This window comes from Ixodes scapularis, unplaced genomic scaffold (genome assembly GCF_016920785.2).
Source record: "Ixodes scapularis isolate PalLabHiFi unplaced genomic scaffold, ASM1692078v2 PGA_scaffold12__126_contigs__length_90152505, whole genome shotgun sequence".
Lineage (NCBI taxonomy): Eukaryota > Metazoa > Arthropoda > Arachnida > Ixodida > Ixodidae > Ixodes > Ixodes scapularis.
Window position 1 is genome coordinate 21,052,592 of NW_024609838.1, and position 239,073 is coordinate 21,291,664.

At 45.9% G+C, this 239,073-nt stretch overlaps 8 protein-coding genes across 13 annotated transcripts; 4 read left to right on the plus strand and 4 right to left on the minus strand.

The window, feature by feature from the left end:
* Nucleotides 1-10,185: 10,185 nt before the first annotated feature.
* Nucleotides 10,186-12,846, plus strand: LOC8043540 (BET1 homolog). Its single transcript, XM_002399889.5, has 3 exons — nucleotides 10,186-10,382; nucleotides 10,677-10,762; nucleotides 11,842-12,846. The coding sequence occupies exons 1-3, from the start codon at nucleotides 10,358-10,360 to the stop codon at nucleotides 12,052-12,054; spliced, it is 324 nt and encodes a 107-aa protein (XP_002399933.1). The 5' UTR covers nucleotides 10,186-10,357; the 3' UTR covers nucleotides 12,055-12,846.
* A 2,994-nt stretch (nucleotides 12,847-15,840) lies between these two features.
* On the minus strand, nucleotides 15,841-37,319 carry LOC8043538 (post-GPI attachment to proteins factor 6). Its single transcript, XM_029985543.3, has 12 exons — nucleotides 37,195-37,319; nucleotides 36,040-36,205; nucleotides 35,113-35,326; nucleotides 32,967-33,094; nucleotides 31,234-31,511; nucleotides 27,864-28,219; nucleotides 26,306-26,437; nucleotides 25,322-25,527; nucleotides 24,433-24,593; nucleotides 23,391-23,569; nucleotides 19,724-19,984; nucleotides 15,841-16,680 (listed from the first exon to the last, which is right to left on the minus strand). The coding sequence occupies exons 1-12, from the start codon at nucleotides 37,274-37,276 to the stop codon at nucleotides 16,306-16,308; spliced, it is 2,538 nt and encodes an 845-aa protein (XP_029841403.2). The 5' UTR covers nucleotides 37,277-37,319; the 3' UTR covers nucleotides 15,841-16,305.
* Nucleotides 37,320-37,714: 395 nt separating this feature from the next.
* LOC8043536 (protein lap1) lies at nucleotides 37,715-85,107 on the plus strand. 2 transcript variants are annotated; one of them, XM_029985539.4, is made up of 23 exons: nucleotides 37,715-37,898; nucleotides 40,862-40,898; nucleotides 41,541-41,715; nucleotides 42,040-42,157; nucleotides 44,405-44,483; nucleotides 44,763-44,852; nucleotides 45,521-45,641; nucleotides 47,491-47,565; nucleotides 52,255-52,399; nucleotides 52,505-52,577; nucleotides 53,655-53,784; nucleotides 57,116-57,301; nucleotides 61,569-61,680; nucleotides 63,263-63,348; nucleotides 64,127-64,252; nucleotides 64,970-65,113; nucleotides 67,729-67,852; nucleotides 71,262-72,227; nucleotides 74,343-74,665; nucleotides 78,584-78,649; nucleotides 78,738-78,812; nucleotides 79,258-79,376; nucleotides 80,280-85,107. In XM_029985539.4, coding segments are annotated over exons 2-22 (3,318 nt in total). In that variant the 5' UTR covers nucleotides 37,715-37,898; nucleotides 40,862-40,896; the 3' UTR covers nucleotides 79,360-79,376; nucleotides 80,280-85,107. The 2 variants fall into 2 exon arrangements, with proteins under 2 accessions (XP_029841399.2, XP_029841398.2); XM_029985538.3 differs by having other exon boundaries at nucleotides 37,717-37,898; nucleotides 63,263-63,363.
* A 612-nt stretch (nucleotides 85,108-85,719) lies between these two features.
* Nucleotides 85,720-98,626, plus strand: LOC8043535 (2-amino-3-ketobutyrate coenzyme A ligase, mitochondrial). Its single transcript, XM_029985542.3, has 12 exons — nucleotides 85,720-85,900; nucleotides 89,925-90,136; nucleotides 90,916-91,005; nucleotides 91,929-92,148; nucleotides 92,819-92,918; nucleotides 93,521-93,607; nucleotides 93,790-93,872; nucleotides 94,985-95,196; nucleotides 96,981-97,056; nucleotides 97,565-97,612; nucleotides 97,699-97,849; nucleotides 98,451-98,626. The coding sequence occupies exons 1-11, from the start codon at nucleotides 85,723-85,725 to the stop codon at nucleotides 97,809-97,811; spliced, it is 1,419 nt and encodes a 472-aa protein (XP_029841402.2). The 5' UTR covers nucleotides 85,720-85,722; the 3' UTR covers nucleotides 97,812-97,849; nucleotides 98,451-98,626.
* On the minus strand, nucleotides 98,406-109,548 carry LOC8043537 (serine/threonine-protein kinase STK11). 2 transcript variants are annotated; one of them, XM_029985541.4, is made up of 7 exons: nucleotides 108,786-109,548; nucleotides 108,328-108,501; nucleotides 107,207-107,339; nucleotides 106,165-106,301; nucleotides 104,152-104,337; nucleotides 102,770-102,981; nucleotides 98,406-98,837 (listed from the first exon to the last, which is right to left on the minus strand). In XM_029985541.4, exons 1-7 carry the CDS (start codon nucleotides 109,118-109,120, stop codon nucleotides 98,737-98,739), a joined length of 1,278 nt encoding a protein of 425 aa, XP_029841401.1. In that variant the 5' UTR covers nucleotides 109,121-109,548; the 3' UTR covers nucleotides 98,406-98,736. The 2 variants fall into 2 exon arrangements, with proteins under 2 accessions (XP_029841401.1, XP_029841400.1); XM_029985540.3 differs by having other exon boundaries at nucleotides 107,207-107,354; nucleotides 108,786-109,522.
* A 13,766-nt stretch (nucleotides 109,549-123,314) lies between these two features.
* Nucleotides 123,315-164,592, minus strand: LOC8043551 (pancreatic lipase-related protein 2). 2 transcript variants are annotated; one of them, XM_029985537.3, is made up of 10 exons: nucleotides 164,485-164,592; nucleotides 143,535-143,827; nucleotides 142,210-142,356; nucleotides 140,908-141,016; nucleotides 139,567-139,686; nucleotides 138,436-138,567; nucleotides 136,071-136,331; nucleotides 133,213-133,333; nucleotides 132,430-132,603; nucleotides 123,315-123,679 (listed from the first exon to the last, which is right to left on the minus strand). In XM_029985537.3, the coding sequence occupies exons 1-10, from the start codon at nucleotides 164,555-164,557 to the stop codon at nucleotides 123,592-123,594; spliced, it is 1,518 nt and encodes a 505-aa protein (XP_029841397.2). In that variant the 5' UTR covers nucleotides 164,558-164,592; the 3' UTR covers nucleotides 123,315-123,591. The 2 variants fall into 2 exon arrangements, with proteins under 2 accessions (XP_029841397.2, XP_029841396.2); XM_029985536.3 differs by lacking the exon at nucleotides 164,485-164,592 and adding an exon at nucleotides 163,913-164,394.
* A 4,147-nt stretch (nucleotides 164,593-168,739) lies between these two features.
* Nucleotides 168,740-189,995, plus strand: LOC115324842 (pancreatic triacylglycerol lipase). Of its 2 annotated transcripts, none has more exons than XM_040216223.3 (10): nucleotides 168,740-168,963; nucleotides 176,723-177,000; nucleotides 178,389-178,535; nucleotides 179,922-180,030; nucleotides 181,112-181,231; nucleotides 182,020-182,151; nucleotides 185,385-185,642; nucleotides 186,473-186,593; nucleotides 187,885-188,058; nucleotides 189,740-189,995. In XM_040216223.3, exons 1-10 carry the CDS (start codon nucleotides 168,912-168,914, stop codon nucleotides 189,828-189,830), a joined length of 1,482 nt encoding a protein of 493 aa, XP_040072157.2. In that variant the 5' UTR covers nucleotides 168,740-168,911; the 3' UTR covers nucleotides 189,831-189,995. The 2 variants fall into 2 exon arrangements, with proteins under 2 accessions (XP_040072157.2, XP_040072156.2); XM_040216222.2 differs by having other exon boundaries at nucleotides 168,874-168,972.
* An 8,120-nt stretch (nucleotides 189,996-198,115) lies between these two features.
* LOC8043904 (pancreatic triacylglycerol lipase) lies at nucleotides 198,116-221,159 on the minus strand. 2 transcript variants are annotated; one of them, XM_040216221.3, is made up of 10 exons: nucleotides 221,068-221,159; nucleotides 211,111-211,388; nucleotides 209,917-210,063; nucleotides 208,431-208,539; nucleotides 207,078-207,197; nucleotides 206,166-206,297; nucleotides 202,769-203,026; nucleotides 202,023-202,143; nucleotides 199,768-199,941; nucleotides 198,116-198,363 (listed from the first exon to the last, which is right to left on the minus strand). In XM_040216221.3, exons 1-10 carry the CDS (start codon nucleotides 221,117-221,119, stop codon nucleotides 198,273-198,275), a joined length of 1,482 nt encoding a protein of 493 aa, XP_040072155.2. In that variant the 5' UTR covers nucleotides 221,120-221,159; the 3' UTR covers nucleotides 198,116-198,272. The 2 variants fall into 2 exon arrangements, with proteins under 2 accessions (XP_040072155.2, XP_040072154.2); XM_040216220.3 differs by having other exon boundaries at nucleotides 198,155-198,363; nucleotides 221,059-221,152.
* Between the last annotated feature and the right edge of the window lie 17,914 nt (nucleotides 221,160-239,073).

Here is a 239,073-nt window from a genome sequence, read left to right on the forward strand (position 1 = left end):
GATACTACGGGAGTGAAGCGGAGCATACAGGATACAAAACATCCCCATCACAGTGATCCCTTATCATTCGCTGTGCGTGGCCTGTCGGAATTTTTGTGGTGACGCAATGTTTATCGGATAACACACACCACAGCGCACTATCGCAAATAACACTCACACCTTACACACGAAAAATAAAGCAAAATTCAAACAAACCGCGCTGACTGACAACTCTTTTTATATAACTTTGTCTTCTTCAACCTCTAGCACCACCGAATTTCCCAATTCACGCGCACCGATCTCCTAGATGCCTAAAAATGTTTTCTCTTTTTCTGTCAGGTGTAAAGATGGTGTACTTATACAGTTGTTGTAGTTCCTGGCGATATGTTCTGCTTCGATAATTTCTCGAGTTAATTGGTTTCTGTTCCTGCCTAAAATTGTACAGGATGGCAAGTGAACGTCGCACCCACAATCCCGGCAGTGTATGCCTAGGTGCCCTGAGTTGGCTCTGGAGCTGTTGTTGTTGTGTTCCCGGAGCCTATCGTTAAGGCATCGTCCGGTCTGACCAATGTACACTTTCCCGCACGAAAGGGGAAATGAGTACACCACTTCATCGGCACACTCAACGAACCTGTTTTGATGGTTTTTGGTGCAGCATACTGTTCGGTGGAAATCAGGTGAGTTGACTTGTTTACACAAGTTGCCAAGCTTATTGGGAGCAGTAAAGACGACAGTGATGTTGAACTTGTTTGCAATTTTCTTGATTCCATGGGAGAACCTGTGGAAGTATGGAAGCACGACAGGTCTCGTAGATCTTTCTCTGGCTCTTGGTGTGATATATGATGTATTTTTTGTTTTCAAGATGCTCTCAGCAATCGATGTTAATAATGACGTGGGATATCCGGCGGATGTTAATCTGGAAATTTGGGCATCGAAGCTTATTGAAATAGAATGCTCGCAAGATTTTTGAAGAGAGTTACTTAGACATAATTTGACGATTCCTCTTTTTACTAGCTTAGAATGTGCCGAATTGTACGGAAGAATTGGTTTTTTATTCCTTGGCTCATATTTCCAGCATATATGAGTGTGTTGTAAATTGAGCCTGAGATCGAGGAATCGGATTGATCTTTCTTCCGGAAGCTCGTAAGTAATTTCCAGTGGTTTCAGGCAGTTTTTAAAAGTAGATAGAACACCGGCAATAGTGGTTGGAACATTACTGTTCTCGGCGTCAAGAATGATCAAATAATCATCGACGTACCGAAATATTCTAGCAACTCTGGTGGAGTCAAGCCAATTGTTCAAGAGTCTGTCTTGGTGGGCGAGATAGAGATCACTTAGCACTGGGGCAATGCACGACCCAATGCAAACACCTTTCTTCTGTAGATACGTTTTTTCTTTCCAGGTAATAAAGGTGGAGTGTAGATAAACCGAGAGTAGATGTAGAAAATTGTCTTCGGAAATACCCGCAGAATTTTGGAACGCTATGCCACCAAAGGAATCAATACTCTCTTCTACACATCGCAAAAGACCGTCCTGGGGCAGTTCGTAGTACAGGTCTTTTATGTCGATGGAAAAAGCTTCTAGGTGATCATAACTCTGCTGTGACAGGAATTGGATGACCTCGTTGGAACTCTTAATTAAGAAAGGGTCGTCAATTGTAAGAAGGTTTAGCTTTTCTTTGAGAAAAAGGGCGAGTGATTTTTGCCAAGTTCCCTTTTCGGATACAATGACTCTGAAGGGATAACCGGGTTTATGGGTTTTGGCACTGAAAAATACACTGAGGCTTAGCAACTTGTTGCGATCGATGTGGGTGCAAAGACTTTTCAGTTCATACGACTGGCACAATTGTCTAGCATATTTTTTGGCCTTACTCAGGGAGACATCTTCTTGACATTGAAAAACTGACTCAATCGCTGAGATGGCTTTTGTCCCATACATATCTTGGTGCATGACAGCGAAGCCTCCTTCCTTGTCGACAGGCAAAAGAAATAAGGAATTCTCTTGTAGATATTGAACCACCCTCCTGGTAGAAACAGAAGAGGCCTGCGGTACTTTTCGGAGTAGCAGGTCAACTCCTTCAGATGTTACCCGGTCGACTTCCAACTCAGGAACACGGCGCGAGACCTGGCGGACAAACGATAGCATTTCATGCCGTGACCTTTTTGGTTCCACAGCAAATTTTGGACCAAGACTGAGAACCTTTTGCACAGCGTGGGGGAGATGAATGTCACCTATGACATGCACAGGATTGCTGGGACCTTTCACCTTTTTGGGTGTGAGATTGCGGAGATGTCTCAAAGTAAGTCGCCATAAATATTCTGTTAGGCGATCGGCGTGCAGAGAGTGTTCACGCCACATGCTCCTCCCAAACGGAAGATTGCATAGGCTCACGTAAAGAGAAGTCCGGTAAAAGCGGGTCTGTCTATGCCATTCCGATTGCAGTATCTTGCACATTCGAGTGCCATGGCCGAGTGATGGGGCGAAGATTCCAAAAAGGGCTTTTACCTCAGGTGGTATCAACTTGTTGCGGATGCAATATCCGAAGGATCTTGCCTGACAAACGCTAATGGCAATCCAGATGACAAGGAAACTTGGGGTCCAGGAGAGATGCGGAGAAAAGCCCGATGTACTAGAAATGTATCTTGTTAACGTAGCAGCTTGGGCGAGTTGGTTGCACATGATAACACACACCACAGCGCACTATCGCAAATAACACTCACACCTTACACACGAAAAATAAAGCAAAATTCAAACAAACCGCGCTGACTGACAACTCTTTTTATATAACTTTGTCTTCTTCAACCTCTAGCACCACCGAATTTCCCAATTCACGCGCACCGATCTCCTAGATGCCTAAAAATGTTTTCTCTTTTTCTGTCAGGTGTAAAGATGGTGTACTTATACAGTTGTTGTAGTTCCTGGCGATATGTTCTGCTTCGATAATTTCTCGAGTTAATTGGTTTCTGTTCCTGCCTAAAATTGTACAGGATGGCAAGTGAACGTCGCACCCACAATCCCGGCAGTGTATGCATAGGTGCCCTGAGTTGGCTCTGGAGCTGTTGTTGTTGTGTTCCCGGAGCCTATATCGTTAAGGCATCGTCCGGTCTGACCAATGTACACTTTCCCGCACGAAAGGGGAAATGAGTACACCACTTCATCGGCACACTCAACGAACCTGTTTTGATGGTTTTTGGTGCAGCATACTGTTCGGTGGAAATCAGGTGAGTTGACTTGTTTACACAAGTTGCCAAGCTTATTGGGAGCAGTAAAGACGACAGTGATGTTGAACTTGTTTGCAATTTTCTTGATTCCATGGGAGAACCTGTGGAAGTATGGAAGCACGACAGGTCTCGTAGATCTTTCTCTGGCTCTTGGTGTGATATATGATGTATTTTTTGTTTTCAAGATGCTCTCAGCAATCGATGTTAATAATGACGTGGGATATCCGGCGGATGTTAATCTGGAAATTTGGGCATCGAAGCTTATTGAAATAGAATGCTCGCAAGATTTTTGAAGAGAGTTACTTAGACATAATTTGACGATTCCTCTTTTTACTAGCTTAGAATGTGCCGAATTGTACGGAAGAATTGGTTTTTTATTCCTTGGCTCATATTTCCAGCATATATGAGTGTGTTGTAAATTGAGCCTGAGATCGAGGAATCGGATTGATCTTTCTTCCGGAAGCTCGTAAGTAATTTCCAGTGGTTTCAGGCAGTTTTTAAAAGTAGATAGAACACCGGCAATAGTGGTTGGAACATTACTGTTCTCGGCGTCAAGAATGATCAAATAATCATCGACGTACCGAAATATTCTAGCAACTCTGGTGGAGTCAAGCCAATTGTTCAAGAGTCTGTTGAGTCTGTCTTGGTGGGCGAGATAGAGATCACTTAGCACTGGGGCAATGCACGACCCAATGCAAACACCTTTCTTCTGTAGATACGTTTTTTCTTTCCAGGTAATAAAGGTGGAGTGTAGATAAACCGAGAGTAGATGTAGAAAATTGTCTTCGGAAATACCCGCAGAATTTTGGAACGCTATGCCACCAAAGGAATCAATACTCTCTTCTACACATCGCAAAAGACCGTCCTGGGGCAGTTCGTAGTACAGGTCTTTTATGTCGATGGAAAAAGCTTCTAGGTGATCATAACTCTGCTGTGACAGGAATTGGGTGACCTCGTTGGAACTCTTAATTAAGAAAGGGTCGTCAATTGTAAGAAGGTTTAGCTTTTCTTTGAGAAAAAGGGCGAGTGATTTTTGCCAAGTTCCCTTTTCGGATACAATGACTCTGAAGGGATAACCGGGTTTATGGGTTTTGGCACTGAAAAATACACTGAGGCTTAGCAACTTGTTGCGATCGATGTGGGTGCAAAGACTTTTCAGTTCATACGACTGGCACAATTGTCTAGCATATTTTTTGGCCTTACTCAGGGAGACATCTTCTTGACATTGAAAAACTGACTCAATCGCTGAGATGGCTTTTGTCCCATACATATCTTGGTGCATGACAGCGAAGCCTCCTTCCTTGTCGACAGGCAAAAGAAATAAGGAATTCTCTTGTAGATATTGAACCACCCTCCTGGTAGAAACAGAAGAGGCCTGCGGTACTTTTCGGAGTAGCAGGTCAACTCCTTCAGATGTTACCCGGTCGACTTCCAACTCAGGAACACGGCGCGAGACCTGGCGGACAAACGATAGCATTTCATGCCGTGACCTTTTTGGTTCCACAGCAAATTTTGGACCAAGACTGAGAACCTTTTGCACAGCGTGGGGGAGATGAATGTCACCTATGACATGCACAGGATTGCTGGGACCTTTCACCTTTTTGGGTGTGAGATTGCGGAGATGTCTCAAAGTAAGTCGCCATAAATCGTCATTGTATCCGAAAAGGGAACTTGGCAAAAATCACTCGCCCTTTTTCTCAAAGAAAAGCTAAACCTTCTTACAATTGACGACCCTTTCTTAATTAAGAGTTCCAACGAGGTCATCCAATTCCTGTCACAGCAGAGTTATGATCACCTAGAAGCTTTTTCCATCGACATAAAAGACCTGTACTACGAACTGCCCCAGGACGGTATTTTGCGATGTGTAGAAGAGAGTGTTGATTCCTTTGGTGGCATAGCGTTCCAAAATTCTGCGGGTATTTCCGAAGACAATTTTCTACATCTACTCTCGGTTTATCTACACTCCACCTTTATTACCTGGAAAGAAAAAACGTATCTACAGAAGAAAGGTGTTTGCATTGGGTCGTGCATTGCCCCAGTGCTAAGTGATCTCTATCTCGCCCACCAAGACAGACTCTTGAACAATTGGCTTGACTCCACCAGAGTTGCTAGAATATTTCGGTACGTCGATGATTATTTGATCATTCTTGACGCCGAGAACAGTAATGTTCCAACCACTATTGCCGGTGTTCTATCTACTTTTAAAAACTGCCTGAAACCACTGGAAATTACTTACGAGCTTCCGGAAGAAAGATCAATCCGATTCCTCGATCTCAGGCTCAATTTACAACACACTCATATATGCTGGAAATATGAGCCAAGGAATAAAAAACCAATTCTTCCGTACAATTCGGCACATTCTAAGCTAGTAAAAAGAGGAATCGTCAAATTATGTCTAAGTAACTCTCTTCAAAAATCTTGCGAGCATTCTATTTCAATAAGCTTCGATGCCCAAATTTCCAGATTAACATCCGCCGGATATCCCACGTCATTATTAACATCGATTGCTGAGAGCATCTTGAAAACAAAAAATACATCATATATCACACCAAGAGCCAGAGAAAGATCTACGAGACCTGTCGTGCTTCCATACTTCCACAGGTTCTCCCATGGAATCAAGAAAATTGCAAACAAGTTCAACATCACTGTCGTCTTTACTGCTCCCAATAAGCTTGGCAACTTGTGTAAACAAGTCAACTCACCTGATTTCCACCGAACAGTATGCTGCACCAAAAACCATCAAAACAGGTTCGTTGAGTGTGCCGATGAAGTGGTGTACTCATTTCCCCTTTCGTGCGGGAAAGTGTACATTGGTCAGACCGGACGATGCCTTAACGATAGGCTCCGGGAACACAACAACAACAGCTCCAGAGCCAACTCAGGGCACCTAGGCATACACTGCCGGGATTGTGGGTGCGACGTTCACTTGCCATCCTGTACAATTTTAGGCAGGAACAGAAACCAATTAACTCGAGAAATTATCGAAGCAGAACATATCGCCAGGAACTACAACAACTGTATAAGTACACCATCTTTACACCTGACAGAAAAAGAGAAAACATTTTTAGGCATCTAGGAGATCGGTGCGCGTGAATTGGGAAATTCGGTGGTGCTAGAGGTTGAAGAAGACAAAGTTATATAAAAAGAGTTGTCAGTCAGCGCGGTTTGTTTGAATTTTGCTTTATTTTTCGTGTGTAAGGTGTGAGTGTTATTTGCGATAGTGCGCTGTGGTGTGTGTTATCATGTGCAACCAACTCGCCCAAGCTGCTACGTTAACAAGATACATTTCTAGTACATCGGGCTTTTCTCCGCATCTCTCCTGGACCCCAAGTTTCCTTGTCATCTGGATTGCCATTAGCGTTTGTCAGGCAAGATCCTTCGGATATTGCATCCGCAACAAGTTGATACCACCTGAGGTAAAAGCCCTTTTTGGAATCTTCGCCCCATCACTCGGCCATGGCACTCGAATGTGCAAGATACTGCAATCGGAATGGCATAGACAGACCCGCTTTTACCGGACTTCTCTTTACGTGAGCCTATGCAATCTTCCGTTTGGGAGGAGCATGTGGCGTGAACACTCTCTGCACGCCGATCGCCTAACAGAATATTTATGGCGACTTACTTTGAGACATCTCCGCAATCTCACACCCAAAAAGGTGAAAGGTCCCAGCAATCCTGTGCATGTCATAGGTGACATTCATCTCCCCCACGCTGTGCAAAAGGTTCTCAGTCTTGGTCCAAAATTTGCTGTGGAACCAAAAAGGTCACGGCATGAAATGCTATCGTTTGTCCGCCAGGTCTCGCGCCGTGTTCCTGAGTTGGAAGTCGACCGGGTAACATCTGAAGGAGTTGACCTGCTACTCCGAAAAGTACCGCAGGCCTCTTCTGTTTCTACCAGGAGGGTGGTTCAATATCTACAAGAGAATTCCTTATTTCTTTTGCCTGTCGACAAGGAAGGAGGCTTCGCTGTCATGCACCAAGATATGTATGGGACAAAAGCCATCTCAGCGATTGAGTCAGTTTTTCAATGTCAAGAAGATGTCTCCCTGAGTAAGGCCAAAAAATATGCTAGACAATTGTGCCAGTCGTATGAACTGAAAAGTCTTTGCACCCACATCGATCGCAACAAGTTGCTAAGCCTCAGTGTATTTTTCAGTGCCAAAACCCATAAACCCGGTTATCCCTTCAGAGTCATTGTATCCGAAAAGGGAACTTGGCAAAAATCACTCGCCCTTTTTCTCAAAGAAAAGCTAAACCTTCTTACAATTGACGACCCTTTCTTAATTAAGAGTTCCAACGAGGTCATCCAATTCCTGTCACAGCAGAGTTATGATCACCTAGAAGCTTTTTCCATCGACATAAAAGACCTGTACTACGAACTGCCCCAGGACGGTCTTTTGCGATGTGTAGAAGAGAGTATTGATTCCTTTGGTGGCATAGCGTTCCAAAATTCTGCGGGTATTTCCGAAGACAATTTTCTACATCTACTCTCGGTTTATCTACACTCCACCTTTATTACCTGGAAAGAAAAAACGTATCTACAGAAGAAAGGTGTTTGCATTGGGTCGTGCATTGCCCCAGTGCTAAGTGATCTCTGTCTCGCCCACCAAGACAGACTCTTGAACAATTGGCTTGACTCCACCAGAGTAGAGCACTATATAGCTCCTACGGAGCAGAGTAGCGCAATCCTTTGAACCCCGTGTTTTGCCGACAACATGGCCGACAGAGCGGCTCGGCGCGAGTCACGTGGTACTCAGGGTTCCAGGAGGCGGCCTGCCCTATGGGAGAATACATGGAGATCGACACAACACGGCTGATTAAAAAATGAACGGCGAGTTCACACTTTTCAAAACTAGTCTGTCGTGAAGTTAGTAAAGCACTAAACACTTTGTCAAAGTTTTAATAATATCGGATGCATGTGCAAATTTTGACAAGGCAATTTCCAAGGCAATGGCGTTTGAAGCAGACGATTTTTGCTCGCAGCGGAGATGGGCCTTTCGGGTTGGCCGGAGCGGGTCACGTGAATGGTGTGACGTCGCCGTGTCGTCTGCTGCATGATGCCGCTCAGGCAATTTTAAAAAAAAAGTCACGTCCTTGCGGGGCACAAAACTTAGCGCAAATTATTCTAAAATGTTCCATTATTATGTCAAAAACAATTGCCATTCTGTACAAACCCACAATACTGAAGAAACAACGTTTTTCTCACGTTCTCCATGCATTTCTGACCACAGTTGGAACCTCCGGGCGTTCGCCGCTAGTCGCCGAGAGGCGGCGTTCTAGATTGCGCTACTCTGCTCCGAAGGAGCTATATAGTGCTCTACACCAGAGTTGCTAGAATATTTCGGTACGTCGATGATTATTTGATCATTCTTGACGCCGAGAACAGTAATGTTCCAACCACTATTGCCGGTGTTCTATCTACTTTTAAAAACTGCCTGAAACCACTGGAAATTACTTACGAGCTTCCGGAAGAAAGATCAATCCGATTCCTCGATCTCAGGCTCAATTTACAACACACTCATATATGCTGGAAATATGAGCCAAGGAATAAAAAACCAATTCTTCCGTACAATTCGGCACATTCTAAGCTAGTAAAAAGAGGAATCGTCAAATTATGTCTAAGTAACTCTCTTCAAAAATCTTGCGAGCATTCTATTTCAATAAGCTTCGATGCCCAAATTTCCAGATTAACATCCGCCGGATATCCCACGTCATTATTAACATCGATTGCTGAGAGCATCTTGAAAACAAAAAATACATCATATATCACACCAAGAGCCAGAGAAAGATCTACGAGACCTGTCGTGCTTCCATACTTCCACAGGTTCTCCCATGGATCAAGAAAATTGCAAACAAGTTCAACATCACTGTCGTCTTTACTGCTCCCAATAAGCTTGGCAACTTGTGTAAACAAGTCAACTCACCTGATTTCCACCGAACAGTATGCTGCACCAAAAACCATCAAAACAGGTTCGTTGAGTGTGCCGATGAAGTGGTGTACTCATTTCCCCTTTCGTGCGGGAAAGTGTACATTGGTCAGACCGGACGATGCCTTAACGATAGGCTCCGGGAACACAACAACAACAGCTCCAGAGCCAACTCAGGGCACCTAGGCATACACTGCCGGGATTGTGGGTGCGACGTTCACTTGCCATCCTGTACAATTTTAGGCAGGAACAGAAACCAATTAACTCGAGAAATTATCGAAGCAGAACATATCGCCAGGAACTACAACAACTGTATAAGTACACCATCTTTACACCTGACAGAAAAAGAGAAAACATTTTTAGGCATCTAGGAGATCGGTGCGCGTGAATTGGGAAATTCGGTGGTGCTAGAGGTTGAAGAAGACAAAGTTATATAAAAAGAGTTGTCAGTCAGCGCGGTTTGTTTGAATTTTGCTTTATTTTTCGTGTGTAAGGTGTGAGTGTTATTTGCGATAGTGCGCTGTGGTGTGTGTTATCATGTGCAACCAACTCGCCCAAGCTGCTACGTTTATCGGATGTTAGTCGGCTATCAAATATCTGTTTGCAGACCAACTAGTATGGGCCTCTGGCTTTTCTGCTCTTCTCCCGACTCCTAAGCCAAATAAATGAAATGAAATGAAACATTGAAGCAGGCGAAACGCGAAGGTCGCAGGCGAGAAACGTCAACGGAACTGCAAGACCTGGCAAGACCAGTTATCAAATCAACCGCCAACAACATTACAAAGTTTACTTCCAATTATTTAAAGTTTTAATGTATATAATTTTATTGTCATTTTCTTTTATATATAATTGAACCTTTTATACGAATTATTGCCGCGTATAAAAGTCATGACAACTCTATTTACGTTTCACGTTTCCGAAAGAGGCGCTGAAGCGCTTCAAGGCGTGGACGCTTGATTTTCACGATAAAAAAAGCCGTAGCTTAACGTACGTTTGGATATCTATGACGTCAGAGCAGTACGAAAGCCACGTTTAAAATTTCCATTACCTCCGGCTACTGCACGTGTTGTAAGCAATATTCGGGCAACCGAGCACGATGCTTTTGCGCTCGCTCGATTCGCTCTCGCAGTAGCAAAGCTGTCGTTTCAAGCGTAGGGGTGAAGTCCGCGATCTCCCGATCTTGCCAAGCTGACACTGCTGACACTCTAAAGCGGCCGTGGATGTTCGAAGATGCGACGAGCACAGCCTTACGCAAGTGAGTGTTTAAATACGGAGCGTACTTAACGATCCTGACACGCTGTATGACACGTGGAAACGACACGTAGTATTGCATCTCACGTCCGATCGGTTTTCGCCGTAAGCGTCTCGGAATCATTTGATTTCGGCAGGCACATTCACTTTGAGTGTCGTTGAATTCGTGGTCTCTTTTTGTCGAAGAACACCTCCGTGTAGTTCATTCTAGTCTGAGAGGACGAGGTGTCATCGAACGATCGTAACATTTGTCAGCTGTTAGAGTTAGCTCACAAATTTTTAATTGGTTGCGTTCCAGATGGATCCAGCTATAAGGACGTCGTCGAGGAGGAAAACACGCAGTTAATAGATGGCCTCAAATCTAAGATCTCGTCTTTAAAGACGGTACGTGGGCGCCTTCCTTCTCCTGACCCCCGTTTCTGTTTTCCTCTTTTTGGCGAGCGGTGTCGCTTACCTGATGGCACGGGTTTTAGACTTTACAAGTCAGCGTCTCCTCAGGTTCAAACGATCTTCTCTCCTGTTGGCCGAAGTGGTTTGGATATTTGTCCGCAAACCTGTATGGCTGTTAGTTTTTATGGATCTTGGCGCATACTGAGTGGCCGCCAAGCTAACACCCTGTCAAATTCTAAAAAAAAAAAAAAAAAAAAAAAAAAAAATTAATGTGCGTTTGGATTTATCAGACACAGTGTGCCCTGCACCTAAACCATAGACGTCTAGGGTGAATTTGACTAGATGAGAGGCCATTTTATGCATGCTAGGAAAAAATATCTATATATAAATATTTTAGACTTCAACCCCCCTTCACGGTCCGTGGGAAAGTGCACATTCACGATTCAGATTCGGATGGTCTCGTCGACAGAACAACCGGGTGCATGCCACGTAATGGACATGAAAGCCTATTCATGTAATTGGAAGTTAACCCAGTTAAATAAACATTAAATTTTCTTCACAATCCAACGTTGCATTACTAATTAACGAAACGTCAGCACCCGGCCTCTGCTGACGAGGGCCTACTCACTAATGGTGAGGAGATCGAACTGCAGTGAATGCTTTGTCCAGCTTTTTTTTTCGCAGAGCTCAGTGCAACTGCTGCGTCAGCATCCAGCTGCGACTCTGATCAATTAGTGCTTCACAGGCTGGACACAAACTCCAGCCCAACGCTGACACAGTGTTCAGCTATGTAAGCAGGCCGCTGCATCAGAAACACAAAAAAATAATTATGTTGTCGTTGTTCTCATCGATTTAGTTCTCAACTTAGCCGCTAAGGGCACGACGGTTAGGTCTCCTCCCCAATAACCAGTTGTGCACTTTCTTGTAATTTCCAGGCAGCAAGTAATCAACTTGCTTGTACCACTTTAGTTTGTACAGCAGAATTCCTCTCTCGAATACATAGCACTGTTTGCTCACAGCTTATGATATGTGCTTTGGATTCCGAATAAATATGCCAGCGTCTTTCTCAACAGATTTCCATAGACATTGGGCACGAAGTCAAGTACCAGAACAAGATGCTCAACGAGATGAACACAGACTTCGACTCTGGCGAAGGCATCCTCAAGTCCACGATGGGAAGGCTCGTCCGAATGTCCCGGGCGGGTCACAACCGCTACATCTTTTATCTCATTCTCTTTTCTTTCTTTGTTTTCTTTGTCATCTACATTCTCATGAAGATCAGATAGTCAGCATGATTGCATAATTGTATGTATAACCTGTAAATACATTCTTACCTTTTCCTAAATCCACAATCCGAGTGAACTCGGAACGGTCAATCCGAAAGTTGCACGCTTATCAGAATTGTGGTCTTCTGTTCCCGGAAGAAAAACATACGTGTGCGACTGAAGGCCTGCTCAGTGCTCTGCTGCGTGCGACCCTGCCCTTTCCTGCACGCACAATGCGGCGCTAGCTGAGCAATGAATCGGCACTGAGAGTAGTGCTGATGCAGCGCCGACTTTCCGTCATCTCAGCACCACGAATAATGTGCAAACCGGCCTTTGTCGTACCACGCAATACCGGGTAGTAGGTAGAGGCTCACCAATGTCTTGGTTGATCGCGCCCACGTCGCAGGTGTGCTAAAATGCAATTTAGCTAGCGAGAATCGGCAAGGCAGGTCTTGGCATGAGCTCTTAAAGGGTATTGATGCGTAATCTGATTCTGTGGTCCATTAGAGTATTGAAGTTTCCCGCGTTAGGCAGGCACTGTGGTGGTGTGTCGTGACCACTTAATTGAAGGGGTCGCATTTTACACATTCAGTTCCACAAATGCATACACTGAATGTTTTCACTGGGTTATAAGTAACGGACATTGTACACGGAAGAAAACAAGTTTTAATGTTGTATAAATAAACAGCACGCCTGTATAATGGCCAACAAAAATTGGTCAGCGCAAACGTTTTGGAACCGAGAGCGAGATATCGGTCGATGCCTCGGCTACATGTTTTGTTCCTTGTAAATAAAACAATGAATGACGAAGGATTTACGACACTCTACACGGCTTCTCAACATTAAGGACTAACGTGCAAACAAGTTGCAGGATTACTACGTGACAGTATGAAAAAACTTTGGTCCAGAAATCCTTTCTGGCAAGGCCCTCCGTTTGTATTGCTGATATGAGGTTTATCTTTCAAGTGCAGCAGCAGAACCACTTTGCTAAGCACATTAGTATTTTAACCGTCTTGTTATGTCACATCGTCAGTTCCCCGCACGTTTTAAACAATCACTAGAAATGTGAGTGAATGTAAAAGCTGGTCTTCGGGCACCTTTTTCCTAAACGAACTGAAGCTGCTGAAGCAATTATACAATGCGCCTGACATCAAAGGCAAGCATTTTGATTGACTCGGTACGAAAATTGTAACCAAGAGCCACAACAAAACTTGCCCGTTTGATCTAATTGTACAAATTAAGTCTCGGCTGAAGTGGTTCCCGTGATGAGGCTGCGAAAGCGGGCAATGCGTGATAATACTTGGTAGTGGCAGGCATGTGGTGAACAGAAACTTGCACACTCCTTTGAAAACATTATTGGTAGAGAATGGGACAAGACTTTCGATTGACCACAAACGTGCACTGCACATTCTTAAACCGTTGTTGGGCACCATTGCATCTTTACAGATGGAGCCATGGCGAGGATCAAAAACACTAAGTAGACGCAGGGTGATTTGCATTATCTTTTGCTCTATGGAGTGATTAGGCTAAATTAGGTGACGGGAGGACATTAAAATTTCGCAAATCGAACCTGTGACCAAAAGTCTGCACCTCAAATTACAGTATAATGCGGTGGCAAGGATTCAAATTTTACAGTCCACTCGATCGAACATACCTTTAAATTAATCATGGTGTACATTGCACACAACTTCTAGATGCTGGCCAAATGCGACCATAAGCTGCCTTAACAAATAAGAAAAAAATTAAGAGCACCTGTAAATAGTAAAAACAAAAAGAATTACTATGAAAATAAGATGATGGACAACATTGAAGATGAGATTTACAAGCAATGCTAAGAAGCTGACTAGTAGCTGCTGCACGAATACATATGCGCTATCCAAACTGCACTTAGTTCAGAAATGCAGCACATGCCTACGTATAAGGGACACATGCTTCAAAAAGACTAGCAGTATGCGTAAAGCTGGTGATGTCTCCGAGACACTCACTAGTGACTTGTACAACAATCAAACCGATCCACAAAGCCATTTGTACCGTGTGACTAGCTTGTAGCAAAAGCTTCGAACCAGTCGTCTATACGTACGCTCGGACACACACACACACAATTTCAACAACATTCGTGCGCATTGGTGTAAAAGGTACACTGCACATTAGCGAACAAACAGTGCAACGCATGCACGTAATAAGTGCGCAAACAACCTCGCCGACCATTTGGTACTCTTCAACAACATACAAACACTTTTGTACGAAGAACTGTGCACCACAGAAATCCGATTGCTGGTGTCGCTTCGCTCCATTGGGGCAATGGAATTGCAGGTGCCGCGTAGCCATTCTTTTTCCACCACGATGCACAATGTACACTGAAGATACCCGTCATTTGCTTTGCGACCAAAAAATACAACCTGATCGGATTAAAGCATACATTTGAGAGACGTTGGCTCGCGGCTACGTTGGCCTCAACACACGGTAAATACTGAACAGAGAGCTTGCCCATACTTTCACTGCAACTGAGTATTCACAGACTAGCTGCTACGTCAAACAAATAGTGCAAATCCTGGCTGTGCCGGGAAAAATAAATGCTCTTAGCTGTATAAATGCTAGACACTGAACATGAGCAGTGTGTCGGCAAGAACAAATTAAAATTGAGATATAAATAAGTTGGAAATGTTTTCCCGCTATACCGCATTCTATGGTCAATATGCATAGGGTGACCATATTCCTCAAGGGAGAAAACGGGACATCCCAGCCCGGAGAGAGGGGGGGGGGGGGGGGAGGGGGAGGGGAGGGGAGGGGAGGGGAGGGGAGGGGAGGGGAGGGGAGGGGAGGGGGTGCATACTAGAGATTGAGATTGGGAGAAAAAATTTAATGCAAGAACTGCTATTTCAAAGTGTTAACGTACGTATGTACGTACGTAACAACACATGTAGAACGTTAACTAAAAAAATATTTCTATTCACGAGTCTTGACAAAAAAACGTGTTTGTGGGCAAGAACAGTTCTCTCAATTTTACTGGGTAAATATTTTAAAGTACCCACATTTTTTTTTTTTTTTTTTTGTAAAATATACTTGTAACATGTTGGCATAGTTTCCGCTTGCTTCAACTCGCTTTGTGCCAATTTCGAAATTATGCACTCCTGCGAAAACGGGACATGATTCCTTATTGGGACAAAAAGACGGGACGGCCAAAACGGACCTCAAAAACGGGACTGTCCCGGCCAAAACGGGACGTCTGGTCACCCTAAATATGCACGAACGACACACCTTGCATTGTTCGATGTCAAATGCTTTAAAGACGGCCCGCTTTGATACCGCTGGTTCGTTCAACTTAGAGGGACTCTGAACAGTTTCTGAATACTTTCTCGGGAAATGCCCGACATAAAACCTCGGTAGGGTATCTTTTCAAACTCCAAAATCAGCTTCAGAAAAAAAGAAAAAAAAAAAAAAAAAAAAAAAAAAAAAAAAAAAAAAAGCAACTCGCTACAATATTGTTTGCGTGCTAGAACAACTTTGTGTTTTTAAACATGACGGTAAGCCTTGAGGCTCTGCCTCGGTTCTGAAAAGTGTAGAGATACGAGGAGGTGAGACAATAGTGTACCTTTTTTTATGTATCTGCATTGTTTTTTTTATACTGATGAGTGTTGTTGTTTTGTTTTAGTTATAAAGAGGAAGGTCTACCTTTCCCTCTGGCAATGAACAAATTTAAAAGAAGCTACATAAGGCAAGAGCGAAATACACCTCGTAGTAGCTAAGTTTGAGATGCCCCCCCCCCCCCCTTTTCCAGTCCCCCCCCCCCCCCTTTTTTTTCCTTGTACTTTTTTCTTTTTTGCTTCCTAGTCTTAAGGTTTACCATCGTGCTCAGTATACACCAACCAGCTCACCTGCACTTAAGTATTTATGGCAGTCTTTCGTTTTCTCGGACTGCAATACCTTCTTGCTGGAGCGCCCTTACGATTCTTTCAAATGCCACGATGCATTTCAAACAAAACTAAAGAATAAAAAAGAAAAGTATCTACAGTGCTTTCGGTGTACCCCCACGATCGTCGAGCCCTGCCATCATCTCCGCGCTTCACTGCACAAAGGTACCCAAAAAAACTGCTCCGACGACAAATGCTCCCGCGTGTGCCCCGAACCAACTGCAACGAGAATCGTTAGGAATGCCCGAGGGACCGTGAAGCGCTTCAAAGCCTCGCTTCAGAGATTGGGTCTTGACGACCAATCGGAGCCGGGGTGCGTCGGACGGCGGAGGGGAACGACCTAGCCCGCTTGCTCAGCCGATCAGGTCCGCAGGCCCCGGATGAGCGACGTCAGGTCGGAGTCGAGCCGGTAGTCGGCGATGTCCACCAGTTCGGAGTCGTTGTTCAACACCGGCTGTACCTGGCCGTACACCGGCTGGGTCGTTCCCACGCCGGTTGCCGGGTGGCCGTTGGTGCACTGTACCGCTTTGCCGGCGTTGTGCTTGGGCAAGAGGAAGCTGATCGAGAGGGAGATCGCAATGTGCCACGCACTGTGCATGTACTTGTAGTTGTCCTCCGTCTCGACGAAGGCAAACAGGGCCAGGCCAATCGTGGCCAGGACGACCCCAGGGAGTAGGCTGGTCAGCCAGTCGTGAGCTTTCGGGTGGCACGATCGAGAGTGGTGGCACCGATAACCCTGCGGGAGCGTGACGACGATCGTCATCAATGGTGCGTCGGTGGACAAAACTTGCACCTCGTCGTCGTGTGTCGAACGCGATTGCTCTGCTCTGTAGTGCTGTCGCCGAAGTACAATGGAATGATGCACGGGCAAAAGGGTCTGTTGCAGCAGGTTTAACTGCCCACTTTGTGCAACGAAATCGACGGGAATTTGGGCTCCTCGGCCATTTCTTTGGATTGTGAGCGGGGGTGTCAGTACACTTCAGAAATTCAATAAAAAACGACCAATAGGCCAATATATTGTAAACAAATTACATTTAAAAAAAAATAATGATGAGCCATTCCACTTTGTGAAGGTGGACCAGCGAAGCTGTTAAGCACGCGACACAGACGTGACAGAATTTTGATCAAAGGTACGGACACATTCATTGTCTTGATCGGTGGTCATCGTGACGATCAGTATGCAAACGCGTGTCGAGGACTATCGCTGCCCCGAGGAGCCGGAGGAAACTAGACACGTGTGACGGAGAAATTGACGTCACGTGACACGACTTTGTGACATCATGCAACGTCACGAAGCCGTGACGTCACGAAATCGTATCGCGTGACGTCAATTTCCCCGCTAAAACAATTCGCATGTGTACTTCACCTTGTCCTTCGTTTTCTGATGCAGTTTGCTGGGTTTTTTTCCATTGTTACCAACGCTTGAAACCCCACATGGATGATGCGGGCTCATTTTGCATATAATTTGGTTTTGAGTATCCTCCATTTCAGTTACAGTAGGCTCGCAATAATTCAAACTCGGGTATTTCGTACTTCCGGTTAATTCAAACAGATTTGAAAATTGTGGTTGTCCCGCTATGTTTTTAACGTATTTATAAGCCGCTTAATTCGAACGGCGTTTTCGCTTAATTCATACTTTTTGTTCTCGCGGCCCCGTTGAGTGCGCTTCTTTCCCAGCACCGGTGCGCTGCAGAGAAGCAACACCCGAGTAGCGTGCTTCCGCGGGTGTCGCTTCTCCGCGGTGCACCGGTGCTCAGTGAGAAGCGCACTCAACGGGGCTCAAGCGGGCACACATGAGCTCCGAAAATAGGCACCACGCAAACATTTTCAAAGTGACTTGCGCGGACGCTGTGACGTTTCGGCGTGGCATAGGTCCACGTCACAGCGTCCGCGCGAATTGCTATGAAAACTGCCGCGCGGTGCCAGTTTTCATTGCTTATGTGTTCCCTGCTTAATAGTCCACGTTAGACAACCTCTCGGACTGTTGAACAAAGTTAATTTTGTTTTGAGTTGTGATCTGCTGTCTAAACAGTCCACGAGAAACAACATTTTTAAGGGATAATTATAAACTTATGTCATACACTTCACCAACGTTTTATGTATGGCATACCTGCTTATGATCAGTAGGCCTATGGGAGGAAATCACTAAATATCTGCTTTGTGTGTGTAGTCATTCATATGAGATATCATAATTTTATCTTGCATCATATTTAGATAAATTTCTGATAATTCCAACTTGCGATTATTTAAACGAAATTCGTGGCTTCTTGGAGTTCGAATTAATGAGTCTACTTTATTCCCGTATCCTCGCAATGCCCGACGTACACTAAATGCGTTTTACGGACTGTAGTCCACACCTGGTGTTCTGGACGTCCACAAAGACAAAGTTCAGTTGTTTCACAAATGTGTTATGCCTGTACTTGCTTATAATTATGCCTATGTAGAGGAAACTGGCAAAAATCTGCTTTGTGTATGTAGCTATCCATGTAACAAATCATAATGTTGTCTAGTATTATATTTAGATGAATTTCTAATAATTCAAACTAAAATCTGTGACTTCCTGGAGTTTGAATTAATGAGAGTCTACTGTACGCTTCATTTTCATATTCTTTTAAACATTTAACTCTCCATTTGACTTGAGTTTGCAAGGAATTTGTCGAACAGTAAACGTTTGTGGGAGTTTTTACGCTTGCAGAAGAGGTAGAATCCTCGTTCGTAAGAAACGAGTGGTATCCGACAGCTGCAGAAAAGGTGAGGCAGCCATTGCCACAACTAGCGGACGCCGCTGCATTTGTATACTAACCGGATCCTCAAATTGCCGCTTGGTGCTTTGACATCACCGTTTACCCGCAGCACAAGGAGTAGACAAACTTGCTTGTCGTATTGCGTCCAGTCCCTATCCGTGCGCAGTCGCGTATTACTAATCCGTGATGCACAATAAAAAAAAAACAGGAAAGTGGTGGTACTGCACTGGCTCGATTTCTTTTCTACAGCGCAGACACCAGACGCCCATGGGGCCGAATAACTTCACGTCGTCTAAACATATGCACAACACAGTTCCTTAAGGTTGTTTCACACTGCACCATTCTCTTACGTTGCGTTAGGTTGCAGGAGCATACCTCTGCTTACGTCGAGAGTCGCCGGAACGTCCATGCTTCATGCGAAGTGTGGCAACCAGTTCAAGGAGTATCCTTGCACTTGACATTCAAGTCGCAGATGTTTTGGTGGCTTATATCTAGGACTCCATATTTTTGGGGTTTATTTTCTTTCAAATTCGGGGCTGCTTTTTCGGGGGTTGATTTTTTCCCACGGATTCGGTGTTTTTCAGTGGCAATTGTTAATGTCAGGCCAAAAATCCGCGTTCATAGGGACTCGTGTTCAAGAAGGTAGGACACAGGCATGGAATCCGTGAACCTCCAGGAAACACACGCGTGGCCCAAATACTTAGAAGACGTCCTGGTATTGATAAGAGGACATGAGAAAACGGCAGTGGTTCCGAAGAAAGCAGCTGCCCCACGGACAGTTCAGTGTGAGCCGTGTTCCCTTTCAAAACAAAACAAAACTGTAGATAAAGGTTCTCTGTTTTTTTCTTCTCGGGAAGCTAGGTTTTTTTTTTTTTTTTTATTCTTACAAAACCAGCTTGGGGGTTCATTTTCGCAATTTATCCGTATTTACCAAGAACACGCAATCCCACTCGTAGCGAACGTAAGCAAACGCTCCTATACAGATGGGATTTAACGTAGAATGTTTCCTCGGTAAAAAAGTGGCGGGGAACTCACCCAGGAGGCGGCTAGGAGGATGCTGCCTAGGACCGCGGGCGCGACGAAGACCCACAGGCTGGTGCGCTGACACTGCACCCCGAGAGCCACCCCCAGCGCCCCCAGGACGTGGGCGATGGAGGCGAGGCTCTGCGGCACGTGCGCCATGGCCACCAGGGTCACCCAGAAGGACAGCACGGCCGAGAAGAAGTCGCAGAACTGCAGCACCTCGTAGCGCAGCAGGCAGAAGCCAAACATGTCCACGTCGCACGCGTGGTAGAACTGCGAGGTGGGGCACAAGGACGGGACGAACTTGAACAAGGGTTCGACACTACGAGAACAGCAGATTCAGGACTGCGCCTCTCGCTACGATGCCCGGTCTTTGACTAATGTGTATGGCGTCCTATGCGGAGGGCAAGTTCGTCTGCTTCTTTTTACGGGGGTTGTGGTGACGGAATGCCGAGCTCCGAATGGCTCTGATTGAAGGATAGTGGGCAGACCTCGAGGCAGCTTGCTTTGAGGTCTACCCACTATCCTCCAGTCAGAGCCAATCAGAGATCGGCATTCTGACATCACCACAACCCCTCCAAAAGAAGCAGACAAACTTGCGCTCCGCATTCCGCTCATGCATCCAAAGTGGTACTAAAGCGGCAACAAATGACGTCGCAAGAGCTGAAGCGTCATGCTAGAATCTAGGCTCTGCGTCATGCAGTCCATGTCGTGATCCCCGCGGTTGGTGCTAGAAGTACCAGCAAAAAGCACGAGCGAACGCGAGTGTCGCCGTCGTCATGGCGCTCCAACTCCTGGCTGACGAAGCTTCCGCAGACTGTCGAGCTGGACGGCAACCCGCGGCAGACTGGGCATTTGCCGCAACCATCTCCGCCACTGCGTCACTACCAGGGCCTTGGCAGGCAACAGCGTGACACCTACGACGTTGTGGGGTGGAAATCGAGATACCACTTTTGAGGATGCGATGAACACGCCAGTCGGAGATTCGCTCCAGCCCGCCCCCACCACCTTGGTATGACGATGTCCCCAGCCCCGTTGCTAGTGTGGCCATTGGTCGTCGGCACTTCAGGCACCGTAGCATTTTTTACAACTAGAGCCGCTAAACAAGCCACGCTCTGAGCGTCGACACTCTATTCTCCGAAAGTCTCGTGGGTGCCGCCATTCTGTTGCCTGGTGTAAAGCGAGCACAATCTGAGATTGTTGTGCCGACTCAAGAATGCCACGTCTCGAGCTTCAGAAAAGACGTCGAGGAGCTCCGGTCACATCGTTCTGCTCTGTTGCGGGCCATTTTAATACTTCCAGAGGACGAAAAAGAGGTTCCTGAAATTCCAAATAAAGCTTCAGATAACCGGCAGCCATGGTTCTAAGCAACAAGATGGCTGGGGTTGAGTGCCATTACTCTGAAGCAGGGATGGGCAGTATTTCAAATAAAAGTATTTGAAATACGTATTTAAAATACTTTGTGTATTTTGCATTTGTTTTTAATTACAAATTGGGTATTGTATTTGACATCTGTTTTTAAATACTAAAATGTGGGTATTTCAAATACAATTGTAATTAAATACAATTTTGTGGGCAAAGATACATCCCTCAAACTTATTGTCACTGTCCAGAGCAGGAAGAAAACTACGTTCTGCACCGAATGTAGTGTCTCACAATCAAGCACAAGCGTTTAGTGACTTTGTGATTACGGTTCTAGTCCAGGGCAAGAGGACGAAATCGACGTTCACAGGCAGACTGGCTAAATAAGTGCCTGTGACAACTTGTGATGCTTTCCAGCCTGATTTCCATCCATATTTTTGCCTGGCACATTCTAAATGCACGGGTCGTCCAGACTTTCGTAACTGGTGTGAGCTGCAACAATAAAAAAAATTCTCTAGCTAGTGCTGCGCGTCTTAGTCGTCTCAGTTCTTTGTTGGTCTATACCAAAATGTAATCGACAAAAAAAGCTGCTTGAAGCTCTGTACTTTTTTCACCTATTACGTCCAAGCTGATTACATTTTTTATTATTTTATTTCTATTACATTACTAGAGCCTCGCACACTAACTCCCGAGTGTGCAATGCAAAATTTAAATGAGATAGCCAGAAACCCGTTGCAGGTGCCATGAAGTCGCTGACGCAAATTTTGAGGAATGTATCTGGAAAAGTATTTGGAGGAGACCAAATACATTTGGTTGTATTTGTATCTTGTACTTAAATGCTTTTTTGTAAATGTAATTAGATTTGTAATTAAATACATTTTTGACGAAGTATTTTGTATTTGTATTTCGATACATATTTGCGTGCATTTTGCCCATCCCTGCTCTGAAGCCTAGTAGTGGCTCTAGTTTGGAGAATGCTACGCTCGTTCCGCATATGCACATTTTATTAATCACGTCGTTGTGTGAAATAGAGCACGCCAATACTGAGAGGCATCCGACACACGACATCATGAACCATGGCGGTCGCACCATCATCCTAGCTGCTAAATGCCTCCATAGTGAATCACATTGTATGCACCCTAACATTTACAAATATACACATACACAGTCATGCAAAACCTTTAGAACAAACAATATGCAAAAGAAAATTTTAAGTGCAGTTTTCCCCTAGGAGAAGCCAGTGTGTGCAAAACAAAGTTCTAAATAACAAGCTGTAGATGCAAGCACTGATGTGACAGTATGGCATGTAAAAGTGATGGGGGACTCCAGCCACCGGGGAGGAGGGGAATAATCTTGAGTCCTAGACGATTATGATGACAAAAGGGTAATGAAAACTAAATGCACGCATGCCAACACTGAAGCTTCGAAACTTAGATTAATCAACCCCATTCACTAGGTGCACGAGTAAAGCGATCAGCATCGATTTAAAATATATATATATATATATATTTTATTGCTTGGTTGAGGGTTTCAGGGACCCAAAGAAGGCCTTCGGGGACCCCGAGGGTCTGTGAACCCCCATTTGAGAACCACAATCATAGGGTGTATGGGAGTCGTGGTGAAACAGTCGTAAAAACTATGTGTCATGGATTATATTACTTTTAGTAATGAACATGTGCTTTAGACGGCCTACTGCTTCGAAAATATTTCCTTCATTCCGACCTTGCCATGCAAAAGTGCGAGAGCGCAGATCGAACAGCTGGTGTTCGAGCGGCAGTTTTCGAGCCACAAATATTTTTTCTAGGGCAGTTGGGCCCTTACAAATTAAGTTTGAGTAAAAAAAAAGAAAAAATTGGCAAGTATAAATACCTTGTCAATCCTTTAAAGTTTCATCCGTCGACTTATTTCGGCATCAAACCCCCTCGTCGCCAAATTGCAGATGTGTACCATGTGAATGAGCAACCAAGCCCGTGAGACAGAAGATGTGGCACTTTGAGGGGGATCGGTGGCTAAATGTGTTAGCACGATGCGTGCAGCTCGGGGCACGTGGAGCGAAAGCTCGCGCTGCAGAACACAGGGGGGTCCTGGGCTCAATCCCCACCTTCGCCTGTTTCGATCTGGATGAGCATCGTGCCGGCGTGCATCACTACTGCATGGTGCACGTCGTAGACCCCCGCCTAGCGGTCGCACTGCACTAGCTAAATTTCTCGTTCAAGGCGTCAACCAGCACTGCCACACCTGAACGGTGTACCGACCATGCACTGTACAAACACAAATGTCAAATCTATTGCTTTGTTTTTTTTGGTGGCGCTCCTACCATTGAGAAGAACATGGTGACTCCGTATACGACCGCCTCCGTGTAGAACTGCCGCCTCGTGGCGAGGACAATGGCCGGCAGGAAGAAGAGGTTGCTTAGCGTGAGCAGCAGCGTCTTCATCAGCAGCAGGGGTGCTGGGGTGGCCATTGAGTTGTCCGTGCAGCCCCAGCCCCTCCAACCTTTGAGTGCGGTCACACAAAACGGGAGGTGTGGTTAGCAGAACTTTCAGTCATCCAAGGTTCCGACATTGTTGGCTGTTGACCCAATACGAGACTAGTGCCTAGATGTGGCTATGTGCTGTTATTCACATCTAGTTTACTTGCATGGCTCAATAACGAATATAAGTACACCCCACGACGCTGTCGGCATGAACGAGCAATCGCCGGCTTTTTCTGCCTTTCTCTCGAAATCAATGGGCTGTCATCAAAACTACTAGTGGGGTGGGAAGTACCTAGTCATTTAAAGCAGTGACCTAAGCAATAAGATTTGATGCCCCCCAAACACCTTTTGTTTGCAAATAAATCACAAAAAAGTGCCAATGTCGTGTTGTGCAGTGCATACGTGCTCAGTTGTTATTAAAAAGAGGGGAAATCGTCAAATCCTGAGCGTTGGGTATGATTCACTCATTACAAACTACAGTTATAGCAAGCAGAATTTGTAACACTTTGGAGACTGTTTACATAAGTTTGTCCCACTGATTCAACTCGGAGAACACATTAACTCGCTGACCTGTCTCCAGTCGTAACAAAATACACTGGTTCATATAACAAAAAATTTAACTAAAAATTTAACTGATAGGCTAGCTTTCTTTCTAATTCCTGTTGATTGGACATTCCACATCTCCACAGACCAGAAGGTGTGCAAGAACCTCAAAGGCCAATATAAAATGTTAACCTTCTGCAAGGCAGAACATTCTTGCACTTTCCTCCTCTCTCAAGAGGGTACATAGCAAAGGTAGGAGAAAAGGGACTGGAAGGAGCGAGCAAAGGCATAGACTGCGCGTTGGCCTTCAATCCGCCGAAGCTACGAAGGGGATGTTTACCTCCGACACAGTGGCATGAGCTGAAGTAGAACTGCCTGAAGTGGCTCTCTTGGCAGAACCCATGCTGGCCACAGGGAGACCCCTCAAAGACACAGGGCTGCAGGCGGATGCGGAGGTCCACTATCGTCTGCTCCAGCTCGCATCTCACTGGTGACACCGACCTGAAAAGACGGGAACAGGCACTTGTGTTGTGCCAAAAAGGACACAGGCCCCGAAGTTGTGCCGATCTTTTCAGCAATGGCGCCACAGGCACAGGAGGGTGTATGCATCCGCTAGTCGAGTTTTCGCAACGAACGTTGCTAGTTCATAATTAATGCTTCATTGTTTTTGTTAAGGATGTGATGCACAAAGACATGAATCTAATGTGAATGCATGTTGGGCATAAGAACACTGTTCTGCAGCAGTAGTGGCTGAGTGTATAAAGTATATGCTACCAGCACCAACCACGACTGAAAATATTACAGGCGTGTATTGGCATTCTCGAAAGCAGAATGGAAGGCTGCCAAAGGCGCCAACAGCCTATCCACCCGCGACACATGCACCCTTTTGCCTGCCACACACAAAGAGGGGGTTTCAGAGGCGAGGCAACACAAATCTTGCCCCCACTGTAGCCGCAGCCTAAAAAATACGGGCATGCACGCTTTTTGCTTTATGATTAATTCTTTGGCCTTCTTATTGGCAGGAATCTTATTGACTGGGAGCAATGATGGGATGCTCTCGACTCGTTCTTTTAGCTGTCAGCAACTACTATTGCACTGTAACAAGAATGGCACCTCTCATACCTCTGACTAGTGGCACAGGTTGAGATCTGTGCCGAAAAAGAATTGCAAGGACATGTGCGCATGCATCAACGCTGAAGCCAAAATGTGGATATGGCAAGACAACCCACCCCGACGCATTGAAGCAGGCCACGGTGAAAGACAGGAACCAGGAGCCGGGCTCGGGAAACGGGAAGTACTTGGTGGCCACCCAGCTGTCGTTGGTCGCAATGGTGAGTGAGAGGTCCGGCGGGCAGCGGATGGTTCCGGAAAGGTACGGCGGCGGCCTCCGGTGGTGGACGCATATGCTCACCACCACGACTTGGGCGGTCAGGTTCTGCAAGATGCGAAACGAATCTTTTGACTAAAAAATGTCTATAACAAGGAAGGGCTGCACTATAGCTTGTTTCACTTTATGTACGAGCGAAGCTGAAAGCACGAGCATGTTGCACTGCATGAGCGTGTGGGCTCGGCAGTTGCGCGTTAAGCCCGGATATGTGCTCTTGCAGCTTCTACGGTCGCACCTAAAGTGAAATTTAGTACAGCCTAAGCTCATTACAATAGACATTTGGATATAACAAACCGATTTGTGAAGTTCGGTTGGTTTTCGTCTACATACCATTGCCTCAACTTCATATCTGCATACAACATACTCCTTTTACAACAGACTGAAATCTTGGTCAAAATCAAGGTCTTTTATAACGAGCTTAGACTGTATAGAGACATTACTAAATGGGCTACTCTTTTAAAGTAAGATTATTGAGGTATCGAATTTATGGGCGTAAGTTTTTGTGCCTTTCCTTATTGTATCGATGCATAGCAGAACGGCAGAAACTCTGGATTCTGCGCTTGACCAATGGAGTCAATACTCATTTCCACTTCCACCTGTCAAGCTTGGGTTTTCACGTTTTCTTGCCGACGCGATCATGACCTCTAGATCTCCAGTCATCCCTTCATCACAGACGAAAGTCCTTTTCCACATTAACATTCAGAAGGGTGTCTCAAAGGGTACTTCTGTGAATTGTCGACTCGCATCTGTTAACCTTTGCAGGACTGACAGCAGCGATAAACAAACAACTTTTTCGGGCAAGCAAAAAATGCTTTGTCAGCCTTACCTTGACCATGCTGTCTAGATGAATTTTGGTCTGCAATGTCCCTCCGATGTCCACAAAAGGCTCCAAGTTTAGCCGCACCATGACTGGGAAAACGTCAGTCAGACCCAGCCAGGACGAAAACCACTCTGGTCCCTGAAATATTTGTGCTGTCTTTGGTAACGATGCTTCGCTCTGACGTTTCTGAGAATTTTTTATATGACTGATCGATTGATTCGCTTATTCAATGAACAAATGAATAAATATATTAATTAATCAATCTAATCAAAATATCTCAACATCTATGCAACAAAACAGTTCATAGGTTTGCAAGCTTTGTCAAAGGACACATGCAAAGGAAGGAAACATTTTTTTTAAACAGCTTAGATAAAAAGGGATGTCATAAAACGATTTTACAACAAAGAAAAAAAATTTTAAGAGCGATATCTACGGCGCTATACGAATTTGTAGTTGCCGCCCGCGGGCGCCGCGGAAAAGTGGCCCTTATTTATCACGTGACTGGTACATATTTGTCACGTGGTGGTTGCGCTCTTTCGGAAGCTTCCTTTGGCCTCAGAAAGTAACTTATTCATCTTTGTTTGAAGTATAACAAAAAAACTAAGATTAATAAGTAACTTTTAGAGCCCAAAGGAAACTCCTGAAAAAGCGCAAGCAGATGTGATAGACCTGTGCGCCGGTCAGACGACGGTGGCGGCGCCCCGAAGCAGACGAACTTGTGCGGCGGAGGCGGTGTGGAGAGACGCATTGAAGCGGTGTCGCAAAACGCTCTGCGTGCGGCGGCGGCGGCGTGACTTTGCGGCGGCGGTGACGCAGCACGGCAGCGCACAGGCCTACCACGTGACCAGCGGCGGCTCCCGCGGGCGCCAACTACAAATTCATTTTGCACCGTAAATATTGCTCCAAATGTTTTCTTTCTTCATCGTAAATTAGTTTTATAATATTCTTTTTCCGTCTAGCCTGTTTAAAAAAAAAAGTTTTTTTTCTTTTGCATGTGTCCAATAGTGTACACATGCTAGAGAAAAAGGTGGGACTTTGAGGGAGGCACACATCAGCACCTAGTTTAGGTGTCCATAATTCATGCCTCAATGAAAAACATGTTTTACTAAGGGGTGCTCAAGAAGCCCCTACAAACCTTTTACATACTCCAAGTAGAACCAAAGATGATAGACCGTTTTTGATGTCGGTGTCTGCAATGCTCAAATGAAAACTGTAGTTGCATTTATAAGCAAGAAAACAAAAAGAAGCTTCTTTTCTTTTTCCTTCTTGTCACAGTATTCTTCATTTAGCAGAACAAACTGTACTAATCGAGAGATTGCACAATAATCAGCGAGACAGCAGTACTGAGTCATGTCCAATGAATGCCAGCATGTTCCCGAGACCGAGCCAAAGCTCTGAAGGCATGCTTTCTTAGCGTGCAGAGCTGCATTGCAGAGAAGTCTGTTTGCCTACACGAATAAACTCGTCCTCAAAGCTTCGTCCTGGTACTTTGGGCATACATTTTTTTTTTGCACGATTTTCTCGGGACCATACGCAGGACAATGCGTCACACACATTTTCCTACCTGGACAAGAAAGGAGTCGAGAAAATCCTGGGCGTGCTTGATGCGCGTGAGCGGGATCATCGGCAGGCAGCCCTGCATTGCAGCGAGGATGCTCTCCTCTCCGAGAATCTCCTTGACGAAGTGCGCCGTGTGCGTCTGGAACTCGGAGGATGGCGAGACCGAGCCAATAGAGCCCCCCGTCCCCGTCGTCTGCTCGTGGACCTCGTGCAGTTGGCTGACTGCCGAGAGCGTGTTGGCGGTCTGGTTGGCCAACGTTTCGTTTGTGGTGTCCGACTCGTTGAAGCCAGGACCGACATCGAGGTGACGAGGGCGCCTCGGCGATTTGCGCGTCGGAAGGTGCCACAGCGTTGGGCAGTCTGCGCACACGGTTTCCGAAAGATTTCAGGAAATGATTCTCGATGCGTAATATTGTATTGCGTCGGTATTTACGGTTAGGCAAGGGTCCTTGGGACATTTCATTCCTATTTATTAAAGCATATTTACTATACCGTAGACCGAGATGTCACGTTTCATGCAGTTTCTAGGTGTGCAGTTAGATATTACGTAATTATATCTTCAGTGGAACCCGAATTATGAGAGACTCATCCAATTTGATTATGCCACAAGTTAATTGTTGCATCTTGTTAAAGGGTCCATATCATATGAGCAAATGACGTTTTAGCGACGAGCAGTCATTTGAGTGAATCGACATCTTAGTGAATGACGGGGGTGCGCGTTAACCCCCCCCCCCCACTCTGTTCCCACCGCTTCGTGGCAGCAGTCTCCGGCGGCTGATTAAAAAAAATAATTTTCATAATGAGCCGCCACAGACTGCCTCCGCGAACGCAGCGTTAACCTGTCCCTGTCATTCGCTAAAATGTTGATTCGTTCAAATGACCGCCGTTTGTTAAAATATCATTCGCTTATATGGTACGGACCACGCTTATATAGTATGAACCTGGCTCACCCGTAAATCATTCGCTAAAGTGTCTTTCGAAAAAAAGTCGGTGCTTGTTAAATTGTTGTTCGACCAACTAGTGCCACCCATCATTAAAATATCAGAAATGCTAACAGGACTACATTCATAATGATCCAATTAATGCTCAGTTTTTGCTGAAATGTAGCATTAGTGGTTGGGACCACACGTTAAAGTTTTATAACTTAGCCGTTAACCAATCCAAAAGTGATAAGCTGGAAATTTTGTGTGGAAACAATGGCCACCAATCGAACCGGCGAATACATGGAAAAGAATGGCATGTTCTACAGTATAAACCACTTACAACGTAACTGCTTATAGTGCAGGACCAAGTATAACGCGGCTTTTTTAAACCACCGGTTCGCCTCCCATAGAACTCCATGTAATTACATACCGCTTAAAATGCAGGCGCGCGAAGGGAAATACCGCTTATAGAGCGGTTTTTGAAACAGCCCGCCGACCGCGCCGACTGACCAGCGCAGCGAGCACGCTTCCCTGTGCTACACCAGATAACAGCGCGAGCCGCAAGCGGCACTCACTGGGCAAGGAGGTTGCTCGAAGAAGCAGGGAGAAGCGAAGAGAGAGGCTTCAGTTGCCATAGCGACGGAGGGACGCACGCACGTGTTGTTCACGTGCGTGCGTCCCTCCGCTGCGTTGGAAACAACTGCAACGACAGACCAATCGCAGGTTAAGGAGAAGTGTTCGCGCGCGTTGCATGCCGGTCAGGGGCCGGCTGCTTCTATCCACAAACATGGCGTCGGTTGTGATCGTCGACGTAGACGGCGTGGTGGAAGCTCATCGTTCCGCGTAAAAGCGCTATCCTTGACTGTGAATTTTCGTTGTGTGTCGCTATGATAACCCAGCACGTACTAGAAGGGAAGATCCACCTATTCGTGCGGCGATGTTGTGGCGGCACTCTCAAGACGGCAGAAACGCCCGTGTCGTCGTGTTTGTTTACTTCGACTACAGTGGTGCTTTCTAAGCATTTGTGTTTTCGAACATCGCCCGGATTTCTTATTTGGAGCATTTGATGCCTGTGCTCAAGTTGAAGGTATTACTGGCGCGTACCGCATAAAGGATGCGAATTTTCACGCGTTTTCATCACCGAAGAAAAGTGATTAGGGTTAGCAATCCTGAACGCTCGCAACGTCCGTTCGCAACCCGCGACGCCGTTTGCGCCAGGCAAAAGTCGCTCATTTCTTTCAAAATGTGTGACGCACTTGAGAGATAAGTGTACTAGTCTAGTGAAATAAAGACTTTCCTCAAACTAAGCTTTATTTTTCATCTAATATAAAATAAATTCTTTTACGAAGGTAAGTTGTCTGATGGCATGTATTTTGGCCTGAAAAATTTATGTTTTGGTTATAGCGCGGTAGCGCTTATAGTGCGGATTTTCGCGACTCCCGCGACATACGTTATATGCGGTCTATACTGTAGCAAGAATGAGATCTCATTAACAATTTTTGAAAACAGCTAACATTTTTTGAATCAGGTAAAGGTAAGTTCTGGAACTTTGGTACCTGGTCCCAACCGCAGCGCTACATATGGGCACACACTGAGCTTTCGGCGACGGAGAGTTTAGGTATTTCTGCGGTGAAAAAACACTGTTCTCTTTTCCAGCATATGACAGAAAGGTAATCAGGTATATATTTAGATATCAGACAAGCCAGTCTCTCAAAGCTGACCATAACAAAATAATGCACAAAAACATGAAGACAACCAAAAGGAGTACAAAATATGAATTCTGACTTACAAGTGAAGTTTATGGGAGAACTAAGCCCAGCAGCAAAAAGCATTGAGAAAAAGCGCACACACACAAAAGGGCAAAAAGCAACAAAAATAAAAGAGACCACAGACCACACGAATCCTGATTCAACAAGTACTAAGAGGCTCCATCGCATTTTTGTGTAGATATATACAGATGTCTCGTTGAATCAAAATTCACGTGGTCTGCAGTCTCTTTTGTTTGTTGCTTTTACTTCTATTTCTGTGCGTTCTTTTGCGGTGGTCGTTGTTGCTGGGCTTCGTTTTTCAATGCGGAGCGCAAGTTCGTCTGCCTCTTGCACAGGGGTTGCGATGATGTCAAAACGCCGAGCTCTTATTGGCTGACTTAAAGACATAGTGGGTAGACCTCGACGCATCTAGCATGGAGGTCTACCCACTATCCTTTCGATCAAAAACAGTCAGAGCTCGGTGTCAATCTGACTTCACTGGTGCAACCCCTGCGCAAGAAGCAGACAACTTGCTGTCCGCGTAAATTTTCACTTAACGGTCAGAGCTCATCCTGAGTACTCCTTTCGCTTGTCTTCGTGTATTTCTGTGCCATTTTGCTACTGTCAGTCACGAACCAACTCGCCCATGTCAGCCCTTTAATTAAATTCTCAAATCCGACATTTTTTTCTTGACTTTTCGTACCTCTCACGTCTACGACGAGGGAGTAACCGACGTGAGAGTCGGATGCCACCGTGAGGTAGTAGTACACCTCCATCTCAGGCTGAGGCACGATCTTGGAGAACTCGGCGCTTGTAAGGTTTGTGTCTTCGAAGAAGGGAAGCGCGCTGGGACGGAGCCCAAACTTCCGGACGCACGGCTGGACCGAAGGGGCGGCCACCGGCGACGTCGAGTTTGGAGACAGTGCGACGCATGACACAACCTTGACCTCGATTTGCCAGGTGCCATCTGGGACATAGACCCTGCAACGACAAGGAATGAAACCGGTGCTTTCTCTTTTCTTTTGTTGCACTTGTTTTGCGGCTTGCAAACCGTACGCAGTACGGGCACCCGACTGAGTTGCACATTTGGGATTCCTGCTTTTGCATGAATGGCCCGAAAACATTGGTAGTCCTAATGTGCACCAAGAGCAAAAAACAGAGCTGGTCTTGAATCTTTGTTTCTATGATAGTGCAAATATTAGAATTTTCTAATAGTAGTTTCGAATAATGTGCTATTTGATATTCACTTCGAAACAAAAGCTGCGATACTCATATTTTTTTAATTGTTGATGGTGGCGGGTTAGCCCTGAGGAGCGAGCTTCTTTCCGAGCACCGGTGCACTGCGGAGAAGCGACACCCGCGAAGCTTTCTCAGGTGCCGTAATGCTTCTCCGCCGAGCACCGGGGCTCGGTAAGAAGCGTGCCCAAAGGGGCTAACCTGCCACAGTCAACCGTTTGAGAGGTAAATATTGCAGTCGCATGGTTAGGAAAAAAGCACACATCCAAAGCAGGATGGTGCAAGCATGTGTCCGGTGTCTTGAAAAAGAAACAAAATCTTTCTGAATGTTGATATCCACATTGCAGTAAAATGTTCAATATTAAACTGTGCCCATTATGCGAGAGTATATTTTAGGTAGGGATGCCCCGACAACCTGCATTCATTCGGATTGAAGAAAGCATATTTGCATATAGCAAGATTTATAAATCCCCTCGATCAAGTACAGCTGGGTATTGCCAAATGCGTTGTTTACTTGCGATCCTAATGCAGGTATTAAACTTTCTGAGGCCACAGTCCATAATTATAGTTAGAACAAAATTAGCTTAGAAATGGACAAGTATAAGCCTGGAAACAATTGTCACGAGTTGAGGTAAGTTTTCTTTAAGGCACGATGCAACAATAGTAAAAGGCTTGAAGGAACCATTCAATATTCCATTCAAAAATATTCGGCCAAAACTACTAGCACTCGCTTCAAATTAGCTATGAACTAAAAATTCACTATTCGCGCCACATCCCCGTTTGTTTCTCATCGAATTTCATCGCTCTTCAATTGCAGTCTAAAAAGATAAATCTGAGTTCCCAAGGGAAATAAGAACTAAAACTATAAACTACCCTTTACATTGAAATGATTCTTTAAATTAAAGATGTCACAATAGAGATTTTCATGCATCTGCACAGCAGCAATGGAGGTTGCACTGTGCCAGATTATATCAAGGTTTGACATAATCACGTGAATTCATATCACAAAATACTGAGAGATTCACTCATATGCATGCACACTTGCATTCTGCAGCTTCCCCATATCCTCAGAATTTACGAAGATACCAACTAGGTAGAGGCACCTACATAAAGTAAGCCCATATTTTAATTGATATTAATGCAATCTTGGGCTGGGCAAGTGCCTGGCTTTGGGACCACAAATCATTGTAGCTTCCTCACTTGAACGTAGACAGCTGCGAGGGCGTTGTGACATTGACGAACGAACCAGCTGTCAACAGGACCACGTCGGGTTTGTGCGTCCATGCTGCCATGCTGCCTAGACTGTATTGACAGGCCCGGTGGATGCCCTGTTGAAAAGACCAATGGACGATTGTAAAAATAGACGTTTGTGCTCAGCAATTATATACAATTGACACACACACATGCACAACGTGTAGCCGGTCTTAATTATGGTACAGATAAGATACAGAGCCAAGAAGAAGAAAAAAAAATAAATGGCAACAACTGCATTTATTTTATATGCACGTCAATACCACAAATATAGCTTATGAGCTGACAATAAAGACTCTCTTTATAGTAAAGACTGATACATGAAACAAGGTTGCAGTAGAGCCACTAAATGAGCTGCGCTTAGAGTATTGGCACTCCATTCCCGACGTCCTGGTGGGCGCCGCCATCTTGGTGCTTAGTGCAGAGCAGACGCAACTGTCAATCGTCACAATTCAAAAATGGGACTTCCTCAGCTTTAGGTGCGGTGTTAGGAAGCTCAGGTGATATTGTTTCGCTCTGTCCGGGAACTGTTTTAACATTTCTGGAAGATGGAAAAGCATTTTCTGTTATTTCAGATACAGCTTAAGACAGCTGGCCACCATGATTTTAGGCCCCAAGATGGGTAGGTGTCGTTACTCTGAAGCGTAGCTTATTTAGTGGCTCCAGGTTGAAGCCTAATGTATACCGTTAAAATAAGCAATCGCCCACACGGAAGTTGAAGATAATCACAAAAATAAACGGGGCGCATAGTTAGGTCCGAGAACAGAAAAGCAGAATGAGGCGCATTGTGAGATAGGCCCTCATTTTATCCAATGGAACCCTTCATTTTTAAAGCAGTCGCGCCGCTCCCGTCAAGTCTGCTTCTCTAATGCTACAGTGTCAAGCTTTCCCACTTCGCACCGGCGCATGCGCGCAGAGCTTCCCCGCTTTGCCCTGGTTACCATAGAATACCGCACATCCACCCATTCCACACTAAGCGCCCATTTCTAAATTTGGAAGATCTGAGAAGATATGAAGAGTACATTTATGTGTAATATTCATGACCGGACAAGCGCCCATCCCCCATTTTTTCCCGATTATCTCCAAATTTTGAGTGGGCGCTTGCCAGGTGTTTTACAGTAGTAGCTTGGTGGGCCCAAAAGATTGCTGGGGTGGATGCTTGATATGTCCTTTGCCTATATTTCAAATGTTCCAAGAGTGGAGGATCGGCGCCTATTGGGATGCAGGCGCAAGCTCAGTACATTAAGGTAATGGTACAAGCAAAGTTTTTCTAAAACAAACTTTGCTACAGTTAGGTGTTCTACTGAAATTAAAATAGGCTGCTTATGTGCTAAACATAAGGAACTTAGCACCTTTCAGCTTTGAGACCTGTGCTGGTCAATATTGAAAATATACATATTGTCGAATCATTCAACCTATGTTTTTTTTTCTTCAGCATTCTGAATTTTTAGCATTTTAATTTTTGCATTGTGGTCTTCTGCTTTTCAATAATTCAGCATTTTAATTTTCGGTATAATACTCTAATACCTCCCTAGACAATCATGAAACCATTTTTTTTTTTTTTCTGAAATATTTGTGATGATTGCAGCGATGTATCAAAGCATCTATAAGATACAACATTGGGGTATCGGTACAGGAAATTCATTTGACATCATGTATCTTATATCTGTATCCAAGACACAGTTTTCGAGGAGATATACTGGGCATCGGTATCGAAGATACAATTTCGCCCAGCCCCGTCAAATACGACACTTCACGAATGCCAAGAATTACTTGCTTGTAACCGTTCTTAAAGACACGCAAAACATGGATGGATGGATGGACGAATTCCAAACCCTCGAAATTGGGTAGCAGCTTGGGACACCTATAGAAGAGTAGTAAGCTGGGCGAGTTGGTAAACGTTGAACATGGTTAAAAATCGCGCACAAAGAGACGAGGAGAAACGAGGAAGGCGCGCCTGTCTGTGTTCTGTGTTCCTTCCTCGTTTGTCCTCGTCTCTTTGTGCGCAATTTTTAACCATGTTGGGACACCTAGCCGGCGTTAATGTATGCAAAAGCGTCTAAACACTCGACGAGTGCAAAAGCGCACCCCTCACCTGCTGCTTTATCTTCCGGCTGCTGTCGCGGAGGAACGCAACGACGAACCAGCTTCCTGGGAGCGGGTTCATGACGTGGAACTCTGGCATCTCGGTCGGCTGGAACCTCGACTCCGTGCGGAGGCGATACACCGAGGGATCCGGAAGATGGACGTGCGACGGGAAGGAGCTGTTGTCCAGGGCGATGACGGGGTAGCTGCCGTGCCGCAAGTATCTGCGACGTAACGTCAAAGCATGCCATCTTTCGTCGTTGCCACACTTGGCACACGTAACCGAGCTGAAATTCGGTCATCTGTTCGCTGATCCACAAGCCATCGAAACCAGGCAGCATGAGGGACGATGGCGTCAATCCAGATTTGGACTTTACCTCAAACCATACTTTCCTCTACAATTTTCCAGGCCAGTGTTCATTACTCAAACACTCTTTTTTTTCCCCTTTATTTGTGGCTGCAGTATGGTATTGCAGAAGGGTTTGATGACCATCTTCGCACAGCAACACCAAAGTATATAAAAGGTCTGTTTCTCTATTCTGCTACCTTGCCGCTCCCACAATCAACACTAAACAGAACGTTCTGCTCTTGCATATAGTTCTATATGAAGCTTCCGGTCCTGCCTTCAAAGGCTTGACTTAACTGACCAAATGCTTCTTACGAGAGCTATAGTAGCGTGTTAAGAATTAATACCGCTGCTGTCACTGACAGGATTGAAATGGCAGGGCAATTTTTTGGTAGTCCCGCACCCAGCGAGAGCCCTTACCATGAGAACACTGCAGCGTCTCGTGAGTTTCGAGCGTGCACACGCAGCCAGGCGGAGGACAGTGTAAGTACGTGCTGGGGGCTGGGCATCTAAAGAAGACACTCCATCGTTCTCATCCTGCCAGCGCACTACATGTAATGCTTATCATCGGGAGAAAGAAATGACACTAACATCTGGACCGGTTCTGCCGGGCAGTTTTTGTCATCCATGAAGGCCACAAACTGCCAGGCGGCTCGTGACGTCTGGGCGGGGACGGTGAAGTGAAAGATGGCCACATCGCTGAAGGACCTGAAGGGCCTCAGAATGCTCTCCTGGTAGGCATCCGACGGCGTGTAGACTGTAAAAGGGAAAGGCTAGCTGTTATGATGTGTGCCGATGACTCGCCGAAAACACTTGGAGAATCGGGAAGTTTTACATGCTGGCGTTCTTCAAATTTCACTCCAGTCAAGTGCCACGGTCTACAAATGGCAGTACGGTTTTCATCATAATTATACGTAACGAAAATTCATAGACCTCTACCATCATTGCCTGCATGATAAGGGATGAACTATAACTGACATTCGCCGGAAGCCACACATAAGCACATGTATCCGTGTGTGTTGACAACAGATGGATATATAATTACCCCATATTCTGTCTCCGCAAAATCATAGTTATACATCAGATAAACTTTCGTCACCTGTCATTCTATTCTAATAAACATGCAATTTATAAAATATGGCCAGTTTTCATTTCATTTTTTTTTTTAACAGTAGAAAGTTTTTTAGTGATTGGTATGCAACCTCGATCGCTGCCAACAGTCGCTCTTGAAAGGTTTGTTGAATCGCTTCGGTCCAAATCTGCAGTTCTTCGTGTTTTAATGCTTATCAAATTAATTGTTGATAAAGCATAAATTGAAAGAGAAAAAAAACAAAAAAACGGAAAGGATATGTTGACAAACAAAACAACTTACAGCCATGATCCGTGATTATCACATCCCTACACAAACACAGACAAAAAAATAAAAATATAATAAAAAGGCGGGGGAGAGATATCCAAGACAACAGAAGCAGAGAGAGTAGCAAGCAGCAGTAGCACAGTACTTTCGATAACTGGGTTCGGTTCATGTGCTTTCAGAAAACCGCGTGTTCACGTCGTGGCTTATATCCCGAAACCAGACACGGCTGTCTTCCAAGAACAACAATAAAATAAAAATTAAAAAAGCTGCGCGCGGATTACCCAGAGCTATGCTATCAAACACGCGCCAGAAACTGAAGCCCACATATGACGCGCGCGATCCCCACGCACGCTTTGAAAGAGCGAAATGATCAGGGTGAAATCGCTCACCTAGCGAAACACTCAACGGAACGGAGTGATGGAGTATCATCAGCGAGAGCAAGCACTCCATTGGCGAACAGCTGTTCGCCATTTTCTCCGCTGCTCCGTTCCGATAGCCCGAAGGTCCGTTCAATCTTCCCTCCGACCGGAGATTCAGCACACACCCTGTTCGATCCAATCATATGCTCCTAGCCTGTCACGTGTGTACCTTGACACACATTTTTGGTTAAAAAATAGTAGTCATGTGATAGCTTTGGCGGCATTGGATTGGACCAGATAGTTTGTTGGTCAGACTCGCGGTCAAAAAGAGCGATGAGCTACCTCTTGCAGCGGTGCTGGTGGTTCTCTCAGCGCCCGCGAGGTGCCAGAAAGTGAGGCACTTTGTAAAGAGTGGTAATATTACATAATAACGCGCAAAGGGACGCACAAAATAGTAAAAAACCGAGGAAAGGAGTCAACAATGAACTTTTAAAGGTACTTGTTTATTTTGTTTTAATTTTCGTCGTCATCAGCATCATCGTGCTATGATGCACTTCCGGTGCATTTCGTTATGGCAGATCGCCCTCCCGTCCGCTCTCGGACGCTACAAAGGTGAAGTTTTCGGGGCTGTGCAAAAATTTGTGCGGCTTTCTCGGGCGACGTAGACGGAGCCGAAGGGATGTCCAGACTACCCAAGGGCTGATCCAGCGAGCTCGGCGGCTTTGATCCATAAGGTAGGAAGATCTTTCGTCTCTCCGTCGGACCTCCAGCGTTTGAGCTTTCTTGTTTCAAACGGTAGTCAATTTTCGCGTGATCTGCCTCAAACTTTTTCGTTAAAAAAATACAGAACATATATCAACGGGCAGCCAGATTAAATCGCGAAACTCCTCTTGCAGCTTCTGTTCCGCTTTCTTTTCGCTAAACTTGGCGATCCGTGTCTAACGGTGGCCGGATGGACAGGTTGGCGGGGCGTCTCTCCTCTGCTCGTATCCGATTGCCGAGCTAATTATAAGTGATGTTAATGTCGTGTCTATTTATTCCTGTTCATATTTCTGTGTGCCTTCTTGAAACCCCGCCGCTCTCCTACTTGCGTTTGCGAAAAAGAGCCGTAGACGAAGAACTTGTGCGTGCTCAAACCGCGCTGAGGAGGCGACTACTTGACTGGCTTGACTTCCCTTTTTTTTTTTTTTTTTTCCCCTTTCTTTCTTTCGGCTTTGGTTTTGATCCAAGTAGCGGCGGGTGCCGTTCATGTATATTTAACCCCGGCGGTGAAATTGGGCAAGACACCAAACCCTCACGCTCTCCACCGTTCGCTTCGAATGTAGCCGAAGCTATTAGTCTCGCTTGCGAACTGTGCGGTCTCACTTCGACTCCTAAACGTCCAGCTAGCTATGGTGCACTATTCATGCCTTACCTTTCTGTAACTTACAAACAACCTTTTCTTTTTTCTTTTTTTTTTTTGGCAAAGAAATTAGTTGCCCGTGCGCTGGCGTACCTTCAACGCTGATCAAAGCTGTGCTTGTGCGCGGTCATCACTTCTGAAATGGCAGAAAAAATTGTCCCCGATTGTAGCGAATCCTTGCGATGACGAGAATGCGGCTCAAATGGTTTAGCTCCCTTTTTTGAAGACGGTTTGGCTGCATTTGATCTGTCCCTGTGTTTGTGACTGAAGGAAGGAACGACGGCCTTTTTTTGTAGTGTCGTTCGGCGTAAAGTTACGTGGAGAGCGGCCGGCGCGGAGATTTAAAAATAAAATACACGGCGCGGCGCACTCTCTCAAACTAAAATAAACAAACAAAAAAACGAAAGTCCGCAAAAAAAAAAAGTTTTCCCCGTTTTGCTTGTCGTGACACTCGGGTCCCGTTATTAAAATTAAAATCGTGAGGTACTTTTTTTTTTATTAATTTTTTACAAAGTTTAAATGGATGCTCCTTAAGTTCGTGAGCCCCCGCATGGTTGTGAAGTAGAGCAGAAAATACGAGAGCACTTTTTTTATTATTGGGGTTTCGCCTTTCTCTTTTTTGTTTTGTTTTTCGCGGCTTCGTGTTCTAAAACAGGTCTACTTGTTCGTTCTGGCTAGGAGGGTGTCTTATTTTAGGTTTTCTGGCAAAGGGTCACTTATCTGAAACGATCTATATCTGAGGGCAAGGGGTTGCCACGCTCGCAACAACTTTACTGGATGATGGAAACTTGCGGACGACGGAAAGTTACAGACAGCGAAAAAGTTGCAGACAACAAAAACTCGCAGACGGTTGAAGTTGCTAATGGTGGAAAGGTGCAGACGTAGGAAAGCTGAAGATGATTGCAACTTCCGCTGTCTCCAATCGTGGAGCCTGCCAGATCTGTTTTTGCTTATCGTTTGTCCTCAGCCTCTTACCTTTTTTTTTTTTTCTTAGTGGCCTTAGGTTATCTGAGGCTTAGTGGTCGATTTCAAATTTGCAAGTACAGTTTTAGACACAGTGGTGGACGTCATTTAGTCAGCAAGTAAATAAACTACCACTTATAGTTAAATATTCCTTCCTTTCAAATGCATAAAAGAAATCTTATACCAGATATAAACATAATTCACTAAAATTCATGCTTTTATTTCCTGAAACATGAATGTGTCATTTGATGAGTGATTATGCACATTACGACACTGTTGGCGGAAACACAACTTGGGTGCTTTTTCGCATTATACTTTAAAGGAGTATTGTCAGGAACCAAACTTTTTTCCTTAAAAACGGACACCCCCGTTCCTCAAAACGTTGTTCATAATAATGAGAGAAAAAGGTGTTAATTTTTTACCCAGTATGTCCCCGTAGAGGTTGTTTATGTAGTGGGGTATCCATACTAACATTGAGATATCTGTGGTACTATACTCCGTTTCACCTTCTGTTGTACCGCAGCGAAGGCTAGAAGCGCGAGCTCATAGCATTGGCAGCTGCCCTTGGTGCACGAGAGCTTGTGCCGCCGAGATGTGCCGTAGAGCAAGGAACTCGCGCTTGTAGCCTTTCCTGCGGTACAACACAAGGTGAAACAGAGTATAGCTATGACAACAGCCTTTCAATTTTAGGAGAAAAGTTTTAAGAACAATCCGATGATTGTTTCGTCGTGCTAACAGTGTAGCAAAGTATGCACAAAGAGCGGATGCCAGCCGACCTCATCAAAATCAGCCACCCCCGTTACCATCTGGAAAAGTGCACATCCCAAGTGTCCTCCCGTTCTCGCGTTGCTTCTTTCGAAAGAGGAAAACAGTTTCGTAATTTTGAAACAAGAGGGAGTGGTTGCACGTCTTGTGAGAGATGTGTCCTGACTTGTGCTGTCTGGAGGTGCGGTCCTCTTTCGTCAAGTGGGAAGGGTGCCAATGAGCTCCTTCACCCATGGTTTCTTTCTGCAAAAGCGGGAAAGTAAAAACTGAGCCCCAGCCAAGGGATCCAGGTTTCTCGGGCCAAAACGTGGGAACAAAGCCGACATTCCGTCCGGCTCTACCTACTCAGAGATCTGTGCCATTGGCATCCTTTTCAAAAGCAAATGAACACTTTATTCTTTTTTTTTTTTTTGCGAGATGCACAGTCTTTGTTGGTCATTCGGTCAATGTCAGCGTATTGCTACCTCGCGTTCTAAGCGCATCTGACAATCAATCTTTTCGCAGTTCTTAAAGAACCGTTGTATTTGTGGACCCGCTTTTAGGCTTCTGTGGCCCGTTTGCTTTCAGGGTGACCTGGACCATTGCAGTTCAAGCTCCTGCAAATGTAAGACCTTTTTTAACATTCTCGCTGTGCCCCAACAATACAAACTCTGTACAGCAAGCAAGTAAACAGTGATGTCACAGTGCCGAGCTCTGATTGGAAGATTGTTCCTAGAAGTCATTTCGGCTGCGGTGTTGCAGTGGCGTCGTCCGCTAGTCGTAGTGATGGCTGCCTTGCCTTTTCTGCAGTTGTCTAATGCTTTACGGTTCTCTACAAAAAAGGACTTGGCCTTTGAAAAAGGAAAGTGGAAATATCTCGAAGGGTACACTGTTTTTGTTGACTAAAATGTACCAGAGGTGCTACAACAAAAGAAGAACTCGCAGCTTGAGACATTGCCTACCCACTAAAGAGAATGTCGTTGTCTGCTGGGGTGGAGCCTTTCTTGCTTTACTCTTACAAAAACATGACGAACGGAAATACATGTAGTGATCAGAAACCATGGCCAATGGCAATGGGCGTTGACTATGGATTGGCAATTTCCAATGGCCAATAGCCAGGTCGCACAAATGATAGATCCCTCTGGCTTTGTTTGACACCCCTCTCTTGACCCCAAAAGACATGCTTTTAATTGACTTGTAGCCATATACAGCTGGGGTGGCGGTTGAAGTAAAACTGTTGAGAATCATCAGTTTGCGGTTTGTGCAGGGGAATGGGCCCAGTGTTCCGCCACTGCCCGTGTCTGCGCCCAGCACGAGAGGAAGTCCGAGTCCTGGACTATGCCCACTGCGGACTGGAGGAGGTTCCGTCGGAGGTCTTCAACTATGAGCGCACCCTGGAGGAGCTCTACCTCAATGCAAATCAGATCAAGGACCTGCCACGGGTGAGCACACCACAGCGAAGGGCCCCCAACTGGATGTCACGGACATCATGATGTCCCATGACATCATGTTGTCGTGTGACGTCCCATGCCATTACACACAGACACAGCATGTGCCCAGCCCATTTGCAAAATATTCCGCACATCTCCAAGTTTATCATATGTTATCAAGACATGCCCAAATTTTGTTGCAACCTAGGATACGTCTATGGCGAGGGTAGCTCGGGGAAAATGCAAGATGTAAAAGCGAAATGCAAAAGCGTTACAATCGATAAAACAATGTATAGTGTCGTCGCCTCAACAGCACTTCTTTGCTCGCGGTTCCAGCCACTGTTTCACTGCCATGGACTGCGCAAGCTGAACCTTAGTGACAATGATATCCAGACATTGCCGCCTGCATTGTCCTCCTTGGTTGGTCTCGAAGAGCTGGACATCAGCAAGAACAGTGAGTCCTTCCACTCAGATTTGATTGACGTTCAACAAGGGATCATTGTGGACAACGTGGGTTGGCATGCTGCAACTATTTATTTTAATGAGTTTTGAAGCAACTTTCTTGCTCAAGCTTTTCTTAAGGTCAGAAGGGATGTGTGTCCGCTTGGTTTTTGCCACGTTTTTTCTAATATTGTGTGTACCAAGATGTCTTGAGATTAAAAAGGTTCGCTTCCGGGAACTGAATATGGGTTGTTGTCATAGCACACAAAGGGATACTCCAAAAAAAATTTTATGGTCGCTGATTTGCTTCAAAGTTCACCCAATGCACCGATGGATGCGACTCTACCAGTCCCCCAAGTATCAGTCTTGGGTAGTAACGCGTTACTAGTAACGCGTTACTGTAACTTCGTTACTTTTTTGGTAACTTGTAACTGTAACGAGTTACTTTTTAAAAATGTAACTTGTAACTGTAGTTCTATTACTTTTTTCTGAGGTAACGATGAAAGTAACGACGTTACTTTCGTTGTTACTTTCTAGTATTTTATTATAATATATCACTGAACGGAGGTGCAATTTAGCCATACCTTGCACTTTCCAAATCGTCTATTCCGACATTTCGAGTGTCAAGTTGGCCTTGCACAAAGTTGTGACTACGTTCTTTCTCGCGAGTCACGACCCGAATATAGCCACGGGTAGATTTTATAGAAAAAAATTATCTAGTTATCTTTACGCATGCGCTTGTGCTTAGTGACTGAACACTTACATCTTAGTGTCTTGAAGCACTATCTATGTTGTGGTTTTTCTTTTTTCTGTGCAAACGCTCTTTAATCGGGTGAATCAACCGTGAAACAATAACACACGTGGAGGGCACTGCGCATGTCTCGTATTTTGATTAGCGCCACTACTCCGTACTGCGCATGTTTCGTATTTTGATTTGCGCCATTACTCTGGCAATGAAACGTTCAAACACTAACTTCGAGAAGCAACTGCTGCTAAGTTACAATATGAAGTAAAAAGCGTACTTTTTAATTTTATGCAATAAAACGGTGCGAGGGGCGTTTTCTAGTTTTTTTTTCTCATTTTTTGTGTTATAGAAAAGTAACTGAAAAGTAACGTCGTTACTTTTCAAAAGTAACTGTAACTGTAACGAGTTACTCTTTTGTTGCGGTAACTGTAACGGTAACTTCGCTACTTTTTTCTGAAAGTAACTGTAACTGTAACGAATTACTTTTTAAAAGTAACTTACCCAAGACTGCCAAGTATTACGAAAAGAAAAAATTTTCGCCAAGGTACTGAATTTTCAAATTCTGTTCTCATTGTGTTTTCTAAACCGAGAGCCTTTAATGGCAGCACTGACATGTGACGACAGAGATGAAACAAAGTGGGCAGTGAGCCACGTCCCCGACTTATTGCAAGACGTTTGATGGTGGAAAAAGAATGCTCGGAAGCTCCTTCACCGAGAAGCACGAAAAAACGCTCTACATACTCTGTTTAAAACTACCGGCGCGACCTGAAAGTCTGTACCATTCGTGACGTCACATCACCGGAGAGCGCACAGAGATTTGAACTTCTGTTTCGGCATCACCTACATTTACGGTTTTCTCAATCACTATTTTGAATTTCGAGACAATAAATAGCGTGCCCTGAAGACCATAAAGTCCGGGTGATCAGAAAATGCAACTTAGTTTGGGTAGCTCCAAAAACGGCTGGAGTACCCCCTTAAGACTTTTCGCCTAACCCGACGGTCGCTGAACTGCAGTGAACGGCGCGTGTCGTAAGGACCAGAAGTTCCAGATCATCGGCGAATCTATTAAAGGCACAATTAAAAACGAAACAGCGCAAAGCCGAGGACAAAGTAAAAGGTACCCGACAGGACGCAGTGCTGATTCTGAACTAAAGATTTATTTATGTTAGCATCCAGTATAAATAGCAAACATGCCACTCCAAAGAAATCAAGGGAAAACACAAGAAATGCATATCACGTGTTCGGTACAACACCGTCACCGGCCCCAGTTTCACAATGTTACGAGCTTCGTAACATTGTTTTTAATTATGTCTGCATACCAACTAGCCCAAACTTCTACGTCAATCAATTTTTAAAGGCACATCAAGCACGGTTTTGCAGTGAACGATCAAAGGTCGAAACCAACATGAAGTGACGTAACGGAATGTTGGGCTTGGTCCGAGACGGAAACTTTCACAGTCGACCTCAACTCGAATCACAAGGACCGTCGAATCACCGCCTGGCACTCACTTTCAGACGTGATCGAAATTCCGGACAACATCAAGGGTTGCAAGTGCCTATCCATCGTCGAGGCTAGTGTCAACCCCGTTGGAAAGTGAGTCATGTCCTTTCACTGGAATCTGTGCTTCCAACTGCAGAGCAAAAAAAAAAAAAACATCCTTTGCGCAAAGCTCAAGTATAACTCCACTTACTTGTGTCACTCTGAGAATGTTCCAAATGTAGGCCCTTTGTACACTGTTCATCAGCCAGTGCATGAGTAGTTGTAATGACATACTAATTAGTTTGTGTTTCAAATTTGGTTGTGAAAGCCACTTTTTTTTTTCATTCGTTTTTGGGTTGGTTGCATTTGAGATATTTGTTTGTTTTAACGCAGGCTTCCCGAAGGCTTCACGCAACTCATCAACATTGAGCAGCTGTACTTGAACGACACTTTTCTAGAATACTTGCCCGCAAACTTTGGAAGGTATGTAACTTGCCCCTACTTTTTCTGACATTCCTAACATAAACCGAATGCCGTTTACTTGTTCATAACTGATACATCATTCTTCGTGTGAAACGTTGACTGACGTTTCGCTGCGCCGTCCCGATGCGAGCAGTTCTAACAGAATGGGGAAGGGCATTTCAAATGGTGCAGTCTCCCGCCAGAAAAATGCGCACGATATACGTTAATAGCTTTATCTATTACCGTCTCCAAATGCCGTTAACATTGATAATGTTCGTGTGACATCATGAATACATCTTCCTTAAAAATCACATAGCTAACATCAAATTACCTTAAAACCACACATTATTTTACATTGATATGAGGACGGAATGAAGTTTATGAATTCACTACTATGTCTATTTTTTAAAACCAATTTCAAAAGCGTACATCTCAGCAAACGCCAAAAAGCTGCACTTGTCCGAATTTGGAGGTGCCCCCAGCATTCTATATTTGCACCCGATTGAGCGATGATGACAATGTCTCTGCGTAATTTACCTTTCATATTTTCAGTTTTGGTTCATGTTGAAAGCTTGCTATACATGCTCCCGCAAATACGACCTCCTGCTCAAGTGTGTTTTAGCCCACATTATAGGACCATTGGGTTCACCATGGTTTCCAGAGCGTCATTTACAATGTTTTGATTTCAGGCTCTCAAAGTTAAAAATATTGGAACTTCGCGAGAACCACCTCAAAGTGCTCCCAAAGTCGATGGCAAGGCTTACTGAGCTAGTTCGACTGGACATCGGCCAGAACGACTTTGCTGAACTGGCAAGTTCATCATTTTTTCTTTTTTGGAAAGCTTGCAATTTGGTTTTTCATATGCTTTCCAGCGCTGTTCTTTTTCTTTTTTATATAATTAAATGAGGGTACTGTCGCGACCGTTTATAACTAAGTCGGTTATAACAAAATAGCGACTATAGCGAAGCAATCACGATTTCCCATTCCCGTTTGCACTTTTTCGATGTATTTGTGTCTGTTTTTAGCGAAGGAAGATGAACGGCTCCCGCGGATGTAACGAAAATAAATTTTCGGATAATTTAAAATATAATCAAATTTTGAAGTTTAGCGAGTCGCAGACCGGCCCATTTTGCTGCCGCGGCCGAGCAGTCACTCAGAACAGGCCACAGACGTGCCCCGCAAAGGCTGCTGGCAGCAGCCTCTGCATCGTTGTCTGCTCCCCCGCTCCTTAATAGAGAAGCGGCTTTTCCGCATTGTACGCGGAGAAGCCATGTGGCATGCCGACAGGGGCGTTGGGAGCTCTAGGGACGAGAGGAAGCAACTCCAACCATGGAGAGCATTTGCCATTTAACGGCGGACGCCTCCTGGGCAGATTGGCGCGAGTGTGCCTGCATTTGGTCGTCTTGTGGCCAGCGTGGCAAGGAAACCGGACAGAGAGGTGCACTCACTTGCAGACGGTGAATGCTTTTGACTCCTTGTAGTCTACAGCTCGTTTTGCAAACGCGGCCCACAAGCCACGTGACCCCGATTGATCAAAGCTAGGCTCTCTATAGCGACGAAACAGGAACTTGAGCACGAACTCGCTGCTTTGCGGGCTTCTTTGTTTGTTTCATGTTCCATGTCGGCATCGCTAATCAATGTGGTCGCTCTCTGCGCGAAGGTCTAGCTTCGCTCAAGCGCCGATTCAGCAACTTCTAGCTACTCAACTACGGCGAGTCCCAGCTTTGCTGGCACCTTGACAGGGAAGACGAAGGCAATCTCTTCAAAACAAAGGCGTGCCGCCATCCTCGACAAAGTGCACATAAACGTAAAGGTTGCCTTCCATTGCCAGAGTCCTGCGCGGCGGCCGTCGCAGCTGTCGACGCGGTCCGTACGTTGCTCACAAAATCTTCTTCCGATCGGAGCTTCTCGCAGTTGGGGAGAAACGGCTCTGATCTTACAAAGGGTGCTTGCAGGGAAGCCTCGACCGCTTTCTGCAAGCACGATAAACATGTCCCCGTAACAACTCGTGTTATCTTTTTTTTTTTTCGCATTACTTTTGTGGAGTTTAGGTATAAAGAAGAAGCGGATATAGTAAAGTGATTTCAGATTCCCGTCGACTTCGTTATAACCGGTCTCGACAGTATATCGGCTGACACCTGCACAAATGAACCTTAACTTTGTTATTTGTATTTTTCTGTCGCTGTCCAAACACTTAACGTTCGAATTCGTCAGGTATGAAATTTGGGCCCAGTAAATGCACCGCATTACAGATTGCCCTTCATCGCATGCTTAGGTTGATGTACTGTGGGATATGCAGTTTCGTACACTGTCGTGTATAGGTTGCTTTTACATTTTCACATTCTCTGTGGACGTTTGCTTTTCTTTTTAATGTTTGGCCGGTATGCATTGAGATAACTGTAAAGCCGTCCTGGAAAGGTTTTCGTGTGAAGGCGTCTTTCTCATAAAAATATAGAAACCCCTAGCCCTATGGTTGTCAGCCCAGCGAATCTCCTTTTTGTTAGGCATACGTCAACACAATGTTTCAGGAGCCGCCCTCATTATTTATACGCATAGCCCGCAAAGCTCGGCTTTCAGTTATACTAAACGTAACCTGCGGCGTAAAAGGCGTCATTGTGCTGTGACTACTCTGGCGCTAATCTTGTCATTCTTCTCACAGCCGGAGGTGATTGGAAGTCTGCCCAGTCTCACAGAACTCTGGTGCGACAACAACCGGCTGACAGCTCTGCCATCGGTAAGGTTCTCCAATCAAACCGCCGTTAGAATGCACCTCCACATTGTTGGAACATGCCGTTAAGGGGACAAATGGGTCGAAAAATCAAGTTTATTTTAGAAATTTTTTATATTCTTGATTTTGCTTGTTTTATTATCCTTATACATCCTACTTTCACGAGTAGAAAAATTCAAACAAGATATAGATGAGAAATGACAAAAAAAAGAAATGCGTCTTGCAGTTGCTCGAAACATTGCATCTTCGAGAGGCTGTTGCTGGGGGCAGCGGCGCTTTCTAGATTTCTCTGATTTCACTTGCGACAGACAACACTAAGAAGCGAAATTTTCGCATTCAGAACTTCCAAAGCGAGTACAAGTTTTACGACAGATAGTGGCCAAAGCAAGCAAAGAATGCCAGTGGTCGGACATTTACTGCGGCGTGCGAACCTAACCATGGCAACAGCCACTGTTTCGGCACTCCCTTCATGTGTGTCAGCGCTTTGCAAAAGAAGATCGGGTTCTTCGAAAATGTCTACGGAACAAGTAGCCATGGCTCTGCAAGTTCAGTGATGTGCAACATTGGCGCATTGACGATACTTCTGAGCGATGCGATCTGCCCCGCTTGTCACGAGCGTGGCTGGGAAACGCGAGGGATATTCATCGTCCCTTAAACTACGCTTGGAGAAGGGCGAGTGCCTCAAGTGGATTCTTTCTTTCGACGTTTACATCGAAACCTTCTGTGTCGGGTGGCGTCAGCATAAAGCAAAGCTACGACAGTGGGAGCTTGCACGAGTTTCGCCGTCCGTCAGCTCGAGAACCAAAACTTCCGCGCTTTAGCGCGATTCTCAGCCTGCTAACACAAACTCACTGCAAGACTTTCACTAGCATAAAAGATTATGCCGCTGCCACGAAAACTGCCAACCAAAACCTCGTGAAGATCGAAATGGTGACGTGGGAGAAGCAGCTAATGTAACGGTGGTTGATGGCGTGTGGTACAAGAGGGGCCAGGAAAGTCGCAACATACAGGGAAGGACGGTTTTAGTGACTCTGGATGATATTTGGACACTCTATCTATGTTATGTCCCATTTTCGTGTAGTCCCAGCCGATTTCAGAAGATTATACATCTTCAAACTTTCCAAAGCATTTATCTCGTTTAGCAACTTTGGGCTGTCTTCTCAGCTTGTGCACTCAGTTATTTGTACATAGGTTCTTTCCTTCATAATGACATTTTTTTATGTATTATCCTGAGGGTATATAGAGTGCAGGTATCTATTTGGAACTGCAATGCCTTAATTATGTTTTTGCATATTTAAAACAACTTTTAAAGGGTTTTCTGAAAGAAGACTTTATAAAGTCTTTATTTTCCTGCTCTAGACTAGAACATTTTATGTGTAGCTTTTAGCCAGTTACTAGTACTTTACACTTCATAAGAAGCAAAATGAGCTATTGTACTACCGTAATATCCTGAGTCATTGCCCACACCCCGCCACCTGAAATTCATAAAAAAAGTGGGGTGGGCCATGTCTCGGTGGGTGAACATAAAAAGTAAAAAAAATCTGAAAAAAAAAAACGCCCATTTTTTGTGCATATCTAGCGCAGCTGCAGAAGAGATACATTAACCCCTTAAGTGCACCTTTTTTTTTTCAGAAAGTAACCTAAAAGTGTTATATATTTTTTTATTTAGAAGTTTTATTCCTCTATACCCGTTTTCACCTCAAGAAAACAGTAAGTTTTGCGCATTGTTCATACGCCGCGCGAAATAGTTCTCGCCAGATTTGGTTGTCGGAGGCGCAGGCGATGCTTTTGGCGTTTGAAACATGTACTCCTTGATAAGATAACGTGTATCCACTCTAAAGTGCTAATAAATATATCTTAAATCTCCACCTAAAGGTGAAAATTAGTAATCATCTGGGAGAAGCCGGACTTTTTTTCCTATGCTTCTTGAGGTGAAAACAGGTACAGTAATACAGATAAAATTTCAAAAGTTTATTACGCAAAAATCTGCGGCGACAAAAAAAAAAAGCGTCAGCTAAAACGAGTGCTGCCATCTATGATCAGCGCCGCAAACTACTCGGACGAGCCTATCTCGTCCGTGGAATTGAGCGCTACCAAAAAAAACACTGAATGAACTGAGCTCGTCCATGGCATTTTTAGCCAAAAAGCGGCCGACGAGCTCAGCTCGTCTAAGGCACTTAAAGGTTTAAATTCGAATTAGTTTTATTGTTTCATACAGAAAATGCTCATAAAAGAATGTTTTACTATCGCAAAGTTCATTGCTTTCATACGTGCCATGAACACCGCCGATCGGCATACACCGCAAACGTTTGTTTCATGAAAGAGTATTACGTCGCTCCCAGTTCTCCTCGTTAGTTAAAAAAAAAAAAAGAAGTCCACAAAAAAATGGAAAAATCAACTAGGTGCAACAAGCTAGTGAATGAGTGAACCAAAGAAGCAATGAAGAGTGATGCTGGGAAAGTGGAAAGCCGGCGATTGCGTTGGCAAATACTTAGGCGTCGGGCGAAGTCAGGTGCCTTGTCAATCGCAAGCTCTTACGCAACTTTCTTGTTGGGTGCACACATGCGTGCGTTCGTGCACGGCGTGCTATCAACAGGGGTTAAGGCGGCGTTGCTGTGTGGCATGGATGGCAACACGAACTAGGAGCTCAAAAGTGGGATGATCTACAAACGTCTGTGTGCGGCGTTCCAGCAAAGCTTTATAATTACCTGTTGGCTTTGTCTTAAACATTGCAAAACCGCTGTCGCGACGTGCCGGGAGAAGTGGGTCCACAACGACGTTACTCCGGCAGAGACAGACCTTGACCTTATACTCCGCGGTTACATTCCAGGATATGGGACGTTCGCTTACCTCGCGATCCCTGAGTAGGTTACTGCTTGTGTTATCTTTCCAACATTTTCTTTTCGAGCGCAGCTCTTAGGGGCCCGTTTCCGGCTTGAGCGGCGTAACCGTGAGGTCATGTGACCCCCGAGGTCACGTGACCCCACCCCGAAGTCACATGACCCCATGATGTCACATGACCCTCCTCAGGTCACGTGACCCCCCTGACGTCACACGACCCCCCAAGGTCACATGACCCCGCCCTGAGGTCACGTGACCCTTCCTCAGGTCACGTGACCCCCCTGACGTCACACGACCCCCTGAGGTCACGTGACCCCCCTTGAGGTCACGTGACCTTCTGACCTCAGACGACCCCCCCTGAGGTCACGTGACCTCAAGGAGTCACCTATCCCTCAGTACCCTTCCATCCTCCTCCTCAAGAGCTGCGCTCTAATCTGGCGTTACAGGGAATTGTAAACGGCTTTCATTTTTTCTTTCCCTCTGTGGGGACGATTTTTTTGTAAGCAAAACAAACTTTTATTTTGTTATCTCTATTGTTTTCTTTTCGCATACACTACGACTTCGAGGTCGCTCGCAGAGGAATGCGTAAACAAAGTGTTTTTCTCTGTTTCGTTTTACTTTGTCACGTAGCACCCTCCAACAGTAAGGTCTGCCGCCGTGCCTCATCATTCGGGTAGGATTTATCTTTGCAGACTCAGCTTGTAGGATAAATCTTCACAGAGTCAGCGTTGGGGTATTTGAAGTTGTGGGTGATGACTCAGTGTTTTTTTGGAAATCGATATTGGCTCAAAAAGTGGGGTGGACAATGACTCGGAATATTACGGTACACTTATAAAAAATTAGTTTGCCTAAATCTGCACACAAAAAAAACTTTTTAATGTAGCTGTTTCTGCATCTGAACAAGAAGCCATATTAAAATTAGCAGTTGTTTTAAAAAGAAAAGACAGTACTTTATATAAGTAGCTAAAGTTTCATAGTTCTTGAGCAAATATTTAAAAAAAGTGCCCCTGACCCACATCTTTCATTAATCAACGATATCTGCATCAGAGTCACACAACAAAAACTAGTTATAGCTAGAGCTGCTGAATAAGTTGCACTTCATTGTAACAACATTTCAACTATCGTGCGCTTAAAGTGAGTGTCTATAGTTATCAGAAGCATCATCCGAAATTGCAGGAAATAATTTTCCATCTTCCAGAAACGTTAAAGCAGTCGTCAACGGTGAAAAACTCTGTTGCCCGAGATTCCCGATTGCCCAGTTGCGCCCGATCTGCACATACAGCAAGGTGGCGTTGCCCAAAGGAGATTGGGGAATAGTGTGCCAATGCTCCAAGCATAGCTCATTTCCTGCGACACTCTATTCTTTGTGGGCATTTTGGCGCTTAGCGCAGAGTGGTTGCAAATGATGATGGCTACAATGAAAGGATGAGACTTCCTGACCTTTAGATACAATGTTAAAAAACTAAAATATTTTTTTTTTACATTTCTGGAGAACGGAAAAGCACTTTCTGCAGTTTCACTTTTTTGCTCCCAAGTCTCGGTTGTGAGAGATGTCGAATGTTTAGCTCTCGCCCGCGCATTCTTCGTCATTTCTTTTTTACAGTTCGGATAACCGGCAACCGTGATTTTAGACTTACAGGATGGCTAAAGTGTTGCGACTCCCAAGCATAGCTTGTTTGGCGGCTTTAGGCGACACCATTAGTACTGCACCCTCGTTTGCCTGCGGCACGTTTGGTGCTCCTTTACGTGGGGTCCTGACTCTGCGCACGGTCTCGGCGACCGATTTTGATCCCAGCTTTTTTGCTGAGCGCACCTCGCTCACGTCTCGGGTTTTGCGGCGCATTTGCATTTCAGTACCTTGGGAATCTCGTGAAGCTCACTTACTTGGACGCCAGCCGGAACCGGATCTCATACGTTGCGGAAGAAATCGAGCACCTGGCGGTGCTCTCCGATCTCACGCTCACCGCCAACAAGTTGCAAAAGGTTCCGGAGACCCTGGGTAGCGTATCCCACCCTTCCCCTCTCTGCACTGACGAACGTGCTCACGTGTGCGCAAGCCCGAAAGTTTTGTTTTTAATTAATTCTTTCCCGTCGTCCATTTCAGGCTGTCTTCAAAGCTTGACAACGTTGCGACTGGACGACAATCACTTAGCTACCCTGCCGGACAGCATTGGACAGTAAGCGCCACCCTTTTTGCCCGTGTTGGGAGTGTGTGCCTTCGGGTGGAACCGATTGCCGACCACCGGGCATTTCACTTGCTTCTCTGTGCAAATTGTCATTGGATGTTCCCATTGCCATTGACAGGAATAAATTTGTAGCTACCTATATCCATGCGCATAGAGTGGGGTTAGGTGATAAAGTGAAAAGGAGGTGATTCGTTGGTTCGGCTAGTGCGTTGCTCCCACCGCACTGTCAGCTTACGGCTGAACGAAGTATTGTGATCGCTGTAAACTGTGTGTATCTAAGCCCCCACTGTTGTAAAGGCTGGTTGGAGGTTGGATGGACCAGAGCCGTATATGGGGAGAGTTTGGTCAGTCTATGATCTCGCCGCCGTAACGCTCTCCTCCCGAGTGAGCCAATCAGCACGCGGCGCAGAGCGAGAGGTATGAGCGCATGCGCGTGAACTCCCGGCTGCTCCCAGCTGAGTGGGGAGGGCCACCATTTTCGTTCATTCTCCCGGCGGAATGCGTGGGATCGACATCTAAATCTAGATTGTTTCCTTTTATATCGCTGGCTCTGGCAAGAAAATGACATACTGTTATTCCTGGGTGGGTTAAAAAGCTAATAAATGAAGATTTTTCGGCGTATGGCCACAAACTTTTGTTCAGGCGAAAAAGAAGTCGGCCCGTAGCAGACGACGCGTAGCCTCAGCAGTGCTCTTCTCCGACCAGTCTCGGACAGCGTTGCGAAAAAATGGTGGTCTTCTCTTCTCTGCTCCGTTCTTTCTTCTCTCTTGCTCCTTCGGCGCTCTCCTCCCTTTCATTTAATTTTCTCCTCTCCGACGCCTTCATCGCCACACCCACTGGCCAAACTCTCCCAATATACGTCTCTGGGATGGACAAGCCATCCCAGAGACGTACATACAGCGTCATGTGGCACATGACGCTGTATGGGAAAGATTGTGACGGGACATAAGGTATTTGGTTAGTTGGTTGAGCAAGCAACAGGAGGAGAACGCTCTCTTCCCGTTGCTGTTTCACGCGAGCATGCTCGCTGGAGTGATGCACTCTTGAGCCTGGGTTGTGTTTTGTCAGGTTGTGCAAGCTGGAAGAGCTGATAATCAATGGTAATGAGATTGACTCTCTACCTTCTACGGTGGGACTACTACGGAGTCTTTCAATACTCATCGCCGACGACAACCTCTTGGAGGACCTGCCACCTGAGGTAAAGTTTTTCCTCCTTTTTTTTGTTCTGCATCTGGGGACCTTACGGTGAAGCTACCATTAGCTAAACTACTGTAGTTGTTCCTATTATAGTATCAAGGTTATAAAGGAAATGTGCAACTTCTTATTTTCTGTTGAACAACCTAGGCCTGTACATTACCTGTCTTTTTGGCCCTTAACATCAAGCAGATCACAGGCGTGGTCCAGTTGCGCCATTTGCGTCATTTTGATGATTTCCCCCTTTCCTGTGCCTTGCGCGCCCAAAGAGAAAAACTGTGCCGAAGCGAACAAAGCTGCGAATGAATTGGCTTTTCTTGTCTGTCAATTGTGGCGAATCCATTGGGGTTTGGCCCTCACAATCCAATCCAGGTTTCCGGCTCCGCGGCACTGTGGCATTGTTTCACAGGTTTCGCACCAATTCTACTGACATCCCTAACACAGCATAGTTTTAACAGTTTCAGTTGCATTTCGAAGCCCACTACTGAAGATTAGCAAGCACAAGTAATTTTTTTTTTCTGCTTGCTCACATAGCGTGACATAGCTTTATAGGAATGTGCTTACACATGGTTCCCATTTCGTTAGCATGCTTGGTCGGGACTGCTGGGTTACCAATTGTTGCCTTTTTTCAGATCAAATAATGTAAATCCTTGATCGCACTACTCGTTAAAATGTCTATACATTAGAGAAAACCCAGAATATTTTATTGATTATTTGCTCGTTTCAGGTGATAAGACTTTGTGTATTGCCAATTCACCTCTCGATCTAGAGCAGGGGTTTTGAAACCCCGGCCGGCAGAGCTGCTCCGTCCGGCCTGCAGATGGCCGCTGTCTTTCCAGTGGTGCCCGGCCCGCGGCCCAATGCTACAAATGCAAAAATAAAAACGCGTAAAAAAAAGAAAGGGAAAAAAAAAGGCGGCGTTGCGACGTGCTAAGTTCGAGCGAAGATATAAAAAAAGAATGAGAAAATCTGCATCAAAACACGGGTTCTCTCGCCATAGTCTTTGTTGTACATTGTCATCAGTGGCATCTTTATATTCATAGTTCCCTGTCTGATGTCTGTGTAACTATGATCTGTGTCATAACTCCTGTATATTCTCATCATCAAATCTAGCATTCTCACTCTTTTGTCCTGTGTTAATATATGCACTTTGATTTATGCCTGGTGAGTTTTCTGGGTCACAATTACTTTGTAATGTCATAATTAGCTACACATTGCATGTAAAAATAAAGTATATATGTATCAATCACCTTGCATTTCTCTTTGTTTTTAATTTTTGTATTGAAATGCTTGACTTATTTATTTATTTATTATTTCCTCATTTATGTCATCTTATCTATTTTCTGACCCTGGAGACTGCAACAGGTCCCCAATCCGGCCCCTAATCCAAAACGTAGAAGCCTAATCTAAAGTTAAATTGGTACTCTACATCGACTTCTCAATGGTTATATCTAGTTTGCACGCTTGCATCAATCCTGCTACGATATGTAATTAAAAGAAATTAAAAGAAAACATGAATCTGACTCTTTATGGTGCAGCCTCATAGCAGTTGAAGGGAAATTTGACTACAGTTGGTGATAGGTTAAGAGCAAAGTAAATGCTCCTCCCACCTCTTTCCACTTTTGCAGAGCGAACGCTGGAGGGGACCTCCTCTCCATCGTTTGTTCTTCAAAAGTGGAAAGGGTAGGAAGGAGCTTCCACTTCACTTTTAAACTGTCACCAACCATAGTACAGTATAACTGCTAACTTTGCGTTTTTATTGGGCATTACGTAACTGATCGCATGAATGCATGCTGACATCACTAATAGGAAACTGCACCGAAATACTCCAAACTTTTGTATGTGCTGCTCCAGTGCTGCTCCGAAAAGAGATTTTTTCTGATATGAAGGCGCTCTATAAAGTGATTTTTTCTGTTCCAAAAATTTCTCCAAACTCAAAGCTGGCTCGAGCACCACTGAGATCACAACATAGACATCAGTTTACCTTAATACCCATTTTCATTTGCACCAGTGTGTTTAAATACAGTTTGTTCCTTGCACCGTTAATGACTCTCCTTACCACTTGAATTAATTTTTGACACTAACCTCATTCAATGTCTAGACTGCCCTGAGTTAAGGATAGTGATAAGCATAAGTCTACATAGGTAGTTATTTGTATAGATGACATTGTTTTTATGCAACAAGGCATGGAAGTTGGGCTAGTTGGTGCATAATGAAAACTTGGAAAGAGTGCAAAATACACGAAGTATAAGAACACGAAGTGAACAAACACAATGCTGACTGGCAACTGAAGTTTATTCCTGCAAGGAACAGAAAGAAAAACATAAAAGAAGCAAGATAGATAAACAATAATCAATTTTCAGGCTCATGATCTAACCTTGTGGCAGTTCTGGTTGACGTATAGTAGTCATATTTTCCACGTGCTACAGTCCTTATTTTTTCTTCTTTGTCTAACAGTGCTCCTACTTGGGCCACAAATGGCCTGTAGTATTCTCTGAAAAAAATCAAAATTAAAGCAAGAAAAATCACCTGTCTTGGGCTTTCTGTCAACTGGAGTGAAGGTGCAGTGGCTCTTGATTAGATTTTCAATGAGCAGCACTTCCTATCCTAATTTAGGGAGGATATTGTGACATCTTGTCACGTGATGCCGTGGCGATTTCCTCGATAAATATAGTGGGGAAATGAATGTCGCCTGGTGTTGGGTCACGTCGGGTAACCGCGTCACGTGACCCGAGGTCACATGACGTTGACTTTCCCGCTTAACCTGTGGTCGCACGACACTCATACACCCCGTGATATTACGACATTATGCAATCAAATTGACGCAAGCAAAAAAAAACCTGTAAGAAGGCTCTTAATTAAAACTGTCCCTTTAAAATGGGGACTGCTCAAGAATTGTTTGGTCACAAGTATAATGCCTGGATCGCTTCTCGGATTGGCGTGTTTCATGTCCAAAAAAATGGTCTCTTGATTTCTGCTTGATGGTGTCACAGAAGTGTCACATGGTCACCGGCTGCGACCCCGGCGGTGTCACAGCAGCAGTGGCAGAGGTAGCAGACACCCGTTCTACTGCAGGTTGCTCTCCAGCTCTACAGTCACGAAAACTTTTTCTGTCGGGAATGTATACGTCCAGCCATCGGGATCACGACGTTTGACAGCATGACGCTCCGGCTTTTGCTACACCATTTGAGTCCACTTCGGGGCCACTTTTGGAGCACAAACGGAATAGAACTCCAAACAGACTGGTCAAGGACGCGTTGCAGGCGCCGTAGTTACGAGAGTCTGGAGGGGACCGGCAGGTCCTAACTCCAAGGCCCCTTGTGCGTCGGTTTCAGATCGGGAGCTGCGGGAAGCTGCGGGTGTTGTCTCTGCGCGACAACCGCCTCTGCAACGTGCCGGATGAGCTGGGCCACCTAGGGGCGCTGCGGGTCGTGAACCTGAGCGGGAACCAGCTGCGCCACCTGCCGGTCAGCCTCGCCAAGCTCGGGGGCCTCCACGCCCTCTGGCTCTCGCAGAACCAGGTGAGCGTAGAAAAACCGGGGGTTCCCGAACTTTTCGGTCTCTAGAAGATCTTGCCTGTCTTGGCTAATAACCAAAAAAAACCCTAAAAAAATATATCAACATTTGTGTTTACACAGCGTAGGGTCGGTCTGCCTTTGAGGTGCAGCGACGCTTTTTTAAGCTGTACAGTAATACATTGGGGGGAGCGCCAACCCCACTTCCACTGAAAACTGGGTTAATCTAGACATGGGCACTTGTCCGGTCAAATCGGACACTTAAAGTATAATTTGCCGAATTCCCAGGTTTGGGAAATGTTAATAGTAGTTGGTGCTTGAACGAAGTAGATGCTTCTGCTGTATTTTACGGTAGGTGATAAAGTCGGCCAGTGCAGTATACCTGCCAGCCTGGAGCCTTTCACGTGCATTATGCAGTAGTGATAAGTGACTGCACGCCGGTCTATGCTCATCCAAATCAAAACGGGTAGTGTGGGGATCGAACCCAGGACCCTGGGGTTCTGCGGTGTGTTAACGCACTTGGCCACCAACCCCCTCCCCCCCACTTCCCCGAAAAAGAGCCCTTACCGGTCTCAACACCGATACAGTAAAGCAGTTCGGGAGCCTACGCAGCTTGCAAACTGTGACGAGCATAGGAAGGAGTGTTTGACACATAGTTGTGCATCAATGAGTGGCTTAGATCTGCTGAAATACAGTCTAAACTCGTTATAACAGACTATGGTTTTGACCAAGATTTCGGTCTGTTGTAAAAGGAGTATGTTGTATGCAGATATGAATTGAGTCAATGGTATGTAGAGGAAAACCAACCGAACTTTACAAATCGGTATGTTATATCCAAATGTGGTGTTGTGTTGTAACGAGGCCTGTTGTAATGAGCTTAGACTGTAGTGCTTAATTTTGGAACACAAATTACTTAGAAGCCGTGAAGAAAATTGGAAGCTCGGAAAACGCGAAGGTACTCTGGGGGGGGGCCAGCACAAAAGCACCCGATGTCAAAAGCCCCGTGTCAAATGCCCCGCGGCACACGCCCCAGCCTTTTTGCCCCAGTTTCAGAAGCCCATGACGCGAATTCCTTGTGTCAGGTGGCCAGGTCCTCAACGCGAAGGCAGAGCATTCTGCTTCTAAGTAAGAGACAGTAAGTGTGCGTGCAAGCTTGTGTAACATAATCATGCCATACCCAACACTCAAGTAAGCAATAACTGAATACAGCTTCCCGTTTTTCAGGCATGCGCTATACACATTTACATCTTGTGACATTAGAAGTAAGAGCAAACTGAAAATGCGTGTCACTGGCAAAACATTTAAAGCTACAGTTTCTATGAATAAGCATGTAACCGAAGCTTTCGTCGACTCTGAAGCACGCGCGGATTACAGTTCCGACGAAGTGGGTTCTGTCAAAACTGTTAACTCGCAGCTCATGGCACCATACTCATTACAAATAGAGCATCAATCACCAGTTCCATTCCTCTTTCGCCGTTGTAAGAATATTTGTATCATTCTAGGTAGATAAAGCCTATAATTCTACGTCTGAGTATGCCTCTATGACGGTGGAGTGCATCGTTGGTTATGCAGATTTATGCAATTGGCCACTTGTATATATATCATTCCAAGTTCTTCTGCAGTTCAAGTTAACCTTATTTTGTTGTTTCTTTAACTTAAAAGCCCCTTAGTAGACCCTCAATGGATTGGGTTGATACATAAAACAATGCTTGTTGAAACGCGAAGAGGGTGGGACGGGGAGAGTGAGGATGGGGCTTTTGGCATGGGTGGAACACAGGGTGGGGTAATTGAACGTGGAGTTTTCGAAACATGGTGGCTAATGATGTGGGGCTTTTGAGACAGGGATTCTGCACGCGGGGCAATACGCCTCGCAAGTGGGCTCATTTTCGTCTTCTGCGCATGAGAAAGGAAGTAGCGGTGACGTCAGAACGCCAGGCCCTGATTGGCTGATCGCGACCCCCTATCTGAGCATCGTCTGCTCCTTTGCAACGTCGTCTGCTCGCAACGTCGTCTGCGTCTGTCTTACCTTTCCTGCGACTTTCGGAACTCTTTACGAGCGAGCTCGACTTCGCCTTTCAGAGAGGGCAGACGAAATAACCCGAGCGGTACATTGTTTTTGTCTAACAACTAGCAGACGCGCATCAAGGAGGGAAGTCAAAGGAATCACTGGCGAGGTGTCCCGAGGCGACGAGGTTTGTTTGCTAAGAACCGAGAGGTAAGCTTGTTAGTGCCCGCAAGTTTCCTCCCAAATACTTTTTCCCTCCTTTCGTGTGCGGCGAGACCCCTCATTCTTTAACGGCGTCGGCGGGTTGGCGCAGTTAACGTCGTCTGCTTTACGTCTGCTAGTCAAAGCGATGGCTGCTTTACCTTTCCTGCGTCTGTCGGAGATTCACCGCTTTTTCACCGGCGAGAGCCACCGTTGCCTCGGGAAACAAGGAGATAACAAGAGGAAGAAATTGACCTCTTAATCTAAAATGGAGGTCAGCGATCAAAGTATATTACGGGAAGGGTTCACAAGGGTCGCGCGGGCATATTCCATTCAGCACGCCAGCCGGTCATGGGCAGACAGTCGCGGAGTGCCTGCTAGGCCTAACTGCCGTGCTCGCTTGGTCGCGTTCAGTGGAATCGTGGCCGTTGGAGCTTTTCCCGGGTGTTTGTGGATCCAGCGTTCTTGCTCGTCGTGGTCTGTTTCAAGTGCTTTTTACTTTTTTCTTGCTGGTTGAAGTCGGGACGCGTGAGAAGCGCACGTAAAAAATAAACGTCCGCGGGTCGTCGCGACCGCGACGCTGTCGGCCATGCTGATTTGATCGTAAGAAAAGACAGCTTCGGAGCTGTCGTAGGATTTCGTCGTGACCTGCGCAAAACGTACGAAAATTTCGTTTCGTGAATACGAATTTGTTCTTAAGTTTTGTCTTACGCACATTTTTGGCGTAAGATCGTTTCGTGAATCTGGTCTCTGCACTTCTGATAGTCGCAGGAAAGGTAAGACAGACGCAGACGACGTTGCGAGCAGACGACGTTGCAAGGGAGCAGACGACGCTCAGATAGGGGGTCGCGATCAGCCAATCAGGGCTCGGCGTTCTGACGTCACCGCTAACCCCTGCGCAAGAAGCAGACGAACTTGTTCTCCGCATTGTGCTGCACCCCTCTGGGGAACTCCGATGTTCCTTAGAACCCAGTTTGAGAACCCATGGTCTAGATTGGGGTGTCTTAGAGGTTTTTAAACTGGGTTATTTAGAGTATCCAGTATACTTGCTTGTTGGTGATGTGCTTTCCCCTTGCCTGTTTGTTGTACAGTGAAATATCACTTGAACAAACTTTGAAGGACCCAAAAAAAAAAGTTTGAATAAGTGAAAGTTCACTCAACTGAGTGCATTGGACACAATAAAAGTTTTACTGGGGATTTCTACAGAAGTTTGTTCAGCTCGAGTTAGTTCAGGCGATATTTCACTGTAGGTGGAAGTTTGTTTTAAGTAGAAGTTTTCTGCTATAATGAACTTCTGCTAATGACAAGCGCACATTTAAATTTTGAACAGATGGCTATATTTTTTTTGTTCCAAACGACCGATTCCAGCGCATGCTGGAAGAGCAGCCATCGAAGAGTGTGATGCATCCCGAGCACACTCATGACGTTGTGCTTAGCTTAACGGACACGGCTATAGGGAGGCTGACGTGGTTGTGAACTTAGCCACGTGGTGGCATCAACGCATTACAACCTGACCGTTTGGGATGGCCAATGACTGGTTCTGTAATGCCAGCAGAGTCGAAAAAGCGACTCACCTCAGCTTTCGCCTCGCCTCTCCCCGCTTCCGGCAGGAGTTGAATATGTGCGGCAGAAAAGGATAATCCGGTTTGGCCAAGTTCGCAAGGCTCGCACGTCCGCAGCTTGTCGGCGTACTTCAGCGGAGCGGTGCTGCTTTTATGGAAAAAGGGACGTAACAACATTCCAAGTAGCTCTGGGAGCATTCACCAGGTGCAGTCTGGTAATCGGTTTATTAGTCTTAAATAATGTTTGGTGTCTTTTTGAACAAAAAATTGCTGCTTCTGTGGTGTGGCCAGAACATGGTTGACATTTAGACAAAAAAAGAGGCGCTAGTACCCCTTTAGGCAACAGTTTGTTATAAGCACAAGTTTATTATAAGCAGAAGTTTGTTATAAGCCAGAGCTTGTTATAAGCAGGCATTTGTTATAAGCAGAAATTTGTTATAAGCAGGAGTTATAAACAGGAGTGTGCTGTGAGCAGAAGTTTGTTTTAAGTGTGTCATTTTGGCAGACGAAACCACTGGTGCTGCTCCAGTCTGATCTGGACCGAGAGACCGGCCAGAGGGTGCTCACCTGCTTCCTGCTTCCCCAGGAGTCGCCATCTGCTCACGGAGAAAAGCCCGGTGAGCTTGGGCAGTGCGCCTCTCTATGAATATTTTTGGGGCGTTCCGTCCGGTCTTAGAACGAAAATTCAAGTGGACAACAGTGAAAAAAAAGACTTCTCACAGTTTGTTTTAAACTGTGACTGCCAAATGCAGAGGATTAAGCCACCATAATCCAATCCAGAGTCTACGGGTTGAATATATTTTTGTAAGTGCAGCCTCCGGATGCCACCATTTTGCTGCTGGCACATATATTAGACATAGCCTTATCTTCTAGATTTGCTAAAGCATGTCCATGGTTGCCAGATTGATTGTTATTTTGAATGTTTCCTCATCTACTCTGTCCAGACTAATTTAAAGGGAGGGATCAAGGAAAGGAAGCCATGTTTTTGGTTCCGCATAAATAAACTATGCATTGCAGAAAGCTGGAACTCCGTGAGGATGTGATGCTAGCGGTGGTGATAAAATGCGAAAGTTTAAGCATGTGACATTACCTCAATCAAAAGATTAAAAAAAAAAATAAAAGACGTTTACAATTTCCTGTAATGTCGAATTAGAGCGCAGCTCTTGAGGAAAAGGAGGAGGAGGGAGGAGATGAAGAGGGCTCGTTGCATCATGGGACGTTTCCCATAATGCAATGCGCGGGGCTCTCGTGACGTCATTCGTGACCTTCGTGACATCACGTGTGAGGTCATTATGGGAAACGTCCCATAATGTAACATGCGAGTCACCCGTGAGCTTCCCATAATGCACTGCACGGTTACGCCGACAGCGACGCCGCTCAAGCTGGAAACGGGTGCATAAGAGCTGGACTCTAAAACAAAAACTCTCGATGAGCCAATGTCCACTGTGGCCTAATATTCATCAGTTTGAAATTTGAGATTGTGAGGACATGTAGCAGTTATGGCAGTGAAAAATCTTGTCTGCAGGAAAGAGAATATTGTCTTTTCGAGCTGACAAGTTGTTTTCACGGAAATAAATGCTACAGGCACCTACAATCTCAAATATTGATACGGTGCAAATTAGGCTTAGGTGGGCGTCGGCTCTTGGAGAATTCTTGTTTTTCTTTTTGTATATTTTTATCTATCTGGCGTCATGTGCTCAAGTTTTCGCATTTTATCACCACCACTAGCATCACTTTCTCAGTGAGTTTCAGCTTTATGCGATTCGTGGTTTGTTTATGTGGGCTGAAACACCTGGTTTAATTTTCTCGATCTCACCCTGTAGATTATTATGAACTGTAATTATTTTAAGAAATATGGAGATTGTATTTATATTTGTTGGTTCAGAATGTAACTTGTGTAGTATGTGAAGGCAATGTGGCGGTAATTGTTGCACGGGACAGGCTCGGAAGAGCTGTTTTTTGTTAACAGAACTCCGTGTTCTTTGTCTCCAAAGTGAAAAAACCTTCCAATCATTGTCTTTGCGAGGATATGGTTTTCAATCGAATTTAGTTTTCAATCGAATTTTGTTTTAAAGTTTCAGGTCTGCGACTTGTTCTTTGTGGGTTCTTAACCGCAGTATGTACTGTAATAACAATACTCTAATTACTAAAGGGACAAGCATGTTCTTGAGGCGCTAACGTTCACCTTGTTTCCTCCAGATGTCGTTGAGGACGACAGCAGCGTGGTGCCGGGCGAGCGGAGAGGAACCATCACGTTTGCGTTCGACGTTGACGTTGATCGCCCCGTACGTTCGAAAGAGGTCTCTCATCTTGCATACTACCTTTCCTCGGGGGAATGCACGGGGACCTTCTCTACCTTTACGCTCACGGAGAGAAAGAAAATTTTGTAACGTAGGGTGCCGTGTCAGACTGTCGTAAGTCTTAGGTGCCCGTTCATGCAGTGTCTCACCGCACATTCTTCCCGCACGAATCGCACAATAAAGTCTGCGAGTTTGTACTGCCCCAATCCAATTCTCAGTTCTAGTTTGACTCGAAATTTAAAGGGAATGCCCTCACAGAGTTGTTGCACAAATTATGTTGGTTGTTTCTGCAGTGCATCTTTGTTGGTTCTTGAAGTAAGGTTCTATTTTTCTTTCTTTACCATAATCAGGATCTGTCAAATTTTTAGTAAATGTTTTAGTATTTCTTAGTTTCCAAGTTGTTAGGAAAGCACTCTCGTAATTAGCACATTCCGGCTTCTGGCCCACTAATACACTGGGCACAGCACAGTCCTTCACAATTCCCTTCCTTTCTAATTTGTGGCTTATTTGTTTAGATTGATTTGTGTTGCACCACCACAAACTTCTGTGTTGCACCGCCACAAACTTTAAATAAAAAGTTGCCCAGTCTGAACGCCTGTTCACACATGCACCATGGTGCGAACTCGGCGCTATAGACATGGCAGGCTGACTTTGTGCTAAGCGCTGCGATGCATGTGAGAATCGGCCTTAAGAAGTAAGAATGAATGGACTCATGTTGGCTTCAAAGTTTGTTTGTTTGTTCCGCTTCCCCCCCCTCTCGCAGGGCCGACTGGTCCGCTCGCCCACGCCGTACCCGAAAGAGCTCAAGGCGCGTGCTCGGCACGTCAGGAATCTCCGTAGGCAGATGAACGGTGACGTGGTTGGCCCTGGGGCCGTCGTGGTTTCGCAGGTGATGATCCTCTCATTCTCGTGAAAACTTTACCTTGTAACTCTGTTCGGTAGCATGTGAACACGACAAGCATATCCGGACAGCTTAAAAAAAGAAAGTTTCGCTGTGCATGAGCCCATGCTGCGAGATATTTGTTTGAGAAGCCTAAACACCCGCTCATGAATTTCGGTAAAAGACTTTTTTTTTTTTAATTTGATTGATTTATTGATTGAAGAGACTTATTTTGCATGAAAATGAGGTTGTATGCCCCGAGACGAGGGGAGGGGTGTGTGTTTGGTTGTAAGGTGGGATAGATGACTATTTTATTGCTATTAGATGAATGAATGCCAGACTTCTTGATGAACTCCACCAGGGGATCCAGAATCTCCTTTAGGGTTTGTGCTTCCAGTGTCGTCAGTTTGTCTCGCGCGGGCAGTTGCTCTCACGCCGCGTCCTTCGACGCCTCCGTATCATGCTGGCGTATCGAACCGGGTTCGGCTACGACGTTAGAAAGGTTCGGTGCGCTTCCCTAATCTTTTAGGAATAGAATGATCACTTTTTGCACTGTCTACTTTAGAGGCCGACTCGTAAGGCAGAAGGTAGAACACCATTTTCCCCCTTCTTCTCGCTTCCCTCGTCAAGAACCTCCCCGCCGTCGTAATCCTGCCAGTGTCTGTAGTCATCTGTCCTCAGGGACAATCGTCAGCACGTCCCGACACGCCCGGTTCTTTCCCGCAGCCAACGTCGCGGATGGAAGGGTTCGGGCGACCCGAAGCTGCCCCCCTCGAGCGGACCCCCCCCGACCCCCAAGTGAGGGAGGCCAAGGTGGTCCACCCGTCCCCCCCCACCACCCAGGACCTCGCGCAGGTCCACGTCGACACGGTAAGCTCCGGGGGCCACCCTACGGCGCCCCGCGGAACACCTTAGGTGGCAGGCAGTCACGATCGAAGCGGCGACGGCAGATCCTCGGCGACTGGTTCGTTTCGTGCGGCACAATCGTCGGAAGCAAAAGGAAAGGTTCTTGTGGTCGCTGGCAGAATGAGAACGGCAGGGTGTGTCTTCCGCATTATGCCTTCCACCTTGCGGTGCACAAGACGCTGAAGCACCATCAAAGGCACAAAACTCGAGGCGGGTCGACTGAATCTCCTCCCCGTCTTTGCCACCTTGTCGGTGGCCATAGCTACGACGTTTCTTTCGAAGAGTGCGTCACATGGGTTTTCTTCTTTCGGCATCTTAACGTGGGCGCTGAGGGAGGTCAGAATTGTCAGACCGAACATCTGTGCAGCTATAACGGAGTTCTTATGAGTCACAGTATTTACTCTTGCTGGTTTATACTTGTGTCTGCATTTTATTCATTTTTTATTGATTTTATTTATGAATTTTAGCAGTTTCGTAGGAGTGGTTGCAGGATACAAAACAGCAAAAAGCATTGGTGCACCAACAAAACAATTAGCTAAAGTGCAACTCAATAGCATCCGCAAAGCGATTGAAAGTTGTCAAAGTCAGAGTGGTATTATTTAAGTTATTCTACTCTTGAATTGCCCGAGGGAAGAAAGAAAATTAAAGCAGTCATCTTTTATACCTGTATCGCGTTATTGCTCGGCAATGATTTAGTCATGAGGACCTGGACCATAGAGGTTTTAAGTAATTGGAGCTCTCTATGATAGTTGTGGTGGGGTCTGCAGTGACGCAAAGTTTGAGAAGCGCTGATTTTTAAGGCAGTGGCTATGCTCTGAAAAGGTTCTGCTGTAGTAGCAAGAAGACACAAAAGACGTGAGTCGGTGGCTGCGACATGCAGTTGGTACTGTTCTTAATGCGACGGTTACAGTATGTTTGTTTCAACTTGGGAAGGCCACACAGAAATGGAGCACAGTCGTGACATTTTGCACTGCTGTATGCACCAGCGCACACCTGATACCTGCCAGTACTGATTCTTCACTGGCTTGCTGGTGAAATTTATAGTGCACTAATATTGAATGTTGCAATCTTTATCCCTAACACTTGGTGTCCATGTCTTGCCACTGATCACCGATTAGCACTACCATGTCTGTCAGTTCTCTTCAGGTATGCTGCCGCTTGTGAAAGGCTTACTGCTTTTTGTGCTAGCTTTGGTGGTGCTGTACTTTTCTTTGTGCTCGCTCTTTGGGCTTTCAACGTCAATATTCTCTCCTGGACTTGAGGTGACTCGCTTTCAAGCTTGGTGTTTGTGCCTAGGAGAGTTCAGTTGTGCAGTGACTTAACGTTGTATCGCAAGGAAGTGGAGCAAGATGACTTTACTAATCTGTGAAACCCCGTGGGTCCTAACCATTCTTAGTGGAGTGAAGAGGTAATATTAAGAGGCAGTGGAAAAAAAAACAACAGAAAAGGTATCTTTGAAATGAAATGGCTAGTACCACCCTTCTCAGTTTCTCATTAGTGCTTCCAACTAATGATGCACATGTTATACTCTTGAAAATTTAACAAGTATCTACTACTTCTATTTAATCCTGTGGAGCTTGTAATCAAGTGCACTTGTGTGTGTGTGTGTGTGTGTGTGGGGTGTGTCCGTAGAAAATGTATGCACCGGGCGTTGCTCGCAAAAATTGTGCTCCAAGCATGCAGGCAAAGTTTTCATCTCAAGTTTGGGGCAAAACTGGGATGGGGCACAAACAGATTGTGAAGGAAACGAAGGAATCTAAGTTTTATATTCTTACATCGTCCCTTTTTTTCGTGACAATGTGATCGGCATTGTTTTTGTACACAACGGGTGCCATTGCGAACATGTTGGTTTATCTGACATCATTTTACAGGGGCCTGTTACATTTATTCTTTTAATGTGAAACATTCTTTGGCTAGATGTTCGGCATTTCGTAAAGCCCAGATAAAAGCGTGGCCGCGAGGCTCGACTCTGATTGGTTGACGGTTAGAAGAGAAGGAGTGAGCTGCTCAATGCTGATTGGTTAACGGGGACTTCATATGACTAGAAAGAGGAGGGGTGAGGTAGGCGAGGAGGAACTCGACCACCTGTGCGCACTGAGGGAGAGGATCTCAAGAGTGTGGAAGACTCTGGAAGATCGCCAGGTTTATTAGCCCCATTAGCAGTAGTATATAGTAGCTTCATTCTAGGAACAGCTATCAAGTGCACACATGGCACGTGTTAAACTACCCGATGAAGAGCGCCGTGAATGTAGGCGTCATACGTCTGGAAACTCGGAGTATGGAAAAACGTTTGTGAAGCCAAAATGTTTCATGTACGCAACACAATTGCCTAGGAATTCGCCATAATTTTTTTTTTGTTTTTTTGTTATGATATTTAATGTTGTGAAGAGACCACTTATATTCGAGCAATCTTGGATTAAATCAAGAACTTAATTTGTGCAAGCCACATCCAGTGCACGCATTTTCACGGCCGCACCCCACGTGTCTGTGTGTGCACGCTTTTGCACGCGCAGCGCCGCGTTGACGTTGTGCGCATTCTCCCCTCCCCCTCCACCGTCCTGCCACCCCCTCTCTTGTAGCATGACCTCACCATAAGGCATCGGGACGCGAGTCTCGCAACGGCGGAGGAATACCCTTGCCGCCAGACCCCGCACAACATGTTCACAACCACCAACAACAACATTGCCATGTGCACCGACCTAGGTAAAGCGACTTCCGATGCAGGACGGTTCTCTTGCACCATGTTGGAAAGTGCGTCTTGTACCACGTCGCATTGTCTGTGTCCTAACATCGAGGAAGAGATAGTGTGATTTCAGTTCGTAATTCTTAGTTGTGCCCTTTCTCTTAAACCCGCTTCTATATTCTGTTTCACCTCACACTGGAAAAATTCGGTGTGCAATAAATAATTTTCAGTTTATTCCCTCTCATCATGCATAAATGTGAATACAGCTTGTTTTTTTGCTTTTTTTTTTTTTGTTTTTGCTGGTATTTTTTGGAAAAAATGCCCTAGCTAATCTAGCGCTTCGGGCGTGTCATGCGACTCTGTGCCCCACGTCTTTCTCGGCACACATCCAAAATGTCACGTGACGCTCATGCAACATTTTTTTATTAATTCGGTTGCTTTTTAATTTTAGAAAAAAAACAAACATACAAATTTATATACATTGGCTGAACAGGATAAGTAGCCAGTAGCTAGTGACAGATCATTTTAAGCACACAGAAATGAAGCGACAAATCGAAGCGTTGAGCGAACTAAGGGGGGACATGGCCTGCGAGGGTCAACTTTTGAACCATTGTCTCAAATTGATTCAAACTTTCAGGTTGAATTGAATGCCATTAGGATTGATGACATCTAAAGTTTCAGTCTTATAGGCCAATTCTACGACATAATATGCTTAACAAGCTCCAGAAAAAAGTTACTTTATTAGGAAATGTATTTAAAAAATATAATAATTGCAACCCATAAAATGTTTGGTTTAATGTGAAGTAGAATACCCATAGTGCAAGTTAAGGTGAAAATTAAATATAGAAAATGCAATTCTAGAGAAAAACAACAACACCCAAAAAGAGCAAATGATTTTCACAGAGAACTGCATTTTAAAATATTCAGTTTTTGTCGTGAAGAATTTAGCTTTCTCAGATTATGAGTACCTTAACTTGTTCCTCAGAAAATTTCACTCCAGGACACCACTGAATGAAATCTTCACACTTTCAAAATGTCCAATGATACATTTCCTCATACCACATTTCCTGCCAAAAAGTGAAACTGAGAAAAATGCAGTTGAAGTTTCAACTTTAGGTTTCTTACTTTTCTTTGAGACCGAGGTAGGTGAAATTCACCTGGTGCGTTGTCAGCACCTTCCTCATTGAGGCTCCCTTGTTCCCCTGGCAATAGCTACCAGTTTGTGTTCTTTGTAGGCACGCTAGCTTTTGTAGCAGGCATACCTTCCCAGATAAACTGGCAAGAACTAAGAGGCAAATCGCACTAAAGAAGAGCAGCAAAGTAGGAATAGGATCTGAAGTGGAAGATACTCTAAAAGAGTGTTACTGAAGATGACACACTATCACGTAACTGGGAATGACGAATCGTAAACCCTGTTTCAGTTCTCAACCAATAAGATTTCCCATACCAAGTTTTCAGAATTTTTTCTGTTTGGATGTATTGGGTATTCCTGGCCATTGATACTTGTAAACCTGGAAAGCTTCTACGGGCTAAATCTAGAGTAAATGGCACTTCCAATGGGGGCAAGATGTTCTAGCTATGTTAAATAAGTATGAAGCAGCGCTAAATAGAAAACACAAAAAACTTGCTCCCTGCTGACTGGGAGGGCTGCCGACCTGTCGAAAATAATTTATTGCGAGTCAAGTCAAGCACATGGGCCCTAAAAGTATGCATTACCTATCTAGGTCAATGATAAATGCACTTACTATATCATAGAACAGTGACTCTCAACCATTGATGTTTTGCGGACCCCTCGTGGATCGGCGGGGATGATGGAGGACCCCGCTCGTGGTAAGGGGAAGGGAAAGCTATCGGTTATTTACAATAATGGTTTAATGAATTAATATAACTATAGGCTAGTGAGAAGTAGACTTCTCTCATTGGCGTACAAACAAGAAAACTCACTCAAAAATTTAAATGTTTCTTCTCAATCTAAAAAAAAAAAAAAAAATGCCCACTTTTGTTGTTGGGTTTGACTGATGAGGCACAGCTTCGCGGACCCCAAAGGGTCCGTGGACCCCATTTGAGAACAACTGTCATAGAACATAAGAAACATCTCTAATAAAACAGGACTTTCGATTTTATAGCTTAGTACATTCGTAGGTAACAGATAAAAATTTTGCGCTAAATATTATTTATATATTTATCGCATCACTTAGTCACAATGTATTATAATGAACTTTATAAATCATTAGTAATATAGTCTCAAATCTTTTACCCAGACGTCTTTTACACTCCCCCCAGTAGGGACAGTTGTGGCTGGGAAAACGTCTTAAGTGCTGCATTGGACTGGCTTCATTGGTTCGGGGCATGGTTCATTGTGAGGTGAAATGGAGTATAGTGTGTTTGGTAACCCCCTCGCTGACCGCTTTTTCTCGCAACTATACTACCCTCTAAGTGTTCTTGTAACTCTAATTTATAACTACTACCATAAGTCATTATGTGTGGTGCCAATGTCCGGGGACCCTCTTTTGCCTCGTAACGAAAATAGTGATTCTAAGTAGGGGTGTGCGAATAATGGTTTGAATCGAATAGCGCAATGTCATCCTTAACTTCTGCACTGCTGAAAGAACCGACTATCTTTCATTTCCCTTGCATTGTCAAGGCTATGAATGATGCAGCGCTATTTGACTCAAACCACTATTCGCACAACCCTAATTCTAAGGCATATATCGAGAGCTTGTTCATGTTCAGTCTTACTTCACTTGGCTTGTGGCTATATACTACTATCTGGAAATTGTAACATGTGGGGAGTGGGTACCTGCTCTGGCCAGATTTATGCACACTTTCTGTAGTTAGGTTATTTTTAAAAATTTAGAAAAAAGAAAACGTAAGTGTTGGCATAAGCATAGGTGCAGGCTTGGTATTGAGCAATTACCCGCTCCATGTGTCAGTTGTGCTTTTGCAGGAAACTTGGGCAACATCATTCTTTCATAAATCAGTGACTACGCAGGAATAGAAAAGTGCAACAGTAGCTTCTCTTAGACTTGAAGAGCAAAGAGAAATGTGTCCAGATTACTACCTTGAAATACCAAGCATGTGCATAAGTCACTATAAATGCCCACCCACTACTCTAGAAACGTTTCAGAACTAAGGACTATGAGGTGCCCACCCCAGGCTTCTGAGCCCATCTAACTAGGTAACCCAGGTGCTCCTGCTCATCAGTTGCTTATCTAAGCACCCCAGTGCAGAGTAGTGAATCCATTTCTATCAGTGCCCCTTCCGTATTTTTGCACTTGGACCTAAAAAGCATCCATCACCCAATTTTTCGAGATTGTCTTCCAATTTTGGGTGGGCACCTGCTCGATATTATATGGAATGTATGAGGTAATAGCTTTTGCGTTGTATCTTAGGTCTGTCTGTCCCCGCCTTTCCCCCGTGGTCTCGCAGAAACCGTCAAGTCCCTAGCCAGCCAGCCCTGCCAGAGTCCTCCCCTCAGCAGCATCGTCACGCGAAATCCAGCACCTTCCCCGGACCTTCATCAGCTTCATCATCAGCATCTTCAGCAACACCCGGGGGCACCACATGCAGCAGCTCACCAGCAAGAACAACAACAACATCAACAGCAACTACTTCTACTACAGCATGAGCAACAGCAGCAGGCACATCATCACCCCGCACAACCGCACGCCACGGCACACCATCCCACGCCGCATCAACACCAGACGTTGCCGCGGCAGCAGGTGGCACCGCACCGCGCGTCGCCGCAACAGCAGCACCACCAGGCGTCCTGGGAAGACACTCAGCGGCAGTATGAGCGTGGAGTCGACTCAGCCTACCAGCACCACGAACCGCAGCATGCGGCCAAGCCCCACCCGCACTCTCACCCGTTCGAGAAGTTCGCCGTCGCGGGATCTCGCGGAAGCCTCGTCGAAAAGTTCCAGCACCGCCTCGTGGTGTCGGCGGAAGACTCGGTCGACCAGCAGGGCTACAAGAGCGACCAGGAGACGTACGTTCAGCAACCCGGGAAGAGCGGCACGCCTGCAAGAGGCTACCACGACGGCTACTCGAGCGACTGGGATGCGTCGGCCACCCTTCCGCGCGGATTCTCGCTGTCGCGGCCGCCCGACGTCGTGCCGGGCTACTTCCGCCAGTGCCCGGCGTCCCCCGGGAGGACGCTTCCGCGGAGGGGCTCGAGTCCGGTGTCGCCGCGGATGTGCACGAGGTCACCGCGAAAGATGGCGGCGTTTGCGGTGCAGGCGCCACACCCGCTGAGGCCTGCACCCGCCGCGCTGGAGGGTGCGGCGGAGGGGGCGGCGCCGTTCCTGCTGCCACAGTACTGTGGGGACCTGCGGACGTCCAAGGAAGGCTACAGCCTGCCCGTGAGAAGGGGCCCGCCGCCGGCCGACTGGGCCCGTGAGTATGGTCGTCGCGCGTCCTTACAGGCGCTTGTTGCGTTTGGGACGTGTCCTGTCGAATGTGCTATTGAGTCGTGTCTGGTCCTGTTGTTGTCTCAGTACAGACTGGCTAGTTGGACATGAACGACAGGTACCATCCACTTTTGTTTGTGAACAAACCTACATTTTTGTGCATGCCTCGCAACACTCTGTTCTTCGTACATACTATTTCTCCATCTTTAGTAAAGCGAAACGGACCAATCCTAGTAAAGAGATGCTCAGATGTCGACAGAATTACCGTAATATCACGAGTCATTGCCCACCCCCTGGCACCTGAGATTCATAAAAAAAAAGTGGGGTGGGCCATGTATCGGTGTGTAAGTACAAAAAAAAGTTTAAAAAAAGTTAAACAAAACACTAATTGTTTTTGCACATATCTAGCGCGGTTACATGAGAGGTACATTAAACTCAAAACTCGAATTAGTTTCATTGTTTTATGCAAGAAGGGCTCACAAAAGAATGTTTGACTATAGCAAGGGCCGTTTGCTTCCACACATGCAATGAACAGCACCGATCAGCATGCAGCGCGAATGCTTGTTCCGTGAAAGCATGTTTCTTACTACGCTATGTTCTCTTCACTAGAAAAAAAAGTAAACAAGAAAAAAGAAAAACCAACCAGGCGGAACGAGCGAACGAGCAAGCAAGCAGGCGAAAGAAGCGACGAAGAGCAATGCTGGGGGAAGCGGGAAAGTCGGCGGTCACGTTGGCAAATACTTTGGTGTCGGGCCAAGTTGGGCACCTTGTTAATCACAAGGAGCAGGCAGGCTCTTGTGCAACTTTTTGTTTCATGCATACATGTGTGTGTCTGTGCACGACATGCCATCAATGCAGGTTGAGGCGGTATTGCTGCGTGGCGTGGATGGCACTACGAACGCAGAGCTCGAAAAGGAACGCTTTACGAATGTCTGCGTGTGGCATTCCAGCAAATCATTATTTACCTGTTGGCTTTGTCTCAAACATTGCACAACCTCACCAACCACGGTTGCAATGTTTAAGAAGAAGGAGCGGGTTCGCGGCGATTTCAATGGAGACGGACTTTGACCTTACACATCACGATTACATTCCAGGAAATGGGGCGTTCGCTGACCTCGCGATCCCTGGATGGGTTAATGCTTGTGTTACCTTGGGTTATGTTACCAGCTTATGTTGTGAGCAAAACAGTTTCATTTTGTTATCTTTATTGTTTTTCTTTTGCACGCATGTACGCCGACTTCAGGGTCACGGAAATCGGGGAGGAAATGCGTGAACAAAGTAAAGTGTCTTTCCCTCCTTCGTTTTACTTTGTCACGAACGTCCTCCAACTGTAAGGCCCGTGGCTGCATCATTCGGGTAGGATGAATGTTTGCAGAGTCCACGTTGGGGTATTTGTAGGGGTGGGCGATCACTCTGGGTTATTTTGGAAATCGATATTCGCCCAAAAAGTGGGCTGGGCGATGTCTCGGGATATTACGGTAAGTATAAACCACATGTAAATGATTTGGTGAGCGACAAGACGAGCGACGGCGACCCACTTCACGCCGCCTGGTCAGTCGTGCGACGAGGCAAACAGCATGAAAGCGACGGGTGGAAGCGACCAAGGTGATGAGCCACGTTTTCTAGAAATCCAAAAACCGAGCGACGCAACGAGCGACAGTGAGAGATCTTCGTCGCTCATCGCTGACTCTCGTCACTGTCGCCGCTGCTCATCTCATCGCTCGCTGAATCACATATGGTCCAGCTTTTAGTGTCAACAGTTTATACAGAAACATTCCACTCTTGGAGGAATGTACTGCCACAAAGAAAGCAGCCATATATTAGGCCGAAAGTCACTGACGAATGTACCTAAATTGTTCGCATCACCTGGTAGGAAGTTTCTAGGGCGGACTCACTTATTGACCGGCGATTTAAATGATTCCTATCACAAACTGGCCAACTGCTACAAGAACTACAGAAAAGCATGCCTTGCCTGTTCCTCTCTGTTTAACCCATACATCCCAATGCAGTTTGTACGAATCATTGTAAATCTTGAGCTCACTCGAGTTCGGGAGTTTTGCGTGCCAGGCCGCAAAAGTCGTTGCCTTTTTCTGATCCGCAGCGCCAGAGCGCCTTGCACCCCGCGCGGAGGACGAAGACCTGGCTCCGTCCCAATCCAGCTCGTCTCTGGCATCGTCCGGCTGCCTCCCAGGCGAAGACCTGTCCCTGTCCAGCCTCAACTCGGTGACCCCGGACAGCGGGCCATCCCCGACCACCCCCTGCTTCCAGGTGCCCGAAGAGGAAGAGGAAGAAGAGGAAGAGGCACCGCCGCTGCCCCCGAGGCCGCGCGGAGACTCTTCGAGCGCCCCCGTGCCGCCGCCCAAGCCGGACTTCCTGCTCCAGCGTAGCGTGTCGTGCAAGTCCGCCGACCTGCCGCTCGTTCACGTACGTGTCGGTTACTGCGTCTAAACCTCGGTAATATCGGTTACACCCAGGGTTCCGTGTTTTCAGTAAGTACCAATGAACCCGGAAAACAAACTTCCTCGGGTTGGTTTTATCGAAATCGGGGAAAACCGAAAGACACCAAATCGGGGCTCTCCTTGAATAAGAAAAGCTTTCAGCCTTTTCACTCTGGTGAAGAAGGAAGAGCAGCAGAGCTGTAGCTTCTGTTCTCGGTGGTGGCTTTCCAGGCGAGCAATCTGCTCTTCTTTCGCAAGAGAATCTGAAGCGCTCAACGCAGTGGAACTTTAGGTGATAGCAACCTAGCGGCGGTTGCTGAACCATTCGCGCTGCTGTGCTCATTGCCACTCATTCCATTCCTGCTCTTCTTCCTCCAAAAAAATGTTGCCGCCATCTATGATCGATGGCAGCAACTAGTTGTCTAGTTGCCGAGGCTGGAAAGGTTGCCGCGATCTATGAGCGACGGCGGCAGACAGACAACCGGCAAACACAACACTCTGTGGACAGCTACCGCCATCTATGAGCGACGGCAGCAGCCAGAGTGTTGTGTCGACCACGGGCAACGTTACTAAAACACTCAGTTGAGAAACTCGCCTTCGAAACTTGGGCCGCTGGCGTCCACCGAGACCGAGCTAAATACGACAACAGCGTCACTCTTTATCATTTTTCTATACTGTGGTCACCTTGAGCTTTTAGAAAGCAACTTTTATTGGCGTTTAGTACAAAATGAGGGGCGCGTGATGTTTTCTAAAATCTTTAGTTTGCAAGGTTTTGCAGCACAATAGACTACTTCCATAAAGTCCTGCATGCGACACGGCGCGCGCTGCACTCTGGGAACTAGTTGGCCAGGGTATGAGAGTGCCATGGTTTCGATTTCGATCGACACTTCGAGAAGAGATTATACACAGAGCGTGAAGTATAGACAACCGTTGGTTTATGTTTTCTGATCCCTAGAGCGTCATCTGTGGTCTCTTCGAAGCTTTAGCACAAGCCCGAGACGTATAGCTTGTCTTAACGCACGCTTGTTGTATTTTTGTACTTGAGCCTTTCTGTTAGCGTTTCGAGGTATGGTGGATGAGCCAGTGCTGGGAATCTCGACGCTGCGAAGCTCGGGGATCTTGCTTGTTAATGAATCAGCAAGCTGTAGACACCAGTAAGTATGCATACATCGAGCTCGCGCCTTTACATTAGTGTTGTTGATCAGGAGGTTTGTTTTTTCGTGCTTCCATAGACGAAATATAACCTTTTGCAATTAATGTTTTTCTTAATACGCCTGAGTAAGCGAGGTAAAACTCGGAGGCGCCATTGAAAAGCTCCATTTGAACACACTTCTCATCGCTTATCTGTACTGCCCCGCAGCACTGCACGAATTGGTGAAATCCCCACCCGCTTGCATTTCACTAATATTCAACATCGCGTATACGCATAAAGTTATCCTGCAATCATATATGCACATTCGCACATACAAACCGTTTTAAAAAAAAAAAAAAAGTCGAGCACTTGTGTGAAGAATGTCGCACCATTCAGTGGAAGTGCACCGGACGGGCATGAACCCCGGTGCGCCAAACGAACGAAATTATTCAAAGCGCATTTGACGGTTGCTAATGGCCATAATATTTGTTATGTGTTTGCTTTCTTCCTCGCTGAGTATGCCAAGATAATATCAGACACACCGTTCAGGCACAGATCTTGAGCGTCAGTAAAAGGTCGTCCAAAAAGGCTTAGCGAGGAGTAGGGGACGCTTGTTAGGGCCTCCGTCGTAGCTAGCCGATCTCGGCGTTTGCGAAAACTTAATCTTATATCAGCGTAAAATTTGAGTGTGAGATATGTGATAACACGAGGAAGACATATCATAGTAACTTTTGTGCAGTAGTGAGGTCGAATTTATTGCGTTTCCTTAAAAGTTAATGCGCCAACGCTGGCTCAACTTGGATACTCCTGTGAGGATGTGGCCTGCTTTTCGCCCAACGAAGTAACAAGAAGCGGCCGTTTGGCACAAAAATTATGTGTAGGGTTCAAGGTGACCAAATTTCAGTTGTAGTTCACACACACTAGACGGGATTACTGACACGAGCTCAAAGATGCACTCGTGGGGTAAGGTGACTAAGCCACGTCTTACTACCTTTGCTTAAGACGCACGCACAATATCCGGTGTTTCAGGAACCAAGGAGAGTGCCCCGGTCTTCGTTTTTGTATCGGTCGAGAATGAGTGTATTGTACATTCGTGAAAAGTCAGATAGTCGAAAACGCAAGCAGCGCGTTCGGTCGCGGCGTGATAGCATGAGATGAAGCTGCTCAGTCGAAACCGAAACTGAGTGGCCAACTAGTTCCCAGGGTGCATTGCATGGTATTTCGCCGCGATGGGGCGCGTCGGTTTTGGAAGAAGCCTATTAATATTATTTTTATACAACCATGCCTCAGTGGTGCTTTCGGGTAGCGCGTCCCGACCTAGGTGCATTTTAACTTCAGTAGTAAGTCACGGCGCATCCGCTGGGGAGACGGGGGTGGCGCCCCTGTAGCCTCTTCCGCTTTATTTGTTTCGGCGCCAAAATGGCCGATTAAAGCCAAAATAGACGTTACGTGCAGTTCCTCGAGTGGCCGCTGCGGGAGAAATGGCGTCCCCTATCCCCAGCGGACATGTTTGTGACATTTCGAAAACATCCCGGTACCGATAAAGATATGTCCGATACAAGGGGTCCCAAAGAGAAAAGCAGCCTCACCGACAGTTGAGCGTGAGCTTTGTTCCGGGTGAACATATAATAAAGCGGTAGGTAAAGATTTCCGCCTGTGAAGCTTGGGTTTTTCTTATTCGAGGGCAGGATTTTTCACTTTAGGGTTTTTAGCTTTTTCCTCTGATTTCAACTAGACCGACTCAAAGGTTAACTTGTGTCTATTGGTGTACTGTATACAGTAAACTTTCGTTAGTTCGACCTCAGTTAATTAGACTTCTCGTTTAATTCAGTCGTGTTCAAAAGTCCTGGCGAGCGCCCATACATTTCTATTTCTATGGGAGGAAACGTTTGATAGTTCAAACTCGGGAAGACTCCGCATCGGATAATTCGTCCCGAGCGAATGCACGCAGGCTCACATTGCACGGGACCAGGGCAGAAAAACCGCCAACGTACGGCAAAACACAGGCCCTGTGCCACAAAGCCGAACGTGCGCAAATATGCGCCTGCTCCTCTACGCCATTGAGATGGACCGTAGCGAATGACACGAGATCTGCGAGCGGAATTCACCGAGTTGCGCGGAGAACATAGCATGGTGGTCAGGCCCGGAGACAATGCGGCGCTCTCAAAGCAAAGCGCTTTATGTAGCATCGTGTGCGGTCCATCTTGCACGCCAGAAAACTCAAGTTCTCTTTCCTCTTGTCGTTATTCTTTTTTTTGTATCTTTTTTTTTGTCCTGGACGGTTTGGTAGTTTGGCGTCAAAGTCGGCTTGTAAAGCTTTCTCAGCACGCGCTCCCAAAGTGCTTTTCTGTACCATCGTGTGCGGTCCATCTTGCGCCTCGAAAAGCGCAAATATCTTTTCCCGTTTTTTTTTTCTTTTTTTTTTGGGGGGGGGGGGCGACGGTCTGGCTGCCTGGCGCCAAAGTCGGCGCAAAAAACTTGCTTTTTAATTTTTTTTTTTTTTTTTTAGTAGGTGATTTTTTGGAGGCGACGTTTAGTTACGCTGCACTCCGGAGCATGCTTTTGGACAAGCGTTTTAAACGCAGACGACAGCAGACCATCCGTGAGTACTTTGGACAATATAAGGAAGTTTATCTCAGTCCTTTTTTTAATTCAATCATTAGGATAGTTCGGCCAAATTTCAAGGCCCTGTCGAGGTCGAATTAACGAAAGTTTACTGTATTCTGAAAACAGGAAACCTACCAAGGCTTATCTGATTTTCTTTTTTTCTAGAATGAGGTGGTTCTCGAGAAAGGGTCAGAGGTGGATTTTGTCCTCGAAAACAGGGTGTCGGTTCCGGTAAGAAAAAATTTCTCGTTTGTTCATTATTTCAGGTATTCATATTTATGAGGGCAGGGTTTTCATTTGCTTATGTGTTCTGCTTCAGGGGGTCTTTGTGAAGGAAGTCAATCCACGCGGGGTGGCGGCGGGAAAACTCGAGGTCGGGGACAAGATTCTTCGGGTAAGTTGTTATCCCTCATTACTCTGCCAAATCTCCGGACAACATTTCTTTTCAAGTTGCCTCTCTAATTACAAATTTGCCAAAAAATTTCAGTTCACTGGAAGATGTGGTAACTGTTTAAATAAGGGTTTCTGCACAGGCAAGCTAGTAAAGTTAAACAATCATAATGAAAAAATAAGAGAAAAAAAAACGTTGAGACTAGGGACAGAACTTGGGACAACACGACACTGTCTCAATGTGTTGTCCCAATTTTTTTCCCTAATCTTAAGATTTTTTTTTTTTTCTGCTGTGGTTATTGTTGGACAGTCCGCTTCCTTTCATCCTGTAATTCCCAATTGCCTTACTATCGACCAAGAACAGCAGAGAGCAATGCGGGTCTACGAGCCATGGCAGAGTGCTGAAGCATATGTGGCCGGCTTCTTCAAAACCTTTGTTCCCTCGACAGGTTGACGGCTTAGATGTCTCCAGCGCCGAAGTCAACTATGCCCTGGGTGCATTGGTCAGTTCTGGTCCCAAGGTCAGGCTAATCTTTGCCAGGCACCAATGACAGACAACCTGCTGAGGGTAATGGAGCAGATCACCCTCATCCATCATATTTACTGCACTGATGTATATGTGGCAGAGAGTACATGTCTGCGCTCGTGTCGGATTTTGGTCGCTGCAAGTGTGAGAGTAGGATATAATTTTCTTCTCACAGCACGAGTGAAGATTACTTCGATACATGGTTTGTCTGCTAATGCGAGCGAAGAACGTGGTTCGTCTGCTACAAAATGTCATTTGCAGACGGAAATGAAACAAAAACACACTGTATGTATTCAGCTAAAAGACTGGAAAAAAAAAAGTTGATAATCTTCTACAATCCAAGCGCCACAGCGAAATGAGATTAGGCCAAACTTGCGATCTTCTGCTATTTCCCCATTGGAAGCCATTGACAAGCCGAGCTTCTTTCGCAAATCTCATGTTGTTCTGTTGCCATACACAAGCTGGCATTGACCGGCAGACGAAGAACTAAGTATGAGCACACTAGAGGCAACGAGAGCTCTCTTCCTGATTGTATGCTAGACGTTTCCACCGAAATATGAACCCGTGAACTGGTCAAAAACGTCTCATTGGTCGATTACCCGCAAACTTGTGGCACCACGTTCATTTAACAGCCAATAATGTTCCGGCTCTCACCCCGACTGAAATCGGTCTCCGGAAGTGGTATCCTGACTGATGCCACAAATTACGAGGAAGGTGGTGATTGCTGAAATGAGTGAGAAGTGTGTTTTTCCACGAAGAGACAAAACATAGTGGCTTTCTATTAGCAAAACTTCTGTAAGCACTTCATAATTTGTGATCTACTTTGTTTCATCCGATTAACCCAATTTTTAGCGACGTCCATCTGATTACTGCATGGTGTTGAGGTGATCACGTGGTTCTGCATTGACCTCTGATGTTCAATCCGTACGTGTGCTGTCGTTTCAGGGACAGTTTCAGCATCGTCACGACTACTGTCAGCCGTCGGAGAAGAAGGGCATAACGACACCCATGTCGGGAACCAGTGACTGGTAGCCGGAAGGCGGGGAGGAAGTTTCTCAAGACGGCGTCGGCTCAAAACACAAAGTACAACGGTCGTCTTGCATCGTTTGCGGCATCGCGCAGACCTCGATTTTGCAGCAGAGCTGTTGTGGTTCTTTGATAGCAACAGAAAGGACTAAAATCAACGACGTCAACCGAGGCGGGCGCACCTACAGCCGACCGACTCAGCGTCGCGGATCGTTGCATATTGGCCGAGCGGGGCTGCTTCGTTAAGTTTGTCAGTTCGGTGCCAGCGACGAATTAGTGCCACACTAAGCATGTCCGTTAAGGCTGGCTCACCCATACAGCGCTGCGCTTTCTCGGCATCAACGCTATACTGCATGTAAACTAACCAGGCACGTAGCCAGGTTTTTGTTTTGGGGGGGGGGGGGGGGGGGGGGGGGGAGAGGCGCGCTTATGACAAAATGCTGTGTGAGAGATAGGGGGAAGAGGAGGTCCCAGCAAAATGGAAGATTTGGGGGGAGGGGAGGGCCGGGCCCTATGGGCCCCCCCCTGGCTACGTGCCTAAAACTAACGCTTATAAGGTACTTTAGACGGCCCACAAAAATCGGTTTCTCAACGTATGGCGCTGCAATTTACTTCAGAGGTGCAAGCAGGTGGTGCAAGTACAGTGAAAAAATCAAGGGATGTACTTACCTCGTTCAGAACAAGAAAAAAAAAATCTTTTTCTGGGCAATTTTTGCTGCCACTTTGCAGACGATGCACACATGGAGAGAAGTGCTGCCGACCGATCGCGTACGCCGTGTCAAGGGAGTGCCAGCCGTTTCGGGTTGATAACAAACCACCAAAACAAATGTTTTTTTTTTTTTTTCTTTGGAATGAGGTAAGTTTGTTTCTTGACTTTTTTGCTGTAAACTTCCACCACCCGCTTTCACCTCTAGTAAATTGCAGTGCGACACGTTGAGAAACGAATTTTTACAGGCCGTCTAAGGTGCCTTAGAAGCATTAGTTTACATGCTGTAGAAGCAGCGCTGTCTTGAACATAAATAACAGCGATGCAATGCTGTTTCAGCACTGTGCATTGATAGTATAGTGCAATGTGAGTGCTCCATCAGCACTAAGAGGTCAGTGATATTTTCAGCATTCACTTGGCACTGCGCTGTATGCGTGAACAGGCCTTTATCACGAAGAGAGAATGCAATATGGTCGATTACTAGCTATAATAATATGTTCATTGTTGATGTCACTAGTGAGTTGTATGCTTTGCTTTTAACGAGCCCACCCACTCTGTAATCATTTGAGAAACATCTCTATCATTTTAGTCTACATTCTCATTTTTGGCCGTCTCACTGACGACTTTGGTTTGTGGCTGTTTGTTGTTTTTGAGCTTTTTGACGTCACCTACTTTTCTGTCTTTTTGTTTTAAAGGCCAGGGCTGTGTCAACTGACTGTTATGTTTTTTTGGTTTTGTACATATGTATACATTGCACTTTATGGTTTCTCATTTAGTTGAAGATGCACAAGTTGTATCATTAGCCACTTCACATTTTGTTGGGGTGCAGAGAAATTCTTTCTGCGGGTGGCACGAACACTTGTTTAGGCTTACCGACTTTCTGTCTGGCGGCAGTTCGGTCATCAATGCCGTCAACTCGCTGGATTTTGTGCATCTTTCCAAGCGTCGCTAAAGAGAGGGGAAGGGATGTGACGTTTCCTTTCCTGTTATTTATTTGAGTATTTATACTATTTATTTGCTTATTTATTCTTGAGTATATATGCCGAAATCTCAGCGACGTTCTAAGCATCCAGAGGAAATGGTTACTATTGGGTTTTGTTATTTGTGCCTCAAATGCTTAAGATTTTCATTCTTACACCGAAAACGGAAGTTTCTGTTTTGCTGTTTTCGATTCAAGCTGCGACGCATTCACACACAACCTCCGAAATATTTTTCTGTTTCCGGTCATATTTTCCGTCTTTCCTTTTGTTTTGTTTTTTGTTCAAACGAGCGGCCCACTATTTGCTCACAGTTTCGTTGGTCGTGTCTTCACGTGCCCGATTGCAGATGGGCGTCATGAATCTTATCGCGGCTTTGCAATGGCCGAAGCTTGTTTCACAAGTGACCAGTTCTGGGTTTCCTCCTATTAGAAACTTGTTCTCAAGCAACGGAAGACGGTCAGGCCGGTAGGACAAAAAGGCCTATATTTTGTACTCTACTGCGGTTACACTACCACTAACTCGCCGACGCAGAGTTTGACTAGAACTCGAAGCTCAACCGGCAAATACTAAGCGAATACACTTTGGCAGCTCAGCGTTTGCAAAACCGGTGAGGTCATCACACATATCGCAAAACTGCACAACGAGAATCGCAAACTGCAGGTGATAGCATATCAATAATGCGCGTCGACCGCGGGTGGGGCAGGATGTTTCGAGTCTCGCACGGCGAGGACTGTTGCCTTAACGACAGGCGAACTATGCGCCGCTGGGGGTTCTCGGGTTATGCACCGACCTTTTTGCTCTCGTGTTCGTGTTTCCGGTTGGTGTTGAGGTGTCTATCGGTGCGTTCCCCAGGTCTCTTGTGCTCCGGTCTCTGGTGTGTAAGCCCAAAACGTCGTGCCGGGGTTTGGCAGCTACGGGAGATGTCTTGCGAGCAACTACCAAGTTAAAACTCCCGTCGTAGCCATGTCTTGGAGGCTGACTGTGAAAGTGATGGTAGCCCAAACTCGTAGGCTTATAAAGATCAGTATTTTGACAGAACAGATCCCAACTTTACAGTATGACTGACTGGCTTATAAACCCTAGAGTTTTGAAAATTGGGTTTGTTATATTAGGGTTCGTTATAAGTGGACTAGCATTTACGCACGATGAGGCTTGCTTTAAATTTGTTGTTTACTCCGTATGAGTATGTTATAACCAAAGTGTGTTACAAGTGGGCCTGTTACTATAATTCAGCTGCACACTACATTTCCTGTCTTTTGACCCGTGTGCTAGGGACAGCAGTTTATGTCAAAACAGCTAATCTGACAACGCCACTTACAGGATGTAGCACCTTGAATTTCTAATTTGGTTAAATAATAATGCAGCCTTCTTTGTGCAAGAACAGTATTGTGGCAACATCTTTTGATTGTGCCAACAACAATGCTATGCCTACATTTGGATCTGTCTCGTTTCTGAAAAGAAAGTGACTTTTTGCATAAATTTTTTAAATTTATAAAACATAATTTGCTAATGTTTTTTGATAGCCAAATGCACTACAGAATGACACCTTTGTGTTTGATTAGACCTCAATGCATTTAGTTGCTCTTTTCTGCAGTCAATTTTTATGCTTGCATCACTGTTTTTAATAATGAAGACTACTAATGTTAATGAAGCCGGTATGAATTGGGTTGCTGGTTTCAAATGGATAATGCATGTCTACGAAGAACCCACAGATTTCTAGGATATCTATTCTTGTCTGTACCATGTTTGAGAGGCTGAGGCTTATATTTCGGGCCTACTACTGCTAGACGATAGCCGTCATTTGAGTTGACATATGGAACTAAAGGGTGTCTCGGAAGAAACCCGACGCTGTAAACCAGTCTGTAAAAAGCTACATGGGGATGTAGCGCATTGTATTTTTTTAAGACCCGTTTTACTGGTCGTCGTACTATAATGAAATTATAGGCCTTAATGCCTCAACCTGGTGTGTCTAAGAAGTCTACGCGGAGCGCAAGTTCGTCTGCTGCTTCCGCAGGGTTTGCAGTGATGTCAGAATGCCAAGCTGTAATTGGCTCCGATGGGAAGGATAGCGGTTAGACTTCAATGCTAGCTGCCCACTATCCTTCCAGTCGGAGCCAATCAGAGCTTGGCGTTCTGACGTCACCGCAATGTCTGCAAAAAGCAGACAAGCTTGAGCTTTGCTTTTTCTGTGACTGAACCATACCCAGCAAAGACAGATTTAATGGTAGCCACGTTTTATGCTTCTAGCAGATGGCATCACCTTTGTCAGTTGGTGTTTGAAGAGGCCATAAATTAAATGCGTGAGAATGTTATAGTTGGGTACTGACCTATCACAGAACATAAAAACTACAATCACCGATTGCCCATATATGCTGAATCCTGAATTGCAGTTTTATTACAATATGGTAGTCAGGAAAATTACACCTTTGACAAAAATTACAAAGTGCTGCATCATTTTGTTGCTTTCTCGGTGCAATTTTTGGAGCGTAGCGCTTTTGAGACGCCCTTTTATTATTATAGATTGTTGGAGCTGCTGTTAAGGTTCAGACAGGTTTTTGGAAGGAAAAATGTTGGTGTACATGTGTTTTTTTTCTTGGGATGTTCCTGTCTTGTTGCCGGCACCTCGAGCTAGCGTTTTAACATACTGGGAGCCGTATGGAGACTCAGACTCACAAGTTGTGTTCATGTTTGCTATACACACACATATATACTATGGAAGGGATCCGAGTTTTCAGGAGACACTCTTCTATAGTGCTCTCTCTCCCTTGCAGTCCTGCATTTAGGCTGGTTGTTTTTAAGGAGAGACATGTACATAATAACCTCTACACTACACACAAGGAGTTGATGGATTCCTTTTTTGTGTTTGTTTGTTGCTGACGTTTTACTTAACCCACTGTATGAATACTCTCCTCTTTGCCGTATTTCGGGGTTCTCCACTTTAGGCCTAGTTATCACCAAAGATATGTTGTATTTTTATTTTTTTTCTGGGTGAGTTTGTGAGATGCATTTTTTGGAGATTTGAGTTTCATGACTTCTTAATAAACATTGCAGTTGGAGAACGTTGGCTGACTATATTTGCGAAGTCGGGGTGCTGAATGAGTAGTTGTGCTTCTCCGCGGTGCACGTTATTCGCACGTGAAGCAAACTCCCCCGCGCTGCCTGGTCGTGCTAGGCCGATGGCCGATACAGTGAACCGAGATCAAAAGGTCCCACATATTAATACTGCTGAAGTCTGCTCAATGAACCACCACTGTTTGACCGAGAAGACTCGCTACGATAGGTCTACGTTCATGGGCACGAAGATGTGACCACGATGAGACCGAACGACATTTTAAAAGAGTATAACAACTCCAAACATGAGGTCCCACTCTGCAGCTGTTTGCTTGCTCCTCCCTTCAGACATAGAAAAAGAAGAGCAAACTTCGTTGAGTGGAACGCTGAAAACTATTTAAACTCCTGCCCGTCACAAGGGTACACGTCTGCTAACGTTGACGTCTGTAAAGGAAGCTAGAGTTGGGTCATACGGTCATACATACACAGCGAAGTGGCGAAGTAACGTTGATGTACTAAACAGCAAATGTACAGGGTACAGGTAGAAACAAAACCGGTAAGCGGTCAAGTCAAGCAAGAAGCCGAGTCAGCGAAGTAGCCAAGTACTTGGTGACGTCATCAGTAGATGTACTTCTCGCCCTCTCTCCCTCTCTCTGTCTGGTCGTCTGGTGAAAGCTTTGTGTGCAGTCACCCTACCTGTACCGGTGTTTCGTGCTGCTTTTACCAGGAACTCCGAAGGTGGTGTTGTCTTCCAGGCTCCCGGCCTTTATCAACACAAAACATGCTGAGGATCCTGCGACTGGGTACGTGTACGCAAACTTTTATGCTGACTCGTGTTGCACGATCGATCATGACGCAGAGCAGCTGTTAAAGACGGAGTTCCAGATTATACTCCGATCGATGCAAAGTCAGCTAAATGCGTGACGAGACTGAAGACGCTGTGTTTGTTTGATACGAGTTTATCACATGTGCTTTCGCTGGACAGCTGCCAGCGCACCGCGACAGCGCACCGCGACCGTTATCTCCGATAAGGTTATCGCCCACTTGTGCTTTCGGAACAATCGTACGACGGAATGAATCAATCTTGATTTAAGGTTCATTCGCGTTTCTTCGTGTTTTCTTGTGAAGTTTTTTGTTGGTTTGTTTTTGTGACGCAGACAAAGGAAGGCAAACTCAAAATCAAAGTCTGTAAAAAAAAAAAAAAATTGTTCTTTTTTTTTTTTTTTTTTTAATGACGAATAGGCACGTTTATTGCGTTTACACGTCGTCGGACGTCCCACTACCGATTTTGACGGGACGGCGGTGGTTCAGGGTTTAAATGCCTGTGGTTCAGCGATAGTGGGACTGCAAAGAAATGTATGGCGAGTTGGATTCTGCAGCGTAGTCAGCACTTTTATTAGGATATGCACCACCTGCTAGCTACCACTACACTATCTACCGCTACCAAGTGCACTCCTAACCTTCACACTAACTACAAGCACACTTCTGCGGTTGTTTAACGGCAGATATAGTGTAGTGGTGGGTTAGCAGGCGGTCGAGGTAGTATTTCTGATCATATGTTTACAGGCTTGCATACTCAGATGTTCACTGTGTGGGGAGCATACTACAGTTCTGTAGGTTATCAATATCCGTGATAGTGCTTCATCATACCTAGTCCTCACAGTGCACCTTCAAGGCTACAGATGTCAGCGCTTTTGCAGGTGTCTGGTAAAATGTAACTTTTAACGAAAGCAAATATCTGCCACACAAGAATTATACTTGTCTGCATGGTGTTGCAGCATGTCATTGTCATGTCTTCTCTTACCTGATGTATACGTGAATAGTGCATGCGTCTTGCAATCCTAATCTAGAACATGGTGTACAAAATGATTTATATTTTGCCTCTGCTCTATAGGGTACTTGCACGAGACCATAATGGAATGCTACTAGCCATTCGTAAATCTCATTGAAACCTGCCAGACTCCATGTTGGAGGCATTTGTCGCTGTAGTTATGCTATGTTTTATGTGCTTTGGGGCCGTGTTCACTCTGTAGTTTGTCTGCTCACTGGAGGGTTAAAATGGTCAGTTGCAATGTTGTTCTAGCCGTAAAAGTTGACGGCAACGGAGCTACGGTCAGCAGTATTGGTTTATTGTTCCAGCTGTAAAAGTCGGTGACAATGGAGCTACGGTCAGCAATACGGTTTTTCTAGAATCCCAGAAATCATTACGAATCAGGGCAAGGCGGCGCTTGAGCATTCGGTTTGCCAGCGTTGTGAATGGCTCCGACAGATACACCGGCATAACCGCGACCAGGCAGGTAAAGACGGGAGCATAACGTGGCAAATCCTGGGCGCTAACATCTCCGGTTCCAAGAGAAAGCAACAAAATAGGAGAGAAAGAAAGCAGTTGAAGGGTTAGGCATGTTCGTTTTTCCACAACATGTTGGAGTTGCTCGAGTGCTTGTCAGCTTTATTTCATTTTGTCAGTGCGCGATTCCGGTGTTTTTCTGCATAGTAAACAAGAAAATAACAAGGTACAGACCTTACAGGTCATGTACTGCTTTTTTGTGCATATTAAGGCGTCTTCAACGATATGGGCTCAGCGGGATGCCGACTGGGACCGCCGATGTCCACTTCTATGCCCCGCCGCTAATTCTGAAATGGCCAAATGCATGGGACCTTTCGCTCTAGATTATTATATTAACTCTATGATCTGGACAGAAAAGCTATGCCCCAACTAAGGGTTTGTGGACTGCACTTCGCGTCAGGTGAGGAACCTCTTTGCGATTGACTATAGGGCAAGAAAATATTCTGAAATGTGGTTATACAAAGACGGCTCTATGGCTCCACGGCACTACTGCTGCCGCAATAAGACACCGAATGCCTCCAAAATGGCGCCAAGGCACTGATAGCAGACAGCAATGTTGGTTTTGATTTCGAGGCTAACCGGAAGTGACGTCTGGTGCAAGAAGCCTATTGGGACACACAAATCACCTCACTGAGTGGCCTGCTACTTGCCACAAAGATATAGCTAGCCGTATGTATGTTTATAAATTTGGCATGCCTGGTTAACTGGGTAAGAGGTTGGAAATGAAAATCGCTATTTGTCTGTGAACAGAGTTCATTGCTTTTGAAATCAGTTGTATGGGGATTATTTTGATAATCCAGTGGTACTGGAGGAAAGCCAGGGAAATGGTGTTTCAACAGTGTCATGGTTTTGGGAACATTGGCACAACATGTCAGTGAACGTTTTCCGCGTAAAGATGGCACCTATATACTGTGTTCGCACCTAAGCTGACTGTGCGGTGGGAGCTATGTGCTTGCCGGACAAATAAACCACCTCCCTTTCATCGCCTGGTCCCGCTCTCTGCCCATGGATATGGGAGGAAGCACGATCATGGTGGCGCAAGGTATGACTAGTACAGCGGGCATGCAGCTTCCACTGCACCATCAGTTTAGGGATGAGCAAAGTGTAGTGGCTGGCATACGAAGTTACTTCGTTGGTAGGGCCTTGGAGCTTTACAAGCTGGCACAGCCATGTGAATAGCTGATGCGAGTGTCGTCTGCTATTCTGCCTATACTCATTTCGTTCAAGGCACATTTGACCTTTTGCCACTAGACGGGAGGAGAGCTTACATATGCACGATGCTCCTGTTGGAAAACTTCGATTCTCAGTTTTGTGCGAAGAAGTTTTAGTGGGTATCCAGTGAGCCCTATGCCCAGAAAAGGTTTATTTGTATTATTTGCCTGCTTAGTCCCTAGAGTCTAAACTCCCTGTTTGTCCGCCGCCTAATTTGAAAATTTTGGATTTGGATTCGCTGGCATCCCCTTTGTATCAGGTGGCTGCTTGCCGGAAGTTCCGGTGAGGGCCTGTTAAAGGCCAGCTTCGCTGGGCTCATCAAGTGCCCAGCCAAGAGTAGCCGGGTTTCTCTTTGTCTCCTTCGTCTGTAGGTGGGCATCTGCCGGAGCAGATGGGGTCTGCAGGTTTGCCTCGGTACTGTGTGTCCACGCCTGTCCACCTCTGATTCACCTAGTTCCGCTGGGAATGCTCGCACCACTGCTCCAGCCTTCACTTGTTCGTCTCAACTTGTTCCCCGTTGTCCTCCTCCCTGTCTGCCGTCCAAAAACCCAGTGCCACCGGCAGCCTGTCCACCCGGGGACAAGGGCTGAGGGCATTGGAGTATTTGGTGTTCGATGGTCTCTTCTGCTTCTCCGCAGACAACACAGTTGGTCGGAGACTTGGTGTCGAAATGCGACTTACACACCCTCATCTTCAGTGCCCTCGTGCGCGCCTCGAAGAGCAGGCGGCTGCCTCGGTAGTCGTATATCTGCTCTCGCATGATGACAACCTTGGATCCGGCATACGTCGTCATTGTCGGCTTGCGAGGGGCCGACTCCGTCCACCTCCTTGTCTCCACCTCCTGCACACGCTTCTTGTGGTTTGCCACATCCTCTCGGAGCAGTTGGCCATCCAGCAGGTTCAGCGGCACCTCATACTTCCCCACGAGTCTGGCCACTTGTTTGGTCAGGCGTGTGTTTATGTTCTTGTACATCAGGTACTTGAGCACCCTCCTTCCAAGGTTAAGCGACCAACTTGCCTGACCCGCCAAGTCCACAGTACAGTGAAGGTAATCACCCCAAAATATAGCTTCGTAGCATCCCTTTGAACGATTGCTTCTCGCTATGCACATTTAGGGAGTGAACAGAAACAAATGGACAGACATGACTCCCTTTAAAGGTTTACATCGAAGTCAAGATGAACAAGTTGGTCACACGATGCACAAATATGTGTATGATATACTAATGAACTTACTCATCCTGATTTTGACTGCTTCTCCTAACTTGCAGGTGTGGCGACGGCCGAAGGCTGTAGCCGCGCGTCGTCAAGCAGTTGGGCCGCAACCAAAGCGATCCTTGAAGAGCAGCTGGCAGGGATCCGTGAGGCCGGCACCTACAAGACGGAGCGTGTGCTCACCAGTTCACAGGGCTCTTCCGTGTGGGTGGACGGTTGGGACAAGTCCGTCCTCAACTTCTGCGCCAACAACTACCTGGGCCTTTCGGTACACCTGCATTTTCTCTTCCCCCTTCTAGCCCTTTCACGCAAGTGACATTTCTTTCACGATTTGACCAGTTGTTGGAGCCTGTTTAATAGTCAGGAAAAAGTGTTTCCGATTAGAATGAAGGTGAAGCCTGAACCTTATTGCCGTCTTAGGAAGGGATGGGAAGACAATATTTTCTTAGAGGAATGGAGCTTGTCTGTGTAACCTCTGTTTTATGGACAAACCTCCACAGTTAAACAAAAAAAAAGTGTGTGGCTTCTCCCTTTTGTTTTTATGGATTGTTTGGATATGAGGACACTCTTATTTTATAAGAAGTTTCCCTTGGCGTCATTGTATTACATTCAGACTGTTGTACCATACATTTGCAACATTCCTTTGTCTTATGAATAGTTATCTGTGTCAGGAAATCGTTGAGATGTTTCCTTCTGTCTCGTCGCAAAGGCAAATTTCTTCGTAAAACTGAACACTTCTTTTCTGGGCCTCTCGTGCTTGTTGAAGAAAACGTTCCACCTGCCGTACGTAGGGCAGAGGAGGGCAGCATACTTTTTTCCTTCATGTGACTTCAGTGGCAAAGTAAACAGATTGAGCAGGAGCTCGCCAAAAGCATGCCAACATTCTGGTAGCCGAGTGAACTTTAGCTTGACATGTCTGACTGACGCTTTCGCAACGTTTTTCTCACGCTCGTGGTAGTATTCTGTGCACCCGCCCATAGACCAACATGGTCTGGTTGAGTTAAGCAGTCGGACCTTATTGGAACATTGTCCATTCTTCTGTTTCAGAGCCATCCCGAGGTCATTGAAGCCGGGAAACAGGCTTTGGACAAGTATGGTGCTGGCCTCAGCTCCGTGCGCTTCATCTGTGGAACACAGGCAGGTTCTCCACTCTTGCACAAAGTTATTTGTATTTGCGTAAAACCTGAGACTGAAAGAGAAAAGAAGAAACTTTCAAGGCAAAGAAAAAAGTCAAGGAAGGAGGAACTTTTCAAACTTTGTTGACTCGTTTATTAAGGGGAAAGCCTCACATGTCTCGTCGTTCAGTCGACCTTCAAAGTCCTTGAGCGAAAACACTTCGGCGACACAAAAGGTTTTAAAACGTTTACGTGACATCTGCGAATTTTAATATTCCTCTGAAAAGACTTTTCGCTCTTGTTCCTCGGCTGGCGTCGAACCACCAACCTTTCGATCGGTAGTCCGGCGAGGTGCATAAAACCCCAAGCGCCGATGCGTTAAAGACAGACACATAATTTACGGGTGTGGCAGTACCGCTTTGCCACGGCAGAGGGGTATTGCCACACCCGTAAATCATGTGTCTGTCTTTAATGCATCGGCGCTTGGGCATTCGCCTTCAAGTCGTTTTAGGATAACATAAAAGACCGTGTGAATTGTTTCCTTATACGGACCTTTTCTGTGTAGTCATCGCCATCTTGAACCGTGTAACTTCCGGTATGGAGGAAAACATCATATTGCCCTTGCCACACAGCTGGGAGGTGTTTATGTTTTTATAGCGGTTGTGAGTCCTTCTTAATTTGGCTCTTCTATATTTTTTTTTTTTTTGCCTGTTCCGGGTTGTAACGTCTTGAATTTTTTCGTTTTTCATACCAGATGTGCGAACTATGTGGCTGGAGATGAGGGTAAATGGAAGAGGTCTACACCCACAATGCTGCCGCCTACAGCTTTCTTAAGGGCACACCGCTTGTTAACAAAGCAGAGTTAACTTTTAAAAGCTATAGTCAGCTATCCACAGCAGCCATGACTGTGGGCACTTTTTTACACATTCCCAAAATGCCCTGCAGGACATTCACAAACAGCTGGAACAAAAGATTGCAAAGTTCCACGGACGGGAAGATGCCATCTTGTACGCCAGCTGCTTCGACGCCAACGCCGGAATCTTCGAGGTCCTGCTGACCCCAGAGGACGCAGTTCTCTCGGACGAGCTGAACCACGCTTCCATCATCGACGGCATCCGGCTCTGCAAGGCGCAGAAGTACCGCTACAAGCACAGGGACATGAACGGTGAGTTCTTCGCTGCTTGCACCAACATGGAGGAAGAGAACAGACGCCGTCACGCCTGTCGGTGAACCATGGTTATGCGGAGTGCAAGTTCGTCTGCTTCTTTTGCAGGGGCTGTGGTGACGTCAGAGCACCGAGCTCTGATTGGCTCTGAATGAAGGATAGTGGGCAGACCTCAAGGCAGCTTGCTTTGAGGTCTACCCACTATCCTTTAGTCAGAGCTCGGCATTCTGACGTCACCACAACCCCTGCAAAAGAAGCAGACGAACTTGCGCTCGGCGTTGACAAGGTGAGAACGGCAGGGAGGAGCTTCAGTTGTCCGTCCCATTTCCAGCGTAAGCTTCCTGCCTTCCACAATGCTTTGGTGTCTCCTGCACCTCAAGCGCGCACACGCAGCCAAAGCATGGTAGAAGGCGTGCAGTGCGTGCCGGAGGCCGGGTGTTCGAAAGACGCGCTCTGCCAATCTCACTCTGTCGGTGACCACTGAGGAAGGAAAGTCTGCAGCCTTGGATCTGGGAAGCATAAAATCATGCTTACTAAAATCGGAGGTACAGAGGACAAGATGGTAGGGTTCTGAATCAGGAAACAAAACAAACAAAAAGGGGTTGTTTGTTCTGAATCGGGAAACAAAACAACAACAAAAAAAGAGGGCTGTTCGTGTCCCCTGTTGCAGATTTGGAAAGCAAGCTCAAGGAAGCGCAGACGACGTCGAGGCAGCGGCTCATCGTCACGGACGGCGTTTTCAGCATGGACGGAAATGTGGCGCCCCTTCGGTGAGTTCATATACTAGGGCAGTTGCTGTGCCATTTTCTTTTAGATGAACATAATTGTGCAAAACAATGCCAGAAGGTGCAATATAGGTCAAGAAACTTGGCTATTGAAACTCATTTGAGTGGACACTAGGTTTTGTTGCCCAGCTATTTGATGTTTATTCTATTTTATTTGTCTGGTGTGGTGTCTGGAGGCTACAAAGCCAACATTTTGAAGTGCCAGTTGTATAAAATGCCTCCACGGTTGCTTGAACACCCCATTTTTTTTCTTTGTGATTTACAAAGGTTCCTTCTCAAACAAGGCACATAGGTTCACCTAATATTTATGTTGCAGTATTCAAGCAGTCAAAGTCATCCATAGCTTGTCCATGTTGTAGACCTTAATTTGTATAGGGCACTGGTTCAGGTACCCTTTAGCAACTCTTTCAAGGTATGTATAGCTGAAAGATGTGTAGTCGTGTCCATCTGCGTTTTATTATTTCGGTAATAAATCATTCCACCAACGTGCTCACCTTAGCAAAACACATTCACGTGTTCTTATATTACTTTATTTTGGGGCCATACCTAATTTGGGGGTGTAGCTTGATGTCCCGCTTTTCTTCTAGGGACATCTGCGACCTGGCAGAGCGCTACAATGCCATGGTTTTTGTCGACGAGTGCCACGCCACGGGGTTCTTTGGAAAGACGGGCAGGTACACGGCTTGATCCTCTTGGTTACAACTTGTTTGGGATGGCTCAGTCAGAGTAATAACACCTCTAGCTTCGTCGGAAAAAAAAAAGAAAAAAAGTTGCAGTGATGAGAACTGTTTCTGCGAGGCTCTGATAGTGGATCTACCTTGGAGGCTGCACAATGTTGAGCCTCAAATTTTTGCAGGGGCACTGAGGAGTACTTTGGCTTATCGGGGCGCATCGATATCATCAACTCCACACTTGGCAAGGCTTTGGGAGGTGCTGCTGGTGAGTTTAAACCTTTCTTGTGCCGTTATTTCATTTGTACCAACTGTTCACGTAAAGCATTCTGGATTTTTATGCAGCCAATTAGTTGCTTTGTGTAGCGCGACAGTGAAATTTGGTTTTTGTGAGCTCAAGATCTATGGCAGCCTGAATTCACGTCATACAAGCGTTTTGTAGGGGAGCACGGCAGTGCAATGCTAGAGAATGGCAAGCTGTAGGGAAAGAAAACCAAACATTGCAATCTGCCTTTTAACGTGAAACATTCTTTGGATAGTTGCTCTGGATTTCGTGAAGCCGCATTTTGTGATGTGACAGACCTACGCACCAATTCAGTTTCTGCACTAAATTTAGCGGGGAAGTTAAACTGGTGCATAGGTCATTATTATCGGGTAATGTGACGTCAATTTACTTGCTAGCGGGGAAATTAATGTCACGTTACCTATACACCAATTCAGTTTCCCCGATTTAGCAGAGAAACTGATGTCATGCGACCTGATGTCACGTGATGCTAGAATGTTTCAGGTATTAAACAGATTGGCCTAGCAATCTGACATGTAATTTTTTGTTGTTTTTGTTTCTTGTTTTATAGTTCGATAAAGTCTGCCATCAAAAATTTCAAGGTTAGTCCTGGGCATCTCCAGGACTAGCCTTTACCAGATGTTTGTCTTTGCAGCTCACCATTATTGACTAGAAAAAGCTACCTGAAACCATTGCCGCAATAACACTCATAAAACGTTTGCCTAAATTTTGCCATTAATTTTCTTAATAAAATACTAAACTCCTCAAAAACAACATTAACCCCCCCCCCCCCCCCCAAAAAAAAAAAGAAAAAAAAAAAGTGCACTACGTACCATTGAGAGTTAGGAGCAATTCCAAAACATTTGGGGGTTGACAACTCCTTCAAGCCGTTGACTCTGAAAGTTTTCTAGAGTTCAGTGTCCCTTTAATTAAGGGAAACCAATAAATGAAATCACGCTACTACAGTCACGCAACTACGACAACCTCCGAACGAATTGTTTATTACGTGCTTTAAGTGTGACTTTTTTCCCGCACCTTGGTTATCCGGAATTCACGCTTAAGAAACGCACAAATGAGCTTCATTGTATCGGTCGCAGGAGGCTACACGACGTGCAAGCGGGAGCTGGTGGACCTCCTGCGCCAGCGGTCTCGCCCCTACCTCTTCTCCAACTCGCTTCCGCCGCCTGTGGTGCAGTGCGCCGCCAAGGTGCTGGATCTGCTGCTGTCTGGACCCGAGCTCGCACAGAGGGTGGCGGTCAACACCACGCACTTCCGGTCGCGCATGAAGGCAGCCGGCTTCAACATTGCGGTGGGTCCGCACACTCCTCCGCACTCAAATGCGCATAAGTTGAACATAGAATATACACGAGCTCAACTCTCCTACGTCACGCCGCGGTGGTGGCGCGTCGGTCGCACTTCCGGTCTGGGGCGGTGGGCAGAAGTCGCCGTGCGAGACATGCATTCTTGTTTTCTTTTCGGATAAACCAGACAAAAAACCTGCCTTCTCGTCAAAATGCTTCAACGGGGGTTGTAACTTGTACCGAAAGAGTCTGGAAAGGTTTGAAGATCAGTTTTCATGTGTTTCTGCCCGCTCCGTTCGTCCGAGTACGTGGATAGTAGCCGTGAAAAGGGTAAACCAGACGCTGTCGAACTACGGTTGCTTGTGCGGGATACACTTTGTGGTCGGCAGATGCATTTGTTTTGTTCCAACATGAACGACCGCCAAGTTGTCCGGGCCACCCGCGGGTTCAGTGCGTCTTCAAATTCACACGGCTGCATGATCGTTCAAACTTTCGTCTGCTCTTTCGAGCCTGCTTTTTGTCGTCTGCTCGTTCAAAAAAAGCGGCCCGTAGACCAAACTTTGACCCGGTGATTGCAATAAGAAGTAATTTCAGGCCTCAAAAGACTTATGTAGGCTCGGTGTAAAGAGTAGATACAAGATGTTGATCATTGGTACCAGCGGCCATCACCGACTTGTTACGCTTGGTCTGTTCCCGCTTCTGAATTTCAGTATCGACGTCTATCATCGCCGCTGCCTTATACACTTTTGTAGCGCGAGCGACGTGGCGACCGAAAATATCTAGAAGAATCTCATCATGGTTTTAGCGTCCATTCTGCGGCGTTCACGCGAATGAATCGCCGCATGTCAAATTAATTACGCAAAATTTAGCGGTGTAACGAGCCTTGATAATTTCTCTCAGGTGATTAAAGTGGTAAGACATTGCTATGAGGACGTAGAATAGACAATTCCAACGCGAAAAACAGTATGCAGACTCACGCAGGCGCCGAGAACGTGACATTCCAAGGGACGCGGTCGTTCGCATGATCGTTCGAACTGTCGTCTGCTCTTTCAAACTTGTCTGCTTTTTGTCGTCAGCTCGTTCAAACGACAGCGGCCCGTAAACCAAACGTTGACCCGGTAATTGCGATAAGAACTAAGTGCAGACCTCAAAACACTCTTGAAGGTTGGTTGGGGCAAGTAGGCTAAATGTAAACAGTAGATACCATAAGATGTTCATTATTGTTACCAGTCGCCATCACCGATTTGTAGTGCCCGATTCTACTTGCGGTTTTCGGTATCGACGTCCATCATCTCAGCTGCGGTCCACACTTTTGCAGCCCGAGCGACGTCGCGACTGAAAATAGCGAGCAGAATCTCATCGTGCGAGTCAGGCTTTAGCGCCCATTCTGCGGCGTCCACCTGAAATGAATCGCCGCAAGTCACATTATTCACGCAAAGTTTTGCCTCGTTAATTTTGCTGAAGCCGCTCAAGTAGTCAGACATTGTTAGGAGGACGTAGAATCAACAATTCCAACGCGAAAAAGAGCACGGGGACTCCCACCGTCGCCGAAAACAACGCAATTCAATGGTTTGTTTATGGGCGACGGCGGGCTTCTTGCCCACCGTTCACCGCGCATGCGCGGCGCCAGTGGCGTCCGCTAGGGGCGCTCCGGTTTGTTTGTAAACATGAGTTGGTGTATAACCCCCAGAAACCAACCCGTTTTTCAGCAACCTCTGTAACGAAGACCCAAGTTCTACTATTTTAACGACAATTGAAGCGCTCGTTTACCATGTCCCCAATTTTCACACAGGGTGACGACCACCCCATCTGTCCTGTGATGCTGGGAGACGCCCGGTTGGCCGCAGACTTTGCAGACGGCATGCTGGGTGAGTGAACCGAAAACCGAGCTCACAGAATTTTCGTTGTGTCGATTGCAGCAGGCCGGTTAACGCCATAGACCCCCCTCCAAAGTGAACTAGTGTTGCGGCATTCCTAGGATGGTTTTCCTCTTTACGCAGAAAGATTAATTTCCAGTTTGCCAAGCTTTGCTGGATATCCGTTAGACCGACATTTACGAAAGTTTCTATTCGTTTGGCACTTTGGGGCAGTCACCTTTCCAATTCGAACTGCTGCTGCCCTAAAAACAGCAAAATTCAAAAGTAGTAACTGCTTTGGTATCCTCGTTGCGGTTACCTGAATGGTAAGAGAAAAATCAAAAGGAAAAGAAACGCAGGGAATGTGCATGCACCGTCTTGCTCGTGCGTTTTTGTTGCAGTAATGTTGACATCATAGTCGAAGAAATCTCATATTCTCCGGAGTTGTTAGTTAACCCGATTCTGTCAGTGTACTACGCACGAAAAAGATGGGTTGCTCACTTGTGTCCTCTTTTCCCAGAACAAGGGATTTACGTCGTCGGGTTCAGCTATCCCGTCGTGCCTAAAGGTAGGTTTTGTCTCTTTCGTAAGGACATAAACGAGTGGCGCTTTTTACTTTTTTTAACCAATTAATCGTGTTATTTCTGACTTTAGGCAAGGCCAGAATTAGGGTGCAGATCTCGGCAGCACACACCAAGGAAGACATTGACCGCACCGTTGATGCCTTCATCACCGTCGGCAAGAAATTCGGGGTGGTGTCTGCGTAGAAGACGTCAGCTTGCGTCGTTCGTTTTCCGAACGCATGGTATGTATTTTTGATCCAAGCCACCGGTCTTGGCACTTCTTTTTGTGGGAACAAAGTGCAAAGGTTGCATTGTCTCAGTGTGTTTCGCAGCCCCTTCTTCTGCCGAACTTGGGAAGAAAGATCTCGCACGTTTAATTAACGGTGCATGTTACATGCATCGTTAATTAGCAGTTTGTAATGCGCCGTGCTAACCAAATATTTTTCTTCAACGAAAACATGGGCCACCACAAATTCGATACGAAATAAGCTCCCGTGTACAAATATCTATTCAACGCATTTAAATTTCAGCTTGACAAAGTCAGTAAAAACAGAATAAGAACTGAATAAACAAATCACGGCCACATGAACGCAAAACGACAGTGGGCATTTGAAAGTCGTTTACGGCAGCAGCGCACTGGTAACGTGTCATGCGTGTCCCCTTATTTGTTCTTGCCTTGGATTTTAGTGCATCTCTTCATCAATCTCGCCTGCCTCATTACACTCCCTTTAATAATTACACCAAGGGTGCACTTGGTCTTGCCGTGTACCACAGAGCCTCAAGTGGCCAGAAAACAACTTCAGACATATTTTTGTTTTATTATCATTGTTTTCGTTCTACCAGACACGGCAAGGACATTCCACACACTGGTGAAGGCGGCAGCAAAGCCGTCTCGTGACAAGCCGGGACCAGGCAGACTCGCATTAGACCTTGGGTAATTGGTGCGGCAGTACGTCGGGCGTCGCTCCGAGAGTGTTCTTTTCCGATCGCCCAACACGGAAATAAAAGGTGGCAGAGGACGTCGCTTGTCGCAGTCTTCCGCTTAAGCAGGTGGAGCCGTCTTGGCTTGACTAGGGCTTGGCTAGCCGGATCCAGAAGAAATTCGGTTACTTGACAGAAACCGTCTGCTTCAAGACTGCTGGCAGCCGCCGAGCACGCGAGATCGGCTCAGCAACCCCGGCAGGCCGCGTCGGGTGGCCCGGTTGCAATCGTCAGCACGCTGCCGCAATTCTGCGTAGAAAAAAAAGCAATTGGCTCGTCCCTCGGGCCCAGCGCATGACGGCAACCACAGATTACGCACATTTTCAAGTAAGGCCTCTGGGCATTGCCACCTCGCAGATGGTGTGTGTAGGTCTTCTGACAACAGAGCCTCCCTAAAGTGTGCTCACAGTTACCAGACTGGTGCTCCAACAAAGCATTTTCCCCCCGGGGGGCCAGACTAGCTTTCGAGGCGTGGCTGCTTGCAGATGTGCGTAGCAAGAACTTGGACAGAAAACTGGCGGGTTCTGTGGCTCTCTTTCTATGCAGTTTAGTTGACACACTTTGGGAGTGCATCTTATCCTGCTGCTTAATCCACTGACCTTTCAGAAATTACTCTACTACTTTGCCAAAATTTCCTAACTTGGAGAGAAGTAAAAGGACCTAAAGCCATCAATAATGACCACAATTGCATAGCACCAAAGATGAGCCTCTGGTGAGTGTAAATTAACCAAGATTGGTACTTTTGTGATTATTTAATTAGTATGGATGACTTCTTATATGCAGCTTCACCGGGAATTAATCAGTTCTCACACTTCCATAAAATTTAAACAGGTTCAGTACAAGACTGCGAAGACATTCGACTCCAACTGCAGTCAACTGCGTTCAACAAAATTTAAAATGCACTTGCTGCTTTAATAGTAGGGACTTTCACCTTTTTTTACACCCACTAAAAATTACTCATATTTTGATAGTTCCACATACATTTATGCTACTTAACAGTGGTTTCCTCCAAGTGTGAAAATTTTGAGTGGGTTGCACTGCATAAGGGAGGATGTCGTAGCCCTGAGGTCATAGCTTGATGTCTTTTTACGTTTGTGCTAGATGACTGTTGCCAGTGCAGCCACCGTGAGGAAGTTGCATCAAAGACATGGTGCCTAGAACATGTGTCCGATCGCTTTGTTCGGCATCCTATACCACCCATACATTGAAGTGTCCTTAATGTGACAAACAAATATGACAAAGACCAGTGTTGGGAAGCGCTTTAAGTATGTTGTACTTAAAATAGTACTTTGAGTACCATGTAGGTTTAGAAAACCTTTACTTTACTTGAAGCACATTCTCTGAATACAAACTTATACTTATAAATAGGGTGTGCATTTTCCAGTTTTAACCGAAAAACACCGATAAACATCCGTCGGTGACGAAAATATAAAATCGGTTAAAACCGAAAAACACCGGTGGTTGGATATTTTCACCCTGGTTAAAACCGAAAAACACCGGTCGTTGCACGTTTCCGACCTAGCGAAACCCTTACCCCGTAGGGGTTCGTCAAACGTGTTATCTCGTGGATCCTGCATTCTTCCAGTGTTTACATGGCTTGCAGGTGGCGTCAGTCCACCCTCCTTTCTGGGGGTCAAAAGCGTCTAGTGAACGCAGTGGAAGCTAAGCTCTCATACGCCTTTCCCCTATTGTGTCTCCCATGGCCCCCTTTTGTGGAAAAATTAACACAGTGGAGGGTTGGCTCTCACGTGCCTTTTCCTCATTGTGTCTGGCCAAGTGATGTCGGTGCAAGCCATGTATTCAGAGGTTGCTGTGGTTCCTGGAAGACACTGCCAACGTCCGTGTCGTACAGGAGCGTGCGTTTTCATAATTGCGGGTTGCGAGCCGCAAGGAACGTGCACCATGACGGCAGCACGTTCCTTGCGTGAAGATGGAAGCATGAAAGTATGCTTTCATCTACTATAATAACCAAGTGTGAGAAATAGTTGCTTCCTAGAGAAGAAGTGTATGAACTATGTGAATAAAATTGGAACTCTCTGCCTGTGATAATTGTTTTTTTTCCCCGATATTCACCGATTTTAGCCTCGTCGTGAGACGTTCCACCGAAATACACCGGTGCTTTGAAAATAAATAAACACCGAAAAACATCCGCCGATTTTTCTCACAAATAAACACCGGAAAGTACACACCCTACTTATAAAGTATCTTTTTCTGGTACTTTCTGAGGAAAGTACAACTCCCGACTTCCAAGTACATTCTTCAAATTTGGTCTTGTTAAATTTTTATACCAAAACGATGCTTTGTCAATTCCAAAACCAGTTGACTTCACCTAATATTTGCCGCCACTTCCGAAAATAACTGACGCACCCCCGATTAGCCCTGGAGCAATGCGTACCAGTTTAAAGAGAAGCTGAAGAGGTCCTTGAAAAAAACTCGTTAGAAGTGAATTCTAGAGTATTTTTATCCTCTGGATCTGAATATCACGTTCGTTTTCCTTGAAGATGTAACTAAACGTGAGAGAAAACAAAAAACCTCCAACCAGTCGTTACGTCATACCGAGATCTTTCGGCCGCCAAGCGCGTGTCACTCGTGTGGGCAGCGCGTCCAATTGCAAGCTTGCCAAGTGTTCCCCTAAACTGACACCAGTCGAGACGTCTTTCTCTGACCTTTTTAAAAATAGCAACAGTGCTCGTGCATAGCTTCGATAGGCGCTGAAGATGAGCGAGAGTGGAGATTCCATAAACTCTGGATATGTCGTTACCCTCCGGAAAGGCAAAATCTTCAGCAGTACTTTGAAAATGATTTTATGCAGCCTCCGTGCTCCAAATTGAAAAAAATAATCTCAATATTCGTGATCCTGGAGGCCAAATGAAGACAATTTAAGTGTTTTTCCTCAAATACAGAACTGCTTCAGACTGTGCTAAAGAGTATACTTTACTTTGAAAGTACATTGTATTTATGGTACTTAAAGTAAAGTACATTGAGCCCGGTGTACTTACTACTTTACTTGAAGTGCATAGCCTTTAATTTAGTACTTAAAGGGCAACTCCGCTTCATTTTTGGTTTTGAAAAAACAATGCAGTCCTCTTCAGTATCACCTAGGAAGACCACACGTGAAATCTTGCGACGCAGTTCTGTCTAAATGTTTCTTAAACGGTCCGGCGAACTTTGCAACTTGCCAAGTTGCCGAAATCGGCTGACTTGAGCGGGCGAATTCAGGCGCAACCAACAGCACAGTCAAGGCTACGGCATGGGCGGAGCCAACATTGAGCTAAACGCCATCTACATGGCCCCCTTTTGCTTGTTTTCACTTCTCCGGGCGAGCATAGCGCATGACGTCAGCAACGTTGCCTCTCGGCGCTCAGCGTTGTCCACGTGATTGGTGTAACGCGCCTGCGCAGCGCGTTTCTTGGGAGCCGTCCGGCCGCCCGCCGTGGTCCCGCCGTCTTCCGCGTCACAACCGCCGTCGTCGTCTCACCGATTGTGATTATTGTCTCTCGAAGTTTCGTCCACACTACGGACACCACGTGCGCACACACTTATGCCGCAGTTGTGCAGACGTCGTTGAATGCCGTAGACACCAAAACGTGGCGAAGAGTGCGGTGCAGACGACACTTGCGCCTGCCACACGCCCGCCCCAATCCCGCCCGTCGTTGGGCCGAGGATCACGTGACATCTTGTACCACGTGATGGCCATGTATTTGGCGACCCAAGGCCAATGTTGCCGGGCGGAGCTGAAGTTTCGGTTTCGATTTCCGCTCTTGTTTAAAATCAGATTTAAAAATATTTATCCCATTTTTCGCGAAGCAAACAACGTAGTGTGTTTTACTAGGGCTTTTTAATTCGAAATCAATCATTATCCCGAAATATTCGTAATTGAGCGGAGTTGCCCTTTAATACTTTATTAGAAGTATGTTTTAGATGACTTTATGCAACACTGATAAAGACACAGTTAACACGCCAGTCAGCAGATGTGCTCTAGACATTGCGGCGGTTCTAGACTCACCAAACACAAAGTTGAGCCTGAAGTTCACAAAGTATGTGTCGACTAGACTCGCAACACCGAAGTCTCGCCATTTTCCACGAGAGTCCCACCGATGTGCTCCGTGAACTCTGGCTCCGACTTTGTGTGTGGCAAGTCCAGAGCCCTCGATTACAGTAGAGTAAAAGGGGAAGCGCACCCTGCAAGTCGTGTTCGGTGTAGTACTCCTGCGAGTCCTCGTCGTCCTCCTCCTCCTCGTCGGTGCAAGAGTTGACCCTGCAGCGGCGGCCGTTTTCCGACGTGACGTGGCGCAGGTACGGGATCACCGTCATGGAGCGCAGGGCGTCCCCCTTGCTCCGCTCGGGAATGGGCACATACTCGAGGAGACGCGGGTGCTTCTTGCGCACCCAGCTGCGCGTCGAGGTCGGATAAAGAGGCGGTCTCGGGAAGAGCATTTCGGTTCGCCACTGACCGCCGGCTGGGGTCAAAACACATTTTATCGTGGACCCTTTTCACGTTCATAGACACAAGCCGTCTCTCGGCTTCCAAGAGACTTCTGGTCGCTCTCTTTCGGTGGGCTTTTCGAGTCTGTCAATGTCGGAGTTCTCGGGACTACGAAGTTCTATGGAAGCCGCGAAGTTGGGGATTTAGCGAGGTCCTTATTGCTGTGCTGTTCAACATTTAATAAGAGGGGATCAATCATGTTACGGGAGTCTTAAGAAATCTCCCAACAAATTTCTCGCTAATTGGCCTTGTAGCTAACCTCCCGGAGGACTGGTCACGAAATATTTCACGATCGTTGCAAGAAGCGGTGCTATGGTGGGGATTGTTTATCCTCTCGTTTGGACAGGAGTTCGTGGGAACGCAAAATGCAACAGCACTTTTATGAAAAGGGTCCAAGATTGTGAGACTGATTTCAAAGAAAAATGCACACCCCCAAAAACAAATTAATTTTGGTAAGCTGCTTATATTATGCAATGCTTTTTCTCTGCAAAATAAATAAGTAATATCATTTACTTCTCGAGACACAATTTAAACAGCCGCATATGCAGTCAATGGGCCGTCATCCTCTCCACATCTTTCTGCCAGGCCTCTTCTCAGCACACAAAGGGCAGAGGAGAGGTCGTAGCATACCTCTGCTCTCCTTCCAGCCAATGGGAGATTCACAAAATGACTTCTATTGCGACATCATCTGACATTCACCTCCAAATAAACATAATTTTTCAGCCAATACGTGCAAACAGATGAAATTGCTCTGCATTTTGACTATGTATCATGGCATAAATAGTGCATGAATCAATTCCTTTTGGAGGGAAAGTGTGTGTTGCATGAGGCACCTTGAGCTAGGTTACTACGCGCAAGTCCGCACAAGCAGCGGCCGGCTCTACTGAACTTGGAAGTTCAATAAAGCGGTATATTTTACTTGCCAAGTTAATCCCAATTGCTTTGTGTGCCATCTAGCACTCAACAGTGTGGCTTGTGACATGTTTCCCATCCAGGCAGTTAAAAGAAAAAATTTTCTGACAGTGCGGCATCCCTCAAGACAAGACGAGTCTAGCTTGCGAGGGTATCAGCACTCACTCGTGGTGTTGAACTTGCTCCAGCGCCAGCCGCTGTCGGGGGTTCTTGTCGAGCATCCCCTTGAGGAGGCTGGCAAGGAGGGGGTCCACTTCGGCGGGCACCTCAAACACCCCGCTGCCAATGTTCTCAAACAGCTTGTAGATGTTGTCGCCCTCAAATGGGTACTTGCCCGTCGTGATGTTGAACCTGCAATGCGCCGGCCGAAACCTTGCCTTCAAGCGATCCCACCTGCAGCTTCTTAGCTTCATTCCACAGGCTGCCGATTTCGCAAGTTTGTTTTGTGACCAGTCCTGTAAGATCGCACCATACTCTGTTGCAGGTTTAAAAAAGGCAGCACAAGCTTTCCCCCTCCCCCACAAAACCCTTTACTGCTTCCACTTCAGCAGAGCAAATGCTGGAGAGCAGGCTGCCTCTTCCAGTGTTCACTTTACTAAAGTAGAATGAGTGGGTGCTTTGCGGGAGGTACTGGTCGTGCTTTTCTTAACCTGCAACAGAGCATAGGCCAGGCTTTTGATTTCACAAGCTGGCGTCCACTGGTTCTCTCGGTTATGAAAGATCTGTTTTGTCACGAGACTAGATTACGAGTAGGATTCTGTGCTTTTGGTATACACCGATAAACACTGAAAAATAACCCCTGAACCAGTTTCATAAAAATCGGGGAAAGCCCATAGCTTCATGGGGAAGCAACCTTTGCCTACAACTTTATTAATGCGAAAGCATCAACTGTCTCATGGAGCGAGCCGACGTCATCAGCTTTGAAACCACGCCATACGGCTCCTAAATCCTTCTCTCCAAGTCAAGCCAACTCCCAGCTATGAAACTGTAACCATGCGCAAAGCTAGCCACGGCACCTTACCGCTTTGATCCCATTGGCTAGTGCGCGTCGGGCTCCAATTCGCCGGACCGCGTCATTTTCAACGACTGGCCACCTCGTAGCGCTGCGGGCCCGTCGGCGCCAGTCAGTGTGCCAACACACGTAGAGCAAGAATGATGTACAGGCATGCATTCACAACTCGTAAGAAGTGCTTAGGCGTACCTCCATCTTTTTTTCTGTTCACCCCGGGATAAAACCCCAGCGAAGTTTCAACGAGGCTGCCGCTTTCTTTGGAAACCAGACCCGTTGTCTCTTTTCCTCTTATCAATACCTGGACATTTTTGAAGCCTCCGGGTTACACACATCTTCCCCCCAAAGGCTGGGGAATCCCGTGCCCATGTCCTGTTTCTTTCAACAGCCCCAATAAACAGAAGTCTTTTGTCCAACACCGAATATTGGCACCAAAGAACACCGAATCTATGGGAAACAAAAATAAATCCCGAAACCATGAAACCCTATTATGAATAGCTTTCACTGTATACAGAATGAATACAAGCACGTACCAGTGTGCTGAATGCCAAGCCAGAAAAGGTTGCAGCAAGCTGGCAGCAAGTAGACATCTTTATTATAGTAGTTTGTGCTGTGTTTAGTTTTGTTATAAGGAAGCTGCATTTTAATGCATTGAGCATGTTAGCTACATTTATTGTGGGTTTGGAATATAGTGCAGCATTGGGGAAAAATATGGCAGACACTTAAGACTGCTTACGTGTAGGAATGTGAAAGCATTCCTACATGCAGCGCATTCCCACAAGCAGCGTGCCACGTCTTCCTTTTTCACAAGGCACTCCGGCGGTGACATCGCTCCCCCACTGCACAGACGCGGCAAACCCCGCCGGCTCCACGACAGCTTCCGGAACGAAGCATCTGCGTTGCTATGCTTTTCTTTGTGTTTTATTTCTGAGGCATGTCCGTTTTAAACTTGAACGGCGCGTGCTTGATGATATTTTTACAACCATCTTTTGGGCACAACACCAACGTTTTTTCGCATAACGGGACAAGTAAGGCTTCCGCCTCAAAATGCCATATTATAAAAAGTTGCACCATGAACACGTTAGACGGTGTTTGCTAGTTAGGGGACAAAGACTGACAAAATTCTGTTTGAGGGTTGGCCAGATTCAGGCATCAAAAGACTCACTCACAGGGTTACCCCCGACGACCAGACATCCACCTTGAATCCCGAGAAACTGTCCAGACCATTGGCAATCTCTGGCGGCTGGAAGGCCGGTGACCCTTGGCTTGTGTGGCATGTGTCATCTATTGCAAAGTGGTCCAATGCCTGCAAGGCAATAAAAAAAAGACGGCAAGACGCCACGTCAGCCAGTGCCATGCGAGTGGCTGACATAGCTTTCGAAACATTGTCGGAGTTGTATATCTAGCTTCTGCAATTCAGCGTGATGCACAATAAACTGCAACTTGCACAAACATGTTTGCACTGCACAATGCAAATGCGCACAGCGTTGGCAATGCTTTCTCCCAATTTAAATGTGATTGTTGAGCAAGTTGGTTGAAGCTGCTAAAATTTGCTATTTCTAAGATCTCCTTTTTGTTCAGTTCCTCTTTCTGCATTGTTTGGAGCTCTGGATTGCATATGACGGTAGAGACGATTTGTTAAGCTTTACATAAAATACTAAAAGAATAGAAGCACTGTCATGTCTTTGTCTCCATTCCTCCCTCTCTCCCCTCCACCCTCCATTTCCACCCCCACCCCCCACCCCTGCCCCCCCCCCCCCCCCCCCCCCCCCCAAAAAAAAATGAAACTGGTCAAAAGAAAGATTGAAAGCGTTCAGCGCAAGTCTGGTTTCGTCTGTCCTAAGTGAGCAACTCTTTTATTTCCTTATATTGCACTCTAACTGATGCTAAGCGACTCTGCCAGCCATGGTCGATTACGCTTCTGTAAAACTTGTGCAGAAAAAGAAAGACTTATCACTGAGAGGTACCGATAGCAAGGCATGTTTTGTTTTAAACCTAAAGCAAACACAGTCCTATCATTTTTTCCGTTTGCAACCTGGATCACGAGGACAGAGTTGGGCCACAAAACAACACCCGCTTTCCTACCATTCTAACACGGGAGAAAATATGAACTAGCAGCAGTGACTAGAGGGTAACAATATGTCAAGCAGAAAAATATAGTGACATGGCAAAGAAGTGTACAGATCTCTCTTTGCTTTTGTTTTAACCCACCTCCGCGACTCCCAGGTCGGAGATCTTGAGAGTCCCACAGTTGGTCAGGAGCAGGTTGCCGGGCTTGATGTCCTTGTGGACGATGCCCTTGCTGTGCAGGTACTCTAGGCCACTGAGCAGCTGGCAGAAGTACCTACAAGTTGGGACGCTGCCCGTTGGAAACCATTCCACGCAGCACATTGGCCGTGAGAGGCGGAGCGGTCGTGAGGGTTACTCAAATATGTTGCCCACCGTGCAATTTGATTGGCTATGCATGTTACCCCTTTAGGTGTAGATACAAGGTCCTACACTCCTAAACACGCCTGCAAATCAACTTCCCCGCAGAGCGAGCCAATGGCCGCTCCGCGGCAATAGTTGAATAACAAACCTAAGCAGAGAGTTACCGAGGCCAACCTGTAAATCGCTGCTTGAAGCTGGAAAAAGTGGTGCTATAACTGGTGACAGGCTAAGGATGCAGCAGAAGCTTTGCCTCCAGCACACGCCCGTTACTTCCCGCCGGGCCTTGGCTGCACGTGCGACAAAGTGTTGTTGAAGGCAGAAATCTCGCGTTGGAGGCGGTGCAACTTCTGCAATTTTAACCTTTCACCGACTACAGTACCGAGAACAAAGACACAAAAGAGGTACTTATTTCTCAAAATTGCTTTACAACATAAGAGATGTGGTACAGATTGATGAGCCGGGAACATGGCATACTTCAGGGGGGGGGGGGAGGGGGCAATTTTCCGTAGGAGGAGGAAAAGGCAGCTGCTGGAACCGTACCACATACTTATATTTATCTACAGGGACTGCTGCAATACAAGTTAACAGACTGCCTATGATCACTACCAGGATGAGAATGGTAAAGAGGTCCTTCAGTTCACCTGCCTCCAGCACCAGCTTCCTACCTTCGATTGGTGCATCATGAACCTTGAACGTGCATGTGCAGCCAAAGCACAACGGAAAGGCAATGAGTGCATGCTGGAAAGGCATCCAAAAGAGATGCCTGTTATTCTCAACCTGTCGGTACCCATAATGATAGTGTTGTGCTTGCATCTTTCGTCTTCAGTTTTTTTTTCTATTTGATTGGGTGCTACCGCCTCCTGTCAGAGGTATAGGCGGAACAGTGGCCAGTGGAGTCTCACCCATGGGCCTGCCAAATGGGCAGTTTCTTGTCGGCCACGCTATCCAAGAGCTCCTGGATCACAGAGACACAGTACTCCATGACCATGTACATTTTCTGCTTCTGGTCGTCGTAGAGCACATCCACCAGCTTGATGACGTTCTTGTGACTCAGCATTCGCAGAAGCTTGATCTCTCTGCATCGTGTAAAAACGGAACAGCTTCATTGCATTAGCCATGCTTTGTCAGTTCTTTGCGGATCTCAAATATTGGAATTGGCGAGATCCACTCTGGCAAAACAACCACAGCTCGATGTTAACCAAGTTACTTTGATTTCTTACTTGCTTGGTACGTTGATGTTGCATCATTGAAATACGTAACTGAACTAGAAAGCTCAGCTGAGAGTCAGTGCTTCTCTGCTTTTTGTGCGCTGTTTGCCCCTTTTTGTAATCTTACTTAAGTATCATACGACTTTCCTCACCTCTGTACGTTTTGTTCGCCGTTAGGAATCTTCCGCAGCTTCCGTTTCTTCAGGATCTTTACGGCGCGACGACACAGCGTCTCCGAGTCGAGTATTTCCTTCACCTTTCCGTAGGAGCCTTCCCCGAGCACGTCGCCCATCACGTACTTGCCGATCATCTTGGCTTTCTTTTTCTTGGCCTTGTAGATGATCTCCTTAGAGTTGACGTGGTAGAAGACCAGCGGCCCGTCGTCATCATTCAGCCAGCGTTCCAGTGGCTGCGTGCAGTCTTCGTCGTAGAATGCCGGCGCGTCCCCGGACAGGCCCGTCAGGTCCATCACCCGATCTTCATCCATGGAGATTCTACGAATCTGCTAACCATAAGACGCACTTCTGCTCATCTAGAACCACTTCTGTAGCTTCGAACAGATTCTCCGCTTGATTCCACAACGCTCCCGCGCAGCGAATGCTTGTGACACTAGCACAACAAGCTACCGTTCTTCCAAGGACCGAAGGTGCCGAAGTCCCGAAGAGGCAAGAAACAGCACCAATACGTCGCTCGGAGAGCTCTAGTAGCCCGAGGGGACGCTAAAGGCGTCGAAATCACAGCTACATCGGAAAACGCCGCTGCGTTTGTGCCGTTCAGAAAAGTAGAAAGAGCTTTAGAACGGTTAAAGTTCTAGCGGTTCTAGCAACGGCCGTCCGCTTTCGGGGGTTCCTCCTACCAGCTCAGGGAAGCGCCATTATGGAATTCGCTCTTGTTGGTTTGTTTCTGTTTCTGTGTGAGACCAGAAACTATGGTTTTGTTTTTGGTTTCGTGATAATGTGCGTTCCAATAACAAAACGGGAGCTTTACGTGTAAATTATTTTTGTCTTTGTTTCTTTTTCTGCGTTACTTTCAAATAACGACGCAGCTTTTTAAATAATGTAGAATTAGCGACCTGCATAAGCGCGCTGCCGATGGCAGCGCCCTGAAGACTCAGTGGAGTTGAATTTCCTTTCACGCGCGTTATTTGAATGCCGTCTCTAGTTTCACCCGCAGGGTCTTCCCCGTCTTCAACCGGGTTTGTAAAAAGTTACAGAAAAGTGTCGAATACACAAACAAAAGCTTGTGCCAAGGTCTGTTCTTTTTTTCTACCAAGACAAAACCTAGATCTAGCTCTCAGTAACCATGATACAGATACAACTAGTTAAAACTTAAAACGCCGGGGAACAGTGCACTGCGCAATATACAGCTGGTAATATTAAAGGGATACTTCAACGAAATTTGAAATATACACATAGTGTTCAGAAATAAGCAGATTATGATCCAGAATATCCGTAAATGACAATCGCACGCTTGTATTTTGATCCTGGTGGCTGTATATTTCGTCATAAACGGCCTACTCTGACAAGCGCTCGGAGAACAGCCAGAGGAGAGCACGTGACATCCGCCGCAATTCATGACATAGATTGTTTCGGGACGAGCAAAGCTGCGGCGATGCTGACGTCGAGAGGATGTCCTAAAAGTTCCAGCGATCGAGCCACCGCAACTAACCCCAAAGCTGCTTTGGTAAGAATTTTGACAGAACCTGTCAAGATTTCTAGATGGGCATTACAAACGAGACCTTAGCGACATCAACCAGGTGCTCTTTGCTAATCGTTTAATTCGTTTTAAAGTTCCTTTTCGTGGCTTTTTCAACACGAGATTGGTGTGTCTGATGTGATACTGCTCCCTTGAAACCGAATAGACCAAAAAATAAGCGCCGAAAGTTCGTTGTAGTATCCCTTTAAAACACTTGCCATGAGCGGCCAAGAGAAACTTCTGCCCTTTGCTTGGCTGGTTCTTGCTGCCAAGACCTGCATGCACTGCACTACCAACGCGTGAACGCCATACATGTCTGCTCTGTTCCATGGGCGCCGCCATGTTTGTTTATGCTGACGCAATGACACGGGAAAAAAAAGGGGGGGGGGGGGGGGGGGCTGCGTTTTTTGCGAGACTCCGTTTTTTTTTTGTTTTTTTTTTAGAAACCTTCGCACATATCGTAGTGCAAGAACGTCGAAAAGGCATAGTCACAAAGCTCCAAGAACAACACCAATGCCAAGAGTGCTGTAAAAAGCAAATACCTTATTTTATGCGCAGCCCCTCTCTTCATAAGAGCCTGCGCTTGAGATTATTATTTCACATTTTTATCGCTGGGCGCTAAGATTTCGGACGCTGGTCTATAGACCTTTCTAGCGGCAGTCTCGAACGAATCCATTTACAGCGCGCGTCCCTGGTTTTGAGAGTGTACGTCAGTGTTGCCCGACTGCGCTGAGCTGTGGAGTTTCTCGTCAGTAAGCTGTGGCAGCCTGCGTAGGCGCAATTCTGGACGCTGGTGGCGGCTGAATTGCCGCGTTTTCTTTTTTCTTTTGTGTTCTGTGGCGAACATAATTTATAGAGGTCTTTAGAAAGCAGTGATCTATTTTTGGGACCGAACAAAAACAAAGAAATGAAAGCTGTTTTGGTGAGTCCGTGCGCGACAGAACAAATGCAACTGGAATGTTTGTTTCATTTTATGTTCATCGTTTTACGGCACCGTAGACTCAGCCGTGTCAATCTATAAAGGTCAAAATATTTGACCACGCAGGATATCCGAACTGCATGGATATTCCCCGTCCACAACATGAAATTCAACGAGTCTCGTCAATCGAATAACATATATTGTACGTACACCACGGTGCCGCGTTATCCGAACAGGATTTGAGAAAGCTCTCAAGTAACACAGCATATCCAGTATATTGTGTCGGCGATAGCCGCTTCACGACGATCGGACGGAATCCGGCGCGTTTTGGGGAACATGTAGAAGAGAGCAGGCTTTTTTGCACAGCTTCAAAGCAAATGAATGAACCCTCGGACCCGACCCTATAGGAAGCGAGCATGCCGGCCGTGTCGCGGCGGTCGCCTATTGTTCGCCGCGACCTAGCGGTAGCCGCCGCAGGAGCATCGGGGAGCAATGGCGACGAACAGCACGGCAGACAGTGTCCCCGTCGTGATTACGAAGGAATTTAAGGCAGTTACGAATTCGGAAAGTTCCTTCTGTAGCCGGTGCCGTCGGCGCAGAATCATTGGGAAGTAAAAGCAACGAACACCACAGAGGACAGAGGGCGATTACGAATCCGGAAAACTTCTTCGGTAGCCGGTGCAGAATCATCGGGGGGAAGCAATGGCGACGAGCAGCACAGCGGACAGTGTTCCCGGGGTGATTACGACGGGGTTTAAGGCGGTTACGAATCTAGAAAGCTTCTTCCGTAGTACCAATATAAAGAAGGGATACACCTTCGTGAATCTGGCCGCGTGTACGACGTGAAGGAGGTCCGTTTCGACGGACAAGTGGATGTCACGGAGCGCCGTACTCCGCTAACAAAATTAAGCGTGCCCGCAAAAAATGTAGTTGGCGTTGAGTGGACCGTGGTAATTATGTACGTTTATTTCTGAATCAGCTTGACAATAACTGGGCGATTTTTTTCGCGCCGTTCCGCGATTCCGACTACTATCTTCCTGTAGACTGATGGAAACATCCAAGTGTAGGCTTAGGTGGGCGACCGCACTCCGCTTCTCGATTCCGGTGAAGTATTTGCCGCACACTTTAGAGTTTGCCGTCGGTGTCGATTCTGTTCCATTGTCGCTAGAATAGAAAAAAAGTTAATCGTATTATTCGTCAGCAGCTTAAACAAAGCGCGAACAGAAAGGTAAGAAACGCCACTAACCTGTATGGACGCACAAGTCGCACCTGTAGCCTGGTCGCGCAGTACTCTGCCTCGTACGGCCGTACGGCTTCGAAGGGACGATGTAGTACTTCGTGCCGTGTGCGATCTTCGACGTACTGTTGCAGCCGACCACACAGCAATTGTTGCGGCTTTCTTGGTGCGGAATAGCCATCTCAGAAATTACAACGCTAACCCACTACAAGGCACAACCAACGCAGCGACTGGCAGAAGCTCCCCGATGCGATGGACCCGTTTGCCGCTAGGGGCGCCCTGGTCGGGGCTTGAATTAGATGCGCACGGTTCCTATCGGCTATTTTTCGCGAAAACCCGGAACACAGCCGGGAAGGCTTTTTGGAGATTATTCTCAACGGAAATAATCCTCCAAGAACGTCAAACTGCCTGCGTCGCGGGCTGCTTGACGTTCGCTCTCTTCGTTCGTTTTCTGCGAGGGCCGAGCAGGCTACGAGCCCTGTTATTCCCTGGTTCTCACAGTGGAAGATAACATACATAGGGTAAGCATCCTAAACAGGCGAATAAAGTAAAAACTTCCAAGAAATGCCGGCGAATTCCGAATGTAAAATGCAGGTGGGGAGTCACGCTGACCGGGTTTCCACAGCTCAGGTGGGTGGCAGAAATTTCTGGCTGATAGGGGTCGCTCGATTCGCAAAATGGCGCCGGCCAGAGCGCTCTTTTTGCAAAGGTCTATAGACCTTTCCAGCGGCAGTCTCGAACGAAGCGATTTACAGCGCGTGTCCCTGGTTTTGAGAGTGTACGTCAGTGTTGCCCGACTGCGCTGAGCTGTGGAGTTTCTCGTCAGTAGGCTGTGGCAGCCTGCGTTGGCGCAATTCCGGACGCTGGTGGCGGCTGAATTGCCGCGTTTTCTTTTTTATCTTGTGTTCTGTGGCGAGCATAACTTATTGATGTCTTTAAGAAAGCAGTGCTCTATTTTTGGGAAGAAAAACAAAGAAATGAAAGCTGTTTTAGTGAGTCCGTGCGCGACAGAACAAATGCAACTGGAATGTTTGTTTCATTTTATGTTCATCGTTTTACGCACCGTAAACTCAGCCGTGTCAATCTATAAACGTCAAAATATTTGACCACACAGGATATATCCGTACTGCATGGATATTCCCCGCCCACAACATAAAATTCAATGAGTCTCATCAATCGAACAAAAAATATATTGTACGTACCCCTCGGTGCTGCGTTATCCGAACAGGATTTGAGAAAGGTCTCAAATAACACAGCATGTCCAATATACAGTGTCGACGATAGTCACTTCACGACGATCGGACGGAATCCGGCGTGTTTTGGGGAACATGTAGAAGACAGCTCCTTTTTTGCACAGCTTCATAGCAAATGAACGAACGTGCTTATTATGTCGCCACACCCCGGACCCGACCCTATCAGCTAGTTTTTGCGAAGACCCGGAACACAGCCTGGAAGGCTTTTTGGAGATTATCTCGACGAAAATAATCCTCTAAGCACGTCGAACTGCCCGCGTCACGGGCTGCTTGACGTTCGCTCTCTTCGTTCGTTTCCTGCGAAGGCCGAGCGGGCTACGAGCCCTGGTATTCCCTGGTTCTCACAGTGGGAGATAACATACAAAGGGTAAGCATCCTAAACAGGCGAACAAAATAAAAACTTCCAAGAAAAGCCGGCGAACTCCGAATGCAAAATGCAGGTGGGGAGTCACGCTGACCGGGTTTCCACAGCTCAGGCGGGTGCCAGAAATTTCTGGCTGATAGGGGTCGCTCGATTCGCAAAATGGCGGCGGCCAGAGCGCTCTTTTTGGAAAGGTCTATAGGCAACCTGCAATGGCTGTTTGGTATGGCGCTATCTAGCGACTGAAGCAAGAAACATTGGGTATGCCTGCGAGCAGGGTGTCGAACCGAAATTTTTATCGGTTCGGTTCCGGTTCGGGTTCACGGCTTTCGGTTCAGCTCCAGTTTAGTTCCGGGGAACAAAAAAAAAAAAAAAGGTTCGAACCGGTTCGAATAGGTTTGAACCGCAAAACTGAAATATATTTTCTGCGTTTTTTTTTTTTTTTGGCAATAGCACTATTTCAACAGTGAAACGAGTATTTATATAGCTTTTATCATTCGGTGAATTTACTTTTATTTTCAGGTACAAAAATGAAGTGCGTCATTTCATTTCAGTGAAACAGTAAAAGAAAAGCTAGATTAACATATATGACTCAACATCTATTTGTTTACGACAGTCGCATATATTTTACTTGAATCTAGATGTTATCAGTTTGATAGGTCGCCTAAAATACCCGTTAATGCTACAACTTTGCGTCGCAGTATTAAAAGTCGAATCTTGCTGTGCTCTTAAACTTAGCTTGAACTTGGGAATTAATTACAGTACATAAAATCAGAAAATGGGCAGATCCTCGCCATATATATCCTGAAATCTAGTTCACAAAATACGTTTTACAGTATATATGATCACGACGCAACTGAGCCAAAAGCAAGAATATTTTCGAAATGCCAGGAAAGTTTTCGGACAAACCCTTTCAGTCTACCTTTTATCGAAACACTGAGCGGCAACCACAACGCTTGCTTTCCTGACCAATATTTTTTTACACTCAGCACCGTGATGCAGGCGAATTCATGCAGAAAAAAGTCACCTTCGTACTCAGGTCGGATTTGGCCTCAAATAGAGCGTCCCGAAGTGAACATTTTCGACATAGCTCGACGTTTCAGGATTGTTCTCGTCAAAATGCCGGTCAATTCAATTTGCAAATAAACATCACCCTCACTACTTTTTTTTAAATATTTCTAGTCATTACAGCTACTTAATTGGTCACTTCTTGACGGTCTGCGTGCGCAATCGTCATAGTTCCGCCACGCGCCACTGTGTACTTTGTTTTCGTCCAGCCCACAGACATAGAAGATTTTTGTTCATCAGGTAAAATGAGCAACAGACTTCTATATGTTTGAGAAGTTGAATATGCGTCTGGAACACATATGTTATTTAAATCAGCTTCAAAATAAAACATTTGTTTAAGGTTCTCCCGAATCACTTATAGATGTGCCTATTGTGGATAAAAACGCCGGTAAAGATTAGCAGATCATGTTTCAGATAATTTGGGGATGCATTTACTTATGATGTATATCTTTAGGTTGATCGGCCGTTCATTTATGTTCTCAAGGCAGCAATTTTTTTTTATTGTCATCAATAAATTTGACTATGAAGTCCACATAACTGCTTGAGACCGACACGGGAGGATGATACTCAAAATTACGCCATCAGTTGAGTCTGCGGAACGCGCCTTTTTGTTTGCTGTTCGGCAAAGTGAAACACCGCGTCGCGGGCTACGCCAAAAAGGACTGTGTGCTCACGTCATACATCTGAAGGCAAATACATGAAATGTGCAGAAAGAGAGATAATAACTGGTATTCTTCTAAATATTCCCATACAGGACGCTTTATTGCAAAAATAAATGCATAGAAATGCAGGTTTTAAGCGTAAACAACTTTGACGGAACTCCGTCCGGTAGAGTAAAAAATTTGTGACCTTTACCAACCGAGTCCTAAATATCTAGGAGCCCGATGTTTCACTAGGTCGGGCTCAATAGGTCGGCAGCCACTTAACCATTGGCGTATGTCAACGGACTATCTGGAGAACTGGAGCACGTAGTTCTTGTTTGCTGCTTTCTGCATGTACTGCATTTATAGGGCACTTGAAGAACAAAAAAAAAAACAAAAAAAATCCGAGGGCATCTAAGCACTTCTGAGTTGTGAAGGCGAAATCATGAATGTCGTTCTTCTGCTCCCTTAGTTCGTCTGCGGCGTAGTAGCGTGGACGGCCTCGTTTCGTTGGCCGACGGCCGAGCGCGCGCTCTTGTGAAGTGGCGTCGCCTCGCTGAGCTCGGCCGTGCAACCTCTTCGGAGTTTGCCCGAGCGGGCTGTGCGGCCAGGCCCGCACCGCCGCACCCCTTCCGGCGGCCGGGCTGCTGCGTGCGCTGCACCGCCATGGAGAGCGCTACTCTGGTGGCGTTTTTTTTGGAACTACGCCGCACGAGATCCAATGGGAGCCTCGTTCCTTGATGACGCGCTCCAGCCAATGGGAGCCTATCCATAAGATTCCTGCTACACACGACATTGGGACGGGGGAAGGCACCGTTTGGCTCGGCTTTAAAGCTGATGACGTCGGTTCGATCCATGGGGCAGGTAATGTTTTTGCATTAAAAATGAAGGAAGCCAACGACACACCGTAATGGAAAAGAAGCTGCAGCTCTCCACGTGCAAATAGTTGCCCCTGGTGAAAGTACCGAACCGGTTTTGAAACGTCGGACTCCTAACTGTCAGGACTTAATTGGTTGGTTATGATCCGTATTTCTCTAATAAAGATACGTGAATTTATGTTCCTAATTACACATAAATATCGGGAAGAGCAGACACTATGTTTCTAATTTGAATCACTTTTGGACATCGGATTGCACGAGCTCAAAACTTCGGAGGGAATACATTTTCGGGAGGCGTAAGTTATATTCGGTTTTACATGACTCATTTTACAACTCTGTGCTTTATCAGTCATGCGTCTCTAGCATTTTATTAGGCTGCCGCATATCATCGCGAGGCTGCTATATATACTGCACAACTTTACAATTTGGACATCCCCTTTCGCTATACTTCGTTAAAGGAGCGGTGCAACGATACTCAATTGGAATGTTTTTCACTTTGCACGAGCTTACTGGCACACCTGGGACTCAAGGATACTCACACGCAACGCCACTGTCCAAGAAACTCCTTTGTGCGGTGTAATTTCAAGGACAAAACCGATCATTTTCCTTTGCAAAATTTGATGACGTAACGTGGGTATCGCAGTACACCCCATATTACGATATTTGAATGCGATTCATAGATTGGACCCGAGCATTGCGTGGGCACTTGATTTGGGCTCGTGATAATTACTAGCTCGAGAACCATTCCGGTATTGGTCCATGTTCAATCGCTGCAACGACCACGATAGCCGAGCCATAACAATGTCTGGAACTCAACGCGTGTCCTGTGCTTTGCCAACCCCAGCGCGTGGCTATGATCAACATTGGCGGCATATAATCGGCTCCAGAACAGGTGGCCGCTTGTTCTGGCTGCATGCGAGTTGAGGGGGTGAACGGTGCTCGTTTTTCTTTAATTTTTTTTCCGGAACTTCTATTGCTTGCGGTGAAAAACAAACGGGTGTTTCATAGGTCATTAACGTCGGGGATCCGTTTTAAGCGGTATTCGCGCAAAGTACAAAAATTGTTGCACCGCCCCTTTAAAGCTAGGGGCATTGCAAAGGACGAAGAAAACCGAATAACCGAATGCTGCTTCAAAAAGCGTGCCTAGCGGCGTAGACTTTCCATTTTCCCAGGATGGGGGGAAGGGGGCGCAGGCTGAGGAGTTCTCCGGCCGGGTGGGAGGGGGTGCTTTTGCGCGGAAAAGCACCCTTACCCCCCCCCCCCCCCCGCCCCCCGAAAGTACGCTGGGATCCCCTTTCCCACGTATTTTGTCAATAAAGGCAACGTGGGCATTATTTTGTTTACATGCCACTACTACAAACTCGTTACATGGCACGTAAACAGCGCCTCGGTAAGGATCATGGCCCGGGCCCGGGGGGGGGGGGGGGGGGGGGGGGGGACGAGCCCCGATGACCCCCCCCCCCCCCCTGTAGTCTACGCCTATGGGCGTGCCTATCACTGTCATACACCAGCGTTCAGTGACGACACTGGTCTAGAGCGTCAGATAATGACGACATAGAATTATATAGGAAAGACTGGCTGAATAGGCGCAAGTGACCCCTTCTGAACCCTTCAAGAACGTGACTCTCACTCAAGCTTTTGTTTGGAACACCTGTAAATTTTTGGGGCCTTCACATCTTCATAACTAGACGTTAATTTCCAACATTTAAGAAGATCGCACATGGTTGTTGCACGCTTTTGTCGTTTAGGTTCTCTATTGGCTCAGACCAATAACGTCGTCAGCAAAAGATGTGCTCAAAATTCTAACCTATTTCACCTATTATGTTCGAAATACGTCCGATTTTTTTATTTTATGTTTAATGTGTTGCTAGGGTCACACTCGGTAGTTAGAGCGACCGTAATGCAAATTAAAAAAAAAAAAAAAAAATGGCCAGAAGCGCTTTGCAGGGCCCCTTCAAATCCAGACGCAGCAAATGCTGAAAGCGCGAGCATGTGGTCCTTACCAGTGCTTCCCAGTGTTGGAGAGTGCTTTAAGTACATTGTACTTAAAGTACTACTTCGAGTAGGTTTAGGAAACAATACTTTACTTGAAGTGCATTTTCGCCTCGTCAAGCTCCAATATGTGTGCGTTGCGCTCGTATACGTAGCGGATATCGGAAGCCGCCGGCATGCAATGGGGGGCTTATCGTACACCCTTTGCCAAGTTACACCGAGGCAGAGTATAACCTTAGGCCTCTCACTCTACTGGCGCCGCCTGACTGTTACCAACAGGCTATACTGTCACAAAAAATTAGGCAGCAAAAAAAAAAAAAAATCTTGACGCTGAAAATTAGAGCAACCGTCCTCGCACAAACACTACACTCTAAGAAAAAAGAGAGGAGAAAGGTAGCAAAAGCGACCGTTCCTCCTTGTTGCGGACAAGTTGCCCAGAGAAGGGAGGAACGGCAGTTCAGATGGAAGGAGGAGCGCGAGTTCCTCCTTGTTCAGTTGGCGCAGGGGTAGAACATCGCGCTACTGACCAAGTGGTCAACGGTTCGATCCCCAGAAAAGTGGGTTTTTTTTTTTTTTTTTTTTTTTTTTTTTTTCGTAAAGTTTTTCTTTTAATTTTTGCTTACCAAAACACACATAAACAAACCCAGACCGATGAAAGGAAAATTAAAGTCCTTATTATTCTCCGAGACGTTTTCCTCCTCCAGGCAGACCGGAGAAAGCTTTCGCCCTCCCGACCCATCTTCTTTCGGTTTCGTTTTTCGAGCACATCGCGCACGTTGTTTAATAAATTAATGTTGAGTTCATTGAGCTTCAGCGGCAGCGAAGGCCGCCTGTAATTCCGTCTTCTAGTCCAAACGTGCAGAACATTTCTGTTGCATTGACGTTTTTACCACTAATTTTATCAAACGAGCTAACGAAGCCGCTAGAAACAGCGAAGTTCCGGAGCAGTGCCAGCAGCGCTACATACACTGGGTAAGACGGCCGTCTCCAATTTGCGGGACACACGCAGAACTACAGCAGCGAAACCACGAGGAACTGTTTCGACGTTTTCGACGTTATGGAAATCGCGGGAACTGCGTCCAAGGAAGGCAGGTTTTCCTGCCGGCTGCCTGGGTGCCTTCCGTGCTGAGTTCGGTTCCGTTGTCCCGTGCCGAGTGCCAACCGGCGTTCAACGTGATTCTTCTGCGTGTCAGCAGCATCGTCAACGTGGTTCTGTATTTCTTCGTGTCAGCGACATCGTGATGGCAGTGTTGTGGGTTGTGAACAGAAGTCTGGAATTATCGCCGATGTGACCGTGTGTTCGCGTATCAGTGGTGTAACAACAAGATGAGATGACGTAAACTGTCGGGCATTGATGCCGCTGGTCGGGCCGTTATCGGAGGGGCCGGGGTGTCGCAGGATGACATTCCGCTTTACATTAAAGAGTTTAAAACCACTTGAGGGTTTAGGTGCAGTCGATCGACGTGTGGATAGTCATGTTGGAACGCTGGTCTGAACGGTAAGCTGCTATCGTACAGTGGCCAATGTGACTGTCGGTCCCCGAGAGCGATTGCGCTCTGGGGAAAAGACAACACTACGAAAGTATGACGGAAAGTACGTATATTTATAATGGAAGTTTAGCATAAAAAAAAAAAGACAGGCAAAATCGAAAAAAAAAACAAAAAACGCTATCCTTTATTTTACTGTTTAAATATATTACGGTTCCTGTAGAAACTGCCCTCTAAGTGGCGCGCTGGGATGAGCGCTAGAAGTTTTCGAGCTCGCAACGGCGCAGCTCCGTACACTTAACAGTTGTCGCAAGTCGCGGCTTTGACTGCATTCAAGTTGATCGAAAAGCGATTTCTGTGCCCGTAAAGCATCACTTCCAGCTGAGTGGATATCCGCTCTACAGAGATTAATTCAAGACGGCAATTGCAGCTTTGCGCGAACAGCACAAATAGAAAAACGAACACTACAATATAAATACTGGCTACGAAGGGCCATGCGGGAAAACAAACTCATGGCTTGGAACCACATTGGAGCGGCTCGATTTATTGGCTTTCAAATAATTATGGCATGATCGAGCGTCTTCTTTTTAATAAGAGATTCATCCCCTGAGCCATTAAAAATAGCCTCAGATGTATGACATTGCTGGAAAAAAATGAACATGTTCGGAATATTTTTTTTTGCTTAGGGAGTCACCGAAAAATTCCGTACGTTCAAAACGACCACTATAAAAGACGGAAACGAAGGGCTCGGTAGTAGTGATCGGGGTAGTGTGTTGTTGTGTTGATGTTTGTATGTGCGATGCCTTTGTATGCGTTCAATATATGTTGACCTGATGTTTGTAGTGTGCGCAAGGTGTCTACATGTGTTAGAGATTCCGAAGAAAAGGAAACGCAATTGTGGCGTAAGGAGTAAAAATATTTTTTTGTAAAACATGAATTGGGCGGTACCTAGCGCCACCTAGCCTAGCTACGTGCGTTTACTCTGCTTGACCCTGCCATCTGGTGGCAAGCGATTTAACATCCTTTTACGCTACGCGGCTACGCCAGCTACGCCATAATTTCGTGTTACCGTGCTGAGATAAGCCAAGAGGTTGCTTCGGAGTTGCTTTTTTTTTTGAGAGCGGCTTTTGGTTTTGCGGGCGAATGATTTTCACTCCTCCGTGATGTGCGGTTGACGCAACGGTTGACGAAGGAATTGTGGCTCGAGGAATAGCAAAGGTAGGACATAAAGTGCGCGAACTGAGTGCCGGTTGTCTCCGTTGAACATCGCAGTGCTGACGATGAGAAGACTGAGTGACTGCATGCTTTCGAAACGTAAGTTTCTTTACCTGCAGGGGTAAAGAAACTTCGGAAATAAATACAGTTCGCGGAAAGCTCGTGTTACGTTTTTATTTCCCGCTCCTCTCGCTTCGTGCAATAGACTTAGTGTTCTCGTTAAGCCTTACCGAGCTCGATTTGCTCGATTCGTGGCCGCCATAATGAGATGCAGTCGACGGAGGAACTTTTCCTCCCCTGCTTAAAAAGTTTCTCCCTTTCTGAAGGAACATATGTGTCAAGAGCGTTCCTCCCTTTAGGGAGGACTATACTGACCCTTTTTTCTAAGAGTGTAGGGGCCGATATATAGGGCGAGTGTAATTCTGAACAACCACAAAACCCAAATCTACAGAACAAGATGCCGAAGGAAAGAAAGTCTTATTTTTGCTAGGCCGCTGTATCTTGCAGTGTGGTCCAAAGGCAGCAGCGGCATATCCTCGGGGCGATGAAAAGTCGTCAGTCCGAACTTGTCGTTCCGTCACTCGGAGAAGTGACATCACACACCACACACAAACACGCAAACCACACGCCGAACGTAGAAACGAACTTGAATACCCTTGCGCCTATGCGTAGTGAGAATATGAAGGCTCTTCTGAGTTTCTGATGTTCTGTGCAACTAGAAGATCAATCTAATAACGAATTGCGTCGGACGCCACCTCGACATGCAAAGAAGAAAGCAAGACGGACTTCATCGCATCCGTGAGGGACCATCGAGACGGGCGTCTCGATGGAGGGAAATTTCACGAAGTGAGGGGAACCTTCGCCAAAAATGGGGAAATTTTAGGCGTCCAATGAAAGAGGGTAAAACATGAAATGCTCGTCGCGTCTGCGCTACAGGCGGTCGCCCTCTGTCCGAAGGCCCTGTTTCCAAACGTCTATCGTCTCCTCAAAACCCTATAGCGACTCTGCGCGTAACAACGGCAGAAGCTGAGCGCTCGCTCTCTCCACTACGACGGTTGAAAACACACCTGAGAGCGTCCACTTCGAATGAGCGGCTGCTAGGTCTAGTGCTTTTGAATGTTCACCGCAACATTGAAGTTCAAGCTGTGGACATCCTATTTTTTCTTTGCCGTGAACGCAGGTGGCTGCATCTTAATATGTAGGCGTTCGGCATAAATGAAATGATCAAGAGAGCCTGCAAATTGCTTTCTGAAATAACTAGTCGCAATTACTTTTTTTTTTTGCGGTAATTTCTAGTCGAAAGAACGTAATTCCGATCAGTACACAAGGTGTGCGTGCTCAACCTGTTGCTTAGAGAGCAATTGTTTTTTTACAAATCATTTATTATTCCTTACATCACTGACATTGTTTTATATTATCACCATGTGTGCGTTTTATTATGTCCACTGTAGTTTCATTGAACTATGTTTTTCAGTGAGGATAGTTTGTTATACTTTGCCTTGAAATCGCCATCCTTCACCCCACAATTGTTTCGAAATATCCGTTCTCTATATATCTGAGATCAAGTTCCGCATCCCATCATATAAGCATGAATGAAGAAATATTGCCTATTTATTTATTTGAGCATTTTCTACCCCACAAACATTCCTCCCGAAAGATAGTCTGCGCTCCCCCTTTGCTCCGTGCCCCGTGCAAGACCGACTGCCTGAGCAGGGTGGCGAGCGGGCTCAATGTGTTGGCCCAATGGGCACCGGGGGGTAACTTGAGCATTTCATGGGGGGGGGGGGTTCCATCTCCCCTCCCCCCTTTCCTGCCTACGCCACTGGGTTCATGCAAGCACGATCGTTGGAATCCAGGCCGACACTGAGCGTGTGACCAAAAGTATCGCTGGTCGGCCTAGGCCAAAGGCCGAAGCCGACCACAGGAATGAATTCATCACAGGTAGGAGTTCATCATACTCGAGTTGGTCAAAAGCTAACTTGGGTATGATGAATTCAACTTTTATTAATGAAAATGAGAGCAATTTGAGACTGTCAACTTTGTTGATGCTGGATGACTCGAAGCTTACACCGTGCATTATCCGGTCGTGATGTCACACATATAGGAACCATATGAGGACCCAAAACATCTCGTCGCCAGACTTGAGGACACCTGCCCCCATGAACGTGTCTGCATAGAGTTTGTGGTGATTATGGCACGTGGTGTCGAACGTTTAGCAAGCATCAAGCACCGTCTCCTTGTCCGATATGAGGCCGTCTGTCGCCGCTGGACAGAAGACCAGCGTTCGGTCACTCCTCTGCCTGAAAAAAAAAAAAAAAAAAAGAGAGAAGGAAAAGAGAATGGAAATTTCACTTTGTTTCCTGCGTTCTTTGAACTAGTTGATGTTACGTCCGAAAACTTCTTCCGGAAATACGCTATAGAGAGATTGACTCTTGTGCGCGACGGGCGATCAACAGTAGTGTCTAATATCACCTGCGTGATGCACGTTAAAGATTCATCAAAAGTACTAGACTAAGTTTATTATTTATGAAATGTAAAAAAAAAGAAAAAAAAATACCATTTTTTTTTATTGCAAAAAGAGACTGTTTTGCCGGAATCCCGGACAAAAGCTCACCGGACAAAGGCTCACCGGACAGAAACTCACCGGACAAAAGCTCACCGGACAAAAGCTCACCCATTTTTTCACTGACCCGGACAAAAGCTCACCCATATTTTCACAGACCCGGACAGAAGCTCACCACGAGAAAATTTCATGTTGGTCTTAACACGAGTGCGGACAACTTAGGTGCATGCGTGCGACACAAAAAGGCAACGATAAATTAAATCTGACAGGCGCATGGTTTGTTGATTTTACTAGAAACAAGTTTATTTATCGATTGGTTAGAAGCGAATGCAGTCCCACACTAGCTCCAGCAGTCTTGGTAGATCTCGATGTACATGCAAGCCCTTGCAAATATTTCTAAGACGATTCTCTAGGTGCAGAGTAATTTTTCGCACCCGCTTTACGGTGGGCTCACCTCTCCGGGCTTTTGCCAATGCCGTGGCAACGAGCGCCTGATTTTGCTGTAGGCATTCAATCAGCCTCAAGACGCTTGGATGGGCGTGGCGGACGAGCTTCTGAAACCCGGTACTCTATCTTTCGCAGGTGTTGCTCATCCGGTCTTTATCTTGAAGAGTGGTGTCGTACATATTCCACCGTACCGGGGGAAACTCCGGTCGCCGTCGGCGCAGAGTCAGGCGAAGGGAAGAATTCGCTCTGGGTGCCGCCGCAGATGGAACAGAAGCATAACGGAAGCGGCCGTTGAAATGCGTGCAATCAAAATAGTTCAGCAGGTAGCGATGTCACCGGTAGACTTTTCCCTGGTGGTTAGTTCTTGTGGAACAAGCTGTGGTGGAAGGAACCCGAGCCTATCTAAAATCCCGCACAATTTTTTTTTTGTTTGGTCATCTGCCTTGTACTTTGCCAAAAGGCCGAACTCCCGTTCTTTCAAAGTATTTTTAAAAAATTCGCAACTCAATGGTGGATGAGGTACAAGTTCTCCTAAAAATGGTTCAATGTCCATTGCGTCTGCACTTTATTTCAGCCCGTGTTTCGCCCGGGTAGGAAAAAAAAAAGAAATCGAGGTGAGCTTTTGCCCGGGTCTGTCAAAAAACGGGTGAGCTTTTGTCCGGGTCTGTCAAAAAACGGGTGAGCTTTTGTCCGGTGAGCTTTTGTCCGGTGAGCTTCTGTCCGGTGAGCTTTTGTCCGGTGAGCTTTTGTCCGGTTACCGTTTTGCCGAACTCTCATTCTCCGCCTTAATCTTGCGCTAGTGGTTTGAACCAGATGCAAAAGTTTCAACACGTACTAATCGTTATTCCATGCAAAAGTTACACGTGATTTTTTTTTAAATTTTCGGTAGGAAAATGGAGGCCTACAGAGCTCGAACACGTAGAGTTCTACTCTCTAACAAATGCCTGCGCGTCTATACTTACCCGCAAACACTCGAAGAGCGAATCTGTGCGATCTAGAAAATCAGCTCAGCGAATGATGAGGCGGACCTTATCATACGCTGGGCTGAATTTGTAGATCGCAATGATTAGCTCTTCAAGTGTTTTGTGAGTAAGTAGACACGCAGGCATTTCTTAGAAAGTATGGTGCCAGTTACCAAAAACGGTAGAAAACGGGCCCCATTTCCCCGTTGAAATTTTCGTAAAATCACTTATATTTTAAATGAGATAACGGTTAGTGATCACACTTTGACATCTGGTTCAAACCGCTAGCGCTACATATGGGCGGAAAATCAACGTTCGGCAATGCCGTTTCAAAGAAAGCCTGGCATGGAGGGCGCAAGCGCTTGAACACTCGACTTCGCCTGCCACTTCGCTCTTGCGCCATAGCTTCGCCAGTGCTTTATTTTACATGCAGTCTCAGCTAACACACTGATTCCAGCAAGCCAGCTCAAGCTCTAGTGATACGCGATTGAGAACAAAAGTAAAACTAACGCTTTCATAATAATACAAATAAATTGTCTGCACAGGCATGTCAAATGCAGGTTTCTTTCTCGCTTGAGCTTCCAACGTGGCACAAAAGAACATATTCGCGAACAAGTGGTACCCAATCGCGTATTTCGTCGCATTGATAACGCCCCCAAAGGTTGTGGGGATTCCTGTGGTCTCCCTTCCCTGATGGCTGTGATAACGGCCGCGGGTCGGAACGCTCGGCCTCTTTCGCCGTGAGCTCCGACCTGTTCGTGAGGCGGAGGGTCCTCTGTCTTGGGGGGCCTTCCTCTCACTGTCTCTCGGGGGGACCGATTTCCGTTCCCCCGCTCGGATGCGGATATGCGGATAACTGCGGACAGGCGAGGAGGTTTTGCCTCTTGTCTTCCCGCTTTCGGGAAAGAGACTCGTCCGGTGACCGCGAAAGCGATAGGACATGTGTCGGTGACTTCTCCGATGCTTCCCCGGTCTTAGCTCTCCGGAGCCCCGCGTCCGGCAGGTAAGGACCTTTTTCTTACCTTGCCGGCGCGGGGGGCATTTCGGATGGGGACATTGTAGTTCATTTTAAGAGTGTTCTAATAAATGCTCTAGGACCCTGTCCTTACTCTGGTACGTGTGTCTTCTCTTCCGCTATAATCGAGAAAGTGATACAAGGTAGACGATCATTGGAACAGACAGAGGTAATTTATCGAACCGACCCGCGGTAATAGCCCTAAACGTCGTCCACATTGCCACGGAGATGTGGGGACCGCGCTAGGTTTGACGTCTCCTTTGAGATCGCCGCCGCTGTTGAGATAATCCTTTGGTCACTCTATCAGCACCTGTGTTGGTAGCTAGCAAAACCCCACAAGGTGTACGTCCGATCTTCGCTTCATTTGTCTCGTTTCTTAACGCCACTTTGCCGTTAACAATAGCGGACTGGAATAACTCGCCTAACAGTATTGTGACCCAGATAGATACCACATTCATATCGCATCTAAGTAACCATTTGCAAGTGCACTAATAGTTTTTTTTATTTATATGCTTGTTTGAGTGCTGATTTCTGTTCCGATATGCCTTATCTAACAATGTTTCAATACCCCATTAACCCCTTGTGTAATGCCCGTAAGGTCCTCAAGGCTTAATAAATGATGATGATGATACGCCAACCCATCGCCTGTAAACGGAAGCGTTTGCAAACAGGAGCAATGGGCATGGCGCATGCGCAGTAACAAGTTTTTCGCAGAGCGAAGCATCTGCGCAAGCGCTGTGACGTCAGCACCAGCGTCACCGCCTTAGAGTGACATCAGAAATATGGTGATAACGATAATAAACCGCGGAGAGGGGAAAAAAAAGGGTGACAAAGGACAAACACAACAAGTCAAAAGTTGTCCCCCTTGTTCCTCATCTCCAGTGTTTATTATCGTTATTCTTGTCCAGCTCCTAGCACCTTCGCATTAATTGCATTTTCATCAGATATATGGCCTTTGAAGCGTCGGCCGTGTGAGTGGTGTATTATACCCCATTCACACGGCCAGCCTCAAGGTACGTTTAGGTACGTTTAGGTACTTAAAGACACCTTCAGCTACCTAAAGGTACCAGAACGTACCTTTGCAATCGACGAATCAGCCCGCTCTCTTGGTTCGCGAGCACATGCCACACGCGGAGGACCGTGAACTGGTTCGCCGCAGATCATAAAGGTGGGAATGGGGTGTAAGAAGCCGGGATAAGACTAACGCATTTCACCATTCATTCGTCCCTAAACCTTCTTTGAAATGGAACCACCTTCCGGCGTCTACGTATTCACTGTTAACGATCGATTGTTTAAAAGCGCTATTAACACCCTTCATTGTTTTGAGCCTCCACAAAACAAACGCATTTGCGAAACTTTTAGCAAACCGTTAAAGTGTTCCGCGTGCCGCACTACAGAAGCCTTTGAAGCGCTCGCCCGGGTGATACCATGACCGTGAGGCACGCGCTTAAAAAGCATGTTTCAAAAGCTCTGGTAGTGCTCTACATGGAACACGGCAACGGTTTGCTAAAAGTCCCTACTCTAGTGGTTCCATCAGAAGTCTGATTATGTATTCTTGAGAGCATTGTTTTTTTTTTGTTTTTTTTAATGTTTTGGAAGCTTCCTCTGTTGTTGCTGTTGAAGGAAGAGGGGGCATTGTCAAGCAGTTTTGTACTGCTTTTACCCCTCCTCTCCCTCTTCTTGTATGAAGAAAAAAATAAAGAAACTTGAAACTGAAAATTACTACCTTTTGTTAACCATTTTGTTCTTAGCCAGGGACTGAGGCAGGAAATCCTCGACTGTTCATTTTTCTTCTACTTTGAAACTTTCCTCTTTGCCTTTTGTTGTTTTATTGTTGTTTTCACTCCCCTCTATAGACCAACGCGCGGCCCTGACGTCACGCAGCTGCGGTGGCGCTGTCGACGGCACTGCGCATGCGCAGACGCTTCACATTTCGCGAATTCCGTTTCTGCGCACGCGCAGTGCCCACACCCGGTGTGGGCAAACGCGGGCTTGTTTGTAAACAGCGCGTCGGTCTATAATGACGATAGCCCTGAGGGCGTGTAAATAAATAAACAAACCACATTTGTAGTTCGCGATTAGCGTGCCGTGTGTTTATCAGTTCTGCGGGGACCTGCTGCAAAGTCTGTAGAGGGAAGCCAAGCGAAAACCAGAACTACTAATTCAACCACACTTTGGAGTAACACCGTTCGGCCAGCTTGGTGCTCAAAAATCATTGTTGTCAGTTGTCCGAAGCTCTATCTGAACTCGTAGAAAGCTGTTTTTTGTCCAGAAGTTTTGAAACAGTACGCGACAGAGCAAAACAATATCGCCCAAGCTTCCTGGTACCACATTTGAAAGTGAGGGCGACGCATTTCGGAATCGCAATGGTCGTCAATCGACCCTTTTCAAGAGCCCGCGCCTTCGCCTGTCTGCCATTGCTTGATCACGTACTCCGAGCACGTATTGGACACGAGTGTGACGTCACTGTTCGGCGAAGACCCGCATCCAATCACGCGCTTCGTGCCCAAGCAATGGCGACCGCCAATGTTGCTTGATGGTCTTTTGAAAAGGGCCCATTGTGCCCGCTCTGCGCTAAGCACCAAAATGGCAAGCCCACGGGCAAATCGGGGAGCGGAGTGCCGCTACGTAGCTTGGTGAAACCATAGAACGAAACAGTTCGTATCGCCATCTTGTAATAAAAAAAAAAAGAAAAAAAAAAGATGCGAGATTTTTTTAATTAAACGTAGATTGACCGCTATTCTGGCTCCGAGCGGGAGCAAGGCTCCAGGTTACGTCGTTTATCGCACCACAGACGATCAAGATTATGATATATCGTCCATCGACAACAGAACATTTTCCTGGAAGAAGCAAAGCAGAGCACCTGTTATCCATCGGCCAACGGAACAGATTCCAGGGAAGGGAATTGCTCGAGTTTCTGGCATTAGGATAACGTTTTCTTTTTTTGGAACGGAGGGCAGGACGTTAATTATAGACGGGATGACTATTATCCAGGGGCCATCGTAAGCTAGCCTCTCGAGTGTGATGCAGTCATAACAGGGTTGATAACCGTCAGATATCACTGCAGTATCGAAACGAAACAAAGACGGCGATATTCTTTTTTACTTCGATCGCTGCGCCAATTGGGTCATACGGCGCCAATGGGTTCACCGTGCTAGTCTTCTACATAATGCTGCAATTCACCAAAATGTGACGAATTTGCGCCAACGCGTCACCAAAAGCTCAATTTGGTGATTTATATGTCCCCTACTAATTCATATCACGCTATATACATTGCCGGATCCTTACAATATGTGAGGTGCCCATTTTGAACGATTTGTAATATCGGTTGTGCTGTTCGATTAGAAATTTGTATCAAACACGATAGCTGTCGGAAGTTCTCCAACTCGTCTGGCAAGTGCGCTTCTTAATATGCTTTGGTGTACTGCGGAGAAGCAAGTATAGTGTGGGCACAGCGATTCTGCGCGCTGTGCTTCGTTGCAACACAAATGTGTTCTCAAAAAAAAAAAAAAAAAAACCCTTTAAAATTTGTTATTAAAAAAAAAAATAGGAGAAGATTGGAGTGTGCCGCATGTTGACATGGCAATGCAACATAGCAGAAAAGTAGTAAAAAAAAACAAAAAAAAAACAAGATTATTATGCACGACTGCAATGCCCTGAATAGCTGCGAACATCATTGGTTGGGTCGTGATTGTTTCCTCAGGTTTGAGACTTAATAAAAAAATATTTATGTACACCGAGAGGGTTGATACATGTGTTTTTTTTAGGTTTATTAGTTATTTGAAATCCCTCGTTTTCTTTTTACCTCTCGTAGGGTTTTGACTCTTTGAGATTACATGTCACTCAATGAGTAGTTTCAATTAAAACTAGACTAGCTTTGGCTACGGATAAATGGACGCACGGAATCTACTGGATTTTGTTTAAGTAAACATGTTGATTGCCTAATAGAAATTGGGCATAACCATAACGCTATTCACAAGCAAAGGGTCGTTGGTGTGCTAAAAGAGGAAAGCTTCGTTTAGGTGAAATAAAAATCGCATTATTATTGCAACTTTCAAAATTAAAAAAAGAAAAAAAAAAAGATGCAGCTGCTGCTAGAGAACAAAAGCATACATACTGTAAGAATATTTTGTTTCCATGTCTGGTGCAAGCAGGACTGCACCGCTATTTGAGTGTTTGGGAAAATTACATTGCAAGGAATCCATTAGCAGCTACAAATCAGTGTGACAGCAAAAAAGTCACTGTATTTTTATTTGACGGGGGAATACTCGACTTTTTTTTAAACATGTTATTCACTGTAGATTAAATGGGAACGGAATTCACAGTTGTTCTAAGGTTGTTTTTGGTGCTCCAAACTGAACTTTAGGGTGCTCCAAAATGACATCAGCCATTCACATCACTGTCAATGTCACGTAATCATAGAGCGGTAAAAAAAAGCGTAGCAAGCCCCGTTGAAACTTTAATATTTTTACCAGCACCGATTGCAGAAATGTCCATGCTTGATAAACGCCCATGGGATTATATTGGGCTATTAGTTGTAACGAAGGCGGAGCTTCCCAGATCAAATGAGCAGTTTGAGAGTCGCACAGTATGTCCGGTATGTCGACATTATATCAATCAATCAATCAGACAAACTTTTTTCTGTGTGCTTACGAGTATCATTACTGCCATTATAATTTAAATACATATGGGCTCATGTATGTAATCAGGCTGTATACATCAATATATGTAATCCAGCATCTAACTAAAATTAAACAAAGCGCAAAAAAAAAAAAAAAAAAAAAAAGAAAGCCAACATTGCGATCAACCATCAACCAACTCGCCTACATCGGAACTTTAATCCAGTATTCATTAAATGTGGCCTGAGGAAGTTTCTGAGATCGCTTAAATATGGCGATAACTCATTCTGTGGGCTCTAAGCACCCTGGAATTCTATAAAGCATAACGATTCACAGCCGATTTCGCTATTAAAAAACAATCAAAGATCGAATGCACCGAGGTAATCTAAAACGATGAGAGGAACATTGTTCCGGCAGCTAGGACATGTGACCAATGAAAACGCGGCATTTTGTTGAGATTGCAAACCCTGCTATTACAAAATGTGTGAGCTTTTGTAGATGACAAAAGCAAATAAGAGGAATCGAAAAATGCCAATTTTTTTACGGAGAGGGAGCGTAACACTGCAATAATCGCCTAAGAAAAACGCACTTTTATTTTTTTTCGGGAGTGACGTGTCTGGTTGTTAGCTCTTCGGCGCGTGCTCGCTGCAGGTTGAATCGTAGTCTGGGCTGTATGGGCAACGAGCCGCGCGCATTGGAGTTATCACTCCGGGGTTCCACCGGTCGGAAGCGCGAGGATCCTTCGCTTGCAGTAGTCCTGGTTTCGGAACATGGTCCTTTCATCGCCAGAGATGACATTGGTGTGTTGCGATCTTTGACTACTTTTTTATAAGGAAATCGCGGTCGCGTATCGTCATGATTTAGGGATTTCTAGGATGCTTAGAGCCAGCAGAGTGAGTCAAGCTCCGTTCACACTCTTGCAACGGAGTACGACCGACAGAGACCAGACCGGCCTCTAAAGGCCCGTTCACACTCTTGCAACCGAGAACGACCGAGAGAGACCAGACCGGTTTTTAAGGGTTTTTAAGCTTCTTGCGACTTCTTAGGACCGGATGCGCTACAGCGGAGCTGGTCCTAAGAGATCGCAAGAGGCTTAAAAACCGGTCTGGTCTCTCTCGGTCTTACTCGGTTGCATATGCGTGACCGGTTTTTAAGCCTCTTGCGACTTCTTAGGACCGATTGCGCTACAGCGGAGCTGGTCCTAAGAGATCGCAAGAGGCTTAAAAACCGGTCTGGTCTCTCTCGGTCGTACTCGATATGTGTGAACGGCGCTTTAGGCGATCTCAAATACCTCCACGGGGCACCTTTAAACGGTGAGCAAAAATTAGTCACTAAAACAAATATCAAGGTCAGCTGTGGAGCCAGAACGATAGCAGATCAGTTTTTTTTTCGAACACTTTGGACTTTCTAGAAACAAGCAAACAAACAACTTAAGGGTTCTCACGTTCTCCGTGTGGGCTTGTTCATCGGGAGGATCTCGACGTGCTTCAGGAACATCCGGGACTTGAAAAAAATTTTGTCCGTCTTGTACTTGAAGGACGCCTTCTTGATGACCCCGACCCTGCTGGGCGTGGTGACCAGAAACGTGTACTTGGCGCCTGGGTACAGCTCTTCGGTCCTGCGAGCAATATTGCCGCCACTGCATGTCGGAATCTCATTGACTTAGGCACGACATTAGCCCTATGTTTCTTAAATTGACAGTGTCATACATACTTGTTTCTCGGGGTTTTCCCGAAGCCTTAATTATGCATTCATGCGTCATTACCAAAAAATTTAACTACTATTCTGATCGTTGTCGGGTATGCTGAAGCGCCTCACATTCCTGCGTCCTGCACTTGATGACCACTTTGCTTGTTGTCTCTCCTAAAATTTGAATGAGGTGTAAGTACAAAAAGGGAACGTGAAATCTAGATTAAAAGACCATGCAGCCAGTTTTGATGCATGTATGACGTATCAAAAACTGGTTGCAGGTTTGATACGTCATAAATAGTTCTAAAACGTATCAAACGTGATACGTTGGACAGGATTAGAGTCGCCTAAACTGAGGACGTGTGATGGCTTTGGTTCTCCGTAAGGCCCAGACCGCGCACTTTTATAGGTCGCGTGAAATGATTACTGGGAGTTAAAAATCGGAAAAGATATCGTAACAGGTGGGAAAGTATATTCGTCCACAACGAGTACATGGAAAATAATCGCGGAAGCGAAACAGAAAAAAAGAAATACTAACCTGCGGTTTACCTTGACAGTCGCTTCCCCCTTGCTGCCTTCCAAGGTGAGAAAGAAATTTCCGGTGACCGGCGACGAGCGAGAGTCCTTGGACATCTGGACGTTCACGAGGTAGTGATAAGCTGTCAGAAAAAAAATAAAAATAAAACAATCGCGTTTTTTTTTATATAATTATATATAGGGGCGTTTGTTTTGTTGTTAGGGGTGTGATAAGTAGGGTTTCGTATTTTCGGGGTTAATTGTTCGTCAAGTTCGGACGTGTTTTAAAGCACACATTGCGGAGATCTCATCCTCGTAGGTTGTCGTCGCCGCGCGCGCAAAGAATGGAAAAATCTTTTTTTTTTTTCTCCCCCCACTTGGCGCGAGGAGAGGGAAGTCGGAACTTCCCGTCGGCCGTGCCGCGCAAAGAGAGAGAAGAGGGCAGCCCTGGCGTCCCGCCAAGAATGGTGCGAGGAAGGGAGAATCTTCGTGTCGTCTGCTTGCAAGACTTGTTTTCAAACATTACTCGCATTATGCAAAATCCCACTTTGGCAGCACCCACGGTTGCTACGCGTAATGTTGGATGGTTTTAGAAACTTACACCGCGCATACCCCCTCACTTAACAGATCACGGAGCACTGGTTGCTCTCGTCAGTGGCATCCACGACGCCATCCACGACGGCTATGAGAATTAACCACGTCGCAGCTCCTTCCTCAAGTACGTGACGGCGCCATTCCACCCGCACTGCCTGCAGCTATCGCTGTCGTTCCTTCGCACATGGTGTGAGAAAAATTACGACTTTTTTTTTCGTTTGTTTTATTCCATGTTTTTCATCGTTTATTTTCAGTACCAGGCAAGAAATCGGGTCTTATGTTATAAAACAACTGCATGTTCATAAATGTGTGACCCCAAATCCCCCCCCCCCCCCCGTGTTCTCTTTTCTTCCAGGGTTCATGAAATTTACGCCCGCAACTCAAATACCTGAAAAACGTCATTCCGATACAGAGACCAGAAGGGGAAGGGGCACGGGACGCTGTTTCCAAAGAAAGAAGTAACCTCCAGGAAAGTAAGTTAGTACGAGCAGTGTACAGGCTCACACACACACACACACGCGCACACAAGCACACGCACACACAAAAAAGCAGCATATGTTGCTGATACATTTTTATTTTCCCAAAACAAAAGTTTTTTTTTTTTTGTTTTTTAGGGGCAGTTTTAATTTGGTATTTTTCGGTATATTTCTCTGATTCTAAGAAAACCACTTCGGTGTTTATTTATCGGGGTTCAGCGGTAATTACCGGAAACACGGAACCCTGCTCATATGAGTCATATAACTCAGCCACTTTGGTCTTCGTGCTCTTCTGCCTTCGTAGGAAGCAGGGGCAACGTAGAAATATATCGAATACCTTCCTCTAGCTTATCATGTGCGCTCCTTTTGCTTCGTGATTGCTTCTTTGGTGTTCTTATCTGCTGATACCACAATACCATTGGCTGAGCGACAAGAAGATACTCGGGGACGTGCCACGATCTGGGCCTCTTGAACCCTCGGTGGCCAATCAGTGATCGGTTGTTCTCTGCAACTCCAAGAAAATACATTCGACGATAATGTAATATTGGCAGTTTTTTTTTTTCTTCTCGAGGTAACCAGTAGATGTTATCTAAGAAATCCGGTGCGTCCGCCTTCCCACAAAGCCATTGGACGACCCAATCGCTGAGATTCGCGGCGGGTGGTTAGCGAATGACGAAATTGAAAATATGGTTAGACCTAAAAAGAACATTCTGAGCTGTATTTTTTTAGCCATTCTAGAAATAGAAAGCCCTTTCACACTGACAGCATGATCAGACTCAATGAAATTTAATTTGATTTGTTTAGCGATTACCAGTAGCACCAATGTGCACAACTTAGCGCTTGCGCATTGATGCTCTTAGGAACACTGCAGATAAGCTGTGATCTGGGAAAATGGGCAAACTGATGACTGAGGCGAAGCCAACTTTTGGGATGAACCTTATGGGCACCAACGATCGTTCAGAAGCACCTAAAAATACCAACGTGCAGATTGTTCATTGGTGCGCCCTTAGGAACATTGCAGAGAACCTAAAATCCCTGAAAAGGTGTAGTTTTTAATGCAGGTGAAACCGACTTTAAGGAGATATTGAGCGTCACGGACATCGAAATATATGGCAAGTTTTGTACCAAAAATATGCAGATTGAGTGAACTTCCTGGAGATTTGGTGTATATCAGTCTAATCTGATATGAAATTACCGACGAATCTGATTTGAACCGTTCGAGAAAAACACTGGTCTGTAAAATCTTGGTAACTAATCGGGTGCTTTCTGTGTATGTAGAGGGCAGACTTAAATTGGGTGGAGTTATTTTAACGGACGCTTGGAAGAGAATCTTCTAGTTCAAATTGAAAGTGCATTGTATCTGATTTGAGCTTACGCTGGCTACTTTCTGGGCGCGCTCAGCCAGCTAAAGCGCGCTCAGCCAGCTAAAGCGCGCGCTCAGCCAGCGCGCGCTTTAGCTGCAACTAGCGGCGAGCTTCCTCGCGCCGCACGCGCCGAGCGAGCAAAGATGGCGGTGATAGCTTTTAGCGCAGAGGCGCAACGCCGAAGGTTGGGGAGCGCCGAGCGAAGGGCGTAAGCACATCGGAGTAGGCCTCGCACCCTCGCACCTAAGCTCCCTTCCAGGTGGCGCAGCCTGTACCGCATTTCATTTTTGCCTGATAGTATTTCACCTCAAGTACTTTTAGATGTACTTCACCCAACACTGCATATGTTTGAAGCAAGCGCGTTTTGAACACCGTGTCTTTTGTACGAGGTGTGAGCAGTGTGATTACGGCTTTAGGGTGCACGGTTACACGGAGGCAGTTCGTACCACAGAACGGCTCGTCAGCGTTGGTGTCCAGGAACATCCGTCTCGTCCTGGAGTCGTTCTTGAAGCGCTTCCATTGGTCTGCCCAAAAGCCCATCTGGGCGCAGCGCGAGCCGTCGCTGCCGCAGTCGGAGCAGCGTCCCTTGTGGAACATCTCGTGCGTCGAACACTCGAAGGCCAGCGACGAGCACTGCTTGTTCGTGATGGACTCGATGACGTAGTCGATGGCACGCTGGTGGTGGCAGATCCCCATGGCGCGGGCACCTGCGGGCGCCGCCACATCGGTGTTTATCTTGGAAGCGTAAGGATTTCTGTTTTAAGCGTCAACTTGATTGTTCCTCTTCAGGGGAGAGGGTGGAAGAAAACAAAAAAAAGGTAGATAGGTGTTGCCAGTTGAACCTTCTCTACACTGAACACTTTCTGTGACCTCCTGAAAGACACTATGTGGAGCGCAAGTTCGTCTGCTTTTTTTGCAGGGGTTGTGGTGACGTCAGAATGCCGAGCTCTGATTGACTGTGATTGAAGGATAGTGAGTAGACTTCAAAGGAAGCAACCTTGAAATCTATCCACTATCGTTCAATCAGAGCCAATCAGAGCACAGCGTTCTGAAGCCACCACAACCCCTGTAAAGGAAGCAGACGAACTTGCGCTCCGTATAGTCACTGACAAGGTCTCGTGCACTTCGAGCGTGCGCGTGCAGTCAAAGCACGACGGAAGGTGTGTAGCGGTTGCTGCAGTGAAGGTTCCATTGTGCGCCAATCCATGTTCGCTGCGCCATCCTGCTCTCAAGCGCAAATGTGGCGCCAAAACTAGCAAAAAAAAAGGTTTTTTACGCTATATCTATTGAAGTACTCTTCTTTACTGGTCATAGTAGTTTACTGTGTTGTGTTCGTTTCGATCATTCTGAACCAATGTTATGGAAGCAGTTTGATGAAAACAGGCCCCAAGTGCTTAGTTTCCTCAAACGAGAATGATCATAATTTATTCCGGACTAAGTAAAGAGACAATGTCCCGTTTCGTTGCATGGTCTCGTGTTGAATGATATGCCGTCAAGCGCCAGCAGCCCGAGGGAGAACCGCGCGAGTTGGTTGTTTAAGTCGTCCGCTTCGAACACGAGGAAAATTAAATGTTTTAGTTCTTCAGAAATCATACCGTATTTGAACGAATAGGAACAACGCACAATAAAAGTCGAGTGCCTATTTCCGTTCCCCATACCAATGCCTTCAAAACAGTTTGGGCGCATTGCTTTGTGCAGTCAGTGCCACAGCTCTACCGGGCGGCGGAGAAAAGCTCACCGGAGAAAAGCTTACCGCAAAACCGGCAGATGCGGAGAAGAGCTCACCGACCTTTGGGCGGATGCAGAGAAAAGCTCGCCGACAATTTTTTTTTTTTTTTTAAGGTTTTTCTTAGCTCAACCAGAAACAGTGCGTCTGATCTCCGAAAATGGGACACGCGTAGGCGGTTTCGTCAAAAGTATACTAAGGCATCAGTTCGTTGTTTTTATTTTGCTTTTGGCACAGTGGCGGTGAGCATTCGAAATACCGCACGGATTAAATCGCGTACACTGTGTAGTCTCGTATGAACCCCCCCCCTCTCCCTCCCTTTCCCAGAAATCACGCATCCCGTTTTTTGGACATAATATTCGTAACATAAAGATGCCAAAACATCAAGCCCTCCGTCACCCGATTCGCGCCAGATATCGATCACGCGATGTGCGATGTCCGACGGGAAACACATCAACCGCATGATTTGTGATATCGGTAGACGTGTGGCAAGCGTGTTTGCCGCGGATTATCTCGTGCTTATCGCACCGTCACGCGCGAACCTGTAGCGTCCGCAATCTCTGTTATTTGTTCCCGTGACATGCAAATTCCTAACTCGTTCACGCGTTCTTATTTTTTTTTTTTTGTCTGCGATTTTCGCGCGAGTTATCTCTTTCCGTAATGCTCGAGTTTGTAGGGGGTTCTTGCGTGTATATCGCAATGGCGAAGCGCGAATGCGCTGCGTCCGCGTTCTGCTACCGTGCCCCGCGGGAATTCACAGCGAATTCCAGCCTACGTTTCGCGCCGTGAAACGCGAATTCGCCGTGTCTGCGATCTGTGGTATCATTACTGAAAAGACAGTTAGTGTGCAGGCGAACTGGTGATAGTTAATCATGATGTTTAAAAGCCGGGACTGTGGTGAGGGGAAAAAAAAAAACAAGAAACTTTGAAGTTGAAGAGTTTCTTTTTCACGTAACTTGTAGCAGAGACAAGGCCTGCCGCAAAGAACAGAGATCTTTGTGGGAAAGCCTTGTCCTCCTTTTCTTTACCTGCAACAGATTATATAGTTTTTTATAGACGCGTGAATGAAGACAATGTGACCTCACCACCCACTAGTCCTTCGGTGACGAATTTGAAGATTCTTGACCCCAAGTCGCAGCCCGGCATCTTGACACCCCCGTTGGGGTAAAAGTCCACGTGTCCCACGGGGTCGTACAAGCCGAGACCTTCTCCCTTCACTGCGATATCACGCAAAGTTACAGACACTAGTATTAATGGACAGTAGTCCAATCTTAGCTAGTTCAAAACTCTGCAAATTATTGCCAAAGACACGGAATGCGGGTAAAATGAAAGCACGTACAGATTGGCTTATGTTTGTATGAACATAAACCAGTTTTGGCTTAAAACGAAACAAACACACAAGAGGACAAAACAGACGACTTTTGTGTGTTTCTCTTGTGTTTCTTGTGTGTTTCTTTCGTTTTAAGTCAATGTAGATCACCAACACGCTCAAGTATTTAAATACACCAGTTGATTGTCTGAAATAAAATTATAAAAATAAAAGTTAAAAAAATAAAAAAACGCCGAGGACGTAAAGACGAATACTTATAAACCAAAACTGTGAGTGAAAATATCGTTGTTTTTATACTTTCAAAAGAATGATAATCGCAATAAAACAGGGTACAGTGATTGCTATGCCTGGCTCTAAAATAAGAACACAGCATCTTTCTGCGAGAGTATTTATAAACACTGTTTGTGCTTAATTAATGCGCGATTTAAAACTAACTGATCTTCTGGTTGTTTGAAAACGTGGCATACGTGATGCAGACGCACCGAGAACATACCGCTTACGTTCATAAGAGACACTTTTCGACATTTGGCGCCATCTGGTAGCCGCTGCGCCAATCACCCGAGTCGGTCATTGTTTCGGGCACGTACTCCAAACATGTATTGGACACGAGTGTGACGTCAGCGCTCGGCGAGGACTCGGATCCAATCACACGCTTGGTGCCCGAGAAATGGCGACCGCCAATGTTGCTTGATGGACTTCTGAAAGTGGTCTATTGTGGATGTTTCCGACAAGGAATCCGTTGTCAGAAGTCATTTGATCGTCTGCCCAGATGTTCTGCATTACGGATTGTGTAACTGTTTTAATGTAAAGCCAAGCGGTCATAAGCACCACTAAAAGGCGGTAAAAAAAAAAGCGGAAGAAAAGCGTGCTTTATGCAAATGCTTACAGACATCAGGGAAGAACGAAGCTCCATCGGTGTGAACAATGTCGACAAAGTCGGCGTCCGTCGGATCGATTCGCACTTCCTTGGGCATTTTCTCGAAGTATGGTTCAGCCGGGTCCATACCTGCGGGCGATGGAGTCTCAAAGCGCTTGTTTTTCTTATCACGTTGTTTTTGAAACGAAACGATTGACACTAAGCTTATTCTTAAATTGTAAAACATGGCGAATGTTAAGCTAAATAAAAGGTTGACGAGGAATTAGCGAGCAGAAAAGGAAGATAAAGTTTACCTTGTAAAGAGCTCCCAGACCCAGAAAAAATACCCTAAGGGTGTTACACCAACCTTGGGGTGCCGTCGATCTTAGCAGTATCCTATGGATATTTTTGTACCATCAGCAAGTTTACAAGCACCGGACACGGTTGTATATGCACATAAGCCCGGTAAATACGGACCTTGTTTTTTTCTTTAATGACAGACTATCATTAAACAGAGAATAACAATGCATGACAGGCACCAGTTAAACATGTCAAATAAACAATTGAGTATAGACAACGATTGTAGAGTTAAGAATATAGAACGCCACCTGCCTGGCTTCTTGAAGGGCAGTAAGAATTGTACAGTACAAGACGAATTACAAACCTGTTGATTGCTCCACCGCCTCATATAATCGACAATTGAAATGTATCCATTCGCATGCGACCGTGTACGCAATTACAAATGTTACAAGTACGTTACTTGTCGTCAAAATGTCTCGTAAGTCATGAATCCAAGAGGGCCAAAATTGTATCTCCAAAACAAAAGCATCGGTATAATGCTTACTAAATATATTCGCTAAAACGACCCCTCTAAAGCTGTTTGAAAGGTCGGTCGTCTACACCCTTTTCCGCGGCAGCATGTTTTTCCATAACTTTTTACACCCTTCAGAAATAAACTCTGTTCTATGCAATGGCATTGTATTTTATGTTTATATAGGGTGTATTACTCGAAATAGGGGTGCACAAAGAACCTTGGGTGTAAGGGTGTAGGTCTCTGAAACACTGTTTCTACACCCTTAAGGTTGTAAAAAAATTAGTGTGTGAAGGTTTTGTGCAATATATTAAGAATCACCTACCTGCCTGTATTTTAAGTCTAAAAGTAGACACTTCTTTCATCCTTTACTCTTTGCCATCCAAGCCTCAGCATTAATGACATCATCGTTTAGTTTCAGAAATGTCTGCCTGTTGAGCCATTGTGTTGCCTTCGTTTTTTCTTGGCGCGTCTCAGCGTTATTTATGTAGCAGTAATAATTTTGTTGTACCCTCTATTGATAAACCTTACTGGCTAGAGATAGCACATATATGTCTTACCGGTGATCCTGCCGAGCCGTTTCAACCTCTCGCCGGCATAACCAGCCGCATGGCTTCCGAGGCTGTGTCCCAAGATGTGAAAAGTCCGTGGATCCGCGCCGAAGACTGTCTGCGAGATAAGAATTTCTGAGTCGACGCTAGAGAACCTTAGAGAGAGAAAATAAATGAGGCTAGTGGAGAGATTGGAAATAAATAAAGTCAGTAGAGTTTATAGGGCCTTAATTTCGCTAGTCTACAAAGTCGACATTATCGGCAGACTTTCAAAAGAACACGACATTTTCTCGATTATGAACTTATTTCCGAAGCAAAGAGACATCGATATAGGAAAGTATCGTACGCGGGCAAGCATCGGTTGTTTAAACGAACTGCGTTTTCTTTTTTTTCTTCTTCTTTTTTTAAAGCTTCGCTCACTTTAATCTAAGATTAAGGCAACATCACGGAGCTACGACCAACTTATAGGATTAAGAAATTGTAGTGTTGTTGAAATTTGGACGAGTTGGTTAAGCATTCGGAAACTTAACTTTTTGTCTTTTTTCCATCTTTACGCTGTTTCTAGTTTCTTGAGCTTGAGATAAATAAATGCGAAAATAAATTCCCGGAGCTAGTAATCCCACTGATAGCTTAAACGGAAACTGAAACGGTTCTGTATTTAAGGAAAAATACCGAAATCGTCTTCATTTGACCTCCAGTATCACAAACACAAATATGGATGTCATTTTTGAAATTGGTGCACGGAAACTGCAGAAAGTAATTTTTAAAATACCGCCGAAGCCCCTCCTTCCTCGGGCGTGACGTCATATTAGGAGTTTTTGGAATCCCTGCTCTCGAACCTCTACGGCGCCTACCAAAGCTGTGCACGCGCACTCTTGCTATTTTCAGAAAGGTCAGATATAGACGTCACGACTGGCGTCAGTACAGAAAAATACACTGGGAAGCTCGCAATAGCTCGCGCTGACCACACGAGCGACACTTGCTTGGCGGCTCAAATATCTTCGTTTAGCGTCACGACTGGTCGGAGGTTTTTCGTGTTTTCTCGCGTTTAGATACATCTTCGGAGAAAACGAACCTGATATTCAGATTCTCCGGATAAAAATACGCCAAAATTTATCCCTAAACCGTTTTTTTTCAAGAAGTGTTTCATCTTTCCTTTAAGAAACGCAGAGTGGTGAGTCCCGAACATTTTATTATCACTCTGCCGACACTGAGACACTGGCCTTTCTCGATAAGAATGCTGATAAGACAAAGCAAGAAGCGTGTATATAACAAGCCAGGTGATTATCCCAATCGTTCGTTGGGACATACCTCCAGCTTCTCAATCATTAGACTTATCTCGGCTCCGACGAGCCGAGTGTTAGCAGTGGCTTGCGTGTAAGGAAGGCCGTTTCCTCCTCTCCAGTCCACGATGATCACGTTGTAATCTCCGACCAGCAGGAACGCTGTCTTCATGTCCTGGGGCAAAAGATAAAATGTCGATTCATACGAAGATCGTGCTTCAGTTCTTACCAGAGCAAGAAAACGACGGTGACGGTATACAGGGTGGTGCCCGAACACGCGCCTCCGACAGGTGTCTCTATCGCGTGCTCAAATGAGGTCCCTCGATTTCTACCTGGTGATGTCATTAAAAGTTTCATGCGCTGTTATGCTGTGGCTTGTCGCGATCCTGGCGGCGGTATATATGAGCGGCGGAGGCGGATGCGACACATGCCTGATACAGCGGGTCGCTCTGCAGTTAGACAGTCCACGGAAACCAAACCAGACACGAGTTGCGGCGCCGCCGCGATGACAGCGACCCTCGCGTCCGCTCGCTTTTCGTGCTATCACTTATACGACCAGCCACCAGGATCGCGACATCCGACAGCATGGCAGCTTCTGTGACGTTATTTGTCACCACTTCGGGCTCAATTTCGATGTACGGGCGGGATAGGACCGTAAACACGTTTGTCGAAGACGCGTTCTATAGGCTCCGTAGTGCGGTTCCTGTTCCTGGAACGCGTCTTCGACTGGCGTGTTTACTGCGTCCTATCTCGCCCACGCGTTGAAAACGGTCCCGAGGTGGCAACAAATTGCGTCACAAGGTGCAGGCGTATCAAGCTGTGGGACGTCGCGCTCCTGGTGGTTTGTCGTAGAAATGCTGGTGCAGAATGTGAGCGGACGTAAGGGGCGCTGTTGTCGCGGTGGGCGTCCCAACTCCTGCCTGCTGGAGCTTCCGTGGCATGGCGCCAACAGTCGTTTCGGTCACCCTCGGAGACTCGCGGGGCCCCGAGGGTGACCAAAGCGGCTGTTGGCGCCAAGTCTGCCCTCCTTTTCGTCCAATAGCGTCCTTTCTGGCTTCACCTCTGGTGACCTTCCTTCTGGCTTCACCTCTGGTGGCCTCATGTCGCCTCCAGAACCTTCCTACCTCCATGTTCCGCGGACTCTCGAGCTGGACTGCGACCTGCAATAGAACACGCGTCTGACGCATTGACATCCACTACTGTGCCGCCGCTAGGATCGTGGCAGACAACAGCGGGTCTCTTCTAAGATATCATAAATGGAAATCAAGGGTCCCCTTTTTGAGTACATTGTGAAAACACCAGTTGGAGACGCGCTTCAGGCACCATAGTACTACGGATGCCTCAACTTATCACCTTCATCCACGCTCCGAAGAAGATGGTGTCCAGCCAGCCGTGGGTGATCATCTTGGTCTCCCTGCTGGCGTTAAAGTGGGACTCCCTTATGTCCTCCAGAGGGGACTTCCAGGACAGAGGGTCCTCCTGGACCGGGTTGTCCCTCGTGAAGAGCAGGAACTGCGTGTTCACCTCGCTTCGCTCGTTTGGGAAGAAGTTTATCGGTCGGTAGACCGAGTGGTAGAAGACGCCGCCGTTCTCGAAGCAACCCAGCTCTCCGTAGCACCTCCTACTCGTACTCTTTTCTGAAGCGACTGTAGCGGGGACAAAGAAAAAGACGAGAGAGGGATTGCCTGTTTGTCGAATACCTCGTGGTTTTATCTATTAAAATAGCGCGTGCACCTTTCCAGCACTTGTCATCCAGGCAAAAAATGCCGAGTCGGTGTGCATGCTTAGATTGCATCCCACAGCCTGAAGGAAGCTAGCTAGATGGAAAGTTATTTATCAACTTTGGAACGACAAACTTCAACTTGAATCATCACCCTACTTCAAACCGTCTTCGACACCACACTGGACATGCCCATCCCGCCAAAATAACTCCTGTATTCGCTAGCGCAAATGCTTTTAAATAATATTACTTTCCCAGAACTCTAGCAGAACTACCTGTCTCCTCATATATTTACTTCAGACAATGTACTTGAATCAATCGAGCGTCATTTGAATGTGTACCTTTGGTTTTGTGCTTTTACTTTTTTTTTCACCTTCTTCGCTCCCCCCTTTTTTTTTTTCACTGTATTATATCTGGTATTTTATATTGTTTCGTGTAACTTTTGGTTTGTGTATAAATACATATTTTCATCTATTGTTTACCTGTCCCCTTTTCCCTCCTGTGTCGCATTGTGTGATATATGGTTGTCTAACTCTGCATAACACTACATCTGCTCCTGCATGAAGTACAATAGTTTAGAAAGGTACTAAGCTGGGCTAGTAGCCTAGTTTGTATGCATTAAACATAACAACGCGCTTCTGTTCCGTTCTCTTCTTACCTCGTCTGTTTTGTCTATTTGTGCGCGGTCTATCATTATGTGTAACACAATAGTGCTCTGCTCTATCCTGTAAATGATAGGAGAGAGTGGGGGGGAGATGGTGGCACGGCGCGCAGTATGCGATCACTTTAATGGTATCCACACCTTTACAAAGGCTTATCACAAGGCAAAATATGCCGAGGGCTGGGTACACATGCGGCGGCCGCGTCTGATATTTTGTAGAAGAGAGCTTGCGCGCATGCTCAGAACGCGCCCCCCCCCCCCCCCCCCCCCCCCCTCGCCAGTCAAAGATAGCGGCAAGCAGAACCCGAAAACAAAAAATAAACATAGCTCGCAAGGTTTTTGCGCGATTCTAGTCGTCAATGACATCGTTGTTGAGCTTTTTCGTTCCTAACGCGGGTCACACGAGTTTTGTTGAAAGGCTAAAGCTCGCCCAAGTCGGCAAACTGCAGTGATGTGATTGCCGCACTATTTGTGCTAAACTGCTTGGAAGTGCTCTTTTTACCCTGGTGTACGATCCCGCAACTTCTCCCAAATGCGAGGGAAATTTTCACCAAAATATTTAGCGCCGAAAGTTCCTGTCGCTTTGTGAATACGGAAACCAAACTGGCTCAGGCGTCGCCACACACGGTCGGATTGCTAGTGTTACGGTGCGCGAATTGTCATAACTTTCAGTTATTGCTTATAGTTGCGTGTGATTTGATTTGATCTCTTTGTCGTACGTGAATCAGTACTCGAAAGGTTGGTAATATTTCTCGTGGTCTGTTCTCGGGCAGTTTAAATTAGCTCCGTTGGGTGCGCTTCTCACGGTGCACTGGTGTACTGCAGAGGAGCTACGCCCGCGGGAAATAGACATCGCGATTTTGAGTAGTTGAATTGCTTCGCCGCAGGACAGTACATGAATTTAAACATGGGATTCACGGTGAAACGGATGAAAACGGGGAGTATGCTTGTGCTGAAAAAGTCTTTATGCCAAAATTGACTTTTAACTACAACAAAAGGGGCTCCGAAATGCCTCGACCCAACCACATCAGTGTCAACCGAGAGCAAGAAACGCTCAAACATCAGTTTCCTATCTTGGGTATTCGTTTTCTTTGTTCACTCCTATTTGTTGCCTGTGCATGCGACTAAAGATTAACGAACTCTGGTCTAAATGTGTGTTTAAAATAGATAAATAATGCACACTAAGCGAGCTCAGTCAGCTGCTGAATGACTGACTATTTGTTGTCGAACTATTTTCATCGCTTGCACTTTTCAACGAAAAATATATCTCCGTACTGGGGAAAAACAACATACGATCACTCGTTTTTTTTCTAATATCGGGCAGTTCACCCTTTTATCTGTACCCTCGTTTTATCTGGAAGAAATGTGCGCATGGTTATGTTGTTTCCGTCAAACAATACCCGAAGAGCCGGTGTATATGTGGAAGGGCAAGGTTTTTTTGTATCGCGGACTTTGCGACGCCAGTTGAATTATATTTTGTTTTTATCCACGAAACTAGAACGAAACGCACAGTGAGCGTTATTTTTATTTTATGCCATTAGTGAATCACTTCGGACAGCTTTGGTGTACTTAAGATACGGAGAAACGAATCTCTAACAATGCTCCGGGGGAAAATCTGTACCGAGCAAAACTAAATTTACTGTCGGCGTATGCGCGGTGTATACGGGGGGCGGTAATATGGGCTCAACCAGCCGAGTTCAACTCACTCAAAAAAATCTAGTGCGTCTACTTCCCTGCAAAGCACTCGGTTGGAAGTATGTAGCAAGCAAGCATGCTTCGAAGACGTTTTAACGGAAGTCTTTCAGGTGCTGCGCGCAACCGCGTGTCTCACCAAAGAAAACGAATAACTAAAATGCTTCTGTTAAAATGTCGCGCAAGACAACTCGTACACACGTGTACCCGAACTGGACACTGCATATTACTGTCTATACGTACGGAGCTACGTACAAAAATATAATTAACTAAATAACACTTATACAATGTTAAAATGCACAACTTTCTCTGTAACAACGTGAGAATATTTTGGATGCAGCTCAAAAAAAAAAAAAACGGTTAAAAAACTAGAGCAGAACAACGTAGAAATTACGGATCACTATTACGTTGCAATAGACTTTAATGATTCCTTCGCTTCCGTGTTCCTTCGCACCAGAGGCCAAGGTACCGAGTTTCAAAACGCTGGTATTTAAGTGCCAGACCTGTTTATCAGTGAGGAGGGAATCTCCTCTGTTTTGCTTCACTTAGGCACAAAGAAATCGAATGGGCCAGACGATCATACCAAACGCATTTCTTTACAGGTATGCCGAATCGCGTGGAAAATACTTCCATATTGTTTTTTAACAAAAGCTTACAAAAAGAAGAAGTGCCTGAAGACTGGAAAATTGCTTGAGTAACCTCCATACATAAATCTGGTGATAAGTTGCTCGTTCCTAACTATCGGCAAATATCATGGTTGTGTACTGCAAGTAAAGTAATGGAGCATTTCGTTTCTCAAACACCTGAGCACCCTTTTTCGATAACGACAACTTTTTTTAGTGTTACCAGCATGGCTTTCGACGTGGCTTTTCAACAGACACCCAACTACCCCACACAAGTAACGAATTATTGTCAATTTTGGACAAAAACAAACAAATCGATGCCGTTTTCTTTTTTGTGTGTGTGTTTGTGTGTGTGTGGGTGTTTTTTTAGAACTTAATGTTAAAACTTCATCATTTACTAAAAAAAACAAAAAAACGACCAAATTCTTTTGTGGATTGACTCGTACTTATCAGATAGACAACACTGCGTTCAAATAGACAGGACCAATTTTCCTCCAGCAGTTCTCTGAGGATTCTCTCAAGGCTCCATATTGGGTCCACTTTTCTTCCTAATTTATTTAAACGACTTGGAATCCAACTCATCTTTCCGCGGCCGTTCTTTTTTTTTTTTTTTTGGCAGACGATTTCATTGCGTATTTCAATATTCAGTCAACACGCGACCAAGTAACTCTAAACGATTTTCTAGCAGCCATTTCCGGATGATGTCAACCTTGTCAAATGTCTTTAAATACCTCCAAGTGCACACGCACGACTATTACATGCAAAAAAAAATCCTCTCAGGTACAAATATAAAATAAATAATACTGAGATTAGCCCAGTCCCGCAGTTTAAGTACCTACGAGTATTTATAATTTTTTAATCTAAGTTGCAAGAATCACATTAGCGAGTTTTAGAATAGGGGGCCTCAAAGCTTTGGGTACCCCAAACAGCCTGGGGCATCGCAGTGGGCATCCGCACAAGTTCTCCGCATGCGCAGTGGGACGCCCCAAGCTGTTGGGGGCACCCAAAGCTGTGGGTCCCTGTTAGGATTGCTATATACAGAAGCAGGCGCCACCGTTGACACACACGCACGTTAGAAAATAAAAAGGTGCAATGCACGGGCGCCGGTGGCGCAGCAGTACAGCATGCGCCTGGAACACCATCAGACGTGGCCTGTCTCGGTCTTATTTACTACCTCATAACAACTGGCGTCGAAGGGTAAATCGCGCATTTAACCTGCTTACAAGATGCCGAAGTACTGTACACTGAAGCCTTTCGACCCCGTAAGTCAAGTCTGGCAAGAGTACCTGGAACGAATGGAACAGTTCTTCGCAGCAAACGAAGTCCCAGCCACCAAACAACCTGCTGTCTTCCTGAGCTGTTGCGGATCGCGGACGGAATTCCACGCTGCGAAGTCTGCTCGCACCAATGAAGCCGACGGAAGCGACACTGGAGGCCAGCTTACAAACGCTGAGCACCTATTATTCGTCGAAACCGTCTGTCGTGGTGAGCCGTTTCAAATTTAATAGCCGAGTACGACAAGAGGGAGAATCGATCAGTTACGTAGCCTCACTGAAGAAGCTATCGGAGCATTGCGAGTTCGGCACATTCCTCAATGACCTCCTACGAGACAGAATTGTTTGCGGCATTAACGACAAACAAATACAAACTCGTCTGCTTAAAGGGCACAATCCAACATTGGAGTTCGTGGTTACGCTCGCACAAGCTATGGAATCCGCAAAGCGTGACGTAACCGAGCTAGGCAAAGCCGCGGCATCTTCATCAGCGAGTATCAACGCTGTTCAAGTTCCTCAAAAGAGGCACGTGAGCTGCTATCGTTGTGGCGACTGTCACTTTGCAACGAAGTGCCCGCACACATGGGACATCTGCAACCATTGCAACAAAAAAGGACAGACTGCCAAGGTCTGCAGAACGAGAAGCGCAAGCTCTAGCCAACGTGCGTCTGCAGCAAAGCAGACGGGACACCAAAAGAACGGCTCAAGAAAGCCTGCTTCAGTACACGTCGTTGAACATCCAGAGCGCGATGAGGTTTCGTCAAAAGACGGGGAAACCTACAACATGTGGAAGTTGGACTCTCCTAAAAATCCAAATCCATTCGGGGTTGAGCTGGGGCTTCAGGGAAAGCCAATAAAAATGGAGCTCGATACCGGGGCAAGTCTCTCTATCACAGGAGAGACCACACTCCACCAGAAATTTCCTAACTTTTCCTGCGAGCCTTCGAAGGTCCGTCTGAGAAGTTACACCGGAGACTTGAAACCTGTGGTCGGGAAAGTCACCGTGACCGCAAAATTCAAGGACCACCACTTCGAGCCCACTACTTGGCGCTGAAGGCAAAGCTCCGACTCTGCTGGGACGTGATCGGATGAAAGCGTTGAACATGACTGTATTCAACGTTTCAGATGTCTCCTTCGTCAGCGGTGTCCAACGGTTCATAGACATACTTGGGTAGTAATTCAATTACAGTAATTGAATTAGTGTAATTTAATTACTTTTCCTGGTGATTTGTAATTGTAATTCATTACTTTTGGCTAAAAGGAATTGTAATTGTAATTTAATTACTTTCTAGCATCAGTAATTGCTAAATTTCAGGCACAATTACAATTATTTTTCCAAGATTTTGCGGCGGCGGCGCTTTTCCCCCCTGACCACGGAGACGACAGTACAGCCAAAGCGATAGGGGAGAAAGTGTCTCCCAACCTGCTCAAAAGGAGGGAAAGGAGGGAAAGAGAGGTTGGGATAGAACGGAATGAAGGGTTTTGTAAACTGTAAAACGATTTAATAAAGAATTTAAGAAATAATTTGATAAATGAGGGCTACATTCGCGTCCGTTTTCCTTCCTCTCGTAGTTGAATCTGACTCTTCGTCTCGTTCGCTTCCTGTTGCTCCTGTTTCAAGAGGTCTTTCTTATTTCTCATTCCCATACGGGGGCATCGGGGGCCAAAGTCGAGCTGGTTGGCTCCGATCACATTATCCGGTCGATGCGGGGAGGTTCAAGGTTCTCCTTACGCGTCTTCGCCGCTAGCATATTCGCTTACATATTTCAGTCAAGGGTGGGAATTTTTATTGTCCATAAAATTATTCTCTTTAAGAGTTTTTCACGTCCTTCTCTACTATTTCGTATGTTGGCACCACTAACAGTCAGTCGTGCTACTTTAACATCGAGGCGAACAAGCAAAGAGGCAGCAGGTCTCATTAACACGACTCACCCTGTCTTACTTCCAACCGTTGTTGCTGCACTACTCTTCCTTCTCCCAATCCTCGTCTACCTTTTTGTATAAATTTTAATTATTTAGTGTTCGCTCTAACAACCCTTTCAACCGTTTGTTAAACTGATTGGACGAGATTCCGAAACTTAGAAACCGCGGCTTTAGACTGCAGGGAGATTGTTTTTACATTTTGTGTTTGTTGAAGACTTTTTTTTCTTTTTTTTTTTTATAGGGGGCTCGGCTTGCACTTTGTTTTTACACCTCTATCGTGACCCTCCACGCGTTGTCCTCTCGTCATGGCCTGTGGAACCGTCCCGAGGCGCGCAGTGCCGCTTTGCATTAAGAACCTGCAACAGTCTTATCTACAATGGAAAAGGAAAGACCTAACCGTGGCCTTGTTACGGAATTTTTTTTAAACAGATTAGCAGCAATGTAAAAAATATAATTGTAAGGTGCAAACTCTCCGCACTGCCTCTGAAAACATATTGAACGCACAGAAAGGCGGCCTCCAATTTGCGGAAACATTTTTGGGTAGGCAACTTTTATGTCACTTTCCATAATACTTAGAGTTATAAAAAAAAAATGGCTCGTCTATATCTTCCAGCTGAAACATGCTCAAGTAATTCCTAAAATCGAGGCGTCCAAGAGGCCGGAGTTTTGGAATAATTCGCGGGTTCTTATTTTCGCGACACGGTGGGATCGCAATATAGATTCTAATGTGTTTATATTTTACCAGAATAGTTCGCGGGACCTATTTTTTTGCAAATTGTAGGCAATTCGCGAAAATGAAGTCGTTTACAGTAAATCATGAACTTTTCGAGGTTGTTCTTGCCATGCCAAATTCAAATCGGTCTTCTTTATGAGACGCATAACATCGGTACAATCATTGCTATCCTAACGATTAGCTACATGAGGATCCTAAATTTACTATCTATTTCTGGAGCTTTTCGGGTGTTACCGTGCAATTAATTAACCCAGAATTCCTGGCAAGAGAGTAGCTGCTATTGTGACACTAGTTTCATGGAAGCGACCACAGTTCGCGTACTACGGTTACCCACATCCGGCATGTTACAAGTCCACAGACAGAGAGAGGCCGCGAATCATCTTGGCTGAAATGTTTTCTTAAGTTGTCGTATTATTTAAATGATTGACGTCGCTTACAACTTTCTCTTATCAGCCATTTTTACTGAGTTTTATGATACCAGTACTGTCGCATATTTGTTTCCTTGTATTATTTTTAAGTTTATTTTTTTTGTTGGTTTGACTTGGATACCATTTGCATAAGCACTAAGGAGACTCACCGCGCACCTGCGAATTTCGTCGCCATTTATTTTTATATATTGAAATATAAGAACGCAGGAGTTCATCACTCCAAACTATTAAGTTCTACAATCCATTTAACAAATGTCATAAGAGAAAAGTACAATGCGTGACATTTATACAGCAGCCATATAATTAGTTTAAAGTTATATGGCCCAAGGTGGGTAACTCTCAGAAATAAGTAATTGTGAAGTAATTGCATTACTTTTTAAAAGTAATTTGTAATTGCAATGAATTACTTTCGCGTAGTAGTAATTGTAATACTAGTTAAACTACTTTGGGAGCAAGGTAATTGTAATTGTAATTAAATTACATTTTGAAAGTAATTTACCCATGTATGTTCATAGATCAGCACACCACTCCCTTTTCTGACAAACCAGGAACATTCCAAGAAGTCTCGGTGAAACTGTCAGTTCGTGAAGGCGCCAAACCACGGTTCTTCAAGGCACGAAGTGTCCCATTTGTCTTGCTCGACAAAGTATTGGAAGAACTCCAGAGATTAGAGCGAGAGGACATCCTGGAACCCGTGAAGTCTTCCAACTGGGCAGCACCGATTGTCCCAGTCATAAAGAAAGACGGTCGCATTCGCATATGTGGAGATTATAAAGTGACTGTAAATTCTGTTGCAGTCCTGGTCCAGTATCCAATTCCAAGAGTCGAGGAGTTGTGAGAGAAGCTTTCAGGTGGCATCAAATTCACCAAGCTTGACCTGAAGGACGCCTACCAGCAGTCTGTAATCGATCCAACTTCACGGAAATACACCACAATCAACACTCCCAAAAGACTTTTTTGTGTACAGGAGGTTACCATTTGGGATCTCTTCGGCGCCATCAATCTTCCAGAGGGATATGGAAACCTTGCTCCAAGGTCTCAACCATGTCGTCGTCTATTTCGATGACATTCTGGTGACGGGAACGGATGACAAGGGCCATCTCAACAACCTCGCTAAGGTATTCCAGTGAATGTCAGGCAGAGGAATCAAGCTGAAATTTACTAAGTGCAAATTCATGATGTACGCTGTCGAATACCTGGGCCACATCACCGACGCAGAAGGGCTGCACCCTGCTCCAGGCAAAGTCGAAGCAGTCCTCAAGGCTCCTGCACCAAGCGATGTCAAGGAACTACATAGTTTCCTCGGTTTGGTTAACTATTACAGGAAGTTTATCCCGAGCCTATCTACAGTTTTACAACCCTTGCATCACCTACTGGCAAGTGGAACACCATGGTGCTGGAAAGATGAACAAGAAACTTCGTTCACTGAAAGAAAGAAACTTATGACTTCGGCCAGCGTGTTGGTTCATTACAGCTCAAAGGAAGACCTTCCACTTGTGACGCGTACCTCATTTGGTCTGGGAGCTGTTTTGGCCCACCGCAATGCTCAAGGCGTGGAACGTCCTATCGCGTTCGCATCCAGGAGCCTACAGCCGGCCGAAAAGAATTACTGCCAACTGGACAGAGAGGCGCTGGCCTTTATCTTCGGCGTAACTAAGTTCCGTCAATACGTCTGGGGAAGGCACTTTGAAGCAGTAAGAGACCATAAGCCGCTGCTTGGACTTCTTGGCCCAAACAAAGCCATCCCAGAGCGAAGCAAATTTCCAAAGGTGGTTTGTTGGGCCCTCATGTTATCTGCGTACGATTACGCCTTAGTCTACCACCCTGGCAAGACAATTGGACACGCAGATGGATTGAGCAGATTGCCCTTTAAGAGCAAGCACATCACCCTGGAGCCGCCAGCCGACATCTTCATGTTTTAAGAGTGCTACCTTCGAGTGCTGTCATCAGCCGTAGTAGCTCAGGCTTCAAAGAGGGATCCTCTCTTGTCGAGGCTTCATGACATCTTGTTGGAAGGTGGCAACCTCCCTCGAGAGGCCGAATGGATACCTTACAAAGTTCGAGACCACGAGCTCAGTCTACAAGAAGACTCCGTGCTCTGGGGAACCAGAGTTGTGATTCCCGCGTCTCTTCGACAGGAAGTCCTGAAGCTCACTCACGAAAGTCACCCGGGCATTGAAAAGATGAAAACTATCGCCCGAAGCCACGTATGGGGGCCTAACATAGATGAGGACATCTCAAATAAGGTGAAGTCCATTGCGACTTGTCAGGAACATCAGCCTTATGTCGACCAGTGCAGTCAACACCTTGGCCATTTCCAGAGAAACCGTAGTCAAGACTGCACATTGATTTCGGTGGACCGGTCATTACTTCCTGGTTGTCGTGGACGCTTTCTCAAAGTGGGTTGAAGTCATGCCTGTCTCTTCTCCATCATCAGAAGCAATTATAAACTACTTAAGGACCATTCTTTCAACTCATGGAATACCATATATTATTGTATCTGACAACGGAGCAGCTTTCACGGGTGCGAAATTCCTGGAGTTCCTCAGAAGGAATCAGATACGGGGTATCAAGTTACCACCTTACCATCCCGCATCAATCGGTGCTGCTGAGCGTGTAGTTCAGTTAGTAAAAAATAAGTTCAAAAAGGTTGACCCCGGCGACTTTCAGACCAAGATCGCCAAGTTACTTTTTCAGTACCGGGCAACACCTCATGACCTGACTGGTCGATCGCCTTCAGAACTACTCATGGGATGGGTGCTGAGAACTCCTCTCAAAGCCCTGCGTCCGGACCTTCGGAAAAATGTTGTAAAATAACTGAAGCAGAAGCTACACCAGGACAAGGGAGCACGTCGTACTGAATTGCCGAGGCCTGACTCTAGCGTCATTGTAAAGAATTTCAGGCCTGGTTCATCGTGGTTGCCAGTCACTGTTATCAAACCAACAAGTTCATCGTCCGTCGAAGAACAACTGGAAGACGGAACCAACTGGCACAGACACGGCGATCATAGGCTTGACGACAGGTTTCCACTGGTCACACCTGAGTTGCCGGAAAGAAATGGACACACTTAATTTGCTGAACAACCACCAGCGAACGCAGGAACAATGGTGCAAGTAAATGAGCCACCAGAGGCTCGAGCATCAACGCCACCGCCGTTTTCTCCACAAACACTTGTCGAGAGTTCGATCGCTACAAAGGACCCACTTCTACGCAGATCAACGCGCACAAGAAAACCAGTGCGTCGTTATTCTCCCTGAACAACGATCTGGGGGGAAGGAGTGTTACGATTGCTATATACAAAAGCAGGCGCCACCGTTGACACACACGCGCGTTAGAAAATGAAGAGGTGCAATGCACGGGCGCCGGTGGCGCTGCAGTACTGCATGCGCCTGGAACACCATCGGACGTGGCCTGTCTCGGTCTTATTTACTACCTCGTAACAGGCCCCCTATTCTAAAACTCGCTATTAATAGCATTGTCTCGGAGGTTACAAAAAGGTTATGGTTGTTAAGACGCCGGCTAAAACATGGCTCTAGCGAAAGAAAGTTGCTAGCCTACACATCCCTTGTATGACCGCTGTTAGAGTACGGTGACGTTGTCTGGGACTCCCACACAAAAACCAACACCGAATGCATCGAACGCGTACAGAGGAAGGCGGGCGCTTCGATTCATTTATCATGCTTATGGTAGAAACGTCTCTGTGACGAAGCGTCTAAACGGCTACATTAAACTCATGCCGCAAGCTTCACCGACTAGAACTCCTCTTTAACATAATCAATAACCAGACAGGGCTGAATTCCCCCGACTATGTACAGTTTGACACAGCGCAATGACTCGGAATAAACGCAATAAAACAATAATGATGTCTCAATGCAGGACAAATGCATATCGGCTTTCTTTTTTTCCGAGAGCGATAACCGAACGGAACAATCTTCCGTATGACATGGTCGATACATCATCCCAGGATGTCTTTGTGTCTTCTATGCAGTGAGCCAGTCGTCTGCTTCTTGCGCAGGAGTTGCCGTTAGGTCACAACGACGCCGAGCTCTGACTCGCCTCGCTTGAAAGGAATAGTGGGTAGCAATGCTAGATGCCTCAAAATCTGGATGGGTGGGAGGATGGTAATGGCTATACCCTTTGTAACGGGCGGCAGCTTGCGCCACCTAGCCTAACATTTCGTCATCCCTTTTTTATTTTTTTATTTGTATGAATTTTGTTATAACAGACCCCCCCCCCCCCCCTCCCTTTTAAATTCAATTTATTGCTTATTTTTATCTGTATTTTTTTATCCTTCCCTAGATCTCTTCCACCAATCTTCCAATCTCCTCTTAGTGTCTTGAAAACCCGGTGCCATGTCTTGAAAACCCGGTGCTCCCTCCAAATCCGTAGTCATCCCCCCCAAGAGGGTGGGACAAAGCCCCGTGCACCTTAAAATTACATGTTCGATAGTTTCCCTTTCGCGGTTGCATACGTCGCACAGAGTGTCTACTTCCTGGAATTTAGCCCTATACGTTTTCGTTCGTATCACCCCTGTTCTAGCTTCAAACAACAAGGAGCTCTCCACTGAATTATCATACAGCTGTTCCTTATTTATTGCTTGTTTTTGTGCCCTGTATATTGTTAAAGCTGATTTCCCCTGCATTCTCTCTTCCCCACAATTTCCTCTCTGTTTCCTTTACTCCCTTTTCTACTGATATGCTCTGATCGGCTCCATCTCGTTGAATGTATTTAAATCTCAGCTTGCGGGTTAGATTTGTCCACTTAGTGTTTAGACTTTTCATATATAGATACTTGTACACTTTCGCTGCTCATCGTGTAAACTCAATTTTAGCGTCTTTGTTCAAATTTTACTTTACTGATCGCTTCCCTACTCTCAAAAGATGCCCAACCCATATCCCCCTGTACTCCCTCATTTGGTGTATTCCCATGTGCCCCCAGTGCCAACCTAACCACACTCCTTTGATGTATTTCCAAACCTGCGTGGATTTCTGACCTCATACACAATACCGCATTCCCAAATGACAGTCTGGCACCATTTCGATACACCTCTAACAACTTCATATCTATTTTAGTTCCATAGTGCCCTGTGTTTCATGATAGCCGAATCTCGTTTCCCCTTCTTTATTACAATATCTTCATGGTCTTTTAGATACCGTCTTTCTTTACTTAACCATACTCCCAGATATTTGTACTTTTCAACGTGTTCTATCAATGTGTCCTGTATCTCCAGGGGCTCCCCTTCTCGTCCTTGAAAACTATCATACCAGACTTGTCCCTACTAAATTTTAGTCTTAAATTGTCCCTTTCACTGCTGCAAATCCTAATCAGTTCCTGTATTGTCTCACGACTTTCTGATACGAGTACAATGTCGTCTGCATACATTAATCCTGGCAATACTTGATTTACTTTATGTCCTTCCTCCATGTAAGTCAGGTCAAAACCTAGGTTGCACCGTTCTAACCTTTTTGCCATCTCACTGAGGTATGTCGTAAAGAGCAGGGGAGACAATGGGCAACCCTGTCTAAGACCTCTTTTTATTGCTGCTGGTCTTGTAGTTTCAGCTTCCCATGTTATAACCACCCTATTCTCCGTATAAACCCGTTCCCTCTAGTCCATATCCCTTCAGTTGGTTCCAGAGTTTTTCCTGATTCACATTGTCATATGCCCTTTTGATGTCTAAAGATGCTACCCATCATGGCCATTGACTTGTCACTGATATCGCTATGCACTGAGTGATTACTCAGTGCATAGAGATCTACCCCCTTTTTTTTATCAGCCAATAAGTGCTTGGCGTTTTGACATCATCGCAACCCCTGTACAGGAAGCAGACGAACTTTCGCTCCGCATTGCTACCTATTTGTGAGTGAAGTGTGTTGATTTTATTTGCATTTTCCATTATCTCTTCTAGAACGAAGGGCTTAACAACACCCCGCTATTTTTGTCATATCTCACCGGCGATTGTGGCGCCTTATGTTTATGCCCTCTGCTAACAACCCTCATAGGTGTTATCTTCACTCCTGAGTGTAGCAGTTTTCTTTTGTACCCATTCTATCAACTGTATGTACTATATGCCTTACTCGTTTCTTTTTCCTACGCTTTTTTTTCTGTCAAGAAAAGTCACATGTATATAAAAAAAACTGCATGTAACCATTCCTGTCCTGGCTACCAAAAGCCAGCTGGCAGTATTGAACAAAAATAAATAAATAAATAAATAAACACTAACTTTTCTAACGTCTCAAGACACGAACTATACTTCTGAACGTCCTGCATGTCCGTTTGGTTGGTTTCTTACGTTCGTGCGTCGCAACCGCACACAGCGTTCACTATTGTACATTGCGCTTGAACGCAGTTTTGCGGGTCTGCTGATACCGGGCGGCGGAGAAAAGCTCACCGGAGAAAAGCTCACCGGAGATAAGCTCACCGGAGAAAAGCTCACCGCAAAACCGACAGATGCGGAGAAAAGCTCACCAATTTTTTTTTTAACTTAGCGGATTCTGCGTCAAACGTGCCAATTTAACACAATTAGCATTCGCCACTACATTAAAAAAAAATATCTTCTCCTTCTTGTAATGTTCGTGAAGGTCATTGGGCATATTTACTAATTCCTCAAAAATTAGTAATCCCCCATTTTGTATATTAATAGAGCCGCAAAAATGATATCAGAACATCGTACACCGGTAAAAAAGGCAACAATTTATTGACAACTGAGGATGCGCCGTAGGTAGCTCTGTCAAATAAAGAGGTTTGTTCTTTGTTAGCTAATATGAATAGCGGAGTGGGTGAACGGTTTCAGCTCCAAATATTCTGTAGTGCCTAATAGTTAAGTAGGTATTTGTTGATGCAATCAGTGTCGGCTACGCTGTCTTCTTTCTGTTAGTTGCGAGAACAGCTTCGTCCTGTCGTGTTTGTTGTCTTCACTCCGTCGTCATCGTTTGAGCGGTTTTCATCATGTGTAACGTTTACCAACTCGCCCTATTTGCTACCTTACAGAAGGCTAGTTCTTATATAGGTCATGAGTAACAACGGTACCAGTGTGCAGCTCTGAAAGTCATGAGTGGCTCACCTTAGAAGGGCACTATCACACAAAGGCAACGTGCGGAAACACAAGCACGAACGGCTAGAAAACGTGCATGTCCGTGGAAGAAAGAAGCCTCGATATCCTACTGACTGTTTTATCCTACTTTCAAAGGTTAATAAAAGCTTCAAAGAGAATTTCAGGCACCGCGTTGTTGCGCATGCACTTCCGGATTTTCGGTGTTTACAGTTTTGATTTTTAGGTTTTAGGGAGACATAAGTTTTCGAACTTTTTCATGTGTTTTTCAAGTTCATAAAATTTTCACTTAGGCTTTAGTTGCATAGAGAGTAAGCCGCAGAAAACACTGGCCCGCCATTATTAATTTGGGAGCAATATACTTAATAAGCTTGGCAAATAATACAAAAAAGGACATTTTCTTTTTGACAAAGCTGACGCACTTTAATGATAATAAATTGATATATGTTACGCATGATCCAACAGCCTCCATAGAAAAAATAAAAAAAAAATCGGTGAGCTTTTCTTCGCATCCGCCGGTTTTGCGGTGAGCTTTTCTCCGGTGAGCTTATCTCCGGTGAGCTTTTCTCCGGTGAGCTTTTCTCCGGTGAGCTTTTCTCCGGTGAGCTTTTCTCCGGGATTCGCTGATACCATTGAGCTTGTCCTGAGATTTCTGGGCGGTATATGCTCTCCACGTAACAAACGACGACGTTGTCCCACCGGCCCTGTCGGTCTTCCCACTTTGCCAGCATGCATGCAGACATAAAAAGGGCACGAAAGTGTTTTTGTTTTAATGTGAAAGCATTAACTGTCCCACGGAGCGAACCGACGTTATTAGCTATTGAAGCCGCCCCAAACGGCATCTAAACTCCCCTGCCCCGATGGAGCGAAGCCTGTCGTCTGTAGCGGCGATCTGATGGATAGGCTCCCATTGGCTGGCGTGCGTCATAGTATCAAGGAACGAGGCTAACATTGGCTCTCGCGCGGCGTAGTTCCAAGGAATGCCACCAGAGAAGCCCTCTCCATGGCGGCCCAGCGGCCCGGCTGCCGGTAAGAACGAGCGGTTGGCCGCCAAGCCAGCAGAGTCCGCACGCAGCCCGCACGGGCAGATCCCGGAGTGGCTGCATGGCCGAGCTCAGCGCGGCGCGGCCACTTCGCGAGAGCGCGCGCTCGGCTTTCGGCTGCAACCTCGGCATTAGCGAAACGTGGACATCCACGCCACTACGCCGCAGACGAACTAAGGGAGCGGAAGAACGACATTCATTCTTTCGCATTCACAACTCATAAAAAGGGCATAGGTGTCCTCGGATTCTTTTTTTTTTTTCTAACTTGTGTTTTTTTTTTTTTTTTTACACTTTTATCCGCTAATGCCGCAATCTTATTGTCTTCGGGGCGATAATAAAATGCTGCGATCTTGCCACACCCTGTGTTTCTTAAGCTGTCAGTGGCAATAAGCACGATTTTCCTGCAATACCGACACAGGGAAGTTTGCCTTCGCTTCACATGACGCACATTGAATATTGCCATGGTTCGAGAAAGAGAAAGAGGGGGAGAGAGATAGAGATATGCGGGGAGAAAAAAAGAAAAAGAAAACGTCGATGACTTTTATTTGCTTTTTTTGTCATCTACTACCCGAAGGAAAAATCCATCAATGTAACCCTGTTTGGCAGTCAATGTTTTCTAGTGGACCGCTGACTGTGCCTGACTGTACGTCAAACATGTCTGATTGGCCAACAAGTTACTCTGACCGACAGTCAAACTCCAGTCAGACTCCACTTGTCGGCTTTCTGATGGTTTCCTGGTGGCAGTCGGCCGCCGCGAAATTCCATCAAGATGTCTTGGTGGAGATTTTGATTGTACATCGATTGGCTCTGACTGTACGTCAAAAAGCTTTGACGTGCAGACAGACGTACGGTCAAAGGACGTAAAGTTCGTTCGGATACCACTATTTCGTCAAATCTATGAATACGAAAAATAATCTATGCACAAGAAAACGATTTCGGGACGTGAGCCCACAAAACCGCTGATGTTAGAGATATGACACGCAGCCGACCGACAACCTTGATCAGAAGCCCGCCGAAACGCCGAAAACGCCACTTCGCTTCGCCCATAGAGGCTTCGCCGAGCTTTCATGAACGATCGCTCTCGACTCGTTTTGTTTGCCCGCTTGCTCCAACCTGTCGATCCTGCCCGGGCTCTACAGTGTTTTATGTTTTAGTAGAATTTCTACTCTAGAAGACCCAGCCTGTTGTGAGTTCCGACGATGTAAGGAACTTTAGCGGTGTGGTTGAAGACGACAAGGTGTACCATGGTCTACTGGGCCGGAGACGCGCGAACAAAAGGATCGTTCTACCATCAAGGCTGCTGACTGGCAGTCAGTGTCCCAAATTACGTACCTTGATGGAATTTTCAATAGGGTAGTTGGCTTCGGATTGGATGGTGATGGCTAAGCGATGAATTAAGGGCAGCTCTGACTGGTTATTTCAGTTAAAACAGTACAAAAATTAAGTTATTAACTTCTTCAGTGATTAGAATTGTTTTCTTTTTTTTTTTAAATTGCCACTGTTTATAAAATAAATTAACCCTTTGCATAAAATAAATTATCTCCAAACCTAGACATGCTTGTATCAAGGTCTGGCCACAATGTCCACAAACTCGAAGCGGTCGATCTGGTGAAAAGTTCGAAGGTTCGTCGAACCCCGAAAGTTCGACCTAAAAATCCGGTTCGACAAACGTATGTCAGATCCCCCACCTCATCTCGGAGCACGTGCAGTGCAAGCTGGATGGACGAATGTTCATAGGCGTAGACTACGGGGGGGGGGGGGGGGGGCGGGGGCAACGGGGCTCGTGCCTTCCCCCCCCCCCCCCCCACCTGCAGAGATCCGGGGGGGAGGCAGAGTGAGCCCCCCCCCCCCCCCCCCCGGGCCACGATCCTTTTATGCCATGTAACGCGCTTCTAGTAGTGGCATGTAAACAAAATAACGCCCACGTTGCCCTCATCGACAAAATACGTGGGAAATGGAATCCCAGCGCGCTTTCGTTAGTTTCAATCTCCAGTTCTGGCTAGAAGGTAAATAATGTACCCCCTAAAATAAACTACTGATAATTGCCGGTGTAAAAAAAGATTGCGCAAAAAAGCACCCCCCCCCCCCCCCCCCCCGGAAGAACTTCTCAGCCTGCCTCCCCCCCCGGGAAAATGGAAAGTCTACGCCGCTGCGGATGTTCATGGGTAACGGGCGGTAGCTTGCGCCACCTAGCCTAAGTCTATAAAGACAAACATATGATTCCTCCCGCTCCTAATTTTCTCTTCCTAACTATCACCAGGCAGTGTGGGATATCACCAGAATAACCTTTAACGGATCGGGCGGAAAAAAAACAAAAAAAACATTACGTCCCGTTTTTTTTCCCCGGCGAGGGGGTCGGCAATTTTCCTCTGGTCAAACCTTGTCGGCGTTACCCCCGCACCGGACCCACTGGGAGACAGGTTGAAACTCTGGGCCGGGGCCACGCTGGAGGGAGTCCTGATTTTCCTCTGTCCCGCCTGTCCTAAGCTGCGCTAATTAGTTGTGCATCACTTAATTTTTCCTAGATAATTTCCGCCAATCTTCTTATCGCCTCTTTGTGACTGTAATCCTTTTCTCTTCCGTCCTTCCATCGTCGCCAGCAAAACCCAGGGCCCCGTTCAAATCTGCGAAACCTCGTGCACTTCAATACCAAATGTTCTACTGACTCGCTCTCATTGTGGCAGGCTGCATATAATGTGTCTGTCTCCTAAAATTTAGCCCTATACGTTCTCGTCCTCGAAACTCCCGTTCTCGCCTCAAACAGTAAAGAACTTCCCAGTGAATTGCCAATCACATTTTTATTTCTTATGCCCCCTTTTTTTTTTTTTTTTTTTGAGAACTTGTACATTGTTAGAGCTGACTTTTTCTGCATTCTTTCCTCCCACATTTTCTTTTCTGCCTCTTTCACTCCCTTTTTCACTCAAGTAGTCTGCTCAGCCCCATCACTAGAGTGTAGGTATTTAAATGTAAGCTTTCGGGTTCGGTTTGTCCATCTTGTGTTTAAACTTTTTATGTATCATCGTATCATGCATTTCGGTAAGCCTTTGTTCAAATTTCAAGTTACTATTTCAATTGCCACCCTGCTCTCAAAAGAGGACCATCCCATGCCTGCCTGTACTCCCTCCTTTGGTGCCTTCCTATTTGCTCCCAGTGCCAATCTGCCCACGCTTCTTTGTCGAATTTCTAATCTTGATTGAACCTCTCATTTCATGCACAGTAAATGAAATCAGAGGTTCAATGAGAGAAGACAGTCCTGGTACCACCACTCCTTCCCATAAGTTCCATAGTGCCTTGAGCTTCATAATATATTACTTACTTTTCCATTTTCTAGTTATATTCTTCTCATGCATGTTTCTCTAGATATTTCCTTCCCTCATTGAGCCAGACTCCCAGATATTTGTATCTTCCTACATGGCCTATTACTATGTCTTGTATTCTCAAGGGTTCCCTCTTTTCGTCGTTAAACACAATTACTTCAGACTTGTCCCTACTAAACCTCATGCCCAAGGTGTCCCCTTCCTCTCCACATATTCCAGCTAGTTCCTGTAATGTATCCTGGTTATCTGATATGAGTACTATGTCGTCCGCATACATCGGTCCTGGTATTACCTGTATTACGTTTCTCCCTCCTTCTATATAACTCATAGAAAAACCTAAGTTGCTCTGCTCTGATTTCTTTTCCATTTCACTGAGGTATATCATGAAGAGCAGAGGTGACAGTAGACAATCCGGCCTGAGTCTTCTTTTTATGGCTGCGGGTTGTGTAGTTTCTGCTTCCCATGTTATAACAACCTTAATGTCTGTGTACACCTGCTGAAGAAACCTAACCAGATTTGCACCTAAATTATACTCTTTTAGCTAACCCCAGAGTTTTTTTCTGGCTCACGCTGCCGAACCCAGGGTTGCTGGGCTCAATCCCCCTCACCGGTTCGTTTCGATTTGGATGAAAATCGTACGGGCGTACGGTTGTGTATCACCACTGCGTGGTGCACGTTAAAGTCCCCGGGCTAGCAGTTGTACTGCACTGGCCAAATTTCTCATCTACTACACAGCTGAGACACCAGATGCCCATTGACGCTGACTAACTTCCGGATGTATAAACATGCAAAATTAGTATTCCTATTCAGCAGGAGGAGAACGAACTGTGTAATACTGTGTATATTCGCAGTGCAGTCGCAGTGACAGCTGTGACAAGTCTTATCGGACCCTATTGTATACTTATGTATTTTGTGCATTAGGTGGGGCAACTATCACCCATGTCTGCTCGGAGAGTAACATACTGATTTTCTTTTAGTTAAAAGCCCTCTAACGGACGCGATGTGAGACTCAGGTGGCGTGATGCGACGTCACCGCAACTGCGGCCACCTAGCGGGCTCTGCACGAGGTTCATATGTGCAGCTGTCCTCAACACATACGGTTTATTAGGTGGCGCATCGGTAACGCTGGCGCAGCTCCTCGGGTTTCGGAAACTTTCTTCTTGAAGCATTTGGCAATACCGACGACGTCCACAAAAAACTACATCCCGTGGGGTGGGGGAAGAGGCCATAACAGCTATCACGTTGTAAAAGAAAACGCCACTTACGCTTTGTTTTTGCAGATGCAGCTCCCTCTTGGACAGCCAACGTGCAGAATCCAACCAGAAGAACAAAAGTACGAGGATCCACGTAACCCCTGAACAGACTCATCCTGGCCGATCAACCGTCCAAGCGGATCCTCAGGGTTTCGAAATCGAGGGTCTCTCTTTCCTCTCGTTCAGCCTTAGTTCAGAGACGCTGACATCGACTGGCTCTGTCTCCGAACTTGGCCAGCATCCGCATAGATTTCCCGATCTACGACGAAGCTCGTCGTGTTTTCACACCGCTTCCTAGACCGTGGCGCCAAGGACCTCAAACGCAGCTTCTGTTCTCACGACCCCTGACCGCATAGTCAATAGCCGATACGCGAAGGCCTTCGCCATCTCTGATCACCCGATAGGGACCGCAATGATTGGCTGCGCCACGCCGGCCTGTGATGCGTTTGTGCAAAGCGTGTTGATCCCATAAAAGCCGCGTGAAAAGAACGCGTGAGTAATGGTAGGTAAACATTCCCAGATAGCGACCACTATAATCTCTCGCGCGCGCATGAGAGGTATCTCAACCTTGATGCGAGACGTACTTGCGAACAGGCGTTGCACTCTCCTCTTTGAAGACCATCGAATGCACGCAACCCGTGGATTCCTGGAAGCCATTTTGAGCTATTTTGAATCAGACGACTGTGTGCTCGAGCCGAGTGTTTTCGTGCCTCGATAGTATTGCACTGAATCCGGAGATTCGCGGGCACTGAGTGGCGAGCGGCCGATATTGCCCGCGCGCACACTTGGGAAGTAATCCGCTACAAGATACGGGTTACTTGTAAACCGTTACATTTTCAAGTAATTTTGTAATTGCCAGGCTACTTTTTTTGCGGCAGTAATTTGTAATGTAATTTTTTTACAATATTTGTAACAGATTACTTTAATTACTCGTTACTTTTTAATGAAAATAATATACAAAACTTGGAGCATAATGAGCAGGCAATTCAGCAGAATAAAGATAGCAAGTCCAACAAAATAAAAAACACCTTCAAGAGGAAAATAAACGATAAGAAAACACGACATTTTTTAACGATCGGTCACCTGAAAGCATGAAAGGCCCGTTTCAAAGGGAAGCTTTTGTAGATCAGTTCCTTACCTTCGAATCTTTTAACGGAGGTGGACGCTGCCACTGAGCATGTGCACCGCTAACATTGTCTGCATAATTCCAGAGATCATTTTCGAACGCCGTAAGATAACCTGATGACAGGTGTGGTCGCAGCGTCCGCTGCCTTGCCAGCTTACAGGTGAACGTAGTGCACCTACACACTTTCTCTTAAGCACAATTTTTTTTTTTACAATGACTGTCATAATGTATGAGAAATTGAAAGTGGTGTTGCGGAACATTTCTGAAAACGTCAAAATTGTCTTCATCGTTTTCTTGGTAAGTGTACGGGAAAAGTGAAAGTAATTCGTAACGTCACGAGCAAAGTAATCCGTCGCTTTTCAGCGGAAGAAAATTGTAACGGTAACTCATTACATTTGAGGCTCGGTAACTTGTATTACATTTTTCTTTTTCGAGTAACGGGCACAAATCTGCATGCACGTAACCAAAATTCGGGCAAGAGAAAAAAAAAATTAAAGATGTTTCAGGCTTTGTCCGAATTTCTTGTCTTCTGAAAAGCTAAGCTGACGCCTCCCAAACATGACACTCTAAAAACCTGTGACGAGGAAAATAAAAAATAAAAAGAAATGTGAGCCATTTCACTTCGTGAAGATGGTTGGCCAGCGAAGCTGTAGAGCACCGCAACACATGATTCACCAAGAGAAACACGAAAGCACTTCACCAAATGTTTATTTACAGTATATATACATCATTTTGAAACAATAGGGATGATTGCTTTGTGATCACTATCATATACACTAATAGGTTCCATTACAACTTTGGTGAGATTCTTTACTAAAGCTAAATCTATACATGACCGATGGCGAGTAGTTGAGTGACTTGGATGGGTGCAGCACTTCAAACCAAACTCTTCTACTACAAATTGAGTGAACCATTTCTTGTCTGGTTTTGTTGGCCAGACAAGATATGCAAAGCAGTGACGTCACCCGACTCGAGCGGGAGAAGGACCATTGTTCTCGGATGTATCTCCATTATCACACGTTTCAGCGTATTCCCTAATCAAAATGCATACCCAGGTGACGGGGCGTATGCGCCTTCCTATACAAAGGAGTGTTTTTACATGAAATTTTTTACTTTTTTTATTTTTGCACACGGATATCAAAAATGCCTGTAACCCTAGTCATATACAGATTCGCTGTAAAATAATGAACAACAGAACAGAACATTACCTCTGGAGTTGGGGTTGAGACGTTTTGGCTGAGCGCCGTTTACACCCACCGGAATAGTGGGTACACTCTAAAAAAAAGTCTGTGCGTCTACTTTCACGCACAACACTCGGAGAACCAATCAGCGCAACCTACTGAGGCAGCTCAGCAAATGACAATGCCGAAACATCTGTTTAGACCAAAAAACGCAGACTGAGTTGTGACATTAAGCAATGCAAGCGTGGCGTTCTGCATTGCTTAATATCACAACTCGGACTGCGTTTTTTGGTATAAACATGTGTTTCCGCATCGTCATTCGCTGAGCTGCCTCCGTAAGTTGCGCTGATTGGCTCTCCGAGTGTTGTGCGTGAAAGTAGACGCACAGACCTTTTTTTAGAGCAAGCTGCCTTGAGGTCTACCCACTATTCTTCCAATCGAGCCAATTAGAGATCGGCGTTCTGACGTCGCCTCAAACCCTGCAAAAAAAGCAGATGAACTTTCGCTCCGCATATACACCCTTTTACACACCAATTTCGACCGCGGCCAACGTCACGACCCTAGGGAGTCTATCAAGCAGCAGAAAAATTTTCTTCTTCACAGCGTTCGTCGGCTTTATGCGTTTACTTCAGCCGGCTTAATTAGTCATTAGCAGAAAAAAAAAAAAAGAAAAACAGATCACAGCATAATCGGGGTGATTATCGGTTAAGCCAGGGATACCAAACGCACAAAGACTTCGAACGCCGTGACGGTGCACCTTTGACGTTCCCTGATTGGCTATTCATCGAAGTCTGTCCAGAGCGGAAGCTCGTCTGCTTTTTTGCACAGGTGTTGCGATGATGTCGGAACGCCGAGCTCTAATTGGCCGATTGAAAATAAATAGTGGGTACACCTCGAGGCATCTACTAGCATTGAGGTCTACCCATTATCCTTTCAATCAGAGCCAATCACAGCTCGGCGTCTGATGTCACCGCAACTCCTGCAAAAGAAGCAGACGACTTGCTCGCCGCTTAGCTTCGGCTGCGGCCCAACTTGGAGCGAAACGGTGTCACACCCCGTTTGTTCCCGCTGTTTAAACGTACAAACAATCCGCTTACATTTTTTTTTACCGTACACTATTTTTTCTAACCCTAACTTGCATTCCAATTTCAAAGTGCTTGAAAAAATGACGCAGAAAGGCTACTCAGTTCTTTTCTCTTAAGATTTTTTTTTGTTTTTTTTTATAGTTGCTTCTAATGTTTGTGAACAGCATTTGTAACCTGTAAGAAGAGCCAATTTTCTAATAGATAACTGTATGCCTTGCTGTTTTTGTTTTGATTTAGTTTGCTGGAATTGTGTTTACTACATTTTCCAGCTCGAAGAGGATATAGTTTTCGAACCGACCAGCTATGGTCACTGATTGACGGCCTCCAAAACGCGCTCGTTGCCCTCCATCATGCTTTGGCTGCGCGTGCATGCTCGAAGTTGACGAGACGCCAAAGCGTGATCGAAGGTGGGAAGCTGGCGCTGGGGAGTGGGACAACCGAAAGACCATCCTGTCGTTCTCATTCTGTTAGGTTTATAATTTAGATTTTCATTTAATGCGAAAGCATTAACTGTCCCATGGAGCGAAGCCGGCATCGTCTGTAGCCGTTGTATGTAGCCCTTGTCTGTAGCAGCGAAAACGGCACCTGAATTCCCATTGGCCAAAAGCACAGCAACGCAGATGCATCGTCGCTGAAGCCGGTGGGGCGCTCAAGGTCAAAGCGGGCGCGCCTCAGAAATAAAACAAAAAGAAAAGCACAGCAACGCAGATGCTTCGTCAGGGAAGCCGTGGAGCCGGCGGAGCTCGCCGCGCCTGCGCAGTAGGGGGAGCGTGATGTCACCGCCGGAGCGCCGTGGGAAAAAGGAAGACGTGGCGGGCAGCTCGTAGGAGTGCGCTGCGTGTAGGAATGCTTTCACATTCCTACACGTAAGCAGTCTTAAGTGTCTTCGTTTACTTTTGGTTTTACTCTGACCTGCTTCGCAAACTTTTTTTTTCTTATTCTTTCCACTTTAGGCGATTGATTTGGTGTTGGTCGAGTACGCGTGTTCGTCACGTTAACGTTCTCTACCAGGAATAAAAAAAAATAGGCAAAAATACAGTCACGTAGACCTCCCGTCTCTCTTCATTAATCGCACGCTTCTTGTCTTTCCTAATCATCGATGATCTTGATTCTCTCTCTTTCAGGGGCTCTTGATTCCCCCTTCTCTCCCCCTCCTGCCGATTCCAGACGATCGATAAACGAAAATGGGGCCGAATGTGTGTGTTTCCCACTTTCGTCGACTAGACATCACTGGACGGTTATCTCTAATTTATTTCATCGGGTGGTTACTGATACGCTGGGCCTTAGAAACAGGCGTCGGTGGATCGTACGACTCTGTGGCGTGATCCTAACGGGGAGGCATGGCCTTGACACGAGGTCTGGGCCGCGGACCTCCTCCTCCTCCTCCTCCTCCTCACGTTCGCGCACAGGAGGGTGAAAAATGACGACGGTGTGGGACGATCGAACAATTCCTGCAGCCGTAACTCATCTAATCGTCTTCAGATGCCACGCGACGGATAACGGGGATTTCGATTACGATTCGACACCCTCTCGTCCCTTTCCCCTCTCGTCGACATATTTATTAAGAGACGGTTATTGGCAGACCTGATTCGAGGCATCGTGCTCTGAAAGCGACAACCATGAGTGCACCCGTCTTTTTGACTGCGTTGGCGGTTACCCTGGTCGGATGTGGTACGTATGGTGAGCTTCAATCAAGCGGAGATATGAATCCTGTCTGATCTGATCATCCGATGAACGTTTCACGATCCGTATGTGTGATATTTAACGTGGAAAATATGTTACCCAATGGCCGTAGTCACCGACAGCCTAAGAATCGCGGCTCATTATGGTCACACCTCCTGTCTTCTGATTGGTGTAGCTTGATGTTCTTGTCGGCTAATACCGCAATATAATTGGTTGCGATAATAAAATGATCGGGTGTAGCCACGCCACGTGATTTTGGAAAAGTATCAGTGAAGATGTCATAAAGAAATGTTCCACGTAAACACGCAGGTTTCCAGAGGCGATTTCATACGTACATAAATAACAGTTTTTTTTCTTTCATTTTTTTTTTTTTGGGGGGGGGGGGGGGGGCGGGGGCTTGGGGGGGGGGGGGGTGGAACTGTTACGTTTTTTACTATGGAAAGGATTTGAGAGCATCATATTGTAAATTTATAGTTACATTTTGAAGCATGCGTCCAAAAATTTAACTCTTCCCGTATAGGAATTTACCTAGAGGATTTGCGAAATGGTGAGCACACGCGATTTAACATAGAAGTATTGTTTTGTATATGCGTAGTTTCCATAAGGAATGCATCAACGATTTCCTCTATGTAATGGTATCCGTGTACACATTTTGTTATGCTACCTGAAACTAAAAGCTGCCCTAGGGGTGACTGAACGCTCTCAATGCTTACCAAAAAAATGCCAATAATTTGCCGCCAAGCCTTTTTTTACATTTATGTAGCATTGAAACGAAGAACACCCGATGCTCCACACTGAAGAGAAAAAAACAAGTCTCTCAATTTTTTTTGCCACTTCGCACGGATTGTTGTGCTGTTTCAAGGTCAAATGAAAACAAACCTGAAACAAAGCTGTAGACATGGGTGGTATCGTACATAGTTGTTCGCGCTGAAAGGCATTTGGTTAAATTATGGATGAATCATTTATCGTATAAATTAATGCGCTTCTTCAGATTCCTTGCTTTTTTTCGGTAGCAGCGTTTACTCGCTTTTATTACACGGAGAAAACTTTCATTTCTGATAATCCTTTCTCGTGATTCTTCTAAAGACCACAGAGAGCTTAACGCATGTATACGGAGTCTTGTCCGCGCTCCTTGCTTCGCGGTTCCCTCTTCGACCTTCCTGCAGTCTTATTGGTCTCTCAAGTGCCTGACGGGAAGGTAAACGCTCCAGTCTGTTTCGAGAGTTGACCGAGTTTGCGACACAAAATGACGATGTCAGGATCCACTTTAGAGCCTCTTTAAGATACCGGTGACTTTGTGCCTATTTCAAAAGACGTCTAACGACGCCACAGTTCTTTGTTGCGTTCAGTCAGAGGTTGGTCGACAAATGACACTCTGGCTTGGAACTTTCCGCGCAAGGTGCCCTTGAACGACGACTGAAGCTAAAACCTGTAAAAGTGTAAGAAAAAAATACTTTTTTAAGCACTTTCAGCTTCTAGAATCAGTCTAGACGAAATTGATCAAAAGAAGCCCAAACTGTAACCAGCTGATATTCCTGCCCCACCTCTTTCACAAGCTCCCTCCCGACACAATACATATACTGCCTTCTTTTTTTCTTCTTTTTATTAGAGCATCATACCGATTAGAGACTTTACAGCACCTTCCCTTGCGAGTTCTGAATGCGCGCCATATTCCTAGATACCTCCCCCCTTCCCCCTTTTTGGTTCCTTTTTTTCCCAACACAAACATTTACCGTTTAGAAACTGCGGATACAGTTCCTAAAGAGAAATTGCAGGGCCCGCTATGTTTAGCACGCATTCATGAACCCGACCCTGACTAAACTCGAGCTTTCGTATAAGACCCCGATCCGTAGAAACTTGTCCGCGTTCGTTTTAGGTGACAGCGCAACACCCCTCGATACACCGTTCAAACGAGTTTGCTAAAGAGACACGCTGTCTCCAAACAAGTCCGCTTTTGGGCCACACGCGGTGTGGGAATTGCGCATGCGCAGTGTCCGTGACGTCAAAGAGTTGAGTTGCTGAATGGTTGCCGACATCTTAAGGAGCACGGGGCGTGGCCAACTGTTACCTTTAGGCCTCCTGATCGGTTCTTTCGCGTTCGTATTGACTAATGCGGCAATCTGATTAGCCGCGGAGCGACAACATGATGATGATGATGGCTGCCTCGAATGCCCTCTGTTTTTCTTATGCGAGGTCAGAGACTTTAGTTGAACTGTCAACTGAAAAAGAGCCTCGTGGTACACTTTCAGTTCAATAAAATGTTGACTGTCGACAGAACGTTTTCGCGGGTTCGAATATTTAAAAGAAAATACACTCTAAAGAAGTCTGTGCGTTTACTTTCACGCACAACACTCGGAGAGCCAATCAGCGCAACCTACGGAGGCAGCTCAGCGAATGACGATGCCGAAACATTAGTTTAGACAAAAAAAAAAACGCAGTCTGAGTTGTGACATTAAGGAATGCAAAACGTCACGCTTGCATTGCTTAATGTCACAACTCAGTCTGCGTTTTTTGGTCTAAACATATGTTTCGGCATCGTCATTCGCTGAGTTGCCTCCTTAAGTTGCGCTGATTGGCTCTCCGAGTGTTTTGCGTGAAAGCAGACGCACAGACTTTTTTAGAGTGTAGCGCATCCAGCGCAGTGGCGAAAACGAGCGGAAAGAATTAAATTCTGTAGGTTTTTACAACGAGGACAAACTGGAACAATTGTGGTCGGATGCGTCTTGTTCTTTATGATGCCTGGAAGGCGCGTGACACTGAAGTAACTGTGGGCGTCGACTACTCTAGTTTCACATTTCTTTTTTTTCTTCTTCTTTTTTTATTCTACAAGACACCTATCGTATAAGTGAGGAAAATGATCTCATCGGCAAAGTATAAACTCAGGAAAAAAGATGGAGTAATTGTACATCAAAAATAAATACCGAAAGCCACCCGCACAATTTCGAAAAATATAAACGCCGAGAACGCGGTACTTTGCAAACGTGGGTTCTAGGTTTTAATGCGGAAAATCTATTCTAAATATTATGATTCCCAGGCTTGAATCAAGATTTTACCTGAAGTTTCGCAATCCGCAACGGCTCTCATGGGAAATTCTACAGTTTAATCCGCTTATTTCGACATAAAATATTAATTAATAGACGCGCCTCCTTAACGTGCATATGCTGCAAAGCTCATGGAAGTGATTTTTAGTAACTAATAATTTTTTTTAAAACTCAGATCAGCGCAGATTTTGAACTGGAGCATACTGCAGCAACATTCTTGTCGGCATTTTTCCATTTTTCGTTAGTGCCATTGATACTGGATTGTTTGTTTTGAGGTTTCACACAAAAAAAGTGTCAGTGTGAATTTTTAATTGCTAACAAATACACTCATCACATTTCTATTAATAACAATGCAATAACGTGGATCAAAGATTACCTCAGCGAAAGAAAGCAGCATGTTGTACTAAAAGCTTAAAACTTTGAATTCGTAAATGTTAATTCTAGTGTTCCCCGGAGCTCTGTATTAAGTTCTTAGCTCTTCATGAAACATACGAGTTTTCATACCATCGCTGTCGTGCAGTAAAATATGTGGCTATTTGAACACTATCCTCTATAGAGGAAGTTAATTATTTCGACTACATTAATCTTTTTGAGACTGATGTCGACAAAATCTATTTATGGTGTGGCACCAAGAGGACGAACTTAAACGTTAAAAAAGTGCACACGAGATGGACCGGGGAACTTTTTAACGTAGCAGCTTGGGCGAGTTGGTTGCACATGATTGCACACACCACAACGCACTATAGCAAACAACACCCACACCTCACACACGAAAAATAAAGCAAAATTCAAACAAACCGCGCTGACTGACAACTCTTTTTATATAACTTTGTCTTCTTCAACCTCTAGCACCACCGAATTTCCCAAATCACGCGCACCGATCTCCCAGATGCCTAAAAATGTTTTCTCTTTTTCTGTCAGGTGTAAAGATGGTGTACTTATACAGTTGTTATAGTTCCTGGCGATATGTTCTGCTTCGATAATTTCTCGAGCTAATTGGTTTCTGTTCCTACCTAAAATTGTACAGGATGGCAAGTGAACGTCGCACCCACAATCCCGGCAGTGTATGCCTAGATGCACTGAGTTGGCTCTGGAGCTGTTGTTGTTGTGTTCCCGGAGCCTATCATTAAGGCATCGTCCGGTCTGACCAATGTACACTTTACCGTTTGCTTAATTTTTCGTGTGTAAGGTGTGAGTGTTGTTTGCTATAGCGCGCTGTGGTGTGTGTAATCACGGGGAACTTTGTTTACAATCAACGCAGAGAATAATTAAAGAATTCACTCTGGCTCAAACGTAGCAGCTCAGAGCAATACGCACGATTAGTTTTATATCGAACATTTTCGACGGGTCACAAAACCATATTAAGAAAGGTATTTTAAATTTATTTTATGCATCGAAAACCCATTCACTGTACAGCATCCTAATCCTAATGATGGAATGAAATTAATGAGAGTAAGCAGAACCGAGCTGATATATTTTCAGCGCAACGAAAACTCGAGACTGCGAACATGTCGTGTGCATTGGTCGTACAAAAAACAGTTTGCGTGACATCTGTTCGAAGCGTACACACATGTGTTTGAAGTAAAAATGTTTCAAGCATGCTTGAGGCGCGTCCACGTGTAATATTTTTCATCGTGTCTGTAGAAAACATAATGTATTTTGATAATTTACGAGCGACGTGACGGTGGCTCGAGTACTCCACTGGAGGGGTATCAAATGCCTCCGTCGATTTGGCATGGAGAAGCCTAAAAAAAGAAAAGCCATTTACTTTCATTCGCACCGAGAATCGAAGGTTTCGTAGCAATACGAAACGATCGTTAATATAACATTCGCGCGAAATTTGTTTCGCACGCTAGGTGCAAGCGATAACCCGAGGCCAACAGCATTCGTCCGAAAGTTAGGTGATTCTACGTCAAATTGTTTTCCTTTTTTTTTTCTCTCCCGTTCGATTGCGTCTGCGAAATCCGATGAGATCGAGTTGTCGTTTTAATCATTTTGATAGCGGGGACATTTCTCGCTATGCGAAGACTGCCAGCGAGATACTGAAGCATTCCAGCGATAAGTTTTCCCAAGAGGCCTCTTATTGTATCTCGATTGTAATGGACAATAATCGGGCGATATGGCGGCATTAGTAGACACGTGGATTTTTCTTAGGAATGCTCGGAACCAGAGCACGGTCGATATAACGTATATTACGTATATACTGTACCGCTGCTGACTGTTTATAGTCGCACATTCATCGAGCGAAAAGGACATTAAAGCAAATTTCCGTTCTGTATACGAGAGGAATTGACGGTATACCTGCTAAAAGAATCATAGGGTCTTTTAGTAGTTCGTTGTAGGCTGCGGGGTAGCGCGGCTGTGCTTAAAGGCTGACCACCAGACTCGAGATTCTGCAAGGCAGAATATCCTCTTCACCCTGGGGGAGGAGGAAACAGGCAACGGTGGACATTGAAGAAGAGGGGAGAGGTGGAAGCGCGGTGGAAGCGATCTGTCGCAGACTCAAGGGCCGGGAAAAAAAGAAGAGTAATTACAGTCGAAGCAAAACTAAGTGAACAAACCTAAATAAGCACTTAAACGGAAAAATTAAAGTTGGAGTAAGTATTAAAAAAAAACATAGGGTAGATGAAAACGTATACGTCAAATTAAAATTTTATTTATCGAATTATGACATTACACGACACAAGAAAACTCACCAGGCATAAATCAGAAGAATAATGATAATGATAAAACTGAGGACACTAAGTGCAATCCATGTACACGAGAAAAGAATGTAATTTTAACATGGTTACACAGACACGAAGCATATGGGACTAAGAATTGTAACCCTAGTATGACAGTGTTCAATGAATAATATCGCGAGAAGACTCGTGTTACGATGCAGTTTCTCTCGTTCTTTCCGATAGCTTAGAGAGCGTCGCTCCGCAGTTTCTTTAAGCGCGCTTCTTTTTGCGCCGCTAATAGCGTGTCTGATGGCAGGGGGCCGCAGGCCGAGCTTCTGTGCAATGACTGCGGCAAAGCCGCGTGCCGCTTGGAAAGCTTCCCCGGGCTTCTCTTATCAACAATTACGGTTCTCACTTGCCGGGGCATTGTAAACCTTGTGGTTGTCCCCCCATGCTGGGCGGTGCGCAGGGGGAGGGACGCAACAAAGGAAGGTTAGAAAGATAATTGTTGGAGGCGGCCAAAATAGATGATTGCGACAAACACGTTTACATTAGCGTTACATCGGTATATGCAACCCAAAGAGTACAGCTTCATTAACACTATCTATAGCTTGTAAAAATTGACACGGCGCATTTTCCGTTCCTCGTTGGGGTTGCGTGTCGGGGGGATGTAGCTGTTTTGCTGACTTTTTTAACAGGCGATGAGTGCACGTTATATCTACTGATTTGGCGGTACGCCGGTTTTTTTTTTTTTTTTTAGATTAGATTACGGGCGTGCACAGCGATAGCTAAGTTGGAAACGTTCAACGAACTTCAGTTGCCAGTTAGCGCTTGTCCTGCGTTCTTCTTCGCCTTTTTGTCCCGCCTTTTTTGCGCCGTTTTTAACATGAATGTCAATTACCAACTTGCCCAGCAGACCAAGCTTTTACCTTTGACTGCATAGCCACAGAAAGTTGTCGGCGAGCATCTTCCGTAGATCGTTCGCAAGTGCTTTACGTTGGTAGCAGGAGCTAGCGGAACCTTGTGCCATCACGTTGGGCACAGATTGAGCACTCGGCTGCCGGTCCCGCGATCCGCAGCTACGATATATATAAACAAAGTCCCTACTACTTACAGAAGGGTAGAGGAAACCGGCGAAACCTTTTTTTCCTGGCAGAGAAGCTAAAGCTATGGGTACCCGTGCGCTCACGCCCCTTGAGCGCCGATCAGAGCTGTGCACGCGCGATCTTCACTTCTTCCGAAATGCCAGAAAAAGATGTCCCAGAGAGCGGTTAGATAGCTCTATTTGAGCCGTTAGACGATATTGATCTCATATAAAAGGAGGCATAATAGACGTAAGAACATGCAAGCAATAGGTTGTCGTGATCACATGAAGCTGGGGGTAAAGCAACTTGCCAACTGTCCATAAACAACAAAAAACAAAACGACAAAAGCAAAAAAAGATATTGACGCCAAGAAACGAATCAGGGGAAAGCTCGCTCTCTAACGCCCAGGACGATGGCGGCCAAACATCGTAGTTGAGCCAGTGTCTGCTGAATACGTGTTGAGGGCGAACTTTCATGTTGATTCCGTAGCATGCAACGCTCACACGTGACGCCACCGCAGCAGCGTGACGTAGAAGCCGCACGTTCGTTTCTAGATGTACCGTGGACGGTGCACCGTCCGGTGCAAACGAACCCAACAGATGTTTCGGTGACTCCCTGTAAAGCTGTGGTCGCACTACTAATGCATAGTACAAAAGGACAAGCTACAGACACTGCCTGGGGCGTGTTTGTTCTTTGCATGACAACACCGTCACATCGATCATACAAAAAAAAAAAAAAAGAAACGGTCTGCGGGCATCTTCGAAGCACACGAATGTACATGAAGCAACATGCTTCGAAACATGCTTGAGGCTAGCCCGCAGATGATTCTGTCATCATGGTTCCAGCGAACTCCGTGTCGTTTGTATGATGCGTGAGCAGACGACTGCGGCTTTCTAGTCATGCACGTGATCAATGGCGGCCAGTAATATCCCTCCTATGTTTCTTTGTTCGTCTGCAGTCAAGGCCGAGCTCAAGTGTTACGACGAGTTGGGATGCCTGGAAACCGGAGGCGCCTTCTTCGACGAAATCCGACGGCCGTTTATCTTGACGCCCCACGACAGGGACATGATCAAAGTGCAGTACCTCTTGTACACGCGGGACAGGCCCGAGGCAACGATGCTCTGCTGGAACTCCAGCTTGGAGACGGTCCGCGATTCGCCCTTCAACGCCTCTCGGCCCACCAAGTTCATCGTGCACGGCTACTTGGACACCGTCTACTTCGGAGAATGGATGACGGTTGGTGCTTTTTGGAGTGTGTCTTAGGCCCCCTTACAATCTCGGGGGTTCTCTTCAGGGAACTTCTAGGGGAGGGGAGGTGCGGGTGGGACCCTTGTTCTCTACGGAGTGATGTGCGCAAATCATCGCGCCTAGCTGTGTCCTTTGTTAGTGCTGCACTATTCATTGCAGCTTTAAATTTTGTTGTGCGTATAGACTGCGGGAACTTTGTCAGCCTCAATGGACGTCCGATGACTCCGCTGTGAATGGAAAATTTTGCCAGTCCGTGTATCACCACCCGCACGTTACAGCATGGTTATAGTGATACACGACTGCGCTCCGGTATACGATGCTCATCCGTATCGAAATGGGCAGGGGCACGGGTGGAGATTGAACCCAGGGTTCTTGGGCCCTCCAGTGCGAGCTGTCACTCTACGCGTTCCGAGCTGCCACTGATTCTCCCCGAGACAGCTTTTAGGGGCGAAGCTCCGGGGCTAGCCATGTCCTTATGTCCGTCCGATGTCCGGCGTCAGGTGCTCGTGCTTCTGTGCTCGTGTAGAGCAAAAAAAAAAAAAAAAAAAAACGTATCTTCACGTGGTGAATGATGTTGATTGGGGCGAAGCTCTGGTGGTGCTTGTCTGCGTAGATGGTGATCCGCAGCATGCCGAGCTTTTCGTTCGTTTTCATCCATGTCAGAAAGAGAATGTGTGGTATGGAACGTGGTTATATACGCATTTGAGCATTTGACCGCAGCGTGACAGTGAATGAAAACGAACGAAAGGCTCGGCATGCTGCGGCTCAGCGTCTACGCAGACAAGCAACACCAGAGCTTTGCCCTAATCAACATCATTCACCACGTGGAGGTGCGGTTGTTTTTTTCTGTAGGAACGATGCCAAAGTGATGGGCGCCTGTGCGTTTGCACACCTTGAGCTCCGATGAAAGTTCGCACGCGCACTGTTCACTTCTAGATTGCTACAGAAAGCTGCCCCGAGTAAAGACATTTTGTCAATCTTTAGAGGAGACACAAGAGACATGCAATCTACGAGTAACTGCCCTTTGCATTAACCCCCTTACAACAAATTTATAATTTTTTTAATGGGCTAATGTTGCTGAAATGTCAGATTGTCGAGATAGACTCAGCTCAACAGTCTGGGGTGCGATGGCGGAGTGGGTCATAACATGGTAGATCATCAGCACACAAGCCGTCGCTCGCTCTGAAAAATCAATTCTTGGGTTCTTACCTTTTTCTATATAAACAATTGTACTGTTATAATCATTAGCGCGTGACGCATGTTTAAGACCTCACGTTTAAGACCTTGCGTCTGTGTCCAGAGACTCTGAGTTCTTTCAGGTTACACCTAAATCCGACTCAATATGATTGTCATTTTCTTTTTCTACCACCTTACAGGAAATGAAGAATGCATACCTGAAAAACGCCGACATGAACGTCTTCATCGTTGACTGGAGCGGTGGCAACGGCCCGGGCTACGAGACCGCCGTGGTAAACGCCAGAATTGCGGGTGCCGAGATCGCGTTCTTGGTCCGCAAATTGGAGGTACGTACGCTTTCACGAACAGTCAGTTTAAGAACGCCATGACGTCTGGTTCGAGCGATTGCCACCTCATCAAATAAGAGCATTTAGGAACCAATCATGCGATAAACAATGTGTCCCGCACGCCTATGTGGAGAGCAATTCGTCTGCTTCTTGCACAGGAGTTGCGGTGACGTCAGAACGACGCCGAGCTCTGATTGGCTTTGACTGGAAGGATAGAGGGTAGACCTCTATGCTAAATTCTTTGAGATCTACCCACTATTTGTTTATTTTTTTTCAATCAGCCAATAAGAGCTCGGCGTTCTCACATGATCGCAAACCCTGTGCAAGAAGCAGATGAGCTTGCGCTTTTCAATGGTCTTACAGTGTCAGCGACCACACTTTACATTATCTATTTGGTCGCTGACATCTTAAGAAAGGCACGGCGATACCTATTTCGAGAGAAAGTCATTAAATACTGCACAAAAGGCTATTAAAGAAAAAAGGTGTGAGATACCAAATTGAAAGCCTTTTTTATTTCTCGACCTATATCCTTCCCCAACATCGAAACATTTTCCCCATACCTTTACCAGTGCTCCAGCACCTGCTGCGTAAAATTCTTTGGGCTGCTGTCTCGGCCACGTGCGTACCCGTCGCACTGTTGCTTCTGTCGCAATCTCAACACGACGACCATGGTCGCTCCTCGTCAACGACATTTGAGCGCCCCTGGGAGAAATTTATCAACCCAGTTGAGCACCGCCTTACGCGATGAAAACTCATCACCGTAAACAGGAAACATTTCCCTGTGAATATCTTTTGCAGCATGCAGTATCGTCCACAAAAAGCTCACAGCAGAACGCTGCTTTTCTAGCGTACATTCCTCGAGAACAGACGCTATTTTTTTTTTTAAACTGAGCTGCGCATGCGTGCGACTGTTACTTTGCGCGGTCAATACCATAAAGCTGGATTGTGTTACCTCCAATGTGTAAACAAGTCGCTACCTATATCGGATATTTTATAACACTTTGTTACTAGCTTTCCCTCCATCGCATGTTCATGTGTCTTGCTTCGTGATTGGTACTTCGGCGCTGAAGCGCGCTCACGTGGCAAAGGCTAAGGGAAAGGACAAGGAGACATCTACAGAAGCTGTCCTTATTCTCCAAGTCTCAGATAAACAGTTCCGATCTGATTTTAGAAACAGCTCCTTCTTTCAACAGATTTTTTTTGTCTGCATTTTTTTAACGTTACACTTTTTTGTTGTTTTGAAGTGTTGACGTTGAGCATACTCAAGGAGGAGATTGACCCAGGGTCGGTGTGCTAATAAAGGTGGAGGTCATAAAAATATACTGGAGTATCTTCATACACTGTTTTATACTTCATTTTTTATTTATTTTTATTTTTACATTTTAGGTAGCCTTTGGGGCGAACGCCTCGACCATGCACATAATCGGACACAGCCTCGGAGCGCACGTTGCCGGTTATGCTGGACTCAACATCACCAGACTGGGAAGGATCACTGGTGAGTGAGGGCGGTTGACAAAAGCTCGAAAATGCCGAAAGACAAAAACTTAGAGGACGCTTAAGCTTCGCCTTTAACGCTTTCGCGTTAAAACAAGCTACTGACGCGGTAGGTCGTCATCGACAATATGGCAGGGAGCTCGCTCAGTCTAGCCTCGAGGGAAAGCCCTATTCTTTTTCGATGACACTTCGGCCATTCGTCGCCTTCGAGCGTGCACACGCGGCCAAAGCACGACGGACGTTCTGTACTCATATGACTACAATGGCGACGATGATGAGGACAATACCATGGTGCTGGTGATTATGACAATTGCCATGCCATACAGCGTGAGTGTAGTCTACACGCTGCTCCATTTGCAGACTGTAGCGCTGTCAAAGCTGCTGGCACGAGCGCCAATGGCTTGAACTGGGGTTTCAATAGCAATTGCTTTAGTGCGAATGAGACGCTCTGGCGCTAGTTGCGTAACAGCGCTGTACGATTTAGTAACTGACTGGATGAAAACGGCAGGACGTGTCCTTCATATCCCTGGCCTCTAGCACGTACGCGATGCCACCCGTTATAATGTTCTTGCTCCTCTCGACGACGCTTGATCCTTCTGGTGCGTCCCACCCGCTGGCCTCCCCTAGCGCTAGCTGTCCGAACCAGATCCCAAATTTTCAGTACGAACCGTCCTCTTATTCAAAAGTTATAAGTGATTCCCTGTAATTTATAACGCGAGAATGGGGCTCATTTTCGACCGTTTTCGGTAACTGGCGCTACAGAGCGCCCCACGTATTCGAGATCTCTGTCGGCCACCATTTTCTTATTCAAAACTTCAGAAAATTACAAATAACTTCTAAATAAAATAATGGTTAATTCTGAAACAATGGCATCTGGTTCTAATTGACGCGCACAGTAGCAATGGTCTTCGACATGACCGCCAATGTGAAGTCAGTGCAAGCCTTGTGTAGGTTTGAAACGAGGTGCGTGTACACAAGCACCGAGCAATGGATTTCATTATTCGTCGGGTTGTTCGTGACGCGCATTCCGATGGTGCAGTGCCACTATAAGACCGACTCTCTCGTTCGGCTTTCCCCCGTAGCTCTTGACCCCGCCGAGCCGTTCTTCGAGGGAATGCCTCCGGAGGTCAGGGTGGACCGTTCTGACGCCGACTTCGTGGACGTCATTCACACCGACTCCCACCCGTACTTGTCCAAGCTCGGTAAGCTCTCCAAGATTGCATTAAAAAAATGGTGCATACTTTATTTTATTATTATGACGCTTCATTCATAGATGTGATCAAGGTTTTCACCATTACTCGTTGTCACGACAAGACAGAGAGAGAGAAAAAAATAAAGATTAAGATTTGTTAGTCGAGGGAAGAAACGATGCCTTTGGCTTTTGAAACGTAGCATGCGTCTTGATAAAATGACATTAAGTCATTCTACGATATAGCTTAATATCCTTATACATTACATCAAGGGGAAAATTAGTAATGTCAAACAAAAAACCTGACTTTTTTTACGATTTTTGAAGTGAACACAAGTATGCAGAGCGCACGTTCGTGTGCTTCTTGCGCAGGGGGTATGTGGTGACATCAGATGGCCGAGCTCTGATTGGCTACGACGGGAGGACAGTGGGTCAGTGCAAGCTGCCTTGAGGTCTACCCACTATCCTTCCAAACGGAGCCAATCAGAGCTCGGCATTCTGAAGTCACCGCGACCCCCGCCCAAGAAGCAGACGAACTCGCTCCGCACAGAAGCTGAACAAGCGTGTCGTAAATTCGACTGTTCTGCGCATGCGCGTAAATTAGATACGAGCCGGCTTTGCCTGGTGAAATTGTGGAAAAGTCTGGCAACTCTGTTTAAGAAGTCGATCTTCTTCGAATTGTGGCCAAAAGTTGGAACCTCGTGGTTCAAACAAAAAGTTGGCCACTGTCCCATTGTTTCAACCGGTGTCTTAACGCGTATTCCCCGTTCATTGTTTTTTGTTATTTTATTTCTGGTGCAGGGGTCAGCGAGGGCATGGGAATGGAGGAAGCCGTCGGCCATGTGGACTTTTACCCGAACGGAGGCCAGATTATGCCGGGTTGCGATCTCCCCAACCGATGGCTGAGCCTGATCAAAGGGGGCTTTATCAAGGGTAAGATACTATAGCTTTGACTTCGAAGCTTCTCTTTTACTCACTCTTAAGGCTGGTACATGCATTTGCGTCGACCGCGTTCCTCTGCGTCGCATCGTACAGCGCAGGGCCTCCCCATTGGCTCGTCGTAAGTGTCGCCATAGCAACACTCGACGCAACTGCGTGAACGAGTCTTCAGACCCAAGACAAAGAAACTATTTTCTTGCGGTGTAATTTCAAGGATAAAAGCGAGCGTTTTCTTTCAGTCTCTCCTTCGAAAAACTTGATAAATGACGTAGCTGGGGGCTCGCAGTGTCGGCATGCGGCTCGTAGATTGGACCCGAGCATTGCGTGATCACTTGATATGGGCTCGTGATAATCAACTGCTCGACAGGCATTCGGGTTCTGGGATCGTGTCCAATCGCTGTAGTGACGACAATAGACGAACCGTCATGATGTTTAGAACTCAGCGCGTGTCCTGTGCTTTGCCAACCTCAGCGCGCGGCTATGACCAACATTGGCGGAATATATTATAATCGGCTTCAGATCACGTGACCACTTGTTCCGAGTCCCGCCAGCGAGTTGAGGGGGTGAACGCTGCTCAAAACGAACGCGTGTTTCATTGGTCATAAACGTCAGGGATTCGTTCTAAACAATAATTGCGTAGAGTAAAAAAAAAATGGTGGCACCGTTTTCTTTAGAGAGACTAAAGTTGGATCTATACTCCATTTCATTCTGTTTAACAGTTTAGTTTACACCACGTGGTTTACACACTTGATTGCGCCGCAATCGCTCGTGGACAAACGCGAGTGTGTGAACCAGCCTTCAAGTCCGGCCTAGGCCGACGCTACGTGACGGCATGGTGCTATGTGACGCCGTAGTGTCACGCGACGTGACGCGAAAATTTCTCCCGCTAGATTTAGAAGGAAAGTATAAGCGCTGTTTTCCGATATCAAGTGCTGCTTGTTTGAAGCATGTTTATCTTTCTAAATTACACATAAAGCCAATCTAGAGTGCACCTGCATATATCTTACTTTGACAGGATGTTTCTACGTCACACATCGTACAATGACTGTCCGGGTCATATTTACGATATTTCTGTAAGAAATATATGTGAAAGCCATGTTCTTGGGAGGAACATTCATCTATATGTAAACTCCGTAGCTATTTTTTTTTTACCAGAGATAAAACTGAAAAGCTCGTGGACATTGCCGAGATTTCACTGTGATTTGCACATCCGCCAATGTCACACCAAAGAAGGCACGTAGTTCAAAAATGTATAATTTATTTTGTAGACAATTTGCAACATGCACACTAAATATTAAAAATTACAATTAGATATTTCTATGAAAAAAAAAATAGAATGACGAAAAACGAAAATAAACTCGTTTTGGAGACACTTTCACAAATTATTCACCAACAAACAACTTTATGCAAAACGTCGAAAATAAATAAAAATATACGTATTGAAATGCAGCTTGCGAACAAAATGTTTGCTTAGCCATCACTGTAGTTCTGTTATTAATGCAGAAAGGTAAGTTAGTTCTCTAAAAGAAGCGAAATTGCACGTCAATATTTAATTTTTTTAGCGTTTCTTATGATACGTTATAATCTAACACTCTGAGATTAGGAAATTGGGCGGTTCTTCTAGTCTTGACGGAGGTTATCTTTGCGGGCGCTTGGCGGCGGATGCTCATTGTAGGAAGCGTGTCTATTCTGTTGTATGGATTTCGCCTGTCAAGCCCGTCTGATCAAATCTTCGCGACGTCATATTCTGTTTTCTTGACCTTTCCTTGTTTTGGTGTGGTCGAATAAACTCAGCTGTTCTTAAAATTTTGTATTGTGTTGTCCGTTTTTTTTTTTTAATTTTTATTCTTTCTAGTTTTATGGTACGAAGTTATGACGCCTTTTCACGCTCTGCAATAGCGCAGCACCGTTGTACAGACTTTGCTGGTTCTAGAGAATATCTCCTTTGAGGTGACATCGTGCGGCAAAGCCCCTAAACGTTAACCTAGCTTAAATTGAGTGAAGGTTTGTTAATTGGGGCTTTTCTCAATTGGAGGTCATATGCTACTCAACATTTTGCCATCACAAGTTAGTTCAAGTTACTGCAAGGTATTAAGGTCAGTTTAAAAAAGATTAAAAAAATAGAGTTTTTTATTACTTTTTTTATTTTACAGCGGCGCTGTTAAGGGCTAGTTTCCCCAGGATCGTGTCCGGTACCAAACATATATCGACAGCCGTGGTCGACACAACACTCTGGTTGCCGCCGTCGCTCATAGATGGCGGTAGCTGTCCAGAGTGTTGTGTTTGCCGGTTGTCTGCTTTTCGCTCATAGATCGCAGCAACCTTTCCAGCCTAGGAAACCCGTCAACTGGTTGCTGCCGTCGCTCTTAGATGGCGGCAACATTTCCTCGGAGGAAGAAGAGCGGGAACGGGAGGAGCGGCGATGTGGCGCAGCAGCGCGAATGGTTCCGCAACCGCCGCGAGGCCGCTATCGCCTGAAGTTCCACTGCGTCGAGCGCTTCCGATTCCCTTGCGAAAAAAGAGGAGATCGCTCGCCTGGAGAGCCACTGCCGAGAACAGAAGCTACAGCTCCGCTACTCTTCCTTCTTCAACAGAATGGGAAGGCTGAAAGTTTTTTTTCTTTTTAATATAGACCTGCAATTTTTCTGCTTTTACAGAAATGCCTTAACGAATTAATAACAAAACTACAATAGTGGCTAAGCAAATATTTTTATATATTCGTAAGCTGCATTTCAAGGCGCACATTTTTATATAGTTTTCAACGTTTAGCATAAAGTTTTTTTTAATAATTTGGGAAAGTGTCGCTAAAGCGTATTTTTCTTTACGTTTTTCGCATTTCTTTTATTTTTTGCAGAGAAATATATTACTGTAATTTTTGTTATATTTGGCGTGCATGTTGTAAATTGTCTACAAAATAAATTAAACGTGTTTTAGCTACATACCTTCTTTGGTGGGACATTGGCGGTTGTGCAAATTACCGCAGCGAAATCTCGGCAATGTCCACGACTCGAGCTTCTCAATTTTATATCTCTGGAAAAAAAGAATTAGCTACGGCGTTCACGTATAAATGAATGTTCCTCCCAAGAACATGGCTTTCACATATATTTCTTAGAAGAAAATATTACCGGGACAGTCATTATACGATCTGACGTGGAAACACCCAATATATAGGCGATTTTTGGTGCAAGAGTCGTCGTCCGACTTCCACCCTCGTCTGTTTGCTGCAGGCCTCCGAGAAATCTTGGGCTGCCACCACCAGAGGGCCGTCCATTACATGCTCGACTCCATCGAGAACCAAAACTGCGTGCCGCTATCCTTCGAGTGCCCCTCCTACGAAGCCTTCAAGAAGGGTCAGTGCAGGGACTGTGGCGAAGACGGCTCGGCTTGCGCACCCATGGGCGAACAGGCCGACGTCTGGAGGCCGCACAAGCAGGACCGGGAACGGCGAATGTATGGCGTCACCAATGCTCACAAGCCGTTCTGCGGTAGGTGTCACGTTGTGTGCGTGCGTTCCTGTACCTGCGATGATCTAGGTGTATTTAGGTCGAAAAAAGAAAGGTCACCGTGCTGTAGAAGTACTTGTTGTTAGGCTAGGGCAGGGGTGGCCAAGCTGTGGCTCGCGAGTCTCATGCGGCTCTTCGCGTGTTAAACTGCGGCTCGCATCCTTTGACGACTGCTTTCGCAAGAGCTCCGGCACTATACTCCGTTTCACCTTATGTTGTACTGCAGCGAAGGCTAGAAGCGCGAGCTCGTAGCGTTGGCAGCAGCCCTCAGTGCACGAGAGCTTGTGCCGCCGGGACGTTCCCTAGAGCAAGGAGCTCGCGCTTGTAGCCTTTTCTGTGGTACATCATAAGGGGAAATAGAGTATAACCATAAACGTCACTTCGTTTACTGTTAGCATTTTTACGTTACACTGTCTCCCCGCGCTCTATTGAAGAAGATTAAGTGGATATGCCGCACAAGGCCTGTGTGCACGTCCACAAGCTTTGTGTTGGGTAAATACCGAGGTGCGGGGACAACGAAGAGGGGTCAGCCGATAGCGACTTGCCCCTTACTGAAGGCCCACGCATCTCGTGGCTTCCCCCCTTCCCTTTACCCCAGAAATAAACAAACAACTTTCTAGCGAATCAAATATTCGTAACGCCTGGCGGTCGACGAATGAAACCGTCAAATTATGTTCAAAAACACGCCATGAAAAATGCCAATACCCATGTGTTACATCGGTTTTAATTTGGCCGGGTTTGATATAAGGAACTCGATCACGTGATATCCGGTTTCAAGCCTCGATTTATTTGATTTTTTTTTTAATCCTTAGCTTATCAATACCTGGTGACCATCCGTACTGGAGACCAGGTGAAGCGTGCGAACGCCGAGGGAATCATCTCTTTAACCACGAAGCAAGGCGGCAAGAGCGTCACCTTCAAAGTCAACAAAAGGTAACTAGATTCATTTCCTTCCACTCAAATCATTTCCGCTTCCCACCTCGTAACCGGATTCATCGTGACCCGTCGTGTCTCTTATAGCTTCGGCTTACAGTACTTACGTTGCGTCGAGTGTAGCTGATCTGAGTTCACTGAAATGCAACGCAGTTACTCTGCAATATTTTTAAGCACACTAGCCTGTGCAAAATAAATATACGTGTGTCGCAAAGTCGGAAGATGTGCTGTCCAGTGATTTCCCTACACACCCCCCAAGGGGGTGTACCCCCCCCCCCCCCCTTGTTTTTCGGATGGCATTCCCTTAATTCGCAACGACTCCTCTATTCTCAATTTCGCCCCCCCCCCCCTAAAAATTTAGATTCCTCCCCCCCCCCCCCTAATTTAAATTCCTGGAGAAACCCCTGGTGCTATCGGTGTCTGTCTTTTATGTGCAACTCTTTCGTAAAAAGTGTAGTGGTGAACTCTGTAAAATAATAGTGTAAATATGTTGCGTGGATGTCTAGACAGTGGGAGGTTAGCCAGTCCTATTGGACGCCTATACGGTCTCCGCTGTTGTTAAAAAAGTTAACCAGTGGAATGCTGCTAACCTGGTGTCTCTAAGGCGAAATTTCGATAGTCACTGATTTGTCTCGAAGCAGCTTCAACACATTAATAGGCACATCCTAACTAGTAACTCAAATTACAGGTCACAATACTTTTTTTCTTGCGAATTTATTGAGTTTTAAAATTGAGGCCGAGAGGCTCTAGTGACAACACTGAAAATGTGACGCCAATTGTGGTAACATATGGCAATGTGGACGCACTACAGTTTGCTCCCTACGGGTTACAAGACGTTTGACGGTTTCTAATGAAAACCTGCTGAGCTCACGCCTCAAAATTGAAGTAAAAAAGCGTAATTATACTGGTATTTTTTTAGACTGCATACTTGCAAGTTATGCAACATGTGACGTCACCCCACTGAAGAGAGCGGGAAACTTTTCGAATCTTGGTTGTGGCGTAACCTCCAATTGCCATTTTATCTATAACACTTTTGAATCCAGATCAAGAAATAGCATGCCGGAAAGAGTAAAACCTGGATGTTCCAAAAATCTGTTTTAAATAGCTAAAACAAACGTGCATCACGCAGTGATTATAATGCAATTAAATGCAAAGGTGCAAGCAGTAGTTGTTTATGCGACTGCACGCCGGTACGACGCTGATCCGCATCGAAACGGACAAGGGTAGGGATCAAAGCGAACCCTGTGAGATATACAGGGAGGGTAACGAGATTTCGTTTTCCACGATGCAGGCTCATGGAATTCCGGCCGAACAGCACCTACACTTTCCTGACGACGTCACCGGCGATGATCAGCGACTACACCAAGCTCACGTTGCGCTTCAAGAGCACCTTGATCTTCACGACCGCCAACCTACCCCTTCTCGATGTTCAGATCCAACCCCTGACGGCAAATGTACCGAAGAGGTAACAGTACACTTCTCGCTACGCATTTTTAAGCCCACTGTGTTTTCGTTGCGATTTGCTTTATGCATACGGGACGCAAGTTCGTCTGCTTCTTTGGCAGAGGTTGTGATGACGTCAGAACGCCGAGTTCTTATTGGAAGGATAGTGGGTGGACCTCAATGCTACCTGCCTTGAGGTCTACACACTGTCCTTCCAATGACAGCCAATCAGAGTTCCGCGTTCTGACGTCACCGCAACCCGTGAACAAGAAGCAGACGAACTTGTGCTCCGCATACTCCGTGTCGCTACGATCCGATGGAACCAACCAAACTGCGCCGAAATTGCTTCGTCATGGCGCTCATCGCCTTAGAAAGGAGGAATCTTACTTTTTTTATTCTTATTTCTAGGCTAGGTGGCGCAAGCTACCGCCACTTATAAAGGGTACAGCCGTTAGAATGCATCCATCCACCCGTCAACTATCACCGGCTAGACTACTCACACACATTGAATGCCCCATAATCCTGGGCTTTATTTTTTATGCGTGATTGGTCTAGTCGCTGATAGCAAACGTACAATGACGGCGTGCGCATGACGGTGAAATGGAGGTGATGAATCGAGTGATGTTTATGTGGCGCCCCTTAATGGCCCCTATCCGCGATGTGAGGACCAGAAGCCGTAATCTGGACACGTTGCGAAAAAGTCGGCGAGAAATCTGGCGGCCGTGATTGGTCAACGCCGCACTTGACCTTGCAGGCGGCCAATCATAGCCGCTGAATCTCTCATTGACTTTTTCGCCAAGTGTCCAAGATTTGCCTGGCAGTGACGTCGCGAGTTGCGATCCTGGCTACTTATCGTCCGTTGTCGACAACAAGTTTGACGATGTGTGCGAAAGGAACGGTGGAAGCTTGGAGTCATCCCGTTCTTACACCAGCCTGTTGGAGCTGTCATTGCTCTTATGTCCGTAGATGAAACCAAAATTAGTCCCTTTTAAGACGTCATGGTGAGTGTTTGACCAATCGTCCGGAGCCGACCACCTACAGCGACACGCCTATAGTCGCGCGTCTATAGTTGCTTGTCGCCTAGGGTGTACTCATTGGCTGCCACGTCTGAGTCCATGGATGCTGAGCACGAGCTGACAACGAGTTTCCACGGCGTTTTTAGAACCTGCATTCCACACCACTAAGATTGCCGGTTCTTGCAAGCACGCGCGGTGAACAGCGCGCTCAAATATGACGACGTCGTGCATTTTATGCTCCCCTTTCCGCCGTCTCACATTTTGACCGCCAGGTCTTGCCAGTTTTCGCTGCGCACTAGGGTGCCTACATGCCTGTCTGTCTGAGGGTGAAGACATCCATTGTTGCCCTGAATGTGCCAGGGTACTCGGTACAGGGTACTCGCGCACTCGGTACGTGACTTGGGCGGTAAAATGGCGTCTATGCATTAGCCAAAGCTACGCGCTTGAGCTGAGTGAGACCAGATTGCGCGCGCTTCATAATGCACAAAAGAACCAATTGGGCGGAAAAATGACTGAGATGTCACCACCCAAGCAAAAGCGGGCGTGTGTATGAAAGCACTCTACTGCGCACTTGGATGGGATTGGATCCTTGCTCAGATTTGCCTTGCGTGGCTGAACCCCTCAGTCGTTCTCGCGGATGATCATCCGGAAACTCAACACGACTTGTTGCGATTCTCCACTTTCCAGCATGGCCAAGGCGGTGACTCGCCGGTTCTGTCCGCCCTGGGATCCCCAGGGAATCAGTTCTTTCGCGACCGTGACTCTGAAGAAATGCTGAAGCGGTCTGGAAGAATTGAGAGGCACCGCAGCCGACAACACAAGGAACACGACGGACCCGGAGTAGGAGGGTCCAGGCACGGCTGGCAAGCTTTCACCTGAAGCTACGACGCTAAACATCAATTCACCTGTTTAATAAACATCGGTCATCGCATTGTCAATATTATAAGTGTAGCAGTGTCGTGGTTTGCGATCTTTCTTTTTTTCACTTTTTCTTTTCTACAAACACAGCGCGACACTGTTAGAGCAAACACGACATGGGCGCTTTTTTTGTTTATTTACTCCGAAAGGGTGTAAGCAGGCATTAAATTTTAGCGCTTCAGCTGGAAGATTTCACCAAGCAAGTATTAGCCCCGAGTAGGGAGGCTCAAGTGAGGGTGGGTGCAACTGCTAGATCGGGGATCACGGGACATGGACGCCATTTAATTGCTAAATTTTGCTGGGAGTCTATGGGGCAAAGGGTCGTTTTATTTCCTAACTCAGGTCATAAGAGCCCATTAAGGTGCTTCAATAATTTACACAAGGTATAAATGATTACTTTTCCATAGCCACCAGTTTTGTTGCGATAGGTTAAGTATTTTTTTAACGCGAAAAATGGTAAATTCCGCCATCTTGGACGTTGCTGCTTGTCTGGCAACCCTGCTTTCTCCTCTCGACGTTTGCAATTCCTGGAGCGAGGAGGAAGCGAGAGAGGCTGCGCCGAGGCGTTCGTTGCTCGCAACGGGAGGCGAGAGGAGGAAAGGCGCATGGAGCAACAGGGTTGCAACAGAGCGGGCGTCTGCTCTCGTGCAGGCAACATTGGGCATTTCCTTTCCCGAATCCTCTCCCTCAGGCGCCGCCATTAAATTGCAAACGCCCACCAGGTTTTGAGTTGCACCCACCCTCACTTGAGCCTCCCTAGCCCCGAGAAGTTTGCGTGGCGCCCCCTTACGGCGAACCGGAGTGACGTCACGGCGAGGACAGAATGTTTGCCCGACTCACTCCGCTCGCTTTGTGGGGGCTGTGACGACGTTAGCTTTCGGCGCGCTCGTTTCTATTAATTTCGTTTTTGCGCGTTTTTCGGTATAGAAGTGTAACCAACTTCAGTTATGCTTGACAGGGCAGGCAACGCATGAATCGCAGCTGGCATATAAAAATGAAGAAATATGGCCACCATTGCAGAAGCATCACTGTAGACTTGCATCTCACACAATCAATGCTACTGGTGGTCTGAATGAATTGGTACGTTATGTATACAATTTCGCGTTTGTTGCATCTTTGTTTTTAAACAAAAACCGCTAAAGCAGAAAAGCTGCATGCTGCTCGTGCAACATGCTAACTGTAGTCTGGGCCATGGAGAGAGAATCACATGTGAGACAGCCCAAATACAGGGATAAAGTAAGGAAAGAGCGAACACAGGCATATGCAGTTATTTGTTTATATCTGTTTGTAGTGCTCGCATCCGGCCTTTGCTGGATTCGGGTAGTATATCAAACTCGACTGGTGCTGTCTGAACTTCTTTGTAATATCACTCAAGTACTGTACAACAAACGTAGGTGCAGGTGTCTAGCCCGTTATTAGTTCCTTGGGCTCTAAAATTGAGATTTTAGGTAAATAAAATTGTCCTGAAGCAAAAATACCAGAAGCTTTAATCAAGCGAACTGTCACCCTTCACAGGCTCCACATGTTCTGCTAATAATAATAATAATAATTTTTATTTTCACAAGAAAGTTTGCCCACTCAGCGGCGTGCAAGGCTAGACAGAAAGGTTAGCATCCTTACGCGTATGCGCCTGCTAGCCCGCCGCTGAGTAGGTGTAAACATAAACAAACAGTAGTCGTAAGTACAAGAAAAGAATAACACGTATACACTGGACAGTCGTTCGAATGCTCGCTGTTCCTCCTGCTTTGCTCTGTTTTCAGAGAGTCCAGCTGTAGGGAGTTATAGAAGCTGGAAGCTTTAGGGTACCTGCAGCAGTGTCGCTTTTAATTGGAAATGACAATTCATACTAAACGGTGTTTTTTTTTTTTTTCTTTTTTTTTTAATGCACAAGGCTGGAATAAAGGAAGAATGCCAGGAGATACTATAAACACTCAAAAGTATGGTACTATTGCTTCGCATAATTTGGGCAATTCAATACATCTTATACAGGCAACTGGGGGCGATTCGGCCGTTTTTCCTGCTACCATACAAATTCATTTTCAGTAATTGTGCGTGCTCTACAAAATAAGACATGCCCTGCCACACGTGCACTTCAAAGGTCTTCAGACCGATCTGAGAACCAGCGCACGCAGAGTGGCACGCGGAGAGTCGGAATCGCGAGCTAATTTGCCGACCGCCCAAAGCCTTTGAAATAAATGCCATTTGAAAGGCCTGCAAAGTGGAATGTAATATTCTTTTAAATCATGAACACGCAAAGAATAGAATTCCAGCATCTGAAACACTTACGCCGCCGCTTCACCAACCCCTCGCACGATCGCCTTGTGCCGCGTGGATCGACAGGGAGGTTCATCGGCGGAATAGACTACTTCCATAAAGCCCTGCATGCAACACGGCGCGCGATGCACTCTGGGAACTAGTTGGCCAGGGAGGAGAGTGGCAAGGTTTCGGTTTCGATCGACACGTCGACAAAAGGTGACACACACAGCGTGGACTATTAACGGCCGTTATCTTATGCTTTCTGGTCCCGAGAGCGTCATTTGTGGTCTCTAAACTAACCTAAATGGCCAGACCTCGGAGCTTTAGCACAACCAATAAGTATGCATACATCGAGCTCGAGCGTTCCGTGCGTCCATAAACGAAATATAACTTTTTGCGATTACTGTTTTTCTTAATACGTCTGAGTACGCGAGGTAAAACTCGGAGGCGCCATTGAAAAGCTCCATTTGAACACACTTCTCACCTTTTACCTGTACTGCCCCGCAGCACTGCACGAAGTGAAGTTTCCACCCGCTTGCATTCCACTAATATTCAAAATCGCGTATGCGCATAAAGTTTTCCTGCAACCATATAGGCGCATTCGCACATACAGACCGTTTCAAGAAAGCAAAAGTCGAGCACTTGTGTGAAGAATGTCGCACCGTTCGCCGGACGGGCACGAACCCGCTTCCAGTGTGAATGAGCGGTTCCCGCTCATTCACACTGGAAGCGGATCCGCGTTCACAAAGCGGTTGCGGACGCGGTTGTATAAAGATCCAGTACAATTGCACGCGCACTTGATGTCATCGAGTGCGCGTGTAATTGTACTAGATCTTTATACAACCGCGTTCGTAACAGCTTTGCGAACGCGGATCCGCTTCCAGTGTAAATGAGCGGGAAGGGCGCCGGACGGGCACGAACCCCTTGCGGTACGCCAAACGAACGGAATTATTCAAAGCGCATTTGACGGTTGCTAATGGCTATATTTGTTATGTATTTTCTTTCTTCCTGACTGAGTATGCCGAGACAATTTCAGACACACCGTTCAGGCACAGATCTTGGGCGTCAGGAAATGCTCGTCCAAAAAGACTTACCGAGGAGTAGGGGACGCTTGTTAGGGCTCCGTCCTAGCAAGCCGAACTCAGTGTTTCCGAAAACTTCATCTTCTATCAGCATTAAATTTGAGTGTGAGATATGTGATAACACGAGGAAGACATCATAGCAACTTTTGTGCAGTAGTGAGGTTGGATTTATTGCGTTTCCTTATAAGTTCATGCGCCAACGCTGGGCTCAACTTTGATAAACCTGTGAAGATGCGGCTTGCTTTTCGCCCATTGAAGTAACAAGAAGCGGACGTTTGGAAAAAAAAATACATGTAGGGCTCAAGGTGACCGAATTTCAGTTGTAGTTCACTGGTACTAGACGGGATTACTGACATTGAGCTCAAAGATGCACTCGTGGGGTGAGGTGACAGGCCACGTCTTGCTACGTTTGCATACGCACGCACAATATCCGGTGTTTCAGGAACCAAGGAAAGTGCCCCGGTCTTCGTTTTGTATCGCTCGAAAGTGAGTGTATTGTACATTCGTAAAGGGTCAGATAACCGGAAACGCAATCAGCGCGTTCGGTCGCGGCGTGATAGCATTAGAACTTGGGTTTGGGCTAGTTGATCCATTACTGAATAAAAGGCTAAAAAGCGCTAACAAACGAGGACAATAAAGAAACACGGACGACAGGACAGGCGCTTCACTCTCAACTGGTTTTTGTTAACACCATTGTCACCTATATATACACATTGCCCAAACCACATCGGATTCAATCGCCACAATCAGGGCCAGCATGAGGTGAGCCGGCTCACTCGAAACCGAAACTGAGTGGCCAACTAGTTCCCAGAGTGCACTGCGTGGTATTTCGCCGCGATGGGGCGCGTCGGTTTTGGAAGAAGTCCATTGGCTCCGCCGATAGCTTTCAGGAGGGGCCCTGCAATGACTTTTTGACTGGTTTTTAACTTGCACTGACCCTGAGCGTACAGAACGTAGTAACTTAATCCAACTTTTCTTTTCTCAAATTTCGCTTTATTTTAAAAGTTATAGGCAAATTAGATTTACAAAAACAAGCAAAAAATAACCTCCTTCATCACGTTGTAGGTCCTGGCTTGAGTGGCCTTGAACTAGAGGAGGAGTAGTGAGCTGAGTGAGCTCATCGAGCGCACACGGCTGCCGCACTCCGTGTCGACGGCGCGAGAGGGCGCCACTAAAGCACGTGTTGGATACGCTGTATGAAGCGGGCGGCCAGGGCAGCTCGCATTCCATTTGCTGCGCGACTAATCACTAATTCGGCATAACACTTCATTGGCCACAAACGACAGCAAACACGGGGTAAAGATCAATTCAGAACGGGAGCCACTTCGCGCTGACGCACCGCCAAATGGCCAAATCGCCAGCAGGGCCCGCGCCGAAGGCCTTCGGAACGCTCGGAACCGGTCGGATTCTTGACCACAGCGCCGCCGCGTACATCCGGGACCTTTCTACGCTCCTCGTTCGACGTAGCCTCATCCCACTAGCCTTTTCTAGTATGCGCCGTTTTTCTCCGCCGCTTGGTGGCGGGTATGTCGACGGGTCATTTCTCGTTTCCGTACTTCCTAAACTGCATTTGTTTCTTTTCTGATCTAAAATAGTGAACAAAAACTACTTTCATACATAATTGAAACGGTTCGCGACACTTTTATTTTGTATCTCGACTAAAAAAAAGCTCTTAGCGGCTTTGACCAGTGGCAAGCCCAGGACCAAAGACGTCACATTTTGCGCGCTTTCGGTACCGTGGGTCGCCCTCGTCGGTGGAGGAGGTTTCCGCGTCGTCCGGTTAAAATATGACGCACTGATATTTAGTTACTCTCTCCGTGCCCGCTGGCTTGCCCGAAACCCAAGAGACGTGGAAACCGCAAAAAAGGTAGATGCTTAAATATGATTGCAGGGCCCCTTTAACAATTGTAGAGGTCAAAGTGACAAGCACGCCTATAGAAGGTAAGGAAGCGCGTCGGTATCGGCCTAACCCAGCGTCTCGTACATTGGGTAAACAAGGTCCCGCTCCTCAAAAGTACTTGCGGCACACGACGGCCAAACCAGGAAACCAAGGCAGGGAAGCGAGCCGGATGGGAGATCGCGAAGCGGAGTCCTTCCCCTGACATCACGGTACACCTCACCCAATCAGGGCGCGGCGAACGTACATAATGTGTTGAGAGAATGTGCTGGGCAGTGGGCCCACTGCCCAGCACATTCTCTCAACACACTATGTACGTCTCCGAGTTCTGTCAGATATAATCAAAACACGCTTTTTCCTTTTTTTTCTATGTTATACCTTGTCTCATCCTACGATGGACTAAAGGCCAAAGGGGCCGCCAGGTCCAATCACGTTCCAGGCTAAACCATGCCATGCTTAACATTGGCTAGGGGCGGACAAATAACGCTCCGAACCCCAAAGCTCTGCGTCATTTCTATAGTTACGACACTGCAAACATCCTGTATGTCATGTCTTTTTTTTGCAATGTAAAATTGTTGAGTCATTCGGTACCATTCGATTCGAACCACTGTCCGCCCACCCCCATCAGTGATCCGAGACGCGGGCACCGATACGTGCATCGAAGCGAAATACCGCACAATTTCTAAGTGGCTTGTGATTGGATGGGGCGGTCTGTAGCCTTTGCCTTTTGTCCATCGTAGGGTGAGACGAAGTTTTTTTATAGAATCGAAGGTTTTTGCGAGAGCGAAGACAAGCATCGCTGCGGTCGCCGCGCCCTGATTGGGTGAGGTGTACCGTGATGTCAGTGGAAGGACTCCGCTTCGCAATCTCCCATCCGGCTCGCTTCCCTGCCTTGGTATCCTGGTTTGGCCGTCGTGTGCCGCAAGTACTTTTGAGGAGCGGGGCCTTGTTTACCCGGTGTACGAGACGCTGGGTTAGGCCGATATCGACGCGCTTTCTTACCTTCTAAAAGCGTGCTTGTCACTTTGACCTTTATAATCGGGCTAAAAATCCTGAAAGCTATCGGCGGAGGCATTTCTGCCGATGAACCTCCCTGTCGGTCCACACGGCACAAGGCAATCGTACGAAAGGTCGGTGAAGCGGCAGCGTAAGTGTTTCAGATGCTGGAATTCTATTCTTTGCGTGTTCATGATTTAAAAGAATATAACATCCCACTTTGCAGGCCTTTCAAATGGCATTTATTTCAAAGGTCTTTGGGCGGTCGGCAAATTGGCTCGCGACCCCGACTCTCCGCGTGCCACTCTGCGTGCGCTGGTTCGCAGATCGGTCTGAAGACCTTTGAAGTGCACGTGGGGCAGGGCATGTCTTATTTTGTAGAGCACGCGCAATTACTGGAAATGAATTTGTATGGTAGCAGGAAAAACGGCCGAATCGCCCTCAGTTGCCTGTATGAGATGTATTGAACTGTCCCAAAATATGCGCAGCGATAGTACCATACTTTTGAATCTTTATAGTTTTTCCTGGCATTCTTCCTTTATTCCAGCCTTGTGTATTCGAGAAAAAAAAACAAAAAAAAAAAAACACCGTTTAGTATGAATTGTCATTTCCAATTAAAAGCGACACTGCTGCAGGTGCCCTAAAGCTTCCAGCCTCCAAACTCCCTACAGCTGGACTCTCAGACAACGGAGGAAAGCAGGAGGAACAGTGATCATTAGAACGGCCGTCCAGTGTATACGTGTTATTCTTATCTTGTTCTTACGAGTACTGTTTATGTTTACACCTACTCAGCGGCGGGCTAGCAGGCGCACATCCGAGGGTACTAAACTTTCTGTCTAGCCTTGCACGCCGCTGAGTGGCCAGACTTTCTCGTGCAAATAAAAATTATTATTATTATTATTAGCAGAACATGTGGAACCTGTGAAGGGTGACAGCTTGCTTGATAAAAGCTTCTGGTATTTTTGCTTCAGGACAATTTTATTCACCTAAAATCTCAATTCTAGAGCCTAAGGAACTCATAACGGGCTATACACCTTCACCTATGTTTTTTGTACATTACTTGAGGGATATTATAAAGAAGTTCAGATAGCACCAGTCGAGTTTATTGATATACTACCCGAATCCAGCAAAGGCCGAATGCGAGCACACAAACAGATATAAACAAATAACTGCATATGCCTGTGTTCGCTCTTTCTTTACTTTCTCCATGTACTTGGGCTGTCCCACTTGCAATTCTCTCTCTATGGCCCAGACTACATTTAACATGTTGCACGAGCAGCATGCAGCTTTTCTGCTTTGGCGGTTTTTGTTTAAAAACAAAGATGCAACAAACGCGAAATAGTATACATAACCTGCCAATTCATTCAGACCATCAGTAGCACTGATTGTGTGAGATGCAAATCTACAGTGATGCTCCTGCAATTGTGGCCATATTTCTTCATTTTCATAAGCCAGCTGCGATTCATGCGTTGCCTGCCCTATCAAGCATGACTGAAATGTTGGTTGAAGTTTCGCCTGGAGTTACAGGCCATACCTCAGTAAAGCCATATATAAAATATTACACTTCCTACCGAAAAACGCGCAAAAACAAAATTAATAGAAACGAGCGCGCCGAAAGCTAACGTCGTCACAGCCTCCAGAAAGCGAGCGAGGTGAGTCAGGCAAAAATTCTGTCCTCGCCGTGACGTCACTCCGGTTCGCCGTAAGGGGCGCCACGCAAACTTCTCGGGGCTAATACTTGCTTGGTGAAATCTTTCAGCTGAAGCGCTAAAATTTAATGCCTGCCTACACCATTTCAAAAAAAAAAAAAGCGCCCATGCCGTGTTTGTTCTAACAGTGTCGCGCTGTGTTTGTAGAAGAAAAAAAGTGAAAGAAAAAAAGACCGCAAACCACGACGCTGCTACACGTATAATATTGACAATGCGATGATCGATGTTTATTAAACAGGTGTATCGATGTTCAACGTCGTAGCTTCGGGCGAAAGCTTCAGCCGTGCCTGGACCCTCCGACTCCGGGTCCGTCGTGTTCCTTGTGTTGTCGGCTGCGCTGCCTCTCAATTCTCCAGACCGCTTCAGCATTTCTTCAGAGTCACGGTCGCGAAAGAACTGATTCCCTGGGGATCCCAGGGCGGACAGAACCGGCGAGTCACCGCCTTGGCCATGCTGGAAAGTGGAGAATCGCAACAAGTCGTGTTGAGTTTCCGGAAGATCATCCGTGAGAACGACTGAGGAGTTCAGCCAAGCAAGGCAAATCTGAGCAAGGATCCAATCCCGTCCAAGTGCACAGCGAAAACTGGCGCGACCTGGCGGTCAAAATGTGAGACGGCGGAAAGGAGAGCATAAAATGCACGACGTCGTCATATTTGAGCGCACTGTTCACCGCGTGTGCTTACAAGAACCGGCAATCTTAGTGGTGTGGAATGCAGGTTCTAAAGACGCCGTGGAGGCTGGTCGTCAGCTCGTTCTCAGCATTCATGTACTCAGACGTGGCAGCCAATGAGTACACCCTATGGCGACGTGCGCGACTATAGACATGTCACTGTGGGTGGTCGGCTTCGGACGATTGGTCAAACACTCACCATGACGTCTTAAAAGGGATTAATTCTGGTTTCATCCACGGACATAAGAGCAATGTCAGACTGTCAGCTCCAACAGGCTGGCGTAAGAACGGGATGACTCCAAGCTTCCATCGTTCCTTCGCACACATCGTCAAACTTGTCGTCGACAACGGACGATAAGTAGCCAGGATCGCAACTCGCGACGTCACTGCCAGGCAAATCTTGGACACTTGGCGGAAAAGTCGGTGAGAGATCCAGCGGCTATGATTGGCCGCCTGCAAGGTCAAGTGCGGCGTTGACCAATCACGGCCGCCAGATTCCTCGCCGACTTTTTCGCAACGTGTCCAGATTACGGCCCCTGGTCGTCACATCGCGGATGGGAGACGTAGGGGGCGCCACATAAACACCACTCGATTCATCACCTCCATTTCACCGTCACGGCGCACACCGTCATTGTACGTTTGCAATCAGCGGCTAGACCAATCACGCATAGAAAAAAAAAGCCCAGGATTATGGGGCATTCAATGCGTGTGAGTAGTCTAGCCGGTGATAGCTGACGGGTGGATGGATGTATGCTAACGGCTGTACCCTTTATAAGTGGTGGCAGCTTGCGCCACCTAGCCTGGAAATAATAATAAAAAAAGTAAGATTCCTCCTTTCTAAGGCGATGAGCGCCGTGACGAAGCAATTTCGACGCAGTTTGGTTGGTTCCATCGGATCGTAGCGACACGGAGTATGCGGAGCACAAGTTCGTCTGCTTCTTGTTCACGGGTTGCGGTGACGTCAGAACGCCGAGTTCTGATTGGCTGTCATTGGGAGGACAGTGTGTAGACCTCAAGGCAGGTAGGATTGAGGTCTATTCACTATCCTTCCAATCAAAGCTCAGCGTTCTGACGTCACCACCACCCCTCCGCAAGAAGCAGACGAACTTTGCCTTCCGTATGCATAAAGCAAATCGCAACGAAAACACAGTCGGCTTAAAAATGCGTAGCGAGAAGTGTACGGTTACCTCTTCGGTACATTTGCCGTCAGAGGTTGAATCTGAACATCGAGAAGGGGTAGGTTGGCGGTCGCGAAGAACAAGGTGCTCTTGAAGCGCAACGTGAGCTTCGTGTAATCGCTGATCATCGCCGGTGACGTCGTCAGGAAAGTGTAGGTGCTGTTCGGCCGGAATTCCATGAGCCTGCATCGTGGAAAACGAAATCTCGTTACCCTCCCTGTATATCTCACAGGGTTCACTTTGATCCCTACCCTTGCCCGTTTCGATGCGGATGAGCGTTGTACCGGCGTGCAGTCGCATAAACCACTACTGCTTGGACCTTTGCATTTAATTGCATTATAATCACTGCGTGATGCACCTTTCTTTTAGCCATTAAAACACAATTTTGGAACATCCAGGCTTTACTCTTGCCGGCATGCTATTTCTTGATCTGCATTCAAAAGTGTTATAGATAAAATGGCAATTGGAGGTTATGCCACAACCAAGATTCAAAATTTTTCCGCTCTCTTCAGTGGGGGGACGTCATATGTTGCGTAACTTGCAAGTATGCAGTCTAAAAAACACAGTATAGACCGTTCCATTAGGGTCAGAGCAGAGAGGGTAAAAAGAGAAAAAAAATGCCCTCCCCCTCTAGCCCGGATGTCGTCTGCTCCGCCGAGTGGGCAGTACCTAGCACCCGGCTGGCGCACAAACTCTGTTTAAAATCGCGTCATTTTGGGAATTTCAAGCGCAGATGCGCAGATTTTGGTATGCCACTTATCGTGTATTACTATGCTAGATAAAAAAGACTAACAGAGTCCAATTGCGCTGTAATCTGCGTGCAAATAAAAAAAAATAGGGAAAACTGTGTCAGACTGGCCGGTCTCTCCGTCGAAAAGTGAATCCGGTGGCTGTACTTTTTTTTTACTATACAAAGTTCGTACTGGTGTAGGCCTTTAGCGACCATGAGTGGATGTCTGAAATAATAAATAAAAACGTGCTCTCCTGCCGCAATACACGCAGTAGTTGGGGGAAGTACTGCCGGCTGACTCAACTGCTATTTAAGTAACGGAAGAAGATATGTCAGTTGTCAGAACAACAGAGAGCTCTAGGCTGATTTTGGAGCAGCCATAACTATTCTAAGAAGGCGAACCTCTTCACAACGGCAGCCACGAGCGAGAGTTCGATGTTCCGTACAGCCCGCCGATACAGCCCAAAGATGGAGAACGGCGACCTCCCGGTTTGTCGTCTGCTAGCAGAGTCGGGCGCGTGCCCTCTCTCTCGTTTTACCCCGCCGAACCTACTGAATTTCCCGGATGTATGGAGAGGGCGCTGTTGTCGAAGAAAATGGTGCCGCCCAGAGAGCGCTAAATGGAATGATCTATAATTACGCCTTTTTACTTCAATTTTAAGGCGTGAGTTCAATAGGTTTTCATTTAAAACCGTTAAACGTCTTGTAACTTGTAAGGAGCAAACTGTAGTGCGTTTACATTGCCCCATGTTACCACAATTGGCGTCACATTTTCAGTGTCGTCACTAGAGCCTCTCGGCCTCAATTTTAAAACTCAATAACTTTGCAAAAAAGAGAAAAGTATTGTGACCTGTATTTTGAGTTACTAGTTAGGATGTGTCTATTAATGTGTTGAGGCTGTTTTGAGACAAATCAGTGACTTTCGAAATTTCGCCTTAGAGACACCAGGTTAGCAGCATTTCCACTGGTTAACTTTTTTAACTACAGCGGAGACCGCAGGTGTCCAATAGGACTGGCTAACCTCCCACTGTCTAGACATCCACGCAACATATTTACACTATTATTTTACAGAGTTCACCACTACACTTTTTACGAAAGAGTTGCACATAAAAGACAGACACCGATAGCACCAGGGGTTTCTCCAGGAATTTAAATTAGGGGGGGGGGGGTCTAATGTTTTAAGGGGGGGGGGGGGCGAAATTGAGAATAGAGGAGTCGTTGCGAATTAAGGGAATGCCATCCGAAAAACAAGGGGGGGGGGGGGGGGTACACCCCCTTGGGGGGTGTGTAGGGAAATCACTGGACAGCACATCTTCCGACTCTGCGACACACGTATATTTATTTTGCACAGGCTAGTGTGCTTAAAAATATTGCAGAGTAACTGCGTTGCATTTCAGTGAACTCAGGCCAGCTACACTCGACGCAACGTAGGTACTATAAGCCTAAGCTATAAGAGACACGACGGGTCATGATGCATTGGGTTACGAGGTGGGAAGCGGAAAATATTTGAGTAAAAGGAAATAAATCTAGTTACCTCTGGTTGACTTTGAAGGTGACGCTCTTGCCGCCTTGCTTCGTGGTTAAAAAGATGATTCCCTCGGCGTTCGCACGCTTCACCTGGTCTCCAGTACGGATGGTCACCAGGTATTGATAAGCTAAGGATTAAAAAAAAGATCAAATAAATCGAGGCTTGAAACCGGATATCACGTGATCGAGTCCCTTTTATCAAACCCGGCCAAATTAAAACCGATGTAACACATGGGTATTGGCATTTTTCATGGCGTGTTTCTGAACATAATTTGACGGTTTCATTCGTCGACCGCCAGGCGTTGCGAATATTTGATTCGCTAGAAAGTTGTTTGTTTATTTCTGGGGTAAAGGGGAGGGGGGAAGCGACGAGATGCGTGGGCCTTCAGTAGGGGGCAAGTCGCTATCGGCTGACCCCTCTTTGTTGTCCCCGCCCCTCGGTGTTTACCCAACACAAGGCCTGTGGACGTGCACACAGGCTTTGTGCGGCATATCCACGTCATCTTCTTCCATAGAGCGCGGGGAGACAGTGTAACGTAAAAATGCTAACAATAAACGAAGTGACGTTTACTCTTAGTGCCGGATCTCTCCCGAAAGCAGTCGTCAAAGGCTCGCGAGCCGCAGCTTGGCCACCCGTGCCCTAGCCTAATAACAAGTACTTTTACAGCACATTGACCTTTTTTTTTTTTTTGGCCATAAATATGTTTAGAGCATCGCAGGTACAGGAACGCACGCACACAACGTGACACCTACCGCAGAACGGCTTGTGAGCATTGGTGACGCCATACATTCGCCGTTCCCGGTCCTGCTTGTGCGGCCTCCAAACATCGGCCTGTTCGCCCATGGGTGCGCAAGCCGAGCCGTCTTCGCCACAGTCCCTGCACTGACCCTTCTTGAAGGCTTCGTAGGAGGGGCACTCGAAGGACAGCGGCACGCAGTTCTGGTTCTCGATGGAGTCGAGCATGTAATGGACGGCCCTCTGGTGGTGGCAGCTCAGGATGTCTCGGAGGCCTGCAGCAAACAGACGAGGGTGGAAGTCGGACGACGACTTTTGCACCAAAAATCGCCTATATATTGGGTGTTTCCACGTCAGATCGTATAATGACTGTCCCGGTAATATTTTCTTCTAAGAAATATATGTGAAAGCCATGTTCTCGGGAGGAACATTCATTTATACGTGAACGCCGTAGCTAATTTTTTTTTTCCAGAGATATAAAATTGAGTAGCTCGAGTCGTGGACATTGCGGAGATTTCGCTGCGGTAATTTGCACAACCGCCAATGTCACACCAAAGAAGGTATGTAGTTAAAAAAAAGTTTGATTTATTTTGTAGTCAATTTAAAAGAAATGCGAAAAACGTAAATAAAAACACGCTTCAGCGACACTTTCCCAAATTATTAAAAAAACTTTATGCTAAACGTTGAAAAATATATAAAAATGTGCGTATTAAAATGCAGCTTACGAATATATAAAAATATTTGCTTAGCCACTATTGTAGTTTTGTTATTAATTCGTTAAGGCATTTCTGTAAAAGCAGAAAAAACGCACTTCTATATTAAAAAGAAAAAAAACTTTCAGCCTTCCCATTCTGGTGAAGAAGGAAGAGCAGCGGAGCTGTAGCTTCTGTTCTCGGCAGTGGCTCTGCAGGCGAGCGATCTTCTCTTTTTTCGCAAGAGAATCGGAAGCGCTCGACGCAGTGGAACTTTAGGCGATAGCGGCCTCCCGGCGGTTGCGGAACCATTCGCGCTGCTGCGCCACATCGCCGCTCCTTCCGTTCCCGCTCTTCTTCCTCCGAAGAAATGTTGCCGCCATCTATGAGCGACGGCAGCAACCAGTTGACTGGTTGCCTAGGCTGGAAAGGTTGCTGCGATCTATGAGCGAAAAGCAGACAACCGGCAAACACAACACTCTGGACAGCTACCGACATCTATGAGCGACGGCGGCAACCAGAGTGTTGTGTCGACCACGGGTGTCGACATTTGTTTGGTACCGGACACGATCCTAGGGAAACTAGCCCTTAACAACTCTGCTGTAAAAGGAAAAAAAACTCCATCTTTTTTTTTTTTTAACTCACCTTAGTACCTTGCAGTAACTTGAACTAACTTGTGATGGCAAACTATTGAGTAGCATATGACCTCCAATTGAGAAAAGCGACAATTAACAAACCTCCACTCAATTTAAGCTAGGTTAACGTTTAGGGGCTTTGCCGCACGATGTCGCCTCAAAGGAGATATTCTCTAGAACCAGCAAAATCTGTACAACGGTGCTGCGCTATTGCAGAGCGTGAAAAGGCGTCATAACTTCATACCACAAGACTAGAGAGAATAAAAGTTTAAAAAAAAAACGGACAACACAACACAAAATTTTAAGAACAGCTGAGTTTATTCGCCCACACCAAAACAAGGAAAGGTAAAAAAAAAAGAAACAGAACATGACGTGGCGAAGATTTGATCAGACGGGCTTGACAGGCGAAATCCATACAACAGAATAGACACGCTTCCTACAATGAGCATCCGCCGCCAAGCGCCGGCAAAGATAACCTCCGTCAAGACTAGAAGAACCGCCCAATTTCCTAATCTCAGGGTGTTATAATGTATCATAAGAAAAGATAAAAAAAAGAGTCTTTTGTTTAAATAGTGACGTGCAATTTCGCTACTTTTAGACAACTAAGTTACGTTTCTGCATTAATAACAGAACTATAGTGATGGCTAAGCAAACATTTTGTTCGCAAGCTGCATTTCAATACGTATATTTTTATTTATTTTCAACGTTTTGCATAAAGTTGTTTGTTGGTGAATAGTTTGTGAAAGTGTCTCTAAAAGGAGTTTATTTTCGTTTTTTGTCATTCTATTTTTTTTCATAGAAATATCTAATTGTAATATTTAATATTTGGTGTGCATGTTGCAAATTGTCTACAAAATAAATTATACATTTTTGAACTACGTGCCTTCTTTGGTGTAACATTGGCGGATGTGCAAATCACAGTGAAATCTCGGCAATGTCCGCGACTCGATCTTTTCAGTTTTATCTCCGGTAAAAGAAAAATAGCTACGGAGTTTACATATAGATGAATGTTCCTCCCAAGAACATGGCTTTCACATACAGAAATATCATAAATATGACCCGGACAGTCATTGTACGATGTGACGTAGAAACATCCTGTCAAAGTAACATATATGCGGGTGCACTCTAAATTGGATTTATGTATAATTTAGAAAGATGAACATGCTTCAAACAAGCAGCACTTGATATCGGAAAACAGCGCTTATACTTTCCTTCTAAGTCTAGCGGGAGAAATTTTCGCGTCAAGTCTCGTGACACTAGGGCGTCACATAGCACCATGGCGTCACGTAGCGTCGGCCTAGGCCGGACTTGAAGGCTGGTTCACACACTCGCGTTTGTCCACGAGCGATTGCGGCGCAATCAAGTGTGTAAACCACGTGGTGTAAACTAAACTGTTAACCAGAATGAAATGGAGTATAGATCCGACTTTAGTCTCTCTAAAAAAAAAGCGGTGCAACCATTTTTTTTTACTCTGCGCAATTATTGTTTAGAACGAATCCCTGACGTTTATGACCAATGAAACGCGCGTTCGTTTTGAGCAGAGTTTACCCCCTCACCTCGCTGTCGGAACAAGCGGCAACGTGATCTGGAGCCGATTATATGCCGCCAATGTTGGTCATAGCCGCGCGCTGGGGTTGGCAAAGCACAGGACACGCGCTGAGTTCTAAACATCGTAACGGTTCATCTCTTGTCGTCACTGCAGCGATTGAACACCATCCCAGAACCCGAATGTTTGTCGAGCAGTTGATTACCACGAGCCCATATCAAGTGCTGACGCAATGCTCGGGTCCAATCTACGAGCCGCATGCCGACCCTGCGAGCCCCCAGCTACGTCATTCATCAAGTTTTGCGAAGGAGAGACTGAAAGAAAACGCCCGCTTTTATCCTTGAAATTCCACCGCAAGAAAATAGTTTCTCTGTCCGTGGTTTCTTCGTCAGTGACTTGGGTCTGAAGACTCGTTCACGCAGTTGTGTCGAGCTGTTGCTATTGCGACACTTACGACGAGCCAATGGTCGACGCAAATACGTGTACCAGCCTTGACAGTGGGTAAAAGAAGAGCTTCAAAGTCAAAGCTATAGTATCTTACCCTTGATAAAGCCCCCGCTGATCATGCTCAGCCATCGGTTGGGGAGATCGCAACCCGGCATAATCTGGCCTCCGTTCGGGTAAAAGTCCACATGGCCGACGGCTTCCTCCATTCCCATGCCCTCGCTGACCCCTGCACCAGAAATAAAATAACAAAAAACAATGTACGCGTTAAGACACCGGTTGAAACAATAGGACAGTGAGCAACTTTTTGTTTGAACCACAAGGTTCCAACTTTTGGGCACAATTCGAAGAAGATCGACTTCTTAAACAAAGTTGCCAGACTTTTCCACAATCCACCAGGCAAAGCCGGCTCGTATCTAATTTACGCGCATGCGCAGAACAGTCGAATTTACGACAGACGCTTGTTCAGTTTCTCTGCGGAGCGAGTTCCTCTGCCTCTTGCGCGGGGGTCGCGGTGACTTCAGAATGCCGAACTTTGATTAACTGTCATTGGAAGGATAGTGGGTAGACCTCAAGGCAGCTTGCACTGACCCACTATCCTTCCGTCGTAGCCAATCAGACCTCGGCCGTCTGATGTCACCACATACCCCCTGCGCAAGAAACACACGAACGTGCGCTCTGCATACTTGTGTTCACTTCAAAAATCGTAAAAAAGTCAGGTTTTTTGTTTGACATTACTAATTTTCCCCTTGATGTAATGTATAACGATATTAAGCTATATCGTAGAATGGCTTAATGTCATTTTATCAAGACGCATGCTACGTTTCAAAGGCCAAAGGCATCGTTTCTTCCCTCGACTAACAAATCTTAAACTTTATTTTTTTCTCTCTCTCTGTCTTGTCGTGACAACGAGTAATGTTGAAAACCTGGATCACATCTATGAATGAACCGTCATAATAATAAAATAAAGTATGCACCATTTTTTTTAATGCAATCTTGGAGAGCTTACCGAGCTTGGACAAGTACGGGTGGGAGTCGGTGTGAATGACGTCCACGAAGTCGGCGTCAGAACGGTCCACCCTGACCTCCGGAGGCATTCCCTCGAAGAACGGCTCGGCGGGGTCAAGAGCTACGGGGGAAAGCCGAACGAGAGAGTCGGTCTTATAGTGGCACTGCACCGTCGGAATGCGCGTCACGAACAACCGGACGAATAATGAAATCCATTGCTCAGTGCTGGTGTACACGCACCTCGTTTCAAACCTACACATGGCTTGCACTGACTTCACATCGGCGGTCATGTCGAAGAACCTTGCTACTGCGCGCGTCAGTTAGAACCAGGTGCCAATGTTTCAGCACCATAACCATTATTTTATTTAGAAGTTATTAGTGATTTTCTGAAGTTTTCAATAAGAAAATGGTGGCCAACAGAGATCTCGAATACATGGGGCGCTCTGTAGCGCCAGTTACCAAAAACGGTCGAAAATGGGCCCCATTTTTAAGTTAGAAATTTCAGAAAATCACTGATAACTTTTGAATACGAGGACGGTTAGTGCTGAAAATTTGGGATCTGGTTCGTACAGGTAGCACTAGGGGAGGCCAGCGAGTGGGAAGCACCGGAAGGATGAAGCGTCGTCAAGAGGAGCAAGAACATTATAACGGGTGGCAACGAGTACGTGCTAGAGGCCGGGAACCTGGAGGACACGTCCTGCCGTTTTCATAGGGTCGGTTACTAAGTTGTACGATGCTGTCACGCAACTGGTGCCAAAGCGTCTCATTTGCACTAAAGCAAATGCTATATTAAAACTCCAGTTCAAGCCATTGGCGCTCGTGCCAGCAGCTTTGACAGCGCTACAGTCCGCAAATGAAGCAGCGTGTACACTACACTCACGCTGTAAGGCATGATAATTGTCATAATCACCAGCACCATGGTATTGTCCTCATCATCGTCGCCATTGTAGTCACATTAGTACAGGACGTCCGTCGTGCTTTGGCCGCGCGTGCACGCTCGAAGGCCACGAAAGGCCGAAGTCTCATCGAAAAAGAATAGGGCTTGCCCTCGAGGTGAGACTGAGCGAGCTCTCTGCCATATTAGCGAGTTTTAGTAGACAGTGTTTCCCCCTCCGCTGAGCCCCTCCGCTACCCGGAACTCTACAGCCAAGGACATCGGCACGCAGGCGCAGCGGCGGTTTCTTCGTAGCGGAGGGTTAGCGGAGGGAGAAACACAGTCTACCAAAATTGTCGATGACGATCTACCGTGTCGATACATTCTTTTAACGCAAGAACGTTAAAGGCGAAGCTTAAGCGTCCTCTAAATTTTTGTCGTTTCGGCATTTTCGAGCTTCTGCCAACCGCACTCACTCACCCGTGATCCTTCCCAGTCTGGTGATGTTGAGTCCAGCATAACCGGCAACGTGCGCTCCGAGGCTGTGTCCGATGATGTGCATGGTCGAGGCGTTCGCCCCAAACGCTACCTAAAATGAAAAAAGAAAAAAAAAAAGAAGTTGAAGTACAAAACAGTGTATAAAGATACTCCAGTATAATTTTATGACCTCGATCTTTATTAGCACACCAACCCTTTGTCAATCTCTTCCTTGAGTATGCACAACGTCAACACTTCAAAAAACAACAAAAAAGTGTCACGTAGAAAAAATGCAGGCAAAAAGAAATCTGTTGAAAGAAGGAGCTGTTTCTGAAATTAGATTGGAACTGTTTATATGAGACTTTGAGAATAAGGACAGCTTCTGTAGATGTCTCCTTGTCCTTTCCCTTAGCCTTTGCCACGTGAGCGCTCTTCATCGCCGAAGTACGATTCAGGAAGCAAGACACATGAACATGCGATCGAGGGAAAGCCAGTAACGAAGTGTTATAAAATATGCGATAGAGGTAGCGACTCGTTTACAAAATGGCGGTAACACAATCCAGCTTTATGGTATTGACAACGCAAGGTAACAGTCGCAAGCATGCGCAGCTCAGTTTAAAAAAAAAATAGCGTCTGTTCTCGAGGAATGTACGCAAGAAGAGCACCGTTCTGTTGTGAGCTTTTTGTGGTCAAAATTGCGTGATGCAACGGATATTCACAGGGAAATGTTTCCTGTTTACGGTGATGAGTGTTCATCGCGTAAGGCGGTGCTCAACTCGGCTGAGAAATTTCTCCCAGGGGCGCTCAAATGTCGTTGACGAGGAGCTACCTGGGCGTCGTTCTGAGATCGCGACAGAAGCAACAGTGCGGCGGGTACGCACGTGGCCGATAGAGCAGCCCAAAGAATTTTACGCAGCAGGTGCTGGAGCACTGGTAAAGGTATGGGGAAAATGTTTCGATGTTGGGGAAGGATATAGGTCGAGAAATAAAAAAGGCTTTCAATTAGCTATCTCACACCTTTTTTCTTTAATAGCCTTTTGCGATGTATTTAATGACTTTTCTTCGAAATAAGTAACGCCCTGCCTTTCTTAAGATGTCAGCGACCAAAAAGATAATGTAAAGTGTGGTCGCTGACACTGTAAGACCATTGAAAAGCGCAAGCTCTTCTGCTTCTTGCACGGGGTTTGCGATCATGTGAGAACGCCGAGCTCTTATTGGCTAATTGAAAAAAAAAAATGGTTGACCTCAAGGCATCTAGCATTGGGGTCTATCCACTATCCTTTCGATCAAAGCCAATAAAGCTCACCGTCGTTCTGACACCACCGCAACTCCTGTGCAAGAAGCAGACGACTTGCTCTCCACATAGGCGTGCGGGACACATTGTTTATCGCATGATTGGTTACTAAATGCTCTTATTTGATGAGGTGGCAATCGCTCGAACCAAACGTCATGGCGTTCTTAAACTGACTGTTCGTGAAAGCGTACGTACCTCCAGTTTGCGAACCAAGAACGCGATCTCGGCACCCGCAATTCTGGCGTTGACTACGGCGGTCTCGTAGCCCGGGCCGTTGCCACCGCTCCAGTCAACGATGAAGACGTTCATGTCGGCGTTTTTCAGGTATGCATTCTTCATTTCCTGTAAGGTGGTAGAAAAAGAAAAAGACAATCATATTGAGTCGGATTTAGGTGTAACCTGAAAGAAAAAGAAAAATACAATCATATTGAGTCGGATTTAGGTGTAACCTGAAAGAACTCAGTCTCTGGACACAGACCTAAGGTTTAAACGTGAGATCTTAAACGTGCGTCACGCGCTAATGATTATAAAAGTGCAATTGTTCATATAGAAACCGGTAAGAACCCAGAGTAATGATTTTTCAGAGCGAGCGATGGCTTGTGTGCTGATGATCTATCATGTTATGACCCACCCCGCCATCGCACCCCACTGCAAAATGTTGAGCTGAGTCTATCTCGACAATCTGACATTTCAGCAACATTAGCCCATTAAAAAAAGTATAAATCTGTTTTAAGTGGGTTAATGCGAAGGTCAGTTACTCGTAGATTCCACATCTCTTGTGTCTCCACTAAAGATTGACAACATGGCTTTACTCGGGGCAACTTTCTGTAGCAATCTGGAAGAGAAGAGTGCGCGTGCACAACTTTCATCGGCGCTCAAGGTATTCAAACGCACGGGCAGTCATAGCTTTGGCATCGTTCCTACAGAAAGTTGTCTCGGGGAGAATCGGTGGCAGCTCAGAACGCGTGAAGTGACAGCTCGGAGTGGAGAGCCCAAGAACCCTGGGTTCAATCTCCACCCGTGCCCCTGCCCGTTTCGATACGGATGAGCATCGTATACCGGATCGCAGTCGTGTATCACTATAACCATACTGTGACGTGCGGGTGGTGATGCACGGACTGGCCAAATTTTCCATCCACAGCGGAGACATCGGACGCCCATTGAGGCTGACAAACTTCCCGCAGTCTAAACATACACACAACACAATTTAAAGCTGCAATGAATAGGGCTGCAGTAACAAAGGATACAGCTAGGCGTGATGATTTGCGCACATCACTGCGTAGAGAACAAGGACCCTACCCGCACCTCCCCTCCCCTCCCCCAGAACTTTACTGAAGAGAACCCCTGGGATTGAGAGGGGGCCAAAGGCACACTCCCAGAAGCACCAACCGTCATCCATTCTCCGAAGTAGACGGTGTCCAGGTAGCCGTGCACGATGAACTTGGTGGGCCGAGAGGCGCTGAAGGGCGAATCGCGGACCGTCTCCAAGCTGGAGTTCCAGCAGAGCATCGTTGCCTCGGGCCTGTCCCGCGTGTACAAGAGGTACTGCACTTTGATCATGTCCCTGTCGTGGGGCGTCAGGATGAACGGCCGTCGGATTTCGTCGAAGAAGGCGCCTCCGGTTTCCAGGCATCCCAGCTCGTCGTAACACTTGAGCTCGGCCTTGACTGCAGAGGGACAAAGAACCATAGGAGGGATATTACTGGCCGCCATTTATCACGTGCACAACTAGAAAGCCGCAGTCGCCTGCTCACGCATCATACAAACGACACGGAGTTCGCTGGAACCATGATGACAGAATCATCTGCGGGCTAGCCTCAAGCATGTTTCGAAGCATGTTGCTTCATGTGCATTCGTGTGCTTCGAAGATGTCCGTTTACCGTTTCTTTTTTTTTTCTTTTTTTGTATGATCGATGTGACGGTGTTGTCATTCAAAGAACAAACACGCCCCAGGCAGTGTCTGTAGCCTGTCCTTTTGTACTATGCATTAGTAGTGTGGCCACAACTTTACAGGGAGCCACCGAAACATCTGTTCGGTTCGTTTGCAGCGGACGGTGCACCGTCCATGGTTCATCCAGAGACGAACGTGCGGCTTCTACGTCACGCTGCTGCGGTGGCGTCACGTGTGAGCAGTGCATGCTACGGAATCAATGTGAAAGTTCGCCCTCAACACGGCTTCAGCAGAAACTGGCTCAACTACGATGTTTGGCCGCCATCGTCGTGTGCGTTAGAGAGTGGGCTTTCCCCTAATTCGTTTCTTGGCGTCAATATCTTTTTTTTTTTGTCGTTTTTTTTTTATGGACAGTTGCCAAGTTGCTTTACCCACAGCTTCATGTGATCCCGACAACCTATTGCTTGCATGTTCTTGCGTCCTATTATGTTTCCTTTTATATAAAATCAATGTCGTCTAGCGGCTCAAATAGAGCTGTCCAACCGCTCTCTGGGACATCTTTTTCTGGCATTTCGGAAGAAGTGAAGATCGCACGTGCACAGCTCTGATCGTTACTTAAGGGACGTGAGCGCACGGGTGCCCAGAGCTTTAGCTTCTCTGCCAGGAAAAAAAGGTTTGGTTTCTTCCACCCTAATGTAAATAATATAAAAACTTTTTTTTTTTTTTTTTTTTTTTTTTGTAGCTGCGAATTTTGGGCAAGGCAGTCCAGTGTTCAATCTGTGCCCAACGTGATGGCACGAGGTTCCGCTAGCTCCTGCTACCAACATAAATCACTTGCGAACGATCTACGGAAGATGCTCGCCGACAACTTTCTGTGGCTATGCAGTCAAAGGTAAAAGCTTGGTCTGCTGCCCAAGTTGGTAACTGACATTCATATTAAACACGGCGCAAAAAAAAGACGGCAAAAAAATCGAAGAAGCACGCAGGGCGAGCGCTAACCGGCAACTAAAGTTCGTTGAACGCTTCCAACTTTGCTATCGCTGTGCACGCGCGTAATTTCATCTAAAAAAAAAAAAAAATAAAACGGCGTACCGTTAAATTAGTAGATATAACGTGCACCCGTCGCATGTTCAAAAAGTCAGCAAAACAGCTGCATCCCCCCGACACACAACCCCAACGACAAACGGAAAATGCGCCGTGTTAATATTTACAAGCTAGATAGTGTTAATGAAGCTGTACTCTTTGGGTTGCATATACCGATGCAACGCTAATGCAAACGTGTTTGTCGCACGCGTGTATTTTTGCCGCCTCCAGCAATTATCTTTCTAACCTTCCTTTGTTGCGTCCCTCCCCCTGCGCACCGTCCAGCACGGGGGGACAACCACAAGGTTTACAATGCCCCGGCAAGTGAGAACCGTAATTGTTGATAAGAGAAGCCCGGGGAAGCTTTCCAAGCGGCCCGCGGCTTTGCCGCAGTCATTGCACAGAAGCTCGGCCTGCGGCCCCCTGCCATCAGACACGCTATTAGCGGCGCAAAAAGAAGTGCGCTTAAAGAAACTGCGGAGCGACGCTCTCTAAGCTATCGGAAAGAACGAGAGAAACTGCATCGTAACACGAGTCTTCTCGCCATATTATTCATTGAACACTGTCATACTAGGGTTACAATTCTTAGTCCCATATGCTTCGTGTCTGTGTAACCATGTTAAAATTACATTCTTTTCTCGTGTACATGGATTGCACTTAGCGTCCTCAGTTTTGTCATTATCATTAATCTTCTGACTTATGCCTGGTGAGTTTTCTTCATTCATTTTTTTTCATTTATTTATTGATACTGTCAGCCCATTGGACTATTACAGGAGTGGGTATACAAAAATAAAAGATGAAAGTAACCACTATACAAAGAGTAATTAAACGAGACAATGGATTGCACAAGACCGCTTCATACACTTAAACGCGCACAAGAAAAAGTTACAAAACTGAAAGCAGCACAGGTATTAACATTTCACAAGAAAGCAGAAACTTGGTCCGTATTTGTACGATTACGGCTTTCCGCGACTGTCACATTCGACAATATTATGTATACTTTCTAAAAAGGCATGAAGGGATGTTGACGAGACAGCACAATCGGGCAGCATATTCCACTCTCTGATGGTTCTAGGGAAAAAACTGAATTTAAAACAATCATTTCGTACAGATGGATTACGAATGAACATGCTATGGCGATGCCATGAGGATTCGTTAGTGCTGATTTCAAAGTAATCCGATTTGTTGATCTTTATAAAGTTATGTATAATTTGGAAAAGGAATTTCAATCTTTCGTACTTGGTCCTCGATTCCAAAGTTGGGAGATTCGCGAGTTCACATAGTTTTGTAGTTTTCTTGTGTCGTGTAATGTAATAATTAGCTAAATAATATTTTAATTTTACGTATACGCATTCATTCCCATTAAGGTACTTACTGCAACTTTGATTTATTCGTTAAAATGCTTATTTCGGTTTATTTAGTTTGTTTTGCTTGGATTGTAATTACCTTTTCTTTTTTTTTCCGGCACTTGAGTTTGAGAAAGATCGCTAATCCGGTCGCTTAGCGAAAAAGTTTGATTGCTCCTGCCCTAGACCATATGGTTGAATATTGTATATATGTGATATTCTTTTAATATGCTTACTCGTGCATGCTTCAATTTTCCGCTTTATTGTTGTATTTGCTGAAAACGATCCGTAACTAGCCACAACTCAGAAATCCAACTCAATGTAGGTATTTTCATTAGTATTGTATTTTTTTAAGAATAGAAAAATAAAGAAGAAAAAAGCTTTACACGCGCACCCTTCACTTCTCAAATGCCACAGAACGTTAGCCGGGAGCAATGGCACTTTTCATCGCTTTTTTTCGAAGCTACTTTTATGGCTTCGTCTTTAGACCGTCAGGCACTGTGAAAACCTGATTCACTTGAGAAAGCTAGCGAGCCAACCTGTCGTGACAGCTTTCAACTCTAGCCGCTATAGGTGCCGTATATTTCGCAGAAGCCGTGGCTATAAACCTTTTGTAGATCGTCCCCAAGAGCTTATGGTTAGCGGGAGCTAGCAGGAGTTCGTGCCGTCACTTTGAGCACGAATTGAGCCAACGCGGAGCGCAAGCTCGTCTGCTTCTTTCCCAGGGGGTTGTGGTGACGTCAGAACGCCTAGCTCTGATTGGCTCAGATGAAAGGACAGTAGGTATAGACCTCAAAGCACCTTGCTTTGAGGTATACCCATATCCTTCCAATCAACACCAATCAGAGCACGGCGTTTTGACATCACCCCCTGGGAAAGAAGCAGACGAACATGCACTGCACGTACCACCTTGGAAACAAGGGCCCGCTCGTGACGTCATCGTTGGTGGACCCGCGACCGCCGCCCCAAGCGGCAAACACGCGAAGCTCACAAGGGACGTCTCCAAATCGGCAGACGCGTTCGCGTCGCCGCATGCTTGCGTCTCGTGCTCGTATGAGACGCGGTGACGTCGACGCTGATGCAAGCTAGGCAGCTCTTCGTGGATTCACAAGTGATGACATTTTTGGGGGTGAAAAATCGCAGACCTTATGATCTATAGACGTTTAAAAACCAGCGACCAGTTCGCGCTTTTCACATTTCCCACGCTTCCTCCTCTTACCCCCTTCTACTCTGTGCACCGTTGCCTGTTTCCTCCTCTCCCAGGGTGAGGAGGATATTCTGCCTTGCAGAATCTCGAGTCTGGTGGTCAGCCTTTAAGCACACCACCGCTACCCCACAGCCTACGACGACCCACGAAAATACCCTATTATTTTTTTAGCGTGTATACCGTCGATTTCTCTCGTATACAGTTGAGCCACCAAATAAGCTGCGCTTAGAGTATCGGCACTCCGTTCCCCGACATTGTTGTGGGCGCCGCCATTTTGGCTCGTATGCAGAACAGACGCAACGGCCAATCGTCATGATTCAAAAGTGCGACATCCTCAGCATTAGATTCGGTGTTAGGAAGGTCATGTAATATTGCTTTGCTCTGTCGCGAACGGTTTAAACATTTGTGGAGGGCGGAAAAGCATTTCCTGTGATGTCAGATAAAGCTTCAGATAACTGGCAACCATGATTTTAAGCCACAATATGGCCAAGTGTCGTTACTCTGAAGCGTAGCTTATTTAGTGACTCTAGTATACAGAACAGAAATTCGCTTTAATGTCCTTTTCGCTCGATGAATGTACGGCTATAAACTGTCAGCAGCGGTATGGTATATACGTTATATCGACCGTACTCTCGTTCCGAACATTCCTAAGAAAAATATACGTGTCTACTAATGCCGCCATATCGCCCGATTATTGCCTATTACAATCGAGATACAGTAAGAGGCCTCTTACGAAAACTTATCGCTGGAGTGCCCCAGTATCTCGCTGGCAGTCTTCGCATAGCGAGAAATTTTCCCGCGATCGAAACGATTAAAACGACAACTCGATCTCTTCGGATTTTCTATTCGGGATCGAACGAGGGGAGGGGGGGAGTAACACAATTTGTCCTAGAATTTCCTATCTCTCGGGCTACCGACGAGTGCTGTTGGCCTCGGGTTATCGCTGGCACCTACCGTGCGAAACAAATTTCGCGCGAATATTATATTAAAGATCGTTTCGTATTGCCCCGAAATCTTCGATTCTCGGTAAAAATGAAAGTAAAAAGCTTCTTTTTTTTTTTTCTTTTAGGCGTTTGGATGCCAAATTATCGAATACATTTGATACGCCTCCTGTTGAGGACTCGAGTCACGGTCACGTTGCTCGTAAACCATACAAAAGACATACATGTTCTCTAAGGACATGATAAAAAAAAAATTCCATGTGGACGCGTCTCAAGCATGTTTGAAGCGTGTTTTTTTTTTCATACACATACGTTTTTGCTTTGAACACATATCATGCAAAATGTTTTTTCTACGACCAATGAATGTGACATGATCATTAGACAAGGAAGGAACGCGTCCCTGCAGTATCTTCCGATTGCATTTTGTATAATTTAGCGGCAGTGTGTAACTGCGGCGTGAGGACTAATTTACAGGACCTGGGTATCTTTTGACGGACAACCGAAGGTTCATATACACGGCGCCGTGTCCGAAATAATCCTTCGCCGTATACTAACCTCTTGGTGCGTCTCCTAACCCATCGTTTTATTTTTTTTTTTTTTTTTACGAAGAAAGTTTTGTATTATAAGGCGTTATTAGTTCAAGGGGCGGTTTAGTACGACCAAGATGTCATCGGCATCACTGAAATTTATAAAATAATACATCCTCAATAAACAGAACTGAATTATCCCTCTCAGTTCGTCACAATCCGAGACAAATATATACAAAAAAAAAATGGAAATAACAGGGAACGTGCTGGGAAGTTGATGTGTACTTTCGACATCTTGAACCCTTCTTGTTCCGCAGTCTCGAGTTTTCTTTGCGTTGAAAATATATCTCCTCGCTTCTGCTTACTCTCAATAATTTCATTCCATCATTAGGATTAGGATCCTGTACAGTGAATGGGTTTTCGATGCATAAAACGAATCTAAAATGAATTTCTTAATATGGTTTTGTGACATGTCGAAAGTGTTGAATGTATAACTAATTGTGCGTATTGCTTTGAGCTGCGACATTTTAGCCAGCCTGAATTCTTTAACTATTCTCTACGTAGATTGCGAACAAAGTTCCCCGGTACATCTGGCTATTCTCTATAGAAGATAGTGTTCAAATAGCCATGTATGTTACTTCACGACAGCGATGGTATGAAAATTCGTATGTGTCCGGAAGAGCAAAGAACCCAATACTGAGCTTCGGGGAACACTAGAATTGACATTTACGAATTCAAAGTTTTGAGCTTTTAGTATACCCCATACAGCTTTCTTTCGCTCAGGAAATCTTTGATCCACGCTATTGCATTGTTATTAATTGAAATTTGATGAGTTTCTTTGTTAGGAATTAATTCACACTGACACCTTTTTTGTGTGAAACCCTAAAACAAATCCAGTGTCAATGGCACTAACAAGAAATGAAAAAAAAATATCGACAAGAACGCTGCTGCAGTATGCTCCAGTGCAAAAATCTGCGCTGATCTGAGTTAAAAAAAAAAATATTAGTTACTACAAATCACTTCCACGAGCTTTGCAGTATACATGCACGCTGAAGAGACGCGTCTATTAATTAGTATTTTATGTCGAAATAAGGGGATGACACTGTTAAATTCCCATGAGAGCCGTTGCGGATTGCGAAACTTCAGGTGAAATCTTGATTCAAGCCATAACATCATAATACTTAGAACAGATTTTCTGCATAAAAACCTAGAACGCACATTTGTAGGGTACCGCGTTCTCGGCGTTTATATTCTAATTGGGCGGGTGGCTTTCGGTATTTATTTTTTAATGTACTATTACTTCATTTTTTTCTATTGAGTTTATACTTTGCCGATGAGATACCTTGCCGCACTTATACGATAGGTGTCTTGTAGAATAAAAAATACTATACTTCGTTTCAGCTTCGGTCCAGGTGCAGCCAAAGCTACAAGCGCGAGCTCCGGGCTTTCAGCATCCCTGCCAAGCACGCGCGCTCGTGCAGTGCAAGCACTGTTCTGGGCCACATGCTCGCGCTTGTAGCATCGGCTGCGTCTGGACCGAAGCTGAAACGAAGTATAATAAATAAATGTGAAACTATAGTAGTCGACGCCCACAGTTACTTCAGTGTCACGCGCCTTCCAGGCATCATAAAGAACAAGACGCATCCGACCACAATTGTTCCAGTTTGTCCTCGTTGTAAAAACCTACAGAATTTAGTTCTTTCCGCTCGTTTTCGCCACTGCGCTGGATGCGCTACACTCTAAAAAAGTCTGTGCGTCTGCTTTCCCGCAAAACACTCGGAGAGCCAATCAGCGCAACTTAAGGAGGCAGCTAAGCGAATGAGGATGCTGAAACATATGTTTAGTCCAAAAAACGCAGACCGAGTTGTGACATTAAGCAATGCAAGCGTGACGTTTTGCTTATCTTAATGTCACAACTCAGACTGCGTTTTTTTTTTGTCTAAACTAATGTTTCGGCATCGTCATTCGCTGAGCTGCCTCCGTAAGTTGCGCTGATTGGCTCTCCGAGTGTTGTGCGTGAAAGCAGACGCACAGACTTTTTTAGAGTGTATTTTCTTTTAAATATTCGAACCCGCGAAAACGTTCTGTCGACAGTCAAAAGTTTATTGAACTGAAAGTGTACCACGAGGCTCTTTCTCAGTTGTCAGTTCAACTAGTCTCTGAACTCGCCTAAGAAAAACAGAGGGCATTCGAGGCAGTCATCATCATCATCATCATGTTGTCGCTCCGCGGCTAATCAGATTGCCGGATTAGCCAATAAGAACGCGAAAGAACCGATCAGGAGGATAAAAGGTGATAGTTGGCCACGCCCCATGCTCCTTAAGATGCTGGCAACCATTCAACAACTATACTCTTTGACGTCACGGACACTGCGCATGCGCAATTCCCACACCCGTATGGCCCAAAAGCGGACTTGTTTGGAGACGGCGTGTTTGTATATACGTGTCTCTCCAGCAAACTCGTTTTAACGGTGTCTCGAAGGATGTCGCGCTGTCACCTAAAACGAACGCTGACAAGTTTCTACGGATCGGAGTCCTATACGAGAGCTCGAAATTAGTCAGGGTCGGGTTCATGAATGCGCGCTAGACACAGCGGAGCCTGCAATTTCTCTTTAGAAACTGTATCCGCAGTTTCTAAACGGTGAAAGTTTGTGTTGAGAAAAAAGGAACCATAAAGGAAGAGGGGGAGGGGGGGTTATTTAGGAATATAGCGCGCATTTAAAACTCGCAAGGAAAAGTGTTGTAAAGTCTCTAATCGGTATGATGCTTTGAAAAAAGAAAAAAAAAAGAAGGCAGTATACGTATTGTGTCGGGAGGGAGCTTGGTGAAGGAGGTGGGGCTAGAATATCGGCTGGTTACAGTTTGGACTTCTTTCGATCAATTTCGTCTAGACGGCTTCTAAAAACTGAAAGTGCTTAAAAAAAGTTTCTTTTTTCTCGCACTTTCACAGGTTTTAGCTTCAGTCGTCGTTGAAGGGCACCTTGCACGGAAAGTTCTGATCCGGAGTGTCCATTCGTCGATCAACCATCAACAAGAACTGTGGCGTCGTTAGACGTCTTTTGAACCAGGCACAAAGTCACCGGTAGCTAAAAGAGGCACTAAAGTGGATCCTGACATCGTCATTTTGTGTCGCAAACTCGGTCAACTCTCGAAACAGTCTGGAGCGTTTACCTTCTCTCCAGGCACTTGGGAAACGCAGCGCAACAGGAAGGTCGAAGAGGGACCGCGAAGCAAGGAACGCGGACAAGACTCCGTATACGTTCGTTAAGCTCTCTGTGATCTTGAGAAGAATCACGAGAAAGGATTATCAAAAATCAGAGTTATCTCCGTGTAATGAAAGCGAGTGAATGCTGCTACCGAAATGTGTAAGTATTCTGAAGAAGCAGGCGGTGCACACGCATTAATTTGTCCGATAAATGAATCATCCATATTTGGTCAAAATTCCTTTCAGCGCAAACGACTATGTATGATATCGCCCCTCCTACAGCTTTGTTTTAGGTTTGTTTGCATTTAATCTTGAAACCGCACTGCAGACCGTGCGAAGTGGCGAAAAAAAAAAGAACTCCGAGAAATGTGTTTGTTTTGTATTTTTCCCTCCAGTTTGGAGCATCGGTTGTTCCTCATTTCACTGTTACATAAGTTAAAATAAAAAGGCTTGGCGGGAATTTATCGTTATTTTTTGGTAAGCATCGAGAACTCTCAGTCACCACCTAGAGCAGCTTTTAGTTTCAGGTAGCATAACAAAATGTGTACACGGATACCATTACATTTAGAAAATCGTTGATGCATTCCTTATGGAAACTACGCATAGAAAAAAACAAACCTTCTATGTTAAATCGCGTGTGCTCACTATCTCGCAAATCCTCTAGGTAAATTCTGATGCGGGAAGAGTTAAATGTTTGGACGGAAGCTTCAGAATGTAACTCTACATTTATAATATGATGCTCTCAAATCCTTGTCATAGTAAAAAAACGTAACAGTGCCCTCTAAAAAAATATATTATTTATGTACGCATGAAATCGCATGCGAAAACCTGCGTGTTTACCTGGAGCATATCTTTATTACACCTTCATTGATACCTTGCCAAAATCACATGGCGTGGCTACACCCGATCATTTTATTATCGCAACCAATTATATAGCGGTATTAGCCGACAAGAACATCAAGCTACACCAATCAGAAGACAGGAGGTGTGACCGTAATGAGCCGCGATTCTTAGGGTGTCGGTGACTACGGCCGTCGGGTAGTATTTTCCACGTTAAACATGGCACATATGGACCGTGAAACGTTGATCGGATGATCAGATCAGACATGATTTATATATTAGTTTGATTGAAGCTCACCATACGTACCACATCCGACCAGGGTAACCGCCAACGCAGTCAAAAAGACGGGTGCGCTCATGGTTGTCGCTTTCAGAGCACGATGCCTCGAATCAGGTCTGGCAATAACCGTCTCTTAATAAATATGTCGACGAGAGGGGAAAGGGACGAGGGGGTGTGGAATCGTAATCGAAATCCCCGTTATCCGTCGCGTGGCATCTGAAGACGATTAGATGAGTTACGGCTCCAGGAATTGTTCGATCGTCCCACACCGTCGTCATTTTTCACCCTCCTGCGCGGGAACGTGAGGAAGAGGAGGAGGAGGAGGAGGTCTGTGGCCAAGACCTCGTGTCAAGGCCATGCCTCCCCGTTAGGATCACGCCACAGAGTCGTACGATCCACCGACGCCTGTTTCTAAGGCCCAGCGTATCAGTAACCACCCGATGAAATAAATTAGAGATAACCGTCCAGTGATGTCTAGTCGACGAAAGTGGGAAACACACACATTCGGCCCCATTTTCGTTTATCGATCGTCTAGAATCGGGAGGAGGGGGCGAGAAGGGGGAGAGGATCAAGATCATCGAAGATGATTAGGAAAGACAAGAAGCGTGCGATTAATGAAGAGAGACGGGAGGTCTACGTGACTGTATTTTTGCCTATTTTTTTATTCCTGGTAGAGAACGTTAACGTGACGAACACGCGTACTCGACCGACACCAAATCAATCGCCTAAAGTGGAAAGAATGAAAAAAAAAAGTTTGCGAAGCAAGTCAGAGTAAAACCAAAAGTAAACGAAGACACTTAAGACTGCTTACGTGTAGGAATGTGAAAGCATTCCTACACGCAGCGCATTCCTACGAGCAGCCCGCCACGTCTTCCTTTTTCCCACGGCGCTCCGGCGGTGACGTCACGCTCCCCCTACTGCGCAGGCGCGGCGAGCTCCGCCGGCTCCACGGCTTCCCTGACGAAGCATCTGCGTTGCTGTGCTTTTCTTTGTGTTTTATTTTTGAGGCGCGTCCGCATTGACCTTGAGCGCTCCGCCGGCATCCATGACGAAGCATCTGCGTTTCTGTGCTTTTCTTTGTGTTTTATTTCTGAGGCGCGCCCGCTTTGACCTTGAGCGCCCCGCCGGCTTCAGTGACGAAGCATCTGCGTTGCTGTGCTTTTGGCCAATGGGAATTCAGGCGCCGTTTTCGCTGCAACAGTCAAGGGCTACATACAACGGCTACAGACAATGCCGGCTTCGATCCATGGGACAGTTAATGCTTTCGCATTAAATGAAAATCTAAATTATAAACCTAACAGAATGAGAACGACAGGATGGTCTTTCGGTTGTCCCACTCCCCAGCGCCAGCTTCCCACCTTCGATCGCGCTTTGGCGTCTCGTGAACGTCGAGCATGAACTCGCAGCCAAAGCATGATGGAGGGCAACGAGCGCGTTTTGGAGGCCGTCAATCAGTGACCATAGCTGGTCGGTTCGAAAACTATATCCTCTTCGAGCTAGAAAATGTAGTAAACACAATTTCAGCAAACTAAATCAAAACAAAAACAGCAAGGCATACAGTTATCTATTAGAAAATCGGCTATTCTTAGAGGTTACAAAGGCTGTCCATAAACATTAGAAGCAACTATAAAAAAGCAAAAACAAAACCTTTAAAAAAAGAAATGAGTAGCCTTTCTGCGTCATTTTTTCAAGCACTTTGAAATTGGAATGCAAGTTAGGGTTAGAAAAAAAAGTGTACGGTAAAAAAAAATGTAAGCGCATTGTTTGTACGTTTAAACAGCGGGAACAAACGGGGTGTGACACCGTTTCGCTCAAAGTTGGGCCGCAGCCGAAGCTAAGCGGCGAGCAAGTCGTCTGCTTCTTGCGAGGAGTTGCGGTGACATCAAACGCCGAGCTCTGATTGGCTCTGATTGAAAGAATAGTGGGTAGACCTCAAGGCTAGTAGATGCCTCTAGGTGTACCCACTATTTATTTGGTTTTCCAACAAGAAGTTGGAAAAGAAACTTCTTGGTTTTCCGAGCTCAGCATTGGTTTTGGAAAACCAACGCTGAGCTCGGCCGTGCAGCCACTCGGGGATCTGTCCGTGCGGGCTGCGAGCGGACTCTGCTGGCTTGGCGGCCAGCCGCTCCCTCTTACGGGCAGCCGGGCCGCTGCGCCGCCATAGAAAGGGCTTCTCTGGTGGCATTCTTTGGAACTACGCCACGCGAGAGCCAATGGGAGCCTCGTTCCTTGAAACTATGATGCACGCCATCCATCAGATCGCCGCTACAGACGACAGGCTTCGCTCCATCGGGACAGGGGAGTTTAGGTGCCGTTTGGCGCGGCTTCAAAAGCAGATAACGTCGGTTCGCTCCATGGGACCAGTTAATGTTTTCGCATTAATACAAAAACAACTTCGTTCCTTTTTTATGTCTGCATGCATGCTGGCAAAGTGGGAAGACCGACAGTGCCGGTGGGACAACGTCGTCGTTTGTTACGTGGAGAGCATATACCGCCCAGAAATCTCAGGACAAGCTCAGTGGTATCAGCAGACCCGCAAAACTGCGTTCAAGCGCAATGTACAATAGTGAACGCTGTGTGCGGTTGCGACGCACGAACGCAAGAAACCAACCAAACGGACATGCAGGACGTTCAGAAGTATAGTTCGTGTGTTGAGACGTTAGAAAAGTTAGTGTTTATTTATTTATTTATTTTTGTTCAATAGTTCCAGCTGGCTTTTGGCACCCAGGACAGGAATGGTTACATGCGTTTTTTTTTATATACATGTGGCTTTTCTTGACAGAAAAAAAAGCGTAGGAAAGAGAAACGAGTAAGGCATATAGTACATACAGTTGATAGAAGGGGTACAGAAGAAAACTGCTACACTCAGGAGTGAAGATAACACCTATAAGAGTTGTTAGCAGAGGACATAAACATAAAGCGCCACAATCGCCGGTGAGATATGACAAAAACAGCGGGGTGTTGTTGTGCCCTTCGTTCTAGAAGAGATAATGGAAAATACAAATAAAATCAACACACTTCACTCACAAGTAGGTAGCAATGCGGAGCGAAAGTTCGTCTGCTTCTTGTACAGGGGTTGCGATGATGTCAAAACGCCAAGCACTTATTGGCTGATAAAAAAAAGGGATAGATCTCTATGAACTGAGTAATCACTCAGTGCATAGCGATAGCAGTGACAAGTCAATGGCCATGATGGGTAGCATCATTAGACATCAAAAGGGCATATGACAATGTGAATCAGGAAAAACTCTGGAACCAACTGAAGGGATATGGACTAGAGGGAACGGGTTTATACGGAGAATAGGGTGGTTATAACATGGGAAGCCGAAACTACAAGACCAGCAGCAATACTGGATTGGATTGGAGTCTGCGGCTCTTCCCTTTGTATCGGGTGATCAACAGCAACAAGTACTGGATCTAGCCTGTCGCGCCTCCCGCGACTTCCGCTTCCGCTTTATGTTCCGCTGATCGGTTGCATTCCCTCCGCCGATGCGTCTCCCTCCACCAGACCTCCAGCCGCCTCTTCGTCACGTCTACCGCCGATCGAACGTTCTTTTGTTCTTCCTCTCTTTGTTCTGCACCGATTCGGAAACCGAGCGCTACAGGTAGCACCTCTGTATTTGGGACCGGTACAATGTGCCGGCACTGCAGCACTAGGTGCTCCATCGTCTCGTCGGTCTGCCCGCAGAGTGTGCACGTCCTCTCCTGTCCCTCCGTGAACCTGGCCCTCCACACCCGGGTCCGTAATGAACCCATGCGGGCCTCTGCGAGGAGTCCACTGCCTGTCGAGTTGTCGTACCAGGGCTCTTTCCCTATGGCCTCCTTCTCCGCGTAGTACATCGCGAGGGACGGCTTCGCCGCCGCTACCGCTCTCCATCTCTCCGTCTCCACTGCTCGGATGCCCTTTCTGATTGCCGCTGGGCCCTCCCGGCTCTCGCCCGCTGACTCCAGACAGATCGGTTCGAAACCATAGCGGTCCCGCAGCCTTCGGAGGCGGTGCATCCATTTGGTGCCTCTTCCCTGGTATATTTTATTTATTTATTTATACATACTGCAGCCCCACTGGGGCTATGGCAGGAGTGGGAGGTAAACACAGACGGTCCGGACATCACTGTGGACCACTGTCAACGGCACACAGAAATTCATCTGGTTGTAGTGATCGGATGTTTCCTGGTAATAAATTCCAGCGTTCAATGGTGTGAGGAAAAAAACTGTATTTAAACATATCAGTACGAGGATGAAAAGGTAAAATGTTTAATTCATGGTGGCTCCTAGTTGCAGTTGGCTTGAGAAACTTTATGTAGTTATGTAACGAGTCAAAACGTGATGAGTTAACCATGAAATACAGAGACTTTAGGCGCTCGATACCACGACGCTCAGAAAGAAGTCTTAGACCTAACACGGAAAGATTAGAAGAAGGAGAAAAGTTTCTGTCATACCGACGACAAATAAAACGTACCGATTTCTTTTGTACTGATTCGACCTTTTTTATATCGGACTCTTTGTAGGGAAACCAAATAATAGAACCATATTCGAGGATTGGGCGAATCAAAGTTTTATAAGTTAAAAGCTTAGTATCTTGTGGTGCCACACGTAAGGTACGCCGCAGGTATCCAAGTATTTTAAGAGATTTGTTACATGTCGTATCAATGTGCTTAGACCAAGATAAATCAGGCGTGAAAAGGAGGCCAAGATATTTATATTCAAAAACTCTTTCTAGGCATAACCCGTCAAATGAATAATTAAACACAGAAGGTGATGAACGCCTAGAAAAGGTCATAAAAACCGTTTTACTAAAGTTCAGGTTCATTTGCCAGGTTTTACACCACGTACAAAAATTCACGAAAGAATTGTTAAGAGTTATATGGTCATCTGAGGAGTTAATCACATGATACAGTACGCAGTCGTCAGCGTAAAGTCGGACCTTAGTGGAAATACAGCGTGGCAAATCATTAATATATAACAAGAAAAGTAGCGGTCCAAGAACTGACCCTTGTGGAACACCTGATGATACGTCAACTGTACTAGACTTGGATGAGTTAAAGTAGACAAACTGAGACCGTTGGGAAAGAAAACTGGATATCCAGTTCACAAGGTGATGATTATTTAGAATTAGGTTAAGCTTGTGTAGGAGTTTAGAATGAGGAACGGTGTCGAAAGCCTTTGACAAATCTATAAATATCGCATCAACTTGGTTACCGATGTCAAGAGACAGACCGATATCATGAACAAACTCTGTTAGTTGTGTCATAGTACTATAACCGCGTCGAAAACCATGTTGGAAATCGCATAAAATATTGTTAGTATCGAGAAACTCTATTACATGCCTGTAGACTATATGTTCCAATAATTTGCATGAATGTGACGTTATAGAAATTGGTCTATAGTTTGACAGTGATTGTGAGTTGCCAGATTTGTATACGGGAATAATTTTTGCGAGTTTCCATGATGAAGGAACTGTGGCCGTTGACAGTGATTTCTGAAAAATAACCGTGAGATACCGACTGCACCATTGGGAGTACCTGACAATAAATGAATTAGGAATGTCATCAGGACCAGGACTTTTTTTAGTGTCTAACTTCAAAATCAGGTTTAGTACGCCCCGAACGTTCACATCTATGTCGTCAACCGCAGACTGCGAAACATGAGTAAAAGGAGGAACTTCGAAATTATCAACTGTAAATACTGACTGAAAGTACGTATTAAACGCTGTAGCGATTGTCAGCGCGTCCATAGTAGTTACGTCGTTAATTATAAACGAGTTTGAAATTGTGCTGCCTGGTAAAATAGATTTCCAGAATTTTCGAGGGTTGCATTTTATTAAGTTTTGTAAGGTAACACGGAAATAGAAGTCCTTCGCGGAATTAGTTTTTAGTCGGAGTTCCTCCTTAGCTTGAATAAACTGAGCAGACTTTACTGGGTCAGCGCAACGTTTTCCACTCCGCAGTCTGCCGACCCGTCGCGATAAATGTAATAATTCTCTTGTTATCCAAGGTTTGACAATGTTACTTTTTTTAGTTTTGAGTGGCACAAATCGCTGGATACACGATTTAACCAAGTCTTCAAAAAATGCAATGAGTACATTCACGTCACTGGAGATACTAAGTTGTTCAAACACTTCAAAGGAATAGCTTAATGAGTCAATTATGGACACATCATCGGCACGGTTAAAATCAGGAAAAGTGTGGTAAACAAAACGTGTTTTAGGGACAGGATAAGCAACAGATAAGCAACAACCGCACCCTGCGCTACATATCATGTAGCGCAGGGTGCGGTGGGCCCAATTCCCATCCGGGAGTCTGTGCACTCTCCTCTCGTACAGTGCCTTGGCGCTGGCTTCTCTGGCCTCGAAGGACGACCAGCCCAAGTCCCCCTGGACACCCTCGTTGGGTGCTGTTCTTGAAACTGCCAAGGCCATTCTTCCCGCATCCCTCTGTCTTCTCTCCAGGAAGGCCCTTGTTTGCGATGAGAGGACGAGTACGCCATTTGCGTACGTGAGTCCCGGAACGATGGCCATCTTCCATAGACCCCTCACCACCTCGAACCTGTTGAACGTCCAGGTGCTCTTCTTTGCCAGGACTCCTTTCTCCCTTATCGTTCCCAATCTCCTCTCTCGTTCATAAAAAGAGGTTTTGGACAGGGTTGCCCATTGTCTCCCCTGCTCTTTACGATATACCTCAGTGAGATGGCAAAAAGGTTAGAACGGTGCAACCTAGGTTTTGACCTGACTTACATGGAGGAAGGACATAAACTAAAACAAGTATTGCCAGGATTAATGTATTCAGACGACATTGTACTCGTATCAGAAAGTCGTGAGACAATACAGGAACTGATTAGGATTTGCAGCAGGGAAGGGGACAATTTAGGACTAAAATTTAGTAGGGACAAGTCTGGTATAATAGTTTTTAACGACGAGAAGGGGAGCCCCTGGAGATACAGGACACATTGATAGAACACGTAGAAAAGTACAAATATCTGTGAGTATGGTTAGGTGAAGGAAGACGGTATCTAAAAGACCATTAAGATATTGTAATAAAGAAAGGGAAACGAGATTCGGCTATCATGAAACACAGGGCACTATGAAACTATAATAGATATGAAGTCGTTAGAGGTGTATGGAAGGGAGTCATGGTGCCAGGACTGTCATTTGGGAATGCGGTATTGTGTATGAGGTCAGAAATCCAGGCAAGTTTGGTGATACATCAAAGGAGTGTGGGTAGGTTGGCATTGGGGGCACATGGGAATACACCAAATGAGGGAGTACAGGGGAATATGGGTTGGGCACCTTTTGAGAGAAGAAAAGCGATCAGTAAAGTAAAATTATAACAAAGACTAGCTGAAATTGAGGATACACGATGGGCAGCGAAAGTGTACAAGTATCTATATATGAAAAGTCCAAACACTAGTGGACAAATCGAACCCGCAAGCTGAGATTTAAATATATTCAACAAGATGGAGCCGATCAGAGCATATCAGTAGAAAAGGAAGTCAAGGAAACAAGAGGAAAGTGTGGGAAGAGTGAATGCAGGGGAAATCAGCTTTAACAATATACAGGGCACAAAAACAAGAAATAAATAAGGAAAAGCTGTATGATAATTCAGTGGGGAGCTCCTTGTTGTTTGAAGCTAGAACAGGGGTGATACGAACGAAAACGTATAGGGCTAACTTCCAGGAAGTAGGCACTCTGTGCGTCGTATGCAACCGCGAAAAGGAAACTATAGAACATGTAATTTTAAGGTGCACGGGGCTTCGTCCCACCCTCTTGGGGGGGATGACTACGGATTTGGAGGGAGCACCGGGTTTTCCGGACATGGATGGACGAATGGATAGGGAAAGAATTGCGGTAACTAAGAGGAGATTGGAAGATTGGTGGAATAGATCTAGGGGAAGGATAAAAAAAAATACACATAAAAATAAGCAATAAATTCAATAAATTCAAATAAAAAAATAAAAAAGGATTACGAAATGTTAGGCTAGGTGGCGCAAGCTGCCGCCCGTTACAAAGGGTATGGCCATTACCATCCACCCATCCATCCAGATTTTGAGGCTTCTAGCATTGCTACCCACTATTCCTTTCAAGCGAGGCGAGTCAGAGCTCGGCGTCGTTGTGACCTAACGGCAACTCCTGCGCAAGAAGCAGACGACTGGCTCACTGCATAGAAGACACAAAGACATCCTGGGATGATGTATCGACCACGTCATGCGGAAGATTGTTCCGTTCGGTTATCGCTCTCGGAAAAAAAGAAAGCCGATGTGCATTTGTCCTGCATTGAGACATCATTATTGTTTTATTGTGTTTATTCCGAGTCATTGCGCTGTGTCAAACTGCACATAGTCGGGGGAATTCAGTCCTGGTCTGGTTATTGACTATGTTAAAGAGGAGTTCTAGTCGGTGAAGCCTGCGGCATGAGTTTAATGTAGCCGTTTAGATGTTCCGTCACAAAGACGTTTCTACCATAAGCATGATAAATGAATCGAAGCGCCCGCCTTCCTCTGTACGCGTTCGGTGCATTCGGTGTTGGTTTTTGTGTGGGAGTCCCAGACAACGTCACCGTACTCTAACAGCGGTCTTACAAGGGATGTGTAGGCTACCAACTTTCTTTCGCTAGTGCCATGTTTTAGCCGGTGTCTTAACAACCATAACCTTTTTGTAGCCTCCGAGACAATGCTATTAATAGCGAGTTTTAGAATAGGGGGCCTGTTACGAGGTAGTAAATAAAACCGAGACAGGCCATGTCCGATGGTGTTCCAGGCGCATGCTGTACTGCTGCGCCACCGGCGCCCGTGCATTGCACCTCTTTATTTTCTAACGCGCGTTTGTGTCAACGGTGGCGCCTGCTTTTGTATGTAGCAATCGCAACACTCCTTCCCCCCCAGATCGTTGCTCAGGGAGAATAACGGCGCACTGATTTTCTTGTGCGCGTTGATCTGCGTAGAACTGGAGAGTCTTCTGTAGCGATCGAACACTCGACAAGTGTTCGTGGAGAAAACGGCGGTGGCGTTGATGCTCGAGCCTCTGGTGGTTCATTTACTTGCACCATTGTTCCTGCGTTCGCTGGTGGTTGTTCAGCAAATTAAGTGTGTCCATTTCTTTCCGGCAACTCAGGTGTGACCAGTGGAAACCTGTCGTCAAGCCTATGGTCGCCGTGTCTGTGCCAGTTGGTTCCGTCTTCCAGTTGTACTTCGACGGACGATGAACTTGTTGGTCTGATAACAGTGACTGGCAACCACGATGAACCAGGCCTGAAATTCTTTACAATGACGCCAGAGTCAGGCCTCGGCAATTCAATACGACGTGCTCCCTTGTCCTGGTGTAGCTTCTGCTTCAGTTATTTTACAACATTTTTCCGAAGATCCGGACGCAGCGCTTTGAGAGGAGTTCTCAGCACCCTTCCCACGAGCAGTTCTGCAGGCGATCGACCTGTCAGGTCATGAGGTGTTGTCCGGTACTGAAAAAGTAACCTGGCGATCTTGGTCTGAAAGTCGCCAGGGTCAGCCTTCTTCAACTTATTTTTTACTAACTAAACTACACGTTCAGCAGCACCGTTTGATGCTGGATGGTACGGTGGTACCTTGATACCCCGGATCTGATTCCTTCTGAGGAACTCCAGGAATTTCGGGGTACGCGTCACAAGTGGAAGGTCCTCCTTTGGGTTGTAATGGACCAACACGTTGGCCGAAGTCAGAAGTCTCTTTCTTTCAGTGAACGAAGTTTCTTGTTCATCTTTCCAGCACCATGGTGTTCCACTTGCCATTAGGTGATGCAAGGGATGTAAAACTGTAGATAGGCTCGGGATAAACTTCCTCTAGTAGTTAACCAAGCCGAGGAAACTATGTAGTTACTTGACGTCGCTTGGTGCAGGAGCCTTGAGGACTGCTTCGACTTTGCCTGGAGCAGGGTGCAGCCCTTCTGCGTCGATGATGTGGCCCAGGTATTCGACAGCGTCCATCATGAATTTGCACTTAGTGAATTTCAGCTTGATTCCTCTGTCTGATATTCGCTGGAATACCTTAGCGAGGTTGTTGAGATGGCCCTTGTCATCCGTTCCCGTCACCAGAATGTCATCGAAATAGACGACGACATGGTTGAGACCTTCGAGCAAGGTTTCCATCTCCCTCTGGAAGATTGAAGGCACCGAAGAGATCCCAAATGGTAACCTCTTGTGCACAAAAAAGTTTTTTGGGAGTGTTGATTGTGGTGCATTTCCGTGAAGTTGGATCGATTACAGACTGCTGGTAGGCGCCCTTCAGGTCAAGCTTGGTGAATTTGATGCCACCTGAAAGCTTCGTTCACAACTCCTCGTCTCTTGGAATTGGATACTGGACCAGGACTGCAACAGAATTTACAGTCACTTTATAATCTCCGCATATGCGAATGCGACCGTCTTTCTTTATGACTGGGACGATCGGTGCTGCCCAATTGGAAGACTTCACGGGTTCCAGAATGTCCTCTCGCTCTAATCTCTGGAGTTCTTCCAATACTTTGTCGAGCAAGGCAAATGGGACACTTCGTGCCTTGATGAACCGTGGTTTGGCGCCTTAACGAACTGACAGTTTCACCGAGACTCCTTGGAATGTTCCTGATTTGTCAGAAAAGGGAGTGGTGTGCTGATCTATGAACTGTTGGACATCGCTGACGAAGCAGACATCTGAAACGTTGAATACAGTTACGTTCAACGCTTTCATCCAATCACGTCCCAGCAGAGTCGGAGCTTTGCCTTCAGCGCCAAGTAGTGCCCTACTGAAAAAAAATTATATGAATTTATTTCGGATACGTTTATTGGACACCTTTTTTCATATCAGCACTTCTTATTTCATATCAGTTTCATTGCCGCATATCAGTTACACTAGGCTAGGTGGCGCTAGGTACCGCCCAATTCATGTGCTACAAAAATATATTTATTTACTCACGCCACCATGTAGGTACATTACGTATACCACTAGCATGAGCTGAACATATACATTGAGCGCATACACATACACGGCACAGCAAACACGAGTACAACAGCACACTCAATAACTACTCCCGAGCTCTGCGTTTCCGCCTTTTATACAGATCTTTTTGTAAGTGCGGAGTTTTTCGGTGACCACCTAAGCAATAAATAATATTCTCAACATGTTGGATTTTTTTCAGTAATGTCATACCTCTGAGAGTATTTTGAACGGCTCAGGGGATGAATCTCTTAATAAAAAGTAAATGCTCATGCCGTTGTTATTTGAAAGCCAGTAAATCAAGCCTCTGCGGTTCCAAGCCACGTTTTTGTTTTCCCGCGCGGCACGTCGTATACTAAAAAAAAATTATGTGAATTTATTTCTGATATGTTTATTGGACACATTCATATCAGTTGGCAAATGTTGCATATCAGTTCTTATATGCCGCATATCAGTTTTGGGGTATTTCATATCAGTTTTTGGATATTTCATATCCGTTTGCTATGTCGCACATCAGTTTTTGAATATTTCATACCAGTTTCATATGTCGCATATCAGTTTTTGGATATTTCATATCAGTTCTTATATAGATTCATATAATTTTTTTCAGTAGGGTGGGGGCTCGAAGTGGTGGTCCTTGAATTTTGCGGTCACGGTGACTTTCCCGACCACAGGTTTAAAGTCTCCGGTGTAACTTCTCAGACGGACCTTTGAAGGCTCGCAGGGAAGTTTAGGAAATTTATGTGGAGAGTCTCTCCTATTATAGAGACACTTGCCCCGGTATTGAGCTCCATTTTTATTGGCTTTCCCTGAAGCTCCAGCTCAACCACGAATGGATTTGGATTTTTAGGAGAGCCCAACTTCCACATGTTGTAGGTTTCCCAGTCGTTTTACGAAACCTCATTGCGCTCTGAATGTTCAACGACGTGTACTGAAGCAGGTTTTCTTGAGCCTTTCTTTTGGTGTCCCTTCTGCTTTGTTGCAGACGCACGTTGGCTAGAGCTTGCGCTTCTCGTTCTGCAGACCTTGGCAATGTGTCCTTTTTTCTTGCAATGGTTGCAGATGTCCCTGGTGTGCGGGCACTTCGTTGCAAAGTGACAGTCGCCACAACGATAGCAGCTCACGTGCCTCTTTTGAGGAACTTGAACAGCGTTGATACTCGCTGATGAAGATGCCGCGGCTTTGCCTAGCTCGGTTACGTCACGCTTTGCGGATTCCATACCTTGTGCGAGCGTAACCACGGACTGCAATGTTAGATTGCGCCCTTTAAGCAGACGAGTTTGTATTTGTTTGTCGTTAATGCCGCAAACAATTCTGTCTCGTAGCAGGTCATTGAGGAATGTGCCGAACTCGCAATGCTGCGATAGCTTCTTTAGTGAGGCTACGTAACTGATCAATTCTCCCTCTTGTCTACTCGGCTATTAAACTTGAAACGGCTCACCATGAGAGACGGTTTCGACGAATAATGGTAGCTCAGCGTTTGTGGGCTGGCCTCCAGTGTTGCCTCCGTCGGCTTCATTGGTGCGAGCAGACTTCGCAGCGTGGAATTCCGTCCGCGATCCACAACAGCTCAGGAAGACAGCAGGTTGTTTGGTGGCTGGGACTTCGTTTGCTGCGAAGAACTGTTCCATTCGTTCCAGGTACTCTTGCCAGACTTCACTTTCGGGGTCGAAAGGCTCCAGTGTAAAGTACTTCGGCATCTTGTAAGCAGGTTAAATGCGCCATTTACCCTTCGTCGCCAGTTGTTACAAGGTAGTAAATAAGACCGAGACAGGCCACGTCCGATGGTGTTCCAGGCGCATGCTGTACGGCTGCGCCACCGGCGCCCGTGCATTGCACCTTTTTATTTTCTAACGCGCGGCGTATGTGTCAACGGTGGCGCCTGCTTCTGTATATAGCAATCGTAACAGGGCCCTACAGCTTTGGGTGCCCCAAACAGCTTGGCATGCGCAGAACTTCTGCGGATGCCCACTGCGATGCCCCAGGCCGTTTGGGGTACCCAAAGCTTTGGGGCCCCCTATTCTAAAACTCGCTAATCCGATTCTTCCAACTTAGATTAAAAGTTATAAATATTCGTAAGTACTTAAACTGCGTGACTGGGCTAATCTCGGTATTATTTATTTTATATTTGTTCCTGAGAGGATTTTTTTTTTGCATGTAATAGTTATGCGTGTGCACTTGGAGGTATTTAAACTCATTTGACAAGGTTGACGTCATCCGGAAACGACTTTTAGGAAACCGCTTAGAGTTACTTGGTCCCGTGTTAACTGAATATTAAAATACGCAATGCAATCGTCCGCAAAAAAAAAAAAAAAAAAAGAACGGCCGCGGACAGATGAGTTGTATTCCAAGTCGTTTAAATAAATTAGGAAGAAAAGTGGACCCAATGCGGAGCCTTGAGAGACTCCTGAGAGAACTGCTAGAGGCAAATTGGTCCTGTCTATTTGAACGCAGTGTTGTCTATCTGATAAGTACGAGTCAAGCCACGGAGGAATTTGGTCGTTTTTGAGTAAATGCCGAAGTTTTAACATTAAGTTATAATAAAACACCCAATAAAAAAATGGCTTTGATTTGTTTGTTTTTGTCCAAAATTGACAATAATTCGTTACTTGTGTGGGGTAGTTGGGTGGCTGTTGAAAAGCCACGTCGAAAGCCATGCTGGTAACACTCAAAAAAGTTGTCGTTCTTGAAAAGGGTGCTCAGGTATTCAAGAAACAAAATGCTCCATTACTTTACTTGCAGTACACAACCATGATATTTGCCGATAGTTAGAAACGAGCAACTTATCACCAGCTTTATGTATGGAGGTTACTCAAGCAATTTTCCAGTCTTCGGGCACTTCTGCTTTTTGTAAGCTTTTGTTAAAAAACAATATGGAAGTATTTTTTACGCCATTCGGCATACCTGTAAAGAAATGCATTCGGTATGATCGTCCGGCCCAGTCGATTTTTTTGCGCCTAAGTGAAGCAAAACGGAGAAGATTCCCTCCTCACTGATAAACAGGTCTGGCACTTAAATATTAGCGTTTTGAAACTCGGTACCTTGGCCTCTGGTGCGAAGGAACACGGAAGCGAAGTGATCATTAAAGTCTATTGCAACGTAATAGTGATCCGTAATTTCTACGTTGTTCTGCTCTAGCTTTTTTACCGCGTCTTTTTTTGTTTAAGGTGCATCCAAAATGTTCTCACGTTGTTACAGAGAAAGTTGTGCATTTTAACGTTGCATAAGTGTTATTTAGTTAAAAATATTTTTTTACATAGCTCCGTACGTATAGACAGTAATATGCCGTGTCCAGTCGAGTCTTCTTGCGTGACGTTTAGCTAAAGCCTTTTAGTTATTCGTTTTCTTTGGTGAGAGACGCGGTTGCGCACAGCACCTTAAATACTTCCGTTAAAACGTCTTCGAAGCATGCTTGCTTGCTACATACTTCCAACCCAGTGCATTCCAGGGAAGTCGAAGCACTAGATTTGTTTGAGTGAGTTGAACAGGGCTGGTTGAGCCCATATTACCGCCCCCTGTATACACCGTGTATACGCCGACAGTAAATTTGGTTTTGCTCAGTACAGATTTTCTCCCAGAGCATTGTTAGAGATTCGTTTTTCCGTATCTTAAGTACACCAAAGCTGTCCGAAGTGATTCGCTAATGGCATAGAATAAAAATAACGCTCACTGTGCGTTTCGTTCCAGTTTCATAGATAAAAACAAAAGATAATTCAACTGGCGTCGCAAAGTCCGCGATACAAAAAAACCTTGCCCTTCCACATATACACCGGCTCTTCGGGTATTGTTTGACGGAAACAACATAACCATGCGCACATTTCTTCCAGATAAAACGAGGGTACAGATAAAAGGGTGGGCTGTCCGATATTAGAGAAAAACGAGCGATCGGATGTTGTTTTTTCCCAGTACGGAGATATATTTTTCGTTGAAAAGTGCAAGCGATTTAAATAGTTCAACAACAAATAATCAGTCATTCAGCAGCTGACTGAGCTTGCTTAGTGTGCATTATTTATATATTTTAAACACACATTTAGACCGGAGTTCGTTAATCGTTAGTCGCACGCACAGGCAACAAATAAGAGTGAACGAGGAAAACAAATACCCAATATAGGAAACTGATTTTTGAGTGTTTCTTGCTCTCAGTTGACACTGATGTGGTTGGGTCGAGTCCTTTCCGAGCCCCTTTTGTTGTAGTTAAAAGTCAATTTTGGCATAAAGACTTTTTCAGCACAAGCATACTCCCCGTTCTCATCCGTTTCACCGCAAATCCCATGTTTAAATTCATGTGGTGTCCTGCGGCGAAGCAATTCAACTACTCAAAATCGCGACGCCTATTTCCCGTGGACGTAGCTTCTCTGCAGTACACCAGTGCACCGTGAGAAGCGCACTCAACAAAGCTAATTTTAAACTGCCCGAGAGCAGACCACGAGAAATATCACGAACCTTCCGAGAACTGAGTCATGTACGACACAAGGATCAAATCAAATCACACGCAACTATAAGCAATAACCGAAAGTTATGACAATTCGCGCACCGTAACACTAGCAATCCGGCCGTGTGTGGCGACGCCTGAACAGTTTGGTTTCTGTATACACAAGGCGACATGTACATTCGGCGCAATATATATTGGCAAACATTTCCCATATATTTGAGAGACGTTGCAGGATCGTACACCATGGTAAAGCACTTCCATGCAGTCAAGCACAAATAGCGCGGCAAACACATCACTGCAGTTTGCCGACTCGGGCGAGCCTCGGCCTTTCAACAAAAATCGTGTCACCCGCGTTAAGAACGAACAAGCTCAACAATGAGATCGTAAACGACTAGAATCGCGCGACATCCTTGCGAGCCATGTTTAATTTTTGTTTTCGGGTTCTGCGTGCCACCATCTTTGACTATTGGGCTGTGGGAGGCGTTCTTAGCGTGCGCACAAGCTTTCTTCTGCAAAATATCAGACACGGCGCATGTGTCCATAGCCCTCGGAAGATTTTGCCTAGTGATAAGCCTTTGTAAAGATCCGTAGACCATTCAAATACTCCCCTACTGCGTGCCGTGCCACCATCTCCCCCCCCCCCCCCCCCCCCCTATCATTTACAGGATAGAGCGGACTTTTAGTGTCGTCCATGCAGGAGTGGGTGTAATGTTTATGCAGAGTTAGACTATCAGATATCATATAACGCGACACAGGAGGGAAAAGAAAACAGGTAAACAATAGATGGAAATATGTATTTATACACAAAGAAAAAGATGCACGAAACAATATAAAATACTAGATATAATACAGTGTAACAAACAAGGAAGCGAAGCAGGTAAAAAAATGTAAAAGCACGAAACAAAAGTTAGAGATTCAAAAGACGCTCGAATGATTCAAGTACATTGTCTGAAGTAAATATATGAGGAGGCAGGTAGCTCTGTTAGGGGTTCTGAGAAAGTAATATTATTTAAATGCATTTGCGCAAGAGAATGCAGGAGTTATTTTGGTGGGATAGGCATGTTCAGTGTGTACAGGTGTCGAGGACGGTTGAAGGTGGGGTGATGATTCAAGTCGAAGTTTGTCGTATCAAATTTGATAAATAACTTTCCATCTAGCTAGCTTCCTTCGGGCTGTGGGATGCATCCTATAAGCATGCATACCGATTCGGCATTTTTCGCCTGGATGACAAGTGCTGGAAAGGTGCACTCGCCATTGGAATAGAATCAATAGATAAAACCACGAGGTATTCGACAAACAGGCAATCCCTTTCTTGTCTTTTTCTTTGTCCGCGCTACAGTCGCTTCAGAAAAGAGTACGAGTAGGAGGTGCTACGGAGAGCTGGGTTGCTTCGAGAACGGCGGCGTCTTCTACCACAAGGTCTACCGACCGATAAACTTCTTCCCAAACGAGCGAAGCGAGGTGAACACGCAGTTCCTGCTCTTCACGAGGAACAACCCGGTCCAGGAGGACCCTCTGTCCTGGAAGTCCCCTCCGGAGGACATAAGGGAGTCCCACTTTAACGCCAGCGGGGAGACCAAGATGATCACCCACGGCTGGCTGGACACCATCTTCTTCGGAGCGTGGATGGAGGTGATCAGTTGAAGCATCCGTTGTACTATGGTGCCTAAAGCGCGCCTCTATCTGGTGTTTTCCAGTGTTGGGAATTACTTTAAGTACATTGTACTTAAAATACTACTTCAAGTAGGTTTAGGAAACTTGTACTTTACTTGAACTACATTCACTGAGTTTTTACGTGTACTTAAAGTATTGTTTTCTGGTACTTTCCATGGAAAGTACAATTCCCGACTTCAAAGTACATTCCCCAAATTTGGTTTTGTTAAATTTGTACCACGAAATGATTCTTTTTAAACTCCGAAGGAATGCCCGGGGAGCGATATTCTACTCTCATCAGAAACGTGAGGAGACGAGGCATCGCTCAGTTTGTTCTGGGGGCGGCTTCCCCGTAGCTTTTTAAACTCTCACAACTTCTCGGTCGGTCAGGGCAAGCGATGAGGTTTAAAGTATTAGGAGAGAAAAATTAATCATAATGTAGCATCTGAGACTGTGGTGCGGAAAAACTACTATTTCAAGTCGAAGCAAAAAAAAAAAAAAAAAAAACAGTGGAGAAGTTCACAATGTATTGAGAGATTCTCTTTCGTCTTTTCCTTCTATTTGAAAGTTCCTTAATATTTTCGCATCCCAATCTCAAGTGTCACATTATTATTGATTATCACCAGCTCTCTTGCATAAGGAGAGGACACTCCTCTATGAGAGGATTTGTTGCGGAAGCTACGGGGCCGACGTCATGCTCTCTCCTAATACATGTAACCACTTGGGTGCAACAATCCAGTGCAAGGAGCGCCAAATTCAGAAGAGGGACTTCTCAATTTGGCTCCCTTCCTGAAAATAACTACTCTGTGGCCACTTGACTTTATCAAATATTCGCCGTTGTTTTTGAAAATAATTCATGCACCCTAGTACCCCTGGGCATTGCATACCAATGATACCAGTTAAAAAATCACTGTATAGGGGGAATGAAAGGACATCATCAAAGATTGCGTTAAAATACTAGTACTTTACTTTGAAAGTACATTGCATTTATAGTACTTTACTTCAAGTACGTTGCA

Bases quoted from the DNA above. Each gene is read 5' to 3' on its own strand.
- LOC8043551 (XM_029985536.3), bottom strand. From the start codon at position 164,015: ATGAGTCTGTTCAGGGGTTACGTGGATCCTCGTACTTTTGTTCTTCTG. The intron at 141,017-142,209 runs GTATGTCCCAAC...CTTATCTCGCAG, and splicing joins TAATGATTGAGAAGCTGGAG to ACAGTCTTCGGCGCGGATCC. The intron at 133,334-136,070 runs GTACGAACTGCC...TTTTTCTGACAG, and splicing joins CGCTGACGAGCCGTTCTGTG to CTTATCACTACCTCGTGAAC.
- LOC8043536 (XM_029985538.3), top strand. The intron at 53,785-57,115 runs GTAAAGTTTTTC...CGTCGGTTTCAG, and splicing joins TGGAGGACCTGCCACCTGAG to ATCGGGAGCTGCGGGAAGCT. The intron at 65,114-67,728 runs GTAAGCTCCGGG...CCTCTCTTGTAG, and splicing joins CGCAGGTCCACGTCGACACG to CATGACCTCACCATAAGGCA.
- LOC8043537 (XM_029985540.3), bottom strand. From the start codon at position 109,120: ATGGATGAAGATCGGGTGATGGACCTGACGGGCCTGTCCGGGGACGCG. The intron at 108,502-108,785 runs GTGAGGAAAGTC...TACACGATGCAG, and splicing joins GGCGAACAAAACGTACAGAG to AGAGATCAAGCTTCTGCGAA. The intron at 104,338-106,164 runs GTGAGTGAGTCT...GGCGCATTGCAG, and splicing joins TGGTCGTCGGGGGTAACCCT to GTTCAACATCACGACGGGCA.
- LOC8043540 (XM_002399889.5), top strand. From the start codon at position 10,358: ATGCGACGAGCACAGCCTTACGCAA. The intron at 10,383-10,676 runs GTGAGTGTTTAA...GTTGCGTTCCAG, and splicing joins ACGAGCACAGCCTTACGCAA to ATGGATCCAGCTATAAGGAC. The intron at 10,763-11,841 runs GTACGTGGGCGC...CTTTCTCAACAG, and splicing joins AGATCTCGTCTTTAAAGACG to ATTTCCATAGACATTGGGCA.
- LOC115324842 (XM_040216222.2), top strand. From the start codon at position 168,912: ATGAGTGCACCCGTCTTTTTGACTGCGTTGGCGGTTACCCTGGTCGGA. The intron at 177,001-178,388 runs GTTGGTGCTTTT...ACCACCTTACAG, and splicing joins ACTTCGGAGAATGGATGACG to GAAATGAAGAATGCATACCT. The intron at 182,152-185,384 runs GTAAGATACTAT...TGTTTGCTGCAG, and splicing joins CAAAGGGGGCTTTATCAAGG to GCCTCCGAGAAATCTTGGGC.
- LOC8043538 (XM_029985543.3), bottom strand. From the start codon at position 37,276: ATGGCGAACAGCTGTTCGCCAATGGAGTGCTTGCTCTCGCTGATGATA. The intron at 35,327-36,039 runs GTTAGTGTCATT...GTTACGTCGCAG, and splicing joins CCGGCAGAACCGGTCCAGAT to ATACTTGCGGCACGGCAGCT. The intron at 19,985-23,390 runs GTAGGAGCGCCA...CCCACCTCGCAG, and splicing joins TCACCATGTTCTTCTCAATG to TTCTACCACGCGTGCGACGT.
- LOC8043904 (XM_040216220.3), bottom strand. From the start codon at position 221,119: ATGAGCGCACCCGTCTTTTTGACTGCGTTGGCGGTTACCCTGGTCGGA. The intron at 210,064-211,110 runs GTTGGTGCTTCT...ACCACCTTACAG, and splicing joins ACTTCGGAGAATGGATGACG to GAAATGAAGAATGCATACCT. The intron at 206,298-207,077 runs GTAAGCTCTCCA...TTTCTGGTGCAG, and splicing joins CCCGTACTTGTCCAAGCTCG to GGGTCAGCGAGGGCATGGGA.
- LOC8043535 (XM_029985542.3), top strand. From the start codon at position 85,723: ATGTACTTCTCGCCCTCTCTCCCTCTCTCTGTCTGGTCGTCTGGTGAA. The intron at 97,057-97,564 runs GTGAGTGAACCG...CTCTTTTCCCAG, and splicing joins CTTTGCAGACGGCATGCTGG to AACAAGGGATTTACGTCGTC. The intron at 97,613-97,698 runs GTAGGTTTTGTC...TTCTGACTTTAG, and splicing joins CTATCCCGTCGTGCCTAAAG to GCAAGGCCAGAATTAGGGTG.